The sequence below is a fragment of the Mytilus edulis genome, chromosome 5 (assembly GCF_963676685.1).
Source record: "Mytilus edulis chromosome 5, xbMytEdul2.2, whole genome shotgun sequence".
Taxonomy (NCBI): Eukaryota; Metazoa; Mollusca; class Bivalvia; order Mytilida; family Mytilidae; genus Mytilus; species Mytilus edulis.
The window spans coordinates 95,275,009-95,518,801 of NC_092348.1; the positions used below are offsets into that span (position 1 = coordinate 95,275,009).

At 31.9% G+C, this 243,793-nt stretch overlaps 8 protein-coding genes across 16 annotated transcripts; 4 read left to right on the forward strand and 4 right to left on the reverse strand.

The window, feature by feature from the left end:
- The first annotated feature begins 22,933 nt into the window (after positions 1–22,933).
- On the forward strand, positions 22,934–75,030 carry LOC139524882 (ubiquitin carboxyl-terminal hydrolase CYLD-like). 2 transcript variants are annotated; one of them, XM_071320020.1, is made up of 14 exons: positions 22,979–23,540; positions 30,118–30,411; positions 33,864–34,002; positions 35,586–35,816; positions 53,514–53,755; positions 55,433–55,857; positions 57,135–57,226; positions 59,902–59,968; positions 60,857–60,992; positions 65,097–65,205; positions 66,025–66,099; positions 66,279–66,319; positions 68,023–68,263; positions 69,222–71,070. In XM_071320020.1, the coding sequence occupies exons 1-14, from the start codon at positions 23,079–23,081 to the stop codon at positions 69,410–69,412; spliced, it is 2,745 nt and encodes a 914-aa protein (XP_071176121.1). In that variant the 5' UTR covers positions 22,979–23,078; the 3' UTR covers positions 69,413–71,070. The 2 variants fall into 2 exon arrangements, with proteins under 2 accessions (XP_071176120.1, XP_071176121.1); XM_071320019.1 differs by lacking the exon at positions 66,279–66,319 and having other exon boundaries at positions 22,934–23,540; positions 66,025–66,140; positions 69,222–75,030.
- A 13,641-nt stretch (positions 75,031–88,671) lies between these two features.
- Positions 88,672–95,608, forward strand: LOC139524883 (GEL complex subunit OPTI-like). Its single transcript, XM_071320021.1, has 4 exons — positions 88,672–88,840; positions 91,458–91,561; positions 92,314–92,443; positions 93,323–95,608. The coding sequence occupies exons 1-4, from the start codon at positions 88,730–88,732 to the stop codon at positions 93,365–93,367; spliced, it is 390 nt and encodes a 129-aa protein (XP_071176122.1). The 5' UTR covers positions 88,672–88,729; the 3' UTR covers positions 93,368–95,608.
- A 4,596-nt stretch (positions 95,609–100,204) lies between these two features.
- Positions 100,205–106,719, reverse strand: LOC139524862 (aquaporin-5-like). Its single transcript, XM_071319975.1, has 3 exons — positions 105,679–106,719; positions 101,306–101,386; positions 100,205–100,765 (listed from the first exon to the last, which is right to left on the reverse strand). The coding sequence occupies exons 1-3, from the start codon at positions 106,312–106,314 to the stop codon at positions 100,514–100,516; spliced, it is 969 nt and encodes a 322-aa protein (XP_071176076.1). The 5' UTR covers positions 106,315–106,719; the 3' UTR covers positions 100,205–100,513.
- Positions 106,720–109,832: 3,113 nt separating this feature from the next.
- Positions 109,833–153,552, reverse strand: LOC139524863 (aquaporin AQPAe.a-like). Of its 8 annotated transcripts, none has more exons than XM_071319981.1 (4): positions 153,482–153,552; positions 134,192–134,823; positions 129,574–129,654; positions 109,833–110,099 (listed from the first exon to the last, which is right to left on the reverse strand). In XM_071319981.1, exons 2-4 carry the CDS (start codon positions 134,768–134,770, stop codon positions 109,848–109,850), a joined length of 912 nt encoding a protein of 303 aa, XP_071176082.1. In that variant the 5' UTR covers positions 134,771–134,823; positions 153,482–153,552; the 3' UTR covers positions 109,833–109,847. The 8 variants fall into 8 exon arrangements, with proteins under 8 accessions (XP_071176082.1, XP_071176077.1, XP_071176078.1 ...); XM_071319976.1 differs by lacking the exon at positions 153,482–153,552 and adding an exon at positions 139,245–139,379; XM_071319977.1 differs by lacking the exon at positions 153,482–153,552 and adding an exon at positions 139,227–139,364.
- Positions 153,553–165,622: 12,070 nt separating this feature from the next.
- Positions 165,623–169,978, reverse strand: LOC139524884 (uncharacterized). Its single transcript, XM_071320022.1, has 2 exons — positions 169,675–169,978; positions 165,623–167,250 (listed from the first exon to the last, which is right to left on the reverse strand). Exon 2 carries the CDS (start codon positions 167,244–167,246, stop codon positions 166,125–166,127), a length of 1,122 nt encoding a protein of 373 aa, XP_071176123.1. The 5' UTR covers positions 167,247–167,250; positions 169,675–169,978; the 3' UTR covers positions 165,623–166,124.
- Positions 169,979–172,105: 2,127 nt separating this feature from the next.
- LOC139524864 (cytochrome b5-like) lies at positions 172,106–182,150 on the reverse strand. Its single transcript, XM_071319985.1, has 4 exons — positions 182,040–182,150; positions 177,000–177,182; positions 175,784–175,908; positions 172,106–173,505 (listed from the first exon to the last, which is right to left on the reverse strand). Exons 2-4 carry the CDS (start codon positions 177,180–177,182, stop codon positions 173,493–173,495), a joined length of 321 nt encoding a protein of 106 aa, XP_071176086.1. The 5' UTR covers positions 182,040–182,150; the 3' UTR covers positions 172,106–173,492.
- Positions 182,151–187,389: 5,239 nt separating this feature from the next.
- LOC139525325 (CBY1-interacting BAR domain-containing protein 1-like) lies at positions 187,390–204,139 on the forward strand. The gene is made up of 12 exons (XM_071320530.1): positions 187,390–187,518; positions 187,991–188,023; positions 189,410–189,442; positions 192,879–192,994; positions 194,325–194,449; positions 195,675–195,743; positions 196,262–196,363; positions 200,045–200,050; positions 200,648–200,752; positions 201,182–201,295; positions 201,588–201,785; positions 203,818–204,139. The coding sequence occupies exons 1-12, from the start codon at positions 187,487–187,489 to the stop codon at positions 203,911–203,913; spliced, it is 1,029 nt and encodes a 342-aa protein (XP_071176631.1). The 5' UTR covers positions 187,390–187,486; the 3' UTR covers positions 203,914–204,139.
- Positions 204,140–211,070: 6,931 nt separating this feature from the next.
- LOC139524886 (probable Na(+)/H(+) antiporter nhx-9) lies at positions 211,071–243,567 on the forward strand. Its single transcript, XM_071320023.1, has 11 exons — positions 211,071–211,581; positions 221,355–221,821; positions 223,530–223,786; positions 225,455–225,672; positions 227,816–228,018; positions 229,757–229,846; positions 230,597–230,667; positions 231,339–231,554; positions 232,266–232,395; positions 232,919–233,177; positions 238,205–243,567. Exons 1-11 carry the CDS (start codon positions 211,374–211,376, stop codon positions 239,017–239,019), a joined length of 2,934 nt encoding a protein of 977 aa, XP_071176124.1. The 5' UTR covers positions 211,071–211,373; the 3' UTR covers positions 239,020–243,567.
- The last annotated feature ends 226 nt before the right edge of the window (positions 243,568–243,793 follow it).

Sequence of the window (243,793 nt, forward strand, 5' to 3'; positions counted from 1 at the left end):
TTTCAAAAGACAATACATACCGGAAATAAACTCCTCATAGATACCAGGATTAAAATTTCATATTTACGCCTTATATTTACGTCTACGAAAAACTCATCAGTGACGAAAAAAATGTTTAAAAGGTCAAATAAAATACGAAGTTGAAAAGCATTGAGGAAACACAACTAATACCGGCGTCACACATCAGCGTATAGCACTGGCGTGTTCAAAATCATTTACGCTGCCAATACGCTAGTAATTTTGGATGCATTTAACCTTTCAATCATATTTGTAACGTGTGCAAAACGTGTATTGGGCGTACTAGAAACGTATGTTGGCGTATATTGTATGTTTTTATGCTGCATACAAATTTCCTGGGATTGTAGCGTTCATCAAGCGTATTTACTTTCCTTCATTGGCTAGAGGAATAGGGGGAGGGTTGATATCTCATAAACATGTTTCTCTCCGCCGCAATTTTTAGCCTGTCCCAAGTCAGGAGCCTCTGGCCTTTGTTAGTCTTGTGTGATCTAGTTTACATATTTTTAAGGGGCCAGCTGAAGGACGTCTACGGGTGCGGGAGTTTCTCTCCACATTGAAGACCCATTGGTAGCCTTGGCCTGCTCTATGGTCGGGTTGTTGTCGCTTTGACACATTCCCCATTTCCTTTCTCAATTTTACCTTTGTATTTCGACGTACTTCAAACTTATGCAACGCGCTTTGAACGATTGCTAAGCGTTCCTATGGCATGCAACTAACGTATACCGACTTTGTCAATTTACTCTGTACGTTTGGTGCACGCCGGTCTATACGCCAATGTGTGACGCCGGCATAAGGTAATCTATTCCTGAGGTAGAAAAGCCTTAGTATTTCAAAGAAAACGCATGGAATTTAACCAGCTGCATTGCAACACATGACAGATTCATAAATGTTACAGACTTTGAACAGACAAAAAAAATAAGGCTGATTGATAACTTGGCGTAAATAATAAATTCGTGCGAATTCGAGCGGCCAATCAGTCCATATAACGCTATATTGAAGTGACACACCCTTCAATGAAATGCAAAGAAATAAAATTAAAATAAAAGTTCTCTTTCTATAAGGATACTGTTGCACCGTATTGTAGTTTTTTCGTCACAAGTACATCTCATTTTTTTCAATGTGAAAATATAAACTAAAGGTAGTAAGACTATTGTCGTGGCTAAATAACTCTTAACTGACACGATTTAAATTGTCCAACCCATTAACAGACTGTATTCCCCTAATATTCATTAAAATGTGGTATTACTCAACTTATATAACAATTATGAAATATTTATCAATGACAATTATTTTGTTTAGAACCAAAGTACTATTTTGTGTCCTTTAAATCATATATAAAAATGTTTTTTAGCCTTTTATCCAAAATATTGCTATGCGTACAAGCATGAAAACCACATACTTGCGAGACGCCTTTTCGTTTTACTTAAAACTGCGCAGGCTATGCATTTTTTTTACTGGTGGAAAATGTTCTGTGATAGATATCATTTTGTCAGACACTTTTCTTTTTTTGATGTGGTTCTCATAATATGGCAAAAATCTGTATATTTAACAGAGTTTAACATTAAATTGTGAGTTTTACTCTTAACAGACGTATAACCAACCCGATTAACAGACCAACCGCCGATATAGCCGCATACTCAATATAGATTAACCGACCAAACTCTCGGTTAGCCGAGTGTCGGCCGTGGATTTTAACTGGTACTTTAAAAGGATATCGACCCAATTCAAATTGTACCATAACATTATTGTGCACTGTTTGACACCTAAAATAATTTTGAAAAATCTAGTTATATGTTTTCAATATTTGGAGCTTTATGAAAGTTCCATATTTCACAAATAAAACATGGTATACTTATTGTTTAAATATCAAACAAATTCAAATAGCAACTCTTGAAAGTTTCAACAATAACTTAATTCTGAATACGGAGAAAAATGCCGATTTGTAGTCAACGATCAAGTGCAGCATATGCTGTGTCAAAAACAGTATCTTGACTACTGAATGTTCCAAAATACAATTATAGTTCAGCTGGTCATGTGACTACTGGCAACCTTGTCATCGTAGCTAATGAACGATTAAGAGAGATGTTAGACAAGGCATCAATCTACAGACTTCAAAAGCCCATCAATGGAAAAAGAACTTTAGGTTACTGATTGATGCAGTTGAAGCTTATGCTAGAAAATGGATAAAGCGCGAGCCAGATTAACCAGAACTGGATACTCTGTCTGAATGTATCAAAGCTATTCGATCATGAATTTGCAAGCGCATGCAGAAACTACGATGTACTATGAGCGCAAAAAATTCAAACCCATTCGAGAACCCAGAGTTCGTGGATGCTTCATTCTCTTTCCATGACAAATGTGTCGTTGTTCCAGCATAAAATGCCTCCAATAATGCTATCTTCATTTGTATAAAAAAAAAAAAGACACTCTCTCATAAAAGAGCTTGGAACACACAACACATACCAAAACTAGAAATCCTACATATTATTTATAATTAACATCATCTTAAATCTTTTAAAAGACATAAAGAAAAAAACCCGCGCGTAATTCTTAAATTTTACTTTCAGATAATGTCATATCAACTAATAACCCATATTTCAGTCAGTACTTTCGCCCATATATATTCTAGTGAACTTAGAGATAAACATACTATCGCTTCATATATTTATCTTTTCCTCAATTGACACAGATGGACGAATGTACACTAGAATCTATGACAAACTTATTAATTTTCCATTTCTCAGCAGTAACATACCCTCTCGTATGGTGTTAATATTATTCAATTGGCACATTATGCTAGTGCATGTTCACAGAATACGGACTTCAAATATATGAGTGTTTACCACGTCTTAGATTGTGATTTTCCGAATGAGACTGCTTCGCCGGTTGTGAATTATCATTGCTATGCGACGTGTCTAGGTATTTATACATCCAACATTCATGTATTTAGTTATGATGATTCTTTTGTAAGTCCGGTAAGATATTGTGTTATGTTTTATAGTGTGTGGTTTGAATTCTGTTTTTTCGGTACATTCCACATAAGTATTATTTGTCAGTATAGTCGAGTTTCTCGTGCATCGTCTGTAGTGTTTTTGTTAAATTTTATTTAATTTCCAATGTGTCATTCGGTTTGGTCTTACATGATCTTGCCTAGCTTATATTACAGTTACGAGTACTTTATTTTTTTCTATATATATGTAAATATTAAGATAATATATCAGGTATTTCATACATATGATTTTAAGTTTAGAGTTACTATATGCTCAGAATTTGATTGTTTATGCACAGTTTTGTATGAGAACAAAAGCGACACGGTTACAACTGTTTGCTGGAAACCTCTACATTGTTCTTTCATAGACACAAAGGTTTATTTTGAAGGTTTAGCTGGTCCTTTGCATGTGTTGTTGCAAAAAACTTATAATTCTATACATATATACAGGCTTTTATCATTGTTGAAGCCATACAGAACCTTGTATCGGTGTTCATCCTGGTCTTTAAGTCTTTATGTGGATTCGTCTCATTGCTTATCACACCTCCTTATTTTCAGATATTTTTATATATAAGACTCATAATATGGTTGTCTCGGTTCCATACACATTTTTTACCTTGAAAGTATAACATTTCTGATATCTTTTTCTTTCGATTTGTGATGAAATAGGCGAAACAAGCTTGCTCCTATTGAAAGTAAATGTTTTAATATTTGGAACGCTACTTCAGTTTAATTGGTTATTTAACTAGACTCATACAAAGCTGTGAAAGTACATCCATTCATTATGTTTCGGTAGTTTTTGGAGGGAATGTGTCAGAAAAACAACAACCCGACCAAAGAGCAAAAAACCAGCCGAATGCCAACAATGAGTCTTCAACACAGGCTAATATCTCGCATACGGAGGCGGGCTTCCACATGACCCATAAAAAATATATTCAGAGGATATAAGAATAATTGATCACGTAATGGTAAAAGCATGAAATTTGGCATAGTGAAAGATTAAGGTGTCTAATCAAAGTTCAGATAAGGAGCCATAAAAAAAACTAATATGGCCGTCTAATTAAAGATTGCCGACGTAAGATATGAATTCACAAAATCATAGACTTGATGAAGTCTACCAACATTAAAGAACTCAGTAGACATCACAGATTTAAGGGAAAACATTAAAGATATGCAAATAATTCTTTTTTCACAATATTTTAGATACATAGTTATTCAAAATGGCGACTATATTTAAAATGGCGCCGTTAAAAATGTCAGGGTTTGACAGTATTGATAAACATATACACTATTGATGTGGTATAGAAACAAATGTGTAAAACTGAGATGTAAACACGGGTCTACAGGCCTACAATGTATTTATCACACCAGGGGACATCAATGATGACCTACCGAATTAGACTATTTACCGGATTTGTTATCACATAAGCAACACGACGGGTGCCGCATGTGGAGCAGGATCTGCTTACCCTTCCGGAGCACCTGAGATCACCCCTAGTTTTTTGGTGGGGTTCGTGTTGTTTATTTTTTAGTTTTCTATGTTGTGTCGTGTGTACTGTTGTTTGTTTGTCTTTTTCATTTTTAGACATGGCGTTGTCAGTTTCTTTTAGATTTATGAGTTTGTCTGTCCCTTTGGTATCTTTCGTCCCTCTTTTTCAACATGGCGGCAATTAAAAATGGCGCCATAAAAAAATGTCATAATTTGAGTGATTTTTGTAATAATGCTCATAAAATTAAAAAAAAATATATACATATTTTATTGGATACAAATGCAAACCAACATATTCTTTTTGAAGGAACGGGAATAATAAAGAAAAAATAGCCGATACAAGCTGACAAGGTCTACATTAATTTTACAGTACAGTAAATGTTAACATAACTTCAGTTTACTAGCAATTAAAAATATGTATAAAACCTCACAAAGATTCAAGACTAGAATATGTTTTCAGAATGGGAGAATAGATGAAATAGTTACCAAAGGTATCAGGATTATAATTTAGTACGCCAGACGCCCGTTTCGTCTACATAAGACTCATCAGTGACGCTCATATCAAAATATTTATAAAGCCAAACAAGTACAAAGTTGAAGAGCATTGAGGATTCAAAATTCAAAAAAGTTGAGCCAAATAAGGCTAATGTAATTTATGCCTGGGATAAGAAAATTCTTAGTTCTTCGAAAATTCAAACTTTTGTTAACAGGGAATTTATAAAAATGGCCACATTATTGATATTCATGTCAACACCAAAGTGTTGACTACTGGGCTGCTTATACCCTCGGGGAAGAAACGTCCACCAGCAGTGGCATCGATCCAGTGGTGTAAATAGTTATCAAAGGTACAATGATTATAATTTAGTACGCCAGACGCGCGTTTGATCTACATAAGACTCATCAGTGAAGCTCATATCAAAATATGTATAAAGCCAGACAAATACAATTTGAAAGTTGAAGAGCATTGAGGATCCAAAATTCCAAAAATATTTGGTATAACAACTTAATATCACATATTCAAGATATTGATAATAATGATAAGATTTAAATGCAGGGTAATCAAAATGAAGCACAGTCTCAATTAGTTTTTCTCTCACAATCCAATAAGCTGTACATTATGCTGTGCATTTCAATGCTGCTTTCAAGTATTAAGGTGGTACCTAACACTTTCACTAAAATTAATTTGGCTCGTTTAATTTTAATTAAATTTTGACGAAGTATTTACTTTGACCCTTTAACAAAAATATAAAAATTTCCAAAATTTTTAATCAACCGTTTTGTCAGAAAAAATACACTGGTTATATAGCAGTTTGACAAACACCAATTTCGATCATTAAGAAGATTAATATTCCCTATACAACACAATGTAACGTTTAGCTGACTTAACAGAGTTATCTCCCTGTAGTGTTAGGTACCACCTTAACATGTCCATCGACTTCCTTCCTTGAAGCCAGAGTCACTGTGAATGAGTATTTAACAAGTCATTGCAGCTACTGAAAGTCCAGACCAGAATGGTACCAATGGTTTGCCAATCAAAAGATGCTTGTGAAAGCCTACCAGGATTAGCAACTTAACTAAACTTTGAATTTTTCGAAAAACTAAGGATTTTCTTATCCCAGGCACAGATTACCTTAGCCGTAATTGGCACAACTTTTTGGAATATTGGATCTTCAATGCTCTTCAACTTTGTACTTGTTTGGCTTTATCCATATTTTTATATGAGCGTCACATGCGAGTCTTATGTAGACGAAACGCTCGTCTGGCGTACTAAATTATAATCCTGGTACCTTCTATAACTATTGACAATTAACCCAAATACCATAACATCGGTAAGCTACACGTTTCGTATGTGGTAGTAGTGTAGGTCATGTTGGAGGAATATTGCCAAGTGTTCTTGTCTTCTATTTGAATATATGGTTTATTAATTCATTAACTGCATTAAATGAAATAAACTGATCATACAGAAGCACAACATTGTATAGATTTACCGTTCTATAACTTTTTTTAAATTGCTTTAAATATTTTCACTCAATTTGTATTTTCATTAATCTGCACAAATGCTTCTGATAATTCTTCATATACGAACAATGTGTTCTTAGCAGATTTCTTAACCTTCCTAGAAAAAAAATGACACTGTGTCACAACCAGTAGAGGCATGGAACAGTGGTAAGACTTTCTATTTTAATGGTCCTAGAGCAAGGCATGATCAATGAAATGTAATATAACGGAATTCTTTCCTGTGTCAATACCTATACAAAACAGTTTAACTGTATCAACTGTTCTGATCAATATACTGATTTCACCTCTCTAGATCTAGGCAACATCTAAGTTGGCTTTAGATAAATTTGGCTATTTATTTTATAAATTTTTGACATATAGCTCTTCAACGGTTTCGGTACTAATACATCTTCGGATTTCAAATGTTTGGCTTTGAGCGTTCCTGATGAAGGTAAATCCAGAAAAGCGCTTCGGACGCAAGAAATTATTTAACGTGTTGTTTTCAATTTTCTAACACATATAAACACATTCTGAGCTCTGTTACCTCGTGTAAACATGAGCTCAATATTTCATAGATGTGTTTTCGAATATTCCAATAGCATTGTCGTTATCAGTCTAAACTTCAATCTTATTTTATATGGCAGATTTTATTAGTTTTTTGTTTGCAGGAAAAGATTCAGGATCTCAACTTTACTTTCATTTTGATGCATAAATTCTTGGCAATTTCCCTGAATAATCTTTTCATCTTGAACTTGCCTTCGAATCATACCACGTTTTCCACGATAAGATGCTTAACAAGAATGTGTCCATAGTACACGGATGCCCCACTCCCACTATCATTTTCTATGTTCAGTGGACCGTAAAATTGGGGTCATAACTTTAATTTGGAATTAAAATTAGAAAGATCATATCATAGGGAACATGTGTACTAAGTGTCAAGTTGATTGGACTTCAGCTTCATCAAAAACTACCTCGACCAAAAACTTTAACCGGACGGACGAATGGAGACACAGACCAGAAAACATAATAGGTGGGGCATAAAAAACTAAAATAACAAAAATACCGAACTCTGGGGAAATTTCCTAAGCAAATGGTAAAATTAAAAGCTCAAACATAGCAAACGAATGGATAACAACTATCCCATTCTTGATTTTGTACATGCATTTTCTTATGTAGAAAATTGCTGATTTATTCTGGCTTTATAGCTGTCAAAGCCTCTCACTTATATTGACAACAATGTTTGAACAAAACAAAGTGAACAGATATAATAGGTAAAAATTTCAAAATATAGGGGTAGAGCCGACAACATAATTGTGTTATAATCTTAATCAATATTACAACTAACAAATAGGTCAACAAGATAAACAAAACTGTATAAAGATAAAGCACATTAGCAAAAACGAAAGACAAGAATAAAAAAACTACCATAACACAATAACATAATGATGGGGTGTATAAGTCCAAACAACGATTGTAGGACAATGTTTGTCCCACATTCAGCCTTAACACTTGAATGGTCCGCAACATCTTTGAGTACTTCGATTCCTCTTTTAAATGATGCAAAACACTTGTCCTACGTGTACCTCCATTACAAATATGTTAATGTCCCCGCAAATAAAGCCCCAAACTAGATCGTTTTTGTGTGTAAATTACATTACATAAACTGCTTGATAAATGAATTAAGTATTGACAATTGGAAACTGAACATATGCCCTCACTGCACTTACCAAAGAGAAAATCCTTGATAATCAGATATCTATTCTATGTTCTTTTGGAATTCAATCCAAAGATGAAGAACTGGATCTTCCATCACTGTATTGGATACATAAACTACATATGTGTCCTTACAAACCAAGAGTATATTTCAGGGTCTTCCAAGTGCTTCACGAAACCTATTTCTAAATTATTAACATATTTTATCAGCAATCAAAGCCGGGCTTCAAAGTTATTGTGAAACTGCATATTCTAGAGTTGAATCAGATGTTGATATTAAAAAAATCCAAAGATCATTTAGAGTGCATACAACCTAAGCCTCTTTCATCTTGCAAACGTATTAAAACATTTAACTTTTCTACGCTTTACACAATTATTCCCCATACCAAACTAAAAGACAAATTGAAAGACTATTTTGACTCATAAAAAAGTATGGCCAACGTAGATACAAGTATCTTGTCTTAGGGAGGGATAAATCCTACTTTGTAAAGAATCACTCTTATTCAAACAAAAAGTACGCTATAACTGACACACAACATATTTGTTACGTTTGGAAGACGTGCTTTAACAGACTGTTGGCTTTCCAATGGGAACCAATTGTGCCCCTCTTCTTGCCGACTTGTTACTTCATACAGGAACTTCTTAGGAAGAAAGAAAAGAAGTTAGCAATATCATTTAACTAACTTTCCGCTATATAGATGATGTTCTCTCACTAAATAATTCAAAATTCGGTGACTATGTTGAATTCATCTATCCCATCGAACTAACGATAAAGGATACAACAGATACAGTTCAGTATGACTCATCTTTTGCCTTACATCTAGAAATTGACAATTAGGGTCGGTTGAAAACAACAGAGATGAGTTCAGCTTCCCAATTGTGAACTTTCCATTTCTATGTAGCAACATTCCAGCAGCGCCTGCATACGCCAATTGATACGATATTCCCGGGCTTGTAATTTCGATCATAATTTCCTTGGTAGATGGTTGCTGCTCACAAGGTCGCTATTTAACATGTTAAACTGAGTGTTCCAAATGATGAAGTTGAAATTATGACTTCGTAAATTTTACGGACGCCATCACGAGTTGGTTGACTGTTATGGAATAACCGTTTTACAGATGATATTTTCCTTATGTTGTAACTACAATCCCCTTCCCTTTTCACGAATGTGACCTATCGATTTAGACTATTTACTAGGTTTGTAAAAACATGAGCAATACAACGGATGCCACATGTGGAGCATGATCTGCTTACCCTTCCGGGGCACCTTAGTGGGGTATGTATTGCTTAGTCTTTAGTTTTCTAAGTTGTGTCTGGTGTAATATTATTTATCTGTCTGTCTTTTTCTTTTCAGCCATGGCGTTGTCAGTTCATTTTCGTGGTATCTTTCGTCCCTCTTTTAATGCTTCTTGGAATGAAGACATGTCAATTGATAGTTTTCCTTTGATTAATGGGGTGTCTTTTTTGCTGAATCTCAATTCAGCAAATAAATCTCTAGTAAAAAAGAGGCTATCTTTGTCTGGATTTTCAGATTGGTCAAATGTTTAACATCTTTCAAAATAATAGTATATGTCGAAATACAGATATAAGGGTCCAACGAAATGAATCTTTTTAATCTTTTGAATCTTTTCTACAGCAAGCGAAATTAATATATTTCGCAGTAGATGGGTAGGGTCAATGATATATACCTGGAGATAACGACGATAAGCACCATTTGTCATCGAGGTAGATATTTGTTACACTCTGTCGTAGGAAACAGATAGTCCTAGTCACAGGCACTTGTTACGTTGATAGTGGATCTTTCAATGGATAGAAACAAGTGCTTGTGTTACAATGGATAGAAACAAGTGCCTGTGGTTCTAGTTTTAAGAAAGTGTCAACTATATAATGAATGCTAGTCTTGCAGTGGATCATGATTCCAAAATAAACAAAAACTTAGATAACGGTAAGTGTTGCAGAATTGATCAATTAAATGCAATTTAGACGGGCTTTACTATGTTTAGTCAGAAACTGTGATTCAAAACAGTACAAAGATAAGTCTGGTATTAAAGGGGCGCAATTAGTCCCATTGGAATACCTACAACCTTTCGATAAACTGTGTTGCCGAAACGTACATAAATATTATCAAATATGAAATTAACAACTTCAGTTATTTCATCACACCTCCAGTGAGTATATCTTAATGTAGCATATTTGCCTTACGTTCAATTTTGCTGAACTATTTATATATAGTTAGTATCCCTTACTTGTTTAAGGGCCAGTTGAAATCCACCTCCGGGTGCGTGATTTTCTCGATGTGTTGAATACCTATAAGTTCCCGTGTGCTATTTTCTGTTCTTTGGTCGAGTTGTGGTCTCTTTGACACATTTCCCGTTTCTTTTCAAGAAATGATTCATGAATGCCATGCTCTATGCTCATTTTAACATGGGTAAGCATTATATTTGTCAATATCTAAATACCGAGCGTTAGCAAATAAATGTTGACAAATATAATGGCATATGTTGAAATGAGCATAGAGCATGGCATGATAGAATTATTTCGATTCTATTAATAAGAAAATTGTGAACTTACATGTGTACTTTGAAGCGGACTTATAACTTGATATACGCTCGAAATGCAGCCATTTTGATTTGATGCACCAAACACGTTATATTGTAGAAAATCATCAGTTTAACGATAAAAAAAATGAACAGATACATGTAAATTACTTTTAGAATGATTTCTTTAATTTCCTTTCGAGCCACACCAACACAAATGTCCATTTTGATCGCTGGCGTTGTTCAAAATTCAGCTAACGTTGTATTTTTAATTGTGACGTCAATCATGTGCAGCCCATGTTTTATTGAAATTAGAACATGGCTTTGTTTCCAAAGATAAAGAAGAACGTTATATAAGAATCTCAATTTTAAAATTGTCGTTTGTTGCTGCATATTGATTTGTTTTCGTTAATTGTTTTGCACATAGACCAGGTCGTTAGTTGTCTTGCTTAAATGACATTGGTCATTTCAGGGCTTTTTATAACTGCATATGTAGTATATGGGTTTTGTTCATTATTGAAGGCCCACAGTTGTTAACTGTTATCAATTCCGATATTGATTATTTTTTGAAGAATGCCCTGAGAAATATAATTTTAAAGGGGCCGTTTTCATCGAAAAATAAATAAATGAAAACATAGATATATTAAACTTTTCAGTGATTCCTAGTAAAATTATAACGGTCTTGATTACATTGAAAGAAAATTCTAGGGGACAAATAATATTTCCGGACTGAGTTTACAATTACAAAAATGCCTCATGTGGTATGGTTACGGTGGATGTAAACCAGAGGTACATTTGTGTATAAGGGAACACCCATTTAACTTCAGGGGGTATGAATTTTTGTCTGAATCAGAAACTTTTTGGGGTTTTGCGTTTTTTTCCCAACACTATCGGCAATCAATTTATTTTTCTTTCAAAATTTAACACTATGATTATGGGGGAAATTAAGATTCAGAATACAGTTTTTTTTTTTACATCTGCTTGACCAATATTTTTTCATCAAACTGGGGAACAGATATTTTTTTTTGGGGGGGGGGACATAACCACGTCTCCCTTTATGTTAAATAAATGGTACCTTGTATGTCTCTTTATCAAGCATGTATACATTTAATGACGGGGACACCAGGTGGTCAATTAACATGTTAACAACTTAACAGCTTAAATTGATCTCAGATAACAGTTAACAATTAACAACACCTTGAAAAGGGCCATAACAGGTTAACACAAAAAGGTATTGCCCCCCTCCCTTTTAATGTTCCTTTCCAGTTCAGGGCGTTTATTACTGTCATGATTCTTTATTATATATATCAAATTTCTCTTATCTTTATACTGTTTGTCCAAAATTCTTTTTTATATCTATTCTTCATATTATTTCCTGATTATGCGTTTTTCTGTCAACCACCATCCACTACATGGGTTTTTTTTCCTCCCCAAATCCACAGGCACTTGTCTCAGAAAAAAATTTCCTATATACGTTATTATAACATAAGGTATATATAGGAATTTTTTTTCTGAGACAAGTGCCTGTGCCGAAATCAGTGTACTGCAACAGCTTTTGTGGAAATATTTAAAGAAAAAAAAAGTAAAATATAAATACACGTATATATGCATTATTTGTTTAGATAGGTGAATTGTATTATTTTCCTTTACCGTAAATAGACAACAAGCCTGGATCAGTATCTATGGCACGCGGGAACCACATAAATGAGATAATCACAATTTATCGGGGATAATGATAGATTATAGGTCGACCATTATAGATGTACGGCGTAAAGTATACTTTACGGTTGTAAATGCATTTACGAAATTATCGTCGACAATCTATCATTATCGATCATAAATGCATTAACAGTCGACAATCTATAATAAAGGAACGCGGGAACCACATTATTGGATAATTACAGTTTAACGGGCGATTCGTAAATGCATTTACGCCCTGTTTTCGATAGCAATTCATATGTACCCAATCACAATAGGTTATCGACAATGCTAATTAATTTTGTCCAATCATATCCATCGATTCAAATGACAACGCGTTTAAGTCAAATTGATCGTCTAGCTAGATCTCAACAACCGACAATTAATAGTATTTTAGAATACTGTTTATCTGTAAAAATTGAGACGAAATTATATTACATGCAAGTTTACAGTTATTAATTATTATACTTATAATAATTTTACCGTGACAAAGTTAATAAGTTATAACTGGTACTAATTTCATATACAAGTCGTTGTAGAATAATTTACTTTCTAATTTCTATATTAATGCATCATTTATCATTTTTAATATAACAAAATATTTTTTTTTATATCAAATATTTTATATTAAAAAATCGTGCATTTTTTTTTTTTTATCATTAACAGAGACACACATATATATAATATATATGTACCGTGACATATATTGTTTTTCCGGATTGAATACCATAGTATTGCCCAGTGCTTCTGTTTAAATAAAGTAATTTGTTTAGTTGTAAAAACAATTACCAAGTGATAATCCATTTAGAACTTCACCTCCAGCTTAATTTCAGGTGATTAATTGGAGGGCAATAAATTGCGCAATCGCACACCTGTAAATCCAGTCACAACTCGGGCTACAGAACTAATTATTGGAAAATCGGACACATATAATTTTACTGTGTAATTAAGAAGCAAACCTTAGCAAATAAATGCGGTACAGAAAAGTTTCTTGCAATATCAACTGATCATTACCAGATTTTAATTTTTAAATTAAAAGAAATGCCGAGAAAGTAGCTTTTTATTTGTTTGGTGTATATAATAACCATAAATCCACTTATTCATGGTATGGCATCAATATTTCTGACCTGACACTACGTACTTTATATTGCTTAATTCTATAGAATTTAATATGCAATGTTTCGGGTTCTTTCAGGAATATTCCAAGGTAAACCCTCATCAGAGGCCAACAAATACTGTCTAGTGAATATCTAATTGTACATAATTAAATAAAGTTTATCAAGAGAAACAAAAAAGAATCATATAGACGGTGAAACATTTGTAAAAGAAAGTAAGCCTCACAGGCAGACAGCTTAATCTGAAAGAATCAAAATATTTTAATTTGGCAGAACTATAACCAATGAATATCTATAGACAGAATATATTCAGAAACAAATTTTGTACATGTTGCTATTGTTTCTAATAATTCTCGCAATTTGTAAAGGAATTAAATTCAAATAGTTTTTGTTCACCGTCTTCTTTGAATATATTAAATCCATTATTTCTCGTTCTTTTGTGCAATTTGATATTATTTTTGTAAGATATTGCTTTATTTTATTGTTTATTATTATGGTCATTGTCAAATATAGCAATATAAAATATTTCCAGGAAGGCAACTCCGCCCATTAAAACGCCAACGATCTGTTGTATTATAATAGCATTACTTCCATAGGTAGCTCATTGACAATCATATTATTTGTAATCAGGTTGCATGGTAACTTCTAAGGTTTGATACGATTGGCGAAGAATTATATATTGTTGATTGCTTAAAACCCAGTGGCAAGTATCTCATGTATGTGTAGGATGATGGTATAGTGATGATATAAGGTTGTTTGCTTTTATAGTAGTATAACTTCTATAGTTCACTGACAATCATATTAGTTTCAATGTTACCTTCAATGGTTTGAAATAGTGATGAAATATTGACTGTTGGTTGCTTAACGTTCAGTGGAACATATTTCATGTATGTTTAGGACGATGAAATAGCTATATATATATATATATAGTGATGACCTAAGGTTATTTGCTAGTATAATAGTATAACATCTATATTTCATCGACAATCATATTAATTTGTATTTATTTTCCATGTTTCCAACTAAGGTTTGACTTGAAATAACGACGAATTATTGATTGTGATTGTTTTAATGCCAGTGACAAATATTTCATGTATGTGTAGGACGATGATATAGTGATGGCCGAAGGTTGTTTGCTAGTATTATAGTATAACTTCCATAGTTCATTGACAGTCATATTGATTTATAACTAGTTTTCATGTTCTGTATAAGGTTTGAAATGATATAGCGATGAAATCTTGATTGTGGTCGCTTAACATCTAGTGGCACATATTTCATGTTTTTTTAGGGCTATAATATAGAGACAAGGCTGTTTGGTAGTATAATAGTATAAGTTTTATGGTTCATTGACAATCATACTAGTTTGTACGTAGTTTCCATGTTACCTTCAATGGTTTGACATATTAATGAATTATCGATTATTGGTTGATTAACGTTCAGAGGCAAATATTTCATATATTCTTAGGACGATGATATAGGCACGGAGATGACATAAGGTTATTTGCTAGAATAATAGTAAAACTTTCATAGTTCATTGACAATCATATTACTTAGGTCTTTCTACCTTTCCGTGGAAAGACCTATTGATTTTGTTCTGATTATTAGGTCTTTCCACCTCTCCGTGGAAAGACCCATTTATTTGGTTTTGATTATTAGGTCTTTAAACTTTTCCGTGGAAAGACCTATTGGTTTTGTTCTGAGATTTATTGTTTTTCTTCCGCCACATTTTGTTCTTACGTAGTATTGTGGTTTCGCAAGATGTCGCCTAGATTTTTTCGCATATGATATCGAACAGTTATTGCGCTTTTGAAACTGACCCTGTTAAACCGTACACTTTACATTGTAAGTGTTATCTCCCCGAACACTGTTTTCCTTGTGTCCACTACTCCTTCACAACCGTAAAAAATTACGACAAATTTATTTTACCAAAGTGCTTGCTATATCTTCAAGATGATGACTTGGATTGCACCAAAGTTCTTTCCCCTTATGCATTTGATATAAGTGATATGCATATAAACTCATAAACCGTAAGCCGTATAAACATAGAGTCGCTTTATTGAAGGTCCTTGGGTCCCAACTTAGAAAATTAGGTCAAGGACAAGGTCATGTTCAAATTTTGACATTCACTTCAAACTGCTTTTACTCAGAAAAATGTTCGGGGTAAAATTTAAAAAAATGTGAGCAAAATGTTACATTACACTGTAAGTCGAGAGTATTCGTCGAAATTATACGCTTAGTATTTGGGGGGGTTTTCATGCCACTGAAATGGAAAAACTAACAAATTAACTAATTATAGCTTCAGAATTTACATCTATCATGATGCGTACATGCAACTTATCTTTGTAAATCATCCAATGCCAACAAAAACCCATCTAGCCCTCCCTTTTTTTTGGAATCCAATTTCTATTTTATTAAAAAAAAATGCTAATCCTTCTTATTTTATGAATAAATTTCTTTCTGAAATACAAATTTATTCCTGCAAAATAAAATCTGCTCCAAATCATGTACATGTAAATACATTCAAATAAGAGAATTGATGAATATCCTATAGTCAAAGCAGGTACTTGATGAATATCCTGTAGTCAAAGTAGTTACTTGATGAATATTCTATTATCATAGCAGGAACTTCATGAATATCATATAGTCATAGCAGTTAAATGATGAATATCCTATAGTCATAGCAGTTAAATGATGAATATCCTATAGTCATAACAGCTTCTTGTTGAATATCCTACATTCAAATACGAGAATGGATGAATATCCTATAGTCATAGCAGTTACATGAGTAATATCATATTGTCATATCAGGTACTTCATGAATATCATATAGTCATAGCAGGTACTTGATGAATATCCTGTAGTCAAAGCAGTTACTTGATGAATATTCTATTATCATAGCAGGAACTTCATGAATATCATATAGTAATAGCAGTTAAATGACGAATACCCTATAGTCATAGCAGTTAAATGATGAATATCCTATAGTCATAACAGCTTCTTGTTGAATATCCTACATTCAAATACGAGAATGGATGAATATCCTATAGTCATAGCAGTTACTTGAGTAATATCATATTGTCATATCAGGTACTTCATGAATATCATATAGTCATAGCAGGTACTTGATGAATATCCTGTAGTCAAAGCAGTTACTTGATGAATATTCTATTATCATAGCAGGAACTTCATGAATATCATATAGTCATAGCAGTTAAATGATGAATATCCTATTTTCATAGCAGTTAAATGATGAATATCCTATAGTCATAACAGCTTCTTGTTGAATATCCTACATTCAAATACGAGAATGGATGAATATCCTATAGTCAAAGCAGGTACTTGATGAATATCCTGTAGTCAAAGCAGTTACTTGATGAATATTCTATTATCATAGCAGGAACTTCATGAATATCATATAGTCATAGCAGTTAAATGATGAATATCCTATAGTCATAGCAGTTAAATGATGAATATCCTATAGTCATAACAGCTTCTTGTTGAATATCCTACATTCAAATACGAGAATGTATGAATATCCTATAGTCATAGCAGTTACTTGATGAATATCATATTGTAATATCAGGTACTTGATGAATATCCTATAGTCATATCAGTTACTTGATGGATATCCTATCGTCATATCAGGTACTTGATGAATATCCTATAGTCATAGCAGTTACTTGATGAATATCATATTGTCATATCAGGTACTTGATGAATATCCTATAGTCATAGCAGTTACTTGAGGAATATTCTATTGTCATAGCAGGTACTTGTTAATTTTTCTATAGTACTAGCAGTTACTTGATGAATATCCTGCAGTCATAGCAGTTACTTGATAAATATCGTATAATCATATCAGGTACTTGATGAATATCCTTTAGTCAAAGCAGGTGCTTTTTGAATTTCCTACATTCAAATGCGAGAAAGGATGAATATCCTATAGTCATAGCAGTTACTTGATGAATATCATACTGTCATGTCAGTTTAATGAAGAATATTCTATAGTCAAAGCAGGTACTTGTTCAACATCATATTGTCATAGGAGTAACTTGACGAATATCATATAGGCAAAGCAGTTGCTTGTTGATTATCATATAGTTATAACAGGTTCTTTTTTAATGTTCTATTGTCATAGCAGTTACTTGATGAATATCCTGCAATCATTGCAGTTACTTAATGAATATCCTATTGTGATAGCAGTTACTTGAGAAATATAACATTGTCATAGCAGGTACTTTATGAATATCCTATAGTCAAAGTAGGTACTTGATGAATATCATACTGTCATAGCAGTTTAATGAAGAATATTCTATAGTCAAAGCAGGTACTTGTTCAACATCATATTGTCATAGCAGTAACTTGATGAATACCCTTTAGTCATAGCAGGTACTGGATGGATATCCTACATTAGAATAAGAAAATTGATGAATATCGTATAGTCGAATCAGGTACATGATGAACATCCTATAGTCATATCAGTTACTTGAAGATATCCTATTGTCATCGCAGATGCTGGATGAATAATCTGCAGTCATAGCAGTTACTTGATGAATATCCTGCAATCATAGCAGTTACTTGATGAAAGTCCTCTTAAGATAGCAGTTACTTGAGAAATATCTTTTTGTCAGAGTAAGTACTTTATGAATATCCTATAGTCAAAGTAGGTACTTGGTGAATATCATACTGTCATAGCAGTTTAATGAAGAATATTCTATTGTCAAAGCAGGTACTTTTTCAACATCATATTGTCATAGCAGTAACTTGATGAATACCCTTTAGTCATAGCAGGTACTGGATGGATATCCTATATTCTTAGCAGCTACTTGTTGGATATCCTACATTCAAATTAGGGAATTGATGAATATCCTTTAGTCAAAGCAGGTGCTTTTTGAATCTCTTACATTCAAATACGAGAAAGGATGAATATCCTATAGTCATAGCAGTTACTTGAGGAATATCATATTGTCATATCAAGATCTTGATGAATATCCTATTGTCATAGAAGTTACTAGATAAATATCTTATAGTCATAGCAGCTTCTTGTTGAATATCCTACATTCAAATACGAGAATGGATGAATATCCTATAGTCATAGCAGTTACTTGATGAATATAATATTGTCATATTAGGTACTTGATGAATATGCTATAGTCATAGCAGTTATTTGATGGATATCCTATTGTCATAGCATGTACTTGATGAATATTCTATTGTCATAGCAGTTACGTGTTGAATATTCTATATTCAAATAAGGGAATTAATAAATATTCTATAGTCAAAGCAGGGACTTGGTAAATATCCGATCGTCATAATAGTTCCTTGATGAATATCCTATTGTCATAGCAGGTACTTGAAGATTATCATATAGTCATAGCAGTTACTTGAAAGAAATCCTATTGCCAAAGCATGTACTTGATGAATATCCTATAGTCGTAGCAGTTACTTGATGGATATCCTATTGTCATAGCATGTACTTGATGAATATCATATTGTCATAGCAGTTACTTGTTGAATATCCTATATTTTAAATAAGGGAATTGATGAATATTCTATTGTCATAGCAGGTACTTGATGAATATGCTATAGTCATAGCAGTTATTTGATGGATATCCTATTGTCATAGCATGTACTTGATAGAATATTCTATTGTCATAGCAGTTACGTGTTGAATATTCTATATTCAAATAAGGGAATTAATAAATATTCTATAGTCAAAGCAGGGACTTGGTAAATATCCGATCGTCATAATAGTTCCTTGATGAATATCCTATTGTCATAGCAGGTACTTGAAGTTTATCATATAGTCATAGCAGTTACTTGAAAGATATCCTATTGCCAAAGTATGTACTTGATGAATATCCTATAGTCGTAGCAGTTACTTGAATGATATCATATTGGCAAAGCATGTACTTGATGAATATTATATTGTCAAAGCAGTTACTTGATGAATATCCTATAGTCAAAGCAGTTCATGATGAATATCCTATTGCTATATCATGTACTTGATAAATATCATATACTAACTCAAAGCAGGTACTTGTTGAATATCAAATTGTCATAGGAGTTACTTGACGAATATCATATAGGCAAAGCAGTTACTTGTTGATTATCATATAGTCATAACTTTTTGAATGTTCTATCGTCATAGCAATTGCTTGATGAATATCCTGCAATCATTGCAGTTACTTAATGAATATCCTATTGTGATAGCAGTTTCACAAGAAATATAATATTGTCATAGCAGGTACTTTATGAATATCCTATTGTCAAAGTAGGTACTTGATGAATATCGTAGTGTCATAGCAGTTTAATGACGAATATTCTATAGTAACCTATAGTCATAGCAGACACTTGATGAATAACCTATAGTCATAGCATGTACTTAATAAGTAACCTTTAATCATAACAATTACTTTGATTTAAATCATATAGTAGAAACAGTTACTTGATGAATATCATGAATATTCTTTAGTCAAAGCAGTTACGTGAAGAATAACCTACGATCATAGCAGTCACTTGATTAATATCCTATAGTCATAGCACTCTGTGTTTTTTGGTTTGTTAGATGTATTTTTGTTTGTACCCAACTGATGATATAAGCTTTTTTCCACTAAATTTAATTATAGTTTATTCTTATGTTGTACTGTTTTATCACTGTCACAGGATATTAGGAGGGTTAGTGTCTTCGAATAAGTTTTAACCCACCACATTCTATATGTGCCTGTCCCAAGTCAGGATCCATTCAGTGGTTGTCGTTTGTTGCTGTAAAACATATTTGTTTTCATGATTCCGTGCATAAATTGTTTTTACATTTGTCATTTTGGGCCTTTTATAGCTATGCGGTATGGACTTTGCTCCTTATTGAAGGCCATATGGTAACATACAGTTGTTAATTTCTGTGTCATTTGGTCTATTTTGGAGTTGAATCATTGGCGATCATACTACATCTTCTTAATTTTTTTTATGAAAGTCTGGTTCTTCTTTTTAGTTATCGAAGAGTCATGCACAAACAACGGGAATATTGGAAAATAACCTTTAATACTTTTTTTCATTTTTGAAGAATGTAAATGAATTTTCCTTTTTTCTAAATTGCACTCATTAATTCTATATCTATTTAAAAATTTACTGAGAAAAAAGTAATCAAAATTACGGTATATAGCTCTTAGGCAGATTTGAATTTCGGGGGAGGGGCAAGGACTTTTTTTTCTGGACAAACTTTTTTTTGGCGAAAAGACGAAAACAATTTTTTTCTTTCAATTTTAGAATTACATATAGTGGCAGCTGAGGATGAAACAAACACTTTTTTTTCTCAAGGTCAAAAACAAATATTATTTTTCTCCAAAACCTGGAAACAAACTTTTTTCCAAAAAAAAATCCATAGCACCCCCCACCCCCAAAAAAAAAATCAAATGCTACATATTAAAATAGGTCATTTCTATAATTGTAAAAATACTTTATCTGAGTTATCTCCACTAATTTGGCAAAGCTGAAAACAAATTACAGCCGTAAAAATGAGAAAACACATACCAACAATCGATCAAATGTTGCTTTAAAAATGAATTAAACAATACAAGCCACAATTGTATTCAAGACAGCAAGTCTGTTGTCTGTTTTTATAGTAAACATTTACTGAAATCGTTTTTGTTCATTGAGAATATATTCCTAAGACAAGCTCAAGTATGTCAATTAATTCATAGGGCATCATGTGATAGTTGAAGTTACCCAGTGCAATCATTTTGTGTCCAACTGTGTCTTTAAAACATATCAAATGTTGTATCCACTGTCTGCTGTTCTGTAGTGTGTTAGGTCGCGGCTTTTTTTTTAAACTTTAGCCTCCCACTTCGGCAATAACAAATCATAGAGGGGGAGGACGGTTACCCGGGACAAATGTTTTTTTGTCAATTCATAAAAATATCGTTATAAGTAACAACTTTCTGTATTCTAAGATCTGCTATGACATCACAACATTGAATTCACCAAGGTACACTTAAGCTTTTATCTATAGATGTCTTATTAAAAATAATATTCACGGAATCTTAAAGTATTTTCTATGTTAAACATATATAATGTCTGAGATATTTTCTTATGCAAATAAGTTTAAAATTTTCATTTTTTTTTAAGATAATAGAGTAATCAGATATGTAATTTGACCCATATCTTGCGGTTCATCGATTTTCGGTAAAATCAAAGAAAAACCGGCAAGATTAACATTGTTAAATACTTCATTTATTTGTTATTCTGTTTATTTTATTATTTTGAGTTTATGCATTAAATATCAATTTCTAACAAAACATGATTTTTTTTTACATTTAATAGTACTCCTTCTTGTCAAGAGTGTCGTATTATAAGTTTTTAGTGCACTTAGGAGTCCTAATCAGTGTTAAGACACACTAACTTCATAAAATATTATTATATGAAATGATATATAGATTTCTGAACAAAAGAACAACCCAAATAATTACACACAAAAAAAGAACCATAGAGCATAAATCTTTAAAGATTTCTTGTTTATGAATGTTGAAAATTTGTTTCTTACTGTTAAACAGTCTCGAATTAATTTATTGATTATAAAATTCTTTAAAAAACACTTTTTCCCTGTTATGTCAACGTTTATTGGGGTCAGTTGTTATAGAAATTTAACTTCTGACACCTCTTAGCAATATTACAGGTAAACATGTGATCATCTAGCCACCTGTAATATGCATTTACCTGTAAAAATCAAACCTTTAAGAGAAAAAATACAAATATACATGTATATGATAATAAAAGGTATTTTACTTTGTAAACGATAGAGAAAACAAAACTTTATTTATGTGTGGAACTTTTAAATTTTACAAGAAGCTTCAATATTCGAGGATTGAAAATTGGAAACTATGTTCCTCTTGTGTCCATTCTGTTGCACGAATAGTCCGATGCACTTTACCATCATAGTTAATACAAGGATGTGAAGTCCGAAATTTATTTTTTAAAACACCTGTTGAACATGTTTTAGAAAGGGTAACTTTTGCTTTAAGGAATTATTTTCAAGGAATTAACTTCCAAAGAAAATAAGTTGACCGCCAATCAAAATCGATTTTACAATTGGCTAGCATTTCCGGTTTTATCTAAAATTATCAAATTTACGACTTGTGTTTTAATTCACTTGGTCGAGGTTAACTATCATTGTCGAAACAATTCACCTTGTCGACTGTAAATGCATTATCAAAGAAGTAACTATCATTGTCTGCGCGCGAGTCACATTAATTAGACCATCTATGATGGTCGACCGTAAAGTATACTTTACGCCGTACATCTATAATGGTCGACCGATAATCTATCATTGTCGCCGATAAACTGTGATTATCTATTAATGTGCTTTACGCGTTCCATAAGTATCATATGTCGTTCGTTGTCTTTTGTTGTGGTATTATGACGTATCAGTCTATTTTAAGCGTTTTGGAGTTCCCCAAAGTTCGATAATGATTCCCCGTTTGATGATGCCACGAATATAAACAAATGTCGATGAAATAGGACTGGATATGTCTGAATATCCTCAAGATGAATACTATATACTTCTTACTACAAAGATAGGGAAAAAGAAGGAGTCAGGAATTCTTAGAAAATCATATTCTCGTGTGGAAGTCCTAGCTGGCACACTTCTGCTTAGAGTAAGCGATAGTGAGAGGGACGAAAATGGGATTGCAATTTGGACCCTAGAAACATTAGAACCGGAAAACATTGAAGTAGAATGTAAACCAGTATTCGATGAAATAAAACAAATTGATAGATTGGAACTACAACTATTACAGCCTATCCCAGTATGTAGTGAAAGGATTGCAGTTTACATGAACAGTAATTGGCTTCAAGAGGGCCTCAATTTAAAGGTTGGAGATGGAGTTATTGTTTATTTAAAAGGTCACCCTGAGTTACAGGGCCTTCTCAGGTATAGAGGAGAGCTACCAGGACAAAAAGGAATCCAATTTGGAGTCGAATTAGCTCCGGTAAGAAGCCCTATCCTCAAAATATTTCAGAGGTTTATCATAAGATACTAGTCCGCGGAACAGTATCGGACAAAAATATCCGGATTTATTCGAGATATTACTAAAATTTTCTGCACATGTTTCTCTGTTAAACATGTTTTCAAGCATTATGAAGTGAGTCCCATATCTCTGTTCTTGATGATGCAAGATTTACAAAATGGCTTTTCATTATTAACATAATTTTAGATAGAAACAGAAAGTAAAATAAAAGATGGAAAGTTTGAATTAAATTATGTCAGAGGTCAGGAAATAACAGGTAAGATGAAAATACACTGATTTCTAAAATCTAATTTATTACAATTCAGTTAAATTTAGTAATAATGCAACATGAGGTGTCGGCAGGACTTATTTAAAATGAAAGTACATTTTGTACCTGTACATTTACCTATTAAAATCATGTTTAAATTAAAGCATAAACAGTCAGAGATATTTATAACTCTATAGGGTACAGAAAATAACTTGCGTGTGTGATTACAGTTACTTTCATGAGTTGTCTACTCTTTATTCCTTAAATTTTTTGAAATCTGTAATAACATAATATATTTGTTATTTGTAAAATTATTTCATTTATAGTGGGCTCTAGTGAACTCTTGAGACTTTGCGCAGAAACTAAATACATAGCCTTGATAACTAATTCTTTAATTTAATTAATACATTTTTTATTAACCATGGTAAATCAATAAGACGGAGGCTATTAAGGGATAAACTTAGCTGTGATAACAAGGCTAGGTTATTAAAAGAATATAACTTTTTATATACATGATATAAGACACTTGGGAATTACAGAGAAACTTGTGCAGAACATTCATGACATTACATGCTCTAGATCTGGTCATTATTTCTTACAATAAATAAGAATACATATATATATGATATAGAGAAGCTGTGACAACACCCTTTAGTTATTACAGGCAATTTTTTTCTGCAATAACATATATACATGATATAGGTGTACTATGCAAAATTGACAAACTACATGTATGAACTGTTATACATTGTATCTTTCAATAGTTAAGTTTACTAATAGACAAAAGTAATATCAAGAGAACTTTTATACATTTAAACTAAACTGATGATGTATATTGTCCCTTTGAAACATGTAACATACATATATGTTATCACAGTTCTTTGATTTTTCAGTCCACAATAACAAATGTATGTTATTTTTCTGTAATAACCCGATAGAGTTATATCCCTGACTGTTAAAATGCAGTCATCTTTTGTAACTTGTTTAATAAGTCAATTGAATTCCTAATTTATGAAACTTGATTAAAAAGTGTGTACAGAGCTAACAAATTTATACAATAATTCAGAAATTATTGCGTGCATTTATTATCGCGATTTTGTCATTTTAGACTAAAATTAATCTATAAATGCGATCTTAATTTTTGCAATATTGAGAAATATCCAATAAGTTCATATAAATTTTTCAAAACGAGAGTTTAAATTATTGCAATGTAAACCTTTGGCATTTTTGCATTAATAAAAACATCGCAATAATTTCTGAATTTATAGTATTCATATTTCTGATTCCTGTTTTTCCTGAAATTAAGGATAAGGACAATGAATAGTACCCCAGAAAATTTTGTTAGAATATATACAAAATATAATTATTTATCATGTTTATAGAATGTGACAATGCAAAAGTACATTGTACAAAAGTATAAGCAGATAAGACTTTTTACATGTAACTAGTATAGATATTTAATATTTAAATTTTCCTGATGCCAGATGAATACTAGAAATTGAAGGCATTATTTATATATTTCATGTATTTAATTCTACATTTTCTAATTCTGTAATCATGCATACATGGCACATGTTTACTTACATGAACAAGAAATTTAACTACTTACAGAGTACATTGTACATACATCAGTTTCTTCTTTAAAATTTAAATTCATCTTATAAATTGTCCTGGATGGAAATTTCCACCAATGAAAACAAACGAAGCAGACTAAGGTATCAACTTACAAATGTACATGTATGTAAAAGTAAAGGAAGGTTATACAGGTCATGAAATTCAAATTCTTTGAAAAAAGGATACATGTGCCATTTATAACTTGTAACATAGATGTACTATTCATGAGTTATAACTTTGTTAAACAAGTGAAGTTATATTAATTTTGTAGTATAAAATTTCAAAACTCCATGAAAAAACCCATGTTATGCAATGCTAAAACAAACATTTAAAAAATAGTAATAATATACAGGCAGCATACAGTCCAATATACAATAACCATGGTAACAGACATAATTTATTGTCGAGCCTGCAACTTTTGTTGCAGAAAGCTCGACATAGGGATAGTGATCCGGCGGCGGCGGCGGCGGTGTTAGCTTACTTCTTAAAAGCTATATATTTTAGAAGGTGGAAGACCTGGATGCTTCATATTTTGTATATAGATGCCTCATGTTACAAAGTTTCCGTCAGTCACATGTCCATTGTCCTTGACCTCATTTTCATGGTTCAGTGACCACTTGAAAAAAAAGTTCAGATTTTTTGTAATGTTAAATTCTCTCTTACCGTAAGTAATAGGATAACTATATTTCGTATGTGCGTACCTTGCAAGGTCCTCATGCCCGTCAGACAGTTTTCACTTGACCTCGACCTCATTTCATGGATCAGTGAACAAGGTTAAGTTTTGGTGGTCAAGTCCATATCTCAGATACTATAAGCAATAGGTCTAGTATATTCGGTGTATGGAAGGACTGTAAGGTGTACATGTCCAACTGGCAGGTGTCATCTGACCTTGACCTCATTTTCATGGTTCAGTGGTTATAGTAAAGTTTTTGTGTTTTGGACTGTTTTTCTCATACTTTATGCAATAGGTTTACTATATTTGTTGTATGGAATGATTGTAAGGTGTACATGTCTAGCGGGCAGATGTCATCTGACCTTGACCTCATTTTCATGGTTCAGTGGTTATAGTTAAATTTTTGTGTTTTGGTCTGTTTTTCTCATACTTTATGCAATAGGTTTACTATATTTGTTGGATGGAATGATTGTAAGGTGTACATGTCTAGCGGGCAGATGTCATCTGACCTTGACCTCATTTTCATGGTTTAGTGGTCAAAGTTAAGTTTTTGAGTTTTGGTCTTTTTATCTAATACTATATGTCATAGGTCAACTATATTTGGTGTATGGAAATATTTTATGGTCTATATGTCAGTCGCGCAGGTTTTATTTGACCTTGACCTGGTTTTCACGGTTCATTGCTCAGTGTTAAGTTTTTGTGTTTTGGTCTATTTTCTTAAACTATAAGCAATAGGCTCAACTATATTTGTCATGTTTGTTGTATGGAAGCATTGTTAGCTGTACATGTCTGCCTGGCATATGGTTCAACTGACCTTGACCTCATTTTCATGATTTATGTTAAGTTTATGTGACAGTCATAATAAAGCTTTATATTTAGGAGTATCAACATAATATCAATGATTAGTAAAGAAGGCGAGACATTTCAGTGTGTGCACTCTTGTATTGTACAAGGTCCTATTTTTTGTCAGGAAAGTACATGCATTCTTTTCTTTCTTTCAGAAATTGACAGACCAGCTTTTTTTAGTAGTTGTTAAAGTCATATCTATATATATATGGATTTATATTTTGGAAAACAAATTTCAAAAAGTTTTGAATAATAAAACTTTCAATAAATATTTCAGTTGTTTTACATGCATGTAGCATGATGTTTTAGGGCATCATATCTTTTCAATTCACCTATCCTTCAACTTTGGTTTATCTGATATAAGACAATAGCAATCAAAATCAAGGAGTAAACAAAGACTCATAAAACCAAGGGACATTTACATCAACAGTTATAAATAATAAATAAGAAACAACACAAACTCCACTAAAAAACGGGAGTGAAATCAGGTGCTCCGGAAGGGTAGGCATTTCCTGCACCGTATACGGCACCCGTTGTGTTATTTCTTTGTTCAGTTTGGTAATAATATGTATATATACATGATATATATAAGTTTAAACATTCGTTGGTTTATTCTATTTTTCTCCTATACCCAAATGTTCTTGTAACAACTTTTTCCTCAGATTTCTGCAAACAAAACCTACAAATGTATAGAATCCAAAATGCAGGAATCATTGCATAAAAATATTGTGTTGATTTTTTGGGCCTTTTTGGAATATTAGCTGTGTCACAGATATATGGTTTATTTGTTGCTTATAAAAGGATATACATTTTGTACCTTTACACGAAAACTGGCAATCATGGTCTATTAAGATTAGAGTCAAATGCACTTGCCAAGAGCTTAGTTTTAACTCACAACCTACATTTTTGGAATAAACTTGCTGTCAGGCAATCTGTAGACTTTTACCATTGACTCCTTTCCGTGGCTCTTGACCATGTTGACCTTTTTGTGCTTTACATTAGAAACAACTCAGATTCTTAAGATTATCTTGTTATGTTAGAATTCTGATATTAAGATGATAGTCAGACCCAAACCTCTCATATTTGGTGATTTGAATTCAACATTGTTTTAAATTGGAAGATAATTTTTACAGTTTGGTTTGTACAAAAATTATTTATTGATATTTGTATTTAGGATTATTAGGATCAAATAATAAATGCATAAATATATAAATATTTATAAGGAAAATAATCTGATTACCAAATTTGAATGTGATCAATTCTGAAATTATTGCCATTGATTTTCTGGATATCAGACTTACACAATGTCCTCCAAAAACATTGCAAAAAATAAATCACAAATCATTGCCACCAATTGCAACTGTTCATGTATTTCCTGCATACAGGGGCATGACTTTTTGAAGTTTTTCATTCATAAATTTTTTAAATGGATTTCGACAGGTTAGGAATGTTGGAGATCTATTTTTAACTTGATAGAATTGTTATTATTTTACTTTTCTTTCGAGAAAAATGTCCTGGTATCTGGTTTTACCTGACTTTTCACCGCATTGAAACTAAATGAATCGCCTTAAGGAAGTTTTCTTAGCTTTTGACTACATAAAGTTATCGTTTAGTGTCACTTACATTTTGACCTATTACGGAAAACCAAATCTGTGTTTTTATTTGTACGATCAGACCACTATTTTAAGGAGTGGTTCACCATGTCGTGGGGTAAATGATGCTTTTTTATTAATATCATTGCAATGATTTCTGTTTGTAACTTCCGTGGTCGATTTTTTGAAAATCTAAAGATTTACAAATGTATGTAGGCGTAATTTTTTTGGCATACTATCAAATATTTATGTCACATACATGTAGGCCTTTTTTTTTTTTTAAGATATTGTGCAAGCTTGCACTGATCTAGAAGACCTGCTTGATACAAGAAAAACAAAAAAAAACAGTTATTATTCCACAAAATTATGCATGGAAGACATGCACATTTTCAAATTTTCACACAAACTTTTTCTCTCAACAATTTCTAAGTATTCTTGTCTTGATAATTTGAATAGATCTGTTGCATATAAAAATGATACTTTGATCTTTTTGTCAGCAAGCACACAAGATAATGAGTCAGTGATATCCTAACATGCCTAACAGACTTATCAATGTAATAAACAAAATCTTAATTATCTATCTGTTTTGTGGGATGTACCAAGCCTGCATCCCTCAAAATGTAACCAAAGGAAGTGAAATATTTGCTTGTTGTGATCTGGGAAATGAGGACCCTCCATTTTGTGACTTTCAGGTGACATTTTACAAAATCATATCAATACATTTCCCCATAACAAAATGTAAATTCACTTGTGCATTAGTGATTGACATCAAATTGCTGTTGTGATGATCTTCGAGGCAGCAGAAAGACATTTATTAATGCTGGACTAAATATGTTGAGAGTAATATAACTTATCATGCTAATGAGGTATGATTGAGAACTATTCTGTACTGCAAATTCTGAAATTGTTTCCTGGCCTTCGGCTGTTTTCTGTTCTTCGGTCGGGTTGTTGTCTCTTTGACACATTCCCCATTTCCATTCTCAATTTCATTATGCAAATTATTGCTGCAAATTTGTCATTTTATCCCAAAATGACTTAATATTATTGTGATACTGAGAGAATTTTGCCATCAAATCCAAAATGCCAGTTTAAATTATTGGGATTACAACCTAGCTTGTTTTTTTCCCCAATAATTAAAACATCTTGAAAGATATTGAACTGACCATGCACACCAGCTTCTTTATTGCTCATTGTTGAAGGAGTGAGGTAAGGTGACCTATAGATGTTAACTTCTATGTCATTTGGTCACTGGTGGAGAGTTGTCTCATTGACAATCATACCACATCTTCATTTGTTATATGCATTGTACACAACTAATATACTTTACACAAGAGTTACTAAACTATGATTTAAGGTCACCTTCTGATCAAGAGTATAATGAATTCATAAGAGAGGTGACTTCTGAATGTGGTATTACTACAGTGGGACAAGAAGAGTGTGACGTGACAGGTTTTTGCTTAATTGAAGTGACCTTCATAGCAGTGACCTTAACAGCAGGTTTGATTGTACATTCTGAATGTTTAAGCAAATATTAACCTCAATAACCTATGACTTTGTGTATTACAGGAACATAGAGGTAAAGGTACTTGTGATGGAGTATTCCGTAAGAAACGGTTCTTCACTTGTGAACCAAACTGTGGGGTGTTTGTGCCTCTGCATAAAATCCGAGCTGATCCAACATCTAGACACGCTGTTAATACAGCTACTGCAAGTTTACGACAGGAAATAGCTGAATGTGGTCTAAGGATCGGTAACCAGATTGTCTGGCTCAGTGACAATGGACCTGAATATGGAGAGGTCAAGTGGGTCGGGGTATTACCGGACTCACGCAGGAATGATATAACTGTTGGAGTGGAATTTGTAAGTAATAATCAGTGTATCATGTTTTTGAATATAAACAGTTTATGTACACCAAAATATTCAATTACAGGCAAAATCATTGTCAGACTTGGCATCTCTATTCAAAGAATGACAGAACTTGTTTTCTACATGATTTGTAATGAAAAAGGAGGCATCAATATGTAAATTTTCAGTCAAAGAGATCAGTTCTTCTTTTTATTATCTTAGTTTCATTGGAAATTTCAAACGACACAGTCTAAAGTCATGTTATTTACCATTGCATGGTGTTCCAGGCATTCACATACACATGTCAAACAAAAAAAAAAACTGTTAAAAAACAAAGAACATACACCAAACTACCAGGATCCTACATGTAGTTCCTGTTTGGGACATTCATACATGTATATAAGCTAGTACATGAAGTATATATATATATATGGTACTAGAACACAGCTGTGATATCACATGTCCAAGACTAAATTAAAGTATATAACTATGTGTAAGCCTTATTTTAGTATTGGTATTGTCAACTGATAAAGTCATGCCGATTATATAATACACAGTTTTCTCTGCTTTCAAATCTTTCTGTTTGAACCTGTCGACCTGGAACTTATCAATTATTGGTAATATTTTAAATTATTTGGAAAACAAAAGGTCCTGGAATGGAGTATTATTTAATCAACAGCATTGTCCTATATTATATTAGTTATAAATAAAGTTGAATTCTTTGATTCGCTGTTTTACGTCATGCCCGCTAACAAATTGAAAACTGTACCTATACGTCTTATTTTTTAAGTCCAGATTTTTAGTATTCATATTGTTATCTTTGAAAGTCTTCTGATTAAAATACTACAATAGGATACAATTTGACAATGATTGAATTTAGTAGTGTCAACCCTGTGATTGTGACTGTATATAGCAAAATCCTAAATACACCGTTTGGTGGTGTGCCTGTCAGATGCAGAACATACAGATAAGGTAATAGGTAACAGGTGAATATACTATTGGTATCGGTATCGGATTCAACCCTGAACTTGTTAATTATTGGCAATATTAATTATGTGGAAAACAAGAGGGTCTGGAGTGGTGTAATTATACGACCGCAAAAATTTTAATTTTTCGTCGTATATTTCTATCACGTTGGCATCGTCGTCGTCCGAATACTTTTAGTTTTCGCACTCTAACTTTAGTAAAAGTGAATAGAAATCTATGAAATTTTAACACAAGGTTTATGATCACAAAAGGAAGGTTGGGATTGATTTTGGGAGTTTTGGTCCCAACATTTTAGGAATTAGGGGCCAAAAAGGGCCCAAATAAGCATTTTCTTTGTTTTAGCACTATAACTTTAGTTTAAGTAAATTGAAATCTATGAAATTTTGACACAAGGTTTATGACCACAAAAGGAAGGTTGGGATTGATTTTGGGAGTTTTAGTTCCAACAGTTTAGGAATTAGGGGCCAAAAAAGGGCCCAAATAAGCATTATTCTTGGTTTTCGTACAATAACTTTAGTATAAGTAAATAGAAATCAATGAAATTTAAACACAAGGTTTATGAACACAAAAGGAAGGTTTGGATTGATTTTGGGAGTTTTGGTCCCAACAGTTTAGGAATTAGGGGCCAAAAAGGGGCCCAAATAAGCATTATTCTTGGTTTTCGCACCATAACTTTAGTATTAGTAAATAGAAATCTATGAAATTTAAACACAAGGTTTATGACCATAAAAGGAAGGTTGGGTTTGATTTTGGGAGGTTTGGTCCCAACAGTTTAGGAATAAGGGGCCCAAAGGGTCCAAAATTGAACTTTGTTTGATTTCATCAAAAATTAAATAATTGGGGTTCTTTGATATGCCGAATCTAACTATGAATGTAGATTCTTAATTTTTGGTCCTGTTTTCAAATTGGTCTACATTAAGGTCCAAAGGGTCCAAAATTAAAATTAGTTTGATTTTAACAAAAATTGAATCCTTGGGGTTCTTTGATATGCTGAATCTAAAAATGTACTTAGATTTTTTATTATTGGCCCAGTTTTCAAGTTGGTCCAAATCGGGGTCCAAAATTAAACTTTGTTTGATTTCATTAAAAATTGAATAATTGGGGTTCTTTGATATGCCAAATCTAACTGTGTATGTAGATTCTTAATTTTTGGTCCCGTTTTCAAATTGGTCTACATTAAAGTCCAAAGGGTCCAAAATTAAACTAAGTTTGATTTTAACAAAAATTGAATTCTTGGGCTTTTTTGATATGCTGAATCTAAACATATACTTAGATTTTTTATTATGGGCCCAGTTTTCAAGTTGGTTCAAATCAGGATCCAAAATTATTATATTAAGTATTGTGCAATAGCAAGAAATTTTCAATTGCACAGTATTCAGCAATAGCAAGAAATCTTCAATTGCACAGTATTGTGCAATAGCAAGCAATTTTCAATTGCACAGTATTGTGCAATAGCAAGAAATCTTCAATTGCACAGTATTGTGCAATAGCAAATATTTTCAATTGCACAGTATTGTGCAATATCAAGAAATTTTCAATTGGAGTTATCTTTCTTCGTCCAGAATAGTAGTTGAATCAACTTAAATCATTGTTTTATACAACATACAATGTATATTCACTTTTACTACCAACTGATAAATTAAAACAATCTTTACCATTCAGTGATAACAAGCACTTTATTTTACATTTTAATATTTTATGATGTATTTAAATGAGTAGTTATTGTTGCAAACTCCATTAGGAATTTGAATTGAGATCAGTTTTGGAAAAAGGGAAATGGGGATGTGAAAAAGAAATGGGGGCGGGGGGGGGGGGGGGGGGGGGGGGGGGGGAGGGGGGATATGGTAAAATTTTTCTCATTTCAGATTTCATAAATAAAAAGAAAATTTCTTCAAACATTTTTGAGAGGATTAATATTCAACAGCATAGTGAATTGCTCAAAGGCAAAAAAAATATTTTAAGTTCATTAGACCACATTCATTCTGTGTCAGAAACCTATGCTGTGTCAACTATTTAATCACAATCCAAATTTAGAGCTGAATCCAGCTTAAATATTGTGTCCATACTTGCCCCAACTGTTCAGGGTTCAACCTCTGCGGTCATATATAGCTGCACCCTGCGGAGCATCTGGTTTTTAATCTACACCATTGTCCTATATTAGCTATATATAAAGTTAAATTCTTTAATTTGTCGTTTTTACCCCATGACAGCTGAGAAAATGGACCTCATTATTTTAGTATTATAGATGGTTAATTTAACATTGTTGTAAGTATCAATAAACTCTAAAGAAGGACAGTGATTTAACTTGAAGAAAGTGAAACATTAGGTAACAAATCATTTCAAGTGGACCTAACTCATCAGATTAATTCTTAAGACAAATATTCTTGTTTGTTTAGTCGTAAAACAGCAGTTTTCATACAGTTGTATATTTCCACAATTTAGTCAATACTTCTTGGTAAACTTTTTGTCAATACTTCTAGGTAAACCCAGTTGGTTCAGGTACAGGGAAATATAAAAGTCACAGACTGTTTCATGCTAAACCACAGCATGCTTCCCTGGTACCAATCATGGGACTTATGAAAGCAGAAGAGTATCTGGCCATGCAGGCACCAACTGCAGGTAAGGACCATTTATGTGAGACCTTTTAAAATATCATTAGACTTTGTAAATTATCATAATTATTTAAGATCATGTTAATTATTGTTAGACCTTATAAATCATTAATTGGATGTTATGCTGCATACACCCCAGTCTTAATCCTTGCCTGGCTTTTTATGCCTCATTTATGGGCATTATATTTTCTGGTCTGTGCGTCCCTTGGTCCGTTTGTTCCTCTGTCCTGCCCCAGGTTAAAGTTTTTGGTTGAGGTAGTTTTTGATGAAGTTGAAGTCCAATCAACTTGAAACTTAGGATACATGTTCCTTATGATATCATCGTTCTAATTGTAATACCAAATAAGAGTTTTTACCCCATTTTCACAGTCCACTGCACATAGAAAATGATAATGCGGATGCGGCATCCATGTACCATGTGTGCTAGGGACACATTCTTCTTATCATTATTTAATGTTGTACTAATTGTGGCTATCCAACATTTGTCCAACTCATCAAATGTTATAACAGATTGCTTTTACTTGGTTATCACACTTAAAAAGATTAACTTTATAAAATGTAATTTCCATGGATCTACCTAGACTTCTAAGGTCAACTTATTCCAATTAATAAGCTGTTGGTCATAGATAAACGACTTCCATATTATCATGATGGTGATTGTCTTTGATGCTTTTGTCAAGTTTTGGTTCATTTCAGATATTAAAACAATATTTATTCTATATAAATAATTGAACAATGAATTCCATTACTGATAAATTAAAATATTACAAATTGATTTAAAAATTGACACCTTAATTTAATCTCTACCATTTGGTGAAAACCACTAAAATTTCATGATTAATTTTATTCAACAAAATACTTATTTCGAAAGGGCATATTAAAATTTTTGTGAGAAAACAATGACACTAAGTAAGTACATACATTTTTATATTCTATGCATAGTATACAGATTTCTGGCACTTCCTATCCTTTTATTACCTCATTTACCCATAAGGGCCATGATGATTAAGCCTGGTGTCCATCTCTTCTCCAAAACCATTATAGATCATTTTCAAATTACTGACTTTTGACTTCCTATTATATAATTTTTCAAAAAAGTATAAACTAGGAATCCAGTGCCAAATGTCAGTTATATGAAAAAAGACTTTTGAAACCATTCTCAATTGATAGATCCCTAGGGTGTCTAGATAATAGTTTGTGAATTACATTATAGTTCATATACCAATATGGCCACCACAGCTATAAATAGAACAGAGTGGTAACTGTCTGATATTTTAAAAATCATAAAAGATACAGAAATCTGATATGGTATAACATGTTCAGAATGTCAAGATCTACCTACATTCAAATGTATCAAAATAATCAGACAGCACTTTATAGAAGGTATTTAATGGCCCATAAAAAACAAAAATGTATTCCAACTTAACCACTTTAATGCAATATTATTGAAACCAAAATTCAACTCATCATTCAAATTGATGCCATTAAATGAATATTTTGAAAGATTTTATCATTCAAAAATACAAGATCTGAATTATAAATATATATATATATTATATATATAATAATTTATTGTTTACTTTTTGTCAGACACTTTTGCTTATGGCTCACCACAACCAGAAGTGGTAGCATTACCCCCGGAAGATATTAAAGTGCCAGAGACTATTGAGAGAGTTATACCTAATTCACAACAGGTGGAAGTAGAAGTTCATTCATCAAACAGACCTCAGTTTGTCTCACCTGTCAAACCATTACCACAAAAGGTGTATATTGAAGAATCCAGAGAACCTAGCATGAACCCATTATACGAGTACCAAATAAGTAAGTTATGTAATAAAGGACCTAGTAGAAAGCAATCATACAAGTATTAGATGAGTAAGTCATGTAATAGAGGACCTAGCAGAAAGTAATTATACAAGTACTAGATGAGTAAGTCATGTAATAGAGGACCTAGCAGAAAGTAATTATACAAGTACTAGATGAGTAAGTCATGTAATAAAGGACCTAGTAGAAAGCAATCATACAAGTACTAGATGAGTAAGCCATGTAATAGAGGACCTAGCAGAAAGCAATTATACAAGTACTAGATGAGTAAGTTATGTAATAGAGGACCTAGCAGAAAGTAATTATACAAGTATTAGATGAGTAAGTCATGTAATAGAGGACCTAGCAGAAAGCAATCATACAAGTATTAGATGAGTAAGTCATGTAATAGAGGACCTAGCAGAAAGTAATTATACAAGTATTAGATGAGTAAGTCATGTAATAGAGGACCTAACAGAAAGTAATTATACAAGTATTAGATGAGTAAGTCATGTAGTAGAGGACCTAGCAGAAAGTAATTATACAAGTATTAGATGAGTAAGTCATGTTATACAAGTATTAGATGAGTAAGTCATGTAGTAGAGGACCTAGCAGAAAGTAATTATACAAGTATTAGATGAGTAAGTCATGTAATAGAGGACCTAGCAGAAAGTAATTATACAAGTACTAGATGAGTAAGTCATGTAATAGAGGACCTAGCAGAAAGTAATTATACAAGTATTAGATGAGTAAGTCATGTAATAGAGGACCTAGCAGAAAGTAATTATACAAGTATTAGATGAGTAAGTCATGTAATAGAGGACCTAGCAGAAAGTAATTATACAAGTATTAGATGAGTAAGTCATGTAATAGAGGACCTAGCAGAAAGTAATTATACAAGTATTAGATGAGTAAGTCATGTAATAGAGGACCTAGCAGAAAGAAATTATACAAGTATTAGATGAGTAAGTCATGTAATAGAGGACCTAGCAGAAAGTAATTATACAAGTACTAGATGAGTAAGTCATGTAATAGAGGACCTAGCAGAAAGTAATTATACAAGTACTAGATGAGTAAGTCATGTAGTAGAGGACCTAGCAGAAAGTAATTATACAAGTATTAGATGAGTAAGTCATGTAGTAGAGGACCTAGCAGAAAGTAATTATACAAGTATTAGATGAGTAAGTCATGTAGTAGAGGACCTAGCAGAAAGTAATTATACAAGTATTAGATGAGTAAGTCACGTAGTAGAGGACCTAGCAGAAAGTAATTATACAAGTATTAGATGAGTAAGTCATGTAGTAGAGGACCTAGCAGAAATTAATTAGACAAGTACTAGATGAGTAAGTCACATGACAGAAAATCTAGCATACTTCCGTTTAATGAATATCAAGTCATGCAATAGATCTCTTCATCAATACTGTGGATGCATTATTTTTTGTTGGGTAATACTTTTCGTTGATTTTTTTTGAGTAATGCATTTTCACAAATTTAAATGTTTAACAAAATGCAAATTACAAATGAATAATTTATAAACTTGCATGATGACTTTGACAAAACTTTAAAATCAAATATCCACAATAATTCAATTTTTCCTCAATCTATGAAAATTGATACTCTTAAAAATAAATCAATCCTATATATGGAGATAAACTCATCATAGACATGATAAATACCAGGCTTTAAATATTGTATTTGCGCCAGACATGGGTTTTGTCTACAAAAGACTCATCAGTGACGCATCGAGGAGGTAGATACAGATCGGAGATGTGTCAAATGGCTTTGAATAGTACAGAGGTTTGTCTCGCCTGCAGAGAAAATTGCGGAAGCAAGAATAAGGCGTGCTTGTTTGTGGTGTCTTGATAAAGTTGTTGATTAGATAATACAAATGGGACATGTATCGGACATGTATCTGTGTTACTATGTTACCCTATAGTACCATACTAATCATTTACCTTTAGTTTGACTCTATTAATAGTTTAAACTATTTTGTAATTACTAAAAGGTGATTTTACAGTTGAGAAAGGGCAATATTTAAATGTTGATTTTCTATAAAAGCCATATGTCTATTGAAGTTGTACTACACAATATACTGGAATGTTCCATCTAGGAAGAATATTATATAATATCAGTATGGCTACACCTACATTTCTGTTGTTATCAATGACAATGACATAGGTTAAGGGTGATAACAGTATATTTCCTTATTTTTCAATACTATGTTTAAATGCTACCCTTAATAGGTTAGTCATTGTTATGTGATACAGATGTATCTGTTTACGGAAGATGTTCTAAGATGTTCTACACGTGTCTATGATGTCATCAGTAAGTTACATAAGAGTGTTTGAGTGCAAACATACACCTTAAACTATTGAAGGTCATTGGAGGTGTTAAGTGCAGTAAGATCATAGGTTCGATTTTATAGGACAATTGATACTACATATATATTGAACCAAATTCACAAGCAGTTTGTATAGAAAAGAGGGTCATAATGGGGGTACCTTCATGATGAATAACGGTAAAAATTCTTTCAAATGATGTTCATGGTAATTTTAGGTGTATGACGGTAAAATGTACACTTTCTTTTAGACAATAAAAACATCGACTGATTTTGACGAATCACTTTAACTTTTTTTTTAAATGACGGTAAGGATAATTCTTTGAGACCTCCGACGAAACACGATAAGGATATTTTGACAAATCATGGTAAAATTTTAACCAATTTGACGCTAACGTTAGCCTAAAATGACTGTTTGATGCCTGACGTTAAAAGGCTTTACTACCCTCATACAATATTATTGCTGAAGGCATAAAAGCCAAAGTCTCTTGCATGGAATAGTTGAGATTTTTTATGGCCCCGGGACGAAGTTGTCGGTGCCATATAGTTTCACCCTTGTCCGTAATTCCGTAATACTAATTCCATAATTCCTAAACAAACCATTATACAGATTTTTTTTCTTAAGGCTTTCAGATATTGGGATGATTTTTGGCATGTGAGTTAACCAAGATGAGTTACAGATTAACTTTAAGTTTTGTTTAGCTTGGCTAATTTTTGCCGAAATTACAGGCAATGGACTTTGATAAATTGTTGAAAATCACAGTTATACAGACTTTTTTTTTTAAACACTTTCAGATATTGGGCTGATATTTGGTATTTGAGCTAACCATGATGAATTACAGATCAAGTTTAAGTTTCTTTCCGCTCTGCTAATTTTTGCCAAAATTGAGGGTTTACAACTTTGAAAATATTGAAAATCACAGTTAATATATGGACATTTTTCTGTGAGCCTCCAGATTTTGAGCTGATATTTGATATGTGAGACTACCATCATTTTTGTGTCCACATGTGTTATTGAAATTGCAGATTTTTCAACTTTTTGAGACCGTATATATTCATATGTATATATTTCAAAACTAAAAGAGCCAGAAAATCGTTTTTAGACACTGATGATGTCTTACAAGAGAGAGATTTAATCCAGCTTACACATTAGTTTAACTTAACCTCCTTTTCAAGGTTCAATTGCTCTATAAAATTTTTAATCAACTTTTATTAGGTCTTTCCACTATTTTGAGGAAAACCTATTGTATTTATTCTGATTAAATTTTTTCTTCTTCCACCAAATTTGTTTCGTGCCCTGTTTTGTGGTTTTGCAAGATGTTGCTTTGGTAAACCTTTCCAAAGACATCAATATTAAAAACTAGGAAGCTATTATGTTAGCCACTATAAAACAATGAGATATAGTGGCTAACATTTATCATGTCTATGTAAATATGCACAAATGAAATGTGATTTTTTGGGTGAGGGGTGTTATATCAAAGAGTATCCTGTATGAACTCTTGTTGCAGGGATATAAAACATTATTTAATTTGTTAATGTGGCTATAAGTGTTTCTTGTTTCTCATTTTTCATATAGATAAGACGTGTTGAAGACCATACTTTCACCCATATTGGTTTACTTTTACAAATTGTGACTTGAATGGAGAGTTGTCTCATTGGCACTCATACCGCATCTTCTTATATCTGCTTATCAGATACTCATTAAAATTTGTATGAAGTTTTCTGTTCATCAAAACCTTGGATGAGTTTGATGACTGGGCAAGAATATATCAGAAATGTGGAATCTATTTATTTGTCAATATTTGGGGGCTTGTAAAAATATCTCATATCGTCGCTGGGCTTCTAAAATGTCGTATATGACTTTTTTGGCTAAAAATACTTTTTGACACCAATGGTCTGGGCGGGAGGAAATCTTTGTTATCACAAAATAGCATACAGTTAGACCAATCAAAATGTGTGAAATAATACATATTACAAAATTGCCAATGTCAGTTGTTTGTAAAGTTTGCTTCCAAAATGTTGTATGAAAACTTGAAAATCGTTGTAGAATGGTTTTGGGAAAAAAATAATTGTACATTTCTTTATTTCTGTAAAAATAATTTAAGTTCTTTGTTAATCCAGAAATGTCAACGTTTTTATTTCACTGCTATTTACAAAAATGTTCAAGTTCACATACGACATTTTGGAAGCATGCATTTTGCCAAAATTTTCAAAGCCTGTTTGTGAGAAAAAAATTTCTTGAAAAAATCGTAATTTACAACATTTTAGAAGCCCAGCGACGATATGATTTTTTTGTTGTCAAGGTGGCAACTTTTTGTCTAATCATATCCTTTTCAAATTTGTATAAAAGTTTCTTCATCAAAACTTTGGATAGTTCAATTATCATGAATATCTGGAATGGAAGAACCTTTTTTCATGATGAAAACTAATGTAAAAATATTCCATATTATTTTTATACGACCGCAAAAATTTTAATTTTTTGGTCGTATATTGCTATCACGTTGGCGTCGTCGTCTGCGTTGTCGTCGTCCGAATACTTTTAGTTTTCGCACTCTAACTTTAGTAAAAGTGAATAGAAATCAATGACATTTTAACACAAGGTTTATGACCACAAAAGGAAGGCTGGGATTGATTTTGGGAGTTTTGGTCCCAACATTTTAGGAATTAAGGGCCAAAAAGGGCCCAAATAAGCATTTTCTTGGTTTTCGCACTATAACTTTAGTTTAAGTGAATAGAAATCTATGAAATTTTAACACAAGGTTTATGACCACAAAAGGAAGGTTGGGATTGATTTTTGGAGTTGAGGTCACAACAGTTTATGAATTAGGGGCCAAAAAGAGGCCCTAATAAGCATTATTTTTGGTTTTTGCACCATAACTTTAGTATAAGTAAATAGAAATCTATGAAATTTAAACACAAGGTTTATGACCATAAAAGGAAGGTTTGGTTTGATTTTGGGAGTTTTGGTCCTTACAGTTTAGGAATAAGGGGCCCAAAGGGTCCAAAATTGAACTTTGTGTGATTTCATCAAAAATTGAATAATTGGGGTTCTTTGATATGCCGAATCTAACTATGTATGTAGATTCTTAATTTTTTGCCCCGTTTTCAAATTGGTCTACATTAAAGGGAAATTCCGCGATTTTTTACTTATCATCTAATTATGTTCATCTTAACATAAAAAACACATTTGCAAAGTTTTAAATTTATATTCCTTCTAATAACGGAGAAAATCAAGTATTTGTAACTTTTTTGGTTGAATTCTCGAGTGGGTCGTGACGTATTAGCCCGATTTATTGAATTCTGGGAAAAAATAAAAATCTGTTTAACTCTTATAGCTTATCGACAATATACGTAATTAAAAGCGCACAGCTGACGAATGGTCGAAGTTATGAACCACAATATAAGAATGAACGAAAATGAATATGCATATACCGTTTTGTATTGATTGAATTAAACTCCTATAAAATTATCTCTAGTAAATGTTTTTGAATAAATTTAATTAATTATTGTTGAGATTTTTTTCATAAAATATTTATTGAACATTTTTACTGATATTGAACTGAAAATATTTCAGTTCTATTTACCGTTATTGTTTTGATAATCATTTCAATGCAACTAATGTGTGAGCAGAGTGTGTATATTATTTTGTAAAGGTCACTGTATATTTCTCGGCTTGAGGTCAATTCGTTTACCTTGAGCTATTTAGCTGCAGGTGTGAGTTCAAGCGTACACAGGTATAAATGTTGTTATTTGGAAAGGATAAACAGAAAGGATTAGAAAGAGTATGCTGTCACGATGTTAATACACTAAGATTTAATACACGATGAGAATAAAGATACAATAATTAAATTGTGTAAATTAATTGAAAATTAAATTCAGATTCGTAATTCCGAAAGTGTATAAAAATAAAAGGAAACAATTTTTGATTACTTTCTTAGCGGCAATTGGCGTAAAGATTCAAATATGAAGCAAAAAATAGTAGTTTTAATCTTTTATAAAAACTAAATGCAATATTACCCAATTTGATATACCATTGTACATCTGTTTGATATCATTGACTTTACCGGAATTTCTTAACTTGTATTCAAATCTGGCTGTGTTTAAATGCTAATAAAACTATTGCAATTTTAAAGTTTTTAATTGACAAAAAAATACAACATACAACATGCATGATTTTTTTTTAGTTTCTTTTTAACATTTTATTCTTACATAATTTAATTCATTTGACAATCATTTACACAAACTTTTTGTGAAAAGAATATCAATTATCTAAGCTAAGGCATTATTTCTTTTGAGGATTTTTGAGGATTTTTTTTTAAATTCTATGATAATATTTGTGCAATGTTGAACATGATAGCCGTCATTAATCCAAATAAGTAATACAGTAGTTGTAATAAAAGTTATATTTTAGTCATGCATAACTAATATTGACGAATTTATAATAGTTCGTCCATACATCGTTGTTCTTGAAACAATCATTATTAGTATACATGTAAGTTTCCTGACGTATAAGAGCCATTGAGGATGAGCTCCAGAGAAATCAGACTAGTGGCGTTTCGTTCGTTTGTTTGTTGGGAAAGGAGAGGAAATGCAACCGCTTGTACAGATAAACGACAGAATTACCATACAAGCATTTATAGTCAACACAATCAGAAAGAGTTCCCATCGTTAGACGAGGAATATGAAGGCTTCCAAGAATGAACAAGTGACATGTCTAACTCTGAACAGTTAGAAAACAGCCTATCGACATCGACCGCTTGTTCTTAATATTTGAAACTGTATGCATATATATACGTATACGTTTATGATATATATAGTGATGAGTTCTTGCGTCTGACAAAAACTAAATTCCTTCATGGTTATATCTTGCCATACGTTTATATTGGTTTGTAAGGTGATTACTCACAATCGTTATTTGAAAATCCTGTTTGTGAGATGTAGATTCATTTCAATACAGAAATTTCGTCTATATATTTCACAAGTGTATAACACGGAGAAGCTCTGAAGGTCCATTACTCCCATTTTGTTTGGGTGTGAACCATCGATGTTTACAGCAATATCACAGAATAAGATGATGATGGTAGAAAGAACTATGGGCGTCATGTGGCAAATATTACATGCATATCGGACAATGAGTTGTCAATCTGTATGAAAAGATTTCCAATACAACCATATTATTGAGAAGGAATGTTTACATGCTATACTCTCGTACTAGTATTACAGGGTTCTTGTGGCGTTCACCTTATAATAGACACACATCTTTTTAACGATGTTTAAAAAAAAGACAGAACCAATTTAATGTCATATTTCCCTATTTTTTAAATATAACTAAAAGTCTTTTATCTGACAAGAATACCCCTATTTAGCGAACAAGTAATTTATTCTTTTTTCTGTTATTGAATACCAAGAAAGAAAATAAATCCCGAAATTAATTTGAAACTTTGATACTCAAAAGTTTCCCAGCAAAATATTCACATTCCCTGGGGATAATTAGTGTTCGTCCAGTGGCATATATAACAATTGTGATGACGAATTACTTCCTTTGTTTGAGAACAATCTTATTGAAATATAAATCTGTGATTTTACTAGGTCCACAGCTTCAATAAACCAAAGCAAAAGTTATACATCGACCTGTATTTAAATAAAATTGGTTCTCTTCTTCTTCTGGTATAAAATAGTCTATCGACATTCGATGATTACATACTGTTGGCATACGTGGACTATAGTCTATTTACAACACTTTTACCCCTATTTATTCAAAATATATGTTTTTTTCTTATGTTCAATGTATACATGTATATATTTTAAATTGCGCTGTAGTTCGTAACTTTCTACCCAGTCGTATAAACGAATCGTCGACAAGTGCGTTCATTTTTTAAATCAATATTTCTGGTATGTTCCAATCTGTCCTTCACTATTGACAATGACTATATATTACATTTTCCCAAATTCACCCTTGGAAATTTTTTTTAAATAGATTTTAATTTCATCAAATCTTATTTTTTGGGTATTATTTATATGTTTATGAATTATATTCTTTACACCAGAAATGTTATTTATAAACAAGCGTATGAGTTAAGTAATGACAAGTAAGACAGAGTTGTATATTATTCATCTGATAGTTATAAGTTATAAGTTATCAGCCGTGTACACTGATCAATACGGTATCAGGTCCGTTCGCGCCCAATACACTTTCGCACCCTACATGTTCGCACCTCGCACGTTCGCACCCAAGGTCCGTTCGCACCCAATTAAAAATCAAGTTCCAGTAATCATGATTGTTGTTTTAAATTGCCTTGATGTAAACACAGCATGTATACTGTATTTAGCTTCGTATGAGTAAAACATTGATAATTTTAAATGAAAAACACAAAAGATAACAGATTGACCCCTTTGATCTGAAACAATTAAATAAAAAATAACATTAGCAATACACTAACCAAAATTGATTAATATTTAAGATTTATTCCAACCCAAAATCCCGGTCGTCAGAATCTCACTTTATTTAGAAACAATGATTAAAAATGTTTTAACAATACACTATCCAAAACATGATTAAGATTTATTCAACACAAAAAACACGCTGTCTCACTTTATTTTGAGACAATGACAACAAATATACTAATAGGAATACACTTGCCAAAACTTGGTTATAAAGTTATCAAACACAAAACCAATAAAAATTGGGCGCGAACGTGTAGGGTGCGAAAGTGAAAGGGCGCGAACGTGAATGGGCGCGAACGGACCCGGATTCGATCAATACCTGCAGAAGTGAAACGATGCATGAACTTGCAAGCCCGACAGGAAATCGCTTGAATACCTGGACGTGTCACCTCACACCCCTCACAATACCTTTGGAAGTAATACCTTTAAAAATGCCCGCGTCACACTGTCCCGATTTTTATATACGATGGACACCCGAATGCGAAAATTGTAAGTTCGTACGAAGTTGGTCCCGATCTCGTTAAAATACCAAAAAGTGACCGAAGCAAGTACGATGAATAACGAAGTCTATACGAGGGTGCCGAAAGTATATACGATAGCAAAAGATGGACATACGAAGGTTAACCGAAGACGGTATTTAAGCTTCATATCTCAGCCGAAGACTACAAGATGGATCACGAAGGCTACACGATGGATTACGATGATGGCGCGATGGCCATACGATGTCTGTACAGCTTACGATGCATTTAAATTATATGCCGAAGGCATCACGCGTTTCAAATTGTTTGATCAATATTGAATATATATTATATTGTACATTTTATTTTTGGTTTAATCATAAGACGGAAGACCGTGGGTATTTCCAGTTACTGAATAATTTGGTTGATTTCTAAAAAAATAGTTTATGTATCAAATATGCGTATTCAATTTACCATTTTCTGCATGTGTCATATACAAATATAGTGTCCATATTTGTCCCAAATATGTTACATACGAGGGGATGCCACGCTCGGCATTGCCTTGTTTGAACTGTAAAATGTGTGCACTAGTCTGAATAATCACCCATAATTATGCCCATGTTTACTGATCTATCTTAAAGGTAAGGTAATGGGTTCGTTGATCCCTTTTATTCAAAAAGAGCTCTTTCCAGGAGAATATCATAATAATATAGACTAAAGGAAGGATGTGGGGAAAGCAACAAATGCGGCAACTATGACATATAGAAAACAAAATGTTTATGGAGTAAACATTCGTGTGACAACATCTCAGACGATACATAAAAAAATCAGAATAATGAAGAAAAAGTTGGTTTCCCTATATACGTGTACCTGCAGTGTTGGTATACGAGGCGCGTTTATGATTTTCATTATGTTATTTGATATGAAAAATTGACAAAAAATAATATTTTATTTGTAAAAGTAAATCCTGAGCCTATAATACCTACTTTTCTTGTTCCATTTGAATTAAAGGGAAACTTCGCAAAAAAATCAAAAATTGATATTATGTTCATTCTGTATAAAAATGTTCAAATTCATAGATATTAAAGTTTTATTCCGCTAGATAAGCGATCACCATCGATTTTAAATTTAGAGTATCAATTCTCCGAGATCCGCCATCTTGTCTTCTTTCCCGTTGAATAAAAATGATATGTCTATAAACCACAAAGAAACAAAACTACAGTAACCGATGTAGTCGTAATTGCGTGTCGATATCTTGTCAATCGTACGGTTGTTTAATACGACTAACTAACTTGATACGGAAAATATTCTTACTTTTTTTTAAATTACCATGGTCTGTTGTTTTTAAACTGTTGATATTGGAATTAGGTGAAAAGTCAAAGTTGAAATCATAAATAAGTGTTCCGTGAAAATTGTTTTCGAAAATCTAATTTGTTCATAATTCTTTAAAGTAATAAACTTTTTTCAAATATATTTTGATCTTCCCTTATCTGATCACCAGCATGGCTAAAGGTATTACTTCCAATGTTAAAAAGAAACTAAAAAAAAATTATGCATGTTACATATGTTGTATTTTTTTGTCAATTAAAAACTTTAAAATTGCAATAGTTTTATTAGCATTTAAACACAGCCAGATTTGAATACAAGTTAAGAAATTCCGGTAAAGTCAATGATATCAAACAGATGTACAATGGTATATCAAATTGGGTAATATTGCATTTAGTTTTTATTAAAGATTAAAACTACTATTTTTTGCTTCATATTTGAATCTTTACGCCAATTGCCGCTAAGAAAGTAATCAAAAATTGTTTCCTTTTATTTTTATACACTTTCGGAATTACGAATCTGAATTTTATTTTCAATTAATTTACACAATTTAATTATTGTATCTTTATTCTCATCGTGTATTTAATCTTAGTGTATTAACATCATGACAGCATATACTCTAATCCTTTCTATTTATCCTTTCCAAATAACAACATTTATACCTGTGTACGCTTGAACTCACACCTGCGGCTAAATAGCTACAAGGTAAACGAATTGACCTCAAGCCGAGAAATATACAGTGACCTTTACAAAATAATATACACACTCTGCTCACACATTAGTTGCATTGAAATGATTATCGGTAAATAGAACTGAAATCAATATCAGTAAAAATGTTCAATAAATATTTTATGAAAAAAATCTCAACAATAATTAATTAAATTTATTCAAAAACATTTACTAGAGATAATTTTATAGGAGTCTAATTCAATCAATACAAAACAGTATATATATGCATATTCACTTTCGTTCATTCTTATATTGTGGTTTATAACTTCGACCATTCGTCAGCTGTGCGCTTTTAATTACGTATATTGTCGATAAGCTATAAGAGTTAAACAGATTTTATTTTTTCCCAGAATTCAATAAATCGGGCTAATACGTCACGACCCACTCGAGAATTCAACCAAAAAAGTTACAAATACTTGATTTTCTCCGTTATTAGAAGGAATATAAATTCAAAACTTTGCAAATGTGTTTTTTATGTTAAGATGAACATAATTAGATGATAAGTAAAAAATCGCGGAATTTCCCTTTAATAGAAACAACGCTGTCGCCTTTCTTGTTCTCATAGAATCATATGATATGAGGTCCATGTTTTGTGAACGTCTTTCTTAACTGTCGTATTAGACTGACTAGTGCATATCGCGCATGGCACTTTAAATGTATTTAAGCGCGAAAATTAACTTACATTTAGCTGGATTTATTGCCGTCGTAGTTCCATCTTGTCACCTTCGTACTTTTATTCGATGGCATCACGACGGGATTACGAGGTCTTCACGAAGTCGTGTTGCCATCGTAAGACCTTCGGGTAGCTTCGTGATTCGTTCATGTAGACATCGTAATGTCAAAACTGCCCGATGGAAACGATGGAAACACGAATGCAATACGATGTTCAAAGATGCATTCCCGGTGACATTACGATGGTGAGGATGGTGATACGAACTCAATACGAACCCTCAACATCGGACGCACCTTCGGGGATTTTTTAACATGTTAAAAAATTTAGAACCCTTCCCGAAGTTGTCCCCGAAGGCTAGAAAAAGTGGCAGATGGTTCTACGATGGTTAAAGATGGCACTACGAATAGCCCGATCTGGATACGATCAGTCCCGATTTTGAAAATTTCCATAATTGTGTTGCCATCGGCGTAAAAATCGGGACAGTGTGACGCGGGCATTAGCCATGCTGGTGATCAGATGAGGGAAGATCAAAATATATTTGTTTATTACTTTAAAGAATTATGAACAAATTAGATTTTCGAAAACAATTTTCACAGAACACTTATTTATGATTTCAACTTTGACTTTTCACCTAATTCCTGTATCAACAGTTTAAAAACAACAGACCATGGTAATTTAAAAAAAGTAAGAATATTTTTCGTATCAAGTTAGTTAGTCGGCTAAAACAACCGTACGATTGACAAGATATCGACACGCAATTACGACTACATCGGTTACTGTAGTTTTGTTTCTTTGTGGTTTATAGACATATCGTTTTTATTAATCGGGAAAGAAGACAAAATGGCGGATCGCAGAGAATTGATACTCTAAATTTAAAATCGATGGTGATCGCTTATCTAGCGGAATAAAACTTTAATATCTATGAATTTGAGCATTTTTATACAGAATGAACATAATATCAATTTTTGATTTTTTTGCGAAGTTTCCCTTTAAGGTCCAAAGGGTCCAAAATTAAACTTAGTTTGATTTTAACAAAAATTGAATTCTTGGGGTTCTTTGATATGCTGAATTTAAAAATGTACTTAGATTTTTAATTATTGGCCTAGTTTTCAAGTTGGTCCAAATGGGGGTCCAAAATTAAACTTTGTTTGATTTCATCAAAAATTGAATAAATGGGTTCTTTGATATGCCAAATCTAACTGTGTATGTAGATTCTTAATTTTTGGTCCAGTTTTCAAATTGGTCTACATTAAGGTCCAAAGGGTCCAAAATTAAACTAAGTTTGATTTTAACAAAAATTAAATTCTTGGGCTTATTTGATATGCTTTATCTAAATATGTACTTTGATTTTTGATTTATATGGGCTCAGTTTTCAAGTTGGTCCAAATCAGGATTCCATATCAAGTATTGTGCAATAGCAAGAAATTTTCAATTGCACAGTATTGCACAATAGCAAGAAATATCTAATTGCACAATATTGTGCAATAGCAGTTAATTTTCAATTGGAGTTATCTTTCTTTGTATAGAATAGTAGTTGATAATATATGTTGGAAATTTGCCAGACATGACTATGATGTCATTTTCTATTTTTATTTGCCAATAACTTTATGTAAATAACTTCATTGAAAATTTGCCAATATAAAATGTTGCTGATGAAGCTTTTTTCCTTATCTTATCTAAAATGTTTTTAGATAATGTATGTTGGACATTTGCCAGACATGACTATGATGTCATTTTACTATTTTTATTTGCCAATAACTTTATGTAAATAACTTCATTGGAAATTTGCCAATATAAAACGTTGCTGATGAAGTTTTTTTTATTGTTTTATACAATAAACAATGTATATTCACTTTTACTACCAACCAATCTTTACCATTCAGTGATAACAAGCACTTTATTTTACATTTTAATATTTTATGATGTATTTAAAAGAGTAGTTATTGTTGCAAACTCTATTAGAAATTTGAATTGATATCATCAGTTTTGGAAAAGGGAAACGGCGATGTGAAAAAAAGGGGGGGGGGGGGGGGTAAATTTTTCTCATTTCAGATTTCATAAATAAAAAGAAAATTTCTTCTAACATTTTTTTGAGAGGATTAATATTCAACAGCATAGTGAATTGCTCAAAGGCAAAAAAAAACTTTTAAGTTCATTAGACCACATTCATTCTGTGTCAGAAACCTATGCTGTGTCAACTATTTAATTTTAGATTTAAAAAGTTTGAAGAAGAAATCTTTAATTGATTTGTAAAATCTTGACATTTGTTTTGTGTAAAAAAAAAAACATGTAATGTCAAAAATTTGATCACAATCCAAATTCAGAGCTGTATCATGCTTGAATGTTTTGTCCATACTTGCCCCAACTGTTCAGGGTTCGACCTCTGCGGTCGTATAAAGCTTCGCCCTGTGGAGCACCTGGTTTGTGGTTGCGAAAGCACCTTTATTTCTTATCTAATCCAAATATATATAATTATATTTGTCAACTTATTTTAAAAACCCTCTAGCATGTATAGTGAGCTCAATAATCAGGAAAATATGAAATAGGGGATCATGTTTGGGGAAGTGGGACTTATAATATACCATATTAAATATATATGTGGATTGCTTATAAAAGGTTCTTTAAAATTTCATTTAAGTCATTCTTATTTTTATTTTGTCCATGTATTGTTTACATCTCAAATTTACATCTTAATATATCATTGAAAAGTTGACTTTCTGGATAACCCCTTCTCTCCTGATATAGATTTAAATTGGTTTTTTTTAGTCTTCATTGAAGTGTTTAAATATTTATTCTGTTATTTACTTCCTTGTTTCATTCATAAAAAATTGACATTTAATCCGTAATTTAATCATCTCTTTTAAATCACCAACAGTGTATACATGTAGGATATTGCCTAATATCCATGACTCTGAAATTGTTTATTTTCCAAAAATAAAATTTTCAAAACCCAAGTTCTATATTTTAAACTTAATAATAATTTATGCAATAAATAATCAAATATTCCTTTGTGGTCATTAATATTCAATGAGTGGAATTTCCTAAATTTGTGGAAATTATATAACTTTTTAACACCTTTGTTTAAATTTGGGGCAAATACTTATTCACCAAGGTAATACACTTTGAAAAGTGTCATTTTCTTTTAATCTCAAGGAAGATAATTAATCAAACAAGTAATTTGACTTACTTCCTTTAACAAACAAAAAATTATAAAAAAAAAATAATCAGTAAATTCATAAATTATTATAAGGATTTTGTTAATCAAATAATGGGATTGGGTGTGATCCTCAATAACAAGAACTGTAAACAGATTTTCATCAAATCACAATAATTTATCTTGCATTTTTGACAATTTGTTAAAAAATCTCAATAAGAAAACGACACCTTTATTTCTAAATTGACAGTATCATAAATGAATAAAATGATAAGAATTTTACTCTCAAACATTTTATATTGAGTCAGTTTACGTTAAAGTTTTTCTTTACAAAAAAATGTGACCACAAAATATTCTCCAAAAGAATCAACTGAAGGGATCTGTTAGACTCTGTAAAATTTGTATTCAATGGTTTAAAATTATAAATAAAAAATAGTAAAAAAAAATAAAATCATTCTCATTCTACAGGGTCACATAAAGTGAAGACTATTTGTATTTTCAAATTTATTGAAATAAAAATGATAGTACATATATATATAAAACATGTATGATAACTTTAATCTGTATTTCTATAAATTGTTTTGAACCTTCAGGAAGTAATTTGTTTTACGTTTTTTTAAATTTTTATCATTGATTTTTTATTTTGTAGTATGAAATTATGTGTAAATAAAAAAATGGATTAATACCATGACAGTGTTTTAATTAAAATATGTTTTAAAACCTTCAGTATGAATGAGTGTTTCTATTTAGGAATGAATGTATGTATGCACAGTACATATTTAAATACCAGAATAAGTATGTTTAGTTATGAAATACATATACAAAAAAACACAATAGCATCTAGCCTAATTTACTTCCTAAATGTTTGAATTTGAATCAAAATATTATCCGATAAAATATCCCTTTCTATAACAATATAAGTAATGAGGGTGCTTCTATTTACAAAACTTTAAATTGTGTGCATACATTCAACACTTTTTTAAGTAAATTTGAAAAAATATATATAGAATTATTTTAGTGTCTGTCTATCATATAAACAAAGGATTTATGTAAAAAGTGAAATCACAAAAATACTGAATTCCAAGGAAAATTCAAAAAGGAAGGTTCCTTTTCAAATGGCAAAATCAAATGATAAAACACTTCAAAGGAATTGACAACAACAACTGTCATATTCCTGACTTGGTAAAGGCCTTTTCTTATGTTAAAAATGGTGGATTAAACCAGGTTTTGTAGCTAGCTAAACCTCTCACTTGTATGACAGTCACAAAAAATTCCATCATATTGACAACGATGTGTGAACAGAAAACAGAAAAATATAAATGTGTTAAGGGCATATTTGATTAAAGCAAGAGATAACAAAATCCTTCTCGGTTTCAAATACGCATGTTTTAGTTGTCTGCTTTGGTTTTTTCGTGTTTCTCAGTTTACATAATACTCAATGGGAAGTAAAACTAGAAGAAACCATAGAATTATGGGACAATACTTATATGTTACCTCAGTTTGTGAGATGAGATCTGAAGTTAAGATTACCATTTCACGCAGCAAACTATGTACTGTAAGTAAATTTTATGAGGCACGACTGAAGTCTCATCTAAATAAAAATAACATTCACCTGAAGCACACCTCAGAGTGCCAGATATTCTTTCGGCATTTAAGACCCATCCCTAGCTGTAGGTTGATGTCTCTATGACACCTTCAATGTTTCCATTCTCTATTCAAACACCTTATAATTTCATGCATCTGTAGCACTCCTCTTGATTTATTTTTATCAGCATTGATCAAGAATACTTAAACCAGGGACGTCTAACGACATTGAGTTGTGAGGAGCTGTTTTACCAAAAGGGACTTTACAATTAACAAAGTTAAGGGAAGTTATGGAAAACTCATGCATTGTTATTCAAATGTATGCATCTGTAAACCGTTAATTCTTATAGACATATAAAACTATAACAATATATAATTTGTTATGCAGATACATCCTTTATCTAAAAATCAATCTCTTATTGCTTCCGTTTTCTGATATGTCCCATGCAACATATCAGAAAATGAAGCAATGAGAGAATGGTTTTTAATTAGATTGACACATCCAAGAAAGATATGTGCCCTAAAATGAAGGTAATTTTACCTGTATACTTTTTTCAATTGGTTTTTATATCCTTGTATATGTTTTTACCTACAACTAGTTTTACTATGTTTTACATCTATCTGAGGTTATATTTGGGAAACTAAGTATCTTATAATTATGTAATCAGACTCAAGGATGCATACAGAAAGTCTAGCAACCTTGAATTATAAATGAATCAGTCTCATTCATTAGGAATGTCAACAGTTGATGATATACTGGGAGATCATATTCAAGGTAGATATATAGGTATATTTCATCTTATATATAGATATATATTAGTTCTGGTTTAAAGATCAAGGAAGTTAAGAACAGGACATATCATTTTACTAAATAAAATGAATAAAACAATATACCATGTATACAATTTATTGACATATTCTATTTATAGATAAAAAATGGAAGACAATTTATAAAGTAAAATGGATAAAACAATATATACATAATTTTATTGACATATTCTATTTATAGATCAAAAATTGAAGAAGGAACAATCTCAACAGAGTCTACAGTCCTCTGAGCCCGGGAGTCAGTCTATTGAACCTCCAGGGACCCGTAAAAGTATGAAGTCCATTCCTCCTGCTGATCCCGATCTAGAAGTGGGGTCAATGGTTGAAGTCATGCAGAATCCTCCTTTATATGGGGTCATAAGGTGGGTTGGTTCCCTGCCAGACCAGAAGGAACCAACAAGGCCAATTGCTGGCTTAGAAATGGTTAGTTTGTCTACTCTTCCAACTGAGTAATACATTGTATATACAAATATAAGGCAAAATGAGATGTATTGCATCAACAATTAGACAGCAAACCAACAACACTAAAACCAAACAATACCTGGCTATCAACATATTGTCTTCTGCAATAATCATCAAGCTTCTATATATGACCATAGGAGGTCTTTGGAGGTCAACCTTTAATAGTTAATTAGATGGTGTCAAGACTAAAATACGCACGAAAGGAAGCTACAAGTTATCAAGTCTGTGCCCTGTACATTGTTTATTTTTGACTTCTTATAATTTGGGTAAATGTTTTACATGGTCATGAATCAAATATGAGAATTTGAGTCAAATCAGTGGACATGAATTTGACAGCTAGTGCCCCTTTCAGTATTACATAATTTTAATCGTACCAATCTCACATGAAGGTTTCAATCTGAATTGTAAAACGGAAATTTATTATAAACAAAAAAGTAATTTGACATAGTTTCTGTGCTGTGGAAGTGTGATATTCCTGTCAGTTTTTTTAGGTGTTTAAGGAAAACTATAATCATAATATCAGTTTCCTTAAGGTGAACAATTGTGTCTTATGATGACAAACAAAGTAAATGAAGCTATAGGATATCTTCAAAGTATTGCTTGAATTTAGGTGGGTTATGGTCCTTTTCAGTTCATGGTACAAATATATCAATATACAGTTGTCATACATTTTTTTTCCCCGACAAATTGCGTGACTTAAGCCTGCAGTTTCAGCAGTAGCATAAACAGTGTGTCATACTTTTGTAAACTATGAAACAAGGTCAGTTCAAGGGCACTTATGATGCATCAATGATATTTGATAGGCTGTTGTATTAGCATCAACAATTTCCATCTGTCTGTATGTTTTTACAAAAAATATTTCCTTCACACATTTCTTAGGTACAATTTAATAGAATTAGGTCAGCAACTTTGCATGTTTTCTTGGATTTAGGAAATATTATATTTTTGTGTACCGGTATATTAGATTTCATGAAATTGCAAAAAAGCATTGAGAAAGGAAATGGGGAATGGTTCAAAGAGAAAAAAAAACACTACCGAATAGCAGAGAAAAGCCCAAAGCCACCAAAGACGTCTTCAACAGAGTCGGGCTTCATCTGGCCCCTAAACAAAAATGTGTACTAGCTAGTTCAGTTAAAACTGGACACAATGCACACTAAGGTTACTGCCAAAGTCAGGAAAGTGTACATACAAATGTAACTAAAACCTGAAATTACAAATGTAACTAAAACCTGAAATTCATAAAATTAATAACCCAGGATCGAATAAAATAATAATGACAGTAATTTAATGTAAAAGCAAAGTTACAGATACCTGATTTTAAGTTTTTTGTTGATTTTTATGTATGATTGATTAAGGAGCCTCATTGCAGAGTGGTTTAAGTAGTTACTACTGTTATCACTAGCCAGTCAACACTGAGGTTGTGAGTTTGAATCCGGCTTGTGGGGGTTCACTCCACTCCAATATTAACTGTTAAGGATAGTCAGTTTTCCTATCGATTGTCAGTGGTTTTCTCTGAGTACTCTGGCTTCCTCCACCAATAAAAACTAGCTGCCACAAAATAGCAAAAAGTAGTGCTTAAAAGTGGTGTTAAACATAAAAAATAAATAATAAATAAATGTATGATTATTTCCTTTACAGGAAGAGGAAATTTCAGCGGGTACAGATGGAACATTTAAGAAAATTCGTTATTTCTCTTGTCCCGATAAAAAAGGATTTTTTGTACCTCTATATAAGTGTCGTAAAGATAAACGTTTTGTTGATCAGCATGGAAGAGGAGCATTAGGAAATAATTTTGGAAGTTTTGAAACTCCTGACGTTCATGGAAACATTTCTCCTCCAGATTCTTTAAGTGAAAGTGAAATCGGAACAAAAATTTGTGGGAAACAAAAAGGAATTCAAGGTCACCATAACTCTTGTTATTTAGATGCTACTTTGTTTGCAATGTTTTATTTTACAACTGTATATGATGGAATATTATATAGACCTAAACGTTTAGACGACCATCAAGAATATGAAGAAGTTATTAATGTTCTGAAGGAAGGAATAGTCAATCCTTTAAGATGGTAAGTACAGTGAAACATGAGTTATCAGACACACAGGGGGACCAGGAAAATATGTCAGACACACAGGGGGACCAGGAAAAAATGTCGAATTAAGCAGGGTGTTGGAATACTCAGTTTATTATTTGTTTTAAACAAGATAACCAACTAATAAAATAAAGTCCTAGATAATCAAGTATTCTAATAATCATGAAATTTTTGGTCTGGTGTTCAAATAATCAAACACAACATCAAAACCCAACAAATTAATTTGGGATGGAAAAGTAACATGCCACGCCTTAAAGCAATACGAATCACACTCAGCAAAAACAGTCACATTCGGGAATAAGTCACGTTCGGTAATAAAAAGATCTGACGACGTAATGACAAACCACAATCTAACACGTGTTAAAAATGTCCATAGTTAGTTTGGACAAAGATACATCGTATGGATCAACCAATTCGTGATGATGTCCGTAAAATTTACAGAGTGTCACCTAATAACTTTGTTGGAGCAGTTTCTGTGAAATAGAAGCACACTCCTGTATATGAAGTCCATATAGTGTGAACATGCACAAGAATAATGTATTAATTGAGATATGTAAACACCATAAGAAGGGGCAGAGGGTATGATACTGCTGAGAAATGCGAAATTGATAATTGGGAAGTTGAAATTGTACCATTTATCATAGATTTTCGTGTGAAGTCATCCATCTGTGTCAATATTGAGGAAAAGATCAAGGTATGAAGCAGTCCTTCTAGTATCAGTAGTATCCTTAATTTCAAGTTCACTGGGATATATATGAGATGCAAATATTGGCTGAAATATGGGTTATTCAGTGATAGGACATCATCAATATATCGGAAAGTGAAATTAAAGAATTTTGCATGGTGCTTTTTCCGTTTGTCTTTTAGAAGGGTATAACCATAGTTAACATGGTGAAAACTGTATTAAAAGAATTATCAATGAATTAGTAAACATTTAGGTAACTAAACTAAATATTATAAATGGATTTAGAATTTTAGTATTCATAATGTTATGTTTTAAAATTGTTAAATGCTAATACTATTTTGTATTAGATATGTTACTGACAGACATCAGCTCATAATAAAAAGTTATATCAAAATGTACAGAAACACAACAAATAAAACAAATATGTACAAAAATATATCAGATATAACGGGAATAATTCTGAATAATCAAATAAAATAATAAATATCATGATTATGATAAATGATGTTCTTGTTCAACAACTTATAGGATATGATTGTATTTATAATGTTACTGGTTTATTTTGTAGTCATTTCTATGTACGAGCGGATAAAGTGATGAAACTACGCCACCTATTGGATAAACTTGGAAATATACCAGGGATGATGAGTGAAGAAAAGGGTAAAAATAAAGAATATATATATCAATAGTGTTTTTATTCCATAGAATTGAGAATGCAAATAAGGAATATGTCAAAGAGACAACAACCCGACCAAAGAGCAGACAACAGCCAAAGGCCAACAATGCATCTTCACACTGATTTGAAAAGTGCTGACACACCACAACCAGGGGCGGATCCAGGATTTTCGGTTAGGGGGGGCGCAAACTTAAATTTCCGCCGAATTTATTTTGAAGGTATTATTATCGAAATTATTGAAATATTCTTCTAGAGAGGGTGCAATGTAGATATCTTGCCAAGCGTGGCGAGAAATAAATATTTTGTGGTAAAATTGGCGAGAAATTTAAGTTTCAAGCTAGACCTGCATAAATCCACCCCTGACAATTTGTAATCACTATAATTAACAAGAAATCTGCAAGCTTCTATTCATTGACTCAATAATAGCTTACTGACTAATATAAGATTTTGAAAACAAGAATTTCTACTTTTGCCAGCGATTTTTAATTGTCTTTTCTTAATTTTTTTTTCTTCTATTTCCGGAGGTCGTGTCAAACTTTTTATATACATTTCTACCGCAAACCTGTAAAATCAGAATGAGGTCCTTGCGAAAATATGTTTATTTTCGTGGGATCCTATGTAATACTGTAGTACGGGTTGGGGGCCTTCACCGTTTATGCATGCTTCGGCAAACTTTACAGGTTGAAAGTGAGAAACATATATTGATATCATACAGAGATGTTAAACAATGATACAAATTAATAAACGAACCTTTTGCTTGAACCAGTATTCCTATCTTTCATTAAGAAAGAATTTAAACAGGACTGTTTTCTTGGCCGTGCAATAATGAAATAACCAACCCAATCGCGGGTAGGGCACTTTCGCCTACTTCGTGGGAAAGTGAGGTAGGGTTGTTTTTGAACTTATCAAAGCAATTGTTTATAAAATCCGCAACTACCATGTCACATTGTTTTACTTGAACTGCTAAAAGCCTATGATATTTTTTCACCAAACGCAGTACCGCGATGAAGTATAATATATTTATAGAACTTATAAATAAACCGTAGGTCAGTTTATTAGTAATCACGTTGATTCTGTTAAACTTACTGTTTTATATACTTCTTTGAATGTTAAAACAGATGCAATGCGACGAGATTAATATTCGTCGTCTGTTCAGATACTTTATTGAGCTGAGGACAACCCATGCTTTGCAAATTTTAGGGGGCGCACGCCCGCCACGCCCCTGCCTAAATCCGCCCCTGACAACTCACCTTAAAGGTGATCCTCAGCTGGCCCCAAGATAAAATTGTGTTTTTGTTCAGTGAAAATGGCCATGCCTTCAATAGAAGAGGGGCATAATGTTTTAATTTTGGAAATAAGAAATACTTCAAGTGAATAAAAAAAAGGACAATAAAGACATGAAATGAAAGAAAAGTACAAAACAATTACAACAATAGTCTTTATTGTCCTGTTCCTATACTTTATTGTATTGTTTCAACGCTGAAGGAATCCTAATCTTGGCATGTGCTATTCTTCATGACAGTGATTGTCAAATTTTTATACTGTTAACTGGGGAATCTCCATGGCAGTTTTGATTTGGCAAAGATATAAGAAGATGTGCTATGAGTGCCAATGAGACCATTCTCCATCCAAGCCACAAACATGAAATCATCGTGGGAAATAAAACTTTAACAACAATACACACATTTATCGCTTTTATACGAAGTTTTCTTTTGATCTTACTGACTGATAATTTCCTTTCTAATCATAGTAGAGTGATATGAAAAATTATGCTAGAAACTAAGGGAGCACAGTTATTATGTATTATTATGTCAAATTTTTATAGGAACCTTTGTTATTCCAGTAATGGCGAATTAATAGTTATATTAACAGAATTATTGCAGAAACCACAAACCAATCTGTACGATGAAATTCTGCAAAAACACTCTCTTTTTTTGTGAAAAAATGAAAGAAAAAACACTACTAAAACAGAAAAAAAAAAGTTTTAACAAGGCTAACATTTAGTTCAACTTTCTGGTATATAGTAAAAAGATTTTTTTCTGTATAGTTTGAAGAAGTTGTTAGATATAAGAAGATGTGGTATGAATGCCAATGAGACATCTCTTTAAGTCTATATTTGTAAAAGTAATGCATTAAAGGTCAAAGTACAGTATTCTACAGAGAGCCTTGGCTCAAACAGAACAGCAAGCTATAAAATGCCTCAAAAATGACTAGTATAAAACCATTGAAATTGAAAAAACCAACGGTCTAATCTATATAAAAAAGAGAAACAGGCAATCACTGAACATTTATTTTGTCGTTAATTTTTTTTAACAACAGCTAACAAATTTGTTAAATTAAATTCTTTAACGACACTTTAACGACTGCTTTAGCATAACAACACTTTTGAACAACCAGGGCCCAGGTTCCTGACCAAGCTACTTCTTTATAAAAAATTGAAATCACAATCAAGCCTTGCTTGAAAGTCATAAATCTTTCAAACATGGTTATTGTACTCGGGCTCAGAAATCAACCAATCAAACTATTTTGTACTCAGAAGTACTGAACTAAATTTTATAACAAGGGCCAGGTGAATGTTATATTTGAAAGTAAATTCTAGACAATTAGTTTTTCATTTTGATAATAACTCTTTTATGATGTATGTGCTTGTTACTTTTAGATCCAGAAGAGTTTCTATCATTATTATTAGGACAAATAACCAAAGCAGATCCATTCCTTCAAATCAAGTAAGTAAGGCTAGTGGTTCTGATATAGGGAAATGATACATTGTGACAACACAATTTGTTTGGAAACTATTATCATGATTAAAGGTCTTCTATGTTTGAAATGATGAAATACTGAGTCCTACACCTCAAATCATTATAAAAATGAGAATGGAAATGAGGAATGTGTCAAAGAGACAACAACCTGACCAAAGTGCAGAAAACAGCCGAAGGTCACCATGTATACCAGAGGCATGCTTCAGCTGGCCCCTAAACAAAAGAAGTGTACTAGTTCAGGGATAATTGATATCATACTTAACTCCTAAATATATAAGTAAAGTAAAATTAAATTTCATACAAGACTTTCAAAGGCCAGAGGCTCCTGACTTGGAACAGGTGCAAAAATGTGGTGGGGTTAAACATGTTTTTTAAAATCTCAACCCTCCCACATTATCTCTAGCCAATGAAGAAAAACAAACACACAGCAATACAAACAGTAAAACTAAGTTGAAAAGAGGTCAGAGTCAGAATCAGAATAGGTAACAAAAGAAACTAAACAAAAATGATACCCCTATTCATGTGAGCTCAAAAGTCAATGAGATGATACAGTGTGAAACCATGTAAAAAAGAAAACCATGAGCCTTACCTATGCAAAAAATAACAATAGAAAACCATAAGTCTTACCTGTGCAAAAAAAAACCAATAGAAAATCATGAGCCTTACCTATGCAAAAAATAACAACAGAAAATCTATTATGGCAGATAAAGAGATTTATGTAAAACATTCTATTTGACACTTGGTTAGCTTCAAACAATTCTATTTCAAATGTATGTAAGAAATAGTCATTAAAATATAAAAAGAAATAATTTCTGTTTAATTTACCATTGACAACAACTTTGTATACTTTTACAGAGCTGAGAATGCTGAAGAAAGCCAACAATCGTTTTTATTTCAATTATTTATGGAGAAAGATGAGAGATTAGTATTACCCACTACACAACAGTTATTTGAATTATCTTTCTTACAAAACAGACTGAAATTACAAGAGGTAATGGCAAGGAATAAAAAACAGACCATTTTCATATTACCAAGTTTTGACTCTGGAATATACAATGTTTTGACAGGATACCTTCTCTGTGCTTGAACATCCTGGTAATTGATCAAGCAAGTGCTACATAGATAAATAAATTCAAAATTTTAATAAGTACAATTTTGAGAGAAGATTTACTGTTTAATGCTTTCTATAGATAACTAAATCATCTGAAAGCAGTAAACTTTCCCCAAAAATTGCACTGTTTAAATATTTGATTTTATTTCCTGCACGTAATTGACGGAGTACCAGGATGTCTTACCACAGAGTAGGTCAACTGTTCAAATAATATAGAACCCTAAATCAAAAGTCAGTAATATAAAAATAGACAATTTAAGTTTCACAAAACATTCAAAACTTTGTATCTGATTAATTTTCTTTTATGCTTGATAACTGGTCTTTAATATTTGAGCATGAGTTTATCTATTTTATAAGTTTGTATAGAAACCAATCAGCTGTTTGCATTTACCAATCAAACATTTTGACATCACAATTTCTGTGTATTGTATATGTTATCACCAGATAAAAAGGTCTTCTAGAAGTCCATTCTAAAAATAAGATATACTCTGAATAAAAGAAATTTATCTTTAATCAATCAGTGTGTATGTGGAACAAGGACAGAATCAACATTTCTTTCTTTGAGGAAAGATTCAAATAGAGACTGAAGATTCCAAAGGGACATTAAAAACTCATTATGACAACAATCTGACTTAAAAACAAAAATACAATACAAAGATGAGTAAGGGGTCATCCATAATTGTCAACCATTTTCCAAAGTGTACAAAACGTACACTTGGGGGGAGGGGGTTAAAAAATCAACATTTTTACCGTACGCTTTTTTTTTCAATTTCCAGAATTTATTTCGTTTCCGTAGGGAAGGTCGATGTATAAAATCGAGAATTGGCTTGGGTGTGTTTCTCTTCTTAATTTTTCTTTATTATTTTCACTTGATGATATTTATTTCGATATCATAATTACTAAATCTTTCAAAAATGTAAACTTGTAAAATTTTTTAAACAAAAAGTTTGCAAGCATTTCTCAGTACCCCCTGCTTTATTATAGATCGTTATCGTTTCACTCTGTTTAATAAACAAAACTGATGGAAACACTAAATTCTTTGAATGTTTTGCTTTTGACAAGACACCATTTTGTGAAAAGATTTTAAACTGGTCCTTTCGATTAATTTCCTTGAAATGTATTCCAAAACAGTAAACAAGTAAACCGGAAGTAAACTTATTTTCTTAGTATAAGCCTTCTTTAATTAGGAGCACCTCCATATGAAGTTTAACCTTAACCTTAAAAATTATCCAATATATATATATATGTACACGTTACAGTATATATACATAAACGATAATAGTGCCATGAATGGCATAAGTACAGGGACCTTTTAAATAGAAATACAGGCGGGAAATTTAAAAACTTAAAATGTTTTAAAACATTACACTTTTATTGATTGCTGTCTTAAGCTCTGATTCCATCAACAATTGTCAGTCCATACTTTACCAATGCAATATAACCATGCATTTCCCTTTCTTTGATTCTTAGCATAGTTTATGCATGCTCTATGTGCCCTTTTTCATTGGAGTTCCCACTGTGTGATAGGGGAAACACTAATCTTTGAACTCTGTATTCTAACAAAACACAAGCATCACAGATAGATGTCATCAAATAATACAGTCAGATATGTTTTAGTTTATTTTCAATGCAAATTTCTATATTAAACTAAAATATAATAAACAGGATCTTCTTTTTATTAAGAATGATTGATTGCTCTCTTGAAATCTGAAAATGGTTGATGTACACTTTTTGAGGGAGGGTGTGGGGTCTGAAAAAGTGTACGTTTTGTACACTTTGGAAAATGGTTGACAATTATGGATGACCCCTAAGTCCACCATACACTGCAAAGAAAATAAAGGCTGTGCAACAGAAGCCTACCAAAAACTGTAACAGCCGGTGCTCTGGAACAGTAAGCAGATCCTACTCCAATTATATTTATTTTATAGTTTTGGAGCGAGTAGCTTAGAGGAAAAAATAAGATTGATCCATATGAATATATAGATATAAGAAGATGGGTTAAAAGTGCCAAATGAGACAACTCTGCATCCAAGTCACAATTTGTAAAAGTAACCCATTATAGATCAAAGTCTTCAACATTGAGCCTTGACTCACACCAAACAGCAAGCTATAAAAATGTAAAAACCAACGTCAAATCTATACAAAAAACAAAAACATTTATGAATCACATCAACAACAACCACTGAACATCAGGAGACTATTTCACAAAAAAACTTACGACTAAGATTTATCATAAGTATACTGTTTTGTTCATGACTTAAGACCAATCTTAGTCGTCAGTTTTTTTTGTGAAATCGACTCCTGGTTCCTGACTTAGGACAGTTAATGTCAGTTATATACTAGGTACAATGACAGTAGGTTTTTTACTGTTCATTAAATGGATTAGTGGATTGAATCAATTTCAGAAATTTTGAATGTTCTGGTTCCAGCAAAATCTAGGGTAGAATAGGTTTTGCAAAAGAAAAACTCAAAGTTTAAATTGCTAAAGTTTTACAGCATTTTTGTCCATTGCCCAGAAATTGCAAGATTTAATACATGCAAAAATCTCTGAATATACATTTACTTTAAATTTACAGTGATTGGTCATACATAGATAGTTTTATATTTTTTGAAGCAACCTTGAATGGTCAAACAGAGATAGTTTTGTTTTTTGAAGCGACCTTGAATGGTCATACATATATAGTTTTATTTTTTTTGAAGCAACCTTGAATGGTCAAACAGAGATAGTTTTGTTTTTTGAAGCGACCTTGAATGGTCAAACAGAGATAGTTTTGTTTTTTGAAGCGACCTTGAATGGTCATACATATATAGTTTTATTTTTTTGAAGCGACCTTGAATGTTCATACATAGATAGTTTTATTTTTTTGAAGTGACCTTGAATGGTCATACATAGATAGTTTTATTTTTTTGAAGCGACCTTGAATGGTCATACATAGATAGTTTTATTTTTTTGTAGCGACCTTGAATGGTCATACATAGATGGTTTTATTTTTTTAAGCGACCTTGATTGGTCATACATAGATAGTTTTATTTTTTTAAGCGACCTTGAATGGTCATACATAGATAGTTTTATTTTTTTGTAGCGACCTTGATTGGTCATACATAGATAGTTTTATTTTTTTAAGCGACCTTGAATGGTCATACATAGATAGTTTTATTTTTTTAAGCGACCTTGATTGGTCATACATAGATAGTTTTATTTTTTTAAGCGACCTTGAATGGTCATACATAGATAGTTTTATTTTTTTGTAGCGACCTTGAATGGTCATACATAGATGGTTTTATTTTTTTAAGCGACCTTGATTGGTCATACATAGATAGTTTTATTTTTTTGAAGCGACCTTGAATGGTCATACATAGATGGTTTTATTTTTTTAAGCGACCTTGAATGGTCATACATAGATAGTTTTATTTTTTTGAAGCGACCTTGAATGGTCATGCATAGATAGTTTTATTTTTTTAAGCGACCTTGAATGGTCATACATAGATAGTTTTATTTTTTTAAGCGACCTTGAATGGTCATACATAGATAGTTTTATTTTTTTTAAGCGACCTTGAATGGTCATACATAGATAGTTTTATTTTTTTGAAGCAACCTTGAATGGTCATACATGTACATATATAGTTTTATTTTTTTGTAGCGACCTTGAATGGTCATACATAGATGGTTTTAGTTTTTTGAAGCGACCTTGAATGGTCATACATAGATGGTTTTAGTTTTTTGAAGCGACCTTGAATGGTCAAACAGAGATAGTTTTATTTTTTGAAGCGACCTTGAATGGTCATACATAGATGGTTTTATTTTTTTGAAGCGACCTTGAATGGTCATACATAGATGGTTTTAGTTTTTTGAAGCGACCTTGAATGGTAATAACTAGAAGGTTTTATTTTTTTGTACCGACATTCACATAGATAGTTTTGTTTTTTTGAAGCGACCTTGAATAGTAATACATACATGACATAGATAGTTTTATTTTTTTGTAGCGACCATCCTGTCTCATCATACAGATGCCAAGATTTGGTAAAGATTTTAAGATGTATAAAAGAATAGTCCCCAGTGTAGAATTAGATATTACTGATGTATTAGAAAAAGGTACTTTATTCTTAATTATCTTCTCTGCATTTAGTTTTCTTTCTTACATATTTATAGCTAAAAGTAAAATCACAAAAATACTTAACTCAGAAGTAAATTCAAAAAGGAAAGTCCCCAATCAAATGGCAAAATCAAAACATAAAACCCATCAAACAAATGTCTAACAACTGTCATATGTAGAAAATGGCGGATTAAAACTGGTTTGGTAGCTAGGTGAACCTCTCACTTGTATGATAGTCACATAAAATTCCATTACATTGACAACGATGTGTGAACAAAACGAACAGACACTCTTGGTAAAAATGTGAATAATAGGGGTACCAGCAGTCAATATTGTGTTATTATCTTAATGACTATAAAAAACAAACAAATATATTAACAAACATTAATCATGGCAAAATAATACAGTCAATGACAGTATATGTCTAAGTACACAGCCACGTCATATGTAAGAAAGAAACACAAACTTAAATGGCTTTATAGGAAGAGACTCATTCATCCAATATGTAATAAAACATTCTTCGTTTAAATGAATCTCTCAGAATTTCTGCTAGAATATCATGATGGAGAAACAAAAGCATCTGCTAGAGTTTTAATTCTAAGATAACGACAAAAACACAACTATAAAGTCAAAATTTTAACAAATGAAAATATAGATTTTTTTTTATTAATTTCACTAGACATGCGCTTCTGTCTTAAATTATTTTTACTCTGACAAGATTGAACCTGGCCTAATGTGACATTATTTATTCCGCACATTTTTACATGCTTATTAATACCTTCAGAAATTTGAAAATGAGAGTGCTGTTTTATTTTTAGCTCCTCGAGAGTGTAATATATGTGGAGATTTAGCGTGTTTTGAATGCAGAGAATGTTATAATACCCATGGTGATGGTCTGAATACCATAGCTTTCTGTAAACCATGTAAAGATAGGGTAGGTCTGAATACCATAGCTTTCTGTAAACCATGTAAAGATAGGTTGGTCTGAATACCATAGCTTTATGTAAACCTTGTAAAGATAGGGTAGGTCTGAATACCATAGCTTTATGTAAACCTTGTAAAGATAGGGTAGGTCTGAATACCATAGCTTTCTGTAAACCTTGTAAAGATAGGGTAGGTCTGAATACCATAGCTTTCTGTAAACCTTGTAAAGACAAGGTAGGTTTGAATACCATAGCTTTCTGTAAACCTTGTTAAGATAAGGTAGGTTTGAATACCATAGCTTTCTGTAAACCATGTAAAGATAAGGTAGGTTTGAATACCATAGCTTTCTGTAAACCTTGTAAAGATAAGGTAGGTTTTAATATAATAGCTTTCTATAAACCTTGTAAAGATAGGGTAGGTCTGAATACCATAGCTTTCTGTAAACCTTGTAGGAAGTACACCACTAATTCATGGTCCCATTGCTTTCTATGTTAAATTCCTCCGTTTCAAGCAGGCACACCTCTTTTATTTTAAGTTCAAATAAAGTGGCAATCATTGCATTTCAAAGCAACACTTTATGGTGTCTTGTACTGAAAAAATCAACATACCTTACATTGCATATAAGAAAGAACTGGTTCCCGGAACTTCAGATGTACCAAAACAGGTACTTCAGATCTGACAAACAGACAAAATGTACCCTCTTTTTAAAATTTGGTGCAGTTTTTTTACTATTCAAAATTAAAAGTCCAAAAGTGTTCTACAATGATCACCAGTCCTACAGCTTTCATTTGATACCAAAAATACCTAAATATTCTACATATTTTGAAAGTTACACTCATGCTTAGGAACTATTTTGTGTTAAATATGTACTACTTTCTGGTATGTGCTTTCTGGCCGGGCCTGAATTAGTGGTGTTACACCTGTAAAGATAGGGTAGGTCTGAATACCATAGCTTTCTGTAAACCATGTAAAGATAGGGTAGGTCTGAATACCATAGCTTTCTGTAAACCATGTAAAGATAGGGTAGGTTAAGATACACAGAGTTATATTATTATAATTGTTTTATCTGCAGACTTATGTACATATTTTTTGTGTCCCAGGTATTCTCCTTTTCTTGATAAAATCGAGAACGGAAATAAAAAAAACCAGACCAAAGAGCAGAAAACAGCCAAAGGCCACCAATGGGTCTTCAATACAATGAGAAAATCCCACAACCAGAGGTGGGCTTCAGCTAGCCCAATAATCATAATAAATCATAATTGGAAGGAAATTCATAGAATCTTTTCTGTATAATACCATGGTGCAAATTTTATTTCTAATTCTGGTCCATATTATTTTTAGGCTTTCCCTAACCACAGCATAGGCTTACCATTTCTTTATTGAAGTGGACTCATTTTGTATCCTCAACTCCTCTAACTACAATTTTTATAGAAACTTTTGTACAATCTTAAATTATATTATAATGCTTTTATACACATTTTAAACTGTTGTTTAATCAAAATTATGGGGAGTTTTTAACAAAAAGCATGGCCATTTATGTATACATGTATTGAGTTTAACTATTTGGTATCAGCACCTTATAATTAAGAACATTAATTTTGTGACTCCTCCCAAACACCTTTCTACAATTTATTAAAGACATTTTCACAATTTTAATCGTATGATCTTTTGTGCACCTTCTATTTTGGTTCTTAAAGACTTATTCTGGTGTTAATTAACAGAAAATGATATCCTGCAAACTATTGTTTCTACTCAGGGACTCTTATTTATGTTTTCTTATAACAATTGAAATATTTCTACAACCACTTTAAGAATTAAACATAAAACTTTGATTTAATATGTAACTATTCTAAAATCTAAATAATATTTGATATAAAACAAATGTATTGTAGAATCATTTACATAAATTACGAGCACGGCATCAACCCCAGAAAATATGTGTTCCTGAAGAATACTTAGAGTATCATAGTCATCAGAAAAACATTACGGGACAAAATCCATCAATTAGTCGTGACAAAATGGAACTGTTTGCTGTTGTTTGTATACAAACCAGTCATTATGTGTCATTCGTCAAATGTGGACCGGGAAAAGATGCACCCTGGGTATTCTTTGATTCCATGGCTGATAGAATGGGTAAGATATTTAAAACAGATTATATTTAAGGTTTTTTTGTAAGTGGGTTGGGGTATTTTTTGGCAGGATTTGTGATGTGATTTTGACAACCTTAATAAGACTGTTTTGTTACAAGAAAAATATTTTAGTCTGGGATGCTTCAGATTGTTAATAACTTTTGGAGAAAATAAAACTAAATTTTTTAAGTGTGGTGTCCTTCCATTTGTGCCAAATAATTACCACCAAGTAAGAATTCTATCATTCAAATTAAAGATGGGGAAAAAAAGTTTTTATAAGGTTTTTAAAAGAGAGAAAAATTTCAGAGAAAGCACATGTTTTGCAAACTTGGCAGTAAACATTTCCCCACAAATCTTATCCTTTTATCACTATTGGGAAAGAATCAAGAGTTCTGATTGATAAGGAAAGGTTTGAACAAATGATCAAAGGAGAAATTAAGTGGGAAAGCAGAGAATCTAATATTGACATGATGCAAAGACCAATAGTTGAAATTTAGTAAAACATCTCAAAAGGTTTATTTTTGAGCAATGTTCAAGCTAATTTATTTTTGATTGAGAAACCATTAAGCTTGGGGCCTTGGGGCTGAGTGGTCAAAGTAGTAAAACTACTGTCTCACCAGTCTGTCAACAATGAGGTTATGACTTCGAATCCTGCACAGGGCAGGTGCAATCCACTCTTATCTTAATTGGCATAAACACCACTTTGCAAAGAATTCCCATCAAATCAGTGCTATGGACTGTCTTAAACTTGCAGTGAGATGAATGTTTTATTTTTATTGCTCCATGTTGTAGGCATCACTGTCATTTAAAGAAGATGACAGAACAGCTTCGTCAACAAATAAAAACTGATATAGCACAATTGTAAGAAGCATTAACACTGATCAATCAATCTATCAATCATTTCAGGTTTCTTAATTCCATCAGTGTGAGAAAATAATGGCTAATAATGTTTTTCTTTACAGGAGAACAAAGTGGTTACAACATTCCAGAGGTCCAGTTTTGTCCTGATTTAAATAAGTGGTTGTCACCTGAATACAACAAAGAGATAATAAAACGTGAAGACGACAAAGATTTACCTGAGAACATCAAGCGTCTGTTATGTGATGCCTACATGTGCATGTATCAATATAGTGATGTAGCCATGTTTAAATAATGTTGTGAAAATATCTCACATTTTCTTCTTCACAGATATTTAGAAAACTGTCCAAAAGTCAGAGAAAATTCAAAATGTGAATTTTTCTTCAATTTGTAACAATTTTATTTAGACTTTGAAAAGGAAAATTTTGAAAGATACTCACTCCTCTATGACATTTAAACTTTAAAAGCTTTAATAAGGAATGAAAGAAAAATTGAGTAAAACTTATGTTATAAGTAATTTGTATAACCTGGAGTTTTTTCCAAAAAATTGTTCAGTCTTTCAAATTTAACACAATCAATCATTCCGACAGCTTAATCTAAAGCTGTCAAACATTGATAAGTTAATATGAAGGTGAAGACACACCTATAGCCATGGGGGTTTGAGAGGTTTATACGAACAGTACCCCCTTTAAAACAAATCGGCACTTTTAAAGTCCACATTCTGTTTGAATTGTAACTGTTAAAGTTGAGTATGATTGTATTGAACTCCCCTTGGAAATTCCTGGCTATTGCCTGGAAGCTTTATGCTAAAGTCCCCATACCTAACCTGTTTTACTTTTGAAATTGGTTAGCAAAGTTTTTAAAGGTCAATAAAAAATGTTGCAATAGATTTGGGATGATTTGGTAGACAGCTATGTCTACTCTTGACTGGAATTTATTAATGTAACATTTGTTTAACCTTTTCATTATGAAGTTGAATAGATAATTTAGAATTTTCATACAAGCTTGGACAAAGAATCTGCATAGAACTAATTTACTAAGAACAAACCATAATTAACACTTACAAGACCGACCCGGACTCACTATTGACAATAATAGGAGGACTGACACAGCCCTGAGGCTTCTATATGGTTATTTCCTATTGTGGATCCTCTATTTACAATATTTTGATGACAGACATAGCCCTTAGCTATTGGGTTATAATCTATAGTGGAACCTCTATTGACAATTGTTGGAGAAAAGACACAGTCCTTCAGTTGGGATATCAATACAATTCTATAGTTTAATTCTATTGACAATAATTGAAGGACAGACACAGCCCATCTTTTTTTATAATCTACAGTATAACCTCTATTGATAATAGTTGGAGGACAGACACAGTCCTTGAGTTGGGATATCAATACAATCTAAAGTTTAATCCTGTTGACAATATTTGAAGGACAAGCACAGCCCTACTATTTGGTTATAATTATAGTGTAATCTCTATTGACAATTCTTGGAGAACAGATACAGTCCTTCAGTTGGGATAAGATAAACAGTGTAACCTCTATTCACAATAATTGGAGGACAGACACAGCCCATCTTTTTTGTTATAATCTATAGTGTAACCTCTATTCACAGTAATTGGAAGTAATCTCATATTTTTTTATTCTCTTTAAAATAATTTTTGAAGGAAATCAAATTTTTTTACCTCAGCAAATTAAAAGTTTTATTAAAAGGGCATTGTGAACTTAAACAACATCTTCGCTATATGTATATAACAAAAGGCAATATTGCGTTTTACCAGTAATTGATGATTTTTTTTGTAGTATACAAAATGGCGGTTGATTTAGTGGGTATAGGCTTAGGTTAACCATGAATTTTAATGTTTAACCTAATATTATTTTTCAAAACCACAAAAGGACAAAAACGACATTACAAGGTCACAATTTGAAAGATTTATACTTAGTTTTTGTTGAGCCTGCAACTTTTGTTGCAGAAAGCTCGACAAAGGGATAGTGATCCGGCGGCGGCTTAAGCTAACTTCTTGAAAGCTTTATATTTAAGAAGGTGGAAGACCTGAATGCTTCATACTTTGTATATAGATGCCTCATGTTACGAATTTTCCGTCAGTCACATGTCCAATGTCCTTGACCTCATTTTCATGGTTCAGTGACCACTTGAAAAAAAAAGTTTAGTTTTTTTGTGAGGTTGAATTCTCTCTTATTATAAGTAATAGGATAACTATATTTGATATGTAGGTACCTTGCAAGGTCCTCATGTCTGTCAGACAGTTTTCACTTGACCTCGACCTCATTTCATGGATCAGTAAACAAGGTTAAGTTTTGTTGGTCAAGTCCATATCTCAGATACTATAAGCAATAGGGCTAGTATATTCGGTGTATGGAAGGACTGTAAGGTGTACATGTCCAACTGGCAGGTGTCATCTGACCTTGACCTCATTTTCATGGTTCAGTGGTTATAGTTAAATTTTTGTGTTTTGGTCTGTTTTTCTCATCCTTTATGCAATAGGTCTACTATATCTGTTGTATGGAATGATTGGAAGGTGTACATGTCTAGGGGGCAGATGTCATGTGACCTTGACCTTATTTTCATGGTTCAGTGGTCAAAGATAAGTTTTTGATTTTTGGTCTTTTTATCTAATACTATATGCCATAGGTCAACTATATTTGGTGTATGGAAATATTTTATGATCTTTATGTCAGTAGCGCAGGTTTTATTTGACCTTGACCTCATTTTCACGGTTCATTGCACAGTATTAAGTTTTTATGTTTTGGTCTATTTTCTTAAACTATAAGTAATAGGTCAACTATATATGTTGTATAGAGGCATTGTAAGCTGTACATGTCTGTCTGGCATGGTTCATCTGACCTTGACCTCATTTTCAAGGTTCATTGGTCTTTGTTTAGTTATCTTGGTTAATGTTAAGTTTATGTGACAGTTGTAATAAAGCTTTATACTTAGGACTATCAACATAATATCAATGATTAGTATAGAAGGCGAGACATTTCAGCGTGTGCACTCTTGTTACATCAAAATATCAAAAAAAGGAAATGTTTATAATGTCAACAGTAGAACATTGTCTGTAGCACATATTACGACTAAATTGTTTGTCATTGTTCATAATATCAAGTCACATTGATAAATAATTTGGATAGTTTTAAAGAACTGAGATTTCTGCTCTCCTTGAATCCAACATTATCATGTATTGTATTGTTTTATTTTTCACTGAATCCGAATGAATGATTTTGAATTGATGGATATTTGCATAGAACCTTTGATTAAAAGTAGTTGATTTTCGTTGTGTTATCAGCCAAATACTTTACTCCATTTTTTTATCATCAAGATATAATATAAGCAATATTAGAAAGATCAGTCTTTTAACGTACTATCTATAACCTTATTTTGGACCAAACAAAATTTTGTTTATAAAGCAAGAGTTTGATTTAAATGGTTAAATAAACTTAAATTTATTGTATTTTTCTTCACAAGAGTTTATTTTAAACAAGTTCAGTTTTCACAAGGTTCTGTTAAGTTAGGTTTCACTGTAATAGGTTTTAACAGCAGTACAAGATGTATATTTACTGTACTTCCTTTATAAAGTAAGATGTTCTATGTTCTGATTATGACTTTTAATCTATGCAATTTAACAATTTCTCCTTTTTTAATCACACTTTGAGGAATATTTTAGGATAAAAATCCTTTTTTTATGAGTCAGAAAATGTATGTGACCTCCATAATTTTCACCTTTTTGTTGAAAGACTTATTGAAATTTGTTTGTGTAACATCGCTTGTCTAAGTTAAGTATAATTTTAATTTTTTGTCCCTCTCAAGTTCTTTCCAGTTAAAGCCAATGGTAAGAATAATATTGATTTACTGTAAATTCAACAATTATTGCTTGCAATTATGACTGCAATTTTGTCATTATAGACTTAAATGCAATTTTAGTTGTTGCAATATGGAGATGAAAATCCTGTTTAATTCATATAAAAAATTTCAAAATGGGAGTTTATTATTGCGATTATAACTCTCTCCCTTTTTTTTGCTCTAATTAAAGCATCTAAATAATATCTGAATTAACAGTATTTAGTTTGAACAGGTGAGAAAGCACAAGTATACTGCAAATTAGGGATCTTCTCAGAAGTTCTCATACTAAATAAGTTGGCAGATAAATTAGTCTAATTTAAGATAAAACTCTTGGTTTAAAGAAACATGCAGATATGCTTTTTAGTAGAACAGAAACTTCAATAGTTTTTTTTTTTTTTTTTTTTCATGTACTTGGAAAAACTGGACATGAAAATAGATATTTTACATAATTTGTCTTCTTGATAAATCTGAAGATTACATATTTGGAAAACAAGTATAATATCAAGAAATGCAAAAACCATTTATGAAAATGATGCTTATTTATTTTTTTAATTGATACAAAGTATAAGCTTCAAAATTTTTGTGTAAATCAGTAAACTCAACTGTATTGAGCATCATGCAAGTACAGAGAACTTCTGTGCTGATCTTTACCAATATTTAACAACAACAAAAACTGACATAATTTTGTGATCTGAGTATGTGTATGCAGATCACATGACATTACGCATGTGATCTGAGTATGTCTGCAGATCACATGGCATTGATCATGTGATCTGAGTATGTGTATGCAGATCACATGAAATTTATCATATGATCTGAGTATGTGTATGAGGATCACATGACATTGCACAGTATGTGTATGATGATCACATGACATTAATCATGTGATCTGAGTATGAAAGTTGATCACATGACAAGTCTAGTATGAGTCTTTCTGTAATGGCAGCTGAATACCAGATTGTATTAAAATACATGTGTTTGTGTGGTGCCTCAGTATTAGAGTGGTCAGATTATGTTATAAATGAAAAGTTTGGTTTGACCAAAGAGGGAGTTATAGATTGTTGTTGTTATAGAAATAAACTTGTTTATCAGTGGCCAGTTTTCTTATTAGAATCTGTTTTAGATGATGTATTTGCAATTAACTATTTACTTTAACTTGTAAATCAAACACACCTTGAACTGACTTTTTTTTACTTATAAAAAGGCTAGAGGTAGCACATATTCCAGCTAACAGTCTGTTGACCATTTGATTTTCCACTTTACAATGTAAATGTATCATAAAAATATTATTGTTTTTTATTCCACATTTGTTATGCGAATTTGAACAAATATCTTATCTCTGGGAAACCAATAACCTTAAATGTTGCTGAAACCTTGTAGTTTTCATCCGTTGGTTTTTTCACTTTTTTTCTCTTTGAGATATGCAATTTTAATTTGTTATACATTAAAAGGAAAAATTCAATTCAAGTTTCTGTTCACAGCCACAATGAGAATGTTTATTACAAATGAGACTGTTTGGCATTAATGATATAAGTACAAGTAAACTGAAAAGCATACCTTATCAACCTCATATGAACAATGCTACCATCAACTTCAAGAGTTTGTAAATGAAATTAAGAATTGGCACAAAATGAAAGATTTACAAGTTATTTATAATGGCAGACGATTTCCTTTAATTAAGTTGACTTTCACGTGACACATCCATTTCATTTACAATTTGAAACTCTCATGCTTTATACATATTACACTGACAAGCTGTGGTTTGTTTTTTGTAGACTATTTGACAAAATGTTGTTAGAACATTGTATTTTTCTGCTCTGTATAAAGATGTGCGGTGTGTCTTCCATGTTAAAGTTGTGATGTTCGTATTTCTTCAACCCCTTATAGAAATTGTGATTTTTTTTGCCAATAGAAAATTTGTGATTATTTTCTGCCCAACGACTCTGTATAGATTAGCTTAGATTGGCTGTGTTGTCTGCCTGATTGTTAACTTATTTATAAATACTTGATGTTTATTCTTTTTATAATAAAATGCAATAAATCTTATGATCTCTAGTCATTTATTTTACAAAAATATGCTATGGGCTTTGCTCATTGTTGAAGGCCATACAGTGACCTATATAGTTGTTAATCGTCTCTTGTGGAGGGTTGTCTCATTTGCAATCAAACCACATCTTCTTTTTTATATGTCAACTTATTAAGAGCCCATACTTTTCAATATGTTATAGATGCTACCAACTGTATAACTAAATCTCATTAATTCAAAATATTTCAGATTATAGATATAAGATGTGGTATATAAATAAAGGCAACAGTACTGTTCAAAACTCATAAATCGATAGAGAAAAAAACAAATCCGGGTTACAAACTAAAACTGAGGGAAACCCATCAAATATAAGAGGAGAACAATGACACAACAGAAACATAACATTAAAATGTAACACACAGAGAAACGAACTATAATATAATAATGGCTATTTTCCTGACTTGGTACAGGACATTTTAAGAATAAAATGCTGGGTTGAACCTGGTTTTGTGGCATGCCAAACCTCGCGCTTTTATTACAACGTTAAATATTACATTAAAATGACAACATTACATGAGTGCCAATGAGACAACTCTCCATCCAAGTCATTATTTATAAAACTAAACCATTTTAGGTCAAAGTACAGTCTTCAACATTTTGAATTTCTTGTTCATTTGAACTCGAAATACTCAAAACCATGTTCCATAAACTCCTCCACGATTTGTTTTACCACAAATAACATGCACTGCGGCCGACTTCCACCTGAGAACAGTGTTGTCATATGATCATGGTAAACCATGATTGACTAAAAATTAAGTAGAATGCATATCAACTAAACAGAATTGTCTACATAAATTAAATTCTTTGTAACAACAAGTCATAAACCTGAACAAAACTATAGTATACTAACGAGACAATAATCGTAGATATGTACATTGCCATATGATAGATAGTACTTTTATTTCTGTATATCTAGTTTTATTACTTTTGCTATTCACAAAAAATATTTTTTGGTCAGATATTTAAGATTTTTTAATTTTGTAGATCCATGCCCACCAGTCTCCATCCTATGTTTATGTAAAATGATGTAATAGTGTCATCTGTTTGAAATATAAGAGATGGTAGAAGCCTTAAACAATTTAAATAATGGTTCATATTCACTTAAACTTTTAAGGAATAAGAACAAAGTTCAAACAAAATACAATTTGTCTATAATATTCCTTTTTTATCAAAAAAAGAATCTTTGAATTTTTGATTATCCCTAAAATCATTCCAAGGAATTTGTAGAATAATTATTAAAAATGTTCATTAATAATGTAAAATCACTGGTTATTTCCAGGGATTATACATAATCACTATGAATTTAGTAATTCTACATAATCCCTAAAAAAATCCTGATTATACAAATCCACTATAGCCTATCAACGTTATTTCAACTCTGGTTGATATGTATTCAACATCTCCTAACTGATAAAGTTAGATTTACAAATTAATTCATTGGGTGTTGAATATTGATGCTGATTACTCAAAATTGATTGATTGAAAACAAAATAAGTTGTAAATAGTTATCAAAGGTACCAGGATTATAATTTACTACTCAAGACGCGTGTTTCGTCTACATAAGACTCATCAGTGACGCTCATATCAAAATATTTATAAAGCCAAACAAGTATAAAGTTGACGAGCATTAAGGGTTCGAAATTCCCAAAAGTTGTGCCAAATACGGCTAAGGTAATCTATGCTTGGGATAAGAACATCCTTAGTTTTTCGAAAAATTCAGTTTTGTAAACAGGAAATTTATAAAAATGACCACATTATTGATATTCATGTCAACACCGAGGTGTGACTACTGGTCTGGTGATACCCTCGGGGACGAAACGTCCACCAGCAGTGGCATTGACCCAGTGGTGTAAATAGGTACCAGGACAGTGGCGTAGCCAGGCCATTTTTAAGTGTACGCCCGAAGCTCGACAACAGGTCTGAGGGGCCCATCGTGTCCAGGTCATAGCACATGTTGGTAGTGGGTTCGAGGGACGAAGCCCTCTGAAGCAACAGAGTTATCAAGAATGAGATATCATTTGTGTCATTACAAACTCATCAATAGCAACATTCTTTAGAGTCTAATTTGTTTATCTTTAATGTTTGATTTATTCATTGTGTTGATTTGGTTTTAGAGAAAATGTCCAAACCAGTTACTTTAGAATATGTTTAAAAGGAGTCTTGGTGTAAAGCAATCACACAATCAAGACCCCTTGTATGTACAAATCTCGTTTATGAGCATGAGATAATTAATTTTGATAGATTTTCAGGTGTATTATGAAAATTCTTAAAGGTTTCTGTGGAACCCTGGTTCTCGCCTGGGATTGCTTCCCGCAAAAAAAATCCATTTATCAGTCCATTCCAGGATTTAAAATGAATTGAACATTTTCTTTAGATACTTTTTTTTATCTTCTTCTTCCAAAGTTTCATGACAATCTATGAAGGTTTACAAATTTATCATGTAAAGAAAAAATACCAAACCGTCTGTTAATTGCGAAAATATAATAGATATAGGAAGATGTGGTGTGAGTGCCACTGAATGAGACAACTCTCCATCCAACTAACAATTGATAAAAGTAAACCATTATAGGTCAATGTACGGCCTTCAACACAGAGCCTTGGCTCACACCGAACAAAAAGCTTTAAAGGGCCCAAAAATTACTAGTGTAAAACCATTCAAACGGCAAAACCAACGGTCCATAAACTGAAAAATTAAAACAAAATTCTTAAAATTATTGCTTCAGACATTAATCATAAAAAAAGCTTCTGCTAAGTTTCATAAAATTCGATCAATGCTTGACAAAGTAATTGATGTGTAATAAACTAAAACCCTAGACTGTGTCTACTTGTCTACTGTGTCTACAGTCGATTGCATTTAGTGTGAATGTAAAGGTAATATCTTTGGTTAGCTTTCTTGCTAGCTGAACTGTGAAGTCATTATTAGGTTAGTTAAATAACCCTCCTTTTAGAGTAGACTAGTCCAACAGATAACCAATCTATATGTCTGTAGGACTAGGCTACTCTTAAAGGAGAGTGGTTCACGTACTACACACTCAATGTAATCGGTTGTAACTGCAAAGAGAAATCCCTTTTATCAGTAAATACAGGAAAATTAAATATATGTCCAACTTTCGTAAAATTTCATGAATGTTTGACAAAGTTATTGATATCTAAAAACTTTAAAACAACATGATGAACCTACATGTTGACGCCGACGACGGAATCTAGGATCTCTATGTCTCGCTTTCGCGACTGAAATGTCGCAGGCTCGACATAATTGCAAATCTCAACAGATAATGAATAGCTTTAAACAAAGGGAAAATAAGTACAAAACATTCTTCTAATTAATACCATGCATCTTTCATCTTTCTTATTCTTCAAACTACTCCCCAAAGCTTCCGCAATCGTATGGTAAGCTTGGGACAGTTGTCAAATACACGATACTGAATACGAGTGCTGATACTACTCTTGTTTTCTTCGATACATCCTGCACTTCTTTAATCTTCAGTTCTGACACGTCAAATTGTTCTTTCGGTTCATTTTGAGTTGCAAGTTCTTCGCATTCTTTCAGTTCATCCTTAAGACTTCCATAACTATGGGTCTTTCTCAGATGTTCTACTATTTCCTTTGAGTTTTCAAATTTACCAAATCCTTTTGCTCTAAATAAATACCGAAAATGGTGTGCTGTTATTTTCGCTCTTTATCGACCCTTTTCTTTCTGTCTCTTGTGTGTGATTCTGCTTTTGTTAGTGTTTTCAATTTCCCCCTGGTTTCTTTCCATAACTGTTGTAAAGGTATTAACCTTTCCTCGTCAATTCTCCGTTTCAGAAACTAATGCATTTTGTGTAATATTTTCAAAAGTGTATAAAAAAACGTCATGATTGGTTAAAACGTCCTAAACAATGGGATTTAAACCAATGACGTGAAGTTATTTTCATTTTGGTGTACGCACAATGAAATTACGAGAGGTTTTCTGATTCTGAAACGGCTAAAATCATCTATATACGTCTTATTTAACCTTATGAGGTTACCTTTCAATTCCTTGATCTTCCTCGGTCTACCGTTACTCTGACATTGTGTTATCTCTTTTCCCAGATGTAATTAACCCAAATCTGTTCTGTCCTTCGCTGTAAATAATGGACGTCATTGCTCTCGTCTTTCTATAAGTATTTTCAACTCATGTTGCTTCTAAGATGTTTTCGAGATCTTCATCAACAGTTTCAAAAATTGCTGCTTTGTCTGAAAAAAAGGAAGGATAAAATTGACTTTACAACCATAGATAAAGGCAACAGTAGTATACCGCTGTTCTAAAAGTCATACATCGATTGAGAGAAACCAAATCCGGGTTATAAACTAAAACCGAGGGAAACACATCAACTATAAGAGGGAAAAAAACGAAACAACAGAAACACTGAAGTGCAACAAACAACAAATCACAATGCAACACACGCAAAAACGAACTATAAGATAACAACTGCCATTTTCCTGACTTGGTACATAACATTTTAAGAGAAAAAAAAAATGATGGGTTGAACCTGGTTTTGTTGCTAGCCAAACCTCGCGCTTTTATGGCAATGTTAAACATAACACTAAAATGACAACATTACATGACAGGACTACAGTACAAATAAATGCAAGAACATTCATGACAGAGGAAAATACAAATAAACAGTACAATTATAGTACGTTTCGACTTGCTAACAACAGAATGAACTCAAACACGTAAAACAACCTTACAATTTGACAGCCCACAAAAACAGAGCAACAGAACTACGAACTCTCCGTCACACAACTGAATCAACGCCACAAAAGAGACGTCACAGGTATATTTCTAAAATTTTCTAAAAATAGGATATTTATCAAGATTAGGTTTGTATGATGAGTTTATTTGTAATTATGTTATTTGATGTATTTTATAACAATTGAAGAATATTAATATAGAATTGTGATAGTAAATAAATAATTAATTGTATTATATGTCGCTATTTCTACTAAATCAAACTGTAACACAAATGAAACGTGTACATATAGTTGTTTTAAACTAAAATCTTATAACCTAATTTTGGATGCAATGCGTCTTCTGATTGGCTGACGCTATTTTGTTATTTAAGGAATGACTGTAATATATTTTCTGTCTTTGAAGAAATAACATAAAAAATTTGGTGCACACTGAATAACGCGCGTAGCGGGTTATTTAACAGTGTGCACCACATTTTTTATGTTATTTCGAATAGACAGAAAAAATATTACAGTCATTTCTTATAATTTAATTCTAAATTATTTTAAACCGTAAAAAAACATGAAAAAACGTTGATGACGTCACGGTTACATGACTAAATTATGTCTATGGGCTCATAACAAAATAACGTCAGCCAATCAGAAGACGCGTTACATCCAAAATTAAATTATTAGCCCATAGTCATGTGACCGTGACGTCATCAACGTTTTTTCATGGTTTTCTACGGTTTAAAATGGAATTTAGAATTAAATTATAAGAAATGACTGTAATATTTTTTCTGTCTATTCGAAATAACATAAAAAAAAATGTGGTGCACACTGTTAAATAACCCGCTACGCGCGTTATTCAGTGTGCACCAATTTTTTTATGTTATTTCTTCATAGACAGAAAAAATATTACAGTCATTCCTTAAATAAATGAATTGCGTGATTAATTATCTTTACTTTTACATAAGCATAGAAAAAATGAGAATTACAACTACAATTACAACTACAAACGATAAAAAAATTAACAATATCCGATCAGAATTAGAAAAACAACTCTGTTATGATATTGTAATTATTGTATTTATTTATATTGGCCTAATTTGTGTTGTATGGCCTGATAGTTGTTTACAAAATAATCTTATAACTGTGCAGTTTAGAAATCACTGGAACAATCAAAGATACTTATGGAATGATTGGAACTTTCTATTTGACTTACATAATGATTCCAGAATGATCCTAATAAAATATGCGTTATATAAACTTCTACATTTTACTAGAAACTTCCGTTGTAACTTTCTAGGACGTTCCATTCGAGAGTGTTCTAGAATTTTCCGTGACAACTATATATATACAGACACTAAAGTTAAACTCTCAGACTTACACTTGGACTTAGACATCGATAGACACTAATATTCATAGCATTTGGATTGACACTTTTATTCTACAAACAACATCATACTGGATTGTGACCGTAGTAGTGAACGTAATATTCAGATTGGATTCCGAAAGATATCCGGATACAGATAAAGATAAAAGATTGGACTCATATTTTGACAGTTAAGTTGACAGTAATATTGTGTAATACTTCTTGTAAACTTTTGTATAATAAATATTGTTCAATTTTATAATTGATTTGTGTCTTTTGTTGGCTACAATTTAAAGGTAATTTCTGGCCGTAACAGAAATTGGGGGCTCGTCCGGGATCCTGAAAATATCTTATTCAAAATTTCAGTTCAGTATTTTTATAAGAACTAGCCAACAAAATTCTACAAAATGGCATTTGATGCCGGTAAATTTTTGGAAACGCCAGACCTGGAGGGTTTGATAATTTAAAGAAAGAGGAATTAGTGTTGCTTGCTAAACATCTGAAATTAGATTTTAAAGTATCTATGAGAAAACAAATTATAAAAAAATTTGGTAATAGACAAAGTAGTTGACTCATAAATTTTAGGTGAAGAGGCTCTTGAACTTAAGGTCGAAAATATTGACGCCTTTAAATTAAAACAGCTTGAATTAGAACATGAACTCAAATTAAAAGAACTGGAGATAAGAAAAGAAGATGAACTTAAATTAAAACAAGATGAACTTAAATTTTAGCAGGCAGAACTGGAAATGAAGGAAAGGTTGGAAATGGAGAAAATAAAAGAAAAAGAAGATGAATTAAAGTTAAAACAGGCAGAACTTGAAATGAGGGAAAGACTAGAGATGGAGAAACTAAAACTTGAAATGGTCAAAGTAGAAAGCAACACTAAAGTCCAGTCAAAATCAGAATATTTTGATGCAGCAAAAAATATACGTTTGGTTCCCAGATTTTGTGAAAAAAACAGTCGATAATAATTTTCCACAGTTTGAGAAAATTGCTCAAAATTTGAATTGGCCAAAGCCATATTGGACTGCAATGCTACAAAGTGTTTTTGAAGGTAAGGCCGATGAAATATACTCCGCACTTCCATCAGAAAAAAGTTCCGATTATGACACGGTGAAACAGGAAGTTTTGAAAGCTTAAGATGAATTTGGCTATTTATTTTAGGTAATTTTAACATATAGCTCTTCAACGATTTTTGGTACTTATACATCTTCGGATTTCAAATGTTTGGCTTTAAGCGTTCCTGATGAAGGTAAATCCAGAAAAGCGCTTTGGACGCAATAAATTATTAAACGTGTTGTTTTATATTTTTTGAAAGCTTATGAGCTAGTACCAGAAGCATATATACAGACATTTAGATCTTATAAAAAGTTTGATTCGCAAACCTATGTGGAATTTGCTCGGGAAAAAGAAGATTTATTTGATAAATGGCTTACCTCAAAGAAAACAGATAACAATTTTGATAACCTAAGACAATTGATGTTATTAGAAGAGTTCAAACAATGTGTTCATTTAGACTTAAAAACACATTTAGACGACAAAACTGTTGGGACAATACATGATGCAGCTGTAATTTCAGATGATTATACCCTTTCACATAAAAGAAGTTTCAAGGGTCAAAATGTTAATACTTCAAGTGGAAATTACAAAAATCAAAGCACTGAGCGTACTGATAGTAAGCCTGTTGCACAGAATAAGAGTCAGTCCAGTTATAATATGTCTAGTCCAAAATTTGATGCCTTTGAGAAGAAGTCGCTGATTTGTGCTTATTGTAAGAAAAATGGTCACCTGATGGCTGATTGTTTTAGACCCCAGAAGAAGAATGAACGAGATAATAAGCCGAAGTCCAGTGCTTGTACGACACCTTATATTACCAGTACGTTGGAATGTCCTGCGAGTCAGGCTATTAAGTCCAGTTTTTGTGATTACATGGAGGAATATAAACCCTTTATGTCTGATGGGTTTATTTCTATTGTTGATGATACCACTCTTCAGCCTATTAAGATTTTACAGGACACTGGAGCTTCTCAGTCTTTATTGTTAGAAGGTGTGTTGCCTTTGTCCGAGAAGACTTCTGTTGGTGCCTCCGTTTTGTTACAAGGTGTAGAGTTAGGTTGTATAGATGTTCCTCTCCATCGTATTTATCTGAAGTCAGATTTGATAACTGGACCAGTTATTGTGGGTGTTCGTCCTAATCTCCCCGTTGAGGGTGTTACGTTATTGCTAGGAAATGATCTAGCTAGGAACAAAGTGGTTACTGAACCAATTGTTACCAGTGAACCGGTGGTGGACGTTAAATTACCTGAAGATGATGCTGAATTCTATCCAGCTTGTGTTGTCACTAGGGCGATGGCTAGAAAGCAACAAGATGAGGATTTGCAAGAAAACCAGTTTGATTGACATGGACCTTTCTGACACTTTCCTAGCCGACATTGAAGGTCCTGGTAGCTCAGAAAAGGCCATAATAAGACCACCTAATGTTAACAAGAATGTAATTATGCCATGGCCAGACGTAAACAGCCATTCATTAAACAGAAAGAACCTTTTCGAAGAACAAAATAAAGACCCTGAGGTTCTTTAGCTCCGCAAGAGGGCTCAACCACAGGAGGAAGCAGACAAAGTGGCTGAATGCTATTTCCATCAGGACGGCATTTTAATGAGAAAGTGGAGGCCTCCTGATGCTACCCCAGAAGAGGAATGGATAGTGGTATACCAAGTGGTGGTGCCTAAAGTTTATAGGCAAGAAATTATTGGTCTTGCACATGACACCCCCTTGGCTGGACACTTAGGTATAAGAAAGACTTGCCTTAAGATCTTGCAACATTTCTACTGGCCAAGACTTAGAAATGATGTTGCAGAATACTGCAAATCCTGTCATATATGCCAGGTTGTTGGTAAGCCTAACCAGAAAATACCACCAGCACCACTTCTGCCTATTCCAGCCTTTGACGAACCTTTCAGCAGAGTTCTAATTGACTGCGTTGGACCTTTACCAAAGACCAAAACTGGAAATGCGTATTTATTGACAATCATGTGTACATCCACTCGCTTTCCTGAGGCTATTCCGCTAAAAAATATCAAGACACCTACTATTGTCAAAGCACTTATCAAATTTTTCACATTAGTAGGACTTCCTAAGTCTATACAGTCCGACCAGGGATCAAATTTCATGTCAGGTTTATTTCAGCAAGTCGTGTACCAGTTAGGGATTGCTCAGTATAGATCAAGTGCATACCATCCAGAATCTCAAGGTGCCATAGAACGTTTTCATCAAACATTGGAACTTTTTGTCTTCAATTTGACAGAGACTGGGATGATGGAGTTCACTTTCTACTTTTTGCAGTCCGAGAGGCTTTTCATAAATCCCTTGGATTTAGTCCCTTTGAGTTGGTATTTGGCCATACTATAAGGGGACCGTTAAAATTGATTAAGGAAAAGTGGCTTACTGAACATACTGACTTGAATCTTTTAGACTATGTATCTAGATTTAAAGAAAAATTGTATACTGCTTGTCAAATTGCTCAGAAAAACTTTAAAAATGTACAGAACAAGATGAAAATATGGTATGATAAAGATGCCAGGGACAGAGTTTTTGAGCCTGGTGATAGGGTACTTGTATTTTTGCCAGTCCCTGGACATCCGTTACAGGCTAAGTATTGTGGTCCTTTTCGATAGAGAGTAAAATCAATAATTTGAATTATATTGTAAAAACTCCAGGTCGGCGCAAACAAAACAGATAAAAGATTGGACTCATATTTTGACAGTTAAGTTGACAGTAATATTGTGTAATACTTCTTGTAAACTTTTGTATAATAAATATTGTTAAATTTTATAATTGATTTGTGTCTTTTGTTGGCTACAATTAAAAGGTAATTTCTGGCCGTAACAACTCCATAACTAAATACATGAATGTTGGATAAACATGCCTTATAGGCGATCAAGGTATGAAGCATTCCTTCTAGTGTCAGTAAAATTTGAGAATGGAAATAGGGAATGTGTCAAAGAGACAACAACCCGACCATAAAGCAGACAACAGAAGTATCCTTAATTTCAAGTTCACTAAGATATATGAAATTTAAGTTTTTGCTGAAGTATGTGTTATTCAGTGAAAGGACATCATTAGTATATCAGAAAGTAAAAAAAAACAGAAAGAATTACGCATTGTGCTTATTCTCTTTGTATTTTAGAAGGTTCTGTGTGAATTCTGCTTCATACGAGTACTAAAACAAATCGGCCAGTAGGGGTGCACAATTAGAACCCATGGGAATACCGACTACCTGTTGAAATATTAGATTTAATCCTCCAAACTCGACAAATATATTGTCCAGCATTTTAATTTGATAATATCATCTTCAGTATATTTAGATTGTGATCTAAGATTTAGTAGTAGATCTTTAGAATTTTGAGAATCCACATCTGATTTACACCACTTGTGTAGAGTATATATCATTACAATATTTTTGAAGGCCATCTTTTACTGTAGAAAGAATATTGTAGTCAGTACTTTAGAAAGATGGTTAGTCAAACAATTTGATGATCCACCAGTGTATCGTTCTTTATACGGAGTTTTGTGAAGTTTTACAATTGGTATCCAGTATATAATGACGCCGATGATAAATTTTCTTCGTTTTCTTTGATGTTGATACCAAAAGAAAGAAGGACAGATTTGTGATTTTGTAAAATTTCATCCTTTGTAAATGATGTTAATGTGTATGTAGGATCACCAGTTGTGCTGTTTATTCCAAACTCTTTTGTGAGACTGCAAATGAAGGCTTTTACATATATAAAGACAATATTATTGGAGGCTTTATCTGCTGGAACAACGACATATTTGTCATACAAAAAGGATAAAGCATTCACAACCTCCGGATTCTTGAAAGGGTAAGAAACCCTTAAAAGAGGGACGAAAAATACCAAAGGGACAGTCAAACTCATAAATCTAAAACAAACTGACAACGCCATGGCTAAAAATAAAAAAGACAAACAGAAAAACAATAGTACACATGACACAACATAGAAAACTAAAGAATAAACAACACGAACCCCACCAAAATCTAGGGGTGATCTCAGGTGCTCCGGAAGGGTAAGCAGATCCTGCTCCACATGTGGCACCCGTCGTGTTGCTTATGTGATTACAAATCCGGTATATAGTCTAATTCAGTAGGTCACATTCATGAAAGGGAAGGGGATTGTAGTTACGACGTAAGGAACATATCCGATATCATTTGTGAAACGGTTATTCCATAACGGTCAACCAACTCGTGATGGCGTCCGTAAAATTTACGAAGGGATGATTTCAACTTCACCATTTGGAACTCTTGGTTTAATAGCTTCCTTGTGAGCAGTAACCCTCTATCAAGAAATCATGATAGGAAATGCAAGCACGGGAATATCGTATCAATTGGGAGATATATACCCCGTATGCAGGTGCTGCTGGAATGTTGCTACTTAGAAATGGAAAGTTCACAATTGGAAAGCTGAAATCATCTCTTTTGTCGTAAAGTTTTGTTTTCAACCGACCCTCATTGTCAATTTCTAGATGTAAGTCAAGATATGAAGCCGACTTAACTGTATCTGTGGTATCCTTTATCTCCAATTCGATGGGATAGATGCGTTCCACATAGTCACCAAATTTTGAATTGTTTAGTGAAAGAATGTCATCTATATAGCGGAAAGTAGAGTTAAAGGATATTGCTAACTTCTTATCTTTCTTCCTAAAAAGTTCCTGCATGAAGTCAGCCTCATAATAATAAAGAAACAAGTCGGCAAGTAGAGGGGCACAGTTTGTTCCCATTGGGATGCCGACAGTCTGTTGAAAAACACGTCCTCCGAACGTTACAAATATGTTGTCAATCAAGAAATCAAGCATCTTGATAATATCGGTTTCAGAGAATTTTTTGTTTGAATCAGAGTGATTCTTTACAAAGTATGATTTATCCCTCCCTAAGACAAGATACTTGTATCTACGTTGGCCATTCTTTTTTATGAAGCAAAGTAATACCAACTCTTTCAATTTGTCTTTTAGTTTGGAATGTGGAATACTTGTGTAAAGAGTAGAAAAGTCAAATGTTTTAATACTGTTACAAGATGAAAGAGAGTTAGATTGTATGTACGCTAAAAGATCTTTGGAATTTTTAAGTATCCACATCTGATTCACGCCACCTCTAGAATAGGCAGTTTCACAATAACTTTGAAGCCCGTCTTTGATTGCTGATAAAATAGATGTTAATAATTTAGAAAGAGGTTTCGTGGAGCACTTGGAAGACCCAGTAATATACCGTTGTTTGTAAGGACACTTATGTAGTTTAGGTATCCAGTACAGTGATGGAAGATCCAGTTCTTCATCTTTGGTTGAAATACCAAAGGAACAAAGAACAGACTTAATTGTGCTCATAGTAAATTCTATAAGTTCAAAGTTCAAAGTTCTCTATTTTCCAAATAAGGGCCCCTGACGGGACATAATGACAACAATACACAATACATTTTCATTCTTAACACATAAACATATAATAAAGATAAAATTTACATTTTAATTAACATGAAGAGGATGAGATAATATCATTGAATATATATAATTATATTAGATATCACAACATAAAACAATTGTTATTGTTATTGTTTATAAGTTATTTTAGTTCTTTCAAAGTTTCATATCTTTGATTTTCCTGTCATGCCAGAGTGCCAGCAAAAATAATTTAATAATTTATTAATTCACCATATTAAATTGAGAATTGAAATAGTTTGCTAACAGAGGTCCACCTTGTCTCTTATCCAGAAAAAACAAGTTGAAGGAATAAATAACAAGTCACTAAAATGGAAAAGAGACAAAGGACAAATGCACTTGGACATGTTAGTAAGTGGAATTTTAGATACCGTCTTAACCTCCTCGTGCATGACTAGTGCACACAAGTTTTAAAAAAATCACTTTAATGCAGAATTCACCGGGCCAAGGGATGATACTAAAAGGTTTTGGCAGGTGTTTACAGTAAGCAGAGTGTATAAGCATGGCAAGCTTAATAGTAAAGCAATTTGTTTAAAAGCATATTATGGGTCACTTTGTCAACGTATATTTGTTCCGCCTAACAAAAGTTCCACTGGTAACTTTGTTATAAACAATGCCATAATACCTGTTCCAAATGGAACAAATATTCCATAACCTTTATTCCGTGAGGAACAATTACTGTAATATTGGTTCCAGTGGAAATAATATTCCATGATATTTCTTCCATTTGGAACCTATATTAAGATGGAACTTATATTCCGTGACAACATGATTGATCATGATTAGTTTATGACCTAAATTGATTTTAAGAATTATTACTAGTCTGCACAAACTGTGCATTTACTGTCATTTCCATTGCATATTAAGTTTAAAATTATTTTAAACTTGGTGAAATTAGCATTTTTTTCTAAAATCATCGTGTAGATAATTTGTGAAAAATATCCAATTTGGGTCTTTCAGGCAAGAATGCGGAAATTATACAGAGTTGAATCCGTAACCAGAACTCGAGAAATAATAATCAGTTGTCTGATTCAGAATTCACCGAAGTCACTCAAACGCTTTGATTTTTCCACATGCAACGTCGAAGATGAAAGCTGCAACAAAAATTGTTAAAACTGGCGAAAAGTCACAGAACGGATCGCTAATCAAAGCTTCACTGAACAAAGCATTAAGTGCAGAAGCAGAATGGGACGATAAAGTAATAAGAAACCCTTTTCAAACGTCTATTTTGGACAGAAACTGGTTCCAAGTGATTGTTTTATAAAATCGCAATTTAAATGATAAAATTATCTTATCATCGCATCTACATCTATAGTATAACAGTGACAGGACAGTCAACCAAATGACAGTGGTCACTTAGTGGTAGAAGTAGAAATAGTATACTATAGGAATTTTGGTCCTCAATGCTCTTCAACTTCGACGTACTTTACATGTACATGTATTTTGCCTTTTTAACTTTTTTGGATACGAGCGTCACTGATGAGTCCTTTGTAGACGAAACACGCGTCTGGCGTATATACTAAATTTAGTCCTGGTATCTATGATGAGTTTATATAGATAGATCTGCAGTTGACATCCACATCGGAGGAACTGCTGTGCAAACGTAAAGCTTAAATTAAAATTACGGCATTCACAAAAACAGACTCCCGAAACTCGCATCATGGCATTCACTTTTATACCTAATTCCATCCTTCAGAATACACCAGCAATGATTTTTTCCATGAACAATTAAAAACTGGAAAAGCCTTCCTCTGAATATTGTAGAGTCGTTTTTACGTTGACAACTTGTAATTGAAGGAGTGAGAATCATACCTTGTCTATTTTTGAGTCTTGCCTCCACATTGTGGTCGATAAGTCCTCAGCTACTCGTCTCACTGTCGTTCAAAGGAATCCATGACAAATTGCCCCACTTTCTCATCAACTCTCCACACTTTCCAAAAAATTGCCCCACTCTTGTTTACCATGCCACCTCACCAACTTTTGAAAAAGTGTAAAATCACATTGAAAATAGGTTTGATGACTTGCCCCATGTATGAAAAGTGATACAATACAGCTGAAATAAGTCCAGGGTTGGCAAAGTATTACCTGCCCGAGAATTCCCAGGTGGGAAAAACCAGGTTTTTCTGGGCTTGGCAATACTCCCTGAAATGGGTAATACTGGGCATTACATGTACTGGGCAATATGATTTTTTAAACTTATTTTTACACAAAATATTGAAGACTTGGTGAAGTTTCATAGTATTACAGCTAAATATATACTTTTTATACAGATAACCATTGACCATGTTGACAGTCATTCTAGAAGAATGAAAAATTCAGTTTCATTCTCGTCTCAATTAATTCTTTATGTAGACAGAATACAAGATTTGCAAATTTAAGGATACCATGTTACAGTAATAACCAAACATTGTTTCAATAAACCAAACTTTGAAACAAAATTCATTTTATTGCAGTGTTTAAGTGAATAGTTAATTTTAATTGTTATACATTCATATTGCTAAATAAACACCCTAAGGGGTCGTGTTTATTTAGCAATATGAATGTATTAACATTTATAGAATTGAAAGGGTGATTATTGTTACATAAACAAATCTGTGTTCTAATCTGAATAATGACGGATTAATCAGTGACAGTACATATACATGATATACATTATTTAAATGTAATTTTTCTTAGATGTAATTGTTAATTCATAATAGGAGTTATATTTATTTGAAAAAAATGGTTCTTTTTTGCTTTATATTTATAGTTTGACCATTGTAGACAAACAAAATATGTTAGAAGTGTCTTAAACGTATAACATTTGTGTAAGATCACTAAATCCTCTATAAAATTCAGACCAGTATTTTATATTACCCAGTACTGGTATTACCCGTTCAATCCCAGTAAAACATGGGTTTTCCCAGTATTTCCCACTGGGCCGGGCAATACTCATAAAACCCAGGTTTTTGCCAACCCTGAATAAGTCTGCCAATTCGCCCCACTTGTGGAAAAAGATGCAATCCTGTTATATATATATGTATGTTCCTGCCCCACTTAAAATTTTAAAAGTACCTATGGTACTGTAAATTCAGAAATTGAAAAAAAAGTAATGCCGTTGAATTTTTTGTCTGCCTGGTGTGATGGTATCTGTAGAAATCTACTCAATAATACTTAACAGCACAATTAGATGTAATATATGAATACATCTGAGTAGAAGACCATCTTATTCTCCTAAAAAAAGAAATATTAATATAATGATAAACCTAGTACAATGCATATAGGGATGCTGAAATGATTATCGAATTATATTACAATTAACAGGTTTCTTTTCAATTGTTATGCAAATAACTAAGCTTACAAGAATAAAGTTATTCTCCAATATTACGAAAATTACATGATAATAAATAATTATATATATATATACATGTATACCTACAATTATATTTTCAGAAAGTGAAACATCATATACATGATATAATTACAATAATAATAATTAAATAAATTTTAGTATTTTTGTATTCTGTGTGATTTAGTTTTCATTTAAGTGGGGCAAGTTGGCAGACATGAAAATTATATATTCATTTGGATTTTACCTTTTTTCATTAAGTGGGGAGAGATGGCAGTAGTAATGGGGTTGGTCCCTCTTCACAAGTGGGTGATTTGGTGAAAAAGTTGAACAATTAGGTGTGGGGCGATTTGTCCTGCTTCCTTTCTACATCTTTACTGGAGTGACTTCTAGAGATGATAGGGTTATTAATTTTATTTCACTCAAACAATTCCATACTACAATTCCATACATAGCCATTATATTATATATATAATTATGATTACAGGATGAATTTTTAGATGTTATATACTGGATGAGACAGATTTTAGGATTAATTCTAGGAATTGTATGGGGGCTGATACCTCTGAAAGGAATTATTGGTCTAGTTCTGTAAGTATAACGAGTATAATCAAAGATATATAAACAATAACAGTTTAAAAGAGTCTTTAAATATCAGCTGTATTTGTTTGAGGCTGATAAAAAGGTACTCCTGTTCCAAGCCATGTACAAATATAGCAGATATTTTAAAGACAGTAACAATGCAATAAATGTAATTATTTTTCGTCCTTCAAAGGAAAATAAAATTAATTACAGGATAAAGACAGTAACAGTTTTGCTTTGAAGGACCAAAATATTACATTTATTGTATTGTTTACCATGGTTAATCAAAAATATATTAATTTGATTAAAAATTTAGTTATCAAGGCTATGCATTTAGTTTTTGCACACAAAGTCTTAAAAGTTCCCTAGAGCCCACTATAGATGAAATAATATTACAAATAACAAACATATGTTATTTCAGATTTACAAAATTTAAGGAATAAAGAGTAGACCACTCATGAAAGTATCTGTAATTACACACACAAGTTTTGTTTCTGTAATAACCCTATAGAGTTATATCTCTGACATGTAGATAAGACTTGAAATAATTGTTAACTGATCACAGTGAAAAATAAAACAAATGGTCTGCTGGAATACTGTTTGCATTTGAATAAAAAGGACTGTTTTTGAAATGGGAAATAACTCTAGATATTAATTTAGTTAGAATGGCCCTTAATCTAACCATAAACTGCATCATGTGTATATAAATCATACTGTTTGCCATTTATGAGTATTGAAATAATTGGGTTTTCCTATTTCAGATTTTTGGCAGTAAATGTTGGAATTGTGTACTTTTACTATAACAGTTTCCAGAAGATAGATGATGAAGAGTATGGCGGGCCATCAGAGATATTAAAAGAAGGATTAATGACATCATTTTCAACTTTTGTAGTAAGTATTATTAGAAGGAGGTCTTTTAGTAGAAGGTAAATCCAGATTTTATCCTTGCTTTATCATACATGCCTTTTAAAGATACAATCAAGAAATGAAATTTTTCATACTGGAAACTACTACGCCAGCAGTCGCATTTTGTCACCAGATGAAATAAAAAAATAACAAATTACAACACCCACAGTGGTCCCTGCTTCACTTGACTGCCTTCAGTACTAAGTGAACCATGTAGTAATTGATTCAAAGCCACTAATCTGCCACAGATACAGGAGCTTTAGATCTTATTAAGAATTCAATTTTTCACTCCAAAGAAAAAACTACTTTTTCTCAAAATAAAGTTTGCTTAACGAATTTAAACTTTAATCCAATGCTTGTCCCATACAAGTGTTAATGATGTTCGCTACCCCGTTTAAAAATAACACGCTTTTTAAAATACTGTTATGAATTGAGAGTATATAGATAAAGAAACAATAACAGCAGAAAAAAATGGAAGGTCCATGTGCTTGTTCTAGAGATATAAGCCATAGAAAATATGGCAGGAAATAATTCTCTCTAGATTTTTCAAACATTTAACATTGACACCTTTTTTGCTTAAAAAAACTATGAAAAAAACAAGGATTTTATAAGATATTAAAATATGGCTTTTTGAACTTTTACGTAATAAAATTTATGAAATGAAAAGAAGGGGTTAGTGGGCAAATTTTTTTAATGGTAATACATTACATGGATAAAACCAAAGGATTCCGAAAATCTCGCAACATTCAAAAAATAGAGGAGCAAACATCCTTAACTCACTCAACAGCTCTACAGTTATGGGACACTCTCTTGCATATGCAAAACCTTTTTATGTTATAATTATTTCTCTTATTTTGTTTACAGGTAGCATGGATCTTATTATATTCAGCTCTACACACAGATTTATAACACATGCTGATTTTAACGAACAGACCATTATTGTCGTCTACCAAATCATTATCATCAGTGACAAAAAAATACAGAATTTGATATTGTTGAAAAATGTATATATTGTCAGCAATAATTATTTATATGATAATTTACAAAGGTGCAAATGTAAGCCAAAACAATTCTGTGTAAGACAAAGTCATGTATAGTATAAAAAAATTTTTTTTTCAAGATACCAAATTAAGAAGTTCACCCTTTTAGGATCTTATGTTGGAATTATTTACAAAGGCACACAAGTTTTTTGGTCATATATTGGTATCACGTCGTTAGAACACGGATGATTTCTGTATAACAACTTTAGTATAAGTGAATTGAAATCAATAAAATTTTGACACAAGGTTTATAACCACTAAAAGAAGGTTGGGATTGATTTTTGGGGTTGTGGTCCCAACAGTTATAAGAATAAGGGGCACAAATAAGCATTTTTCTTGGTTTTCACACAATAACTTTAGTATAAGTAAATAGAAATCTTTGAAATTTAAACACAATGTTTATGACCATTAAAGGAAGGTTGGGAATGATTTTGAGAGTTTTGGTCCAAACAGTTTAGGAATTAGGGGCCAAAAGGGTCCAAAATTAAACTTTGTTTGATTTCTTAAAAAATGAAACTGTTGGGTTTTTCTTTTTTGATATGCCGAATCGTACTGTGTATTTAGATTCTTAATTTTTGGTCTCATTTTCAAATTGGTCTTCATTAAGGTCCAAAGGGTCCAAAAGTAAACTTTGTTTGATTTCAACAAAAATTGAATATATGGGATTATTTTATGAAATTGGTCCACATTGAGTTCTAAAGGGTCCAAAATTGAACTGTTTTTGATTTCATCAAAAATTGAATTCTTTGGGTTCTTTGATATGTTGAATCTAACCATGTATTTAGATTTGGACATTGGACCATAATAGGTAAATGTCCAATTAAAATTTTCTAAGTTCATAGACCACATTCATTCTGTGTCAGAAACCTTTTTTGTGTCAACTATTCAATCACAATCCAAATTCAGAGCTGTATCAAGCTTGAATGTTGTGTCGATACTTGCCCCAACTGTTCAGGGTTCGACCTCTGTGGTTGTATCAAGCTGTGCCCTGCGGAGCATCTGGTTAACTTAGAATTTGACATATATATTATTTATTGTCACTACACTCATAATATAAACATGTACTTAATCAGGGTCATTTTATGTTGATTGTATTAAACAAAATGTTTATTAAAAGGTCTAGTAAACGTTAGAAATCTCTTTAAAGATGTTGATAGAACCTCATATATGGGTTGGTCTTTTTTTTTATTTCAGTGTTTTTATTTATGAACAAATATATGGGAGAACTTTGACATATGACATAATGTTAATATAAAGGATATTTCTTATAAATGAAGATTTTCACCAATATAAGCATTTTATGTTTTTTTTTGTGCTGAAAACTGAAATAGATATAGATAGACAGCTGTAAAATAGCAACCATTCTTTATTACTATCTTTGAATAAAACCTTTAAATGAATCTTTACATGAGTTCTGGACCTAAGATTGTAATAGTTGACAATTATCTTTAAATGAATCTTTACATGAGTTCTGCATGGTCCTTACATTGTAATAGTTGACAATTTTTTATACAACAATAATGAATGTGGAAATTCTAACATGAGCAAAATACTCAGAACAAGACAGATCTGCTGGTAAAACCATAACTACCAAAATTGTTATTGCAGTTGTTGCCCTTTGATTGGGATTTTTCTCTTGAACAGAAGAATAGATAAATATAGAGAGAGAAAATACAAATGCAAACTTGATAAACATGTCATATATTTCATTTTGCATTGCTAGGGAAAATAAAATATTTATGCAGATTTTTAGAAAAGCATACGTGTTAAGTTGTGTGATTTAACTACACAGAATATAAGTGTGAGAATTTTATTGGTGCAATATAGACTTTTTAGTATGAGTACTGGCATTAAGTACACATATACTCGAAATCTCATCTTATTCATATATTGACTTTCCAAAGGCAAGCTCTACATACTAATTTCATTTTTTCTCTTTTAATCTTATTTTCTTTTCATCTGTAAAACATTTTATTTTAAAACAATAACATATAAATTGACTGACTTGTAACTTTTATATTGTAAGTAGCATTTTTTACATTACAAATACTGAAAAGTCGCTACAACATTGTTGTAAAATATGCATGTTGATAATAAAAATGTTAGTTTATTTTCGTTTTTATGTCTTTTTATCTCCAATGAACAAATTAAGCTGTTCTCATTACTTGGAATCAGTTTTCTGTCTGTCATTGTGAAATTTAAAATATGAGAGCTGTGGTATAGTGTTAAGCTGATCAGACTTCAAACACAAAGGTTCCTGGTTCTATCCCCACTGCAGGGAGAAAATTTCAGGACTGAATTTCTGCTCTTCCTTTACACCATTTGCGAGTATGATCTTGAGAAACGATGATAGTCTATCAGAAGGGGACAATAAATGGCTGACCTGGGGTTAAGAGAGAGCAATATCCATTGCACGTAGAAGGCATCTTTGTTGATTTTCAAAAAAAAAGAGCAGTTTCCCAATCCACTATGAATAAATATGTTTAAACTAACTTTTACAAAAATCTCCTCTGAAACTATATGGCCAAATTTAACCAAACTTGACAGCCATCATTATAAAGGTATCTGTCAATATGGCCCACATGGCTAGAAATAAACATTAGGAGTAAAATGCAAGTTATGTCGTTTATCCAGGAAACAACTTTGAAGAAAAAGAAAGTCTGATGCAGTCAAAAATATTCGCTTTGACTAATTTACTTATTATTCATTTAAATCAAAACTGTTAGATGATTTCTTCTTGGAGTTATATTGCCCTTAAATGATGAATTACACCATTAATTTTAATTTTTGCCAATTATCTTTTAACTCAATTATTTGAGATCAAGAAAAACATTAAATAAGTTAACATAAATTATCATCAAGGCAAGATCTTCAAATTAGTTTGCATCCATGAAATCATGTGAGGACTTCTTATTGAAATTGTTATCAATTTTTAGTGTGTGTGTCTAGTAAATGAAAAACAATAATAGATGCAAAAACGATCTGCAAGACAAGACCTGCATATAAGTTCTTGCCTAAATTTGTCACTTCCCTACTTATTCAATCGGAGTTATTGCTCTTTAATTGTGATTTTTACCCCTATTCAGTGTTCTTCCTCTTATCTTGAATACTATAAAAGGTAGATTGGCACTTTAAATAGCATAACCGACCGTGCAAGAGCTGTATAGCCAGTCAAGGTCGTTAAAAAATTCCATTTGTTGTAAATATAACCGACCGTGCAAGAGCTGTATAGCCAGTCATGGTCGTTAAAAACTTCCATTTGTTGTAAATAGCATAAATGATCAGCAAGACAATATCTACAAATAATTCAATTGTGCTGAAGTCGTTTGTAGACTCCTTATAGGAGTGATTGCCCTTATATTAAAAATAATGATTTTGTTTTGTTCAATCATTGATGAAAGTGAAATAAGGAAATATTTATTCGTTTTCAGCAGACAATTTGGTCAAATAATCTTAAGTTAGTTTTCTCATTTGAATTGTTTTTCATTTGTGATTTCCGTTTTATAGCTGACTATGCGGTATGGGCTTTAATCATTGTTGAAGGCTGAGCAGTGACCTATAGCTGTTAATTTCTGTGTCATTTGGTCTCGTGTGAAGAGTTGTCTCATTGGCAATCATACCACATCTTTTTTATATAAGCAACATCGCTGGTGAATAATTCCACCTTATTTAATCCATATGCATGTGACCTTCAATTAAACCTCTTAGCTGGACATGCTACATGTGTATACGGATGTATTTATCTATTAAAAGGAAAAGATATTAAATGTGAACCATTTGATTGACTGATTCGATCTACCAAAAAAAAAACATTCTAATGCATTTAAAAATGATTATATATATACTTTTAAACAGACAATTTGAAATCAAACCGACCTTCAAAAACAGTCTTTGGAGGAAATCTCGATGGTTAACTGGGTGACGTCTAGACAAAAATATACACAAAATGTTGATTGTTTTTTTTATGTCGTATGTAAAAAATCAAATATGAGAATTAAGTCAAATTAGTGAACACGAATTTGACAGCAAATGTCTCTTTTTTTAATTTAGTTCGTTCCATTTACAAATGATTTATATCATGTAATTACAGTACAGTAAAATTTGAAAACCTCATATAGTTTTTTTTAACATTTGCATTTATGAATTTCAGTTATTTTTCCTCTTTTAATGCTGCAAAGCATTAGTTGTTTACTTGATAATAACTGGATGATCAGAAAGTATATATCAACTAACCAATATCATTAAGTTTCACAATTTGAATAATTGACATTAAACCACAAAAACGAGTAAAAAAAAAAGATCAACAGATCCGATCACTGTCCCTACTTTACAATTTTACGCAGAAATCTTAGAAACAACATATAAATGTGTTTATACTGAAAAACAAGTCCTATTTACACAGAAATAATGGTTCAAGATGTTGTTCACATCACAAGCTTGATCGGTATTGTTTATAACCATTTAGCCATTTAAAAAAAACAGAAATATTTAACGAATGATGATTTCTGAAATTTGTTCGTATTGTAGTAAGTTTCTTTACTTAATAAAGCGGTCACTTCTCTATTCTATTCTCTATTAGAAATACTACACCTCGATACCTGATTTTCATTTTCCTTGGAGAAGTCACGGAATATATATGAATTAAACTGAAAAATAAAATTCTTTCTTTGAAGAATTTATGTTGTATGTTTGTGAACAAAAATAGTTCGCGAAGAAAAAATAAATCATCGTTGAAATGCGGGTGTTTTTATAAACACCGAATTTAGCCATTTCACGAATATTTTGAGATTACAAAATTTGCGATAATGAATCTTAAGCACGACCATATTGATCCATAGAAAAAGTGGAGAATATTTCTCAAAATAGGATGAAATACGAGAGTTTTTGTGACATTAAGCAGTATGAAATAATGATGTCCTATTGAAAATCACCGTTTTCACTTGAAAAGTTGCTAATACTGTATGAATCTTGTTTGATAGGTATAGCCGACTATGCAGAACGGCACTTGATATAATTTAATAAAGAGAAGACTGAGAGAAAGAGGCACATTTTCCTGTGTCAACGAAGCAAACATTTTTTTGGTAAAATTTGTATTCTAAAATGTCGAGGGGTGTTGATATTTTTTTGGCAAACATACAATCCTTTGCTATATTGTTGACTTTCCTTTCAATGATTGTGATATTCGATCATGGTTCTTTCTTGCGGTCTGCACATGTCTCAGATGGTTTTATATGGATCTGTTTATGCAGGCATCTGCGGTTTCAATGAATGCAAAATGTTTTCTACTAGAAAACTTTTACAGCAATCATATATGTAACATATATTGATGAAAATAATCTTCACTGTTTATTATGGAATAAGTTAAGTTAACATGCAGGAATTTTATAACGTGATATTCACATTCAGCATGATCACCGTAATGTTATTCATAAAGCTAACAAGTTTAGGAATTGTCTTCTGCATATTTATTTTGGTTTAAGAATTGTTTGTGCAAACTTCATAAATATTCTGTTGTCGAAGTACCAATAGTTTGAAGCAAATATGTTTAAATTTCAGTTATGTTGTTGTGTGGGTTTTTTTTTGCATAGGAATCTGGTACAGTTTATTCGAGACATTGTGCAAGAATGTGATTTCTTTAAAGGGGCAATGGCTACGAGATATATAAAAAATATAAAGTTTGATTTTTTTGGTTCAATCAATAATGAAAGTGAAATAGTGATATAACAATTCGCTTTTAGCAGCCAAAAAGGTTCAATTTTGTCAAATTACGCTAAGAAACATTGATAATTTGGTTATTCACTTGCAAGTGAATGAGTCGACCTCTTTAAATCCGTATTCATGTGAACTTCAATTTAACCCCTAGCTAGAGATTGACAATGCATGCATTGTACGTGTACTGATTATTTAAAGAAAAAGAATGTCAACAATGAAAGTGAAACTACGGTAAATCATTTGATTACTAACTTGATGCACATAAAATCATTCTTATACGGTTAAAAGCAATGAGAAACATCTATTTTTAATCTATAAAATAAAGTCAAACAGACCTATAAAAACCCAATTGCACGTGTTGGTTTAATCTATTCATATGTTTATTTATTTATGTTTACATCGCTTATATGGTCATCTGAGGTCAAATCCATAGGCGGATCCAGGGGGGGGGGCCCGGGCCCCCCTTTCTTGGGAAAAATTTGGTTTATTATATAGGGAATCACTGAAGCATGACTGGAGTGGGCCCCCTCTTAGGTCAGTCAGCGCCCCCCCCCCCTTTATGAAAAGTTCTGGATCCGCCACTGAAATCGATAGTTAATTAGATGGCGCCTGGACTAAAATACACACGAAACGAACCTATATATTATCTACCCTATGCTCTGTTAACTGTTTATTTTAGACTTTTTATAGTTTGGATAAATGTTTAATATTGTTATTAATCAAATATGAGAATTTGAGTCAAATCGGTGACCATGAATTTGACAGCTAGTGCCCCTTTAATGTTTATCAAGTTGCTGTATGAAATCTACTGAGAAGTACAGTCACTAATGATACAATAGTGCTGGATTTACTCATCATCGATTTCTACGATTAAAAATTGAATGAACTCATATTTTCATTTCAATTTATCTTCTGTCCTGTTCTGTTACTTTTAAGATAAGAGAAGTTCGAATGAGAACGAGGTATGATGCTGATGGTTGAGATCATTGATAAATTTACTCACAACATAATTTTATTTTTAAATTGTAATAATATGAAAACAATAAAAAAGGAACGTATTATTCATTTACAAGGATACTGTCATACATGTAGTTTAATTGGTTATATTCTGCAATTTACTCATAAACACATCATATTTGTGTGCAACAAAGACTCACTCATTCAAATGGCCCGAAACGGGTAAATGTAAAATATGTTACCAATGTCCTTCTTAATTTATTCAAATCTCAATAATTTCTCCATGAAACTGTCTCAGACATTCTTATTTTGTTCTTTCCATTTATGAAATCTCCATACCCTAAAATCAAGGATTTGTAACAACATGAGCAATTGGTGTATCAGGAGACTGAAGCTCGCAAAATTCCTTTTCTTTCTCGTCGATGTCTTCCTCGTGTATGATTCTAATTTTAGCCTTCTTCCCTGGATGTTTCTCTGTGTCATAGTCACTGGCCAATAGAAACTCCATTGCCTTGTTCAGAGATGCATTGGCAGCGAACAAATTCTCATACATCAGACCAGCTAGAATCCCTCCAAGTAGTGGACCCAACCAATATACCTTGTAAATATATAATTGATTTATTGTCATAAACATATTCTCATACATTAGACCAGCTAGAATCCCTCCAAGTAGTGGACCCAACCAATATACCTTGTAAATATATAATTGATTTATTGTAATAAACAAATTCTCATACATCAGACCAGCCAGAATCCCTCCAAGTAATGGACCCAACCAATATACCTTGTAAATATATAATTGACTTATTGTCATAAACATATTCTCATACATCAGACCAGCTAGAATCCCCCTACTCCAAGTAGCGGACCCAACCAATATACCTTGTAAATATATAATTGACATGAACAAAGTTGCCCAAAAGTTATACTAATCATAAGAAAATGTCCCTCCAAGTAGTGGACCCAACAAATATACCTGGTAAATAAATATAATGATGAGTTCGTTTGATTTATTGTCATAAACATATTTGCCCAAAAGTGATAAAAAAAAATTATAAGAATAGACAGTGTTGTTAGAATTCACACTGATAAAATATATAAAAGTTTTGTCATAACCATGATTAAGTTGTCTACCTACCCAGTGACTTGACCAAACTCCAGAAACAACAGCGGCACCAAAACTTCTGGCTGTGTTCATACCAGCACCAGTCATTGGAACCTATAAAGATTGTGAATACAAAATTATCAGGGACTGGGAAGATTGTAATAGAAAACAAAGGATATAGGGTATCCATCTATGGCAAAAAATAAGTACGCGTATAGCAAAAGAACACACAAGAAACGAAGTGACGACGCTTTCATTGCTGTTCTACATCTCAAAGTTATAGTGCGGCCTTCAACGCGAAGCAAATAAAAAACTCTTACCTTTCTACAAAGTTAAGATATCCCCTGAATGAATGCATGAATGCAAATGTACATAATAGATAAAAGAATAACTACATTTGGGTATCATTCAACTTGTTTTAATTCGCGAGCGCCGTTGGTGAGTCTTATGACAACGGGACGTGCATATAATGTTCTAAAAATTATAAACCTTGAATATTTTTTGAAGAGTTTTTTTTTGAGAGGGAGGAACACCAATGTAACTATTTATGTTTACCAAACCAATGTTTCCAATTGACTTCTTAAAGAATTCTGACAAGCTTTCAAGTTATATATGTCGCTCCACAAAAACCTTTTTTGTTGTTGTATTGATAAAACTTAGAATACAGACATCTATGTAGTGGTTAACCATTATTGCATGTTTTGATGTATTTCTCCTAATTGTAATTTTATTTGGAAGAGAATCGGTTTTAATAGCTATACATAAAAGTCCCGCCGTAAGTGGTTGCTGTTTGTTAAACTCACTTCTAAATATATATCGATCTTATCAAAATACCTGCGTTTGTTTTTACGAACTTTCACCATTTCCTACAAAATGTTCTTTTTGTGAAAATTTCATCGAATACAGTGAATGTTGTTTCGTTGGTTTTGTGTAAGTCTAACGTGTTAGACTGACCTCAGTTTGACCTCATTTTCGTGGCAAAGCCAGTAATTCAAATTTATTTTCGATGATGAGGTCAAATTGTCCAGTATTGTTTTTGTTTTTGATTTTGTTTGGTTATATTATTTTTAAATATTATTATTATGTGAACGTTTCCTGGTTGTCCGGTGGTTGAAACTCTTTTTTGAAATGGCTGGAGCCGCGTATGCTTTAGCGCCGATCAATCCAAATTTCAATCAGCTATTTCATCTTCGATTTTTGCTTCCTTTCCATAATGAAACTGGATAGACAGATAAACTTCAATGAGACAGCAACTAAACAACACATTTCAACAAAAAAGACATTAACACTCCAAAGTACAGTTCATATATTCCTCTCAGGTTCCCTTTCTTATTCGTGTTCTAAATATACTACCGAAATTTATTCACAGGAAATTTAAAATAAATTAAATATAAACGGTACTAACTTCCCTTCCTATATTTATATTACATTTATTTCAGTTTTAGATGGGAAACTCCATACTAAAATTTACGACAAAAGGGACGTGTTTTCGTTACCTATTGTTAATTTTCCTTTTTTGTATGGTGATGTTACGTTGTTCATATATATATATCACAACTCGTTCGCTATGCCCGTGTCTGTTGAGACTAAATCTATGAATTATTGGTAAATTATTAAGCCAAGGATTTTGTTACCACAAATTATTACATTGGTTGCAATGAATTACATTGATTTCCCAGTTAGATAAAAACCGATAATTTCACATGTGAAATAAACTTGGTTATTTCACTCTCTGACGTCATACAACAATAGGCGTTGTCAAGACGTCGATAACGTCGGATCAAAACAAATTGTCAATGCGTAGGAAAAAGATATAGTTCCTTACATTTTCTACATTAATTTAAAAAAAAGGCCATTTGCCAATGTAATAAAAAGAATAACTAATAATTTTTAATTTTAGTTTATATATTCCGGAGTTAAGTATGACGTCCATTTTCACTGAACTAGTATACATATTTGTTTAGGGGCCAGCTGAAGGACGTTTCCGGGTGCGGGAGTTTCTCGCTACATAACTGAAGACCTATTGGTGGCCTTCGGCTGTTGTCTGCTCTATGGTCGGGTTGTTGTCGCTTTGACACATTCCCCATTTCCATTCTCAATTTTATTATTCTAAAAGGTTACCAATTCAACACTGTAATTAGATCTTTGGATGTTGCTTATTTATTAGTATTAATATTGATTTTGTTATCAGTAATCAAAAAGTAAACTAAATATTATTGTTATAAACATATCTGTTTATGACGTCTTTACACTAAATCCATTAGATGTGTACTGATTGATAATCTAATTGTAGATGGGTGATTTTGATGTGGTGGTTTAGATGTTATTGAATTTGAACTAGCTGGCAGTATAGCTGCGAGTACTTTCAGATTTGTTCTTATGTATTTTATTTTTTGGTTTGTTTTTGGGATGTACAAGTACCCGGCCACGTCAACTCTGTGTTTTTCTATTTGTATCTATCTGATGAGTTCAGCCTTGTTTAACTGATTTTCAAAATTTTATTCTTATTTGTGCTGTTCACCACTATCCCATTCAGGTTGGGGGAAGGGTTTGACGCCCGCTAACATGTTTATCGTCGCCACTGACCTCAGGTTTTGACGCCCGCTAAAATGTGTATCACTGCCACATTCTGTATGAGCCTATCTCAAGTCAGGAGCCTGTAATTCGGTGGTTGCTGTTTATTCCTGTGTTACATATTTGTTTTTGTTGATTATTTCATACATAAATTAGGCCGTTAGTTTCTCGTTTGAATTGTTTTATATATTTCATTTTGACCGGGCCATTTAAATAAAAGCTGACTATGCGGTATATGTTTTGTGCATTGTTGAAGTCTGTACGGTGGCCTATAGTTGTTAATTTCTGTGTTATTTTGGTCTCTTATGAAGATTGGTCTAATTGGCAATCATACCACATCTTCTTTTTTATATTGGACAGATCGTTTTGAATTAATGGTTCACAGAACATAAAAAACTGACCGATTGATTTGCACCAATGGTACACAGAACACTAAGGTCAACATAGCAATAAGTATTAGCGTTATCTATTCAGATAAGTGTATTGTAAGCAGTACATAAATCGTCCATACCAATACATTCCTCTTCACTAAGGGACAAATTAGTGTTTAATATTTATACCACTCACTTTAATCATACTTAATACCAAACGATTATGTACATAATATACCGGCAGTAAAATTTACAGCATTTGAAGTAAACTTTTATGATACCTTTCCCTTTAACTTTGATAAGAATGACTTATTTATGTCTGAACATGCAACAATGTTATATAACACAATAATCTCAATACCCTTTCTCTATTGATTGTACCCAGATACACTTCCTACTGATCTAAATACTCATGTCGACTGTTCTATTGTCAATCTATGATTCATAAGGGTCGAGGAAATTTTTGTAAAACTGTTAAAGATGAGTTATATGCTGGATTGCCAGTGCTCATCAGAGCTTACTTTCAATTGTTTGTAAATCTAAAAAAAGTTTTATTCAAAAGTTTTCAGTTAGACAACCATTCAAAAGAGTAACATAAACGAGGAATTACGCAATTATATGTCAAAGCAGGCCTTCAACTATGAGTAATAATCATACCGTATATTTTACTATAAAAAGGTACAGCTTTTAGATAAAGTTTTTATCGTTGCTCTGGCGCTGGTCAACACAATGAAAATAAACAGTTTTGGCATTTTACGATGAGCCATATTGAACCTTTTATATGTATCTGTCTTGTCGATGTACTGGTATATAATCAGTCCATGGAAAAAGGGCAATATTAATACTAGTACATGAAACAAGGAAATTCACAAGTCAGAAATATAATTTTGTCTGTTCTGTCTAGTTGTAGCATTGATTTAGTGTTTTATTACACTTACAAAGTACCCGGATGTTTTATTTCACCTGTCATGCAGTTTCTTAGAAAACAGCATTTGGGAATTAAGTCAATCGTAATATTACATAATATTCAAGTGATTAAAAGTAAGAAAAAAATAGGTACAATTTACCTGGAAAATCATAGGTGGTCACAAAGGTATGATATTATGGCACAGTGAAATAATAACATATGAACAATACTAATTTCCCTGCACCAGATGAGCATTTCGAAATGTAATGTTTATTCTGTGATGCCTTAGCCATAATTTGAGGCACTTGTCTCTGAAAAAAATTTCCTATATACCTTAATATAAATTTCCTATATAACTTAATATGTTGTATTAAGGTATATAGGAAATATTCTGAGACAAGTGCCTGTGAGTTCAATGCCTAATAGCAATCATTGAAGCTATGATAAACTTAAAAGCAAAATGTAGAACCAAACACAGACAAAGAACCAGATTTATGTGCGAGTGGATACATTCATTAATTTAAAACTGGTTCCAAATATAAGTCAATACTTACTGCAAATAAGTGACAGAAGGTATACGCCAACCCAATCGAAAGTGGAAACGATCCCTTCAAGTCCTTCCGGTGTTTATCCGCAGATGCAAACACTGTCAATACCAATACAAAGGTGATGAAGAACTCTACCCCAAAACCTTTCCCTCCGTTCATACCATGTTGTAAGGTTGTCGCACCAAGATTACCAGTGTAGTTAGATGGCATCACTCCTTTCAATAGTCCTGCTCCAATCATGCCGCCGACACATTGTCCAATAACATACATGACAGCTCTTGCAAGACTGATACGACGGGTGATGAAGAATGCCATGGTAACAGATGGATTAAGATGGCCGCCACTAACATGCCCGAAAACCCAAACTAAAGTAGCAACTCCGAGTCCGAAACAGAGTGAAATCTGAATAATTCTTCCCGCATTTGAGATATGTTGGTCTTTATTTGGATCTTCCCAAGCAGTGAAAGATCCACATGCTATCATCACAAGGAGCAACGTTCCTATCATTTCTGCAATGACTGCTTTCCAGAACCTCAGGGATTTTATATCATCTACGCTGGTCACCATTCTGTACCGTGTCCAAAAGCCTTTTCTAAAACCTACAACGTTGGCCGAATCTGACCGTTCTGAATAAGGTGTCATCAGGGGTAATTTAAATTGTCACCAACCGCAATAAATGTCTTATTGGCTATCATTAAACTGTGTTCCTCCTCGACTGTTCAGCAAACACAGAAATACAGATAAAGTAAATAAAAGTTTTCCATACCGGGAATAGTTATCCATTACTCATTCAGCATATAAACCCCAGAAGTCGGATAATACAGTGAAGTTTAAATAATCAAACTAAAGCTATATCCAGAATTTCGTTTCCCCCGAGAATCTGTATCTTCATTTTGAAATAGACCTTAGAGCATGTTGCGGCAAATTAATAACACGTTGGATCCAAAATTTACAATGTAGCTAATTCAATAGAGTTGCAGTTAGAGCTGACAAGCGCTGCCTTGCTAATTTCCTAATGGAAATGCACTAGATTAATTTAACTGTCTAAAACGCATACAAAAATTGATGAAACGGTGGAAAATGAAACAGATCAGTGCTGGACGTAGATAAAATATTTTAAGTATTGAATCATAATTATATATTTGATATGACATTTTATTATGACAGATTTATTTACGCTGTAATTAATTGACCACTCTCTAGTTTGGTTCATAGAAACATAATAAAAATTGAATATTGAGTATATTTATATATCTATAGAAAAGAAGATGTGGTATGATTGTCAATAGATTCTACATGCACAAGAGACAGAATGACACAGAAATAAACAACCATAGGTTACTGTATGACCTTCAACAATGAGCAAAGCCATACCACATAGTGAAGCTGTAATTATTTCAAATCGTTTGAGGACGAACTTACTATTCCAATGATGGACAGTGCTAATACATTGAACACCTGAGATCACCGCCAGTTTTTTTTAAATAAATGTGTTTAGTTTCGAAACAAAGACCCTATAAGTGAATCAATATTACAGCCAAAATATGCAATCTTTAATGACCTGACAACAGTATCGTAACTGTGTCCCTTCTTAATAAGTCTGTTTAAAAGTTTTGTGAGCTTTTGAGTTGAATACTGACATTTTTGTGCTTTGTAAAGAATATTACCATAAAAGATTGGATGTGAAATACCTGAACGAATAAGATGTCTGCATGTTACATTTTGGGTAATTTATGTACGTACAGTGTCGGGTTAACCCATTTCAAATGAGTTTTTCCTGCTTTCTACAAAGCTATTTTAGAATGTTTATAATAAGGCAGACGAAAAATCACAATTTCTTTATTACAGCATGTAACTTTTTTTTTGAAAGCTATATCAATCGGCGTACATGAAATGCATATCTATCTTGTTATCGTCACTAATTCAACCGTTAAATTATTTCTCCATATGAGTGAATATGGAACTATTCAGCTATGATTTCAAAAGCACTAAGCATCCTAAAAATAGAGTACAGCAATTTTCCTGCAATTTAATTTGAAATCAGCCATAATAACCATAATGATTGCATGGCGCCCGATTAAAATTGCACTTTTTATATATTGTTTCACAAGTACTGCTAGTTTGGGTTTGCTCATCAAGAGGGCTTTTTAAACTAGTGACTTTTATTAAATTTTGCTATTTTAAAATTCGACATATTTTGAAAATGACCCATTTATTTATACTAATTTAAAAAAAAAAAAAAAAAAATACGCAGAAGAAAATAGCACTATATGTATTGTACGAATGCATTTACTTTTATATACATTACTACACATTTATTCAGTTGAAGGAGCATAAAGTTGTTCATACTAAGATATACAATATACAGCAATGGCTAACTTCCAAGTTCCTCCTTTCTTATCATTTCTTGAAGCATTGGTCCAACTTATAAGGCAAATTGATAAAAAAAAAAAAAACACTTGATAGTTCTTCGGCGTAGCCGTATAGAAATAAGAAGATGTGGTACGATTGCCAATCGCTAGAGCCCAAATGATTTAGAAGTTCATTTGCGCTAAAAAAAAATCTTTCGTTTTCGTCAAGATATAACAATTTGATTTACACAAATAATATAGGTAATGTATAAAACAATCGGTTAATTCTAATTTCTTGAAAAATATTCTATATACTAGCATGAACAATTTGTTTTTGGATAGACTAATGAATCAGCAGATTAAGTACGTTGAACATTCTGTCAGTGACTGAGAGCATACTTTGTACCATTATGTTACAGTTAAGTACTTTTCAGACATAGTTTTTATTTAATGCTAATTTTTAGCCATGGCGTTGTCAGTTTGTTTTAGATTTATGAGTTTGACTGTCCCTTTGGTATCTTTCGTCCCTCTTTTATATATATTTTATTAGTCGGTATAAGCCCCAGTTTAACCCAGTCACATAGTCATTTAACTATCTCAATTCTAAAACCTCGTAAGTGGGGGTTCTTTTGTTAAATGAGTGTTTTGTCCATTTTAGCAGATTTTCTCTTTAATATTTTTCCTGACTCCAATTGATACGATGAAAAATAGGTAATTAACATATGACCAATGTCCAAGCAAATTGACTTTTAAACAAATTTCAGTAACTGCGAGTGCTACTATATTGGTCCTTTGTATTTTTTTCGTGTTTGCTTGGTACTGATATATATTGAGTTAAGCCAATTGCTACTGCTTTTTACAATATGTTTTTGTGTTGTACTGAAGCAACCCTGTATCGATATTTAAGTTAGATTGTGCCTGTCCCAAGTAGGAATTCTGTAATTCAGTGGTTGTCTTTTGTTGTCGAATATTATATTTGTTTTTCGTTCATTGTTTTTGCATAAATCAGGTCGTTACTTTTCTCGTTTGAATTGTTTCACATTTGTCATGTTGGACCTTTTATAGCAGACTACTAGTATACGGTTTGTGTATTCTCCTGTTGAATACCGCTTACTAGTATATCGACGTCAAGTGGATAGTTGAACTCCGACGATAGGATAGTTGGCAAACATACCACATATCCTTTTCTATACTTTTTAAACTTCGATCGTCCAAATCTCTTTTCTGGATTTAACTCTTCATGAACGCTGAAACCTTACTATTTGAAAGCATATAAGAAGAAACGAAAGGAGCCATATGATCTAACTTTAGGTTAACTTTGTCTAAGGAAGTTTGAACCACAGTTCCTTAATAATTTCTTCATTTATAATAATATATGGGGAATTTGTTATAAAAGACGTTAGTTCTGACTACTGAGCTGATGATACTCTAGGGAGATAACAGTCCATAGCTACAGTATCGACCCAAAATAATGTTAATAAATGAAATTAACATTTTATAGTTTTTGTCAATTTTAGTCATCAAGGAGCAACAGAGGTGGCAGGCCAAATGAAGACTGGATTGTTATAATTTGACTATGCGGTATTGCACAGTGGGTTTTCTCATTCATAAAGGCAATTCGGTGTCCTATAAATTCTATTTATTCTGGCATACATTTGCTACACCTACAAATTCTTCCATCAACATTCAAAATCCAAAGCATCTATATATGGTAATGTTAGACTGCTGATATATGAAATCCTAGCATACAGGTTTTTTTCCTGCAACTAAAATTTCATTATATAGGTGATCCTATGGATGCATTAAAGGGTTAAGTAGAAGCTTCTACGATGATTCGTGATGCTTTTCGCGCATAATCATTTGCACGTTCTCTTCTGTTTTATTGAAAATATTGTCTTCATCGGAATCCACCATTATTTTTAGTTTTTGTTCTTTTTGTGCTGGGAAGTCTTCTGTGTCGTATCTGCTGGACAGAAGGAATTCCATAATTTTATTCATCGAAGCGTTTGCAGCAAATATATACTCGTACAATAATCCAGCAAAAACACCTCCCAATATAGGACCAATCCAGTACACCTTTTTAAATATACAAAAAATAATAAAGTTACACGAATTAAAAGTTTCCTCTCGGTAGTGATGTGACCACAATCCTTTTGGAATCAACTCCAAAAGGTGGTTGATGTATATGAACATGGTAACCTTGGTATTTTCCGTTATATATAAATTCGCAGCCACATGCAATCAGAATGGGAACGTAAAATCCACTGTCAGGCGTAGAGATAGGGTCGTGATCTCTGCATGATTAAGGGATCCATAGGTGGCCCGATGGACGAAAAAATGTCTGCCTTTTATTTCCAATAAACATACTTACGTTGTTTTACTCCCGCCACCTCTCATTCTTACAGAATAGTGTCACGTCCAGTATAGGTTAGAAATAATTGCTACTGGACGACGGCGAAGCGCCAATCAATCAATCAATCAATCAATCGATCAGTGTTTTCGAGCCCATGTCATTCCTATGTACGCTCCTTTATAAACTTTATGAGATATATTATAAAATATATGAGATATCTAATAAAGGAAGTAAGATATTTTAATTTTTTTTTTCAGATTATATAAGATATCTTATAAGTTATATATATATATAAAGTTAGAATAAATAGTAAAACGGCTTGCTATGTTGACAAGTTGTTTGGAACTACACATTCTTATTGTCAGTTTTCTACCTTAGTTTATAAACAGGAACAATGTATCTTATAAATTTATCTGAATTTCCTTTATAAAAATTGACGTTCCATTGGCTACATAAATACTATTTCAAAGCAAAGTAAAGTTGTGTAAATGCTCAAAACATACGTTTCAATGCATTTTTTTACATTTAAGGAGTGTTTTTATTTTTTATTTGTAAATTTGTTTACATCTAAAACCAATTCCCAACAAATAAAGACTATATATGCAATTTGAATGCACCTGAATGATGTATTATTTGGGACTTAAATGCAATTACTTATCACGTAAAAAGCGTTATTAGAAACTTTGCTTCCGTCTGAAAAATCAATTAAAAATATGATGCATACATGCATTTTAATGACAGAAACAGATTATGAAATAACTAAAGCCAGTCATGCATGAAAGTGTTAATATAATGTTTTTATAAAAAGTTTGTTAATCAAATGTATAAGTCAAACGTGACATACATCTAGTAATAACTCACGATGATCATAAGGTATAATATAAAGCTCGTAATTTATATAGTTCATATTATTTTTTATATTGTTTTAAATCTACTGCGTAGTTTAAGGAATTGTTATGCAGTCCGTCACTGTACAACCTTTTTATTTGTACAACGTTAGATGTCTGAAATAGTTGTGGGTGTCTTGTTAGGTATCTGCGAAACAGATCCTGTTCTTGTTGGTCATAACTTCTTCGAATGAGAAATTTTCCTACTAATGCACAACAATTGTACAGACTAGAGACATTCAGAACAGCTTCTTGAAATACAATTAACAGCCATAAATGAAACACATGGGCTCCGACGGATAGAAATCGACCTTATGCAAGTGAATATCAACATATCTGGTTTCCAATCTCGGCTGAAAATCAAATCATTGTCAAAAGTCTGTAACTGTTTGAAAATTGAGTTGTTATATTATAAACCTATAAAACAAACAAAATGCATCATTTCTTGCGTTTTTAAACATGTGAAATGCTCCTAAAACCATTGAAAGTTGTATTCATGTACATGTAAATATGCACTCGCATAAGGTCGATTTCTATCCGACGCAGCTCATCATTTTAAAAAGCGATTTTGAAATTTTAAGTTATCGTTCATATGTAGTTCTTTTATTTGAAGTTAGGGAAATGTAAACAGTCATTTGATTTGTACACAAAACGGAGGGGGGAAGTATATAAAGAATTGTATTTTACCCAGTTATTTTCCTAGTTGTTCATGACAACCGCTGGTCCAAAACTTCTAGCAGAGTTCATACTCGAACCAGTCAATGGTATCTAAAATAAAACAAATAAAAACACAATTTTTATAACGCAGTTGATGAATATAATGATATCGAACCAGTTCACATTTTTGTTCAGGGGTCAACTGAAGACCGCCGTCGGGAACGGGATTTTTATGCTGTGTTGGGGTGGACTAGGCGGTTTTCTGATCTTTGTTATGGGTGCTGTCTCTTTGACACATTTCCCGTTTCAATTCTCAATTTTATGGATTAGATATGTTGAAAAAAAAGACACAAGTTGAAAAAAAAATGTGTATAATTATAATATGAAATATTTTTTTTTCTAAATCATGTTTATTTTTTTTGCATTCCACCACGTGTCAGCGAGTCATAAATTCAAATTCTGTACATAACATTACTTCAAATTAAACACTCTTTTGATGGTCAGAGGGCTACTTGTAGATTGTAGACAACTCTGAACAGAAATGTAAACGATAAGGTTTGAACATTATACTCAAGATGAACAGTAAACAATAAAGTTTGAACATTATACTCAAGATGAACAGTAAACATGACTGTAGATTTAAATATATTTTACAATCACAGATAATGTATTACCCAACTGACCAGTGACATAATCGTTTAAAGTGTATACAGTTTTTATTGGTGATATACTCTGAACTTTAATATAAATATGATTTTAATTTTTGTTCTGAATCTGATGATAAAAAATGTCTAAAGTTTTATAACCGAAACTAAACATATGTAGTGAAAACAATCTTTTATAGCAATTACAACACATTTGATCAACAGTTAGCGCTGAAAGGCGACAATTTGTTTCATTCACTTGTCCATTCGTTTTTGATGCGTTTTGTTATTTGATTTTGCCATGTGATTATGGACTTTCCCAATTGATCTTCCTCTAAGTTCAGTATTTTTGTGATTTTACTTTTTTCATATTTATTCCGGACAAATTTTACGCATTGGATGAAAATATTTTGATGATTGAATGAATAAAAATATATATATGTTTTATCAGGCTTTTTCACTGAAATCAAAGTACTAGCCGTTGGAAAAAGCTTCCTTTATAACAAATAACTGCCATTTGAGGAGATGCCACAAAATGTTTCGGAATTTGAAATAAAAAAAAAATGACAAGGATTTGTTTATATGAGGAAATCCACATACATTTATATTTGTGTAATTACTTTTAATCCCTTGAGGGCCAGATTTGGTTAATAAAATACTGGATTTTATTTGATCATTTCACATAAAAATAACGGCAGATATATACATATAAGTAAATAAATATTTATAGCTGCTATTAAAACTTGTGAACTGGGTGAATTCGTCAGCTTTTTCTTTTTATAAACGCCCAACTTTATAAGTCCAGAAAGACATATATAATGTTTTAGACAATCAAAAGGACATTGAATAGCAAATATCTTCTCTGGTCATCTCTTTGCCGATGGGATTTGTCAAAAATTAGCAAATAAATAATAAATTGGTATTCTCCGTCTTGCAAATCAAGCCAGATTTTGCATAATGCTGGGAACACTTTTTCTCATTTGTTTGTTAGACTTGGCTTCCATGATAAAAAAAAAATATCAAACCCTCAACAATGAGTGAGACTGTATATACCCACAGATAGTGTAGATTTCAAATACAATTGGCATACCACTAGTGGAGGGTTCTTATTAATTAAAGAACTGTAATACAATGATGGGGGTCGTCGAATAAAAACCCTCCACAATGAATGAGACTGTATGTACCAATAGATAATGCAGATCTCAAATACAATTGACCTTTCACCAGAAAGTGGTTCTTATTAACTAAAAAAATGTAATACAATGATGGGGGTCGTCGAATAAAAACCATCCATAATGATTGAGACTGTTTGTACCAATATATAGTGCAGATCTCATATACAATTGATATATGACCAGTAGGGGGTTCCTATTAACTAAAGAACTGTAATACAATGATGGGGGTCGTCGAATAAAAACCCTCCACAATGAATGAGACTGTATGTAGCAATAGATAATGCAGATCTCAAATACAATTGACATATCACCAGTAGGGGGTTCTTATTAACTAAACAAATGTAATACAATGACAAATGACGGGGGTCGTCGAATAAAACCCCTCAACAATGAGTGAGACTGAATGTACAAATATATAGTGCAGATCTCAAATACAATTAACATATAAGCAGTAGGGGGTTCCTTATTAACTAAAGACCTGTAATACAATGAGGGGGGGTCATCGAGGAAAAAAACCTCAACAATGAGTGAGATTGTATGTACCAATAGATAGTACAGATCTCAAATACAATTGACATATCACCAGTACGGGGTTCTTATTAGCTAAAGACCTGTAATACAATGATGGGGGTCGTCGAATAAAAACCCTCACCAATGAGTGAGACTGTATGTACCAATAGATAGTGTAGATCTCATATATAATTGTCATATCACCAGTAAGGGTTCTTATTAGCAAAAGACCTGTAATACAATGATGGGGGTCGTCGAATAAAGACCCTTGAGACACAGTACAGGAGGTATCCTTGATAACCCCGACACCATATTCTTGAGATAAAGTATACACTTGATAACAGATATACCCGTTTCTGTGGGTGATTGATAAGTACAATGTGTTTAAATCTATACACAATCAGTCCATGATAACAGGTTTTAACGGTAATTCTGTTTATATAACATTAACATACATTTTTTTAATACAGAAATTAAGAAAAAATAAAACATGCATTCCATCTTCATTCTATTTGCATTATTTGGCAATTTGTATGGTAATTTTGTATTTTTTCGCTTACGACATGATTCTGTCATATTTGAAAAAAAAAATAGACTTATATAACCCGATGTTTTTTTTATATTGCAAATCAATCTTTTTGATATTTTAAAGTGTGTCTTTCTACGTCGTTATGTTACTTTCATTTTAGGGTGAAGGTTGGCACCTGTGAAAACGTTTAAACCCGCTGCATTTGTTTGCACCTGTCCTAAGTCAGGAACCTATTGTTCAGTAGTTGCCAATTGTTGATGTGGTTCATAAGTGTTTCTCGTTTATCTTTTTTTAATAAAGATTTGAGCATTGGTTTTCCTGTGTGAATGGTTTTACTTTCGTCATTTTAGCTGCCCTTTATAGCTTGCTGTTTGGTGAGTCAATGCTTCGTGTTGACGACCGTGCTTTATCCTATCGATAATGGTTCACTTTTTACAAGCTGCATTGTGACTTGGATGGAGAGTTGTCTCATTGGCACTCATACCCATCTTGTGAGTCAATGCTTCGTGTTGAAGGCCGTGCTTTACCCTATTGATAATGGTTCACTTTTTACAAGTAGCATTGTGACTTGGATGGAGAGTTGTCTCATTGGCACTCATACCCATCTTGTGAGTCAATGCTACGTGTTGAAGGCCGTGCTTTACCCTATTGATAATGGTTCACTTTTTACAAGTAGCATTGTGACTTGGATGGAGAGTTGTTTCCTTGACACTCATACCAATCTTCTATATCTATTAACAATACAAAACATTATCATAGGCATTCAAAGTTTATGACAATTTTCAGGTCTCTATAATTCCAATTTTCATAGTAAGTTTATTCCAAAACAAATTCCCTAGATCAATCCCATGGATAGATTTTTTAGGCAAGCCTTTTCAAATACAATTCAAATTCAAAAAAGGTCCGGAAAATACAGCATTTTGCACAGTGCATTCATTCACCACGTTACATAAAATACATTCTAAAAATCCCCTATTTTACAATTTTCACGCAATAGTTGTTAATTAATAATATTACATGTGTACCATTTGGCTGAGGTCAATACGATGTTATATCGACCTCGGACTTTGTCTTCAGTCAATTTGCTTCTCTCAGGTCGATACAACCTTGCATCGACCGCATTCAAAGGCTGTAATTTAATATCTAACTTTTGACATCTAAATTAAAACCTTTTTATATTGAATATGATAAATCGGAACGGCAGTCTGACTTAACAGTCGGGAATCTACTTCGTCAAAACTATCTCCCCATTACGCCAGTTAATTTTCACAATCGTAGAAATGGAAGCCATTGTAGAGATGACGCACTGCCAATTTTGCTCTTGGAAACCGATAAATTTATCCGCATAGCACCATTACGATCCTTATATGTCAGTTGTATTATAAAAGACAAACATATCTACTTGCTAATGAGGATCAGATAGTGATCGTGTCTGCATTGATTCAACTTAAAACTATTGTCTAATCGGTTGTCAGGTGGAATTTTTAAAATTTTATAAACATTTAAAAAAAAAATTATTAAATATTTCGTGGAAGGGCAGACTAGATTTTTCTTAGTGGTTGAAGACTATAAACCTTAGTTATCACACAGAAAAAATGATTTTTTCGAAGATATGCATTTTCATCATCCAACTTGAAAGACTGTCGTCAAGTACTTTTAGTAAAAAAATAGCTATTCGATATCTGCAATAAGTATGCTACAAACATTTATATTTCCAATTATGTTTTATGGATTAGAAATTTTACTGCCTACTGGAAAAAATATAGATTTAATATCAAAACAGTATAAAAGAATAATAAAGCAGATCCTCTCTTTACCCGTCAATGTAGCTGACCCAGCAATTTACGTAATATCTGGCTTGCTACCTGCTGAAGCAGTCATACACAAAAAGGCACTCATCTTATTCGGAAGTATATGTAGAGCTGGATGCACCTCCACTGAATGGAAAATCGCTGAAAGACAATTAGGAATTAAATGCATTAAAAGCAACAGTTGGTTTATTGCTATCAAAGCTGTATTTTTGAAATATGAAATTGGTGATCCATACATGTGTCTATTTGATACGACTATGTCCAAAATGCAATGGAAGAATTTGGTGAAACAGAAAGTCAATATTTATTGGTCAAATCGAATTAAACAAGAAATTTCATTGTTTTCATCTCTAGAACATCTTGGAGAAATTTTTACTATTGGAAAATGTCACCCAATAGCAAAAACTATATCAGTCAATATAAGAGACATATCTAGAATACCAGTCCGACTTAAAATCTTAACTGGAACCTACATTCTTCAGACAAAAAGGGCTGTGTTCAATAAAGCTATACCAGATGGTACCTGTATGATGTGCAAAAAGAACGAAGAAACTATGAATCATTTCCTGTTGATTTGTGAAGAACTAGAATGCATACGAAAACCACTTATGTTAGAAATAATAAACATTAGCAGTATGATTTTTGCCAAACATAAAGTAGATGCTGCAATTCATATAACAACAGTAATAGTCAACCCATATTTTTATTGCACACAGTTGAATTCACAAGCTCTTATATCAGACATTGATACTCAACTAGAACCATTATGCAGAAGCTTGTGCTATAAATTACATGCTAGAAGATATCAGTTGCTGGACATTTCAAAGAAGTCAAAAACTGTTAAATAACATATTCCTTGTTGAGGACTGATCGCATCTTGGTACTTCCCCGTTTCCCTAAAAAAAAAATATTTTCATGCTTATGGATAACTTTTTTTTTTTTTTTTTTTTTTTTTTCAGATAGTATAAATTATTTCATCTAGAGCGATAAATTATTTTTTAAATAGTATAAATTATCACAATTATTTTTTTTTTTCTTTAATAAGTTAGTAATCATTTTAACTTTTTCAAAATCCTTGTGATACTCAATTCATAGCAGATAAGTGAAAGTGTGCTTAGAGGACATTTAGACTTAAAAAGCAGATGAAGCTATCTTTTTTTTTTTTTTTTGTGTGTGTGTAAATAAACCTTGACAATTTGTTTTATTGGTGGAGGATTGTGATATAATTGTAAATAATTCAATAGTGTGACCGTTTTCGTTTTTTTTTTATATACTGGTGGATAGTTTTCCTACTCCTATTTTTGGAGGTGTGCCTAAATTGGCAGAAGATAGTGAATACAGATACAGATACAGAACACACCTTCTCTGTTTTTATGATTCATTAGATAGGTATTTCACTTGACCCATATATTTCATCTTTTAGTACTGTGATGTTTCTATGTTATAAATTCAACCTGTAGCTTTAATATATAAAAATATTAGAATCTGAATCGAGATGATGTATCAAATATTCTTGCTTTGTACGTTTTCAAGACAAAATATTCAACTCAAACACACCCTCACATAAAAAGGTGCACTCAATTTTCTCTTTTCGATGCAATTGTTACCCATTTTTTAGAATTTTTTCTCGAGTCACATAATGTAAGGACAGAAACGAAAATTACTGAACTAATAGATTAATATGTTCTCCGTCCGTGGTAAATTTTTTCAAAAAAATCGGAGGTTATGCATTTTCTACATCCAACTTGATAGATACCCATGTCGTTGACTTGATATCTAATTGTTCATCTTAACTATGTATTATAGATAAATTGAAACCTTATGCAAACTGTGTTTTTAGAATAGAACTCTTCGTAATTGTGTTTTATTCGGAAAAGCGAACGTTTCTTTTTGTCCCGTCTTTAAATTATTGCGGGTACTTTACTGAATATAAAAGATGGTGTTTTAAACTATTAAAAATGCATCCTTAATTAAAGAAGTCTTGTATCTTATTTATATTAGGAAAAGCAAACATTTGACCTTTATAATGATATTTTCTTTCTATTTTGAACTAATATAGTTTATTATGACGAAAAATAAGCTTTTTGACGTACATGTAGGACTGTTGCTTACTTAGTTGAAGGTTTTTTTTTCAATAAGTTTTTTACAAATTTATTATTATTTAATGTTAGTGTCGGTCTTTATATTCATATAGTATAACTTTATTATATTTAGGAGAGGACTATTAAAGTTGTTATAAATTGTGCCCGATCCTTTTTATTTTATGTTTCGATCTTGAATCTCTCTCCGTATATCTTTCACCCTCTTTTGTAAATAGAAATTTATAAATATGGAGTTTATAATAAATGTTCTCTGCATTTTGATTTACCTGGGAGAATTGGGGTCAATCAGAAAAAAAATGTCGAATTTTCAGTACAACTATGCTAATTTTGTTTTTATTATTTTAAGGAAAATTCAGTTTTAAGAGTTTAAATGAAAATAAAAAGTTTGTAAGATTTATGAGTCAACACATCAGTGATTAAAACGATTTAGATCTATTTTGATATATGATTAAAATATATCTAAGACCGAATTTTGGGTAATATATGTACGTATAGTGTCAGGGTAACCCATTTCAAATGATTTTTTCCTGTTTTTAATTGCCTTAAAATTTACAAAGCATGAAACATAACTATTTTAGAACGTTTATGATAATGCAAACGAATGAAAATAACTACAAATATATGTCATTGAAAGTGCATACAGTTAGCACAGGCTTTCGTGTTGTTTTTTTTTTTTTTTTACATTATACTGCAATGGTAAACTTCCAAGTTCCTCCCTTCATACAACTTCTTGAAGTATTTGGTTCAACTTCTAAGGCAAATAGTTAAAAAAAAAAAGAAAGCAACTTGATATGTCATTGGTGGAGCCGTAAAGAAATAAAAAGATGTTTTATGATTGCCAATGAGACAACTCTACGCCATTAAATTAACACCAAACGGCCTTCAACAATGAAAAAAAAACCATGCATACCGCATAGTAAGCTATAAAAGGCAAATACAAATGTAAACAATTCAAATAAGAAAAAGATCTGATTTAAAAAACTATACACGAATAACATATGATACACAGCAACATGCGACAAATATCACCGACTTAGTAACAAGCTCCTGACTTGGGACAGGCATGTTTATGATCATTATTATGACTACTGGCGAGATATCAGTCCTCGAATGTTTCGCCAATCAGAATCCAGTTCTTCTGAACTGAAACGTTGTCTGTGCAACAGTGCAACTGTGTACTTTAACTGACTCTTTAAGTTGCAACTCCTCCTCCTTTTCAAGGTGACCTCAAACGGTTTTGACCTGCTGTTCTGGTTTAAGTCCTTAATTTTGAATCCATACTGAATCATAGAAATAGATTTAAAATTGAACCGATCCAAACGATCCTTGTCAAGATTCTGTAATAAGTACAACAATTACAAATTAATAAATAATGTGACCATTTTTGCGTACTTTAAGGGTTGCTATGTTGAAGGGCATGCGTATTAACTTTATCCGTCGCTTTTTATGCAAAATGTTTGCAAATATGGTACTCGATGCTATTAGATATTGTTATATATTGTTATATATATAGTTATGCACTCGTCACATCCAAATTCGTTCTCACCATTCGTTATGAAAAACGACATTTAACTGTGTGTAAACTGAGTACTAGGACTATGGTAGAACTAATAGGGTCGCATTGTATACATTGTTTAGTCTCAGACATACGTTCTAGCCAGACCACAACACGTTTTACGATTTTTACGGACGGGTTCGGACATTTTAGATAAAATTGAGAATGGAAATGGGGAATGTGTCAAAGAGACAACAACCCGACCAAATAAAAAACAACAGCAGAGGGTCACCAACAGGTCTTCAATGTAGCGAGAAATTCCCGCACCCGGAGGCGTCCTTCAGCTGGCCCCTAAACAAATATATACTATTATCGGTCGTCCCACTGTCTATATATATCACTCTGTTCAGCTCTTAATATTATTCCGTATCATGTCTTTGTGACGTCAAATACGTTGACCCGGCCTTAATAACTTTGACCCGGACATATCAGCGACGTCATAATGTTTGAACCGACGTTAATAACTTTGACCCGAACTTATCAAGTCATCTTTTGTGTGCTGGTGAAACAAAGAAAACACTTCTGAAACACGCAAATATAGCCCGATAAATCGATTATCAGATTATCTGCATATTGATATTGTAAAATATCAGCTGCTTGACATAATATGAAGGCTTTTTGATCTCGTTCGCTACGCTCACTCGACAAAAAGCTTCATATTATGTCTCGCAGCTGATATTTTACGATATCAACATGCAGATAACCTGATAATCGGTACGTCCAGTGATAATGAACGCCATACTAACTTCCAAATTGTACACAAGAAACTAAAATTAAAATAATACAAGACTAACAAAGGCCAGAGGCTCCTGACTTGGGACAGGCGCAAAAATGCGGCGGGGTTAAACATGTTTGTAAGATCTCAACCCTCCCCCTATACCTCTAACCAATGTAGAAAAGTAAACGCATAACAATACGCACATTAAAATTCAGTTCAAGAGAAGTCCGAGTCTGATGCCAGAAAATGTAACCAAAGAAAATAAACAAAATGACAATAATACATAAATAACAACAGACTACTAGCAGTTAACTGACATGCCAGCTCCAGACTTCAATTAAACTGACTGAAAGATTATGATTTCATCATATGAACATCATCATACGTTTTTTGATTGAGTTAAGTCTGCCAATTGATATTTTATCGTATGTTTTTCTATGTTGTGATGTTATGCTATTGTTTCGGAAAAAGGGAGAAGGTTTGGATCCATTAAAACGTTTAATCCCGCTGCAAATGTTTGCACCTGTCCTAAGTCAGGAATCTGATGTACAGTAGTTGTCGTTTGTTTATGTAATATATACGTGTTTCTCGTTTCTCGTTTTGTTTATATAGATTAGACCGTTGGTTTTCCCGTTTGAATGGTTTTATACTAGTAATTTTGGGGCCCTTTATAGCTTGTTGTTCGGTGTGAGCCAAGGCTCCGTGTTGAAGGCCGTACTTTAACCTATAATGGTTTACTTTTTTAAATTGTTATTTGGATGGAGAGTTGTCTCATTGGCACTCACACCACATCTGCCTTTATCTATCAGGCACAATCCTTCCCGTTAGGGGTTTAGTATCATACAATCATAACATATATGAGAAGAACATAACCCGTGTCATGCCAACAACTGTTTTTAGAATAAATGTGTTTAGTTCCGATGCAAAGACCTTATCGGTGACTCAATATTAACGCCAAAATATGCAATCTTTAATGACTTGACAACAGTATCGTAATTATATCCCTTCTTAATATAAGTCTATTCAAAGGTTTTGTAAGTTTCTGAGGTGAATACTGACACCTTTGTGCTTTATAAAGAATATTTCCATAAAAAAATGGATGTGAAATACCTGAACGTATTAGAAGTCTGCATGTTGAGCTATATTTACGAATGATGTCTTTATACCGATGATAAAATTTAGTAAATGTTTTGACTAGTTTGTGATATCGAAAACCCTGGTGTAATAATTTTTCAGTAATACATAAATTTCTCTCGTTAAAATCTAAAACATTGTTACATACACGAGCGAATCGTACAAGTTGAGATATATAAACACCGTAAGATGGTGACAAGGGAACGTCACCATCTAAAAACGGATAATTAACGATAGGAAATGAAAAATCATCCCTTTTATCATAAATTTTAGTATTCAGCTTTCCATTAGTGATAAAGATATCAAGATCGAGAAAAGGGCAGTGGTCATTGTTAGTATTAGCTTTATTTAAAGTAAGTTCAACAGGATAAATTTCATTAATATACATACTGAAGTCGTCATTATTGAGAGCCAAAATATCATCCAAATATCTAAAAGTATTATTAAATTTGTTTATCAGATGTTGTTTCTATGGGTCTTTGCTTATTTTTGTCCAAAATTGTAACTCATAACAATACAAAAACAGGTCCGCAATAAGTGGTGCACAGTTAGTCCCCATTGGAATTCCGATAATCTGACGATATACGGAATCCCCAAAGCGAACAAAAATGTTTTTCAGTAAAAATTCAAGGGCATATATAGTATCAAAGCATGTCCAATTAACATAGTTTTTTTGTTTATTGCTACTAAAAAATGACCTAAAAGAGTTTGAACATATATATTCACATTCTGATTTTTTTAATGCCCATTTAATTAGGTGTGTGAATTTTTTCTTAATGAGAATGTGAGGCAATATGGTATAAAAAATCAAAACTTTGAACAGATTCAAAATCACCAATATAAGCATGCAATTTATCAAGTACTTCTAACGAGTTCTTGACACTCCAAAAGTAATTTATTCCACTATTTTCGAAGGCTTCATTTGAACAATTCATTATCAGGTTTTTAATTGTACCAAGTGTGCTGGTAAGAAGAATAGACAATTTAGTAGTTGAACAATGGCTTGAAGACGAAATAAATCTATATTTGTAAGGGGTTTTGTGTAGCTTCGGAAGCCAATACATAGTTGGGACTTTCATTGTATTTGGCTCTGCTTGTAAAGCGGTGGCTAAAAGTTTATGTTTGTTACAGATTTCGTTTTCTGAAAATGGAGTCAGTTGGAATGTTGGTGAATTGGTGATTTCCTTTTTCAGAACCTCAATGTAAAATTTACGTCAAACAATAATAATATTATTAGCAGCTTTATCGGCCGGGACAAAAACAAATTCCTTGGCTAGTTCTTTTAGTTTATGTTTGATACGAGAAATAGGTTTATTGTGGTTATTGTTTATAGTAAAATGTTCTTTAAAATGTTGAATACGTATATCAACTATCTTCATTACTGAATTAAAAAAAGAGTCCACAGATTTTTTGTCAGCTTTTTCCCGTTTTATCCATTTCATACAGTAAGTATGGAGTGAGTCGTGGATGATATTACGACACTCATTCCAATTAATAATTGACGGGGGACTATATTTAGGTCCTTTACTGAGGAATGATTTTAACTCTCGGTCTTGAACGATGTTAAGATCTACTGTTATAACATGGGAAATTGGTCCATAAATATATTCGGAATTACTGCAATTACATGAAGTGGGTGTATTTTCACTGATATTAACATCTTTACACAATTGACTATAATTAAACACAAATTTCCGGGTAGATTTCTTGTAAATATAACAAATAAGAGGTAGCTCAGTATTGTCAAAATATCCAGGAATTTGTTCTTTAACAGAATGGTCGTTAAATATACCGGCAATATTTACAAAATCAAAGCCTTTATTGACATACTTAATTTTAATAAAATGTTTTTTATGATCTTCAGGGCGATAAATTTTGGAAAATAATTTAGAATAACAATATGTCATAATAATTTGAACAATTTCATACTTTAATAGGACTGCTATATGAAATTGTTTTGCAATCCTCCAAAATTTTATTTAACTTATTAACCGGTAACGAACAGAGTTTTGTTAACAGATAATGTCTGCCTTTGTTTTTTGAAATAGAAATTAGGTCCGAAATATTGGTATGATTGGCCCGAAATTTTCTTTGATTGCGATTTGTTCTACGACCGTGAGAACGTTTTTTACGAACAGTTTTAGAAACTATATCCAAAATGTTAACGGAATTGGTTCTAGATATATTACCAATTCCCATGATATTATCATTTAGACCGAGAGGGTAAACTGTCTGTAATTTTTTAATCCAATTTAATTCAATTATTTTCCGTGATCGTACTTTGAATGCGATTCACAAGGCTGCTTATTTACTACTTCTAAAGGTTGAACTGCTAAATATTTAAAAGGATGGTTGTGCTTCTTAAGGTGTTGGTAAATGATACTTTTGAATTTATTGGGTCTTTTAAAACGATACAGATGTTCTTGAGTGCGTTTAGATAAATATCGTCCAGTTTCTCCTACGTACTGAATACCACACCCCGGTTTGTTTCATGTGAGTAAATAAATAATACTGTTTGTTTTTCAAGTTATATCAGTTTCAAAATTTAAAGAAAATGTGCGACCATTTTTGGTTTGAATGAAGCTTTAGGCCATCGGAGTTTAAGAAAAATGTTATTAACAAAATTAACCCGGTCACATACAAAATGTATAGTCCGTTGCCTATTCCAATTATGGAACCTCATAAGTGGGGGTCTTCTTAGTCTTCTGTTATTTTTGAATGAGTGTCTTTGTCAATTTGAGAACTTTGGCGTTGATGGCAGATTTTCTCTTTTTATATATTTTCCTGACTCGAATTGATGCGATAAAACAGGTTACTAGCAGATGAACAATAACCAAGCAAATTTATAACTCTTAGTGGAAATGAAATAAACACGAATCGGTCCGTGTAAAGTCATTGATCCTTCGTTAATGCAAAAACGTAATTTATTTCACTTGTACAGTTATAAATTTAACACCGTCGTAAAATCTTTAAATATTTTTATATCGGTACTAAAATTTTGTTTTAGCAAATTAAAAAATTAAAACATAACAAAATATAGATGTATATTGATTGATACGTATACCTGAGAGCAGTATATATATGTTCCTGCTTGTACTTTACTGTTTTCAGTAACTGCGATTTCTATTATATCGGTGTTTTGTGGGTTTTTTTATGCTTCACACTGATCTATTGAGTTAAGCCAAATGCAAATGATTGTTAAAGTATGTTCTTGTGTTATGCTGAAGCAACACTGTATTGATATTTCACGTATAATTGTGCCTGTCCCAAGTCGGGATCCTGTAATTCAGTGGTTGTCATTGTTCAGTCATGATGAGCAAGAACACCAGTTCTCTCGTTTGAATTGTATCACATTATTCATGTCAGTTCTTTTACAACCGACTATACAGTGTATGTTGAATATCGTATAATGACCTATTATTGCTTACTAGTATATCCATGTCGAGTGGATAGATGAACTTGGTAGGATAGTTGTCTCTTTAGCCATCATACCACATCAGCCTTTTACACCTTATAAATTCCGTGCGTCTGAAAGCTCTTTTCTGGATTTAAATCCATCAGGAACGCTGAAACCTTACTATTCGAAAGCAAATAAGATGAAACGTATGGTGCCATATGAGCGAAAGGACCCAAACAGTATAACCAAATTCATCTAGCCTAAGGTGAAATTTGTCTGGGGGAGTTGAAACAATAGTTTTTGTCCATTCATTTTGGATGCGTTTTGTTATTTGATTTTGCCATGTGATAATAGACTATCCGAATTGATTTTCCTCTGAGTTCAGTATTTTTGTGATTTTACTTTCTGTAAAATTTCTTCGTTTATAAACGTGGAATTTACAATGCATATTTGTTATAAAAGACTTTCAGTATACCATATATACAGCACTGACGTCTGATTCCAATTGGATCTAACAGTCCATTACGACAGTATCGATCCAGTGTTAATAAATGAAATAAACATTGTATAGTTTTTTGTCAATTCTAGTCGTCAAGGAGCAACAGACATGTACCAGATGTGGCAGGCCAAATGAAGACTGATTTTTTTTCATTTTTAGAATAACATGAAAACTACAAAAATAATCAGAGAAATTCCTCAGGCCGTCAATTTTCTCGTGTGAATTGTTTTAAATTAGTCATTTTGAGGCCTTTTATAGCCGACTGTAAGGTATTGGGTTTTCTCATTGTTGAAGGTAATAAGATGTCCTATATAGTTGTAAACAACTGTTTTGTCATTTGGTCTCTGGTGGAACGTTTCTCATTGACAATCATATCATATTTTCATTTATTAAGATGGTAAGTAGGACATATTGAAGCAAACTTCGCACCACATACTTCATTTCATTTAGGGTTTTAAGGCTACAAAGTAGTAAATTTTAGAGTAACTAGACGACACCCATAAACTAGTGGGAATACGGATGGGATATGATTATTTCCAAAAATGTTCATTGTCGGCTGGTAAAGTACGTATTACAAATAACACTGTGCATGCATGCTGACTATTGAAATCTGGTGGTGAAGCGACACACACATACAGGTATATACGTTATGTGTTCGGATAATTGTAAAAAAAAAATGCTTTAAGCTATCTTATTTGGAGCTTTTTGTGAAACGAAATTAAACGAATCTAAATAAACTTATAAAAAAAACATACATTCCTATGTGATCAAATATTAGAAGAGCCTCTTTTAGACAGAACAAGTGAAATTTCAATTGACAATCAACAATTAAATATGATATAATAAATAAATTCTATTTATTCTGGCATACATTTGCTACGCATACAAATTCTTCCAACAACATTCAAAATCCAAAGCATCTATATATGGCAATGTTACAATGCTGATCTGATATGTGAAATACCCTAGCATACATGTTTCTTTTTTTTCTTTCAACTAAAATGTAATTATTAGGTGATCCTATGCTTTTTTTTTTAAAAGAAACTACTATGACGATTCGTGATGTTTTTCGTGCATAATCATTTGCACGTTCTCTTCTGTTTTATTGAATATATTATCTTCATCAGAATCCACCATAATTTTTAGTTTTTGTTCTTTTGCTGGGAAGTCTTCTGTGTCATATCTGCTGGACAGAAGGAATTCCATTATTTTATTCATCGAAGCGTTCGCAGCAAATATATACTCGTACAATAATCCAGCAACAACACCTCCCAGAATAGGACCAATCCAGTACACCTAGTTAAATATAAAACAATAATAAAGGTACACCAATTCAAAGTTTCCTCTCTGTAGTGGTTTGATCACAATCCTTATGGAATCAACCCCAAAAGGTGACTGATGTACAAAATGTATATAAATATGGTAACATTGGTCTTTTTCTTGTCAGTAGTAAAACACGTTCATCAGTTTGACTATGCAGGGTTTATAAATTCGCAGCTACATGCGGTCAGCATGGACGTGAAATCCACTGCCTGGTTTCGAGATAGTACCATGCTCTCTGCATGATTGTGGGATCCGTAAGTGGCCCGATTGACGGTAAAATGTCTGTCCCTGTATTTTCCAGAATTCATACATTGTTTAGCCCCTAATCCCCCCGACGGTCCTCATTCTTATCGTCCCATAAATTATGCATGAAATAATTGCTATAAACGCTGAGGAAGCACCAATCAATCAATAGATCAATATTTTCCGCGTCCTTGTGACTCCTCTTACAATCCTTTATAAACTAAATATATTTCTCGCTACATTGAAGACCTGTTGGTGACCCTCTGCTGTTGTTTTTTATTTGGTCGGGTTGTTGTCTCTTTGACACATTCCCCATTTCCATTCTCAATTTTAAGATATCTGATAAACTTTATGATATAAGTTATATGGTTCACCTCGGCCTCCAGCCTCACCCACTATGGATTTTACTAACCCTCTATGGATCCGTAGGGGGGTCACTGAGTAGTTAACCGTATAACTAATTTATCGGACGCTGGACTTTTTCTGCGGCGTTTTGTTGAAAAGTAAACAATGAAACACAACAACATTAACCATTAACGCGTCATGAACCCCATATGAAACTTACTAACCCCATACGGTCTCATAGGGGGTCACCACGTGACGGCATTTAATCAATCACAACGTGATAATAGATATCTGATATTATATATGAGATATCTTATAACGTATGTAGGATGTCTTATATAAAGAAAATTTATAAATTATCTTATAAACTAATCTCATATACTATACAAGATGTCTTATACATGTAATTTTCTTTATCAGATATCTTAGAAACTTTAGAAGATATTTTATAGTGTAAATTAAGCATAAATGTATTAAAATATAAGATATCTTATACGAGATATCTTGAAATAATAATTAATAGTAAAACAGATTCCCATATTGACAGGTTGTTTGGATATAACCAAAGCTACACATTTCTTTTGTCAGTTTTCATCCTTTATAAACAGGATACACGTTGTGTATCTTATAAAATCATATGAATTCCTTATATAAGAAGTGACTTTCATTGGCTTTACAAATACCTTTTAAAGCAAAGTAAAATCGTGAAACTGCTCAAAACATACGTTTCAATGCATTTATTTACATTTAAGGAGTGCTTTTATTTGTATATTTGTTTACATCAAAAACCAATTTCCACCAACAGTAAATTTATGCAATTTGCACCTGAATGATGTAGTATTTGGGAATTAAATGTAATAACTTATCACTTAAAAGGCGTTATTAGTGACTTTGCTTCCGTCTGAGAAATCAATTAAATATGATGCATACATGCATTTAATGACAGAAAAAGATTATGAAATAGCTAAAGTCAGTGATGCATGAAAGTGTTCATATAATGTTTTATAAAAAGTTGCTAATCAAATGTATAAGTCAGACGTGACATACATCTAGTAATAACTCATCTAGAATGATCAAAAGTATAATAAGCTCGTAATTTATAGAGTTCATATTATTTTTTATATTGTTTTAAATCTACTGCGTAGTTTAAAGAATATGTATGTGACGTCATTGTACAACCTTTTTTATTAGTACAAATGTTACATGCCTGAAATAGTTGTGGCTGTCTTGTTAGGTATTTGCGAAACATATCCTGTTCTTGTTGGTTATAACCACAGAGCAGTTAGCAGATTATATATTTTTTTTTATCAATGTTTAAAAAAATATTTTTTCAGCATTTTCTGTCTATTTGTGTTACTTTAATTGAAGTATTTGACGATGACATCAATATTTCTTAGTTTTCTTTTAATGTGCAGTTTACTTTCCATATCCGTATACTGAAAAATCCTAACTTCTTCAAATGCGAAATTTTCCTACAAATGAACAACGATTGTACAGACATGAAACCTTCTTGAAATTTACAATGGCCGTGAATGAAAAAGCGATTTTGACATTTAAGTTACAGTCCATACGAAGTAATTTTATTTGAAATTGAGGGAAATTTAAACAATCATTTGATTTGTACAAAAACCGGGGGGAAACGTATACGACAAATTGTATATTATTTACCCAGTGATTTTCCCAGTTGTTCATGGCAACAGCTGGTCCAAAACTTCTCGCAGAGTTCATACTCGAACCAGTCAATGGTATCTAAAATAAAAACAAATAAATATATAATTAGTATTATGCATTTGATGTCTACAATAGTATGCAACTAGTACACATTTTTGTTTAGGAGTCAGCTTAAGCCCACCTCCGGGTGCGATATTTTCATGCTGTGTAGAAGACCCATTGGTTGATTTTGGGCTGTTTTCTGCTCTTTGGTAGAGTGTTGTCTCGTTGACATATTTCTCGTTTCCATTCTCAATTTTAGGATTAAATATGCGGTTGTTAAAAGAGACGGGACTATAGAATTTACTTGACTTATCCGAGTATTAGAATCAACCGAGTTCGACTTCTCAAAGGTTAATACATATGCATTGATCCAACGGGAATTTTACTGGGACCTAAACTCATCCGAGTTTTCGACACAACCGAGTTCCAGACAACGAAGTACGACTGTATATGAAATATTTTTTTTCTAAATCATGTTTATGATTTTTGCATTCCACCACGTGTCAGCGAGTCATAAATTCAATTTCTGTACATAACATTACTTCAAAGTAAACACTCTTATGATGGTCAGAGTGATACTTGTAGACAACGCTATACAGCAATGTAAACAATAAGGTTTGAACATTATACTCAAGATGAACGGTAAACATGACTGTAGATTTAAATAATCTTTTACAAACATAGATAATATGTTACCCAACTGACCAGTGACATAATCGTTATAAAGTGTATACAGTTTTTATTGGTGATATATTCTGAACTTTAATATAAATATGATTTTGACTTTTTGTATATTTTCTGACTCTGATGATAAAAAATATCTAAAGTTTTATAACCGAAACTAAACATATGTAGTAAAAACAATCTTTTATAGCAATTACAACACATTTGATCAACAGTTAGCGCTGAAAGGCGACAATTTGTTTCATATTTATTCCGGGCACAATTTACGCATTGGATAAAAATATTTTTATGATTGAATGAATAAAAAAATATATTAAATTGCATTTTTTTATGTTTTATCAGGCTTTTTCACTGACATCAAAGTCCTAGCCGGTGGAAAAAGCTTCCTTTCTTACAAATCACTGCCATTTTAGGAGATGTCACAAAATGTTAAGGAATTTAAAATAGAAAAAAATGACAAGGATTTGTTTATATGAGGAAATCCACATACATTTATATATGTGTGTAATATTACTTTTAATCCCTTGTGGGCCAGATTTGGTTAATAAAATACTGGATTTTATTTGATCATTTCACATAAAAATAACGGCAGATATATACATATAAGTAAATAAATATGTATAGCTGCTATTAAAACTTGTGATTTGGGTTAAATCGTCAGTTTTTAGTGCTTTTTTCTTGGTTAACCTTCGATTTTATAAACGCCCAACTTTAAAAGGTAAGAAAGACATAATGTTTTAGACAATCAAAAGGACCTACAATGAACGAGACAATGAATAGCAAATATATATCGTCTCTCCGGTCAACTTTTAGTCAATGGGATTTGTCAAAAATGAGCAAATAATAAATTGGATTTCTTCGTCTTGCAAATCAAGCCTGATATTTCATAATACTGTGAGCACCTTTTATATTTGTTTGTAAGATTTTTAATTTGCTTTGGCGGAATTAGGGGGGGGGGGGGGGGGGGTCATGGTAGCCGGGTTCTTTTGCAGGAGATTTTGTTCATTATTTATGGAATTACTGAAGCATGAGTGGAGCAGACCCCTCTTTGGCAGTCAGTCCCCCCCCCCCCCCCTCTTTAGAAAGTTTCGTAATTCGCTACTGACTTCAATGGTGAGAAAATAAATATCATCAATGATACCCTTGATTTTCGAGACCCAATTGACATACCACCAGTGGGGGGTTCTTATTAACTAAAGACCTGTAATACAATGATGGGGGTCGTCGAATAGAAACCATCAACAATGAGTGGAGTGAGACTGTATGTACCAATAGATAGTTCAGATCTCAAATACAATTGACAACCACCAGTTGAGGGTTCTAATTCACTAAAAATTGGTAATACAATGATGGGGGTCGTCGAATAACACCCTTAACAATGAGTGAGACTGTATGTACCAATAGATAGTGCAGATCTCATATACAATTGATATACCACCAGTAGGGGTTCTTATTAACTAAAGACCTGTACTACAATGATGGGGGTCGTCGAAAAGAAACCCTCAACAATGAGTGAGACTGTATGTACAAATAGATAGTGCAGATCTTAAATACAATTGACATACCACCAGTAGGGGTTCTTATTAACTTAAGACCTGTACTACAATGATGGGGGTCGTCGAATAAAAACCCTCAACAATGCATGAGTGAGACTGTATGTACAAATAGATAGTGCAGATCTTAAATACAATTGACATACCACCAGTTGGGGTTCTTATTAACTTAAGACCTGTCATTCAATGATGGGGGTCGTCGAATAAAGACCCTTGAGACACAGTACAGGAGGTATCCTTGATAACCCCGACACCATATTCTTGAGATAAAATATATACACTTGATAACAGATATACCCGTTTCTGTGGGTGAATGATAAGTACAATGTGTTTAAATCTATACACAATCATTCCATGATAACGCGTTTTAACGGTAATTCTGTTTATATAACATTAACATATAACACAGAAATTGAGAAAAAAGAAAACATGCATTCCATCTTCATTCTATTTGCATTATTTGGCAATTTATATGGTAATTTTGTATTTTTTCACTTACGACATTATTCTGCCAAATTTAAAAAAAAATAAAAAATAGACTTATATAACCCGATGTTTTTTATATTGCAAATCAATCTTTTTGATATTTTAAAGTGGGTCTTTTTACGTCGTGATGTTACATTCATTTTAGGGTGAAGTTTGGCACCTGTTAAAACGTGTAAACCCGCTGCATTTGTTTGCACCTGTCCTAACGACATCAACAATTGGCAACTACTAAAAACAGGTTCCTGACTCCTGACTTACTAAGTCAGGAACCTGTTTTTAGTAGTTGCCAATCGCTAATGTCGTTCATAAGTGTTTCTCGTTTCTCTTTTGTTTGATCAAAATTAAAGCATTGCTTTTCCTGTTTGAATGGTTCAAATCTCGTGATTTTAGGTTCCCTTTATAGCTTGCTGTTCGGTGAGCCAATGCTTCGTGTTGACGACCATGCTTTACCCTATTGATAATGGTTCACTTTTTACAAGCTGCATTGTGACTTGAACGGAGAGTTGTTTCTTTGACACTCATACCCATCTTGTGAGGCAATGCTTCGTGTTGACGACCGTGCTTTACCCTATTGATAATGGTTCACTTTTTACAAGCTGCATTGTGACTTGGATGGAGAGTTGTTTCTTTGACACTCATACCCATCTTGTGAGCCAATGCTTCGTGTTGACGACCGTGCTTTACCCTATTGATAATGGTTCACTTTTTACAAGCTGCATTGTGACTTGGATGGAGAGTTGTTTCTTTGACATTCATACCCATCTTGTGAGTCAAAGCTTCGTGTTGACGACCGTGCTTTACCCTATTGATAATGGTTCACTTTTTACAAGCTGCATTGTGACTTGGATTGAGAGTTGTCTCATTGACACTCATACAACAACTTCTTATATCTATTTACACTGCATAACATTATCCTTCGCATTCAAAGTGAATGACAATTTTCAGGTATCTTTAACTCCAATTTTCATAGTAAGTTTAATTTTTAAAAATCCCCTTGGTCAGTCCCATGTATAGATTGTTTAGGACATTGTAACCTTTAGGACTATCCTAAAACACCTATTTTTACCATTTTTATATCCTAACTTTAGGACCAAATTTAGGAAATATCTTATTTTAGGAGACTTTCTTTAACCTGATTTATGACTAAGACGTGTCCTAAGACCATCCTAACACATGTCCTAGTCCTAGGACACCTTCGTTGACACGGCCCCAGGATTAAATTTTTTACTTACGACAGACGCGCGTTTCGTCTACAAAAGACTCACCAGTAAGAAGTTTTGTATTTGGCTGTGAGCGTTCCTGGTGAGGCTTCGGACGCATTAAATTATCAAACGTGTTGTTTTCATTTTTTTGTGTGTATCTTATTAAAAAAAGCGAACGTTTCGACCTGTATAAAGATTTATTTTTTATTTTGAACTAATATAGTTTATTATGGTGAGGAATAAGCTTTTTGATGCAGGGATGTTGTTTATTTATTTGGGAAGTTGTGAACTTTCTTTTAGCTATAAGTATTTTACAAATAATATTATTTAATGTTGGTGTTGCGTGTTTATATTCATATATAATAACTTTATCATATGTAGGAGAGGAGTATCTAAGTTGTGATAAGTTTGTTTTTATCCTTTTCGTTATATGTAATTACAAATAAAATATTCTTAAATGAAAAATAAATAAATGACCTTAAGCAGCGTTTCAGCTGCTTCTGCTTTATATTTCTGTATTGGCAGCTGAAACGGTGCGTTCTTTATATATCTGTACTGAAATTCAATACAGATATATAAAGCAGAAGCAGCTGAAACGGTGCGTTTTGCGTGTTGTGATTTGGAATCGTTGACTAAAGTTTTACTTACAGCAAACAAATGACACATGGTTACAGAGAGCCCAATAGACAATGGTCCAGACCCTTTCAGATCGGTTCTCTTCCCATCACATGCCGCAAACACAGTGAAAACCAGGACAAACGTTATCATAAATTCCACACCAAACGCTCGTCCTGTCTCCATTTCCTTATTTAGTCCAGTAGTTCCAAGCGCACCCCAGCGCTGGTAAGGTGTCACGCCTTTTAATATGAGTGCTCCAAGAATTGCTCCGACACACTGAGCCGCAATGTAAAAAATAGCTTTGGCGAAACTTATTCGTCTGGTTATAAAAAATGCACTGGTTACAGCTGGGTTAATGTGTCCGCCACTAACATGAGCAATCCCCCATACTATGGTTCCAACACTTAGACCAAAACAAAATGCTATCTGAACGACTGGGTTATAGTTCGTCTTCTCCTCATCCCACGAGAGGCAAGAGCCACAGCCTACGAACACAAGCAGCAAAGTACCAATTAATTCAGCTACAACCGCTCTCCAGAAAAATACAGACTTCAAATCGTCAATACTGGTAGCCATTCTCAAAGTAATAAGTAAATTAGATCTACTCATTTAGATGTGTTTGAAGCATGTCCATCAAAGTGATCAGTGATGTATGGCTGTATCTGTAAAATATAACTATTTTATATTACGGTTAAGAGGAGCACTGATAGTATACCTGTACATATCAATTCTTCTATTTACCTACATTGTCGTCAGGTTGATAAACGAGGGCCTCTACCGATTAAACCAACAGCAACTTTCTGATTTAAAAATAAATATCAGATTTCGGACCTTACTACTGGACAGTGGTCGAATTTCTTAACAACATTTGAATCTGAATACTTTCTTTGGTTATGTTGTAATCCTTTATTTGTTTGTTGATATTTCTTACTTATTTATCAAACTTAACCCAAACATATTTAATCCACTTTTGTTTGCCACTTGACCGAGAATCTTTTAAGTTTACATATGCCAACAGATTAATTATTTTCTAATTTGGTGGTTTATTTCAAATTTGGATTTTAATTTCGGGTATATACATCCTGCACATAGAACCATCCCGAATGAAATAATCATACATATATTATGTAATATTAAGTAAATTAAAAATAAAATACGGATACGCATGAACCAAATACACAGAACTTTCCTACATTTTTAATATGAAAAGTCTATTGAAGAAGCTATCAAATAAATCGTGTGCACGTAAAGCAGTCCTTTTAACCCTTTCATAATATTTTTTTCTATGTCACTCAGATAATTCAAAGTACAATATACAGATAAAGAAGTAACCTATTCCTTATGAGAAAGGAGGAATAGTTTTTGTTATTTACTTAATCATAGCTAATATGATAAATTAAACATCGATATACTAAATAATGTTGATCCTAAAACTGAACCCAACAATACACTGTAGTGTAGAATAGATATCACACAGTGAAATTTCTTTTACTTTGTTTTGGTTATTCGAGTATGACATTTCCCAGTCTATATTGAATTTTCGTTATTTACGTTTTACTGTCATGTTCTGTTTATCTATAGGCCTTTTTAAAATTTGAAAAATCAACGACTGTCATCCAAACAAATCGCCAATTTGCTACGTCCCTCAGCAATTTCCCGTTCATTATTTTTCTTTTTGTCGTTCTTGATCTCAACCAATTTTTTATTTTATTTTATAAATCTTCGAATTACATCCCACATGCAGTTATAAATCTTTAATTTTCATATTCCACAATGCTATTTCTCCTTCGTTTTTACTTTGGTCATTCATATTTTTCATACAGCGGTAATAATGCATCTACACGCAAATTTATTGACGAACATTCTATTTTAAGAAGAACATTTTTAACATCTGTACACGGAAGCGATTTTCCGTTCGTCTTTCAAATAAATATGAAATTAGACGATGGACATGATAGTATGTCAGTCTACGAATTTTGATGTCAAATAACCAAAATAAGAATGGCTTAGTTGGATATAAAATAAAACATAAAAGCTGATGACCGATACTCCAAATATAACAATACTATTCTCTTAAAGCTGATGACCGATACTCCAAATATAACAATACTATTCTCTTAAAGTTTAAAGAAACTGTCATGTTGTTTTGTAAAAGGAAATGTCTTATTATAAAACTAAAATATGAAAACCGGCAAATGTTATTCTTTCAGAAGCAGATTGGAAGCTCGCGTATCTCGTATAGAAATACTGTTATAATTTTGCACCCCTAGTTTTGTTGCCAATCTAACCCTAAAATGATCGAGAAAGAATTGTGAACGTCTAATTTATTCAGCCCCGAAATGATGACTGAAGACAAGGGGAGGTCATATAATATGTGGATGTACTCTTATACATATATTTGTGGGGGTGTTCTTATGCAATATGTGGGGGTGTTCTTGTATAATACATATTAAATTTCATGCAGATTTTCTTAATATATAATATATATCAAATTCCGTGCACATTTAATTATATAAGATATTTTAAATTCCATACATATTTACTATACATATCATCAGTTCCTTGTTTTTGTCTTATATGTTAATCAAGAAGATAGGTTTGCTTAAGACACAACTATTAACCAAAGATCAAAGAAAAGGAATGCAAACAACTACAGGTCATCGCACGGCAAAACTAGTACCTTTTTGTAAAATATAGTGGTACCGAGATAACAAAAGATAAAACAATTCAAAAAATAAAACCAACGGCGTGATTACAGCTTAATATACAGACAAAAAAAAACGTAATAGCAGACTACAACCAACAAAACCATCGGACTACCTACCAGAAATAAGCACATTAGCCTCAACGAGACATTAGCAGATAAAGAGCGGGGTTTACAATTTTTGTGATCGTTCAACTACTCTAACCTAGGACAATACTGCAACAGTTTAAGATTAGAACAAAATCTAAAAATGGTCGAAAAGTGTTGAAATTATCAGATCAGTATATAAAGCAACAATTAAGCAAAAATGACAAAAGAAAAGAACCAACCCAAGCGTATTCGCAGTTACTAAAAGCTAAATTACGAAACCCATTTCTCTAAATAAATAAATAATTTAAGCATAGACTAAGATTTGTACAACGTGTGTGGTCCTGATTACATATGTTAAATTTGCTGCTTAACGTTAAGCACGTATTTTGAAATCATTTAATCATTCATAACAGATCATAACAACTAATTAATTATAGGGAATTTTCGGAATGGATTTGAAACCCGTTTTTCTGCTGAACATATAATTTGAATGATTAAAATATTCTACTGTTTATAGATATAGGAAGATGAGGTATGAGTGCCAATGAGACGACTCTCCATCCAAGTAACAATTTATAAAAGTACACTATTAATATGTTTTATCGCTTTGCATTTGATACTCATTAAAACAGCACTGACCATTTTGGGGATGTTTTGAGTATATAGAAAGCATGAAAGGTTAATTCATGTACTACTGGAATAATAAAATTACATGTTATGGTTTTTAAATACCGGTGAAGTGGTCAATTTTTGTTTTATAAGTAGTGACATTGTAAAAATAGTTAAAATAGTGATAACATTTTTTAATATTATATCATAGTTCTGTCTAGAAATAATATAACTTGCCTGGTGTGTGTAAGAAATTTTACTTTTGTCAAACAAATATCGACTTTAATATTATGACGAGCAATAAACCTCAAATAAATTACCTATATCACGTGACGTTTTATGACGAAGAACGTTTAGGGTTATTAATTTACATTCAGGATGGTTGTTTCCTTACTTATGTAACAGTAGGCTATACATGGTATTGCAAATTATTCAATCGTGAGACACCTTGTTGGGCGATGCGTGTATTTATCATTTAATTTCGGTAATTAACCGACTAAATGACCTGAAATAAGACATCTGGCTTTGTTTTATATATTTTACTTTTATTTATTTATTTATTTTTAAAATTATTTTAAAAAAAAAGTATCTGCATGGTAATCATATATTAAAAATCCATAGTAATTAAGCATCTTCTACTTCTTCCTTAATAATTACAAGCCTGTATGTGTTTTAATAAATAAAGTGATGAACTTGTTTTTATCTTATAGTTATAAAAAAATATATATAAAAAAAATGTAAAAATTGAAACTAAAAAAAATTGTAAATTTCATAAATAAATAAAAGTAATAAAAAAAAAAAATGAAATTAACTTAAAGCGACCTCATACAGGCATGCGCCGGAAAGTAATCCTCAAAAAGTTGATGGTATTCCGTAACTAAAGAAGAAGAACTTGAAATAGAAATAGTGGTATAAAAATACTTATTGCACTTGTTAATGAATGTACCAGTAATACTCCTAGAATCAAGTTGTATTTTTTTAGGGGGGAGGGGAGGGACGACATTCTAGAAATCGATAAATTATACAAATGCAATATTTTCTATAAGTTCAAATGAAATCAGCTCATTTCCAATATTTTTGTAAGTGTTGTGACAGAATGGGGAGTCATATTCTAAGTTCTACGCAGTACCTCAGATAGAGAAACTACACGAAAAGGTTTGCATGATAATCTTCTAAATACCGCTTAATTTTGTAGAAAATGAAGGTTAGTACAGGAAAAGGTAACATAGATACCGAACTCCAAGGCAAATTAAATAAGGAGAAAGGTCACAAAAACAGAAAAAATCAAACGCTATCAACCAACAGAAAGTGAAAAATACAGGCAATAGAAATATAGTTATTTTCTTTTCATAGCTGGTTTGATTGGGAAACATAAACTCAACTGTTTGCTTATTTTATCATCTTCTGCAGGGACGAAACAAAATGCACTTCTGAATCCAGTTAAGTTTTCAATTTTCTATTAAACCTACAATGCATTTGAATTTTATTTATCTAAGGCATGCTATGCCTTAGATCACTTCCAGATGCACAGGTTTGTCTGTACTCAGAGAAAATTTTGAGGTGAACATGCAACCATTTTAGCCATAGAATCCACATGAACCTTAATCACATCATCAAACTTTTAAAAATGAATCCGACCTTGGAAGTATTACACTTACTTACTTGTCAGTCCTCTCTTACCTTGAATCACAAACTCCCAACTTCATTTACCAAAATAGAAATAACGAAATCGTGTCGCACAATTTACTGTTCAACCCAAGTATATCCTAGACTAACCGGTTTCTCTCAATGTAACTCGATGTAAATTTGGTTCACTAAATTGACCATTCAACTGCCAGTTTAGCCACGACTTAATCAAAAAGTAATTGCGTCCAATCTTATAGTAATATACGGAAGCCGATAAGGGCCATTCAAAAAAAAATAATTATGTCGTAATTACGACATAGCATGTCGTAATTTCGACATAACATGTCGTTATTACGACATCGCTATGTCGTAATTTCGACTAACATGTCGTAATTACGACATCGCTATGTCGTAATTTCGACATAACATGTCGTTTTAACGACATCGCTATGTCGTTATTTCGACATATCATGTCGTAATAACGACATACCTATGTGGTTATAACGACATCGTAATAACGACATCGCTATATATAAAAGAATATGTTTTATGATTGCCAAGAGATTTAATGACATAGAAATTAACAACTATAGGTCATCATAATGCCCCCAATAATTAGAAAAGCCCTGCATAGTCAGCTTTAAAAGAGGAGGGAAAGATACCAGAGGGAGAGCCCCGAAATGTTGTGTGGCAGTGTTATTAATTAATTATTAGCTCCCTTGGTAAAACTCCAAATTTCATATTTAATGTATTTCATTGTTAAATAATTTTTATGAAGCTTAATAAGTATATATTTGTTAATTGCATAGCTTTTACTATTTGAATTCATTGGTTAAAGATTTCTATTTATATTGTAAAGTTTATTATTTGCATAGTCGCAAAATCTCTGGTTACCTTCTTTGGATACCTTCAGTGAGAAACTTAAGTATTTTATATCTTCAACATTGTACTTGTTAGATTTTATAAATATTTTGATATGAGCGTCACTATAAAAAAAAAAGAAAGATATGAGCGTCATTGATGAGCCTTATGTAGACGAAACGCGCGCCTGGCGTTCAAATTATAATCCTGGTACCTTTGATAACTATTATAGATCCCATCTCATGTTTATAAGGTACCAGCCGTGGAAGGTATGTACAGCCGGACAAGGTTGATATAAACTTCTATTTGTTGGAAGAATAATACGTGGAGTATAATAAGGACTGACTTTGCAAGCCAAGCATTTCATCTCTAAATGCGGCGTCGAAGAGGGTTTTTGACTTTTTTTCAAGTTTTTTTCGGTTTTTTATAATGTTGGTTGATTCTGGTTCTGTTTGTTTGTCACGGAAACTATGAGCGGAAACTATGAGCTGTCTTTGCGCACCCAAAAATCATGATACGTATACTCTGTGTCTTATTCTTCATGTAGCAATACATGTTGTTTACCTTTAGTTGTACTTTCTTCATGTCTATTTTTTTAAGTTGAGCTACTGTTTATAGGGGCCAACATGTAGGATATATTTTAATGTAAAGAAGTTTATTCACAAAACAATTTTCATACTTAATGAAAAGAAATCTTTTCTTGCTTTTCCTTTTGTTTTACCTGTTTGACGTGTTAAACAATGTTTTAAGTAAGATATAAGCCTCTCACAGTCCATTCTGTAAAATATTGAACAGGTCTTCGGCCTGCGGCCTCAGACCTGTCCAATATTTTACAGAATGGACTGTTATCGGCTTATATCCCTTACAGAAACCGGATCACTATACATAAGAGTTAAAACAGTTTTTCATAAATGCAACGTTGGACATCCGTTCTTTTTCATATAGCTTTCTTATTTTAATCGTCAAATATACTAGATATTACTTAGTATAGGATCAAGAGCTGTAAAAACATAATTTAAAACATATATTGAATTTATTTAAAAATTGGTTCGTGTTTTCTATCATTTTTATTTTGTTTTGCGGATGAAATTACGAAGATTCTGTTTTAAATCCTAGGGGTTGTAGGAACATCGTGCCCAATGTTTGAAAGTAGAAATAGAGCAATCAATACTTCAATTCACCCTTATTACAAGAAGCCATGTAGTTTGCGCTTATTTAAAGGGAGATGGAATGCTTGGCTTGTAATGTCAGTCCTCATAAAATTCCACGTATGATTCTTCCAACAAATAGAAGTTGATATCAACCTTGTCTGGCTGTACGGCCCTTCCTCGGCCGGTATCTTATTGAACTTAGATGAAAGCTATAAAATATATAGGTTTCTCACTGAAGGTATCCAAAGAAGGTAACCAAAGAATTTGCAACGATGCTTTTTCTTTGGTTTCATCTTCGGGGACTCGGACTTCTTTTGAACTGAATTTTAAATGTGCGTATTGTTATGCGTTTACTTTTCTACATTGGCTAGAGGTGTAGGGGGAGGGTTGAGATCTCATAAACATGTTTAACCCCGCCGCATATTTGCGCCTGTCCCAAGTCGGGAGCCTCTGGCCTTTGTTAGTCTTGTATTATTTTAATTTTAGTTTCTTGTGTTCAATTTGGTTATTAGTATGGCGTTCGTTATCACTGAATTAGTATTTAATTCGTTAGGGGGCAGCTGAAGGACGCCTCCGGGGGCGGGAATATCTCCCTACATTTAAAAAAAAAAAAAACCCTCGGTGACTTTCTGCTGTTGTAGTTTCTATGGTCGGATTGTTGTCTCTTTGACACATTCCCAATTTCCATTCTCAATTTTAAATATCAAACTTTACAATATAAATAAAAATCTTTAACCAATGAATTCAAAGAGCAAAAGCTATGGAATAAACAAATATAAACTTATTAAGATTCATGTAAAGTATTTAACAATGAAATACATTAAATATGAAATTTGGAGTTTTACCAAGGGAGCTAATAATTAATTAATAACACTGTCTGCCACACAGCATTTCGGGGACTCTCCCTCTGGTATCTTTCCTCCCTCTTTTATATCTGACTATGCAGGGGCTTTTCTAATTATTGGGGGTATTATGATGACCTATAGTTGTTAATTTCTGTGTCATTTAGTCTCTTGGCAATCATAATACATATTCTTTTATATATAGCTATGTCGTTATTACGACATAGCTATGACGTTATAACCACATAGTGATGTCGTTATTACGACATGATATGTCGAAATTACGACATAGCGATGTCGTAATAACGACATGTTATGTCGAAATTACGACATAGCGATGTCGTAATAATGACATGTTATGTCGAAATTACGACATGCTATGTCGTAATTACGACATAATTAATTTTTTTTGAATGGCCCTTATCGGCTTCCGTAGTAATATGTGTTAGAATTGTTATAAAGATTTAATATTGTTAATCAGCTAAGCGTACATGGTGATTAAGTAATCGTAAACAATTATAAGCTATAGTATCATTATTATAGTGAATACAATGAAAGTAGACTGGTCAGGGTTTTTTCATCCACCTTTACATTAAAAAGGCATCATGACACAGGATAACTTTTACCTACTTCACATTGAAAACATCTGAATGTAAAGTTAAATTAAATTAACAGTAAAGGTATTATACCTATATGATCTAATATTTTATGCCTGAGGGAGTTTGCACTTAGTTTTTTTCAATCGTTTCTCAATTTGTCAATATTATTGTATACAAAACTATGTTATAAAGTAAGTCGGTCATATTTGTTTTTCGTAAATTGTTTAGTTATAAATTAGGCCATTGGGTTTCTCGTTTGAACTGTTTCGCATTTTTAATATTGAGGCCTTTTAATTTTATAGCCGGCTGAATCGAATGGGGTTTTCTCATTGTTGAAGGCCGTATGGTTGCCATAAAACGTTGGCAATACTTAAATGCGTATGTCAAAGTTACCCCTTTTCAGTAGACCGTGCTACGCCACTTAAAGGATTTATAACATATATTTCATTTTTTTCGTTTATAAGGTTTCAAATCCCTCAGGCAAAGTGGTTTTGGCCATTCTTTCAAGGTCCCTTAATAATCACATATCTCAGCAAGTTTTTACACAGTATTGCATCTCAATGGATTTTTTTTTGGGGGGGGGAGGGGGAGCGTTTCAATTGATGACGAATCCAGATAGTGATTTCGGATTCATCAACTTGAAGAACTTTTATGTTTAATTTCAAGTTAAGTTGTCAATCCGCATCAACTTTAAGGTGAAGATTATGACATAAAAGCAAAAACCTTCTAATATTTGCAGTATATCCAATTTGAAGTTCACAGTGATATACTAGATGTTCATTTAGTAAGTAATCACGGAAAAAGGACAATTTGTAGAAATATCAAAACCAAGATAACCGAAAGCGAAATCAATGGATTTTGTAATAAGTCTTTTTTTGTGTTTAAGAATGAGATGGAAGCATCATTATTCTTATTTAAAACCAAACTTTTCAGCTTTTTGATTTTTATTTTTTGCCTCAGCTTTATTTGAACTGTGTTCTTACCTAATGAATAAACTCATCATAGTAACTAGGGTTGAAATTTTGCATTTGAACGAGACGCGCGTTTCGTCTAAAAAGACATTTCAGTAACGCTCGACTAAAAAGAAGTTATAAAGCCCCAATAAATAACGAAGTTGAAGAGCAAAATTCCTAAAAGTTTTGCCAAATACAGCTAAGGTAATGTATTCCTGAGGTAGAAAAGCCTTAGTTTTTCAAAAATTCAAAGTTTTGTTAATATAGTTAATTATATATAATTATGACCATAACGATGATTATTCATGACACCACAGATGTACTGACTACTGGGCTGGTAATACCCTCGGGGAATAAAAACTCTACCAGCACAAAAACAACTGTTATCTGATGTTTGCTATTTTTATAGAAACGTTGTTTAAATGGGAACATGGAGATAATATTTCGAACTTTTAATTGTTAGAAACATTAAGGATTTTCTACAAAAAGAATACATTGTTTCAGTTGTATTTGGCCAAACCTTGCGAGCGTTATTTGTTCTATACATAAATGATTTGCCAGATTGCGTGACATCAGATGCCTACTTATTCGCGGATGACACAAAAATCTTCAGAATTATTGAAAGCAAAACAGATCAAACTATATTGCAAGATGATCTAAAAAATCTCGAGAAATGGAGTGATACATGGCTGTTAAAGTTCCATCCAGAAAAATGCAAACACATAAATATAAGTAGAGGGGTAAGGGAAGAAAAGACAAGTTACAAACTATTAGGTCATGATATAAGTAAATGTCAAGAAGAGAAAGATATTGGAGTAGTAATTGATGAAGATCTAACCTTTGAAAGACACATATGCGAAAAAGTGAATAAAGCTAATTCAACTTTTGCCGCAATTAGAAGGACATTTAAAAACTTAAACGAAAAAATCTTCATATCTCTATACAAAACATTAGTGCGAACACACTTAGACTATGCTAGCTCTGTATGGTCACCTTTTAAAAAGAAATCCATCGACAAAATCGAAAATGTACAAAAAAGGGCAACACGACAGATACCAGGTTTCAATAAATTGAGCTACCCGGAAAGACTGAAAAAACTCAAGCTGCCAACATTGTCATATAGAAGGGTCCGAGGGGACATGATTGAGACATATAAGATACTAAATGGTAATTACGATCCAGAAACAAGTTCATTCCTTAAATTAATTTCAAGCACTGAAAATAGACATAGCACAAGAGTGAACAGTAATAAAATCATTCACCAACGATTCAAAACAAGTCTGAGGAAAAACAGTTTTTCTGTAAGAATAGCCAAATTATGGAACAAGTTACCAGATAAAGTAACTAAAGCGCCATCTATAAACTCATTCAAAAATAGGCTAGATAGATACTGGGAGTACGAAGAAATCTATTATTCTGATTATCGAGCTGAATTAACCGGAAGCAGCATCAGAAATAATGGAGACAATATTCAATTATATGAGTCTGGTGAAGAGGAACCGTGAAGGATCCTGTACTGGAAAACATCATTAAGTATCATTAAGTAAGTAGCTTTTGGATCCTTTATGGTCTTCAACTTAGTACTTTATTTGGCCATTTATTTGTATTGACCCAAGCGTCACAGATAAGTCTTAAATGGTAATGATATTGGATGTAGGTGTAAAAGTTTGATACCAGATGCATTAATGATTCTAAGTTATTAATTGATACATTCACAATAACATTTTGAGACAATTTATCAAGATTTTCTGCAAATTTGTTTGATTTACAACTTAAAACAAGGATCTATGAAATTCAAATTGATTTAATTTGTCCCTTTTCGTCAACTTCATCAAGTCTTCAGAATATACATATCAGCTTCCCCAGCCCGCTATGGATTTATCATAACTGGCTCAAGTTATTTCATGAGATTTACCAGAGCTTGTTCTCAATTTGTTTTTGAGGTATACTCTGAACTTAAAAACTCCTCCATCAAACGCATGAAATAGATACACTAAAATTATCACTTCAGACGTAATCAGATTGTCATACATTGGTTGATATTTGCAGTGTTTTACTTTCCCAACTTACTACATTTGTAGGTATATTTTAAAATTATATGCAAGTTTAGAATTCGTGATCATTCACTTGCTATTGAAACTAGAAGATAAAAAATTCTTGATATCTATATCATTAACGGGACGCTTTATGCCAAAATTTATGACAAAAGAGATGATTTCCTCTTGTTTATAATCCATTTTTAGATGGTGACGTTCCTTTGTCACCATCTTATTGTGTTTATATATCTCAACTTGTAAGATTCGCTCGTGTATGTAACACCGTATTAGATTTTAGCGAGAGAAATTTAAGTATTACTGAACAATTATTGCTGCACTAGGGTTTTCGATGACACAAACTAGTCAAAACATTTACTATGTATTGTCGAAATGCGCATCTGGTGCAGGAAAATCGGTACCGTTAATGTTATTACTATTTTTTTTCATCGGTACAAAGACATCATTCGTAAATATAAATCAACATGCAGACATCTTATACGTTCAGGTATTTCACATCCAATTTTTTATTGAATTATTCTTTACAAATCACAAAAACGTCGGCATTCGCCTCAAAACCTCACAAAACCTTTAAACAGACTTAACAAGAAGGGATATAGTTACGATACTGTTGTCAGGTCATTAAAGATGGCATATGTTGACTTTAATATTGATTTACTTATAGGGTATTTGCAACGGAAATAAACACATTTATTCTAGTTGTTGGCATGATACAGGTTATGTTTTTCTCATATTTGAATGATACTTAACCCCTAACAGGAGGGATTGTGCTTGATATTCATGTGATGAAGACATAATCTTTCAATCAGTTTATTTGATGTCTGAGTAACTAACAGCATTGCGCATGCTATTGATTCAAAAAGATTTTCAAAATTGTATTACTGCAAATTTTGATAAAACAATGCCGTATGTTCATGACAGTACCAAAAAGAAGTAAAATCACAAAAATACTGAACTCCGAGAATTTCAACTGGAAAATCTCTAATCAAATGGCAAAGTCAAAAGCTGAAACACTTCAAACGAATGTTTAACAACTATAATATTCCAGACTTGGTACAAGCATTTTCTTATGTAGAAGATGGTGGTTTACACCGGGTTTTATAGCTTGCTAACCTTGTCACTTGAATGACAGTCGTCTCAAATTCCTATAAATTGACAACGATGTGTGAACAAAACAAACAGACGTACAGGTTACTTGGTTGGTGATATCCCCGGGTACTAAAAGAGGGACGAAAGACACCAGAGGGACAGCCAAACTCATAACTATCCACCAGTAATGGTACCAACCAAGTGGATGTAATCGCACCAAAATGCATCACAAATTTTTAAACTGACTTGAGTTTCAACTACATAAGACATATACCAACAATCGCAACGAATCAGTCAGAAAGCAACTTGGGGGGTCCCGTATTTTTACAAAATCTTATTTACCTTGAGAAATGCAAACGAGATAAAGCCTCCCATTACAGATAATCATATATAATTTTACATCCCACCATTTAGAGTATTGATTTATTATACACATTTACATACATGATTATGTTTTGCTTATATAAAATTCATGTATTCTTAAATAATTTTGTTACATCAGTCTATTGCTGAATGTCGTAAGCTGATCTCTAATTGCCTTTACATGATTTTTGTCACATAGGGTTATTATATCATAGACCGTTGACGTCGTATATCAAACTTGCCCTGTTATCCATATAAAGTATAGTCCTTATGTAATCAGACCAATTGATAAACGTCGAACAAGATAATAAAGATCAAATTTAAACTCAAAATATATATCTTGAGATTAGGATATTATCATTATTGCTGATTATTCAACTTGATATCTGAACTCCAAGTATCCCGAGAATGTTGTGGGAAATTCATCTTAACCTATTATTATATTAGTGCATACGAACTAATAAGGAAAATCACATAAATATTGAACTCGAAAGAAAATTTAAAACGAAATGTCCGTCATCAAATTTGTTAGTGTGTTGTTTTTTTTTTCATATTGTAAATATATGTAGGCTTAATCCTTTTTTTATAAGTTTTATTACATTCAGCAGAGTTTTTTTACTTATGAATACTATCTTGAAAATGTGCAATTATGAAGGTTCATACAGTTGATCAAAATACAACCAGCTGAAAAAGGGAATCATATTGCTGTTCGATGTTGGAAAAGGCCTTGTATGAAGTCAATGTCAGATTAATTAAATCTACCGGTCTTTTATTCGGCATAAATTTTTAAAAGATTATACTAGCGTTATTCTCACTTTAAGTGTGAGTATAAGCCGCATATTCGGTATGTCACTGCAAAAATGTCAAAACAAGAACATTATAATTTTCTATGTTCAGTGGATCGTGAAAATGGGGTTAATCTCTAATTTGGCATTAAAATTAGAAAGATCATATCATAGGGAACATGTTTACTAAGTTTCAAGTTCCAACTTCATCAAAAACTACCTCGACCAAAAACTTTAACCTGAAACGGACGAACGGACGAACGGACGGATGCACAGACCAGAAAACATAATGGCCAAAAATGGGACAATACAAATCGTATTGCAAAAGTTTGATTTGACAATAACTATGAGAAGACATAAAAGTAAAATTCAATATTTGAAGTCACTGGGAAAACAAAGATGCAAATGAAATTTTAAAGTTGGGTGTCTATGGTAATTGCATCTATCCTATTTAACATGTAAAAAATTTAAAAAAAAGCTTCACGTAAAATTACGAGAACCATTTAACTTTTGACTTGATAATCACATGAAAATCAAAATCAAAATTCTCAAACGCATCTAATAAATTGAAAACGATTGTCATACCATGACTTGTTACAGGCATTTCCTTATTTAGAAAATGGTGAATTTAACCTGGTTTTATAGCTAGCTAAATCTCTCACTTGTATAGCAGTCACATTGCATTCCATCATATTGACAACAATGTTAAAGCAAAACAAACATACAAAATAGGTAAGCTTATAAAAAAATGGGTACAGCATTTTATATTGTAAAAAGTAAAATCACAAAAATACTGAACTCCGAGGAAAATTCAAAACAGAAAGTCCCTTATCTCCAACTTACTGCCCAGGCACTGCATGGTGACGTTTTTAGAGTCTGAGTAGCAGCTACAAGCTCTTGAAACCGAATGAGTTTGGAAATGTATATGTTTTCTCTTATTTTTGAGTGTGAATTCACATTACTATAAGACGTGTCACTGTACTTATCTATCTGTGTTTGTGTGTGTGTGTGTGTGTGTGTGTGTGTGTGTGTGTGTGTGTGTTACATTTTAATGCTGTGTCGTTGTTCTCTTATATTGAATGCGTTTCCCTCAGTTTTAGTTTGTTACCCCGATTTTGTATTTTGTCCATGGATTTATGAGTTTTGAACAGCGGTATACTACTGTTGCCTTTATTTATTCATATGAAGTTGGTGTATTACTGCTAATGTTGGGAAAATTTATATTTTCTATATTAAAATCGACCGCTTTGTCTAATTCGAGGAATAAGTTTAAAGATGAAAAAGAAATAAACGTGTATGTTGTTTCTATAATGGAACCCGATCAGAAAAGTTTTGATTGTTGGAAACAGCATCAGCATATCAAAATGGTCATCTTTTATTTTCTTGTTTTTTGACAAGTGTCTAGAGGAACTCCCACTTATATGAAAATAAGAAGAGGTTGACCATTAACTCATCATAGATACCAGGATTAAAATTTTACATTAACGCCAGACGCGCGTTTCGTCTACAAAAGACTCATCAGTGACACTCGAATCAAAAAATGTTTAAAAGGCCAAATATAGTACGATGTTGACAAGGAGAGGCGCACAGTTCATTTCTATTGGAATGTCAAATACTAGTTGAAAAAGTCTATCTTCAAATGTAACAAATATGTTGTATACGAGAACCTCCAGCATATTGATCCAATGCTCCTCTGAGTAGCATGTGTTACCTTTTTGTTTATCTATAATACTAAAATTACGAGGTCCAATTTGTCAGCCGTCATCACGTAAAAACGACGAATCACAGAATTCAACTTTATATATAACTAATATAGTACAAAGGTGTAGATTAAAAATTACACCACTGCAGGCCCTTTTGTTTTCCACGTAATTAATATTGCCAATAATGAAGAAGTTCCGGGTCGAGTCCGCTACCGATACCAATAGTATATTCACCTGTTACCTATTACCTTATATGTACGTTCCGCATCTGACAGGCGCACCACCAAACGTTGTATTCAGGATTAATATGATATATACACGGGTCATAACCACAGGGTTGACACTATAGTCCATTTGATTTCTATAAATCTTCAAAAATTAATTCTTAAAAATTCATCTTTACTAATAAATATTTTTTTTCTTCATGTGTGTTAATGTATGATATATACGAACTCTGACTATTAATATCATAATTTTGAACCAAAAATCAAAAAAGTTACTCATTAGGTCTCTATGTTACTTCTATTGTTTTTAATATTAAATACTCAATGGAGTAGGTATGAGTAGTGTAACAGCCTTCCATTCAAAACAAAAACATTAGACATGTGCTTTAAACCTGTTTTATTGTACCATGTGACTTTACTCATTTAAATAACTCTGGTCATGTGATTACTGAGCTTTCTATATGCAATGAGAAATACAAAAGCATGCAAACAGAAAACTCAGTAATCACATAACCAGAGTTATTTAAATGAGTAAAGTAACATGGTACAATAAAACAGGTTTAAAGCACATGTCTAATGTTTTTGTTTTGAATAGAAGGCTGTTACACTACTCATACATACTCCATTGAGTATTTAATATTAAAAAAATAGAAAAAACATAGAGAGCTAATGGGTAACTTTTATTATTATTGGTTCAAAATTGTGATATTAATAGTCAGAGTTCGTATATATCATACATTAACACACACGAAGAAAAAAAATATTTATTAGTAAAGATGAATTTTTAAGAATTAATTTTTGAAGATTTATAAAAATCAAATGGACTATACTAAATTGTCAAATTGTTACCTATTGTAGTATTTTTTTAAAATCAGTTAGACTTTCTAAGATAACAATACGAATACTAAAAATCTGGACTAAAAATAAGGCGTATAGGTACAGTTTTCAATTTATTAGTGGGCATGACGTAAAACAGCGAGGCAAAGAATTCAACTTTACTTATAACTTATATAGGACAATGCTGTTGATTAAAAAATACTCCATTCCAGGACCTTTTGTTTTCCAAATAATTAATATTACCAATAATTGATAAGTTCCAGTTCGACGGGTTCAAACAGAAAGACTTGAAAGCAGAGATAAACTGTGTATCTTATAATCGGCATGACTTTAACAGATGACAATACTAATACTAAAATAAGGCTTGCGCATAGTTATATACTTTAATTCAATCACGGACCCGTCATATCACGGGTGTGTTCTAGTATTAATTAAAAATATGCCGTATGGTATCCCAAAACAACACATATGCTGCCATCTTTTTTACTGAAAAGATTTTCGAATTATTTCTTTTAGATGATTTTACAATTTCTCTTGGGGTTTTGAAATACATTGTTGAAAGTTTTGAAAGAAGTTATTTCAGAGAAAGATCGAAATTTGAAATTATCTAGAAGTTCTCTAGGGTTTTTATGTATAGTTATTCAGCTATGCGAGTAAACAGTCTAATAGTATTTCCCAAGACCGTCTTTCAGTGCAGATATAATTTTTGACAATCTAGTGTAGAATTCCTTTGAAGATGAGCTGGCTATGTACCATTGTTTGTTTGGAATTTTGCGAAGCTCGGGTATTGTTAAGAATTGCACATGAAGTGTTCCCGCTACCGCTCTCTATGTACACGACGTCACCCTTGTTGTGACGTTAGCTAGTCTGAGTTACAATACAAGTAAACAAGCAGACGTTCTTTTTACTAAGCCTTAATTTGTGTCCGATACAACCACCCTACGATAGGTATCTATTGCAAACAAGGTCAATCCTCGTATTTGGTCTTCAATGTAATGTTCATTGAAACCACGAAGAATTTACCAAAATCTCATTCTTGTTAAATGATGCATCATAATTGAGTTGACCATTATTGAATACATATGTCATCTGTTTAATCTGGATATAGTCTATACAGTATATCTGATCACTATGCTGAAATTTTGTTAAACACCGAAATATCTGATATCACTTAATTTCTGTTAGAAAATGAAATATCAATAAAAATATCTTGCCTCTTAAGCGTTAAGCGCCAGGAACGCTTAAATCGAAACTTTGAAAGCTTAGAATGTGCATATATAAATACCTTTAAACGAAAGGAGATATATGATCAAGGGTCAACATTTGGCAGTGCGAGTTGGAACCTCAGAATCTTAATCATTTATTGATTTTTCAATAGAAATTACCAATCGTGTCTGCACATTGGAACTGTACATAAAGATATCAAAAAAATAATATGTTTAATATGAAGACATTACATTTTTGTTTATTCGTTCAATAGAGTCAACAGGTTTCGGATTCACTGATGTTGTGATCAAATTTTCTTTCATATGCATTGTAAAAAGGTGTTTTTGCATTTCCTGGAATTCACATGTACAAAGAAGATTAATCAGATAGTGTATTATTTGAACAAGAGTTTTGAATTTCTTCTTAAAAGGATGCTTTTCTTATTTCTTGGAACTACTACTTTTATGATACTCTAAATATTGTTAAAGTAGGATATTTCTTCCGTCTTTGTTTCACTTGTCTTTGACCTACTAGTAATAAATACTAAATATAATGTGATATATAGCCTTTACCGATGAAAGATAAATAAATACTAAATATAATGTGATATATAGCCTTTACCGATGAAAGATAAATAAATACTAAATATAATGTGATATATAGCCTTTACCGATGAAAGATAAATAAATACTAAATATAATGTGATATATAGCCTTTACCGATGAAAGATAAATAAATACTAAATATAATGTGATATATAGCCTTTACCGATGAAAGATAAATAAATCATATTACTTTGAATGGGTTTCTGCTAGCATTTTTTACAGACAGATTGTCGAAACTTCACATGCTATCTATGAATATAACAGAACGGTACCGCTCTCCATTTTTATGTGTATTCCACCTTTCTTATAAATTAAACCAAAGATACTATTATTTAATACTAGTAATTTATGAAAATTTAAAAAGTAAATTAAAGTATAAAAAAAGGCAACAGCATTACACGGATGGATTTTCGAAACTTGCGAATCCATTTTGTTGTCAAGATTAAAATTAAGATAAAATAAAATTGTCGGAACTCATAACCTCCAAACGGAATGAGACCGGTAGCAACGACAAGATTAGCATCATTTCCTACACATACATCATTAGATATCCACATTCAGTCAAAATGTCACAATAGAAAATAGGGAAATCGGTAAATTACATAGTAGATGACTTTTTAAGAATTAAAGTCGTGAACAATTGTCCCTGATGAGTCGAGACACAGACACGTGTCATTGGTCAACCAAGATGACATTGCAATAGTTCTGTGTCGTTTTCAGTCACTACCTCATAACCGTGTTGGGGTAGGTTTTATGTAAGAAACACAGACCCTCATATGAAGTATCGCCAATGAGTCATTTATTTCATAAATTACGTGGAATCAAAAATAGGTCTTTGTAAAGCCTTCAACATTGAGTAAAACTTATACTTAATTTGAAACGATTCAAATAAGCAAAACAAAACAATAAATATAAAAACAATCATGACTTAGAGCTACGAAAACCACTAAATTACAGGTTGCTGATACTTTGGACAGTCATATAAAGAACGAGGCGAATAAAATGTGATGACTTCTTACCTCTGCGCAACTTTGTCAATCCTGAACAAACTCCCTTCGTCTGTTGGCATCCTAATGTTGCACGTTTGTTCAAATATATATCAACCGCAGGAGGAGGAGTTGTGCATATTTTTATTTTGACAGATAGACGGAAAGAAAATTTATAGTGTTTTATATAACAGGACATTTTTTTCTCCTTGTTTCGGTTTTCTACGACGTACTTTTGAATTGTAATCAACATACTGTTAGAGACCTGTATATACACTCATAGTGCCGCCCATATATATTCAGTGCGCACAATCTATTATTGAGTGCGCTATGTATAATAATATTGTGCGCTCAATATAAATATAATACTAGTAGTGTTCTTAAATTCATAGGGCCTACACGTGGTAGTGCATTCTAATGTTTCCTGTTCAAGTAGAACAATACATGAAAAAAGGTCTTATTTTGACACGGGTTTAAATGATTAATCTGATTCAGAAGTATTCAATCAAATGGAACGTGCACATAGAAAGGTTACAGAATGCTACAATTTCAATATAATATGTTTCATCTTGAAAATGAGGTCGTAAATCATCTTCAGCGTATAAATGTTAGGAGGTTGGACAAAGTTATGTTAGACATTTAAAAAAATCATATTCCATCGACACCACCACCGACACCCAACTCAGATATTACAAACACAGCGGACGTAGTTCTGAATCTCCGTGAGAGAAAGATTCATATGTTTTACTTGCTTGGACAACTGAGATTGCTCCAACACGCAACATGGATACTGTTAAGTTACAGGAAGTACATGATTCAAAATCAGTTGGGGACGCCCTATATGATATAAAGAAATAAATGAATCCGATGAGGGATTATCAAATGTAAATGAAATCATTTAAGAGGATTATGATAGACATATTGGTTTGCTTGGTTCATATATGTCATATTTGTTTTCCGTTGACTGTTTTTATTATAAGTGAGGCCGTTAGTTTTCCCAATTGAATTGTTTCGTATTTTTCATGTCATGTATTTTTTGTCTCATTGTTGAATGTCATACGGTTTCCTATAATGCGTTTCATCAAATTCATACGAATTTTTGGTAGAAAGTTCACGTTAGCAAACATTAACCATCGCTTTTAAATTAACTCGGAGAAGTGGCTTCTTAGTGATATCAGTCATGTAACTATGATGATGGAAGCGTTTAACGACCTTGACTGGCTTTACAGCCCTCGCACTGTCGGTCATGTAACTATTGATGTCTTTGTGGAATAGAATGTAAATACTTTGGTAAGTCACATTGTAAAACATTGAAGTTATTGTTAATTGCTTAACTGTAGGAGTTTGATGAGTGATGTAGCTATAGGCAATATTTGATGCGTTTGTCACCATATAAACGATATTTTCCAAAAGATAAACGCAGCTCAGACACTTCCACTTGTACCAACAGGTTTCGTAGACTATTGGGTTGTATAGAAGCTATCATAAGGGCTCGAGAAAGATCTTGGATACTTGGGTCACTTTTCAACTTATTTCCAATGCTTAAGAATGACACTGGAGCTGTTTTATTTAGGTGGGTGGTTAGTCAGATCACGTTTAGTTTGCCTATTGGGATATTTTCCGCTTCCTGAAATTTTTGTTGATTAATCTTATGTTTAGAGTCCAAGATCTTCCATCGGATTTTGAGAATATTTCAGTTGTTTCAGTGTTGGAACATATTCGTTTGACTCTAAATGCTTCATCTAATAAAGTTTTTATAATTTCTTTCCATTTCATAAACACATGTATATGTTAATTTTCTAATTGATTTATTTGATTATAGTCCAATGTCTGGACTTTATTTCCATTAAAAAAATACCTAATTACTAACGAACTTACTTGTACTGGTGGTTAATTCCAAACTTCTCTGCATCCATCAATGCCATCTGCATGTAGAATATTTGTGTAGAAGGAGGTGACGTCCATAGAGACAAGTGTGGTGTCGGCAGAAAGAGGACTTGAGGCCCGCATTTTCTACGGTTGTGATTTTGATGTGAGACGGTAAATCTTCAACATGTTGCCGAAAGTGAAGGCCAACAAATATATTTTTTCTACATCTCCTGGTTTTGAAATTCACAACGAGGAGGAATCAGGTGTATGCAGTATCTTTTTTTTAGAGTTTTTAATTTCTTTTTAAATGGATGTTTTTCTTTCTTGGAACTTGTGAAATTGACTAAAGATTGTTGTAAATATTGTTGAAGCAGAATATTTCTTCCGTCCATGTTTCAATTGTCTTTGATCTACTAGTAATAAATACTAAAGACAGTGTCATGTATAGCCAATACCGAGATTAAAACTTTTGAAATCAACCTCGGATAATACAACCACACCGGAATTAGCATTTAATATCTGTCAGAGGAGGACCTGCTAGAACAATCTGCCCAATCAAGCACTGAGGATACTATTGAGTTACAGGAACTACACGATGCATCAAAATCAGTTGGGGACGCACATTCCGATGTTCAGGAATAAATTAATCTGATCATGAATTATTGAATGTAGATGTAACCGTTCAAGAGGTTCATGATAGCAATGTTGGCTAACTTGGTTCATACCAGTTATATTTGTTTTCGTAAACTGTTTTGTTATAAACTATACGGTTAGTTTTCTTTATTAAATTATTTCATATTTTTCATGTTGGGGCATTTTATAGTCTACTATACGGTATGGGGTTTTCTCATTGATGAAAACCGCATAGTTCGCTATAATTGCTTTCGTCCACTTCATTTTAAATTTGGTGGATAGTTATAATTGGAAGTAAAACACCATCGGTTGATATTTATATTGACTGAGAGAAGTGGCTTCTTTGAGATATCATTCCTATAACTAATACTGTGTTTTTTAAATAGAATGTAAATAGCATTTATACTTTTGCAGGTCACACTGCAAACTTATTTACTGTTGGTGGCCTTACTGTGGGGTGTTAATGAGTGATTTATTGTAGGGAATATTTCCTGTTTTTGTCACCATATGAACGGTATTTTACAGAAGCAAAACTCAGCTAAGATAGTTCCGGTTGCACCAACAGGTTTCGCAGACTATGGTTGCATAGAGGCTATCATTGGGGCTTGAGAAAGGTCTTGTATAGTTGGGACTCTTTTCAAATGATTTTCAAATCTCACGAATGGCACCAGAGCTGGTTTTTTGTAAGATGGGTGGTCAGTCAGAACACGAGCAGTTTGCCTATTGTGATATTTTCCGCTTTCTGAAATCTTATTTGATTACTTTTGTGTTTACAGCCCCATCTCTTCCATCAGGTTTTGAGTTGACTTAGTTAAGTTTTTTTTGTTTTTTCATTGTTTGAACTCTTAATGACTGTACGGGATGCTCTTAGTAAATTGTGCAGTTGGATGTATCGATGATGGTGACTTCTTATTAAGATTTCTCTTTAGTAAATTTGATGCTTTGATATATGTTGTCGTCACTTTATTTCGATTCCATTGCCCATCGATGAATCTAAACCAGAAAAGCTATTTTTTTATGAAGATTCATGGGTTCATTCCCTCTATTCCCACTTTTTATAAATCTGGTTAGAAAAGGTAAAATTTCATGTGGGAATAGAAGGAAAACTTGTGCAAACAAAGGATTATACTGTACAAACATTTTTTAATCAACTGTTAATTGACCAGGTTTTTTTTTATTAGAACAGGTAATAAGTTATTTTTGCATCTGTTTAAATTCTGTTTTTTTTAAACAAGATAAATAATGAAGTAAAGTTAACAGTTTTCACCCATTATTTTACATCTTTGATTATTGGTCCAAGTAATTATATTTTAAAGTATACTTTTATTCCACATCTTAAGCCAACAGGAATCACCAAAAGCATTAAATTATCGTTTATTTAAAGTTACTTTGGAGTTTGAGAAACATTTATTTTGGATGACCGGCAGATATCCTTATTTCTTAAATTTGGAACTTTGAACATGAAATCTCCAAAAGAAACTGGAAGATGGCAAAACATAGAAAGAGAAAACAGAAAATGTGTATTGTGTAATTCAGATGCCATTGGTGATGAATACCATTACATTTTTAATTGTTCAGCTTTCGATAATTATAGAAAACAATGTATTGCATTTTACAATTATTATTATAGAAATAGAACAAACACATTGAAGTTTTATGACTTAATGATCATGAATTCCCCAAAATGTACAGAACTGAACGAACTTTGTAAACTTATTAAGGAGATCAATAACAAATTGAACTTTTCTGGGTGAACAATTGTGAATGCCTCTATCTACATTCATACATTATTTATTGCGTAAACCCCTGAGGGTTTACGCAGTATATATTGGACGAGTGATGTAGTCTTTCGGAACACCGGATGTTAGTCGGAACACTTCTGGTCTTTCTATGACCACCTTTCAAATACATGCGCAATAGCTATGACCACCTTTCAAATGCATGCGCAATAGCTTACAAATCTGTTGAATATGCATTAGCATCTTAAGTTGCTATAGAGATATTTTACGTACTATGATCTGAAATTTATTATGATATAATATTTTCTTGCACACGATTACAAGCTGCTAATATTAACCTACATGCGTAGTATTTTAATTAGTCAAACGATGTAACCAGCTGTGTTTAGATATGAGATAAGATTTCATGTAAACAATGCGCTTTATATTCTGAACGAGAATAATTACAAATAAAATCTTTAGAAAGAGTTTTAGTAGCATTTTATTTTAGATTTTACGTTTAGTGAAGATGTACATGTTGTAAAAAGCAAGCTATTTATTTTTTTTATACTGAAATTAAAGGGAAGTCTTTCTTGCATATGATTAAATTACAGTTATTTTTTTTGGTTAAATATTGCAACTTTAATAAAAAAAAAATGGTTATTAAAAATAAAATTAAATAGATATTGAATATGAAAAAATAAAATAGTTTGAACGAGAACAATTAAAAATAATATCTTTAAAAAAAGTATTAGCACTTTTTGAAATTTTACGTCTAGGATAGACCAAGGACATGGAAATATAATCATAAATACGTGCCTCAAATAGGTGTAAAAACGAGGATTTAAAAAAAAATCGTTTATTGAAAAAAACGTTAAAATTAATTATGAAAGTTATGTCCGTATTTATTTTCATTAATATTGCAAATTTAAAGTTATTTTCTTTGTTTAAATATTGAAACATTATTTACTTTTTTTAATAACCTCTGAATCCTTTTCGTCATTAAAATGCGAATGATAAGTATAGATATTCAATATGAAGGGGGAAAATAACCGTGACTGAAATCTAAATCTAAAATTTATTTTAAAATAATACACATTTGACCATGCAGATGTAAGAAATGATACTTCAAGCAATGAAACAACGAATTAAATGTGCCACTTTAATTACGACTGATAACCTAAAAATGAATCATATGGAGAGTTGTCTCATTGGCACTCACACCACATCTTCCTATATCTATTTTTCATGCATGCATTTTTAGCAGACTTAACCAGGTCGGCGATAAGATATCGAATATAAAAAAAAAGAAGATATCGGGTTTGGTGTCCATGAGACAACTATCTGCAAGTAAACCAAAATAACACAGAAATACAAACTATGGGTCACCGTACGGCCTTCAACAACAGGCAAAGCACGTACCGCATAGTCGGCTATAAAAGGCCCCGAAATGACAATGTAAAACAATCAGTCAAAAAAGAAAATAAACAAAGTCCGTATCATCGTATGCGTAACTTAGTTGCTCACCAGAGGAACTTTACGCAAGCGTTTAAACACGCGTTCCATAAGTTTGAAGTACGTCGAAATGCAAAGATATACGCTTGGTGAACGCTTTTACTTCAGGAAAATTTTAATGGAACATAAAAAAAATCATTCAGCTCAAGCGTTTGTCAAACGTATATACATGTACCTGTAAACTGCACGCACATAATATACACGCTACACGAGCGTTGAAAACGCTACAGATAAGTTTTAGACACGTTAAGGGAACATTGCATACAAAAATACTAGTCGCCTTAAAGCTTTCATTTAGGCAAAGAAGTCCGATACGGGTGAAACTTCATCAAACCTACAGAAGATATTACACCCTCTCTAACCATGCAACATGGGACTAGACATAGAAGTACAGGAACTACTCACATTAGTTTGAGCTGTACAAGATCTACAAAAATATCCCGCCTGCCTCAAAGGTGCATATAGGATCGACCATGGTCCAGCACTAATGATACAAATACCAACCAGAGTTACAATGACGTGGTAGTAAGTCTTTAAAGGCCACCGAGCGGCCTCCAAAAATGAAAAAAAAAAAAAATTTAGTCGGCTATTAAATGCCCCGACCATTAAGATTTAAAAACAAAAATCAAACAAAACTAAACAGCCTTATTGATAATAAAATAATTTACGAAAACAACTTGACCGACATTAATTATGAACAACAACCACTGTACTACATGTTTCTGGCTTTAGAATGGACATTGGCACATAAACAATGTGGTGGCCATAAACCCAACCCTCCCAAATGAACCAAACCGTAAGGACAACACATCGCAAGAAAAACTGTAAAATATCAGTTGCAATTCGCGTCCCTAAAATTATGGGTACGGTGCACAATAATAACTTACATAAAAACAATAGACATAAATCACTGAAATAATCGCACTTACCGAAAGCTATTTCAAAGCTAGTGAACATGTAGACGAACCAGTGGACATAGACGGACTGGTAAACATGTAAACAGACGGGCGAATGTGACAGACTTATTGACAAACATTCACATATAGACAGACCTGCAGTTGGGAATGTAGGAAGACCAGGAGAAACGCTAAGGTACGCTTTACGCACACCCAATACACGCTTTAAGCTCGTTGTGCACACGATACAGATATGATTGACAGGTTGAATGCATCAAAATTACTAGCGTTTTGGTAGCGTGCATGATTTTTTTTACCTCGGCCGACGTACGTCGGATCTATACGTTGATGTGTGAAGCCGGTATTACATTATTTAAACCACTAAACAGGCAATGTCAGTTTCTAATTCTTATGCACAACAAAAGTAATATAAGACAATATTTTTATTAAATAATAATAATAATTTTATTTGCAAAATACACCCATATGGGTCAAGCAAACACAAATACAACATTTAATACAGACAGTGAAGAATTACAAATATAAACATAAAAAAAAACATAGTTATAAATGGTAATTAATGTAACCTTTGATGGACATGGACCTCATTTTCGCAATTCTAAAGATTGCTTTATAAAGTCACCAATTTCTGTCAAAAGCTCAGATTTAGGATTTAAAAGTTGTTTTAGCTTTAAAAGTGGTTGATAATTTGTAAAATCAGGATTTATATTATTAATCTTTAAAAATAAGCAATCTCTTAAAGTTGAGTTTAGTTTGCAATATAGAAAAAAATGGTATTCATCATCAATTTTATTACAAAGTTTACATAACCTTTGATCTCTGGGTACATTTTTATATGTTCCCATTTCAACTTCTAGGTTATGGTCACTAACCCTTAATTTAGAAATTAATTGTCTGGTTTTAAAATTTGATTCTTTTAATAAATAATTTTCAATTTTTATCTCAGTTTTTATTTGACTATATAGAAATAATTTCGAACTGTCTGTTATAGAAGAAAGTTTATTCAAGACTTTTTTTGTATAAAATTCATGTGATATCTGTTTAAACTTCATCTTTAAGGAATATTTAATTTTATTGTATGGTTTATCATAAGTTTCAAAATCTTCAGCATTTAATCCAGTCTCTTTAAAAATATTTAGAGCAAATTTTTGTATACCAACTATGAAAACCATCATTATGCAGGGACTTATTTAATTCATAGGCTTCTTTTAACAGAGGATTAATATCATGGGTATGAAATCTACAGAAATATAGCATAACTTGTGGTTTAATAAATGAAGCCATAGAAAATCTGCCCAGTTCTGTTTTGGCTGAAATATTACATGCAGTTTTCCTAAGTCCTAGGACAGATTTACAGTATTTATTATGAATCATTTCATAGCAAAATTTATCTTCTAACGACAAAGTATCACAAACAGAACCATGTTGTTCTGAACGTTTCAAAGATTTAAACATGGATAAATAATCTTCCATAAACCATACCTCACTATTATATAATAAAACAGGTCTTATTAAGACATCAAAAAGTTTGCATGATAAATTAACAGGGATGGATTGAAAGTTAGAAAATCTACTTTTTAAAGCAAATAGGACCTTCAATCCCTTTTTTGATAATTCTTGGATAGCATTTTTAAAATTACCTTTATAGTTAATAATGTTTCCTAAAAAATTGTATTCTTTAGTCTCATTTAATTGGATGTTTTTATAGCATACCACAGGGGTGGGAGAAAATTTATTCTGAAACGTCATAACTTTAGTTTTTTTAGTATTAACTGTTAATTGCCAGTCATAGCAGTACTTCTCTAGTTTATTTATAGCATTCTGCAGTCCTATATGTGAACTTGACATTATTACCAAATCGTCTGCAAAACTTAAGCTGGACAATTCAGATTTTTGAAGGACTAAAGGTTTACAAGTATTGTCAAAAAATCTGATGTATATCATTAATAAAACAATTAAAAATAGTAGGGCTTAAACTATCCCCTTGCTTAACACCTCTTTCCAATATGAAGGATTTAGAAATTTTATTATCAATTTTAATAGAAGATTCTCTTAAGTTATACATATCACTTATTACCTCATAAAATTTTTTCCCTAGCCCATTTTTTATGAGTTTGTATCGTAACCCATTATGCCACAAAGTGTCAAATGCTCTGCGTAAATCAACAAAGCAGGCAAATATCTTTTCTTTCTTTTTATTTACATATTTTGAAATTAAAGATTTTAGTATAAACAAACTATCTGTGGTTCTATGATTGACTCTAAATCCAAACTGTTGATTTGCAAAAATGTTTTCATAATGTAATGTTAGTCTATTATTTAATGCAGAGCTAAAGAGTTTTGCAATACAATTTTGGAGAGATATACCCCTATAATTATTAAGATCAGTACAGTCTCCAGATTTAAAAATTAATATTGTGTATGACTTTCTCCATTGAATCGGATATTTACCTGTTTCTAAAATTAAATTAAAAAGTTTAGTTATGGATTTACATGTAACATAACTGCTATATTTAATGACTTCATTTGCAATTCTATCTGGTCCTGCACTTTCCCCCATTTTTAATTTGTTTATACACTTTTTAACTTCTGTTATAGTGAAAGGTGCATCTGTCAATACATTTTCCTTTCATATATTTTTATAATCTTTAACATATGCATCTATTTTATCCATAAAAGGTACATTTATATGTCCAGGTTTCCCCTGGGACTGAAAATGTTGACTTAAATTTCCCATATTAATAAGTTTACTTAACAATTATCTAATATATATATAATGCCAAACAAGCATTTGGGTTTACGATTGCATTTCTTTTTTTAAAGAAAGCAACTTGTTTATGTAATTGTATTGAAATATGTATAGTTATCTCTATACCTTTCTGTAATTTGGTTTGTGAGAATAAAGATATATATATATACATATAAGATTATACTTGGTTATAATATTATTTATATCATGATTTATTAGTAAAGCAGACAATTTTTTAAAGTTACAAATTCAAAGATTTAAAAATAAATCTGACTCCAATCTATTTATCATAATTTTTCTTCATTTTTAAGTACAAATTCAAAAGTTTAAAAATAAATCTAACTCCAATCTATTTATCATAATTTTTCTCTATTTTTAAGTATCAATTTGATGAAAAAAGAAACATATTACAAATAAACAAGGTATTATACCCAAACAGTGTACCAAATATGTTATGCTTTAAAAAAAAAATACAGGTAAATCTTAGGTGAAATTCTAATTAACCCTGATTGTTATAAAAACAAATTATTTATCAAAACATCTATTGTTATTTGCAAGTGGGAATAGAAGGAATGGTATTTTTAAAAAGTGGGAATAGGAGGAAGACACCGATTCATGGAGGTTTTTTTTCTAATCTGCCCAAACCTATTTTAGCATTTTGGTGCCCATAGCTGGTCCATTAATTGTAGATAATTATCATTATCAAAGGTGAAGTTGATATTCTTCAGTACCATCGTAAACAATTTTACGTTAGATTCACCTATTTTGGCGAAAATAATCCTGAATATAGATGAAGGAGTATTATAAGGCAATCTTAATTAATGAATTTTAAAATATAAAACATCCAATAAGACACAACATACTACGAACGATAACTCTAATTATCTCAACATCAAGAAAAGCAAACTAGTAAACTTCAGTATTAAATACACCATGATTTAAAAAAAAATAGATTTAACTGCAAATCATACGTGTCTGTACCAAAATCTATATCAGTTAAAAAGTAAAATAACAAAAATGCCGAACTCTGAGGAAAAATCAAAACGGAAATTCCCTTATCAAGTGGAAAAGCTTTTAAAACACTGTAAACGAATGGACAACAACAATGATTAGGTGCAGGCATTTTCTTTTGAGGAAAAAAGTAAAATCACAAAAATACTGAACTCCAAGGAAAATTCAAAACGGAAAGTCCCTAATCAAATGGAAAAATCAAATGATACAAACACATCAAACGAATGGACAACAACTGTCATATTCCGGACTTGGTACAGGGATTTTTCACATGTAGAAAATGGTGGATTGAACCTGGTTTTATAGCGCTCAACCTCTCACTTGTATGACAGTCGCATCAAATTCCATTATATTTACAACGATGCGTGAACAATGCAGACATAATAGGTAAAATAGTCAAAATATGGGTACAGTAGTCATCACTGTGTCACAATCTCAAAACAAACAAGTATTTAACAAAAAAGCACAAGAAGCATCTATCACATTTAAAAACCACATGCATTGCTTCGCGTGTTTGATGTCATAAAATGTAAATGTCACATTGCCTTTCAATGTTTTTTCAAAAAGATTTATAATTTCACATGGGGAAGGGTGGTTTACAGGTAATTTGTTGAAAAAGTCTACCTCTAAGTTCAACAAATATGTTGTCGATAAGAAACTCCAGCATACTGATCACTTGTCCCTCTGTATAGCATGTTTTACCCTTTTGTTCACTGTTAACAAAATATGCCTTCTGATATCCCAAAGTAATAAATTTATAGCGTATGCTACCATTTGTATGTTGAAAGGCATTGTGGATTATTTCTTTCATGCGATTTTCAATTTAACATGGGGAATGGTGGTATATAGGGTTGAAAAATCAAAAGTTTTTATAGAACTAATTTCAGAAAAAGACCGAGATTAAAAAATATCTAGAAGTTCTTTAGAATTTTTAAGAATCCACATATGGTAAATATCACTTCGCGAGTAAACAGTTTCACAGTTTATCTGAAGACCTTCTTTCACTGCGGACAGAATTTAAGTCAATCTAATTGACAATTATTTAGTGGAACATGCAGATGAGCCGACAATGTACCGTTGTGTGTACGGATTTTTGTGAAGCTTAGGTATCCAATACAACCAAGGTAAGTCCTCCGATTTGTTGTTCAATGTTATGTTCATTGAAGCCATGAAGGACTTATGATTTACCAAATCTCATCCTTTAGGAGATAACTGTATTGTATTTTAAGCTCCGACGGCATCAATTGGGGATTTGATGGTCGCAAATTAAGTTTACTGGCGACGCGTTAGCGGAGACAGTAAACGGGTATTTGCGACCATCAAATCCCAAATTGATGCCGTCGGAGCTTAAAATACAATATTGTTATCTCCATTCTAATGAAACTGACAGAAAACAACGTTAAAACATGTATTTAAAATCTGTCATATGCCGTCTGCGCTTGCACGTACGTCCCATAGCATCAATTGTCAATTGATGCCATGTAAGAAAGTGACGTTATCCAATCAAAATGAACGTTACAAACGTTGTTGCATTAGAATGTCAAATGACATGTCTGTAATGTTCATTGAAGCCATGAAGGACTTATGATTTACCAAATCCCATCCTTGTCAAATGACATGTCTTTGTATGTGTTCATGTATCCCTTATTCTCATACAAGATATTTTCCGGCAAACAGTGATTCAGACAGGCTTCAAACTTTTTTGGTAATTATGTTTATTTACGACTTTAATAGAAGGGAAAGGAAGGGAGAACAGTGATTCTAAACAAGGAACGGTATTTAATAGGCAATAAATACATTAAATACATTAAATATTTAAACCTTTTAAGAATATGTTTTCTTTAAACATTCTACAAAAAGCCATACAAATATAAACATTATGTCTCCTTTTGAAATAAAGCCGCGTTCACACTATCACATTTCATTGTCAGTTATTTGGCATACATCTAAAGTTCACATCAAAATGAGCAAAACTTCACAGTAAGCTTCATTTACTTGATACACGACGGCTAATGGATTCGAAATTATGCCTCCTTTTATATATTAGGCGAGGCATAAAACAGCAAAACATATCTTAAAATTGGTTTTATATTTACAGTCTATGAACTATGCATGTAAGATCATATTTTGACATCTAAACGTCTTTTTGTTTTCTGAGTCGTTGGGTAAATGTCTACTCTATATCCCCTCTGTCTTAGATACAGACATTTAACATTATAAAGAAATAGCTATCATATATAATACTCCCAATTATTAATTCATAGTTACTGTCTTTTACTTAAATTAAAAATACTGATGGTATCAAAAGCTCGCTGCGTTATTGCAAGACGTAAGTTTCTGCCATTACATGCAATTAATTCTGGATTGAATACGCCATCTTCGTCTTGAAGAAGTGTTCTCTTCTTTCCAGTATCTATCGTTATTGCACAAATTTCTTGTCCATAATTATCTGAAACAATTAAATCATTTCCAATTTTTAAAAGACCTCTTGGACCACCCGCCACCTCACACTTCCATTTTAAAGAACCATTGAAATTATAACAACGTACAAAACGGTTGTCGAAATCAGACACGGCTACAACTTGGTGCATGTTGTCTATCTGGCAGTACGGACCAATGTCGATTTCTTCATTATCACTCCCTTTCACTTTTATCACATGTATTTCATCACCAAATATATCTAGAATACGAATAGCACATTTATCTTCATCTTCTACATCACATGTGACTGCATATTTACCGTCCCCGTAACTAATGCCGTAAGCATCTCCGCTCACCTCAAAATGTTTTGAAGATCGACTCATACCAAAATGGCCGATGGAATAAAAATGAACTTCATTTAAACATGTAACAGCAATTTCCTTATCCGATATTTTAGTCATGCTCGCACAATCAACGGGCACCTCGACTTCCGATTGAAATCTGAACAGTGTGTTAAATCGTTTTAGTTTACAGTTATTAGTATCCAGTAAAATAATGTGATCATCCTGCACAAATTCAATCCCTGATATCCAACTTCCGGTGGTATCTTTATCATTAGCACAACAAAATTCCGTGGAAGGCTTAGGTTGGTAATCACTGATTCTACTAATTTTAACATCATCTTTGTCTTTCAGAGACACCATTGTTGATTCCGGTTGAGCATTCTTATTGTCTAAAGATAAAGCGTTTGTATTTTCGTGTTCATTGTTATTGTGGATAACATTTGTTGTAACATTCTTTGCTAAAATCTGGGCATTTTGTGCTTTTCGGAGTCTAGGAACGGTTTTTCTTTTTGATGTCTGATGAAACCCAGTCAGGCGATATTGGATTTCTGGTCCTCTTTCTCCGGGTAACATGACAGTCTTTACTTTACTATCTGCCTTCTTGTTAATTGTTTTCGACATGATTCTGCAAAAATAACATTTAATGGTCATACTTATTTCTTGTACAATGTATCTTTTCCGATTTTATCTATTTTAATGAGTGTGTGGAAATGTTTTCTGGTTTAAATTAAACAAGAATAGTCAATATTTCTTAGTAGTCGATTTTATTAACAGTTGGTTTCCCTCACCTCCACCAAGTCCTAAAAAGGGTTACAAAAAGGTTTGACACTGGATAAAAAATGTAGTTAGCTTCATAAATCAGCACATACATCAGGCCGTTAGTATTCTCGCTGGAATTATTTTATAGTTAATTTTGTCATTTCAGGGCCTTAAATAACTAAAAGAGGGGCGAAACTGAGTTACCAGAGGGACATTTAAACTCATTTGTTGAAAATAAACAGACAACATGGCTACAAAGGGAAAAGACCAATAGACAAACAATAGTACACAAAACGCAACTTAAAAAACTAAAGGCTGAGCAACACAAACCCCACCAAAAAACGTGTGGGTTTATTTTTTGTTGAGGACGTACGGTGGCTTAATGTTGTTAAATTCTAAGTCATTTTGGTCTCAGAGAGTTGTCTCATTGGGCCAAATAAAAAAGTATGTGTGGTTCCAGTTACATCTGAAAAAAAGTTAGGGTAGGTAGGTAGGGATTTTTTTTTATTTTATGATTTTTTTTTTCATTGAGTCTATGGGAGCAACATTCTGACTTTAACAGTGCTTAATGAAAAAAGACAATAAAATCTTTAGTGTAGGCTAATTTTGAGGTGAAAAAGTAGGGAAGGAAGGTTACTGGAACCACACATATATTTTTATTTGGCCTTGGCAATCATACCACATCATCTTATTTCTATATTGAGAGAGAAAATGGAGTATGATTTAGCATTATTAAAGTAGAGGGTGTTTTGGATTACACTGACCTGCATACTGACCGCAACTTTCTTATATTGGTATCATAAGTAACATTTTACAATACAAGAGTAATTCAATTTGTATTAAAGTTATTAAGTTAATCAGCTTATCAATGTAAATGCCCATTAACATATAATAATTACACTTTAATTTACAGATCAAGTAATGTATTTAGCACCTTCTATGTTAATTTTTATCAAGTGTATGTATAACGGTATATAAGTTGGCATAATTTCTCGAGGATACACTAAAAACGCATTTGTTCCTTATTCAATTAAATAGTAATCGAGTCATATTTCAATTCAATTATCGTGTCACAAGATCAACGTAATTATATAAAAAGTATACATGTATTTAAATAAAGTTAAAACATTTTATTTTGAATAGGTATGAACAGAACAGATACATAAATCTCATATGAAATAAACTATTATATTTTCTTGACGTGTATTTTATGAACAACAATGTTTAAATCATTTAAGTTTGAGTAGGTATGTCTAATACTCTAAAGTTACATAGATACAAACTTAATGCAGTTGAGAGCACAAAGATAAAATAACTGCTTTATTTGAAGGACACTTCTTTCACAGGCCTATATTTTACAAATATCAATACTTACTGTGGTTTAACTGTCATTAGGGATCGATTATTGAGAAAAAGATTAAAAGAATAAAAGTGTTCGTGACGATTTGATAATTACGCTTTTGTAACAGTTGAATATGTGTTTTGTTTGAATAAAACATTAACTTTGGAACAAATAAAAATCGACCTCTGACATTTAAAGACTCTGGTGTTACCTAAAAGTTATAGTATGGTTATTGTATCAAACAATGATTAGGTCATATATGAACAAAAAGACATATAAAATTATAGAAAAAAATGAAATTGTCAAGAAAGAATAATTAAAAGATTGTAGCTTCACACATTTCATCTAGCTGGAATGTGCTCGTCTAAATGTTGATTGGTTTCTGTAACAAGTAAAGAGAGAAACACGGGACCAAGGTTCTTCTACAAAATGTGAGTGGTCCATCGACTACTCCCCCTCCCCCGGGACAGTATGTCTTCTGGAGCAATACTGTTATACATTCTTAACTTTTGATCTACAATCGACACTGAAAAAAATGATAGGTTAACGGCACCATTTTCTCCTACAAAATAATAAATTGAGGATGGAAATGGGGAATGTTTCAAAGACACAACAACCCGGCCAAAGGGCAAATAACAGCCGAATGCCACCAATGGGTCTTCAACACAGCGTAAAAATCCCACACTCAAAGGTTATATATACTGGTATTTATTTGTTATATAACGGTCAGAGTCTCGAGTTTGTATAACACTCTCTTACGAAGAGTTGCGTATACATATTGTCCAAGTTTAATTGCCAAATGTTAAAATGTATATTTTCTTCTTCAGTTGCACAACACTAAGAATTTCTTAAAATGAAGGTCTTAATCGAATGCAATCTTTTATATATATATATGTTTACACTAAAAAGATACATAGTAATATTTCTAAAATGTTGAATAAAACTTACCTTCTAAATCGAGACACGACAACACATTACACTTCTAGTGTTAAATCCATCATGTTCATAATCTGTCCTGGCTTGTACAGAATTATTTAAATCATGTCAAGGGATTAGCTTTTAAACAAATACAAGCAAATTACAAAAATAATAATTAAGTTCAAGATTTTGATAATTTTTAAACTACAGAAGCATTGAAATGTATTCTTCCGTTTTAAAATACATCTCATTGGCAAAACTCTTTTTCCACTTAACGTTTTTAAAAGCTTTAAATAATAAACAGTAACAATTGAGGTTTGACATTTAAATCGATGAGACAATTTGAAATATTTATCATAAACATTGACTATACAGATATTGATTTATAAATGACATGGCTAAAGAGTTTAGATTAAAAGGGGGTTTAAAATAGCTTTGTTTTTGTCAGATTTGATGTGTTCGTCCTGGACGACGAGGTATCTTTCTTAATCTGGGTTATCATTAAGAAAATTAATGAACTATGGGTAAAAGAATGGTATTGATCCGCGTTCTTGTTTAAATAGATTGATCTGCAAATAGTGGTAAGCAAATGAATAGAACGATCAATTATTAAAAGATAAAGATAATAAAGTAATTAACTAGAGCCACCGAGCAACTGCTTTCGTTCAATGATATTTACGTATTTTTTTGCTGAGTTACAAAACTAGAGACTCTCAAGAGCCTGTGTCGCTCACCTGATTCTACTTGGGATTTCGAAATAATATTGAAGAATGGAAAAATTGTAACAGATACTTATAATGATGTTTGAGGTTTAATATTGCTTTGTTTGCATTCATTCCATTCAGTGGTTCTTTAAAAGAAGACATGTGTATGTATTTTCAATAGGGTCCTAGTTAAATTAAGTCTCCCGCTGGCGGCCATCTTGGATAATGGATCGGCTACAAAGTAATAACACTTGGTCAGCATCTCAAAAAGAACATTCATGCCATGTTTGGTTTCATTCCATTCAGTAGTTCTCTAAAAGAAGACATTTGTATGTATTTCCCATAAGATCCCATGTTAAACTCAGTCCCTGCTGGCGGCCTTCTAGGATAATTGATCAGCTACAAAGTAACAACACTTGGTCAGCATTTCATAAGGAACATTCATGCTATGTTTAGTTTCATTCCATGCAGTGGTTCTCTAAAAGAAGACATTTGTATGTATTTCCCATAGGTCCTATTTTAAACTTAGTCCCCCCCTGGTGGCCATCTTGGATAATGGATCGGCTAAAAAGTAACAACACTTGGTCAGTGCCTCATAAGGAACACTAATGCCATGTTTGGTCTCATTCAATTCAGTGGTTCTCTAAAAGAAGACATTTGTATTTATTTCCCCTAGGGTCCTATGTTAAACTATGTCCCCCGCTGGCGGCCATCTTAGATGATGGATCAGCTACAAAGTAACACACTTAGTCAGCAACTCATAAGGAACATTCATGCCATGTTTGGTTCCATTTCATTCAGTGGTTCTCTAGAAGAAGTTCAAAATTTTAAAAGTTAACGACGACGACGGACGACAGACGCCAAGTGATGAGAAAAGCTCACTTGGCCCTTCGGGCCAGATGAGCTAAAAACAAATGCCTCACGGCAATCATGATAATGGGTATTTTTACAGAATTTAGTATAGGACAGGACATCATGATGATGATTCAAGAGTAGGAACACCCTCTCATTTAGTCCCAACACACATAATGTATCAGAAGACTGGCTGCTAGCTGTTTGTTGGCAATCCTATCTGTTCTCCGTTCTGTGACATTGAGGATTATGAGCCATTACAAATATGTATATAGTATTGTCAATTACGTGTTTTTTCAAGTCATTGCAGTTTGTCTTTTGAAAAATGTACGAAACTTTCTGATGTTGAAAAATTTGATAAAAGAATTGAAAGAAAACTATATGGACCTGGCTTTGCGGTCACAAACTTTGGAGCACTTATTTTGTACTCAGATTCAGATATCAAACAATCAAATTATTGGATTGGTGTTTCGAAGGCTTATATAGTATAAACCGATTGACGAAGTGAACTAAAACGTTCATTGCTAATCTATAATAATTGAAAGTGACAAGAGATGAGTTGCTCTGTTGGTATTTTATTTACTTCGACCTAATATATAAGTCTCTTATCCTGTGTCCGATATTTGTATTTACTTTTTGGAGAAGAACTCTGTGGTTGTCAAAACCCGCAAAATTTTCATGTATGATATCGATTTTGCGTGGATTGCGAAATGTTTTTAACATTTTTAGTCTAATTGTTTAAAAAATTTCAACATCCGCCTCCATTCTTTCAGCTCATAACATTATGCATGATAAAGACGCCGTTGTAGGTAATATATGTTTTGTTTATACTAGCGAGACAAAAATGATTAGATTTGCAACTGTTTTTCTGGCATGGTGCATTGTAATAAATAAACAAACTAATATTCACAAATAACAAAATAATGTTTTTTTTTAATAAGTGATTTAGGATCAACATAAATTCACAATTATATTTTGTAACAGTACAATACAACCAACGTTTTACAAATACAAATGACTTTGAATGAACAAGCAACTGATTTTTGCTGTTGTGACGTAGAGGGTAAACCCATGCAAAGTCCTCTGATTTTTATCAATTCTTCAAAGAAGTTTTAAAATTTATTTTGTTTTAGACAATAATAATCTCAAATTATTTTTTAGTTATTTGTATATCAACAAAGAAAAGTGTACTACATAGCTTCACCCCTTCAGTTCAATTCTCGGATGTGAGGTCAGAACAAGCACGCTCAGTATATAAATAATCATTCACACAAGATACTTATAAACATATGAAAGACTTTGTAAAACATTTATACTTTATCACATGTACATACGCCGATGATATAATGTTCAATACACATAAAAGCTTATAGTCCGAGATTACGTCCGTGGGACGTCCTGCCAGCTTGTCTGGCAAAACAGCCGTTGGCTGACGTCAGAGTAATCTGGGACTGAAAAGCTTATAACGATATTTACATAGTAGAAAACATATGATGTTCACGTATTTATAATAAGGGGACGTCGTTTTGATTATCGGAGTGTGAGGGCAGGCGAAATTTATGTGTATACAGTTTGATATGGGCTGGACGAAAATAAAAAAAATACGTAAAAGAAATAGAGTAAAAACTAATAAACAACGGAATTTCACAGCATTCCTTTGAGCGTAAACTCTTGTCGTCAAATATATATAAACTAAAAATGTTGCATGCAAGATACTATACAATAAGCAAGTAAGAAAATGCGTTAAACAACAAACTATAACAATCAAAGTATAAAATAAACATATCAATAAACCAATGATAATTAAATAATATGAAAAATATACCCAGAGTAAGAGGTTCAAAGGTCAGTAACTAACAATAATATAACAAGCATGTACATCAAAGTTTCATTGTCGTTTATCTATTTTGAGCTCGAAGTATTTGACTGAAAGCACAAAACATTTTAACAATTGATTTATAAAATCCGAGGCTCTGACCGCATATAAGTAGATAGAAATAAATGATAAGTATGTGCATGTACTGATAAAAGTAGCAATTGTCAATAGTTTTTAAAATGAAAATTGAGAGTTTTCCAAAAAGGAGATTTTTGCAATTTGGTCCATATTAAGGCGACAGCAATATTAGAAAAAAAGAACAAAATTAATCACAGAGTAACCAGCAATAACTGTACAAATATACACTGAAATAAATTATTATAAAAGGATGCTGCCAGTTCATATAAAATATTATTATCAGTAAATGTACAATCTGAGACAGAATAATTTGTATCTTCTTTCTTTTTGATTATCCTTTATTTGTTTTTTCTGAAATAATAAAAAAAAACACTGTTAATAGTATAACTGATGTGTAATATAACTATTATTTTGTGTCATGAGGGTTAATATATGAGCTGCGTCATATAGAAATCGACCTTATGCAAGTGAACGTGAATATGTACATGTACAATACTCTGATTTATTTTGGAACATTCATTTACGAAATACAATGAAATAAAAGATGAAGTTTTGTCCGTTTTGTATCATTCGATAAACAATTCAACTTGAAAACAGACACAGACCTTCCATTGAATTTATTTTCAACACCTAAATACATTTTAGATGCATTGATGTTGATTTGCATAAGGTCGATTTCTATATATATGGCATGCCGACGCAGCTCATATGTTGAGTTAGAACAAGAAGCTAAATCTTTAAAAGTTGTTCTCAAAAATACCGTGGCACCTGCCCAACTGAATTTCTTGCTGTAGTGTTGTGTTGCAAAATGGAAACCAGAGACCGCTAGGGCACATTTTATAGAGGACACCGTAAACATCGTTTGAATTCATAAATTTTGATAAAATCTGGGAGATACTAGTAAACGAGAAATTTGCATATCCACTAATGTATGATGCTTTATCCCTTATGTGATAGGCATACGAACTATTTTTACAGCAAAACAAGGAGGTTTTCATAAGTAGATCAGGAATTGGTGTCCTTCCGCGTCAATTGATATGATTTTATGTTTTTTTCTAGGCTCAGGACGCAATTATCTATTGCGTCCTGATCAGATTATGATTATATAGAATATTTAAACAATGTATGATGATGGGCGGTAATTTCGTATGTCTGGTAAATAAAGGCGACAGTAGTTTACCGCTATTCGAAATTCATACATCGATTGAGAAAAAAAAACAAATATGGGTTACAAACTAAAACTGAGGGAAACACATCAAGTATAAGTGGAGAACTACGACACAACAGAAACACAACATTAAAATGTAACACACACAGACACGAACTATTATATAACAATTGCCATTTCCTGACTAGCTTTAAGAAAACAATGGTGGGTTGAACCTGGTTTTGTGGTATGCCAAACCTCCCGCTTTTATGGCAATGTTAAATATAACATTGAAATGACAACATTACATTGCAGGACTACAATACAAATAAATGGTACAAAATATATGACAGAGAAACACACGAATTATAGCTAACAAAAGGTACGAGGTTAAAGTCCGTTCATTTCACGTTACATTGAAAAATGAATGAACGGAGTTACGATTTACAGGACTATGCTTCGTACCTCACATATACGTAATATAGCCTTCATTTTAAGGCCTTATATAGTTTACTATGCAGTACGGGCTTTGGTCATTGTTGAAGGTCTTTCATCTTTTTTTTATATTTAGATATAAGAAGATGGGGTATGAGTGCCAATGAGACAACTCTCCATCGAAGTCACAATTTGTAAAGGTAAACCAATATTGGTGAAAACACGGTCTTCAAGACGGAGCCTTGGCTCCCACCGAACAGCAAGCTATTAGGGCCCCACGAATCACCAGTGTAAAACCATTCAAACGGGAAAAACAAAGGTATAATCTATATAAAAAAAAACGGGAAAGGAGAATTTTTTTATATTTATTTTATATTTCAGTTTTGAAACAAAAGCTATTAAAAAAAGTCCAATGTTCTTTGTGTTCACATTGGTAGAGCAGGTATTATTTATCTTAAATAGAATAAAACATCAGTATAAATCAGGGTGATGTTTATTACAGGGTATGTTTAGTCTTAGATGCATGATTTTTTTATTAGTTGTTAGTGGCTTTGAATTAGCTGTCAGTTAACTGCGAGTACTCTCAGATCTGTACCTAGTGTCTTTTTGTTGTTGGGATGTACAAGTACCCGGCCACGTCCACTTGTATTTTTGTCCATCTGACGAATTTAAGCATTTTTCAACTGATTTTTATAGTTCGTTCTTATGTTGAACTGTTATACCACTGTCCCAGGTTAGGGGAGGGTTGGGGTACCGCTAATATGTTTAGCCCCGCCACATTATTATGTATGTGCCTGTCCCAAGTCAGGAGCCTGTAATTCAGTGGTTGTCGTTTGTTTATGTGTTACATATTTGTTTTTCGTTTATTTTTATTTCGGGGCCTTTTATAGCTGACTATGTGGTATGGGCTTTGCTCATTATTGAAGGCCGTTCGGTGACCTATATTTATTAATTTCTGTGTCATTTTGTTCTCTTGTGGAGAGTTGTCTCATTGGCAATCATTCCACATCATCTTTTTTATACATAGATATATTTAGATATACATACATGACATCGCCAATACAATAATCCTGAAGAATTTGTATGGCATCTCTGGAATGTCCCACATCTTCAAAGGCACATGTCGCATCCCTTCCAGCATGTTCTAGAAGTATATCATATCCACCAGGATGCTGAAATGATATAAGGTTATAAAAATCTTATATAGATCATTTCGTTATTATTTATTGTTTGGAACTTGGTGAGTTGATTGTTGGTGTCATTTCTCTTTAACTTCTTTAGTTTTCGCAAAAAATACAAAAAAAGGTAAATCATCTTCTTCAAATCCCTCCTTATAGTATACTAACGATTTCGGCAAATTAATTGCAAGGTATATGAAATTAGTATGGCGTTCATTATCACTGAACTAGTATATATTTGTTTAGGGGCCAGTTGAAGGACGCCTCCGGGTGCGGGAATTTCTCGCTACATTGAAGACCTGTTGGTGACCTTCTGCAGTTGTTTTTTTTTTTCTATGGTCGGGTTGTTGTCTCTTTGGCACATTCCCCATTTCCATTCTCAATTTGATAAACGGGTTAAACAGTTCTGTTCACCTTAAATCTTATGGACAAAGGGGAGCTACTCAATTCACACTGTTGTATGTTTCTTTGCTTTAAAAACCTAAGTTCACAATACAAATTCAATGCGATATTGATCCTCCAGTACTCATAAGCACTTATCATATGACTATAGTCATAAGTAGTTACCATATGACCTAACAAATAGCCAATGGAATATATTGTCGTAATTTTATACTATGGAGTTGGATAAGCCATATCTTTCTTATCACACTCCGTGCATAGTGAAAGTAGTCCAAAATTGCTCTGACATCCTGTCAACGTATATTAGTTCCGCTAAACAGTTGTTCCATTAGATACTTTGTAATAAACAATGTCATAATAATCTATTTCGTGACTCCATTTGAACGGCTGTTTGCCGTGGCCTTAGCTTGACTGGCAATGCAGCCGTTGGACGTCAGAGCAATCTGGGACTATGTGATATAAGACATATATTTTCATGCAAGACATAGATTACCGGCAACATAGCCATAAGATAAATAAATATAAACTAAAGCACTTAGGTTGATTAAGGTTACTGGTATAGATTTTGCTCATAGTTAAAGGCCGTACGATGACCTATAGTTTTTAATGTCTATGTCATTTGATATCTCGCAGAGAGCTGTCTCATTGTCAATCATACCACATATTCTTATTTTTATACATACCTCAAACAAGAACTTGGTGACATCATATACTTTGTTCTCAATTATTATCCAACATGACGTCATATCCTGATGATCAGCGACCTCTGTGAGTGTGTATTTGCTTGTCTGTACATTGACTACCTCAGTTGTTGGAGAAATTATACAAGAATCCGCTTGATGAACTCTTCGTAGTGTTGCCGACATCTAAAATGTAATTGACAAATAGTTATCGATTATTGAATTGTGTTTTATAAACATAGCTTTTTAAGAAAATGAACCAATACCAATAAAACATTTTATTCTAGAATAGTTGATAGAGAACTCAAAGCTGACCTACCATTGTTCAGGAGATTCATCTTTACTAAGGGTCTTGGGAGTCTATGCCTTAATCAATCAGTTTATGTAACTTGAGTTAAAATGAAAACTAGATGTTTGCGGCTTTGTCTGCAGGGACAATTATATAGTTCTCGTGAAGGAAGGATATATGTTCAACATATTTCGGCTTTTAAGATAAATATGAAGCTTAAATTGAGATTGGATATGGGGAATGTGCCAAAGAGACAACAACCCGACCATAGAGCAGACAACAGCAGAAGGTCACCACAGGTCTTCAATGCAACGAGAAATTCTCGCACCCGTAGGCGTCCTACAGCTGGCCCCTTAACAAATATATACTGGTTCAGTGATAATGAACCCCATTCTAAACTCCAAATTGTACACAAGAAACTAAAAGTTAAAATAATACAAGACTAACAAAGGCCAGAGGCTCCTGACTTGGGACAGGCGCAAAAATGCGGCGGGGTTAAACATGATTGTGAGATCTCAACCCTCCCCCTATACCTCTAGCCAATGCAGAAAAGTAAACGCATAACAACAAGCACATTAAAATTCAGTTCAAGAGAAGTCCGAGTCTGATGTCAGAAGATGTAACCAAAGAAAATAAACAAAATGACAATAATACATAAATAACATCAGACTATTAGCAGTTAACTTACATGCCAGCTCCGGACTTCAATTAAACTGATTGAAAAATTATGTCTTCATCATATGAATATCAGGCACAATCCTCCCCGTGAGGGGTTTAGTATTGTACCATCATAATATATATGAGAAAAACATAACCCGTGTCATGCCAACAACTGGTTTATTAATAATAAATGTGTTTAATTCCTATGCAAAGACCCTATAAGTGAATCAATATTAACGCCTTAATATTCAATCTTTAATGACCTGACAACAGTATCGTAACTATATCCCTTCTTAATAAGGCTATTTAAAGGTTTTGTTAGCTTCTGAGGTGAATACTGACATTTTTGTGCTTTATAAAGAATATTTCCATAAAATATTGGATGTGAAATACCTGAACGTATAAGAAGTCTGCATATTTACGAATGATGTCCTTATACCGATGATAAAATTTAGTAAATGTTTTGACTAGTTTGTGATATCGAAAACCCTGGTGTATAAATTTTTCAGTAATACTTCACCCCACAATTTAAGCAACTGCAAAAAAAGTATATTTGTGTCTTCCGTTTTTGTTGAACTGATGGTAATACAGAACCCACAATATGTGTACCCTCTACAACATTCAATGACTACAAGATTTTCACACGAGAAAAATCTGAGAAAATGCAAGATATAAGGTGAACATCTTTAATCTGTATGAGTTCACTATGAAAATTTTGAATAATGTTCAAGAAAAACTGATGGATTCACAGACACTACAAACTTTAAAAAAAAAACTATGAACCCTGTATGTGTTTAGAACAGACGGGGTCTGCTATTATTAGACCCATTATATTATAATGACAGTAATTTGTTCGAAAACTTTTTGGTTTTAGTATGGATTTAAGAACCTTAAACTATGTTAGTATAAATGACGCTTATCCTTTTCATCGATTAAAAATCTTTCGTTGCTTTTCATTTTATTTATTCCGAGATGCTAAATGATGAAGATACGAGGTTTGCAATGAAGCAATTTACACAGATTGCTTCTGTTTTAACGTTAAATCAAGATCTCTATTTAAGCTTTCGTTTGGAGTTCTGGTGATAACATTTAGAAATCGATGTACCTATTTACATTTATATGTAAACACTCTAAAAAAAAAACTAAAAAAAAACATAGTACACAAAAATGAAAAGAAATAAATCCATAAATCCATAATGGTCTTTCTTTTTGCAACTCCAAGAAAACGGAGTTCTATGTCCAAAAATAAAAATTTGGAGGAGTAGTTGTTTGTACAATATGCCTTGAAACCGACAAAGAAATGTCATCAACATTTTTCTTTTCTCGTTTATTATTTCTTACTTTATTGTTTGCTGGTCAGAAAGTAGTTTGTATGTTTATCGAAGAAAGATTAATGTAAAGTAGGAATCAAAAGATGATATGTTAATATATGGGATTTGAATAAAGACTCACAACTCCTTATCTTTATATTAACATTAATATCTATGGTAATAATTGCTACCCGACAAGAACGTCTCTATATAAAAATCAAATAAATAGTTCAACAACAAAATATCTGGGATATTTGTTTCTTAACCGTTTAAAATATCAGTAAACAAATTTTTTTTTAACATATTTAGATTTTATTAATGCAAACATGTATTGTATCTTTGTGTTAAAATAAACTTCAATCAGCCATATTTCATAAAAAGAACGAAATTATTTCAAATAGCGCCATGTTATAGTTAAAATTTCTTTTACGATAATGCACTAAAATGCTTACTATAGAACCAATGCAAATATTAAAAATTCACCTGGAAAATAGATTATGGTTAACCACAATTATCAACGTACGATAGAGAATTTGCATATATACATGTAATATGCTTTCATGCTTTAGCAACAAAATTCCAGCATAAATCTATAAGACTGATTCAATGCTAAAATTAAGAAACGGTAAAAAGGGGATGTGTTCTATACGTCATTGCGACATCAAACTAACAACAGCAAAAAAACGGATGTGGATTGAATGTTCCAACTATGTAAAATGATTAAGACTCCAATCAAACTGGGGAACAGAAATTCAGAAATTCAAAACTTTTCGGAATTTTTGGTCCTCAATGCTCTTCAACTTCGTACTTTATTTGGGTTTTTTTTGTAACACTTTTTTCTTCAAGCGTCACTGAGTGATGAGTCGTTTGTATACGAAACGCGCGTTTGGCGTAAATAAAAAAAATCAATCCTGGTATCTATGACGAATGTATTTACCCAAGACCATTTTTAATATGTAAATGATTTTATAATAATATGAAAATCCGAAGCAATGTCAAAACGGCAACAGTAAACACAATTTCGGCAAACAAATGTCATTTTAATCTTTGTTCTCGAAAGGTCATGCATTTTTCATCGCAATACATGAAAGTTACAGTCGACCTCGGGCAAAACTGTGTGGTCACTGTAAATACTGACCTACATATTATTATACATTTAATTCACTTCTTAGACCACTTGAGGTAGAAAAAAAAAGAAATTATTCAACGAACAAACAAAAAATAATCAATGGAGTATAAACAAGGACGTATGCAAGTATATTGGTAAAACTTGGTCGATTACAATTTGAATGAAAATAACAAATACATTTTCGATTTATGTATTTGAAATCTCATAAAAATAGACGGGAAATGGACCGTGTGCATGGAAGACCGGCTTAATAAAATTGAATGGTGAAAGCATAAGAGAACCCTAAAAATATTACTTTGGCGTACAATAATAGTGCTGTTCCATTAGCATTTTGAGGTTTTATGGGGGACAGAGGGGAGGGCATAATTTCGTGAATATGCAAAAGATCTCAATTCTTTCTATTCATTTTTCCTTTCTTTCATAATAATACAAAGAAATACGATCACCTATCAATTAACAGTATTATTTTGAGAGCAAAGAAAATAAGACAATTTAATATATTTAGTAACATTGGTGATGATTGCTTAGAAAATCAGGGCGATGAGATGCTATCTATAGCTACGAAATATACACGATACAGATACTGGACAAAAGACATATAACACTGAGTGCACACTTCTTTATGCAAAGATATCTCAAAATTATGTGGTCTTCGTTGCAAAACGCTAATGAAGTTCCGATTACTTTTGCGAGTGAACTACAGTCATTTAAGTAGATAATTGCAAACCCTTTGAGGATTTTATCGTCATTTTGATAAGTTGGTCTGTATTTAGCAGAAGTGGATTAAAAACAAGTGCCCCCTCCTTGTGATACACCAATTACCTCATATTGCTTTTAAGCAGAAACGGAGGTGAAAGTATATATATTTTTGGGACCCCAATACCAATCTATCCCTTTTATTAAATCTTTAATCACTCATTACAAGAGATACTGGAGATTATATTAAAACGTTTTGCCTTATAAAATGATAAACTAGTATGAAGTGCTGCTACCTTGGATTTCTTGGAGAAAACATTATGCATTTTTAGGAATTTAATGATGGGATGCGGTCTAGGGTAGTACACAAAAGAATGTCTCCTTGTTTCACAGTCTTCACATGTGTTTTTAAAACTCAATCACTATGTAAATTCAACACCGGTTCCTAGCCAGTCGCTATAGTACTGCGATCTTTAGGCATACTATTGACATTACCTGGATCTAGGTGACACATTGGCGCATTAGTGGTTCAAGCGTTAGTCCCTATATATAGGTCTGACTATCTGCTTGATTTTTTTAATACTCGTTCAGTCGTACTGTCCCCTTTCCCCCAGAGAAACCCCATATAACCCCAAATTGAAAATCTGGATCTGTGCCATGTGACATATTATGAACCAGTATTTCTGTACAAGTCTCATTTGAATGATTTGACTAATATATATAATGAAGTATACATTTTGAAATTAAAAATCGTAGCTGATTATTTTTTTAAAATTTTCTTTTACTTAGAACTTAGAATATATACTGAGATCTGTGTACAATGAAAATGTTAAAATAGAGTTGTTCTTGCTTCAATAAATACGGTATTTGTTCATACAGTCGACAATTTGAAGTGAATCTGCTCCCAGTTATTTTTGTCCCCCAAAAAAGATTGTTGAAAGTAAAATTGTGTAACTTACCTCCAGAATTTCACTTTCCACACATGGTAATGTATAAACAGTTTAAAACATCTAAGTATGGTCAAGGTCGAGTTATAGTTGACGACCAATAATATTTAGCGTAGAATACACACCTATTTTTGGTTTGTATTTAATAAATAACTGGGTTAGTGTTGTGAAGTGCAGAAAAGATCTTTAAAATTGTATATAATAATGTACGACCAGTCAAATTTCAAAATGATTGCACATGTGTTGATGCCTCTTTTAAAAAAAGGCATACCTGTTAAAATTTTACTGTTCAAGTTAATGGACAATGCTTTATAATTTCATTTAAATTTAGCTTACACATACAGTTCCTTTGATAACTTTATTTCCATTTAACCTTTCACCGTGAATCCGTTAGATAAAATCCACGTAAGAATTGCAAATGAATTCGATATTTATCATAAAGTTGATCCTAATGTTGTATTATATATTATTGAGAGATGAGACTTAAATAAAATATTGAATTGAATTGAAAAATCCTATATATAGTATCTATATATTGCTACAAGTTTCTGTTCATTGTTAATTAACATATTTTAAATTGTTAATTAGGAAGACAAAAGATAAGGTATAGAAACTCAGATCTAAATACACCTTATTTTATTTTATTTTTACTTCACAATTATTATCATTGTTTATAAATAAAATTAGGGGAAAAAATCATTGGATGATCTGTCTTTTTATGAAGGTTAAGATGGCACTTGGCCTTTATGACATTTAGTCTCAACTTTATATACTGGCACTTGGCCTTTATGACACTTATTCTCAACTTTATATACTGACACTTGGCCTTGATGACATTTAGTCTCAACTTTATATGATGACACTTGACCTTTATGACACTTAGTCTCAATTTTATATACTGACACTTGGCCTCAATGACACTTGATCACAACTTTAAATGCTGATACTTGCGAAGTTGGCCTCAATGATGCTCAGTCTCGGCATTATATACTGACACTGGCTTCAACTCAGTCCTATATGCATCTATCTTGTGAGTTTGGTGTAAAATAACAATATGAGTACCGATCTACGCGTTCCCGCTGTTAGGGAAAGCTAGTTGAAAGCAAATGTAAGCTAATAAATAAACAATGTTATCCTAAACTTAAATATCAATCTGTACACATCCAATGGATTTTGTTTTATCTATTTTCCACTATGTATTGGTTAACTTTCCACATCATCAGATGTTCAGTACAGCATACAGAAATAAATGTAGAGAATGCATACGTTTAGCATGATATGACGACCATTAAATTCAATAATTTCACTTGAAAAATTAATGTGAAATAAGGAAATATTGTGTTATATTGATATTCGGTTTAGAGAGTGATAAACTGAATTCGTGTAAATAGAGTGAACACTTACCTGAATAACAAAATAAGCGAATTAAAAATATTTCCCCTTCTTTTTACGATACAAATCCGTAACTAATACCACTGAAAATGTTGCATCAATAACAAATAAATTTGGACACCAATAATATAACAAACAAACAAAATCTAATTTCATAAAATTTTCTCATTCTTTGTCTTTAAAATAAAGAGCTTATCTTACCATGTACCTCTTAATCCTCAATAAGGATATCTTGTACGAACAGATAAAAGGATTATCCTCCGCCTACTATCTAAATATACGATAACATGTGTGTTAAAAAAAGATAGTAAAAAAAGTACGCGAGAATTACATTGTAGTTAGACCTGGGACTATGGCAATGTGTTATGTGCCAGGTTAGACGGGAGTAATAAATTTGCCGATGTCCAAGGCTCAACACCAGGACCAATCCTCATTGCTCTCAAAACTTTTTTATACTGTAGTCAGCCTTTTTTTATCTTTTTTTTTATTCATGGGTCACTGATGAGTCTCTTGTAGACGAAACGCGCATCTGGTGTACAAAATCTTAATCCGGATGTCTAAGGTGAGTTTATTTCCTACCTGGAAATTACATAATACGATTAAAAGCAAATGTTTTTATCGTTTTTTATAAAGATTGCCATTCTTATAATAACTAGTGAAAACATATATTTTTGATATTAAAAAAAACGTATTTCTTTTGTGAGAACTTTCGATACTACTAAGAATTAAGTGTGTGATACTTTTATGTGGTTTTTTTAACAGGCTAGAGACGGGATTTTAATATGTCGATTTCCTTTCAAACTTCATGTGTTCATACAGTTCAAACTAAGAAACAACCGGGTCTTTTCTTAATCATAGGTTGTTCAAAAATGTATTCTTTAATTTCAAAATACTATAAATTTGAAAGAGGTATGGTTAATTTTCACTGAATTTGTCACTCTCACAAAATCATAATGGGATTTGCTGATGAAACTTGGAGGATTTTTTTAATATCAGAAAAGTCAATCTAATATACTCAAAATCGGACAGTAAATGAAACCTGGTTGAATGCCAAAAAGCCTAAATGATATACTTTTAATATTTTAAATAGTTTTTACATAAAACATTAGAATGGTATTTAGCTTTATCGAGGTTATATTCAGTTAATCGTCCTCTAATTTTAAAATACTATTTATTTTAAAAAGGACTATTTATTTTAAAAAGGAATTGACAATTACCCTTTCTACGACTTATCATCAAGTTTTACTTGCAATTAGTCGCCCAAAACTGTGTAAAACGGCCTGAGAATGGAAATGGGGAATGTGCCAAAAAGAAAAAAAAAATGACCAAAGACCAACAGACCAAAGCCACTAGTCTAATGATTGATCATGATTCTACATGCATGAGAGAATGGTACAGTACAGTTTAGTAAATATTGAATAACTCCAAGTATGAAATAAACTCAATGACAGTCGGTCATCTCCTTGCCTGGAATCTTAATTTTTACTAGATCTGTGAATGTCGTATGTTTTATGATGATAGTTTAAAAAAATATTTCTAACGAATTACTTGAACCAACCTTGAATATGTGATAGTCCCTTTATAAGATAGCGTGAGAACAATTATAATGATACCGTTCTTGTTTTGCTTTTAAATTTTCCCAGAGTAAGCAGTCTGAAAATTCACATACTAGTAGTAATCAATTGTCTTTTTTACGTATAATGTATATTAGAATGATTGAGTGATTTTGGGTAAATATGTAATTTTTATTTAGACTAAGAGGGAGAATCCTAATCGATTTAAATTCGATCTATCGTTTTAAGTTTGTGCATCTACAACATATAACAAGTCGACCGTCTCGGTATCCCTAATGTCACGGATAGAGGTTAAAAAGTTGTAAAATTCAGAGTTTGTTTATCCATTTACTTGAGGGGTTGCCTGATATACTTGATGGAGTTTGTATCCGGCATGTCATTTAAGCTTTTTCATTGGCAGTTTTGCCATCTCTTAAAATTACTAGGTTTGGTATTTAACTATTGAATCATTGTATCTTTTCTAATCTACTGGTTGGTTGTCTTTTGTATACTGGGTTTGATTGTTTATCTCTGATGTCTGTTGGTTTTTCTGTCAGCACTTACGTAGGTATATCTCAATGTTATATAGTTTCGATGAAACCCAATCAAGGACCGAAAATCACTGAGATTGGCATTATTTTAAATAAAACACCATTTATAATTAATGAGTATCACAACGGGTACTACAAGTGGAGCAGCAAACAAATAGTCTCACTAAGGGAAGTCACAATCGCTGAGAAAAGGACAGGTGAAATGTTATTACACCAGCATAGCAGTTAACAGCATACTACTCATTCATACTTTCGAATTTTAACTATTGTCCAGTAATTTGGCACTACTGCAGTGAAAAAAATTCTTTTAAAATGGCCTGAAAAAAATCAAGAAAGAGCTCTAAGATTAATTTATGAAGATTATGATATTCCTGACGAAAAACTGCTATAAAAATCTAAATTACCATCTTCAAAAATAAGAAGAATAAAAACAATTGCAATAGAAACTTTTTAAATAATTCACAAAAAAAAGTCCGAGCTACCTTGAAGGCTTCATGATTTGATTGATATGAAAATTAACAAGTATGATTTAAGATCACAGGAAACAGCAGTACTCCCAAGAGTTCGAACTACTAAGTATGGCTTAAGATCGTTTCGCTATAATGCTGCACAAATCTGGAATGAGCTACCGAACCATTGTCGAATGGAAACATCTTTGACCAATTCAAAAAATTGGTACAAACATGGGATCCAAGTAACAGCTCATGCCAGTGCAGTGCATGCACATAGTGTTTATGCCTGTTTTATTTTTACTTTTATTTTTTGTGTGACTATATGATTTGTGCAATCTTATTATTAACTTGTGCTATGTTTTAAATGTACTATATGCTTTTAACTTATATATGTCATTTATGGTATCTTACTAAGCATTATATGTTTGAAATTGTGTTGTTTTCATGACTTTTGTATATATGTGTGTATTGTATTGTGTGTGTGTATTGTATTTTGTTATTAAGTCGATTTGAAAAACTCACTAGAGCTTGTGGTATGTAGTTTATTGAATATCGACTCTAAATAAAACTTGAATCCTTGAACAAGCCCTAATCATGAACAAAGATTTGCCTCTTTTGGGATTGTCTGGATTGGACCTTTTGTTTAGCTGGAATTTGGGATTTACACCTCTATCATCTCCTACCCCTCGCACACAAATCCGATACAGATAAGATAAGATAAGAAAAGGGCAGAGAACAGTTCGTTTATGCAAAACAATAAAAGTTTGAAAAAAAATAATAACCTGCATGACCCAAAAGCCTGCAGCACCTTTTTTTAGTATTCCACGGGAAAACTCAACGGCAACCATATAATTCTTAAATTACTGTATTCTTTCTTCGGGGAAACTTTCTGAAACATATGATCAGGTGGATAAATTTCCCATAACTTATTCTTCTGTCATCTTTCTTTGTGTTCTCATCAACCATTTTTTTTTCTTTTGACACTTTTTCTATTGCTTTGGTACATAACTTTTACACACCACAACAACAACAACAATTTTTATTTGTCAATCATGAAACCAAACTGACAATATGGGAAAAGGTTACATTTTTACCTACGCAATATAAGAATAGGTATACATTTATAAAATATAAAATATATGAAAAGGGTACCGTGGGGTAAAAGAACCCAGCGGCACCCCTATCAATTAAGTATTAAAGTGCACCCCGGCCTCCCTCCCTTCCCCTTAGATATAAAGAATAGATGCTAACGGGTACATAAAGAAAGAATAGTTATAATGTATTGCATTTGTATAGAATAAAGAATTTTTTTGTTTAAATATTATAGAAAAATAGCCTAAATAGTTGAAGAAAAAAGAAATATATACTCCGCTTACAGACCCTCATATATTTTACGAGGGGAGGTAACTCTTCGCTCTCCTGTGAAGGAGGAGAATTGTGTCTTCGCCATTTGTTTGCAGTAGCAACATTCCACAATTTTATTTTTGAATGCTGGTACAAATCGTCAAAAGATGAGCCAAGGAGGAAGTATGCCAAGGGGAAAGTATGGAAACATTTTATTAGATATTTGGCGAATTCATTTAGTTTATTGTTGCCGTATTTGCGTCTGAGCTTGAATGATTTATAGACGTGTTTTGCACAGACTTGCAGTGTGTAAACATCAACTTAAGTTGACATTGTGTTTTATCTAAATGCATATATAATATAACACGTTTAATGTAATTGATGATAAAGTTAAAATTATGAATGAAAAATCCCACACAATAGCATGATGATAAGGCAATAGAGATAGTTGTTCTGTACTGTAGAACTATTTGTGTTTGAATGGCCATTAGTTATCTCCCTTAGGTTTATCAGAAGGAATTAAAAAAAATGACTGTCTTTACACTCAATGATATACTCTGGTGCTAAAAATCAGTAATAAATGATCAATTAACCCAATATTTAAAAAAAAGTTTTTTTTTTTATATACATGTATTATTTGAATTTTATGGATTTTTATGTATATTTTCCAGAGAAAAGTTACCACTCAATGCATCAAGAAATATGTGAGCTTCAGTTCAAATGGTTTCATACATTGTATAATCAAAATATCACTTCACTTTCAGCAGTTAATACATGATCACTAATACATGAATTAAATTCAGATATTGAAAATGAACATTAAATCTACACAAAACCATGCTTACAAGAAAAATATAGGAATTTAGAATATATATAAAAAATACTTAAGGCATTTTGCCATTAGAAAACAATTAAGAAATAGTTGGTCTTAATTTCATTTTGTTACATCTTTTAGTTTGCAAATATTTCAAAAGGTTAAGCAATGAGTATAAGACATGCAAAAACTTCTGAAAGAGAAACAAAAAGATATATATATTTAGGGAAAGTAGTTTGTTGCACATTTGTATGGATTACATGCAGGTGGTTTTTGTATAATTTTTAGAATATTAGTGAATACACAAAATACAAAGAGTATGACACATGTATATATGACAATTCTGAAATAAAACTAGTGCATGATTCAACTCAGAATAAGAATGTTTATTCAACCAAATAAAGGCACTGGAAAGAGCATGAACAGTTGAAAGCAAAACTTTCAAGTGCATTTAATAGCTTACTATATGTGTCGACAATAAAGACAACAACACTCATGTTTTTACCGCAAAGTATCTGTTTATTGGGTCTACATGTTTCGCCTATTTTTATAGCTTACTATATGGTATGGTAGTTGCGACCTTTTGAAGGCCTACAATAACTTTTAGTTGCTTACATGTATATTCTCATGCGTTGGTTTCTATTAAAAAAAAATTCTCATTGGTAATCATACTATATCCACTATTAAATTTATACATTAAAGTTTGACATTATGCAATATGTATTTGATAGAAGTAATCACAATAGATGGACAAATATGACCCCTAAAGATACTGCTTAGCTTAAAGCTTCTAATCCATCTAAAGTCTTTTAATAAATTATTGTGTCATTGGTTTTTTTTTGTTTTTAAGATTAATGAATGATTTTGAAACTAATATAATGTACAAGTTTGTATATTAAATAAAAAACGGAACAATGGTACTAGATTCTAAAACGATTTTTTGTTTGTTAAATAGTTTCGAAGAAGTTAAAGTGATCATCAGAAGTATTGAACCACACCATTTTATCAAATGTAACTCTTCATTGTTCAATCCCCATTGGTTTCTTTTTCGCTCTGTATATTAAATTTATTCGTTTTCAAATTGAATGCAGTTCTATTCTCTACTACTAGCCAAAAATAGAAAAGTATTGCCAATAAATAAAAACAGGATGAGAATGATAATGATTATCATAATGGACCATAATAGAAAATATTAAGGAAGGTTTGAAGATGTTTTAGGTACATATACAACATAATTGAATATCATTCCATTATCATAATTCATTTACATTGACAGCAGTTCATTGTCATCGACATTTATTAAAGAATCGTAAGTTTCACACAATATGGTGTTGTTGGTGCTTAATAACATGGCGAACTGAAAGATCATTAGTTTACCTTAAGAATTTTACATTGTAAAGAAAATAATGCATTCTTTTAAAAATTTTACCCACAAAAAAAAATTAGACATGGCATTTGAAAATAGCTTATGAAGTAATGATCTTTTAGTTAGTCATTGACTCGCATGTATATATTGTCTACATACTTAATCCCCCATGTTTGTTTGTACCTTACCTACTTTTTGTCCTATATCAATTAGAGCTAATCTTAATTTTGTGTTAAACAGATAAAAAGTTAGAAATAAGTGTATTACTCATATATATACATTGTATATATATATATTATTTTTTATTAATACCTTGGGTATATCTGGGAACAAAAATAAATAATTACAGTATGTACAGAGAGAACTGATTCTCATATTTCTGTATCCTGTCCAAAACTAATATTCATCTAAGATTAAGTAGGGACATTAAGCATTCTTGGTAGGTACCTGTAATTTTGCCTTATCAGGTGAAGGTTTATTACCTTGAAGTTGTGGTAACGTCATCTTGGAACTTAATAAACATGTTCATTATGATGTGACTATATGCCAAATTAGGGTAATTATTTAATTTTTATAAATGATGTCTGATATATATGATTGGAAAAAATATGCTGTAAACAACTGCCATTATGGATGTTTAGCAGTTTTCTTGCAAGCCGTTAATTCTTTTCTTCATTTGATCAAGTGCTGATTTAAAATATGTTTGATTTTAATACAGAAATTGCTCTGGGTAAATTAGTCACTAGAAGAATGCTTAATACATGTACAGTTTTAAAATTCACAAGTTAAGGGCATACGATACAGTTTTGATCCTGTATTTACAGTTTGATGAAAATTTCCATATAGGCTATTTTTTACCAGATTAAATCAAATATGTAATAAAAAATATACCTTCATGTGCTACTTTTTGAGTTAAATGAGGTAGAACTTTTGTATATTTGCTCAAAACTCGGATTTGTGGCTGTATTTTTTCTTTTGAAAGAAAGACATAACTTTTTGTTTTAAAAGATAAACACAAATTGTTTTTTGTTAAATAATTTGTAATTTTTGTTTTTTATAAGTATCCTAAAAATTTATGCTTTTTTTTATTCAGAAATAACTCATATTAATTTATCAAATGGTCATGAATTGAGAAAAAAACATCATTTTTTTGCTGTACATTTATCAAAATAAAAAAATTGCACTATTTACAGTTTTATAAAATTTGGTCCACATACATGTAATCTCCCTACAAAATGAAACAAAATGTTGTTTTAAAAAATAGGGGTCCATGCACTCGTTTTCAAATTAAATCAGTTTGATTGATAAAAATCAGTAAAAAATGCATCTTTTCCCAATATGTCACAGTTTGACGTCGCGAAAATAACATTTTACATTAGCAACGTCATTACCTCCCCTGTAACTGTCTCATATGCTCTTAAAGTGATCATTTGTATGATGTTGTATATCTTTAGATGTTACACAGAAATGTCTATTATTTTATGATTAAAATAATTGTGTAATTATGTAACTTTTTCAAGAAATAATGCTGTGTAGAATGTTTTTTAAAATTTTTTTTGCATAGGATATCTATAGGAAGTAAAAGATATGATATAAAATAATGTATATGCTTATACAAGTACCACGATGCTATTACCATCCACACAAATGTTTCAAAAATTCAAATATTAGAGATATATATTGATCATTAAGAATTTTTATAAGAAAAAAATCTAGAATAAAACTGATTATGAACACTATGGTTCTATAATGAATACACCTGACTATAAACATTTCAAGCATGACTTCATTGATGGCAAAAGACTGCATTCAAACAACCTTGTTCTCTGTAACTTCAATGCTTCATCCCTTCTGAACCTTTTCAATGCAAAGGATGTCTTGAGGCATCACTGCTCATGCTTCTTCAAAAACATAATGTGAAAGCCTTGGTAATCAGACTGTGCTATCTTACTTTTAAGTGTACACTAATGCTTACATACATCCACTTATTTCATTGTTGAAAGGATCCCATATTACTCTTTTTACCTCCAAAGAGTTTTCTTTATGTTTTTACTCTCGCCTCCAAAGAATGTGAGACATACTGTCTATGATGCTTATCCTGGGGAAGCTGTGTTAACTATTGGTATAAAGCTTCTGTATTTAGGAGAAAGAAGACTATGGCAGCTGTATACTTCAGATCTTGAATGCACATGTATTTGGAGTGTCCATCTGTCTTTGACCTCATTTATGTGGTTAATTGACTGCTTTTATCATGTTCTTTTTCCACTTTTTTTTATTAATGAGATAACTTCATAAGGTTATACACAATGTAGTCATTGCAAGCTTCACTTGCCCTTGACCTCGTTTCATGGTTCAGCATTAAGTAATTTTTATGTCAGTTTTTTTTAGTTACTATAAGCTGTACAATTTTTGATATACAATCTATAGATTAATTTTAAGATGTACATGTACAAGTCCAACTGGCAGATTTAATCTTACCTTGACCTCATTTGTATGGTTCATTGATCAAAGTTAAGTTTTCTGGGTTAGGACTGTTTCTCAAATACTGTGAGCAATAGGTAATATATTTTGTTTAAAACAGCCATAAATTTATCTTTTTTTTCTTCTAATTTTGTCATATTTTATCATATATTTTTTATTGGTCTCAGGTTTATATAGGCTCTTATTGTAATTACTTCAACTTCTTGAGTAGAAATTACCATCAGCCAAGTTCTACAGATACACCTACAGTAGATAAAATAGATTGCACAGAATACATTATATATTTTTATACCAGTTAAATGTTGTCCTATATTGTACATTATTTATATTCTATTGTAACATTATGAATGTTTTTTTTTTTTAATGTATTTCATTAAATTTAAGAGTGACTTATTACAAGGGAAGATATCCATTTGATTTTAGCACAAAATTGCTAATTAAAGGAATGTTCTGTATATTTGATACAATACAAGCATTGCCCAAATAGTTCTTATGCCATTTGATTTGAACATTAGAAAAAAGACGATTTAAGGAATATAATTTTGCAAATTCAATATACCATACAGCATTGTCCAAATGGTATTTCACACCTAGAAATTTATATGGATCACTGCATATTGTAAAGTTATGAATAGTAGCTGGTTTCACGTTGGAGTGATTTATGTTAACTCATCTTACTTAAAAGTCCACTAATGGCAACACTTTTTACCATGTAAGTATAAATTGGTTATCTTTACAAAACCTTATCTACTGAAGCCAATAAGCCCAATTATTGCAAGTGAGTAAATTTGAAATCTTATAAAGCTTCATTTGTAAAAATTATATGCAGAATTTTTATATTTTTTTTCAACTGTTACAAATGTATCTGTTGTTAATTAGATTTTATTATTTTTTTCAGTGAGAGCCAAGCCAAATTCTGTCAAAGCCGTGTAGCTCTTGTAGAGAAAAATTATGGAAATCTGTGTGAAACACTTGGTTCTATAACACGTAAAGCTGCTAGACAGAGAGACAAAGGTAAGGTTCTATGACACGTAAAGCTGCTAGACAGAGAGACAAAGGTAAGGTTCCATGACACGTAAAGCTGCTAGACAGAGAGACAAAGGTAAGGTTCTATGACACGTAAAGCTGCTAGACAGAGAGACAAAGGTAAGGTTCTATAACACGTAAAGCAGCTAGACAGAGAGACAAAGGTAAGGTTCTATAACACGTAAAGCTGCTAGACAAAGGTAAGGTTCTATAACACGTAAAGCAGCTAGACAGAGAGACAAAGGTAAGGTTCTATAACACGTAAAGCTGCTAGACAGAGAGACAAAGGTAAGGTTCTATGACACGTAAAGCTGCTAGACAGAGAGACAAAGGTAAGGTTCTATAACACGTAAAGCAGCTAGACAGAGAGACAAAGGTAAGGTTCTATAACATGTAAAGCTGCTAGACAGAGAGACAAAGGTAAGGTTCTATGACACGTAAAGCTGCTAGACAGAGAGACAAAGGTAAGGTTCTATAACACGTAAAGCTGCTAGACAGAGAGACAAAGGTAAGGTTCTATAACACGTAAAGCAGCTAGACAGAGAGACAAAGGTAAGGTTCTATAACATGTAAAGCTGCTAGACAGAGAGACAAAGGTAAGGTTCTATGACACGTAAAGCTGCTAGACAGAGAGACAAAGGTAAGGTTCTATGACACGTAAAGCTGCTAGACAGAGAGACAAAGGTAAGGTTCTATGACACGTAAAGCTGCTAGACAGAGAGACAAAGGTAAGGTTCTATAATACTTAAAGCTGCTAGACAGAGAGACAAAGGTTATATCACTCTTCATCCTTTTTATGTTTATTAATTTAAAAGTTTAAAAAAAATTGTATGTACCATAAATTGATAAAGAAACAGTAGATCGCTTAAATGAAAATTATCCATCAAATAAAAATGAAAGATTGACTCTGGCAGCCATGTTTTTATGGTTTTTATGCCCAATTAATGGACATTATGTTTTCTGGTCTGTGGGTCTGTTTGTTCGTCTGTTCGTACATCTGTCCCGTCTTAGGTTTAAGTTTTTGGTCAAGGTAGTTTCTGATGAAATTGAAGTCAAATCAACTTGAAACTTAGTACACATGTTCCCTATGAAATGATCTTTCTAATTTTAATGCCAAATTAGAGTTTTTTCCACTGAACATAGAAACTGATTGTGCGGATGGGGCATCTGTGTACTATGGACACATTCTTGTTTTTGTCTGTTTTCAATGAATAGAGGAATATTTATTGCTGTTCTTCACAACTAGCACTGATTACATTTTCTTCATATGAAATCAAAAATATTTTTTTTAAGTTAATAGGAATTATTTATTTTTCAGGTGATCTTCTTGCCAAACAGTTACAGGAATATGCTAATTCGGAAAATATCAGCCATTGTACCAAAGCAGGACTCAGTCTATGTGCTCAAAATATGTCAGCTATACAGGACTATCGTGAGGCAGAGGTATGTGCTCAAAATATGTCAGCTATACAGGACTATCGTGAGGCAGAGGTATGTACTCAAAATTTGTCAGCTATACAGGACTATCGTGAGGCAGAGGTATGTGCTCAAAATATGTCAGCTATACAGGACTATCGTGAGGCAGAGGTATGTACTCAAAATTTGTCAGCTATACAGGACTATCGTGAGGCAGAGGTATGTACTCAAAATATGTCAGCTATACAGGACTATTGTGAGGCAGAGGTATGTGTTATACTAGTATAGGAAGTTTGTAATCATATCAATTTACTATTGCGAGGCAGAGGTATCTGTTATACTAGTATAGGCAATTTGTTATTATATCATTCAATGTATTAAACTGTTTTATATACACATTAAACTATAGTAGAACTTGAATCAATGAAACATAGGATTTAAATTGAGTTACTTAATAAATTTAGTACCAACAATATATTTATACATCAGTCATAGATTGAATGCCTTATGTTATTCCGACTGTGGGTCTGTCCATCTGTCTGTGTACGTATCTGTCATTTCAGCCATCCGTCTACAAGTCATGTGGGTCTGTCCATCTGTCTGTGTACGTATCTGTCATTTCAGCCATCCGTCTACAAGTCATGTGGGTCTGTCCATCTGTCTGTGTACGTATCTGTCATTTCAGCCATCCGTCTACAAGTCTTGTGGGTCTGTCCATCTGTCTGTACGTATCTGTCATTTCAGCCATCCATCTACAAGTCATGTGGGTCTATCCATCTGTCTGTGTACGTATCGGTCATTTCAGCCATCCGTCTACAAGTCATGTGGGTCTGTCCATCTGTCTGTGTACGTATCGGTCATTTCAGCCATCCGTCTACAAGTCATGTGGGTCTGTTCATCTGTCTGTGTACGTATCTGTCATTTCAGCCATCCGTCTACAAGTCATGTGGGTCTGTCCATTTGTCTGTGTACATATCTGTCATTTCAGCCATCCGTCTACAAGTCATACAAAAACAAGAAAGCAAGAATATACTTTGATTAAATTTCCATAGAGCATGGATGGTTAAATTATTTCGATTCAAATAAAAAATTTAGAAATTTTGCAACAGACCTATTAGACATGTTTGAAAGGATGATTTTCGATTTCATGAAGTCAAACGAAAAAGAAAATGAGCAGATACAGTTTAACTTACTTTTAGACTGATTTTATTTAATTCCAAAGTGAGTAATAACCAACATGATTTTTTTGTAGATTAAAAGACTAGAAGCAAAAGTGGTTCATCCAATGAGTGGTTATGGTGATATATGTAAGAAAAAGAAAGTAAGTCTAATAAATTAATACCATTTGAAAGTTCTATTTTTTACTGCACCAGATTCACATATAAACAATGTTTCTTTAGTGAATTACTGATGATTGCTGGTCAAGTGAAATTAAAAAACAAAAGTGGAGGTTAGGATTAGGCAACATTTTGGCCGTCATTGAATTTACAAGGCTTTAGTCTACCAGCTATCAATATTCATATTTTCAATTTTCATATTGCTGGAACATTTTATTCTCATGTGCATGAATTTAATGTAAAACTTCTTAAATAGCCGTGTTTTTAGAACTTGGAATAAATATCTTCAAATGAGAAACAGCCTTACCAAAATCATACCCCATGACTTCAAATTAAGGCATTATTTAAAACTTGCAGTATCATTATTCAATCATGGGTGAAAAACTGGAAAATAATCTTATTGCAGAAAATGTCAGCAAAGTTTTGACAACATGCTTGACATTGTAAAAAGACTGCTTTGTCCCATTGCCTTAGATAATTAGAGGAACATTTTATATTGCAGAAAGATATAAGCACAGAATTAGGAAATATAAAGAAAGAACAGAAGACATTACAACAATTAGATAAAGTCAGAACTAAAAGTCCGGGAGATCAACATCAAATTGTATCCTTTTATATATATTTATGATGAAACAGAATACTGTAAATTCAGATATTATTGTAATGTTTTTATTATTTAGAAAAATGTGACAGGGTTATAATCGCAATAATTAAAACTCGCATTTTGAAATTTTTTCTATGAATTAAACAGGATTTTTCTCAATATCACAAAAATTAAATCAAATTTTAATCTTAAATGACAATATCACAATAATAAATGCAATCAATAATTTCTGAATTTACAGCAGTAAGGAGTACAGTTTTTAGATCAGTTGACAATGCATAATCCACTTTACTCATTGTTTAAGGCCGTAGTGACCTATTGTTGATAAAATTCTGTGTCATTTGTCTCTTGTGGAGAGTTGTCTCCTTGGCAATCATACCACATCTTCTTTTTATATATGAATAGATATAAATAATTATTTTGGAACCATTTATAACAAAGAAGATATGGGATACACAGCAATGAAACAGCAACACATAAAATCTCTATATAACAAGTTCTTGTTTCCTTTTGTAAGGGATTTTATCCCTGTAACAGGTGTGTTACAATATTTCTCCACTTATGACAGTTAAATTTTAATATTTAGAGGGCGAGGCTTGCCTAGCTTTTCAAATATTTAAAATTTAACTGTTGAGATTGGAGAAATATTGTAAACATACACCAGTTATAGTGGTGGAATCTGTTTCTCTAATGATTTTAATTGTTGCTTTTCAAAGATTTGTAGAAACTAGAAAGTAGTGTCCTTTATTACATATGATGTCATCATGCATGGTCACCTTTTTAGCTCACCTGGCCAAAAGGGCCAAGTGAGCTTTTCTCATCACTTAACGGTCGTTGTCCGTGGTCCTTAACTTTTACAAAAATCTTCTCCTCTGAAACTACTGGGCCAAATCAAATAAAACTTAACCACAATTATCATTGGGGTATCTAATTTAAAAAATGTGTGGGGTGACCCGGCCAACCAACCAAAATGGCAACCATGGCTAAAAATAGAACATAGGGGGTAAAATGTAGATTTTTGCTGATAACTCTGAAACCAAATCATTTAGAGCAAATCTGACATGGGTTTATATTCTTAATCAAGTCAAGATCTATCTGCCCTGAAATTTTCAGATGAATCAGACAACCAGTTGTTGGATTGCTGCCCCTGAATTGGTAATTTTAAGGAAATTTTGCTTTTTTTGGTTATTATCTTGAATATTATTACAGATATAGATAAACTGTAAACAGCAATAATGTTCAGCAAAGTAAGATCTACAAATAAGTTTGCATGAACAAAATGGTCAGTTGACCCATTTAGGAGTTATTGCCCTTTGTAGTCATTTTTTACCAGTTTTTCGTAATTTTTTGTAATCTTTTACAAAAATCTTCTCTGAAACTACTGAGCCAAATTTAACCAAACTTGGCCACAATCATCATTGAAGTATATAGTTTAAACTAGAGGCTCTAAAGAGCCTGTGTCGCTCACCTTGGTCTATGTGCATATTAAACAAAGGACACAAATGGATTCATGACAAAATTATATTTTGGTGATGGTGATGTGTTTGAAGTTCTTACTTTACTGAACTTTCTTGCTTCTTACAATTATATCTATAATGAACTTTGCCCATTAGTAACAGAGAAAAATATTTGGTAAAAATTTACATAAATTTACCAAATTAATGAAAATTGTTAAGAATTGACTATAAAGGGCAATAACTCCTTAAGGGGTCAATTGACCATTTAGGTCATGTTGACTTATTGTAGATCTTACTTTGCTGAACATTATCGCTGTTTACAGTTTATCGCTATCTATCATAGTATTCAAGATAATAACCAAAAACGGCAAAATTTCTTTAAAAATTACCAATTGGAGGGCAGCAACCCAACAACCGGTTGTCCAATTCATTTGAATATTTCAGGGCAGATATATATTGACTTGATTAACAATTTAACTCCTTGTCAGATTTGCTCTAAATGATTTGGTTTCAGAGTTATAAGCCAATATCTTCATTTTACCCCTGTTCAATTTTTAGCCGTGGTGGCCATCTTGGTTGGATGGCCAGATCATCAGACAAATTTTTCAAACAAGATACCCCAAAGATGATTGTGGCCAAGTTTGAATTAATTTGGCCAATTAGTTTCAGAGAAGAAGATTTTTGTAAAAGATAACTAAGATTTACGAAAAATGGTTAAAAATTTACTATAAAGGGCAATAACTCCTAAAGGGGTCAACTGACCATTTTGGTCATGTTGACTTATTTGTAAATCTTACTTTGATGAACATTATTGCTGTTCACAGTTTATCTCTATCTATAATAATATTCAAGATAACCAAAAACAGCAAAATTTCCTCAAAATTACCAATTCAGGGGCAGCAACCCAACAACGGGTTGACCGATTCATCTGAAAATTTCAGGGCAGATAGATCTTGACCAGATAAACATTTTACCCCAATCAGATTTCCTCTAAATGTTTTGGTTTTTGAGTTATAAGCCAAAAACTGCATTTTACCCCTATGTTCTATTTTTAGCCGTGGCGGCCATCTTGGTTGGTTGACCGGGTCACACCACACATTTTTCAAACTAGATACCCCAATGATGATTGTGGCCAAGTTTGGTTCAATATGGCCCAGTATTTCAGAGGAGAAGATTTTTGTAAAAGCTAACGACGACGACGGACGACGACAGACGCTGGACGCCAAGTGATGAGAAAAGCTCACTTGGCCCTTTGGGCCAGGTGAGCTAAAAATGTGTGGGGTGACCCAGCCAACCAACCAAGATGGCCTCCATGACTAAAAATAGAACATAGGGGTAAAATGCTTATAACTCTGAAACCAAAGCATTTAGAGCAAATCTGACTGGGTTAAATTGTTAATCAAGTCAAGATCTATCTGCCCTGAAAATTTCAGACGAATCAGACAACTGGTTGTTGGATTGCTGCCCCTGAATTGGTAATTTTTAAGGAAATTTTACGGTTTTTGGTTATTATCTTGAATATTTTTATAAATAGAGATAAACTGTAAAAATCAATAATGTTCAGCAAAGTAAGATCTACAAATAGGTTAACATGACCAAAATTGTCAGTTGACCCCTTAAGGGAGATTGCCCTTTATAGTCAATTTTTAACAATTTTCATAAATTTTGTAAATTTTTGTAAATTTTTACAAAATATTTTCTTCTGTTACTAATGGGCCAAGCTCATTATAGATAGAGATAATTGTAAGTAGCAAAAAGTTCAGTAAAGTAAGAACTTCAAACACATCACCATCACCAAAACACAATTTTGTCATAAATCCATCTGTGTCCTTTGTTTAATATGCACAAAGACCAAGGTGAGCGACACAGGCTCTACAGAGCCTCTAGCTTCAGGACATCACAATAGGAAATCCAAAAGAAATCAAGAAAATTTAACTTCATAATTAAGTTTTGACCAATCATTTGCTGAGAACAGATATATTACTACTGACAAGAAATAGTTTTCTCACACTGCTCAAGAAACGTAAAAATAGAAAATAGTATGTCCCTTATAAAAAGTAACAAAATATTCTGAATCAATGTTATTGAGAAAGTACACTGTAACACATATATGTTTTATGATCATTTATAGAAAGTGAAACAGAAAAAGTAAAAATTAAATTCCATTTGACTATTTTAAACTGCTATACATTATTTTACATATTAATCCTTAACTTATTTACAGCAAAGGGTAAGTGACTGAAGAAAGAATCTGAGAATTACAGCACTGACACCACAGAGGTGCCATTGATTTATGTCTGACATGCATTTACTGTGGTGTTGCACAATCAGCCATTAATTTGAAAAAGTTTTGACAAGAGTTATCTCCCTTCTGTCCTGTAAGACAGCTCAATTTCTTGGCATTTACAGGAGAAGTGGAAACAATACAGTTTTCATATTATAATTGTTTTATAGAAGCATATGTGCTTCTGTGGTACAAATGTATTGATATTAATTTTCCTTCTCTTTACTTTAGTCATTGGAATTTATTAATATAAGGAAATCTGCCATGTGATCATATAGTCTATTGTCTATGAACTACGTTAAACAAACTTTTTTTTACAGATACTTATATTTTTCTTAGCCCTTTCCAGCCAACTTCACAATGATTTGATTTCATGATTTTCAAATTTAATTAATGAAGTTAAAAAAGGAAAGATCCAAGTTGTACTTTATATTCTAATTTTATTCCATACACAAAAATGAATCAGTCACAAAAATTAGTTGGTTTACAGTATTTGAATAAAACTTTTCTCTTAAGTTTTAAATATCAATGTTGTTATAACAGGCAGAAACAGAAGTGAAGAAAGCCAATACTGATTCTGAAATGGGAGGAAAAGCATTAGAAGAACAAATGGTGGTATTTGAGAAACAAAGACTAGGTGATTTAAAGGTAAATAATATAAAGAAGCCAGGAAAGCCCAGGATATAACAAAATTAAGTTTTTAAGAATTTCTAAAAAATGAAATTATTTTAGAATTTCTAAAAAACGAAATTATTTTTGAATTTCTAAAAAATATGGACTGGGAGTTGATCTGGATAAAATCGGTTTACAATTTTACTTAATGATTTGATGCCACTGTTGCTAATGGTTTCAATGTAGCCTTTTTTTGCCGGATGAATAATTAAAGCCTCATAATTTACTTAATGAACCAATTATAAAATGTTGCATTATGGTAGGACACTGTTTTGAAAGTTCTGATTAGTTAAGACTTTATTTACAGACAGACATCAGTGTTTGTTTGAACTTAAACCCTTTTTGTAATTGGTCCATAGAAAACTTATGTGTTAAAGCTTCGGAATTCTTCAATTTCTATTACAGAATTCTTTAGCAGATTTTATCAACATAGAAATGATATTTCATGCCAGAGCTTTAGAATACTATGCCAGATGTTTTGAAAATATTGTGATGATAGATGAAGATAGAGATTTACAGGTAATTCTTAAACTCGTAACATCTAAGGCTTGTGATTATTGGGGAGGCATCAATAATTTGTTAACAGGTTATGATAAGGTCCATTTAAAGGGAAGCCATATCTAGATTAAAGTCTGATAAAATAGAGAAAATAAGTGGGGAATGTGTAAAAGAGACAACTACCGGACCAAAGAGCAAAAGCACACCTAAAGGCCACCAATGGGTCTTCACAACAGCATGAAAATCCCACAACTGGAGTCAGACTTCAGCTGGCCCTATACTGGCCTATAGTATTCTATAACTTATTTTTCAGGAATTCAAGCGAAAATTACAATCATCTAAAGGAATGCATGCAGACTTTGGTCAGACTTTAGGAGGATTCACAGGAGGTTCTAGTACAGGGGGGAGTGACACATTAGGAACAGGATCCTCGTACACATACACATATGGAGACACATCAACAGCGACAGCATCAGCGTCAGATGCACGGAGAGTTAGGATAAGTAACACGGTAAGATATAGGGAAAGTTTATAATCGAAGAAACAAAAAAGAAACTATAAATATCTATTTCTGATAAAGAAGAAAGTTATTTGTTTGTGAAGTTAAGAAAGAGAATTGAGTGGTCCTTAAACTTTTTACTACAGTCTTGAAATATTTGGCTCATAATGAACATCATTTTGTTGTTGTGGGACGTTAATTATGTTGGGGCTTTTGTGTATATTAATATCAATTTGCAAAAAAACTCAATTTGCAACCATCATAAAATGAAATACTTTTGTATCAATTCATTTTCAAGAAGTGGTGTTAATCAGATGTGGAAGCTGAAAATTCAAAAGAGTTATTGGTGAATTTACAATCTCAATCATTAAAACATTGTACCAACATTAAAACCTTTGATTTTCAACTCTTTATACCACTATTTCAAGTACTAACCTTAAAACTCGACTGAAAGAACTTGTCAGCTTATGTTTCTTTAATAAAAAGGGCACTAGATGTTTTAAATATCTAGTTTTGAGCATGAATTCAGCTTACTTTGTGAAAAATCATACAGAGTCAAGCAAAAAATACACCGAAGAGGATATCACTGCCATGCTAGACTTTTTAATTGACAACATATTTGTTGAATTTGGAGGCCTCTACTTGCAGATTTGCCTTTGTATTCCTATGAAGGGCTTGTAAAGAAAGGAGAAAAGAAATTAGCCCAGTCTTTTAATTTCACCTTTCTGTATATTGATGATGTACTGTCTCTTAATAATAATAGATTCAGTGATCACTTACATTTAATATATCCAAATGAACTTGAAATTAAAGATACTACCGACACAGATAAATCTGCTTCATATTCAGACATTTTTTTTGAAATAACTACTGATGGTAGGTTTAATACCCAAATTTATGACAAACGCAATGATTTTAATTTTCCTATTGTCAACTTTCCATTTCTGTGTAGCAACATCCAAGCGGCACCAGCATATAGATTATATGTGTCTAAATTGATACGTTACTCTAGAGCTAGCTAAAAATACGTTGATTTTGTTGAACTAGGAATACTGCTTTCTCAAAAGTTGCTAAGTCAGGGCTATGAATCAATCAAATTACGGTCATCACTCAAGAAATTTTACAGTCGCCATCATGAGCTGATTGGCCAAAAGTGTGTCAGAAATCATATCTGATATTCTTCCTCGGTCATAATAACCTTCCATCATTACCGAACTGAACAAAGAAATAACACGAGGGGTGCCATATACGGTGCAGGAAATGCTTACCCTTCCGGTGCACATGATTTTACTCCCGGATTTAAGTGGAGTTCATGTTGTTTCTTATTTATTATTTATAACTGTTGATGTAAATGTCTTTTGGTTTTATGAGTCTTTGTTTACTCTTTGGTTTTGATTGTTATTGTCTTCATATGCAGAAAAAGAAACACCAATAAGTCATAAATTTTAAGTTCATTTTAAACATTAAACTTGCATGCAGAATTATGAACCATTAATCTTGGAATTGAGGTCCTGTAATTTTTGGTGGTTTCTAATCAAAGTTACATCACAAATTAGTGTTGAATAAGTATATCCCTAAAAAAATTTAAGAGCAGATACATTGTAAGTTTCAGGTTTTTTTTGCTGCCATACAAATGAGTAAAAGCTTTGATTTTAGAGGAAAATCTGCTTATTTCATAATTTGTATAAGAGAAATTTTGCAAGCATTAAACAACTAAAATTTATAGCATTCAAAAGCTTTTATGACCTTTTACTAGAAAACATGTAAGAAGCTTCAGCATCTTAAGCATGGGATTAAAACAAAACAGCAATGTCAGCAGATTATTTAGCTACAACATTAATAAAAGTCTTATACATGTATACCAATAAAAGGACATGTGTGGGTAAACTAAAGGCTTACAGACAGGAAACAGCAAAAGACATACAGACAACTTATGGTCTTAAATAACAAACTAGCATCTTTTTATCATTTACAAAACTGAACAGAATTGAGTTTAAATATAATATTTTTAACATTATGTAATTCTATAAGATTTTTGTTTTAGTCTATGATGTACGGTGAGGATGACGATGATGACGAGTTATTTGAGGACGATGATGATGACGATTACAGTGTACCCAGGAGGACAGGGATGAGATGATTTAAACATTTAGCTTATGTAGTAGCAGTATAGAAGATATAAGGATGGAATCAGTTAGGATACCAGTCACAGTTAATTTAAATGCATGTTAAATCATACCACAGAAATAACTATTGATGTTGTGAATATATCATGCATTTAGCCAGTTTAATTTGGAGATAAAATGGTGTCCACCTACTTAATTTAGTTTTGACCACTGAATAAGGAATTCCAAAACTAGGAAATAAGTGTAAATGAAATATGGATACTGAAACATGATCCATGTGTTGCTTGTAATTGTGAAAAATCATTTATGACATTAGGCTGTTTTGGTTAAATCATGGTTTAGTTTTTCAAGGATGAATTGATTGCAGTTTTGGTATTATTTTGAAGAAAAATGTATCATTTTTTTGTAGTCCTAAAGTTGGGAAAAGACTATCTCATACCAATGTACCATACAAGTTCTTTTTTGAGAGAGTTGAATTACATTTTCGTAGCTGCAATATTTTTTTTCGTCTATAGCTGGAAAAGGGATCATATATTTTCACTGTGTGAAATAGTATTCTGCAATTGAAAAATTTAAATCACAAATTTTGTTAAAAGTTAAGGTATTTGATAATGTGGATAAATGTTTTCACAATTTAAATTCTTGAGTCTAAAAAGCCAAGATGACAATTTATAAATGGTAAATGTTTGCTTTGTCAATGATCACTGATATTGTGAATGTGAATTTGTGCATTCTCAACTGATGGATGAAAAACACAAGTGCAAGATTTCCATGACAGATTATCTCTTCGGTTTTATATCTATGAAAAATCACAATAGTTAAGAAGAAACACACTTGTGTCTTCCATGTAGACGATGTACCAACAATAGACCACTTTCAAGTTCATCCGTCACCGGCAAAAACTCGTCAATTATGCACGCCTTTATGACGTCATTTACCAGATAGAGGGGGTCGCCTGTATCCCTGCACTATTTACGTTCATCAAGCGTCTTAGTGATCGTCTTTGTGCAGGATAAACTAGAAATAATGGTTGCTCTGTAGGTACTTACTGACAATTCCCTAATGACAGCAGTGTTGATTGTCAATTTTGAGAATTCAAATTGCCGAATAATTCGTATAATATAGAATTATAGTTTTCCAACCACTCGCTCAACATTGGAAGGGAAGTGACGACGCCCCAAAACGCACAAATGACGGTGATAAAAGGGCGTATAATTGACGAGTTTTTTCCGGTGACGGATGAACTCGAAAGTGGTCTATTGAACATGCCAAATTGAAAGTTGATTTATACTACCACTTACATACAGATTTTTGTTCTTTGCACCGATATATTTCAGTGATATATTTGTTTATTTAAATTACTGAATGAATATGTGAAATTAAACTTTCTCCGTTAGGAGAAAACATTTTGATGCATTTTGTATAGATTTCCACTTTGAAATGAATAGAAATCTCTGATCAAGTGGAGAAATATCTATGGAATTATGAATCTCATTTATACATAAAAAGTTTCAAATTTGTGTGTGTTCGTTAAAACGTAAGACTTTAATAAGAAGCACAGTACTACTCAATCCATTTACATATCAAACTCAGATTTAGATCAGAAAAATAACATGTTTTGTTGTAAATTATTGAATAAGTCATGACTTCATTATATTTTTTTTGTTCTGTATCTTTTTTATTGTTTAAAGTTTTTGGCTCCTGAACTTTATATGAATGGGAGGTTATGAGTTCATTGTTTCTGACATAACCATGACTGAAAACGTGCTCAGCCTCACATTTTTAATTATCACCTAGATTTTATTTTAGTCTCAGTTAACTCCGTCTATTTTCAATTCTCCTTTTATAGGGCTTGACATTTTCAAAATCATGACATAGTTTGTATATTTACAGAATTTTAAAGGTCATGTTAATATATATAATACTAATAGAAAAAATATAAGATAAGAAATGATTGTTTATAAACATGTGATATAATTTTTTCTTGATTTGACCAGATGAAAAAAATTAAAAGAAAATGATTGTTTGTTAGGAAAAAGTAAAATCACAAAAATACTGAACTTAGAGGAAGATCAATTGGGAAAGTCCATAATCACATGGCAAAATCAAATAACAAAACGCATCAAAAACGAATGGACAAAAACTGTCATATTCCTGACTTGGTACAGGCATTTTCAAATGTAGAAAATGGTGGATTAAACCTGGTTCTATAGCGCTAACCCTCTCACTTTAATGACAGTCTCATCAATTTCCGATATTTTTACATTGATGCGTTATAATGTTTTTCTATGTACAACAAAATGAAAATATTTTTACATTGATATTTTCTGCTGTTTACACTTTGGACAACAATATTTCAGTTACAACATCTCAGAAAAAACTATAGTGTTTGTAAATGTTTTGTAAAAATTTTAAATAATACAAAAAAGTATATCATTATGCAAGTTTCATAAAATTATTCTTCATAAGGAGAAGCACAACATAATCCATTGATTACATTCCATAATGATTTAAAAGATAAAAAATTTTATACACAAGATTGCCAAAAACATAAAAGTGATGAAATAAAGGAATTGTCAGTTTTTACTGGGACCAATAGATATATTAGTCCCAGGTATAGTTGATAATTGCCCGCTCAACACCATCCATGGCTAGCTTAGATATCATATAAATAATTTTGACTGTTGTTTTGTTATTAATGTCTGATCGTAAAAAGAATAATAGAACATATAAAATGTCAAAAGATAATGTCACATGTACTACACTAGAAGGTAAATAATTTGGTATTTGTAACCAATCAAAACATTGTTAATATTAATTATGAATATATTAAGTTGTAAATATTTATGGTATTTATTACAATTATTTGGATAAACAACATATAAATGTATGAACTGTTAATGGCCTATGATAATGGTAATTAATTATGTAAATAATATGTTAAGGAGATGTCCATATCTAACTTCCAGGCTAATAATGTAAGGAATAAGACGAAGAAGAAATGTCAAAATTAAAATGCTGTTGTTTTTATTTTTGTTATCATCTCAATGATTGTTAGAACTGTTGTAAATTATTGTTGATGACATAAAATCCAAGCTGGATTTTCTTGAAAACTTTAGATTTTTTTTCTTTTTCTTTTTGGAAGATTATAAGGTATCACTTATTAAATTTAGTTCTTCCTATAGGATCTATTTACCAATCAATCATTTCTACATGACAGTTATGAAATCACTTGTCATTTTGAATACAAGGAACAAACAAATCAGGGCATATATAGAATCTCAAGTAAAAAGGATAGGGTTTATTTTATTGGTTATAGATTCTAACTTACTTTTTTTTCTAAGCTTTAAAAAATTATGACAGAAAAAGGTTGTTCTATAGTATTTGCCATAGTTTTTGTCTAGTTTAGACAGATATTTATAATCCTTTTATAAACATTGTATTTTTGTTTGGCAGCGATGCCTGAGTATTGTCTGTACAAACTTCTTATAAGGATTAATTTTGAATCCATGTCATTTAAGTAAAATAAATTATGTTAAAAAAAATATATCAGGTCATTGACTATACATGATGAAACTTGCCTCAATTTTGAATATTTTATTTCGTAAATAAAGATTGTGATATTGTTTAATTTGTTAATATACTATTTATTAAAATTTTATATTTTATGATTTGTTTTACTGTAGTCTGTGATTATTATATTCCTCTGTGATTTATATATGACTAACCTGTCTCAAAGTATAACATACTTCTCTGGGTAGAAGCTTCTGTGATAATCTGCTTTATATATCAAGGGACAGCTTGTACGGGAACTTAAAAATGCAAAGGCCAAATCACTTAATTTTGAGTTTTTGGATAATTTTAATGTTTTTGGACCTTCTGAAATAGGGCATTATTAAAGATTAAAATTTCAATTCATATAAATTATATAAGACTTTCTGTACAGGATGAATTATTAAAATATTATACTATAATTGATTTTACGATTAAGCCATACTAATTTATATATTTGCTTTTATATGAGAGTGACTGTTGGTTTATTTCCTTTTAAATGTGAAAAATTTATCCAAAACGAAGAAATTTTTATATCTTGAGTTGCAGATTTCCAATTATTTACTAATTCAACAGACTCAAAATTATTTTGATTATGCCTTTACTATATAATTTATACAATTGTCAGATTAATTTGATTATACCTCACTATAAAGAATACTAAATGCTTTTTCTTTTTCTTTTTTAATATTTTATACTTTCACATTTATAAATATATATGTAAGCAGTTTGTATTTTATATTTTACATGTTGCACATAATACATGCGGGCAGATTGAACAAGTATGTTAGCAGTCACAAATATTTCTCATAGTGAAAACCATATCCAGATTTGATAATTTTGTGAAATAAAAAAAAAAAAGTGGAGATAATTTAAAAAAAAAATCAACTTATGAGCATCTTAGTTCAATATTATCAGAAAATTTAGAAATTTTAGAAAATAGATGTGGATTTGGTATTTGCTTATCAATACAAAAGATGAGGGGGAATAAATTTATGATCTCTTATTACATTTAAATATTTTCATTTTTTTCTGAATATGGTTACTTTAGAAAACTTTGAGACAAAACATTGAATTGAGTACTAACCCTTTAAAAAGCAATCAGATTGTTATACTTGATGTACTAGTTGTAATATTATTGACCAAAGACTAACTGCATGATTAGCTCAGGTGCTTTTACAGTAGTGCAAATCAAAGAACAAAATAGAATAAAGTAATGTCTAGTCTAGAATGTCTTCTTTTTTATGCCCCACCTACAATAGTAGAGGGGCATTATGTTTTCTGGTCTGTGCGTCCCTTCCTCGGTATGTTCATTCGTTCGTCTGTCCTGTTTCAGGTTAAAGTTTTTGATCAAGGTTGTTTTTGATGAAGTAGAAGTCCAATCAACTTGAAATGATCTTACTAATTTTAATGCCAAATAAGGGTTCTGACTCCAATTTCACGGTCAACGGAACATAGAAAATTATCGTGCGAGTGGGGCATCTGTGTACTTGGAACACATTCTTGTTTTCATATAATTCTGTCTGGAGTAATTGGTAGGTCAAGGTCAAGGTAACAGAAATTTACATTTGTATTTTTCCAAACATTGTTTGCAAGGGTGTAAGAAAAGTCCATGTTTCTTTATGATATCCCAACACTCCTGTGAAAATTGATGCAAAACATCTATTAAGGAATGTTGCCTGACCCATCCATCCATGTTGTGTCCAGATTATAATTTTATGTTGCTTGCTTGAATTCAAATTTAAATAATTATTACCAATGACCTTGAACCAGTTTCTCATCCTAAAGTTAATTGTCATTTCATTACATAAATGTAGATGGTATCTTGCTTTAATCTTTTATTATGGTCTGGACAATTGTTGCATGGAACCATAGAATGAGTTATGACCCTGAATTTCAGCCATTCCATGAAGGTCATGAATAAAGTTTATCAAAAAGGTCAAAGTGGCAGAAAAAATTCATAAATAAAAGTTCAGACAATACTGAAGGCAAAAAAGCATGAAATGACAAGCAACAGTTCAAATACATTTAAAACTAAAGGTTTAGAAAAATGGATCCTACTAAAAAGAACAGGTAAACGAAGTGCTCTTGAATTGTAGAGTGGTTGCTTACTACATATAAAAGTCTAATGATGGATGGTGACTCTGCATAACGTCACAAACAAGGAAAGGTGTTAGAGATTGTTATTATATACACACTGCTCAGAACCAAAATTTGCATTTAGTGTTTGAATTTGTTGAGTGAGTCAATAACTGTTTTTAGAAGTAATTTCCCTTTTTAACAAGAAAAAACAAAATCTTGAGCGTGGGCATTTGTTTCCTAAAACACATTATTTTATTTTGATACGATTATTAAAATGTACCATTGAACAATCTTGCTGATTTTGGCATTAATTTCCTAAGAATACTTTAAAATTAGTATTGTTCTTCTTGAAATATCTATCATAGGACATGAACTGGTTTATTGACATTTCAATTTTCAAAATTCTAAATTCAAAAAGTTGAACGATGTAAGGTAAAATTATGATTTCCATTTAATTCTGTCTGGCAAAATAACATTCTTTGATTTGTTCTTTTTTCGAAATAAAATATGTATTACAGAAATTGATTCCCAGATTGGAACAAAAGAGGGATGAAAGATACCAGAGGGACAGTCAAACTCATAGATTGAAAATAAACTGACAACGTCATGGCTAAAAATCAAAAGACAAACAGACAAATAATAGTACAGAAGACCGAAATAGAAAACTAAAGACTTAGCAACAGGAACCCCACCAAAAACTGGTGGTGATCTCAGGTGCTCTGGAAGGGTAAGCAGATCCTGCTCCACATTTGGCACCCATCATGTTTCTTATGTTATTACAAATCTGGTAATCCAGAACAACCTGTTTGACTTCTCCTTTTTTTCATCTATATATGACTAAAAGGTAGAATGTAACAATTTTTGGAGCAAAAGTCTAGAAAATAATGGTTTATAAAGTAGTTGAAATTTGCTTTGAAATAGCTGTCAGCAAATGTGAGTACACCAAGATCAGTACTGCATGTTTTTCTGTTGTCTTTTGTGCATCATGTTGATTTGATGATGTTTCAAGTTTGTTCTCATCTTGTGTTTTACTGGTGAACCCTCTTAAACCTGTTTCATGTGTCTGTACCAAGTAATTAAAAAGGAGCCTTTAAATCAGTGCTTGTTATTGGTTGCTTTCTGTCAAATTTGTATTGCATTTATTATGTTTTAAAAATAGCTCCAGCTTTTTAGATTTTTCTATTGAATTTTGTCACTTTTGTTATGCTGGAGCATTTTATAGCATGATGTGAAATGTTGGTTTTCACATTGCGAAGGCCTCCTGATGATTTATAGTTCCTCATCATCTGTTCTCTAATGAATAGTTGTCTCCAAATTTTATCAAGAATTTATTTATAACAGTTAGATAGATTTTTATCAAGGATTTATAAAATCAATCAAATCAAATCAAGGAATTTTATTGGTGTAAATTCCAATACAGATTTATATGCAATTTACTTTTTTTCAAAATCAGTTTGTCTAGTGTCAAGGTTGTTATGTTTTCCGTGTTGTTGACCAATCTTTAAATAAACAGGTTAATACGTATGTTTTTGATAAACATGTAAATAAACATTTTCTTTTATACGTTCTAAAAAGTTAAAATCAAAACGAAAGTGAAAGTGCTATAGGCGCTAAGAACAAGGAAGAGAAGTCCCACATTAGTGCTTCCGAATGTGTTTGACGTCAGCCAATGACCTTTGTTGGGTCATCGTTATCGGCTTCACAGACACAAAGAATGAACACATTTCATTCACGAAATAATCAACAAACTATACTGGACCTAATGGATTCGACATGTACCATTTGAAGATTGAACATAAAACTTTAAATCTTTTAGCTTTTCATACAAATACATTGAGAAATGGCGACAAAATATTGTTTCCAAAAACACATAATCCACGCTTTGTTCCTCATACTGCTGTCATGGGCTCAAGTAGGATCAGCCGAAGCACACGAGGAATCTCACAACGAAACAGAACGATATAAGATTTTATCATTTGATTTTGAAAGAGTAGAGCTACCATATGTGATATGTCTGTGGATATTAATTGTTGCTTTAGCCAAAATAGGTAAGCCACGTTACTAACCACTCCCCCAGTTATTGATCACAAAGTCTTTTGGATATCAGATGTAAACTTATCCCTTTTAGAATTCTGTACCCATTTTCCTTTTTTTTAAGTTTAAGTTCATAGATGGGCTGCTGGTTTTGAACCCCAATTTAAGTGGACTTAAGTTGGAACCACAAATTAGCAATAATTAAGCACCCCTCCACAACAAGTGTTGATCCTTTGTTTAATTATTTCTATACATCTTCCTTTTCTACTGTTCATACGTATGTAAATAAGTTTTTAAATCAATTGTAGACGTTTCGTTTTTGAATGTCCATGTTGACAGTTATTAACATCAATGTCAAATTAATAACTTTAATAGAAATGTAAAAAATGGTAAAGATTTTGTTTATCTCGTCTTCTTTGCCTTCTCAAAATACATGTACAAAATGCATCTCTGATGTTTATACCTGACATATTTAAGGACCTAAAATAACAATATTCATTATAATTGCTTCCTAAACCCTCGACAGAACCAATTCATTACTGGTTCACAATTTTTTGGGATTTAATAAATGTACATACAATGTATACCATTGGAGAAAACTACCATGTTAAAACCTTTTTATAATTGGAGACAAAGGACTAGAAATATTAGAAACACACATGTCTAGGCAAGGTTAGCCAGGCATCAGCTTCATAAATCCAAGGAAGCAATTTACTGGAATTCTGGTTGGAAGTATTCAAGCAATTGGAGGTTCATCATGGTTGTTTTTTTAACACAAACCATGCCAACATATTTGTTTTGCCTTTCTTTTCCCCCAGCATGCCCAGTATCATGAGTATACGTAACATTTGATATCAAGTTAAATGTATGATTGATACTTGTATAAAGACATGGCAAGACTGTGAAGTACAAAGAGCCATTTACTCTTTCTTAGTGTGACAGATGTCATCTGAAGGGATTTAAAATCCATTCACAAGGTTACAATTTATTATATATATATATACAAATGTATACATGTACATGTATTATTGGGATTCATTTCTCTATAAAAAATAAGGAGATGTGGTATTATTGCCAATCAAACAACATGAACAATTATCCACTAGAGTTCAAATAAAGTGGGTGTACATGTAAGCAATTATAGTCAAGTGCATGGCCTTCAGCAATAAGAAAAACCCATACATGTACCTACATGTATACCCATATGCATGCTGATTGTATCATTGTTTTTTTGTTTATTAAGTATACCACCACCAGTCAGTGTCTGATTATAAAGTGTTTTTTACCTATAGACAGGTGCTAACTGAAAATATATTTTGGTCTTAATATTTCCGGACATACTAAACCTGTAGACGGTAGACACTTCAAGTTGAGTTTTATAATTTGACATAGCATTTACATGTACATGTATGCCATTGTTCTAGTGTTTTTTACCCATAGACTGAGGTGCTAACATTACTAATTAATAACACAAAAGATATTAAGGACTTAATGTTTCCTGTCCTATGAAGCTCATTGAATTTTTAAAGTACATGTATATAATTGCTCTGGGAAATGCACTGTAATACCTGGTTATAATACCTTGGTATTATTGCCATCCTTTAAATATTTAGATTTGTTTGTAAGATAACAATTCAATAGAATGGATAGCAATAAATTCCAAACAGGATCTTACTTAATTTGCAATGCACTTCTATGCATTATATTATTTACATTAAGGGTATAATAGGTGGGTTGTTTTCTGAGAGTACATTTGTGATTTTTGATTCTTCAAACATTTGTCAGGTAAACAAGTGTTTGGTATATGATTCAGTATGTAATTAGCCAGATTAAGGAAGTGTATCCTTGGGACAGGGATGTACATGGTTCCAATGATGTCATTTCCCCCAAGCTACTTGTACCAGATCCTTCCTGCCTGTAGTAATACCATTATATGGTTCTTTTACATGAACTGTAGAATGTCTTTATCATTACCATTGACCTCCTTGTAACAGATATATCCTTCCTACCCTTAGTAATACGGTTTTTACCATTATCAGGAATACGATTAAATTTTACGATTTACTTCATTATTTCATTTTTGAATATTTTGTAGACCTACATCTGAATGTGCAATCTCCATCGTGCAAGTCTTAGTCATATTTTAAACGAAAAGCTAACTCAAAAACTATTAAAAAAAACAAACCAACGTGAATGTAATCAATATATACTTAATGGATGGATAAATCAATTAAAATTAAAATACTTCACATTATTTTCGGAAACAACAAGTGAAAATGAAAGAGTCATCGGTTTCAGACATATTCAAATCTATGAGATCAAGATTTTTTTAAATTTTTCAATCTGAAGTTGGTTCAAACGCCATAGTTGATACCGTGTATTTGATTAAAAATCAAACTTCGACAGAAATCTTCACAGACAAGCCTTATAATACCAAAGTACAAACTTTAATTCATGGTATTATAAAAAAACGTAAATGTATAACTTGAATGGAAGGTATTCACATTGACACTGATACCACATCTTCTTATATCTATGAGTAGAGTACTATTGAAAAGACTTTCAAACATCAACTTAAACTACCGGTTAATCAGTCGAACGATTATCCGAGTAACCGGTTAGGCAAAAGTGTATGATTTGACAACACTAATATATATATATGATAACCTGTTGACTTAGATCAGTGTTTTTGTACTTCAGGATATTTAGTATAAAACAAATAGACATTACATAAAGCAAAGTCTTTTATAATTCACCATGGTTACATGTACTTCATTGACATGTACTAACAAGTACTCTAACAGCTAGTGACCTATAGTTTTTAATTTCTGTGTCATTTGGTCTCTGGTGGAGAGTTGTCTCATTGGCAATCATACCACATCTTTTTTATACATGTATATAAAGATATAATTATTCCCCAATGTTTGACATGTACATGTTGATTCATGCTAAGCAGAATCTGTATAACTTGCATGATTCAATCTTATATTTGACCTTGACATTGACCTCCTTGACACACGTCAATAGCTACATGTAGGTTACGTTTTCATGTCAGTAGCAAGGTTAAGTTTTCAAATGTTGTTCATTAGTAGCTATGTAAATTTATAAGAGGTCAATAAAGTTTGCTGTTGTGCAGACATGTTGCAATAAGTTAGTACATTAATGAAATTGTCTGTCTTGTGGCATTGACCTCATTTGCACAGTGTCTGGTAATATTTGAGAATCAGGTTTTTTCCTTAGCTTCAGTAATTATAGGTCAACAACATTTGGTTTATATATATATATGTTTGTTGTTAAGTCTTTCAGTTTTCAAATGCTAGAAGCTTTTTATCCTAATTTAATGAATCATAGAACAAAGCTTTCAGCTAACATATTTAAACACAATTCCTAATGCATACTAATATATGCATATAGATATATTGTCCATTAAATTGTGGGTTTTCAAAATTTATCAATACAAAGTTAGACACAAGCAGACTTCCTATTTCATACATTGTCTAATGGTTTAGTAAATAAAAATCTATAATATTGCAAGGATTTCTAAGATGTGTGAAATTGGTTAACCAAAAACTCTTTTTTCTCATACAATGTATATAATACCCTGTCAGATACTTTTATTTGTTTCAATATTTTTAATTATAAAGTTTTGAATATCAGAGATAAGGATCCTCCTGTTGACATGGATGGTTAATGTTGGCTTCTGATGGCTAGGATGAATGTGAAAGTCAGCTTATTATATCTTTTATATTCTTGAAATCACAGGCATGGTTCCAGTCATTTTGAAAATGGGGTTTTAACCCCTGGAACACCATGAATCGTTCACATTTACTGAAATTAAAAAAAATATTTAATAAAATTGAGAAGTGTGAGGGGGGGGGTGATTGTAACAGCCCTGTAGCCACCAGTGGTTCACTCTAGAACTTAACATTTACTGGCTCTATTATTTTAATCTTGACTACTTAATCTTGAGGCAATAAGTAATTTCAACTGTCAGTACAAATTTTTATAATCATAACTATAGGAAAAGGTGTGATTTTCTCCCACTTTTTGTACCTATGGATTGGTTATGGACATTTTTGTGAATGAGTTTAAAGGTAAATCAGTAAGATCTAATGTAGGAGGGTTTGACATGCACCCCAGCAGATTGTTTTACTTTTTATTGTCAAGTATTATTTCCTATGTATATAAACTTGATATATAAAACTGGTTAATTTGTCTGCATAGTTTTAACTTTGAAACCAAACTTTATACAGGGTAATGACTTATGTAGTACATGTTGGAGGGTCTGACATGCACCTGAGCATATTGTGTTACTTTTTTGTATTGTCAAATATTAATTTCCTTTGTAAACTTGAAATATAACACTGGTTAATTTGTCTGTGTAGTTTTGAAACTTTGAAACTAGAACTGTAAGTTGATATATATACAGGGTACTGTAAGTTGATATACAGGGTAATGACTTCTAAATGGTTTATACTCTCTTAGTATGATATTTATAATAGATGTATATCAGATCAATAGAACCTTTTTATGGACAAACTTATTTTGTAATACAATCTTACATAAACAGATAAATGTTTATAAAACGTCTTTAATAATGTTTACAATCATGAATACAAATTGAAATGCATCATCTGTAGAAGTTCATTAACACTGTAGACGTGCATGATACGAGATTTAAATCGAGCTTGGAGCACACTTCTATAATCATTAACAATCGTGATATTGGTGTTGTATATTTTGGTACCCTCAACCTTAATGTGTATACAGTCTGTCGAACACTATCTGCGTCTGTTTGTCATCAGTACTCCCACATCATTGTGACATCATGTCATGTTGGTTCAGTCACCTTGTCCTATATTACAGTCACAACATATGTTTCACTGAAATTATTGGAAATTCAGACAAAACCCTTTAAGTGCATGATGCCTTCATTGCCAAAGCTGAAGTTATTTTCTGCATGGTTCCGTTGGGAGTTAAGATAGTAGTCTTGGTATTGATTAATTTATTCTATTTATGGAATTGCTATTGCAAATATACATTTACAACTTGCAACAAAAAAGGGGGAACATTGAAATTGATGCTTAAAAAGTTTAAAATACATCTAAAAATAACTTGAGGTAATTGTTTTGAAAACAGTTCTTATTACATACATTGGTCAATCATGCTTAATGGTTGATAGACCTATACAATATATCATTGAAAAAATTAAAACAGAACTTTATAGATTTCATGTCTTTGAAGCTCTTTGCTGGCATACTATGACATATTGAAAGTCAAGTTAGTATACAGTATAAGATGCTGTGAAAGTACACTTTTATAATACTAGTTACCATGTACATGATACATGTATCAGTTTAAGGTCCCTTTTTGGTACTGAAGTCATTTGGATTTTCATTTTACATCTCTTTAAAATGAAACTGATTTTATTCTTAATTCAACTATTGAGAGTTGAAATATATGGTATTCTTTGTGACGGAGTGGCAAGTCTATTTCTGTAATGTTAAAAGGATTTTCACACCTTATTTAGCCAAATGTCATCTTTATCTGGAGTTCTGTAAACTAGTTCACCTCTTTTCTTTGTATAATTAGACATGGTCTCCTTTTCCCTGCTAACATAAATGTCAAATCACAGACACAGTCACAGATCAAAAAAATATTATTTTGACATTATTATATAAATTTCAGTCATTGAAAAGAATATCATTTCTAGAGCCTTTTCCAATTCTTAATATACTCATAAGTTTGAAAAATAATTTTGTGTGTGTTTTGTTAATCTACTGATCATGATGAACATAAGTAGATTGATTGATTGATGTTTAAAGCCATTTAATGCACTGGTTGTGCTTTTTTGTTGCTATTAGTTTTTATTGGTGAAGGGAGCCAGAGTGTCCAGAGAGAACCATTAACCTTCAGTAGGATCATTGACAATCCTAGTCACTGTTTATTGTTGAATGCTGCCTTCTAGATTTTTTAAGGTTATTTTTGTCCTTAGGTTACTGTGTCTTTGACATATTTTTCACATCTCCTTTAAAAAATGTATTGATGTAGCTTATTCTGGCAAATAAATAGGTCTGTGTATTTAATGTTAAGTCAAAGGAGTTTTTTTTCTTTTTGGTGTTTTGCATATTTACATCACACCTATCTATTTCTCACATCTACATGTAGCCTAGGAGGAAACTTTTAACACATATTCATATTGCACAGATGATAGGAAATACGCCCAATTAATTTCTGCATTTCATTCTCTGTAGGAATGCCCTTGGATTTAAATAATAAAATACATGTACTAAAATTGTGTAAATAAAAGTTTTTACAAAATATATGACCCATATACCTTTTTGTATAACATATCATCAAAGACATAAAAGATCAAATTGTAGCCTTTCAGACATGATTGTTAAATTACAACTTTCCTATGAAATAAAAGAGTATATTTTCCCTACAATATTTAGATTTAAAGTTAACATATGTAGGTTATGATTATAATTGTCAATGGGTCTTATAGATTTGTGTTAGTACAATGAAGGTTTACAGGCCAGAATTCTCTTACATCATATAGAAATCAATATAGATAAACAGGTTATAGTGATCAATATAGAACTTGTGTACCCATCTCATAAATGAGATGACCTTACTGAACTGCAAGTATAAGCAGAAATTTGGGGCTGATCCAGGATATTTGAAAAAAGGGGGAGGGAGTGTAATGATTTTATGCTAAAAGATGATATAGTTTCTAGACTATGTCTAACCCCCACCCCCATCTGAATCTGCAGCTGGAACATGTGATGATTTGGTATCTTGGTTATATGAAGTACAACTATCAGATATATTTAACCTCATTAGAAGAGCCCTATCAATTAGTATAACCATAGTCATATATATACTAATGCATTATAATTCTTTGACATAAAGTTTGTTTTTTGGCTTACATTATGTAGTAAAGCAATTAGTTTGTTACATTTAATATTACATCATATGACAGAATGTGCCAAAATGAAGATGATCAAATGTAAAATAAATCAATATTATGTCTTGGTTTGGAGGAGAATTTACACTTTTTGTTGAACTTTCTATATTTACTTTATGTTTTGGCATGTTAATTAATCTGTTGGAAAACATGCTACTAGTGCATGTAAACTAAGTTTTGATCACTCATATACGAATCATTGAGATAACATGTATGTTAAAAAAAAATAACTCTGACAGGATTACATGACCTTGACCTTGGTAACCTCATTTTCATGGTTTGTTGATGAATTATTAATTTGTAAAGGGTTTCCAAATTGCTGCCAGTACATGTAAACCAAGTTTTGATCACTCACATAAACGAATCTTTAAAATAACATGTATGTAAAAAAAAGTAATGGTTCCTATACATAACATAGGATGCACTTGTCTTAGATGTGTTTTGCAAAACATTTTCAAGTGTTGGGTCCTCATCATTATTGTACTTGATCTAAGACTTTTTACTATAATATTTATGGTCTGATTTTTTCTTCACATTTTTCTTTGTTTATACCCTTTTATTTTAAATTAAGATGACCACTGTGGAAATTCATGTAAAAAAATATAGAACATAAAAAATGCATCAGTTGGCATGTTTCTCACTTTAATTGATACCAGTAACTCTTGGAGTTGGAAAACAATTTAAAGAGAACTAATGAAATACTGTACTAGTTTTCTACCCATAAAAATAAATTATCCCTTTAACTCTCATAGTTTTAGTATTTCCAAACAGAATGGTTTATAATAAAGTGTTGGAGTTATAATCCAATGACTTGATAATCTGATAATCGTCTAATTACCATACCGAAAGTATTTAGGTAAATTAAGAGATCATTCATTTAGTGCATGCATGCTGTATATATCAGGTCAAAAATGTAATACAAAGCTATTTCCAGTATATCTAAATCAATACATGACCCCTCACTGATACTTTCAAATGAATAGAAGATATAAATTATAACTTTTTTATTCACAATCTTATAGATAAAATTCAAGCATTATCTTGATTGATTATAGAAAAAATAGTGAAAAAATGTACTTTTAACAGTCACGGCAGATCTTTGTTTTATCTATTCCAAACTTTTAAAGACACCATAAGAGTTACACCAGTCTATTGCTATCTAGTTGTCTTTTGGTTATAGGAGGGCTTCGGTGGCCGAGTTGTCTAAGTAGTTACTACTGTAATCACTAGCCAGTCAACACGGGGATTGTGAGATCGAATCCTGCTCATGCGGGTGCACTGGACTCCAATCTTAATTGACTAGGATTGTCAGTTTTCCCATCAAAGGTCAGTGGTTTTCTCTGGGCACTCCAGCTTCCTCCACCAATAAAAACTGGACGCAACTAAATAGCCTATATGCGGTGCTTAAAAGTGGCGTTAAAACACCAAAATTTTTTTTAAATAATCAATCTTGTTGTCTTTTAGTAATAATGATTGGTGTCTCATTAAGGTATGCACAACATCTTCTTTTCTTTATGTTGAAGTTATATTTCAGAAAAGTTTGCAGTCACTTTTCCAGCCTAAACATTGTAAGGTCACTAAATGAGTAGTACCGTTAATCCATTTTGTCATTGTTGTTCACGTTTATTGTTCAGTTTCCATGTACCTGAAAATATTTATAGAATTATTGATAACAATTGATCGGGAACTGAAACAAGTTACATCACCAATTAATGGTTTCCAGGTCAATTAGTAAACAACTATACACAATAAACAACGAAACTCAATACACGGGTTTAAATATTGTCATATCATATTTTCTACAAAAACTAGGCTTATAAGCACTGAAGTGGAAAAGGCGGTTATTTAGACTATTTATCAGCATTTGAATTTGATTTTTTTAACAGTTCAAAACTGATATTTATATTAGTGTTATACCAGATTGATGGGTATATATTGTAAAATCTTCTGGAAAACCATATATGTATAGACTTTGCATTAACCTGGAATTTTCCCATGAATATTTTAAAAGTGTTTATATAAACGGAGATGGTAAACAAATTTATTGTCATCTCTTTGATATGTAAACAAACTATTTTAAAAGTTATAAGTTAAACCTTTTCAAGTGATATATATTTCCTTTATCAAAACTTTGTTCGAGGTTGTTGATCTACTAAGTCCCTGTACAGAGTTGAAATGATCATTATTTGAATCGATCTTAAGACCAGTTTGCATTTACATTTGATTTGCACAAGCAAGATTGATCTGGATAGTTTTAGATTCAGTGCATCTACACTGCAATATAAAAAGAACTTGTCTGACCTAATGCTTTACTTTTTCAAAACAAACAATACTATAAATAGAATATGATCAAGTGCGTATTTTGATCATCTATTGACAGTTAATCTTTGAATATTTTGAAACCATTGATCTTTTCTTTTATGTTCCTTGGGCTGCAAGTGCATATTCTTAAAAATCTTCAAAGTTTCTCTTTGGTGTATTTCCGTTAATCAAAGACATGTTGAGGAGCTCCTTAGAGTTCAAATAAGAGGACAGTATCTTTATGATTCCTGTTTTCCAATCCATTGTCAGCTGGCCCCTAAATAAAACTGTATACTTAAGATTGATATTTATTGTATCTCAGGTAATAGGAATGATGTTTATGTCGATTTTAATTTTTCGATATATATTTCAATTTATTTCAGTCAGAAGTTTATTTTGATTTTGATTTGGTTTCTTTAGCATTCCATTTGGAACACAAGTTTATGTTGATTTCTGTTTATTTTTCAGCATTCCATTTGGAACACAAGTTTACGTTGATTTCTGTTTATTTTTCAGCATTCCATTTGAATCACAAGTTACCGACAATCATTCCCGAGAGTTGTCTCCTCATAGTCCTGGGTCTCATAATCGGTGCCATTCTACACTATGGTAAAATCACAAGTGCCAGCAGTTATGTCATCGATGCAGACATCTTCTTTATTTACCTTCTTCCACCGATCATATTTGATGCTGGATATTTTATGCCAGTCAGAGCCTTCTTTGACAACATTGGAACAATATTGTTACTAGCAGTAGTTAATACATTAATCAGTGCAGGTCTGATCGGTATATCTCTATATGGTGTTGCCTATTTAGGATGGGTCGGTCGTCCAATGGGAATCCTGAATTGTTTTATATTTAGTAGCTTGATATCTGCTGTTGATCCAGTTGCAGTCCTGTCTGTGTTTGAAGAAATCCATGTCAATCAGATGCTTTACATCATAGTATTTGGCGAGTCCCTGCTCAATGATGGAGTTACTGTGGTAAGTTTGTAATAACGAAAATGACAAAGTTAAAAAATCAATTCTGTACTATTATTTTATTAGAAAATCCGCTTAAAGGCCAAAAAAAAGATGAAAGCTTTTTATCATTTACTATTAAAAGGTGTACTTGATGTATGTCAAGTGCACCCCAAGATTCACAAGCCTGAATGACCTCGAAAAATGACACTACAGTAATGTAGACATACTGTGAGTGAAGTATTTTTATATAGTTCCCCATAATTAACAAGGACATTTGATTGGCACCTACAAGTTAATATCAGTGTATATGAAGTAAGTGTATCTGACACAGTAATATGGAACAGACACTTATTACTTAGCTCTTGTTAACACTTTAGTCATTCGATCAGCTCAAATCAGCTATATTATATGTTTGAAGATATCAGTGAAATGGTAAATGCTTCATTAGGGGCAAAAGAAAATGTGTTATGATTGCCAATGAGACAACTATCAACTTAAGTACTAAGACAAGGACTTAAGCACTTGAAGGTCACAGTACGACCTTGAACAATGAACAGAACCCTTACTTTATAGTCGGCCATAAAAAGCCCAGACATGACACAATGTGAAACAATTCAAAGCGATGGCCAGATTAATGACAAAACATTCTTTAAAGTTGTTTGATAATTTTGGATTCCACCTGTTGGAAGATATTATAGTTATTATCACTCATCATTTCTTGATCATAATGAAGAATCTCTGTAAAGAAAATAAACATAAAAAACCCAGAAAGTATAAATAAATACCATCATGATAAACAAAAGAAATGTAGTCTTGAATCTATAACAAACTTTGTTCTCAATTTAATCCAAATGTTTTCTGACATTGCCAACTTTGTATTTACATTTTGTAATAAATATACTATTATACTTGATGCCCAGAAAGTATATATAGAAGTTGAGGTCTGTTTACCAAGGTCTGTTTACCAATTGGTTAACTTGGTATTGGCAAAGAACCACTAGAAACTTATTGTTCTAGCTGTCATTGGACTGATAGAAAAAAAGTAAATCTGCTGATTATAAAAAAATATAATCTGTTAAATACACAATGTGTATATACCATGTATACATGTACTTGGTACTCATAACTCATTTAACTGAGTTAGCTTAGGTGCAATATTTAAGTGGCAATTTATACTTTAAAAATCTCAGACCAAAAGGAAAAAATATAGAAAATGATAATAAGATTATCGACGATAGACAATTTCATCACAAACTTAACCAACCTCTGATTAGAGTAAACACTCAGACAAAAGAAAAATAATACAAGCTGGCAATACTTTGTAAAGGAACATAATTCTTGAATTAAAACCTTTCTCCTGACTAGTAGAATGTACTTTTGTTTAAAAACAGTAAGAAGATAAATACATGTACAGTACTAGTACTAATTAGTTGAAATTATACTTAAGAATTAGTGAATCTCAGAAAGAAAAGTGTTAAAAAAAGGAATTTCTATCGAACAATATGATCTTGCCTTCTCCACTTGGGGCACATCTCTTTTATCCTTATTACAAACATGACAAAAGAAAAAACAAGTGTACATGTTTTTCTTCAGCTTTTTCCACTATTATATTTTTAGATTCTAAATTACAATAATAGAATAATCTTCATCCTACGATAATTTAATGACTCCTACAATAAATATATACATGTACTTAGGCGGTTAATTATTAAGAATAACTTTTTCACAGGTGCTATATCATATGATGGAAGGATTTATAGAAATCGGAGAACAAAATATAATTCCTGTTGACATAGCAACAGGCGTTGGGTCATTCTTTATCATTGCCCTTGGTGGAACACTCATTGGAATTTTCTTTGGGTTCTTTGGTGGATTTATAACCAAGTACACGGAGCATGTTAAAGTGATAGAACCACTGTTCGTCTTCATCATTGGATATCTCATGTATTTAACCTCAGAAATGTGTCATTGGTCAGGTATTTTGGCGTAAGTATCTTCACGATTAATTTATTATAATTTTATTCATTTAATTTTAATGAGTAAACACATGTAATAACCATAATGTATTCCTATGTAAATCAGTGTTTACTTTCTTCTTACTCCATTTTCTTGCTTTATTTTATTTTGAAGTGGGTTGAATTCGTCAAAAATGACAGATCTAAACATGCTGATTTATAGCCTAAAGTTTTACCCTTAAATTACGGAGTCTGTTCAACACAAATATCCTTTTAGGGGTCCTATTTGTCCATCAGGCCCCCTTCCAAATGGTCAAGGTAGTTTTTGTTATGGCCAATCAACTTGAAACTTTGTACAAATGTTCCCTATGATTTGATATTATAATGCCAAATTAGAGTTTTGCCACTGAACATTGAAAATGATAGTGCAAGTGGGGCATCTGTGTACTCTGGACACATTCTTGTTTGAATAAAATAATATACTTGTAAAAATGCCCTCTCCACATGTTCTCATCACATCAAAACCCACCAAAATGTAGGGAACAAATTGAAAAGTGTGATTTTTGTGGGAATGAGCATTATCACTGTACTAGTATACACATTTTTTAAGTGGCCAGCTGAAGGACACCTTCTGGTGCAGGAGTTTCTGGCTACATTGAAGACCCATTGGTGGCCTTCGGTTTTTGTCTGCTCTATGGTCGGGTTGTTGTTTGTCATGGGTTCAAACTTAAAGGTCAAACAGATATACCACAAAATTAACTTTAAAATTATAAGAATATAAACAAACGTAAATTTATTCAAAGCTTTTGGATTGGAAAGGTGTAGCCTTTATTATGAAATCTGGTCTTAATCTTGATTACTTAAATTTTATCTTATTGATTATAATACATGTGAATATATTATCAGTAGAGTATTTCAATTGTTTAAAATGAGTAACAGATAAGGTTTTTTTTATCCTGATGAAGTTTGTTTACTCTTAACTTTAAGGTTAGGTGAATTTTGTTTATCTATATTCACAGTAATTTGTTTACTACTTAGGTTCAAATATGTGTTCTAGACCTAGGATAATCCCACCGACATAATATATATATACACTATCCCAAGCCCATGTATCATACAACACACCTACATCATAGGTATATAATACCCAAGGCCACTCTTCCCTAGTCACGCAGGGGGGTATATGTTTTGTTTTTATTTTGTATTTTTCTGAATAAGTAATGAATGTTGTATAATTATTGATATGTCACATAATGTGTGCCTCCAAATGAATCATATAAGGCTGTTAAATCTTTATACTATAAACCTGTTAACATTTTAATGAGTTAAAGCCCAAACAAAAGGTTATGACTAGATTAAAATCAACAGAAGCATGAATAATATTTAAATATGTAATAATATTGAACTGTGTTTTAAAAAGATACTTTGTATGACATCCTTAGTGTAAATTTCAGAATTAAAGATTATATTGTTGTTTTAGTTCTTTAAAAATTAAAATGAATCATTCAGAGATGATTTTCCAATTCCACAAGTTACAAATAAATATAGATTATTTCATTTCAATGGAAATTTTAGACGATCCCAATTTGACGGACTCCTCTTCTCTAACAAATAAGTAGAAATTAAGATGGTTTTGAATAAAGATTATTGATTAAATGATCTGAATGTATTATTGATGACGTGTGTTTTTTACTTGTAGGCTTTCATTCGGAGGGATTGTTTTACGTCACTATTTGGAGGCTAACGTTTCAAGAAAAACTAAAACCAGTATAAAATACTTCATGAAGATGTTATCTAACATCAGTGAAACAATTATTTTTATGTTCCTTGGTCTGTCTACGTTGGGAGAAGATTTGGATTGGAATTGGTCCTTCATCTGTTTTTCCTTGTTGTTTTGTCTCATATTCAGGGTATTAGGTAAGTAGACATATCTTCTATTAGAATTTATATTTTTTTTATATATGTTAAACATTATTTTGTCCCCTTCCAAGCTGTCTATTTGTCTTGTCTGCCTGTCCATAGAATTCGTCTTTTTGACATATTTAAAAATTATTATTTTGTTTAAAGTAGAATTAATTTACTTTAAATTATGACATAATGATATGACACTATGATAGCTGATTTTTCTTGTTATCTCTATGAAATGATTGAGACTAAAGAAAATAATCTAGAGAAAGAGAGAAAAGTATGACAATTAATAAAAACACTCCAGTACATCACAAATAAAACCTGCAATAAATCTATCAACTTTCCAATTTGATATTGAATCCAGTTGAAAAATAAGTAATGGTGCTTTAAATCTAAAACAATTTAAAGGAACTCATGTTTCATGAAATTTTGTACCAATAAGTACTTTAAATCATGGGTACATGAAAGGAGCTCTCGTGTTTCATGACATTTTGTATTTATCTGAAACGGAGAAACTTGTTTACATCAAATATCTTACATTATACTTTATAGTACATATAGGGAAGTCCTGAAGATAGTTATACTTACTTCCTGTATTGACGTTTGATTTAATTGCCGTTATAAATCATGATTAATTACTGTTTGTATTAGCTAGTGCATTTGTGTGGTTGAAATATATGTTAAATATGTATATTCAATTTCCTGTGGGCATTGGTGACTAAAGGGTATAGGGGTGCTTGTTATACATTATGTACTTTCCTGTGGGGGGCATTGGTGACTAAAGGGTATAGGGTGCTTGTTATACATTATGTACTTTCCTGTGGGGGGCATTGGTGACTAAAGGGTATAGGGGTGCTTGTTATTTATTATGAACTTTCCTTCCTTTTTACCTTGATATTGTTTAGTTTTAATCCAAAGAACAAATGACTTTAAGTCTTTGATTGGATAAATTTCAAAGAATTGACAACAAATTAGAATCGAATTGCATTATTTTTTATTAAAATCAGCTCTTGCAATTGACCAAATGCACCAAAAAATATAGGTTTATTTGTTATAATTTACTTTATTAGTATAAATGATCATAGTATACAATATTTATTTTTTAATATTTATATTAATCTCTATTATCATATAAGCACATTAATCATTTTGTGACTTAAACCTATATTTAATTGTCATAAAGCAAATAAGATAAAGCTTGTCATAAAACAAACTATAAATTACAACATATAGATACAACCAATATTTTAACAATCAGTTTATCAAAAGTCCCTTGTCCTCAGTTCCATTGACTGTTAGAATCCACAATTCTAAAGAACCAATATCATATTAATTTGTTTTATAATGTATAGATGTTTTGTTTCCATTGTTGTATATTTGATATATATAGAGAAGTATCAGCAATAGAATAAAGGACAAAGTGTGTATCTATAATGCGGTTGACCATTGGGGTTGTTTGATCCATATATTGAAAGGCCAATAAAGGGCAAAGTGTGTATCTATATTATGCGGTTGACCATTGGGGTTGTTTGATCCATATATTGAAAGGCCAATAAAGGACAAAGTCTGTATCTATAATGGATTGACCATTGGAGTTGTTTGATCCATATATTGAAAGGCCAATATCCTTCTAACAAATGATATTAGATATGATATTTGATGATGTATGTAATTTAAAGTTGACCTTGTATGGTTTCTTCTACAACCAATAAACCTTGTAATGGCTTTGAAGATATCATTACATTGCAAAGTTATTTTCTTTTTTCGATTTTGGTCAGGAAAAACTTCCAAGATTTATAATTTTCCTTTTAACAGTCAGTGGAACATGAAATTTTCCTGTCGGTAAAAGAGTAAATTTCTTACTGAATTTGTTAATAGCCACACAAGATAAAAAAAAATACCAGAACCTTTATTTGATTTTCCTACATTAGTAAATATATTTTGTACTGACCTATGTTTTAATAATTATTTTTACAGTTTGTTTTATTAAAGGTGGGAGTTTCCTGATAAATAATTTATGTAATTTTTTCACAACAGTTTTTAGAGCTCCTGCTGTTTCATTCATTCCTTCCTGTAAATAGATACTAATAATAATTATCACTATAGATTTGACATCAAGGCTGACCGATTAAATCTATTATTTGATTTACAGGTGTGATGGTGCTATCGTGTATACTTAATTATAGACGTCTGGTCAAACTGAAGCCGATTGACCAATTTATTATGGCCTTTGGAGGACTACGAGGAGGTATTGCTTTCTGTCTTGCTCTGTCTTTGAAGGAGGATCTGATTCCAGAGAGGAAGTTGTTCATTACCACGACAATTGTTATCGTATTCTTTACCGTTTTTGTTCAGGTAATTTAATTGTTTACTTCAAAATGAGTAGTTTGATTCATTTTTCTGGTTTTTGAGAAATTCTATATAGATATAGGAAGAATTGGTATGAGTTCCAATGAGACAACTCTCCATCCAAGTCACAATTTATAAAAGTAAACCATTATAGGTCAAGGTACGGTCTTCAACATGGATCTTTGGCTCACACCCAACAGCAAGCTATTAAGGGCCCAAAAATATTAATACAATACAGAATAGAACAGAGTATAGATCTTTAAATACGTCAGCAACCAAGTCAGTGTGTCAGGAGTATTAAACATTTTAGTAATAATCAGTTTTGTGAAAAAAGGAAGAAAAAGAAAGTGAATGTAAGAGTTAGTTTTTTTGTCTCAAATATGATGTATAAGATTTAAAGTTGATTTAATTTAACCGAAATGATGAAATTCAAATAAAGCCTTTTCCAAGTGAGGCGTCATCAAACAATGAATTATACGAATATAAGTATTGGGTACTATCTCTTGTAAAAAAAGACATGTCATAGTAGAAAGCATAGGAATATTACAACATCATGGAGCAGATGACAAAGTATCATATTGTAGATACAGCTGGGAAACATATTTATTTCTGGGATAAAAAAATCTTTAAATATTATGTTGTTTTTTTTTTATTGAATTAAATATATAAAGCGTTAATAAGGTGTAAGACAAGATATATGCCTGACAGATTTCAGAGATTACAATTTCTGTTATTACAAAATATGCAATAATACCACATTTAAAACATTATTAGCACACTTTAAACTACATGTTATCTTGTATTTGAAAATCAGAATTATGATAATATTACAGTTGTTAAAACAGATTATCAATGTAATATTTATATAAAAATTATGATAACAAAAAGATTATTAAAACATGGTTCACAATGTGCTGATTATTATAGATTGAATAGAATCTAGTTAAGCTTAAAGTTACAATTGATACTGACTTGAATAATTTTAATTTATTTAATAAAAGCTTGTGACATGATGTTATGAAATTTTGATCTAGAACTAGTTGAATATTATGTCATTGTTTTAATTAAGACAGAACATAATAAAATTTAATAAGTCTAGATATTAACTCAAATTCAAATGAATGTTGAATTTTAGATTACAAGAATTTGTAATATTAAAACTTTGTCAAGTTATAAAGATAATGTAGGTCATATGAAATAGTCACAATATGTAGGTTAGGTGACATAGAGCCAAATTTGTAGGTCAGATGACATACAGTCAAATATGTAGGTCCAGTGACATGCAAAGTCAAATATGTAAGTCATATATATGACATGTTGAAAGAAGAAATAAGTTACACCTGCATTTTAAATGATATTACAGTCTGACAAATTAACAGCTGAATACAAATTATATCAGTTCAGATTGACATAAAGTTCCCCAACTGGGTAAAACTTTGAAAACTATGTGCAGTGCCAAACATTTCTCGTAGTTCATGTGTCAAGCTTTTTTTTTAGTAATTACATACTCCTTTGTTGGATTCGTAAATAGTCTCCAACTTTTCCGTTAGCAAATCAAAGTTTGAAAACAAGAGACATATTATCCAGGTCATATTCTAGATTTACGATTTTTCTGATGGGTAAGGTGAGTGGTTTCTGTGGCATAAAGATAACTCTGATAAATTATGAAATGAATAAACTGATTTTGTTGTCTTGTTTTCTATTATAACTGTGTCTTGTAAAATAGTTTCTTTAATTTTTTCAGGGTATATTTATAAAGCCAGTAGTGAATGCATTAAAAGTTAAGAAACAGCTCGAGGACGATCCAACTCTCAACGAGAAAATTCATGAATCGGTAAGATATTTATACTGGACCAAAATACCACTCACGGTCAAAGTTATGGATATATTTACTTGACCCACAGTCAGAGTTATGTAGATATATGTCATTTTATTTTATCTAAAACAAAGCACTGACCTGACAATTTTTTTATTATTTAATTTTAACTTATCCTGAGAAAACAAATAGCTTTATGTTGATGTGGGTCAGTAAACATTTTAATCATTGTCATAAAAGATGTATCACCTTCAAGGTAAATACGACAACTAAATGACACCTACTTTATCTTATTGTGTTAATAAAATTTATAATTTCAGCTTTTAGTATATTTAGGTGTACATATTGTTTGCTTATGATAATAGAATTAGTTTATGTCGCGGTCATTTTGGTTCAGAAATCGATAACCTAATTTCTATTTTCACAAATCTGACCACCATTCACTGTTATCAGTACTTATTTGACTTGGATTTTAATTTTCATTAATAACTTTAGGAATTTGTTCTGTAAATGATAAAGTTTCTTATAAACTGATATAGCTGAACGGAAGTAAACAAATTAAAAGTGAAGACGGTTGTTTACTAACATTGTAATAAAGATTTATTTCTTAATGTTATGAAGACAGAGGAATTTATTTGAGACTTAGAAAAAAACAAAATAAAAAAAGCTATTTATAGATTATCTTGTGACTGGTCTGTAAAAGATTATTCAAGGAATAACTTATATGGTATGTAAACTTTAGTTAATTATTTGTTTTTATTTTTAAAGTTAATAGATCATTTAATGGCTGGACTGGAGGGAATCACACAGAGTTCTGGTCATAATTATATGAGAATCAAGTAAGATACTACTCAGATTAATCAGAATATTTCAAAATATAACAATTTAAAAAAAAAAGTTGCATGGTATTCAAAAAAAAGATGCATCAGATCAAATTTCATTTAACATTTTCACTTATTTTTCTCAGTAAGTGATAGAGAAAATAAATGATGAAAAATAAGTTTGAATTTTGCAAATTGGATGGAAGAATGTTAGTCTTTGAATAAATATTGGTGAAAAAAAAATCACATTTAGAATACAGAAAACACTTATACATAAACCAGTAACTGAATCCATAGAGAAATGGGGAAAACAGCAGAAATATATGTAATTTGAATGAAAATCAGTTGTGTGAAAATGATTAGTGAGTAAATTTAAATAAAAAAAGTAAAAATAACTTGGCCTCCATTTGAAGTGGTGTCAGTATACACTTATGGTCATTTAAATCTATGATGAGGTCATTTAAATCAGTAGTCAAATAATCAGAACAAACAATGCTACTGAGATAATTTTATCACACATATATAGTTATTAGGTTTTATCGCCATGGGGCCTTGTAAAATTGTCAACTAAAATAAAAAATATATGTCAGTGAAAATTATACTTATGTTTGTCATGTATATTACAGTCTTATTTATTATAATAGTTCAAGGTGAATTTGTTAATTACATTTTTATGTTTTTATTTTCAGATTTCGTCATTTAAATCATAAGTATATCAAGCCAATCTTCGTAAAGGATGTCAATACTGCCACTAATGCTGGGAAAGTTTTACATGTTTATCGTAATATCACTGAAGAACACGCACTAAAAAGAGCAGAGACGTATCCAGAACTTAATGGTCTGACCAGAGCGGAAACTTTACCAGAAATTAATGGTGGACAGAAAATACCTTTATTGACCGCAGCGTAAGTGGACATTTTTTTTTTGACAGCGCAGCAGCTTGTCACAGAATACTTTATTTTATTTGAAAAACTATTACTAAGGGCGTTAGTTTTCTTTTAATGTATATATACATGGTTCCCTTAAAAAAAATTAGCTGCAAAACTAGATTACCCACTAAAATAGATGCATTAAATTTGTTGAAAATATCACTATTGCATGATAAGTTATGAAAAAATCACCACAACTATGTAACTTATTTTTCATGGTAAGTAAAAGGTCTTGTTTAAAAAACAAACTAAACACAAATATTATACAAAACTTTTAAAAATTGCTGATATCCTGTGTCAGAAAACACATGGTGAATGATTTATAGATTATCGTTGATCATCTCAACGAGATTTATGTTCTTGCTTGAGCCGGTATGGCAAAAGCGAGAGAAGAAATTGAGTCGAGATGACCAATGATAATCTGTTTATCACTATTTTACATATGTCGACGATGTCAATTTCATGTCAATTTCATTTGCAATGCCACGTGTCTCCTTAGTTTATAATGATAGTTTTCCATCTCAAGCGAGTAGCATGATGTGAAAAATTATCACAAAAAAGATGAAAGAAAAAATGCACAAAATAGCGATAACTAATTTACTGCAATTCTTTGATGACTCATGAAACCTGATATTTTGAAAACTTTCCATGTTTTGAACTAATAAGATAATATTTGTTTATTTATAGATCTAGAATTAGTGGTTACAGACCTAATACTGGTGCTACAGGAACTGATGATATACCCAATGGCCGAGTGGTAGAGAACAATAGTCTATATAATATCTTAGATAAAGGAATGCTAAGACCTCGTAGAACAGTAAGTTACTAATTCTTTTGAACTATGGATACAATCAGAAATGAGGAACCATTTGGGGGAAGTGGTGTTGTCCTCTGTTTTTAGGAGCTTGCTCTTTGACACCCAAAACACTGTCAGAATCTGTTGTTGCTATTGCAGATTCCATGATATAGAACTCATATCACATAGAATCTAAAGATTTTCCCAAAATAAATCATGTTTTAGATAAAATGTGGTCAAGAAATTTCAATTCTTAGGTAAAACTTTTATAACATATTTCTGATTTTTTGTCTTATTTATACTGAATAGAGTATAGAAAGAAAGATTAATGAAGTAATTTAAGTTAAGATACCGGTATATCTTTTCTTTGTCTCCCATTGTTGAACCAAGATTAATATATGCATGTAGCACTGTGACAGATGCTAACTTAGTACATTTTCATAAAAGAATATTTCCTCTATCTGATATTGATATTTCTGATTCCAATATATCATTTTTACAGCATTGTACACAATATATAAATGATATTACTATTATTTTTCAGTTTATACACAATACTAATGACATTTCTGATTCTGACACTGCCACACTTCCTAAACCAATCAAACAACATCAAATAGATCCAGAGGAATTTAGAAAAAGAGAACACGAAAAATTTCGTACTGCAGCTGAAGTGAATGATACAAACGAAAATAAGGAATCTGAAAGTCATACTGCCATGGTTACTGAACAACAACAAACTATTGCAGCAAACCAACAGGAAGTAAAAAACAAACAGGATACAGTAGAAAACAGTGAACAAGGTGGGTTAAAAGATAGATCGCAGACAGTTTAATGCTTTGTACTAATCTCAGTATAATAGATACCAGATTTGTTTTCAGTAAGCTAAAACTATTCTTAAAATAGCTATTAACTATTAATGATTTGTAACCGAAAGCTTCATAAATACTTACACCATAATTGGCATTTGTCTTTCTTAGATTTGTAAAACACAGTTATGAGTAGTAATTATTCACTTGTTTATTAGTCCGAGTATAATTTCAAATTTGTAAACATATATTTTCCAATTCCAAGTGTACATCCAAAATTTTGTGACAACTATTCCCTAATTTGTTTGATATTAAGGAGAACGACTTTGAATTATAACAGGTACGTCAAATCAATTTACAATGCTTTGGTGACTAAAGTTTTTATATGAAAGCCAAACAATTTTGCATCTTATAATCATAATAATGCTATCATGTCGTCATCATCTGTGTCCGAAGACACACATGGTTTCCGGACAATAACTTTAGTTTAAGTAAATGGATCTCTTTAGATTTTTACCAGAGATTCAATACCACTAAAAGAAGGTTGGGATTGATTTTGGGGGTTATGGTTCCGAACGGTTAGGAATTAAGGGTTAAAAAGGGGTAAAAAAACAAGCTTTTTGTAGTTTGTGGACAACAACTTGCCTGTAAGTGTATGGATCTCTCTGAAATTATACCACAAGGTTCCATATTACAAAGGGAATACTTGGTTATTGTTTAGGGTTAATTGCCCCAAATATTCAGGAATTAGGGGCAAAAAAGAGGCCAAAACAAGCATTTACTAGTTACAAGACAATTATGTGTGTTAAAGTTTATGGAACTCCCTGAAATTGTACATTTTTCCTGAAAAGAAAATAATCTTCAAAATTTCAAAGAAAATTGTAGGGGGAAGGGGTTTAAACATTTGGGGGTGGGGGTGTCATTCTTTTTATGCCCCACCTACCATAGTAGAGGGGCATTATGTTTTCTGGTCTGTGCCTCCATTCCTCCGTTCGTTCGTCTGTGTGTCCGTTCGTCCTTCTTCAGGTTAAAGTTTTTGGTCAAGGCAGTTTTTGATTAAGTTGAAGTCCAATCAACTTGAAACTTAGTGTACATATTACCCATGATATGATCTTTCTAATTATAATGCTAAATTAAAGTTTTGACCCCAATTTCATGAACAAAGCAAAAGATAGTGCAAAAGCTCAGGTTAAAGTTTTGGTTAAAGTTTTGGGTCAAGGTAGTTTTTGATGAAGTTGAAGTCCAATCAACTTGAAACTTAGTACACATGTTCCCTATGATGTAAACATGATAGTACGAGTGGGGCATCCGTGTACCATGAACAAATTCTTGTTTTTCTCTAATTTATTTTTTCAAATAATATTTGAATTACCTCCCTTACAAAGGTTTTATTTTAAAGAAATGATGTTTTTTCTTGAGGTGATTAGCTGTCATTTTATTTTTTGAACTTACTAATAAATACTGATGAAAATATACTAATTAAAGCCATTATTTTATTTTATCTTGAGGTGATTAGCTGTCAATTTATTTTTAGAACTTACTATTAAATGCTGATGAAGATATACTAATTTTAGCTTTGATTTTATCTTGAAGTGATTTACTGACAATTTATTATTATACAATCAAAACAAATTTTGGGGTTTGCGATGATGTTGTCATAGTCGTAGTCCGTATCATTTGTCAGCCAATCTATCTGTCCAGTTTCACGTTAAAGTTTTTGGTCAAGGTAGTTTTTATACGCCCGGGACGGGACGTATTATGGTATACCGTTGTCCGTCCGTCTGTCCGTCCGTCCGTCGTCCACACTTCGGACAATAACTCAAAAACACCTTCACCAATTTCCATGAAACTTAAGTGAATTGTTTATATCTATTGACGTAAGCTCCCTTTCGTTTTTTTTTTAATTTCAGATTTTAAGTTTTGGATTTATGGAGCTTTATTCATAAAAAAAGGGGGGATTTTCAACACTTCGGACAATAACTCAAAAAGGCTTTCACCAATGTCCATGAAACTTTGGTGAATTGTTTATATCTATTGATGTAAGCTCCCTTTCGTTTTTCTTTAATTTCAGATTTTAAGTTTTGGATTTATGGGGCTTTATTCATAAAAAAGGGGTGATTTTCAACACTTCGGACAATAACTCAAAAAGGCTTTCACCAATGTCCATGAAACTTTGGTGAATTGTTTATATCTATTGATGTAAGCTCCCTTTCAATTTTTATAAATTTCAGATTTTAAGTTTTGGATTTATGGGGCTTTATTCATAAAAAAAGGGGGATTTTTAACACTTCGGACAATAACTCAAAAAGGCTTTCACCAATGTCCATGAAACTTTGGTAAATTGTTTATATCTATTGATGTAAGCTCCCTTTCAATTTTTATAAATTTCAGATTTTAAGTTTTGGATTTATGGGGCTTTATTCATAAAAAAAGGGTGATTTTTAACACTTCGGACAATAACTCAAAAAGGCTTTCACCAATGTCCATGAAACTTTGGTGAATTGTTTATATCTATTGATGTAAGCTCCCTTTCAATTTTTATAAATTTCAGATTTTACATTTCCGTGTTATGAATTTTTATGCTTAAAAAAGGGGGGATTTTTCCAATTTTGGGACAATAACTAACACTTTCACAAAATTTTATGTATGGATGAAAAATTAAGACAACAAACTTAGTTAAATTTGAGGTAGCCTTAATAGTGCCAATTATTTTGTGCATTTTTATTTATTATTTGGGGGGGGGGGGGGGTATTTGACAGGGCTCACACTATTTCTAGTTGATCATATAAATTCATTTAAAGCATAAAAGACAAGTTAAAAGAGCAACGGGCGTATCATGCGCTAAAGCGCAGCCCTTTATTGATGAAGTTGAAGTAACTCAACTTAAATCTTGGTACACATGCTCCTTATAATATTTCTAATTTTAATACCTAATTAAAGTTTTGATCCCAATTTTACAGTCCACTGAACATAGAAAATGATAGTCCTAGTGGGGCGTCTATTTACTATGTACACATTCTTGTTTTATTATAGAATTCATACAATATATGCAGTGCTTTGTTTCAATGTTTCTTGATAAAATAATGTATATATGAAAATCTGGAATATTTCTTTTAAGTTTTGATTTAGGAAATTAACAAAGGATCTTTAATTTTTGATGCCATTAAACAACTTTCTATATGTATTATAAGTAATTATTGAGATTATTTTTATATATATATGCTAATTGATTTAAATATGCAAGTCTAGAAAATAAAAAGTCTGAAATATTTGCTACTGTACTATTATATCATACTAATCTGTGGATTGATTTATTTTCATGGGTACCAATTTTTTAGGATTGCAGAAAACTTCGTTGAAATTTTAAATTTGTGGTTCACCTGTACCCACGAAAACACTAAAATTTGTATCCAATGAAAAATAATGAATCCACAGTATTATATTTCTTATTGATGAAGAATCATCACAATTATACCGTATCTTAAGAATGAATTAAATTGTAATTTTCCAGAGAGATATCAACTGTAATATAATGGGTATTAACATTCACCAGCTTTAACAGATATATCTACCCACACTTCTCCTTCTCCTTCAAATAGTAGACTGTGGGTTAAACTTTGTGAAATCAGATTCAATGTTAATTTCGGAATCTTAACATTTATTACAAATGATTTCTTAAAAAACTAACAAAATTTGACCCACACTTGCTAGCTATACAGCGCATATTTATATTTGAATACCTATTAAAATTAAAGTTTAAAGTTTTAGCAGAAACAAAATCTGTGTGTTCCATTATAATATATTTGTTACATAAAGGATGGTATTGTTTTTATCCGTCTATTGATCCATGTGCAAGTAATGTCATGTGACAACTAAATTTAGCTATGACGATAATTTTTTAAAATTATTAGCTCACAGTTATTTTGTATTGAGCAACAGTCCAGTTATCTTTCCCTTTATCCCAGGAATATTTAATAATGTTACAACAAATTTAAGTTACTTCCCTTTTCCTGAGTTATGGGACTTTAATGATTCAAATAAGGAAGAGGGCAGGCATATCATGTGATCATGATGCAGCTGTTGATTGGCTAGATTTTTGTTCTCAGAAAATGTTTTATGTAGCCAGCAATAGATTTGTTTTGGTTTTCTGGTCTTCCTTGAGTGCCAGTTATATTTTAGTGGAGCAATCTAAAATTTGTATAGATAATTTTTCCGTATCACAGTTTAATTAAAGGTCAGAAATAATTGAACAACCCAAGGTTTAAATATAAGATCAGTTTAGACTTGCGTAAGAAGGACAATTATTACATAATGCTTAAATAAATACAAATTGGTTGAAGTTGTTTATTTAATTGACTGGATAGAATAATTTAAGACTAGTGACTGTGATCAGAGCGAATTACTAATGGCTTTAATCAGAGAACTTGTTCAGATCAGAAAGAATAGTTTTAAGGACAGACATGTATAATTTTTAACAATGTTTGAAATTCAAAGTAAGGATAAATTTAGATATTCTTTAATTTATTATTTATGTGTAGATTAGAATATTATACTCAGAAAAGTTACAAGTGTCTCTTCCACAGACAAACAAATCATGGATTGTATTGATTGTTTGAAGTGAAAAAGGAAAATGCTTATCATATAGAGTAGTATGTTATACATGGATTATTAATGTATGCTTAGCATTAAAAAGGTGCAGATTCTTTTTCAACTACAATGAAATTCATATAAGAATTATTTCATAGCTTATACTTTTGCAAATTTATTTTAATCTTTCATGTGGTTAACAATTTTAAACAGAAAAAAATAATTTTAAGAATTTTTAGAATATAAGGAAATTAGATACATTAATGTAAAGATTTATGGTAAATGAAAATTTGCATGAAATCTTATCTGAATTAGTAAGTATTAATTAAAGTTTTGTTTTCAGTTAATTGTGTTTTTATTAAATTTTGTTTTTAATTATATCGAATGAGACATTTAGAGACTTGTTTGATAATTAAGAATACTTTCTTTTGTAGAGGAAACAGTATTATCTGATGAAACAGCAACAGAAAAACAGTTACCATGGAAACAGGAAGCTTCACAGGTGCCTAGACCATCTTTACTTTCATTAGTTTCGACAGAAGATGAACCTGTAACCTCTGAGGCTCCTTCCTGGGTAGATAACCTATCATACAGTCATTTAAAAGACTCAGGATCACCTTATGCTTCTCCGGAGGTCACAATAATTAAAGCACCTCCGGTTGAAAGAAAAGTTCCAATTTTTGAAATATTTCCAAATTTAAATTATGAAAAGGAGGAAAAGAAACCTGAAGTTACAATTCCCCCACCTTGGGGTCAATTCTCTGACAATACAGATGAAATGCCGATTTCATCGCCATCTATACAAAGTGGAGATAAATCTTGTAACTACCTCATATCTAACCATACATCTGCTCCGCCTTCTCATCATGTGATTATTCCTTCCATTCCAATACTTAATGGGTCAATATCTCAAAACAGTAGTGACCATAATGACCATAAACCATTGAAATCATTGCCAGGCTCGGCATCTGCCCCAGATCTGCCAAAACACTGGCAGCCATTAGAACCGTTGTCAAGGGACAGAATTCATTCAGAAACTTTGTTACAAGAATTAGATAGTGAAAGTGAGGCTAACAATCGAATTCATAGTTGGTTAACTGGTGCTACTGCTGATGAATATGACAACGAAGAATTTGATGGTATTATAATTAACCCTTACGTGCCAGATTTAGACATTGATAATGATAACGATGCTGATGTCAGTGATATTGATGATAATAATGATAATGATGATAATAATGATTTATGATGACAAGTTAAATTTAGTACAAATTATTTTCTGTTCATATTGAATTTTACTTTGTCCATTGTTAAACAATGCAGTTTTTGTTTGAAATGTTTTTTGTAACTGGATTTTGTCATATTTTTTTAACAAGTTTTTTTTGTCTTTTGTTTTATTCAAAGAATTACAGTCAATATTTATACAGTGAAAAGGCTAGAGAACAAATCATTTGGTTTTCAGATATTACATTATAATTGAATAGAATTTCTCTAACAAGGGATTATCTTTTCCTTTCCTACAATGAAAATGATTAATGTACAAATTTCTGAAAACTAAAAGTTGTATCATAAACTCAAAAATATGATCTTAAAAGTGCTAATAGTCCTATTTGTCTCCCCCTTTTTTGTGTCTAAACATGAAAGGTAGAAAAAATGTAAACTTTTTTTAAAGTCTTATGTGCAAGTAAAAATTTCTGTAACCGGGTTTATAAAAAAATCTGTTAATTAAGAACAGATAGCTTTCTTTGCTATTTTTTTTTTTTTTTGTGATTTAATGAAATTTTATGTGCTGTAATATTTTACTGGTAGTAAATGCCTGTGTCTTTCCATTCTTTTTTCGTGTTTTATGGAATATGATATATTTATTATGCATTTTAAAATATTAAACTTGACATGACGAAAGTTTTAATGAATTATTTATAATTTTGACATTAAAAGTGATTTACACATGCATTAAAGCATTTTTATTATGAACTCTTCATGTATATGTGTATTGTGTATGTATGCATGACTAAATACCTAATTTCTGGTCTTCCTATTCTGAGGGGGAATGGCAATTTTACGAAGAATGTCTTCCATATTTGAGAAGCAAAGACAATTTTATAAAAAAGACTGAGTTATTCTGTGATTTAACAAACTTCTAACATATCTTGATGTTTATCTGAACAAAAACATGACATTAATTTACATCCCATCTATTTGTACATACACATTTATATAAGGTATATGTGCTAATGAACAAATGTGTTTCTGTCTCATAGAAGTGTTTCTAGTCAGTCAGTTATACAAATATACAGAACAAATTTGCATATTAACTGTCAGTTTTTTCTATACTTAGAATGTTTCTTGGAATATGCCGACATCAGCATCCTCATTTAATCAATTTCATATAATATACATACATGTACATACATTCTGGATCATTGTTATGGGGTTTTCATTTTTACATCATGCACATAAACACTTGAACAATTTATAACTGGATTTTCGAAAGTTGGTACATTGTATTGGTTTGGATTTTTTTTTTATGTCTAATCGAAGGATAATGTTTTACAGAAGTCCAATAGCAAGTAATTCATGGTTATTTATTATGACATCAAAAAGTATGAAACTGATCTAAAAATGGGTAGGAATGTGGCAGCAACCTAGACTGCTCTTGAAATATATGACCAGTTTGGAATTTGCATTCTATTTTCGACTGTATGATTAAGGATTTGCTAAAACTTTTTACACTCAATTGGAGTTACTTATTTCAACCTAGCAATTTCTAGTGGCAAGTTTGTGTTATTATGGAAATACTAACTTTTTTAACCGTAAACATGTAAATTAAATCATTTTATATAAAATTTGTGTTCATCATTTATTATGGTGGTTATATATGTGCAAATATTGCATTTATTGAAAATGAGTTATTTCTACAAATTGTGCTTTCAAAAATTTGTGTGTATTTATATTTTGTTTTTCTTTCATTGTTGCAGTTTATTGTCAATCTTTTTGTGTAATATTGATAATAAGTGTTATACATGTAATAACAAATATGCATTTTAGACTAATGAAATACATAATGTGTATATTTATCCAAACTGCTTTACATAAAAATAATTAAAATGGTAATCGATTGAAATTAAATGGAATAAGATTATTTTAATGAATTGAAATTATGTTTAATATGATTTATATTGTATTATAATCTGAACTCATTTCCTTCCAAAGGGAGATAATTCCTCTCAAAGGGAGATAACTGTTTATGTTAGCGTTATTCTGTTGTAGTGTTATTAAATATTGTAGAAAGCAGATTCTTATAATCAAGAAAATGAAATTAAAACCGCCAAGAATTTAAAAAAACTTTTTAAAAAGATGAAATCAGGTTTTAAATGGATTTCCTCTAAAACAACAAAGTTTTCTGAATTGTGTCAAATTAGTTGCTTTGCTTGATTTGTTTGAAAAACAACATTTTTTATTGAACCTTATGTTAAAATGAGTTTGAAATATTCAATTAATTTGAATAGGTCTTTACAAAGTCACTAGATATTATATTTATTATTTTTACAGTTGGTAATTGTCTTTAAAACTCAGGCTAGTTAGACTATTTATATTTGGATGTAGATTCCTGTAAACTTTCCGAACATTGTTTAAAAGAACAATAGCATATGATATTGACCTCATTCAGTGAATCATTCTGTACTTATTCAAATACTCAGAAAAAGTTTAAGACTTAAGAAAATATGTCTGTAAATAAAAATTAGATAAAATAATTCCAAATAATGAGTTTGTATTTCAAGCATCTTTCACTGAAAATAAATTGAAAGAAAACATATTTTTAGACCTTAAACATAGAATTTCTAGATTTTTCATTACCAACCAATTTTTTTTAGGAATCCTGATGTCAAATTAAACAACATTGGGATTTCCCCTCTTAGGCATTTGTTATATAGAAATAGTAAACCCATCCTATATTTTTTTTTCATTGTAGCTTTTGAATTTTAAAGAAAAATTGCTTACTTTATTTCAAAATTGTTAAATTTCAAGTAGAAAATGAGAGGGGATAAAACAAATTGCTTCCCTCCTTGCTGAAAAAATAATAAAATTAGATGATTAATTTAGGAATTCATTTTTTCTGGTCCTATTAATAGAAATACGTAAATGATGACATTCAAAATCAAATATTTGTAAATAAAACTTGTACAATCTGTGATGACATCGAATATGTTTTATTAGTATTAATAAACCAGGTTTTGCTCAATCTATTGGTTTATCATGTCCAGTGAGAAGTTTTAATCTCTCATCTAACATGTGATAGCAATCTATTGGTTTATCATGTCCAGTGAGAAGTTTTTATCTCTCATCTAACATGTGATAGCAATCGATTGGTTTATCATGTCCAGTGAGAAGTTTTAATCTCTCATCTAACATGTGATAGCAATCTATTGGTTTATCATGTCCAGTGAGAAGTTTTAATCTCTCATCTAACATGTGATAGCAATCGATTGGTTTATCATGTCCAGTGAGAAGTTTTAATCTCTCATCTAACATGTGATAGCAATCTATTGGTTTATCATGTCCAGTGAGAAGTTTTAATCTCTTATCTAACATGTGATAGCAATCTATTGGTTTATCATGTCCAGTGAGAAGTTTTAATCTCTTATCTAACATGTGATAGCAATCTATTGGTTTATCATGTCCAGTGAGAAGTTTTTATCTCTTATCTAACATGTGATAGCAATCTATTGGTTTATCATGTCCAGTGAGAAGTTTTAATCTCTTATCTAACATGTGATAGCAATCTATTGGTTTATCATGTCCAGTGAGAAGTTTTTATCTCTTATCTAAAATGTGATAGCAATCTATTGGTTTATCATGTCCAGTGAGAAGTTTTTATCTCTTATCTAACATGTGATAGCAATCTATTGGTTTATCATGTCCAGTGAGAAGTTTTAATCTCTTATCTAACATGTGATAGCAATCTATTGGTTTATCATGTCCAGTGAGAAGTTTTAATCTCTTATCTAACATGTGATAGCAATCTATTGGTTTATCATGTCCAGTGAGAAGTTTTAATCTCTTATTTAACATGTGATAGCAATCTATTGGTTTATCATGTCCAGTGAGAAGTTTTAATCTCTTATCTAACATGTGATAGCAATCAATGCATTTTGAACTGAGAAATCTATTTATGGAAGACCTGAAAGTTTATAAAGACATGGTCTTGCTATATGTAAAAGTTTTCATCCTATTCACTGTTTTAAATTGGAATCCTGTAAATTGTAAATTCTTTTGAAATTAGAATTTGTATATTATGTGAATTCTTAGTGAAAGCAGAATTTTATATCATGAATTCTTTGAAATATAAAGACAATTAATTATTATAAAAAAAAAGTCAGGCATATTTATATATATACTATCCCAGCTTGCTCATAACATTGATTTAATGTTGAATCTTCCCCAACACCAGCATTAAATCATACAGTGCATGCTGGGATAGGATATATCTGAAATAAAAAATGACACACACTATTTGCCAATACATTGTTCAAAAAGTGTATCAATTAACTCGAGACTCATTTCTTTGTTTTTGTCCTACTTATTTACAAAATAAGAACAAATTATGATGACTTTGAACTCGTTACCAGTAAATATCAGACCGATGTTTTTAGTGTGGTTGTGTTATACCAGTTACATGTTGCTTAGTGGTGTCTATTTGATTTTACAGTCATGTATAATTTATAATTTGAAAAAACATGCAATATTGAATTATTGTGTATATGTGATAATTTTTCAATAAACAGTGAAAAACTTGTTTAGCAGATTTTTTTTGGTGCCATTCCTTTAAGAGATTTAAATCAGGAGTTTTAAAATGAAATGATCTTGAATGACAGGATTCTGTTGTGAAGTATTGTTGAATGTTTGAAAACCTGTAAGAATATAAAAGGATAGAACTTAAGTTTAATGTGGTCACAGTGATTTTTTTGTCCTTTTAAGGTATGTCACTTTTTGTTTTTAACACCTGATGATGGAATTGAATC

What these genes read in the sequence shown, in the direction of transcription:
- LOC139524882 (XM_071320019.1), top strand. Translation starts at nt 23,079, where the DNA reads ATGTCTGAATATCCTCAAGATGAATACTATATACTTCTTACTACAAAG. An exon ending in ATTATACGAGTACCAAATAA is followed by an intron (nt 35,817 to 53,513) that starts GTAAGTTATGTA and finishes TTCTATTTATAG; the next exon opens with ATCAAAAATTGAAGAAGGAA. An exon ending in CAATTGCTGGCTTAGAAATG is followed by an intron (nt 53,756 to 55,432) that starts GTTAGTTTGTCT and finishes TTTCCTTTACAG; the next exon opens with GAAGAGGAAATTTCAGCGGG.
- LOC139524883 (XM_071320021.1), top strand. Translation starts at nt 88,730, where the DNA reads ATGAAAGCTGCAACAAAAATTGTTAAAACTGGCGAAAAGTCACAGAAC. An exon ending in AAGCAGAATGGGACGATAAA is followed by an intron (nt 88,841 to 91,457) that starts GTAATAAGAAAC and finishes TTATGATTACAG; the next exon opens with GATGAATTTTTAGATGTTAT. An exon ending in GGAATTATTGGTCTAGTTCT is followed by an intron (nt 91,562 to 92,313) that starts GTAAGTATAACG and finishes TTCCTATTTCAG; the next exon opens with ATTTTTGGCAGTAAATGTTG.
- LOC139524862 (XM_071319975.1), bottom strand. Translation starts at nt 106,314, where the DNA reads ATGACACCTTATTCAGAACGGTCAGATTCGGCCAACGTTGTAGGTTTT. An exon ending in CCTTCTGTCACTTATTTGCA is followed by an intron (nt 101,387 to 105,678) that starts GTAAGTATTGAC and finishes CAATCTTTATAG; the next exon opens with GTTCCAATGACTGGTGCTGG. An exon ending in GAGTTTGGTCAAGTCACTGG is followed by an intron (nt 100,766 to 101,305) that starts GTAGGTAGACAA and finishes TATATTTACAAG; the next exon opens with GTATATTGGTTGGGTCCACT.
- LOC139524863 (XM_071319981.1), bottom strand. Translation starts at nt 134,770, where the DNA reads ATGAGTAGATCTAATTTACTTATTACTTTGAGAATGGCTACCAGTATT. An exon ending in CCATGTGTCATTTGTTTGCT is followed by an intron (nt 129,655 to 134,191) that starts GTAAGTAAAACT and finishes TTTTTATTTTAG; the next exon opens with ATACCATTGACTGGTTCGAG. An exon ending in ACAACTGGGAAAATCACTGG is followed by an intron (nt 110,100 to 129,573) that starts GTAAATAATATA and finishes ATATTTAAAAAG; the next exon opens with GTGTACTGGATTGGTCCTAT.
- LOC139524884 (XM_071320022.1), bottom strand. Translation starts at nt 167,246, where the DNA reads ATGTCGAAAACAATTAACAAGAAGGCAGATAGTAAAGTAAAGACTGTC.
- LOC139524864 (XM_071319985.1), bottom strand. Translation starts at nt 177,182, where the DNA reads ATGTCGGCAACACTACGAAGAGTTCATCAAGCGGATTCTTGTATAATT. An exon ending in TCACCAAGTTCTTGTTTGAG is followed by an intron (nt 175,909 to 176,999) that starts GTATGTATAAAA and finishes ATATCATTTCAG; the next exon opens with CATCCTGGTGGATATGATAT.
- LOC139525325 (XM_071320530.1), top strand. Translation starts at nt 187,487, where the DNA reads ATGAGCCAAGGAGGAAGTATGCCAAGGGGAAA. An exon ending in GGAAGTATGCCAAGGGGAAA is followed by an intron (nt 187,519 to 187,990) that starts GTATGGAAACAT and finishes TATATTTTCCAG; the next exon opens with AGAAAAGTTACCACTCAATG. An exon ending in AAAGACTAGGTGATTTAAAG is followed by an intron (nt 200,753 to 201,181) that starts GTAAATAATATA and finishes TTTCTATTACAG; the next exon opens with AATTCTTTAGCAGATTTTAT.
- LOC139524886 (XM_071320023.1), top strand. Translation starts at nt 211,374, where the DNA reads ATGGCGACAAAATATTGTTTCCAAAAACACATAATCCACGCTTTGTTC. An exon ending in TCAATGATGGAGTTACTGTG is followed by an intron (nt 221,822 to 223,529) that starts GTAAGTTTGTAA and finishes ACTTTTTCACAG; the next exon opens with GTGCTATATCATATGATGGA. An exon ending in TGCTAAGACCTCGTAGAACA is followed by an intron (nt 232,396 to 232,918) that starts GTAAGTTACTAA and finishes ATTATTTTTCAG; the next exon opens with TTTATACACAATACTAATGA.